Here is a 264831-nt window from a genome sequence, read left to right as displayed (position 1 = left end):
AATATATTTTATAATAGTAACTCACACGAATAACTTCCTATAACATAATAAGCAAAGAAACATATACCAAATAATAATAAGTAAATATCAATGTAGTTATGCATGGCTTTCAAATATATAATTAAAAAATAATAGAATTTTTACGTAAACCAATATTTAATAATAAAGCAAAAAATATATATTTTTTAATAAGAATAAGTAAATATAATACTAACTATAATAAAAAGTTTGTATATTATGATAAAATTATAATTCATAGTAGCAACTCTTAAAATAACAACAAAAAAAATATGAATAGTAAAAAAATTATAGTAATACAAGTGCAACTTTTAATATACAATATAATATAATAAAGAGATGATGTTTCTATATATACATAAAACATTTTATATTATAGTAATAATAACAAAAAATTGTTAAGTTTTGATATATGAATAGTTTTCCTTGATAATATCTATGAATAATGAATAACGATCAACTAATAAATACGTTATAGTTTTATAAAAAATATCAAAATAATGATATAATGTACATTTATACTAAAAAGTTTACTTAATATAATAAAAAAGCATAACAAGTAGTAAAAAATAACAAAAATATGATATATTAATAATAAAAAAACACGTAAAAGCCTCAGACTCATATAATAAAATTCTAATAAAAATAAATTTTACATTATTATATTGATAAAAAATTAGTAAAACTTCTTAAAGTTATTACAATATAATAAATGAAGTTTATATTGTTTATTATAATAAGGATATCATATAAAATAATAAGTTTCATATAATAATATTATAATAAATAAACTTAATAACAATATAAATAATATTAGAAAGATTTTTAAAACTATACAAGATAATATATTTATTAAAAATTTTTATATTATAAAAAAAAATAATAATTATATTATAAAAAAAAAGTACACAATTAAAACTTTATATATTATAATATACTAATAGAAAAACTTTTTTTTATAAAATTATAACATTTTAATAGAATATTCCAAAAAATAATATATAATAGTGTTTTTATTTATTTTCTTTTTACATAAGTAACCTCACAATTATTAGAAATTTTATTAAAAATAGTTTCCGATATTTTAATATCGATAAACTCCATTTCCGAAAGCAAAGAAGTCATAATAAAAGCCATCAACTCAATAACGCGCCGCTCATGAAAAGGGCTAAAAAATATAAATGGTTATTATAATTTCTTTATAATGATAAAACTTTTTATTTATATTTAACATATATAATATGAGAAAAGTAAATGCTACGCAGAATAGAAAATTATATCAATATATATATAATATATAATAAGTATAAAACTATACAGATAATAAATAGTATAATTTTATAAATATTATTGATTTTAAGGAAGTAGTATAATATTGTAAGTTGACTTAAAAAAATTGTATAAATAGTAAAAAAAAATAATTTATGAATGTTTTAGTTATTAAGTTGTATAATTTATAAATAAAATAGTAAAAGTAAAAGTCATAATAATAAGTAAAAATATTTGTATATATTTATAGTAAATATAATATATTCTAGAATAAAAGTAATAATAATATTTGTATATTATTACAGTAAGAATAATAATAACAATATATATAAATTCTATAGAAAAAGTAATAATAATAATATTTGTAAATTTTTATAGTAAAAATAACAATAATAAATAACTTATATATATATTTTTATATTAAAAATAATGATAATAATACTATTTGTACATTACTATAGTAATAATAATAATAGTTTATATATATTTTTGCAATAAAAATAACCGTAATAATAATGTATATATATAAATATTGTAATAAAAGTAATAATACTTGTATGTTTTTTTAGTAAAAGTAATAACAATATTAGTTTGTCTATAAATTATCGTAAAAGCATTATTAATAATAATAACTGTATATTTTTTATTGTAAAAATAAAATAATCATAATTTATATATACAACAGAGTAAAAAGGATAATATAATAATATATTAACAACAATAATAATTATAGTAAAAATAATAATCATAATGATATTTAAATACCTTATAGTAAAAGTAATAATAATAACAAGTAAAAACTATATTAACATTAGTATATTATATTAGTAAACGTAAAAAAAAAATAAAGGTATATTTTCTTGCACGCAATATATATATATATTTAAAAAAATATAATAATGGTTAATATAATTTATAAATTATTATAACAATTATATATAACTAATAAAAAAAACTAAATAATTAAAAAATAAATTAAAAACTTTATAAATATAAATATATATATAACCAAAAAGGAGAAGGAATTGAAATAAATATGTAATAAATTTTAAAATAAAATAGAAAATAATATCTATAATATATTTAAAAACAAAGGAAAAACTACATCATAAAAGCAATAATAAAATAAACTTGTTAAAAAACTTAAAAAAACCCATAAATATAAATTTATGGGGGAAAAGCTATAGAACTAATAAAAAAGAGAAGCAAATAATAGTATAAATATAAAAATGTATAAAAATAAAATATACCTATAATAATTAGAAACAAAAAAAACTTAAGATAAACTTAATAAGAAACTATTAAAAACTATATAAAAGGTTTTTATTTTTTTTTTAATAAAAAAAAATTAAAAAATATAGAATGAAAAGAATAGTTGAATTTTAAAAGAAGAGGTCATAAACCTTTTAATTAAATTTTAAATATATTTTTTTAAAACTAATATAAAAAAAAAGAAAATAAATAATGTACAAAATATTTAAAATTGATATTATAATAAATTTATAAAAAAAACAAAACGTATAACTAAATATTATAAGAAAAAGTATAATAAACTTTCAGTTACCAAAAATAATTAAAATTTAAACGCAAATAAAAAGCAGAAAATAATAAATTTATAACAAAAAGTTGTATTACTTTAAAAAGTTTTAAAAATTAAAATTAATATTATACATAAAGTTATAAAAAGAAAAAGGGATATATTTTTATAGTAAACAAATAACGCATTTCATAAAAATTTATAAAAAAGCTTTAACAAAGTGTTATAGTGTATTTAAAAAATATAAAAAAATTCATAAAAGATATTTTAAAAAAATATGCAAAAATATTATATATAATACGTAAAAAGTTAAGTTATTTTAAAATAAAATTAAATACTTAAAAATATATAAAAATTTACTTATATATAAAAAGTTAGTAAGAAAATTAGCACGCATGACCCAAAAGGTTAGCTTAATTTCAGTGGCAGAAGTCCCCGACTATTTGCACGTTGCTTACAATTGTATCGACCAGGTTTGAACTAGTTTCCTCAAATTGGAAGTTTGATGTTTTACCACACTCTACAATAAAGATTAACTTTATAATCGCTTGGACCCCAGATAAGGCAGGCTACTTGCCTCTAGGATGACATTCATGCCAACCGTAGGGCCTAACAGCGTAAAGCAGAAGTTAATCTTTATTCTTTACTTTTTAGTTGTACTTCAAAAGAAAATTTAACTAGCTAACATTCTAGTCTGTTAGTTATTTATTTTGTTCTGCTAAAGTAGAACTATTTCCAAGGTTGCACAACCTACTTCCAAACCACCTTTTAACCGAGTAGGAATAAACTAGTATGGAGTTAAATCGAGTTACCTATCCTCGAGTTGGAGCATAGGCTCTTAATTTAATGGTAAAATACTATATTAAAAGCAAAGCAAAAATGTGAGTTCAAATCTACAAGAACCAAGACCGTAGAGTGTGTGGTAAAACATCAAACTTCCAATTTGAGGAAACTAGTTCAAACCTGGTCGATACAATTGTAAGCAACGTGCAAATAGTCGGGGACTTCTGCCACTGAAATTAAGCTAACCCCTACAGTTAAAGTTGTTATATAATATTAAGTAAATATTTAAAAATATATGCATAATTAAAATTTACTAATTTTAAATAATAAAAAGTAAAAAAAAATTAAAACTTATAATTATAGTTAAACTACTTATGGAACAATAAGAAAATATCTAAAAATATATGCATAATATTTCGTATGTAAAAAAATTAAAAAAACAGTAAAACTTAATAAATAAATTTAAAGTTATTATAGAATAAAAAGAAAATATCTAAAAAACATAATATTTTATATATAAAAAGTAAATAAAAAAATTTTGTGATACACAAAAATTAATTGTAATGATAATAATATTATAATAAGTATAAAAATAGAAGGCAACGCAATAGGTAAAAGTTAAGAAAAAACAACAAAATTTATAATTATTATTAATAAAACTTAAAAGCTGTAAAAAATTAAATAAAAGAATATAATTAAAAAATTTTAAACTTTATAAACAATAAACTAAAAAAAATATAATTTAAGTTTTATAAATATTTTAGTAATAAAAACTTAAAAGTAAACAAATCGAGTTACTTTAATAATTTTTTATTGTTAATTCTAAAAAAAAGTTTACAAAAATAAAAATTATATAAAAGTTAATTTTCAAAAAAATTTTCAGAAAAAACCCAAAAGTTATACATTATAAAAGCTACAAACTCAACACAAAAAATACTTTTTACATCAAAATTTAACTAAATTTTTTTTTGAAATGTAAATTTTTAAAATCTTATTTAAGTTATATTTAAATTAATTAGTCTCATTATTAAACTTTCTAATTTTATAAATAATAATAAGAATTAAGAAAAAATTATTAAAATAGTTAATCTTTCTTTACTATTAATAAACTTAAATTATTAGTTACTACAATTTGTAATTTTACATATAGTCTTGTTCATAAAAAAATTTAAGAAAAATAAGTATAAAAAAACTTTTATTTTTAAATTTATAAAACTCGACAAAAAAATATTTATTGAAAATTTTTAAGTTTAATAATATTTTATATTATTTTTTTTTATATTATAATATTATAAGTTTACTCTATTTTATAAAATATATTTTAAAGATATTTGAATGTTATATATAAAAATAAGGAAAAACCTCACAACTTCGAAAAGTTTTTCAAAGAGTTTAACTATAACTTCCGGAAAACGAAATCGGATGCACAATATAAAAAAATTGGTGGAATAAATTTTTTCCAAAAAATTTATGTAATGCCCGTGCAAAGAATCACTTGCTTCCTTTAAACAAACTAATTGATTGACCATAAAAGTCATGATTTTCTGTGTATTTATTTATATATTTAAAATAATTAGTTAATACAAATACCAATAAGAAACTTTTGAAATTGTAATAAATAAAAATGTTTAATAAATAATTTACTAATTATTGGTAGAAAAAATTAATATAAATATATAATGAAAATTAAAAAAGATATTATAATCAAAATTAAAAATTTTTTTTTTCAAACTCAATTAAATTTTTAAATTTTCCAAGTAAAAATAAAATAAATTTAATTTAGAAATTTTTTTTTTTATAATTACTTTTAATATTTAGGTATAATAACTGTTACAAATATAATAAAAAATTAAAGAATACTTTTAGCAAGTATAAATAATTAGTAATTTAGTAGAAAAAAATAAATTAAAAAATAATAATTTTTAGAATATTTTGAAATTATTAGGAAAATTAATTTTTTTTAATACAATTCCTTTAAAGAAAAAGGAATATAGTTTATTCTTCGAAGAAGTTTCTTCCCAAGTAATTTTTGAGTGAAATCATATATTTAAATATATAAAAACTTTAGTAAAATATAATAAAAAATAAAAAATACTTATAACAAATAATTGTCAAAAATAATTAAAATTATAATAAAAATTTTTTATAAATAATATAAGATTAAAATTTTTTTGTTTAGACAATTAAAATTTAAGAATTTCTAAGAGTTAAAGAAATTGTTTTATTTATTAAAAACGGTGAATTCTTCATAAGTACTTTTCAAGATTGAGATGTTCTGTAGACTTTACAATTATAATTATAAAAACACTTTAAAAATATTAAAACGTAGCAAACTTTAATAGCATCTAAAAATAACTTGGTCGAAAATAAAATAAAAAAATTATAACGAATTAATTTTGGCGTTTATTATTTTAGATATTTCTTAGACCAATGTCAATGAGAAAGAACGAGATTTTTTTACAAGTACTTACAAGAAAGAAGTCTAATAATAAAGTTAACCTTATTAACAGTAGAGCCAAAAAGAAGAGAACTGCAATTAAAAAGATCACACAAGCAGCACGCCAGATAAAATCGAACATCCTTCTGTTTATGGGAGAGCCACGTGTCTTTCGTTAATAACTTAAAAAGTGCACGAAAATCTTTTTCCGCTATAAAAGAAGTCGATTGAAGATTCATAGAAACACTCTGTTATAAGAATTATTTTTAGTTAAAGTAATTAATAATTATTTTGGAACAAAAATTTAAGGAAAACTGTTTAAAGTAAATAGGATTTTCTGAAACTGTAGACAAGTTGATTTTGTATGCGCATGTAATTTAAAAACCGGCAACAAAGAAAAAAAAGGTTTAGTAATTAAATTTTATATATTGCAGTATAATAAAATGGATTGCCTTTTTATATATACATTAATATTATTTAAAGTAGAAATTATAAATGTAAACATATTTACTTAGTAGTAATGTTTATATAAGGAGTCTTATGAGAACTGGACTATAATATCACACGTTCGAGTAAAACCAGAATATAAAGATTTCGAAACAAAAAGAATTATATTAATATATAAACGTAAAAATACTCACAAATATTAGAAACAAATAATAATAATGAATATAAAGAAACCTTTAAAATAGTCGTAACAGTTTTAGTTGGTGAATTAGGGGAGAGTGCGGTGATATCGTCTAGTGTTGATTTAAGAGAAACTGCTTTTTCATGTATAACTTCAGATGATAACTTTGTAGTAGCTTTATTACCCTTTTCATTATGGGAAATGAAATTCTTTCTCAAGGTTTCCTTTTTTTTATTGCGGGTAGACCTTTTAGGAGCTCCCATAATAACTTATAAAAAGCTAAAATAAACTAGACTTTTTTGGTCTTATTTTTCTAAATAAAAACCTTTCTATAATTTTACTTAAAAAATTGAAACAGATACACCCTATCAACAAATAAATAATTTCAGTGGTAGCGAGCCCCCTTCTCAGAGGGGGAAAGGTTAAATAGTCTTCAGAGTTATCAACTCTTTAAATGAGATGTATCTAATAAATGCTGCAAACGTTCAGTGATATTATTAATTAAAATATTATAAAGGCTTAAGAATTGCTTGTACTAACAAAATAACATCTAGATAATAATTGTATACTTTTTATTAATTACCATTTGATAAACATTGCTGAAAATTATAAGTTACGGTTCTGGATATCAAAATAAACTTTTGCGCCATTTAACAAAAGCCCCGTGGTTTGTGCGCAATGATACATTTTACACGAAATACAGACTAAGCTGCTGACCACTATTTCCAAATAAAATGATAGCTGAACACGCTAACGTCTTTTAGCGGAAGAACCCACCCGCAAGTTGTGGGACGGCGCACAAGTCGTGGGGTTAATAATTTTAATTGTCATCGTGGAGGACTAAAAACCTGTATAAAAGCTCGTGTAGTTTGTTAACTCAATCGAGCACCAGGAAAAGCCATTTATAAATAAATAAATGTTATTACCTTGAAGTTTAAAGTCCGCTGTTTCTTGTACTATTCTTTGTAGTAAAATGCTCCTTGCGTTTCACTTTGTATTTTGGTTTGCCTTTCTAGTTTATTTTTTGGTTTTCTTATAGCTTATTTCTTCTTCTCTGATATTATTATATTGTTAATACTAATTAACCTGTATCTTATACTATTTTTACTTTTTATTTTTATATCGTCTTAAAGAGTTTGTTAACAGCATCTTAAGGCTTTTAAGCCGTACCTTATCAATTAATATTGCACTTTTATATAAGCAATACTTTCTATTTACTCTTTTTTTTTTTGCAGTACTCCGTAGACTTAATGGGACATGTTATCTTACGAGAACTGTCCTGCTGTAAATAGCCCTAGGATGAGAAGATTGATTTTTAAAAACTATTATATTTTTCATTTTAGAATATAATTTTCATCTATTTCGATACACCCTTTCACCTCCACCGTGCAATCGTTAAAAAAATATTCCGGCACTCTGTCTCCTATATGCTCATCTACAGCCGACCTCATTTCGTTATTATCGGAAAACCTACCATGAAAAACCTTTTTTAAATCTGTAAGTAAAAATATCTGGGAGCCAGATCTACACTGTAGAGTGGATGGTTAATGTTCTCGAAGCCCATACCTCGTAGTGTTTGCCAACGGTTTGTCTTGTAATAGGAAATTCCTCTGCTGTTTGCCCTGTAATTCTCAATAATTGCTTGTCGCAATTAGATGATTAAGTCAGCATAATGTCTGTTTGTCGTTTTTCTCCAGGGAAGTGTTTCACTATAGTTGCCATGAGTTTGATAGTCACACACTGAACCTTAAGCTCGAGAGGTGTTTTTTCTCCTTTTTTTAATCCATTGAATGGACTTTCCTATAGATTTTAAATAGTACTGATAAATTCATGTTTCATCACAGGTACAAAGCGATGACCAAAAATCGCATTCAAATCATTTCCACAAGAAAAAAATTACGCGAACTTCACACTTTCGTTCCCGCTTGCAGCGAGGTAAACTTTTTGGCACCCAACGTGCGCTTACCTTGTTCATTAGTAAATGACTATGAAGGAAATTTGCCAAATGCTATCTTTACTGACCTATGGTTCCTCTGCTATCTGGCGAACTTGGGTTCGGAGATCTTCCCAAATCTTCCACCTTTTCAATATTTACTTTCGTAAAGACCGTGCACTACGGTTCTGGATGCTCAGTGCCTTTAATGACTATCGTCATTTTTTAAACAGACGAAGTCCACCTATTGAAAGTTGCATACGATGGAGCACAGTGTGGATAAGTGGTCAATAACACCTCGTTGACTTCTTTGGTATGCTCACCTTTTTTCCCAAGGTACTTTATCACATCACGCTAGATAACTTTTTATTTGCTTGACCTTTTTTTAATAACTGTTACATCAATCATTATCAAATTTGACACATCGGCTATTACCATCATGTGTGTACACATACAGTCCAAGTTTTTTTAAAACAATCTCTTCTAGACCAGGCTCACTTTCCGCCTGACAACCCTCGTACCATGGCGAACGGTGTTATCCTTTATATTTTTGCAAAAACAGAGCACTGGATCTGCAAGAGGCTTCCAGTAGCCAGCTTTAATAATATTATATAGCGGACCGAAACTAAAGACTCCTGACGCCTCCATATAATATTGCTTTTTTAAGATCATTACATATCGTGATTTTCTTTTAAAAGGATCCCACTGCTAGTTTTGGTGAATTATAATGGGCAAGTAATTATAAATTAGTATTTAATACACAAGTGGAGTACATGCATGTTTTCCTAAAAAACATTTCCCCTTTTGTAAATTAATGAGTCCTGTGGCATAAAGAATATGCAAAACCCATATCGCTAAGTAACGTTATAAAATATGTGGGTATAATTGAACTTCTTCCCATCATATTTTAGAGCCCTGCTTTAGATCCTTTAAGGTATTTTCTCTATCAAATATGACTTATTCCAATATAGTAATCTTAGCGCTAAACTTTCGGTCTAATAAGTAGTACTGAAATCATACCAGCGAAAATCCACCTTCCTAGCTCCCTTTCAAGGCCGTCAAACCATTGATTTCGGTTCGAGGAGGATACGAGGAGCGACCGTAAGACTTCCCATCATTTAGGGCTAACAACCTGTAAAAAGCGTGTCGTAAAAGCTGCCCATTTCTCACTAGCCTTCTTCTAGAGACGTTGACACTTCGCCCTATCATCCGCCCTTCTAAGGAGCGCCCCTGTAACAATATGAAGATCGTTAGGTGCTATCCGCTGGGCGCTTGCTCCCAACGCGGACACTCCACTAACAAACGCCCGGCGGTCCCTTAAACAGTTGCCAAACAAAAGGGTCGCTTGACTATAAAATTGGCCTTCCTCTTTGCCACAATGCTCGCGACTTGGTATGCTTTCATCCGTAGCTGCCTTAACGTCAAATAACCCCTAGTCAACCTGGGATGAGCCATTCCGGGTGACACCACCTAAAGCTCTCGACAAGTGACGTATTTGCAAATACGGCGTTGTCACTTTTCCTTCTCTCAGCAACGACTGACGGTACTCACTTTAAGCTGGGAGTTGCCTTTTCTTCTGGCGGTACAGAACCAGGATCTACTACCCTCATACACCCATGTGGCTTTAAGAAAAGTTACTTCCAACTTGCCATAGGCGCGGGCTCGGTTAGCAGCACCTAGCACCACTACAGACCACGTCTCCAACTCCTCGCGCGGTGATGCAAGCTGCGTTGATCTAGAACAACAGTGGTCCAACCGCGGCACGTGGTCATGAGAGTTAAAAAAACTACTGGTAGCCGTACAAATAAATTAGCTTAGCTAACTTAACTGGAGTTTGAAATCGCTGTGCAGCGTGAACCCAACATTTACGCTCCTTTTATACCCTCCCTCCGACCCACTGCAGTGACATACACCCCAGTGGATAGTGCATGACTACCATATTGATGCTATATGTACCTTGTATTTTGGCGGTAAATAAAAACCTTGACTTTCAACCCCCTTTTCATTAAGCAATAAAAGATACTTAGAAGTACACTTGAAGTTACATTATGAATCTAGATAAACGGTCTACTTCAGCTGGGAAAAGTAAGCACTAAGACGATTAATGCTCCGCGAATTTAACATGAAAGGCGTTGGTTCTAAGGCAGTCTCATTTGTAATGCTTGTGTAGCCGTACCATAAAAAAATTTAATTTTAACGGTATTTGAATACAAAGTATCCCTGAATTTAGAGTCGAAAGCAGTTTAAGCAGAAAAATAATTAACAAACATTTTTCAAAAAGGTTAGTACTCAGCAAGAAGCTATGACTAGTGTTTTATGGCATTTAATTTGTTATTGCTAAGAAAAAAAAGCTTATTATATAAGAAAAAATAGTGAAACCGTGTTTTAAAAATTTTGCTAAAACCGTAGCAAATCAATAATTTTATCAATGTTAGATGATGTTGTCCTTTAAGAAGTAATGTTTTGAGAAGAAACGATGGAATTACAAATGAGGTTAATTAACAAACACTCCAACGTAAAACCGCGTGCTCCTGCTTTTCTCTTGTTTTAAACGAGAGTTGAAATGTAACTGACACTGCACAATCGTGCATTTATAGCGTTGTGTCAGCGAACAATTCAATATCAAGGAAGGGCTCAGATATGCGGGAGTTGGCTTCTAGTAAAGAAGAAGATGTTTTGCTTAAAATTAAAGATGTAATTAACAACCTTTAATTAAACTGGACAAAATGGGTAGTGTTTGTACGAATGGAGCTCTGGCATTGACCGGGAAGGTAAAAGGTTTTGTAAGTTGTTAGAAGGATTTTTAAAACGCTAAGTTTTTAAATATCACAGCATTATTTTAAGAAAGCTCTCTGCGTCCGAAATATTAACTTTTGTGCTGTCCCTGATCCTGTAGTACGGTCTATCAATCATAATCAAGGCAATGCTCTTTACACCAGGGGACCCACCATTATTCCCCTCACAACCCCAAATGAAGGAGAAACAGTGAAATACTACTATATGGCACTGTTCGTTGGCTATCTTAAGGTCAAGTCTGGAAAGGTTTTGGAATTCAGATATTTACTTTGGGATACTTAGAAGTGCGTGATCAACCCCCAGAAGAGTGCTTTGTTCTGAACAATAAAGATTGGTCGGAGGATTTGACTTTTGTGACAGATAATATGGGCCATTAAAATAATTTAACCGAGCATTTGCAAGGCAGAACGAATTTTTTCCCAAATTTGTTAGGTATGATTCAATCTTTCTAATCTAAACTGACACAGGGAAGTGCATTCTGTAAAGGTGACCTCCACTCCTCTCGAAGGCAAGAGAACAAAAATTCTAAAGTTCATGAATTTTAAAAAACAAGTTTAATTTTGAAACAAAACAGTTTGAAGAGAAATTGGCCGAAATTCAAGAGAATGTCAAGTATGTTCAGTTTTTTACAAATCCTTTTTCAATTTCCTTTAAAAAAGTTGCTATTTGTCCAGCTCACTTTTGTTAAAAAGTCACGTGGCATTGATGGCACATTATGGAAATATTTGGAAACCTTTCAGTTTACCTCGTTTCAAAAAATTGCTACCCCAGACAGATTATCAAATTAATTGATTTTGCGCTCTTAATTTTAAAAAATTGACAGAAAAAGCAAGTTTAAAGGCCTCATTAAAGTTTGAGTTGAAGTTTCTCAATATTGTAAAAAATTGCTGTTTTTTTAACATGAACAAGTATATTTACATTTTATTCACAACACCCAATAACAGAGTGATCTGTGTTAAAAGCTTTGTTTTTTAATAGTTAAAGGTTAGTTTTAAGTAAAACAACTGGGGGAGTGCTTTGTTTCATATATTTAATAATAAAATGATTGACAAAGAAATCACTTACCTAAATAAATTTAAGAAGAAAAACTTTTTACCTAATGTTCGATTCAGGGGAAAAAAATAATAGGGTAAGGGGACATATGCATTAAGATTCAGAAGAAGTAACCTAAATGAAAAAGGGGCCCGTCCAATATTTTTTTAATAAAGTGGCACTCTATAAAAGAAGTTTGGACACCCTTTATCCTTTAAACATCTGAAAATCATTCTGAGCGCTTTATCAACGACTTTCTTGATGGGATAGGTTAAACTCGCTTGCGGTCTCCTCATTTCTGTTCCATACATATCTTCAGAAACCAGAACCGACTTGATCAGTCTTATCCTGGGTTGTACAGGTATCTGAGGTGGCATGGGAAGTGCCGTATAAAGTACAAGCACTTCCTAGCCCACTCCACTCAGTCTTGGGCTATCATCTACACAAGCCCTTGCCAAGGCGTAGAAGTACCGAACAAGTTATTTTTAAAGAGTAATTCAATAAAAACAAATACTTTATTGAGTTTAAAAAAAAGCTTTTAAAAGTGCCAAACTTAAAAATAAAGTTATTAAATAAATGTTTATCTAACTTTTACTGCTCTTTAATATAAACTTTTTAAAAAGTAAATGCAAGAATTTATACAAAAAGAGAACTCAAAGCATAACTGTAAGTGTAATACGTAACACCAGTGTATACTAAATATTACGTCCCATCCAAAAAAACCTTGGAGTTAATTGCGTTATACTAACTTTTTTTTACTACAACGTAGACTTTCTTAACAGTTAAAACTAAAAGTTCAATTTTTTATTAGTATAAAAGTTACTTAAGTAAATAAAAAATTTCAATTCGTAAATAAGTCAAAACTACATAATAATATTTAATAACTTTATTCTTTTATTACCTTATTAATTAGTAAAGATCAGTCCCAGCCTGAAGTTTCTTTTATAATTCGTTTATTTTTAGATCTATTCTTATTCTTTTCTTTCTGTGCATTAGTGTGAACTTTAACTGTCGCTTTATGTTTCTTTTCCAGTTTTTCAGAAACAAATTTCTTGATATCTCTTGAGTTTACTTCTTTATCCTTTAACTTTTTTCTTAAAGAACATTTCTCTGCTAAAAAAAATATAATTAGTAAACTACTTTTAAAAAGTAAAAAAATTAAAAGATTTAAACTATTCTTCCAGTCAGTGCTTGAAAATATGGAAATACTTTCATCAGGAACTGTATTGTCTGTAGACTGCAAAGAAAGTTTATCCAAATGCACGTGACAAGTGGAGATTTCTTTCTCAAATTGGCCGTCTTCTTCACTACTACAATCGTTGTCCTCCTGCAAATAAATTAGCTGCTCATGCAACTTTTCCTTTTTCTTAGTGCAGCCGCTAGCAGCCACCTGAGCATAAACAATATTAAGAAGTAATATAACTGGTTAATAAAAAAAAATTGAATTCAATATATAATATTTAATTAGTTGTACTTCTGAATCCAGATATGCAATTCTTACAACGCTTGAAAATTTTGGCACTCTCTCATCTTCATAGCAAAAACGTCTTTTAAAAAAGTCACAAACGCATTCGACATCCCGATCAAAATACCTTCAGTTATTTAAATATAAGCCGATAGATAACCATATAAATTAGTCAAACAGCAAATACCATTCAGCATTGGGGTGTTCAATTGATATCATTTGCGGAAAATCAATCATCGTGATGTTATCTTCTTCACCCATCAGCAAATTAAATTCGTTAAAATCGCCATGAATCAAACCGTGATTGGCTAGTTTTACTATTAAATCCATCAAATGGTGATAAACCTGACTCACATCCCCCAATGCTCGCACACGATTTCTAAAACAAAAAAAATTTAATAAAATTTTACTTTTTTATTAAAAATTTCCTAAAATTTATTAAAACTAGTCGAACTTTTATATAAATATAAATATAATAATAATAATAATAATAATAATAATAATAATAATAATAATAATAATAATAATAATAAATGTACAACAGCATTGAATTATCTTCAAGTTTACAAACAAAACTTTTCTAAACTTAAATAATACAATAATAATAAAAATTACCAAAGCACTTTATTAACTTAAAGTTTTTAAATTAGAAGTTTATAACTAATAAATTTCTAAACTTTATTGAAACTATTAAAACTTTTATAATAAGTAAAAAATAATAAATAATAAATAAAACCAGTTAAACTATTTTTAATGAAAATAATAAATAGTGATAAAAGAACAACTATACTATGAACTTTTTTGTAATAAAAAAATCAATAATAAAAGTACAACGGCAGTCCTTCTATGAATTCCATAATAATGCAATGCCTATTATGATCTATCGGTTGTGGAACCGGAAAGCCATATTTATAAAGTATCTAAAAGTAAAAATAAAATATTATAATATAAGTAAAAAAACTTTAATATTACAAATAATTAAAATAAATATAATCATAAAGTTATTTTAAAAATTCATAATAAGTAAAACTTTTCAATATAAAAAGTTATATATGAATATTAAGTTTAAAATTGATAAAAATCATAATAATTATATAAATATAGTTTAAAAGGAAAAATAATAATAAAGTAAAGTCAATATTATCTAAAGTTTTTAATATAAAATATATAAAATAAATCTAAACTTCTTGAAAATAATTATAAAGTCTATCTATCACTTCTATAATAGGAATAAACCTTTTATTAATAACTATAAACAATTTATTTTATATTATATATTTTCATTGACAAAAGTTTAATATACTAAAAATATAATTATAAAAAGAAATTCTATAATCACAAATTTTGTCTCTCCCAAAAATATGAGTGAGAATCTAAAATTCTTTTTAAATATTATAGATCTTATTAATAATATTTTAATGATTTTCCTTTTGCAATATTTTTTATAAAAATTTGTATTTTTCTTTGCTAATTTATGTTTTCAGATATTTTCAAGTAGAGTATATTTATATAAACATCAAGCCAACATAAAAGTAATATATGCATATTAATGCATCAATTTTGCTATTTACATCAGTAATTAGCTACGAAAAAACTAAATAAGTTCAAATTTATATAAAAAAGTTAACAATTGATACAAATTTATTTAAAAAAAAAAGCCAAATAAAAAGTTTATAAACGACCAGCAATAAAAAAAATTTTCTACTAGTGAAAAAATAATGCATTTTTCAGTATAACCGGTATATATGGAGGAAACGTGTAAGTAAAAGACAGTTTCCTTCATTATTTAAAAAATTATTATACAAGAATTCACTAAAATCCAATTAATCTTAAAACGTTAATTGTTAATTAGTTGAATTTAAATTCTTAATAACTAGAAAAAAACTTTTGAGGAATAAGTTTTAATAAAACTAGTAAATTAAGGCGACCCTCATGTAGGATGCAAACAAACTTAAACAGATTTTATAAAGATGTACAACTAAAAATAATAAGCAAAGTTAGTGTATTGTGAATTTACTTCAAAGTTATAAAAAAGGTAAATTAATTAAGAACAATAAATAATATTAAAGAATATTTTTTAAAAAATTACTTTAGTTGAGAAGACAAAATAATTTTAATTGAATAAATTATGCTTACAGAAAAAATAAACAATAATAAATTTAAAAAAAAAGAACTTACATTATTACTGGAATATAGTAAGTCACGAAAAATAAAAATAAAATAAAATAAAAATTGAGTAATAAAAAATAATCTATGAAATTAAATTTATTATAAAGTCTTAAACAAAAATAATCTAAAGTACAAGGAGATACAATCAAAATTAAAGCTTGTTAGCTTCAAAAATAACTTAAAGTATAAATAAAAAATAGTTTAAAAGTTAAATTGATTTTACAAAAAAAATAATTTTAGTCTAAGAAAATATAAATTAAAATAAATTTCATAACAGTTAAAAATAGAAATTATTAAAAATTAAAATAGTATATAAACAATACTAATTAATAATAAATTTATTATATTTTTTAAGTATATAATATAAATAAATAATTTAATACAAATAAAAATATATACAAAATATATCTATAGACTAAAAAAGAAGGATGAATAACAATCACAAACATTCATAAAAGCAAATTCTTTGGTTGCCGCAAGACGAGATAAGTAGCACCAGCAAGAAGTCTTTCTGTTCTTTAAATAATCTCGATTTTTTTTAACACTACGAAAGGAAATTCTTCCCAATCTTAATTAAAAAATTTAAATAATTTTTTTTTAAAATATTATAAAATAAAATAAATTTAAAAATAAAATGTCTAAAAAGAATTTTATAAGAGAAATTTAAATGATTCTAAAAAAAACCTTTGAAATTTTATAGCATAAATTTTATCATCTTCAGTAGCGGCCAAGTATATATCTAAAAAAACATAAAAGTTTTATATAAACAATATATAAAGTTAATTTATAATTATGTAATAAAAATTGGAATGAATGTAATAAAATTACATTAGAGATGTTCATATAAAAATCAGAAAAAAAAAAACAATCTGTTTAAAATAATATATATGAACCTTATAACTTTTACTAAAAAAATAAATAATATCATATAAAAACCGGATTCTTTTCCCAAGCCTATTTGCGAACCGATAGAATAAATTATCCTTCTATTTACAAAAGCTTTTAGAGCTAGACAATCGTATCCAGGATAAGTAAGTTTGTATCCTTCATCTTCATAATAAGTTAAAGAAGTTAAAAAATAAGTAAAAAGTTTAGATAGACTGCTAAAACTCATAACTATATATAAACACTAACTGGGGACTAACAGTAAAAAATTAAAATTAAAAACATAAGGAAAACTTTTTAATAAACTGCCAAATCTTATTAGTGTATAAGACAAATATCATACAGGTTAATATAATTCTAAATATTAAGATTAAAACAATAGAGTAATATTTACACTGCGAAGATGCGTAGGCTACTAACTTTAGTTTTACAAGTTCAAACAAAATATTAAGGCAGTGGTTTTTTCGAAGATGTGATAGAGTTGCAATTAATTCAACAGGAACAATTTCATGATTGCGAGTGCCTAACTCAATCTAAAAATAAAGGGTGTCACAAAAATTTAAACAATCAAAGCATATATATACTGTAAACAAACCGAAGTTAAAACGCGAAAGGCTTCTCCTTCAAGGTAACGAAGGTTCTGGACATTAAGCTTTCCCATATAAAAACGATTAAGTTTTTCAACGTTTAGTATGTAAGTAATTTTTTAAAACATTAAAGCAATCCACGCGCACAGCAACCACAGTAAGTTAGTTTAAATATACAACGTCACGTGAATCATCGGGGGTTACTGTGTTTAGTAAAGAGCCCGGATTGAGAGTTGGATAATTGAACAACACAAAAGTAATCATGTAAGTTTCTTAAAGCGTTCAAGGTGTAACGACATACCTTTTATTTTACTTTATTATAATAAAATTAATACTGAAGTTATTATTCTTATCTTATGTTAAATATACATAAGTAACTCAAACTTATAATTAGTCGACCGCAGGACTTTATTTTGCTTGAGTTATAAATTTTGATTTGCCTTGTACATTGTTTAAATTAATAATTTTATATATCCTTTTTACACAAATTGCCCTGGCATAGCTATAAGTTCGGAACAACAAATTTGTGTGCTACATAATTTAATTGTAATATTAAGATTAATGTTTCTCTAAAATACTTAAGGCTTTTTAAACTAAGCGCTAGTGCTTGGACAATAATATAACTCGGAAGCAACTACAGTTCTCACACTGAATTTTTTTATTATAAAGCGTTTGTGTACCTCCTAAAATGCGATATATGATAAAGCCTTTTTTATCTTTCCCCTTTCGAAAAGGTTTTGCATATGAAGCCTACTGGTAATTGACCTTTTTTAATAAGTTTAAGGTCTGAAAGGGATTATTACCACTTTTATTATTGTATATATATATTTTTTAGTTAGTTCTTGTTAATTAGTTTACGTCACGTTGTATAGAGGGTTAAGAGAAAGCTGCTTCCCATTATTTGTTGTTATCTATCAAAATGGTTTAGTTGAGCTGTATAACAGCAAGATTTGTTGATGTGCTACGATTATAATTTTTAAAAACTAATAAGTGCAATAAAAAGTGTAGAACGGATGCAGGTAAGTATCGGTACTAATCACAACTTTTGATAAGGTACTATCTACCATCGTGCGCGAATCATTTATTTAAAAGTAGAAGGACACAGTAGAAAAAAAGTAAAGAGGGTATTAATCTGTAAAAAAAAGGGATCCGCTTAACTGCACTGAGGACGAAGAAGGCCAGATCAAAAAGACGGGGAGTTCTATCAAATAGGTTGTACCTTTACAAAAGAGATTAAAAAAAAAAGCATTTCCATTTATGTATATTTGCTTAAATTTAAGCTTCTTGGAATATTGGTCCCATTTAAAAGATACATGAGACATAATAACCATATATGTATATAATAATATGTGTTTAACATAGCCTCTGCCAAACTGTTTAATAATGTCTATTTCATAAATATTAATTTGTGATATTTTTAACCGGTTGGCCTTTAAATTATTATTTTTTGTGGATTATTACTGTTTAAACGTGTGTCTAATTTATTACTGTTAGCATTAATAATATTTATTATAAATATATTTTGAAAGCTTTCTCTATCGGGATTTTTTCGATATGAGTGCTCCACCTTGCAAATGCTAAATTTGGTTGTTGTTAAGTATGGGGTTTTTCGGAAGTTTACATTCTTTAAATGGAACCTTACTATATTGTCATATTAATTTAATGCTATATTTAAATGGAAAACTTGCATTGTAAAAATAATGGGAACTGTTCTATTTATAGGCGGTAAAGCCATTTATATTAACTTTACCCAGGTTAGAAAGCATTTATGTCATAAATATTTATCTGTTTCGTTCAAAAGATGTGCGGATTACCATATTTGTAGTAATAAATATTTAGTTTTTATAACCGCCCCTGCTAAAATGTTCGAAATTGCGTTAATATTAAAATATCAGTTTGTGATTTTCTTAATTAATTTATCTTCTATATATGCGGGTTATTTATGTATATATCCTGATACATTCATCCAAGAAACATAAAACTTTTCAAGCTCCGTTTATAGCCCATCTTAAACTGTAAGAGAGTCATGCTTAACCGGGATATATTCACCACTTGCTAGAGACAAGCACATTACCTAGTTTTACCGCACAACTCAGTTTTGGTTTCGGTTTTTTTAAAACAATAACACGACGGCTTTGCTTTTTGGTTTTTGGCCTTAACAGTTGTTTTTTTTCTATGTAAATGCATATTATTTTCCGGGTCTCTGACCCTTATTAAAGTTATTTAGAAATTTTTTATTATTTTATGAATAAGTGGCTTGATAGTGGGTTCTATGATGTATGCAAGACTTTATTAAAATGGCGTTTATTGCAATCTACATAATAAGTGTATCAACACTAAATCGTCGGTTTCTATAAATGATATTTCATAATTATTCATATTTTAGGGCAATAAAGGAGACTACTGTAAGTATACTTTTAGTATTGCCGTGACATATGTAATTAAAACTAAAAATATAGTCTAGTTATAGGCCATTTCCCTTCATAAAAGAAGTTTTTCTTTTGACGTTATCCAGATAGGCCATATCTATGGTTAGCTCTTGTTGCAAAACAAATGTCGAATTAATTTGTTTTTATGAAATCTAGAGATTATAAATATACTTAAAGTAATTATTATAAGCATTTACAGACAGTTCTTAAAAGGTTTATTTCCAAACTATAAAGAGAAACGCTTGAAGTACTGAATAAATATTATTTAAGGTAATTAAGGGAGACTGACATTATTCCGGTTCGTATTCATTACTTTTAGAAAAGGATGTTTCATAGATTAGTTTGTTCCTGAAAATTAGAATAATTTTTGGGTTATTTATTTTGTATAAGTTTATCTGTAAGTATAAAAACAAATTTTCTATTTTTTTATTGTAAATTTTTCATAAAATCAACTAATTATCGTGTGTTAAGATTGATATTATTGTTCCACTTGCGGATCGTCTTCAAGAAGGCTTTATGTTTAGCGTTTCTGTTTTGCTGTTAGTTTTAAAATTAAAAGGAATGAAGTCATATTACCCTATTTATGAAATACTTTTATCTACACCTGACATATCCTATATCAAGTTAGTACTTAGTTATTTGAAGGGTTATAAGTTACTAAGCATACTAACATTTTTTTTAACATATGCTGTCTTAAACTTCGAACTCTCTTACTTAATTTAGCCGCTCATGCTAAGTGCAAGGTGTTAGATGAACCGTCACAAAGATTAATGAAGAGGTTTTCTACTTATGCTTACTTCATTATTTCATGCAACTCCTGCAATTGTTATAATTAAACTAGTGTTTTTAATTTTTTTGCTAAAAAAGTAACCTTTTACTTAAACCGATCACATTAAGAACGGAGAGCTAGCAATTATTATAAAAAGCCTGAGAACTAACTACTTTACAGATATACGCACTAACAAATATCTGTACATTAAAATATGATATCCACACTATACCATCTGTTGCCGAATTGTGAACATTAGCTGTGTGCATGGAAGTTCATGCAACCCTTTTTAACCCTTTAACGGACAAAACTCTAGGGCTTAAAAATAGATTTTTTTTTTTTTTTTGCGAAATCAATGAACTGAAGTTAGGCAACAAAGGTATACATAGAAATCGTTAACCCATAAGGGATTAATAATGTATGCTATTTATAAGTGCGATTTTATCCCGGCTTACTATTTATAAAAGGTCACGCACATTGAAGGACGCAGAGCAATTGCAAAATTGCTTATAGAATGATCGTTGTATAAAACTTCAAAAAATGACCTTGCTAGCTTCACTCATTATCAATTTACATGTTTATTTTCATTTAAATTTATAAACCTTGAAGTTACTCGATCCTACTTTTAATACAATTTTTATTTTATTTTATTAATTTATAAAGTTTCACCCTATGATTTTTTATCCACTTAATGTAGGGCTGATTTCATTATATAAAATTTCGTTAGCTGGCCTGTGAGGCTGAAGAAATTTTAAAAGCGTTAAAGCGCACTGCCTTTTAGCGACCTGAGGGACATAATTTAACGATTAGCTTTGTTTTTAATGCTTTATAAATATTAATGTTAATATATATTATTACTGTATATGTAATTAGTAGTTATTTAAATTTTTATCTGCACAACGATATATAGTTTTGAAGTTTAGTTGTAGATGTTTGACTACCCAGCCGTACCTCTTACTACCTTGGTCCCGCCGATTTTCCCTGCTATTAATTCTATAACGCAAGAAAATTCTTCTCTTAAAACAGAAAAAATTTCATATCCTTTTTTTCAAGATTATGAACGTAAAGATGAAGCAAATTATAATTATGATAACTTACTTAATAAGTGGACCCGAGGCCAAGGAGCCAAGTCCCTTCTTTTAGAGTATCTTACTAAGTGCAGGTAGGTATTTATTAATGGAGGAAAGTATTTTTATATATTTATTAAATAAGTTTGCCTCCATTGAATACTGTTTTTACTGAAAAGAAAACGTTTCAGCCAAACTTACATGGTTTTGGTGAGTTACTTTTTTATATTTATTTTCTTTTGGAATTATTTATTTATATATAGGGAAGCACGGATACTCTATATTTCATAAAAGCACGGTAACTATAACCCATTCGAAAGGTTTTTTTTGGCTATTACTCTTTTTTATTTATTAATCATAACTTTTTTTTTTGTATTTCGTTAAGGCACCTTTACTGGTTCTTCTGTTCGTTATAATAAAAAAGAAGCAGAAAAAATTGCTTGTGCTAAAGTATTATCTTTTTACTAATATATTATATAGTTATAATAAAAAAATTTTTCAATTGTTTTAAAGTTTCCTATCTTAATGAAATTAATTTTTTACCTTTTTACTTTTTTTGTATAAGGTATAGCATTTTTGATATCTCAAAGTTTATTAATATCTTGGCATATTTTACTAACTAAGTTAATAATTATATTTAATTTTTAGTTGATCAGTAGTTACTGTTACTAAGTCAAATTTTGTATTAAATATTTTTTATTTTACAGCGCTTGTAAATTTATATTACCTATTTTCGTCAAATTTATTTTTTTTTTAAAAAATTTACACCTATTATTTTGATGCAATTATATTTTAGATTTTAGATCAACTTGAAAGTGAAGGTCTTGTGAATCATCAAGAGTTGATTTATAGGAGCGGACAGATTTTAAAGCAGTCGTTATCGCCTGCATGGTTTTCTGATGCACTCCGTATATTTATTTATATATAATTACTATTATTCAGTAGAACTAAAATTTATAACTTTTAATTTGAAAAAAAAAAAATTTAACACTTTTATTATATATATTTTACTGACTTTATTATATTTTGTTATTATCATTATCAACTATATTTTAAGAATCCCACGCTATCAATCACCACCCAACAACAGTTACTGATCGTTGGATTTCGAACCCGAAAAGTTATCTTCTAGAATATTGTAGAAAGTTGAACATTGAGATTAAAAATAATTCTAATTTTACTGGTTATTATTATTTGTTATATAATACTATTATTTATTATATAATACTATAATTTTTTGAACATTGGATTAAAAAATTATTTTAATTTCATTAGTTCTATAAATTATTATTTAACTTTGTTAACTTTGAATTTAAAATAATTTTATTTTTACAAGTTTTTATTATTTTTACTTTATTATATATGTTATTATTTTTATTATTTATTATTAAATGTTAAGCTCAAAAATGATTCTAATATTACTATTTACTATTATGTATTATTTATCATTATCGTTACTGTTATGATTATAATAAGGCCCCCCTCACTCTCGAAAGTTTGCACACGAGGTAAAACTTTACATGATGAGTTTTTTTTTACTAAAACTAATTTGGATTAATTTATTTTTCTCAAAATTTTTTATTATAGTTTATAAAAAGTTTAAATTGGCTTATAAATTTTTTTTACGTTTTAATTGAAACAATTCAGTATTATTTATTTGTATTTTAAACTGTTTCAATATACTTTTTATTTTTTTATTTATTTTATAATAATAAATATTTTTTTATATTTAAATTTATAATACATAATGTTAAATAATCTTTAGTAAAGTTTTCTTAGTTTGTAATTAATTATACTAGTTATAATAATAAAAAGTTTTTAAGTAACATATGGTAATATTTTTATTTACATAAATAGTATTATATTTATAAATATTATAATAATGTTAAGTTTTTTTTACGTCAGTACCTCTTTATTGTTTTTATTAATATTTATAAAAATCTATAAATAATTTTAAAATAATGAAAATTTTTTTATAAAGGAAAGCAACTTCCGTACATTTTTCTTTTTTTGATTATCATATATTATTAACAATTATAATAATAAAATTTTTTGAGTATATTAAAGTATGATTTGTATTTTTATATATCAATAATTATTTATTATCAGTTGTAGAAAATAATTATTTAATTTATAAATTTTATAATAATTTTTTAATTAATTATTATGTACAATTAAATACTTTTTTTTAATAAGTTATATTTATACAAAAAAAGTTTTTTAATAAAGAAAAATAATTTTTAGTAGTTTTGAGATAATTCCAAGCATTTATTAGAAAAAATTGATATTAAAATTTATTTAATTACTTTTTAAGTAAAATTTACTGGTTTTTATAATATTATTAAGAGGCATAACTTTTTTCTTGCTTGTATATTTTGGCTATTTATGTAATAACTTAATTTCTTTTATTTTTTTAGTTGTTGGTTATTATTTTGAAGCAAACTAATAATTTTTTTTTGCTTGTATATTTTTTTTAATTTAAAAAACTAAACTGTTTTTATATTTACTTGTTTTCTATTATTAACAAGGGGAATAATTTTTTTCTTTTTAAATTTATATTTCTGCTATTTATATACTAAACTAAACTTCTTAAAAAAACTTTTAGCAGAAGAATTTTTAAGTTTATCGCATTAAACTATATACAAATCAAGCAGCTAATAATATTTTTGACTAGACGATTTTATTTTCTTTCACATTATTATAATTTTATGACCTTATTTTTTACGTTAAAACCCTAAATATATATCATAAACTTTTATATATTTTTTACCGCCCATGATAAAGTTATAATTTTTAATAATGTAAATATAACATTTTCTTTTTAAAAATTTGATATAATTTTTTGGTGTAAATAAATTGTTTAGCCAAGAAAAGTATGCTTGTTCTGCTCAATAGGAAAAGTTCACTGTTTATAAAATAAGAAAAGATGAAGTTTTATTAAAATAAAAAAAAAGTTATTTACTTATAAAAGTTATAAAATATTATAATTTTTTTTTGCTAAAAAAAATAATAGACTAGAAAATGTAAATAATAAATAATATTTACTTAAAAAATATTTAAGACATTTACAATTTTTTTTAAAAAAAAAGAAGAATAACTATAAATATTAATACTTCAAGAGAAAAACTTAGAAATCTTTAAAAATTTATTATATAAATAACTTCTAAAAAAAACCAAAGCTTTAATTATTATTCTTAATATTTTGTAACATTTCTTTCTTGAAATGTAATATAGATTTACTTATTGTATTATTACTTCTATAATATTTTTTGAAAATTTATATTTATTATTAAAGTAAATTTTAGCTTTTACATAATATTAAGTATTTATATAATGACAACGCAATTTTATTTTTATTAAAAAAATTTGTCTAACTTATTATGCCTCAAGTTTACTTTATTAATATATTTTTTTAAACTTTACTTTTTTTTTTTATGCGTTATTTTTTTTCAAGGTTTGTATGGTGTATAACGGCGAAAAGCTAGTCGGTTACGGGATAGCTAAAGGGAAGAAAGAAGCAGAACGATTGGCTTATTATTATGTTTATTAAATACTTTATAATAATTTTTATTATATATCTTACTTATATCTTTTACTATCCTTTTTTATAAAAACGTTAAAATTTTAATATATAAACTTTTAATAATAACAAAACAAAACCTTACAAAAAGGGATATTTATGTAAATAAATAATAATTATACTGTTATTACTTGTTATAAAGTCTATTCATAATAAGTTTATTAGATTTTTTCATTTTATATGTATACCTCTTTTTTTTGTTTGTGTGTGTGATGATTAGTATATATAAGTTTTATATAAATATTTATAATAAAACAAACAAGTATAAGAATTATAATAAGGATAGAAATGATTTTATATACTTTTAAAATATATTAACAAATTATTCTAAAGTTTATCTTAAGCTTTATTATATATTTATTTTTTATATGTATTTTATTATAAAATTATACAAGTCTCTTATAAGTATTATATAAAATAATCATAATTTTAACATGAATAATTATATATATTTACAAAAAAGTTTAAAAATTACTTAAATAATAAGTTTTTTAACCTTTTTAATATAAATATATATATATATATATTACGTTTGATTCCAAATATATACAAGTTTCATATAAAATTATTTAAAAAACAAACAAAAAACTAATTATAATATGAATGATACAAGTTATATATTATTTTTAATGTAAATATTTTTATTTATATCTTTTTTGTACTTTTAATGATAATAATATTAAAGTTTCATATAGATATTCTATACAAACAAACGAAAGCGCATAAAAAGATAAAAGCTATATATTCAATAATAATAATATGAATAATTATGTATATCTTATGAAAAATATAATAATTTATATTTTATGCTTTTTTTATTAACTTATTTATTTTCTTAAATTTTGTTGGTTTATTATTTTTATGAAATCATTTAAGTTTATCTGACAACTGAAATATATTATATATTTTTATGTTCTAATTTTTTTATTAACGTTTTATGCTGAGTTTATAATTCATATTTATTATTATATTTATATACTTTTAGCTATAAATTTTATTAAAGTAAATTTTTTTATATTTATAAGAAATTTATTAGAAAAAAAACTCTTTCTTACGTTAATTTTCTTTTTTACTGTTTATTCTGTAGCTCTGCGTGGAGCTTGACAATTCCCTATTTGGGGATGTCATGTAAAAGTCGGAGAAAAAACTCATTCAGAGTATACGTGCACAAATTCGAAGCGGTCATTTGATGAAGAATGGGTTGTTTTTTTATATTTCAGGGGATGTTTATTTTTGTTATTATTATTATATCGTAAAAGTAGACTTTTTCATTCTATATATTATTAATACTATTGTTTTGTATACTTTATATGTCATTTTATTTATAAAAAAAATTTTCTGGTAAATATATTTATTACTATTTATATTTTTATCGATTTGCTGTTATTTATATTATTAATATTATTTAACCTTTATAATATATTTGTCTTTGGAATTTTAAAAGTTTTCTATCTATTATAATTTTACTTTCATGTTAATACCGAATTTTATGTTATAAATATTTTTTAAACTTTTTTTTATTTTTTTAAATATATCTTTTATATAATTATATATACTCTATTTTAATAATTTAATAGTAAACATTTTTTATGCTAAATATAAAATAGTGCATATTTTTTAAAGTTAATATTAATAATTATAAATAGTAAGTAATAGTTAATGTATTTATTTAAAAACATAATTTTTTTTTAATATTTTTCTTGTTTTTAGTAAGAAAATATTGCTATAAATTATTATTATATTTTTTTTAATTTTATTTGATTATTATTAAAATATTTGTTATTATCATAATATTTAGGAAAGTTTACTTTTTAATCATGTTTTTATATAAAAATTTATTTAAAGTTTATGACAAGTTGTTTAATTATTTCTTATTATTTACAATATTTATTTACTTTTAATAACTTAACTGATGTTAATATAAACTTTTATATTATTTTTAATATACATTTAAAAGTATTTATATACATAATATTTTTTGTTAACTATGAGAGTATACTTTTTATATTATTTATACTTTTTTTTGTTTATTAACAAAAGTTTTTAATATTTATTTTATTATTATTACTTGTGAAAAAGATTTTTTTAATATTTTTTTATATACTCTTTAATAACTAATAATAATAATGTTAAATATAAACTTGTTTATAATATATTTTATTGGTAACAAAAAAGTATTTATTTATAAATTTTGTATATTAACTTAACTTTTTTATATGAGACATGTTCTTTTTATTATTTATATTGTATTTCTCTATTTTCAATTAATAAAAATTTCCATATTTTATATTATGTAATATTATTTATACTAAAGATTTTTTCTAGTTTTTATCTGTTCACTTTGTAATAACGTATAATAATATTAAAATAAACTTATATAATTGTTTTGTCTATAATAAAAAGTACACCAAATATATTATTGCGCATTAATTTTTTTATTTATATACAAAAAAAATACTTTATTACATTTTTATTTTGTTTTTTAGAATGAAGTTCAACTTCTTTGCAAACGCCATCAACTTCCTCTTCCTTCTCTGCGGCTTGTACGACGTTTATTATACTTTTATATAATTTATATTAATTTTTTAGATTGTATTAGTAAAACTTAAACAAAACTATTATTTATTAACTTTTTTATATAAATTTTTTGTATTCTTTATTTACTTTACTAATATTATTATTTATGACACTTTTACTCCTTTTTGAATATTTTTTTACTTTATAAATATTGAATTGAGAAATATTATTACCTCTATTATTTTATTGGGGTGTTATGTATGTTATAATATTTAGTAATTCAAACTTGGCTGTATTAAATTATTAGGACCATACTCAACATTTTTTTGTATGTACTATTGTAAGTCCTTCCTTTATAAATAATATAATTCAAAGTGAAAGTCCAGATGAGCACGAGGTTCTTACCTTTCTATTGACTGCTGAAAAAAGATATTTATTATTTTTAGGCAAAATATAAATCGTTAAAACTGTGGAAAGACTCACTTCTTCGTCATTTTTCTGAGCATTCTGGTATTATCGCTCTTATTTATTTTATTTAAAGAAAAGTTTCTTTTCATAAACTTTTTAATATTTTTAATTTTTTTTGAAATAAAAGAAATTTTTATTGCTATTTAGTAGTTTAATTATAAAATTATTCTTATAGTATTTATTAAATATATTTTTATAATATTATACCATTTTTATAATAATTATTATTTTTTTGGATTTATATTGTTTATTATCTTTATACAAAAACAAAGCTTATTATTTTTATTATCATAAAAAAACTTGAAACCTTATCATCATTTTTTATGATTTTTTATTTATTTTTTTGAAATAATATTTTTAAAAAAACAGAAAACCTCTAATTGTTTTCCTATTTTTTTTTTTGGAGTTATTTATATAATTCATTATCATATTTAAGGGGAAGAACTAGACAACTCCGTGGAGCACAGCGGCTATGGAAAGATTGTTTCATTGGATGTTTCTGCAGACTTCGAAGCTTGTCTCGCTGAAACTTTAGAGTGCTTAAGAGTAGTTCTTTATATTTATTTTTTTTTAATACTCAAACTTTTATGAAGTTATTATATGTTGACGTTGTTTATGTGAACTTTTTGCTTTTGCTTAAATTTATATTTAAAATGTATTGAAATTTTTGTAATGTCGTTATAAAAATTTATTTTTTTTCTTTATTTTTAGTTATATTAAAACTTTTATATTTATTACAAGGGTTTTAAGGATCCTTTTTTGTCCAGCATATACCGTAGAGAGCCTCACACTTCCGCAATTCGGGAAGAGTTGGGTTTAGTATTATTATTAGTTTTATTTATTAAAATATATTTTATGTATTATTTTTAAGTTATTAATCTTTATATTACTTTTATAAATCTATTATTACTCGATTTTACTTATAATTTTTTATTTGAATTCGATATTTGATTATTTTTAATTAAATTTTTTTACTTATTTTTAATGTCTATTTTTTTTTGTTTTTTTTATACTTTTATAAATATTACATTTTATCATTATATTTTTTTACTTATTATTATGTATATTAATGAGAAATATATATATAAAAATTAAATATACAAATCTACTTGGTTTTTTATTTAAGTAATAAATTCAATAAGCGAATGAAAATAATAATTTGAAAAGTAGGACGAAGTACAATAATAATAATAATAATAATTTTTATATAATCAAGAATACAAGTGCTTTTTTATTTTCAAAACTTTATAAAACTAAAGTTTATAGAAAGTTAATATAATATTGAAGTTTTAAATAATTTGTATTAAAAATTTTTTTACTATTTTTATTTTATTTTTCATTATTTTCTTTGTTTTTCCTGTGAATTCCATTACAATTTTTTATTATTTTAATTTCTTTTGACACGGAAAATTATTTAATACTAGTCATTTTGGAATTTATAGTGCTGTTTATTATTTATTTTATTTTTTATTATAATATTTTATACTTTTATTAATTATATTATTTTTTATTAACTTTATCTTTTTAAATAATGTATTTTTTATTTTATTTTATTTTTATAAGTGTTTTTATTTATTTTATTTTAATTTTTTTTAATTTTTATAAAGTTTTTATTTTCTACATAAAAAAAAAATCACTTAATATTAATTAATGGAATTCTATAGTATTTTTTGTTATTATAATTGTTTTTTTGCTTTTTTCTTTTAATTCTTTTACAATTTTTTTAACACAATCAGCAATTTTTAGTAGTATTTTTTATTATTTAGTTGTTTTCTCCTTTTTTAAATTTTATTATATTTTTATTATTATCATAATTTTTTTTTACACAATTAAAAATTATTTTATATTAATTATTTTAAAACTTTACAGTATCGTTTATTATTATAATTTTTTCTTTTTTTGTCGCTGTTACAATTTTTTTATTTAAAGGAAAAAATATTTAATACTATTTTTTTTGGAATTACATTATTTTTTATAATTTTTATTTTTATTATTATCAATTTTTTTATTTTTTAATATTTTTTTTACACTAATAAAAATCATTTGATATTAATAATTATGTTTTTTATAGCCTTTTTTATGATTAATTTTTTATAAATTTTACTTTTAGTTTTTATTATTCTTGTTTGTTGTATTTAATTTCTATAATAAAATTATTATTGTATAAATAGGAAACTATTATATATGTTTTTACATCATTATCTTATCGTTTATAAATTTTATAATATATTTAAATACTTTTTATTATTATTGTATTACTAATAATAAATGATGTGAATGATTTCTTTATTACAGTTATGTTGAATTTTATTTTATTTATTATTTTATATTAAATTTACTGAATATTGATCCCTGAGAACTTTCAATAATATTTATACAACACATTTTATTTTATTAAATTTCAACTTTTAATTATTGGAAGTCATTACATCATTACTTTTTCATATAACACATTTTTTATATTTGTTGTGTGTATAGATGAAATTTTATTGAATATAAATTGTTGGGAGTTTTTACATCATTATTTTCTTATACAACACAATTTATTATTATTCTTTTGTTGTATTTATTGTGGGCAGTTTCTACGTTATAATTGTATGCAACATGTCACTTATTTTATTAATGAATAGACGCCTCCACTCAGCTTTTTGCCAAATATGAATGTTCTAATAGAGCGAAAGAAAACCGCGACTACGTGCTTCTGGATTCTTTGCTCAAGAACAGAAGCAACTCGGGTTTCTATGTTATATCTTTTTTGGCGCGTGCGTAAATGTCCGCGCCAAAATATATTTTGAAATATAGACTCGATTGGTTTTAGATGTTGCAAACAAATTAGCGATTTTTATATAATTTTTCGCGTTTTTTTTTACGGGTGTATGAAGTTTTATTTGCAAACGGATTTGTAAGGGTAACTCTAAACATTTTACGTTTACACTATTTCATACTTTTTATTTAAACTTAAAATATTTTATTTTTTATTTTTATATTTTAAAAAGTTTATGAAGTAACTGAATGTATAAAAGTCTTCTGTATAATAATTGAGTTTATTGGAGATATTATTATGACTGTAATACTTTTGTATTATGTAATCACTATTTTTACGCTTTAGATTATTTAAACCCAAAAATTGAACCTCTTTAATCACGTTGACATAGTAAACGCTATTGGGTCTTTATACTTTTTGCAACCCATATTGAGTCAATCTCCAAAATATTTGAGCCTTATAAATATAATGATTGGTCGCAATTATTATACCCATTTTTAAATTTTCCAACAAAAGCAATAATAATTTGGATCTGTTTAGTACATTATTACTATTTTTAACATTTGCGTAATGCATTCACTAGTTTATTTCAAATTTTATTATCATTATTATCATTATTTTTAAGTATAAAGTAATATTTTTGTGTAAGGCATCAATTTCTTGAGAAGGAAACTTCCTTCATATACTAAAAGAGAAGAAATTCTTGAGATGATTGGCGCTCATCAATGTTTGGTAATTACCGGAGAAACCGGTTCGGGGAAAACAACACAAGTTCCTCAGTACGCATTTACGTTATTATCACTATTATTTTATGAATATTATCTTGCTTTATTTTTTATTACTTTGTTAACAATTATTATAATTTATTAAATATTTTATTATTTATTATGTGTATAAATTATAAAACAATATATAATTTTTTAAATTTTTTTTTACGTTTTTCTTAATTACTTGAAGTAAATTTTACATTTTTAATTTTTTTATTTTTATGTTACGATTATTATTAAAAATATATTTTTTATATGCACAGTTTACTTTTACTTATAACTTTTATTCTTATTACTATTATGTTTGTAACTCGGTTACCATTTGATTAATTTTTTACTTTTACTATATCATTTGGTAACTTTATTATATAATAACTTATAATTATAAACTGAACTATTACTATTATATAGTATAAACAGCTAACTTTTATTATTACTTTATGTAAACATTTATTTTATATATAATTTTTATTTCCTTGAATAATAATTTACCTTTTTTTAATTAATTGTATAAATAACTTTTATTATTCTCATTATTATATACATCTTTCAATATTATGAAAGGTATTATTTTTATTAATTCTAAATAAATTATGATTGTATTACTGTGAAAACTATTAAAATGCATAATTATATATTTTTTTAAATGTTTTAAAAAAATAAATTTATTTATAGTTTTGTTATTTATTTTTAATGAATTTTGAAATTATAAAAGAAATTGTTATTATTTAATTGTTTGGAATGTTGTTTTAGTTATTATTATAATATTTATTATTTTTTTGTTTACTTTTTATTAATATATATATATTCTTTTTTTACACTTTGCTTTATCATTTTTTAATTATTATCTCTTGTTTACTTTTTTTTTAATTATAAATTCTATACTATTTCTGTTATTGTTATGCAATTTAGTTATATATTTTTTATTGACTATTATTTTGTGGATTTATATTTGCATAGATATACTTTTTAAAAACTTACTTTATTATTATTTTTTGTATTTATATCATTATCATTATTTATTTGTTAAATATAATAATTATTGTTCATTCGTTTTATAAAATTATCATTTTTCTTTCATATACTATAATTATTATAGATATGTACTTGAAGAACTGATAGAGAACTACAGAGGGAGCCAGGCTCGCATAGTAGTGACCCAGCCCAGACGGCTATCCGCCATTACTGTAGCCGAACGCGTGGCGCATGAGAGGGGCGAAAGTCTTGGGGATTCTATCGGCTATCAAGTCCGGATGGACAGTGTGCTTCCATTTCCCGACGGCTGCATAACGTTTTGCACGACGGGGTTTTTTATTTCATCATTTTTTTTGTAAATTTATATATAGCGATATAATATATTCTATTTTTTTTCTCCTCGTTTTATTGGTTTTTTTAAATTTTTTTTTTTAAAAAAATAGTGTATTGTTGAGTCGCTTATCAGCTACTTCTGATCTCGCGGGTGTTTCTCACGTTTTTGTTGATGAGGTATTACCATTATTAATATGTTATTGTATGTTTTACATTTTTTTAGTGAATTATCCAGTTTCTTATTTATTTTATATAACTTGGTCGAAACTTTTTTATTCCTTTTCGTTGTTTATAATTTTTCAAGTCTTTTTACAGGAACTTCTATAGTTGACTTTATTATATGACTTTCTACATTCACTTTTCAGCTGTATCCTATTTATTGTGAACTTTTATAATTGATTTCATTAAAACTTTAATATATATTAGTAATTATTACTTTTTACAGTTTTTTAGTCTTTATTTCTATCATAACATTTTTTTAGGTTACCTTCCTTCACCATTTTTTTTTATCTTAAGAATGCAAGTATTAAAGATAAGAGACTTTAAGAGACTTTAATGAAATTTATTTGCTATATTTAGTAACAGTTTTCCGTTTTGTTTACTGCTGTTGATTCGTCATTGCATTTTTTATTTTAGTATAAATTAGTTTGTAATGAAATTTATTAAAGTTTACTCGAATAATTTATAATGAATATTTTTTTATTGAGGTCCATGAGCGGTCTTTAGAAATCGATCTCTTATTGGCCATGTTGAAAGAGGTTATGACTATTCGGCCGGACCTTCGGGTCATCCTCATGTCCGCCACAGTGAACCCCGCAGTATTTTGTCATTATTTTAATTGTCCTTTGCTAGAAATAAGCGGGAAATCCTACGCTGTGAAGGTTACATTTCATTCGCTTTCTTTTATATAAAGAATTTCATTGGTTTTCATTATAGTCATACTTTTTGGAAGACTGCTTAAGTTTATTTTCAAAATTTGAGCAAAATTGCGAATTTTTAGAGTACGTTAAAAAAATGGAACACTCTATTGTTACTAAGTACGTCTTTCTTCCCCCAACATATAGGCTCATTAATCATTCTGTACCAATCGCCTATCTTTTACCAGACAAGAAACGAAACTTTCGCCGTATTACCCTTTGATCACTAATTTGATTGGCTACATTGTCCTAAAGTTACCACCTGGAGGAATACTCGTGTTTCTTCCCGGCATTGAAGAAATAAACGCTATGCACACGTGAGTTTATTTATTAAAAAGGGTAACAAAGAAAATCTCAAATAATTTTTTATAAGAAAAATAAAGAACTTGGGCTATGAAAACGTGGCTATCGAGTTGCTTCACTCTTCCTTGGGACTAGCCAGTAGGCGCTTTGTTTTTGAGCCTGCGCCGGAAGGCGTTTACAAAGTTATTCTCTCTACGAATATTGCGGAGGTCCTATAAAAAATTAATATTAGAGATAAGCAGAATTTATAAAGAATATAAATAAGTTGGTTGAGCACTTTCTTGATTATCTTTATTATAATATGTTTATATAGTCTATTAATTTACTAATATTTTTAGTATTAGAATTAATTTATTAATGTTCTTCATGAAGAGCGTCTTTAAATAAATATTGAATTATATTTTTATACTAAAAAGTAGAAATAATTTTTTTGTGTAAAGTAAATATGGATATTATAGCCCGAACTTACTATGGAGTAATATTAATATTTTAGGAATTAGATGTTACTTTTTTTAAAGAACGTAAATAAAAATGACATTATTTTTATAATTATAATTAAAAGTAACTTTCATAGTAGACGAGTGTTACTATTCCGGATGTTGTGTACGTCATTGACAGCGGGATGCTTAAGGAAATGGAATATTATCCGGAAACGTGCATGCAAAGTTTAACCACAAAGTGGATTAGCCTATCAAATTTTAGACAGCGACGTGGACGAGCTGGTCATTTGCCATCCTATGTTGTGTTTAACTTTGTTCAGTAAATATCATTTATAATTTCCTATTTTTATTTGTAAACTTCGCTTTTTATATTAATTCATTAAACTTTTGACCTTTTTTTTTAAGGGCGTGTTAGGAGTGGTTATTATTTTTCATTAATTTCCGAGACGTTATTGCCTTATTTATTGGAGTTTCAGACTCCTGAAATAGTTCGTTCCGATTTAATGGTGATTATTATTTAATTATAATATTATTATTATCATTATTATTTTTGCATAGGGGCTTTGTTTAAAGGCAAAGGCGTTGCATGTTAGTAACGTGATTGACTTTAGTAAGAAATGTATTCAACCTCCGGATATTCATCTCGTTAACGGTTGTCTTCACCGTTTAAAGCGATTACAAGCTTTTGATGAAAGAGAAGTTCTCATTATTATTATTATTATTATTATTATTATTATTATTATCATTATTATTATTATTGTAGGAGCTCACTCCTCTGGGCTGGCAACTATCCAAACTTCCTTTGTCACCAACTTTGGGGAAGGCATTGATATATGCGTGCTTTTTTCGCTGCATTGACCCAATTCTTGTGCACATTATTATTATTAGCTAATAACTAATTTATTTTACTAATATCATTATTAATAAGACAATTATAGCCTCGATGACTTTGCGCGACCCTTTTGATATATCTCCAGATAGTAAAAAGGCATTCAATTTTCTTTCACTATTATTATCAACTATAAGTTTGTAATTTATAAAAGGAAGTAAGTAATTCTCGTTTTCTGTTTGGTCAAGCTCAACGAAGCGATCACTTGAGTAATTATTTTTTTTGTGTTTGTTATCCTTTTATTTGTTGTCTCAGTTATTTTTTTATTTATTCATTATATTATTTAGATGTTATTTTTTTTAGCGTTGTTCTTTCTGTTCAACCAGTGGCAGTCCACTCTTCTTCCTGACTCGCTTATTCAAGAACACGATTTTATAAATAAACATTGCTTATCCAAGTCAACATTATCGGTTATTATTATTATTATTATTATTATTATTATTATTATTATTATTATTATTATTATTATTATTATTATTATTATTATTATTATTATTATTATTATTATTATTATTATCGTCATCATCTTTATTGCTACTACTACTATAATTATTGTTATTTGCAGCAAATATCGGAACTTCGCTATTATTTATATAATGCTCTGGCGGATGCAGGATTGGTCGATAAATATCATTTTACTCGCACTTCTAACGAGCTTATTGGCGGTCCTCGCTTTAACGAAAATTCAAGTGACTTGAATTTATTAAAAGGTTTTTCATATTAATTTTTTTTCAATATTTTGTTTTATTTTCTTCTTAGTTTGCTTAATATTTAATATATATTTTCTTTGTACACTAATTTGTATTAAAAACATTTAGGACTTTTAGTTATTGCCATGTACCCGAATGTTTCATATAGAGTCGGACGCAAAATGTTCAAGACCAAGCATGATCTTCGGGTGGCTTACCATTTAATTTAGACACACTATAAACAACTTGATGCCTACTACTGTACAGTAAACTATATGATTTTAGGCAGTTTTTGTGTTACTATAATTAACAAACAAAATGATACTAATTATTAATCTGACCCAGATAAAAATCCACCCGTCCTCCGTGGTTTATCGGGACGCGGCTGGCGTTCAATCTCTCTTTTATATGTTTCAAGGCAAAGTAAAAACTTCTGAACCATTTTTGCGTCAAGTCACATGTGTATCGGTTTATGCGCTTTTGATTTTTGGCGGAGGTGTGAAGAAATACAGCATAAAATGAATAATATAAAAAAATATTATAATATATAATAGAATCTTTAAGATGGTACTACGATCCAATCATCGACCAGAAAAAAGGAAATTTTGATGAACGAAATTATTCTCAAGCGACTCATTGTTTCTTTTTTATATATATAAACAATTCACTATATTTAAAAATTTTATTGTACTGTGAAAAGTTCTTCTGTAGTGATTAATAATAATAAGTGGGCAATTAAAGTTTTTTGACATAATCACACTATTAGTATGATTAATACTTTTACTATTATATAATGAATTCCTTATTTTAATTTTTTTACTTTATTATTTTTTGTTTAATTTATAATTATAAAACTTTTATTTATATATATATTACACTACTTTGTATTTAATCATAATAAATATTATAATAATTTTTTTTATTAGTTTTATTATAACTATTTACAACTATTAAAGTTTTCAATTCGTTTAATGTTATCTATTTTAACTTTTTTTTATATTAACTTTAGTATTTGAAAACTGTTAAAGCTCTTATTCTTTTATCTTTTAAAATTTCTAAATATTTATTTTATTTCTAATTTAATTTTGTTACTCTTAAAATAGGTTCTATTTATGATAACGATAGCTACGGCGTTTGTGTGTTGGACGAGTGGATCTACTTGGCTTGTAAAAAATCTCTTTTTGAAAATCTTTATAATCTTCGCCAGGTTTCTTTTTATCTATATGTACATAATATAATATTATTGTAGTAAATATTTTTTTATTGTAAATGTGCTTAATGTTATGCAGCATTTTGAATGGATACTTTTTCAAAGACTTCGTCATCTTTACTGGGACTGGGAAAAGTCTATTGGTTTTTTCTTACTTGTGATTTCAATTTTTATTCTTAACATATGTTTTTGTAGAGTACCGAAATTTAATGAATTGCATTTTAAAATTTCTAAGTTTACCACCGCCATCTAAGCGCATTGGAAATAAAATTGCCAAATAATTAACAATACTAATATTATACTTATAAGTTTCTAATAAAAATTTTTTATAAATTTATAAAATAGATTCTAAAAGTTTTTAAAGTTGATTTACAAAAACATAAATTTTGGTTATAAAAAATAGTATTTACGCAAATCAATAATAATCATTTGAGATCGTCTTGCCTGATTTGCTTTAGTTTATTGGTTAAAACAAGCGTACATCTTAAGATGAGAAGAACAGTAAAAGTCCTAAAAATGTTTGAACTGAGCTTTAAAAGCTATGCTGAAGCATTAGCGGCAAATGACAATAAATTTTTAATATTCCTAAAGCTGAAGGTTTCATTTTCTTACTTTTTACTCCGATCAGATTTATAAAATTATCACTCAAAAAATTTTCATCGTTGCGTTATAAAAACCAGTAAAAAAAATAAGAAATTAAGAACTGCATAAATTTTTGTAGTAAAATACAAATAAAAGATTCTACTATCTATAGATCTAATAGCTAAAAAGATCCGAAAATTGTTTAATTTCTATTTTAATTAGTCTTTTAAGATTACAGGCTAAAACCCTATATCGTTTATATATTTTTCCTTAATAAATAAAGTCTTTTCATCTGAAAAGTTAATAAGTAAAAGAGAATATAAAGTAAAAAAAAAGACAGCGGAGTAAGATTTTATATAATAAATTTTAAAAAGTAAAAGTAATCAGGAATAATATTATTGGAAATAAAAATTAGCTATGTAAGTTTGCTGCAGTCTATTGAACCTACTTTGCTGAAGTTCAAAAGAAATAACCAAACTCGAGTTATTATCGTGAGTCTAATACCTCATATACTACAACTAGCGCCTACGCGGCGATTCGACCACAGCTGGGATATAGCATTATAGAACGAAGCCCTCAGCGAGGAACTCTTTTTAACTGTTCGGCATCTTCGAATTTTATGAAAAGAGGACCGAGAAGGAAAAACTAACTATATAATGTTAAGGTAATAATAAATTAATATTACATGAATTTAAATGATAATTATATGTTATAAAATATTATAATAACAGAATAAAGATTTAATAATATATATAAAAAACTTAAAAGAATTCTAATAAAAACAGTGAGATAATAATAAATATTAAAGGATGTATAAAAACATACTATTAATAATTGCGATTGTAGTTTCTACATGCAGACTTAAATTTAAAAAATGAGCGCCTAATAAGAATTTAGTATAAACAGAGGTGCATTTGAGCTGGCGCGGAGTTATTAAAAAAAATTGTCATTTAATTTGTGTGACCACCTTCATTCATATAACGCGACCCAAGGACTACGCATTGTGAAGCTAAAAACAACAGCTCTAAGTATAAACTACGGGAGTAAATTGAAATTAATTTTACAAAAAACAAGTTTACTTATCGAGGACGGCCTTCTATGTTATAATTAGTGGTATTTATTGGTTTTTTGTACAGCTTTTTAAAGGGCAGCTTCTATATAAATTATTCACTGGTCGTTACTCTTTTGTCCAAATTTGCGAAAACACCAACATTTATAATTCTTTACGAAACCTCTATAAATTTTGCTTCAGACATATTTGCAGGAAAGTGTTACGATTTCAACCTAGTGGGTTCTTACTACATCACGTCAATCCAGGCAGTTGTTATTTTAACAATCAAATGTAATTTTTAGTGCTTAGTATAAGGTAAATCAACTTTTATGGGGGTTACTAGAGCTATGATGTCTTTTGAATTTACAACAGGTTAGATAAACTCTATACTTTCAAATTTTAGCTTTTTTAAAACCATTAGCTTCTTTAAAGAATTGCTTAAATAGAATATTTTTTAGGATTTTTCTTCTAATTCTTCTATTTTAAGTTTTTATTATAGTGACCAACCACTTCATAGGTTTTTTTTAATTCTCTGAGTTTTTGGCATGCTTATCTTTTTTTAAACAGTACATAAATTCTAGTTGTAACAGTTGGCTGTAGCTGATAAACGTAGCTAAGGTAATTATTTGATACCGCCTAAACACACTTTAAATCGATTGAAACTTTTTAAAAATACGTAACAAATTATGGTTATTAAAACTTTTTCTCTACGAAATTAATCTCTTACATTTAGCTTGCAAACGGTTATCGCGCATTTAATTTGTCACCGACTATAAATGAAAAATCTTTATTACTAAATAACATTATTTAGACGAGTAAATTAGAAACAATTCGATATTAGTGGAAATATTAAGAAACTTTTTTTTTCCAATGCTTAATATTTCTAATTTTAACCTTTTAACTGTATCCTGCATATTACTTACAAAATTTGGAATTTTTTAATTAAATAAATAATTTTAATTTTCACTTTTTATGCGAGCTTGCCATGTTTAGGTCGGCGCCGCATATTTTTCTTATTTAAAAATTAAAAAAAAGTATATATATTGTTAAAACTAAGAATATCTGCAATTAATTAGTTAAACATGTTTGCAGGAATAATATTTTTTTTTACATCTTTTTTATTGTTATCAGGTTTAAAGCTCGCATAGGCGCAAACTTTGTATTTATAATACCGTTGACTGCACCACTTAAAAAAAATGTGTTAACATTGATAATACTTGCCAAGAAAATGTAATAGCAAACGTCGAAGGGGACCAAGTGAAGCTAAATTGTTATTGGATTTAACTGACCAGAGGGCTACAGCCCCTTTTTATTCGTAAATTCTACTTGTTACATTCGTAGAATATGAAATTTTCCGACTGGGCTCCGTAAAAGTAAAAGATAAAGTTAAACTTAGTTCTCATACTAACAGAACAAAGTTCGAAATCAGAGGTTAAGTTATACTATCACGCTGATTATGAAACTACAGATAGCCAATACGAAACAGTTACCGTACTTTAGATGTCCTCTGTTAGAAAGCAGTCTATTTAGCGAGTGATAAAATTTTATTTTAGTTTTATAGTGTAATAATAGATCAAAATCATAAAGGTCTCTCCGCCATTCAACTGGTTACTAAAAACGTTAACAATTATAAAAGGGTTTCACTAAAATAGTGACTTCTAAAATGAACAAAAATTTTAAATTTATACAATTTTATGGTGTTTTCTGCTAGGAATTCAGGATTTTTGAAATGATGCAATTCTCTCTAGATAACTTTATATACCCTAACCCGAGAGCTATATATTTAAGTAAAATAAGCACAATCCACTTAAATGTATAATTCGTGAGGTGGACGGGGTTAAATACGAGACCATTAAAACCGATAAAGAGAGGCGCGTTGGTGGAAACCAAACCTACGACTTTGGAGATGCGCGTCAATTCTCTTACCCGTTGAGGTACGACGGCAACTCTCAACCCCGGTATATAAGGGCTTTACGTATTTAACCTGTTACGCAGCATGAGACAATTTCAGGCTCTGCAACTCAGCAAATTTATTAGATCGGGGTGTATAGGGTATCCCCCGGTATCTTCTGCAAGAATAGCAAAGCCAGCAGTTTGCTTTGAAGCGTCCTGAATCTTTAGCATTACATACGATTCTTACTAGAGCAATTTGAGAAACTCTGTTGAAGTCAACCCCCTTTTTCCGTTTACCGTTATCTGTTACCTGTTTTTACATTGTTACCTTTAATTATTTAAGCTTTTTACCATTTTGTTAATTTACATATAGCACTTGCTATCTTCGTAGGACATTAAGAGCTTAAAATTAAATGCCGTCTTAGTTGTATGTAACCATCAAATCAATCGACTTTTGCGTTCTTAAACTTATTTACGGGACAAAGTTTGCCATTTGAGGACAGCGTTGCTTCTGTTAAACACTTGATTAGTTAACTATGCAATTAACCCTGATCCTCGGGAACGTGGCAGATCCTTCGAATTTGTAAACTCGAAGTGGAACTTGGGCCGCGACTTAACGGAGGGATTTCTAATTACTCGATGTTTGCTGCTCTAAAACTTTTGACTCAATTAGAGTTTACTTTTTTACAAACTAACGGTTGTACACCAACCGGCGTTCCTCATTTTTCGACCTTTGTATATAGTTATTCTGCATTTTAAGTAAACTTCCTAGAGACTACAAAAATTGACAATTTTTGTGTGAATTAACCTTTATTTAAAAAGTCAAAGTTAAATTCATGACTCGTAACTACTTTGATTGTTTAAAAAAAATTGAGTTTTTTTTTGATGAACCGGGTCGAACTATTTGGGCACCAAGATTATTTGAATTGAAGGCTTTTAAAAAGCTTCACTTGGAGATACGCTATATGCCAGTCTCCATATTTAGCCCCGGTACAAAAAAGGTTTTTCCTGTGTGTGGGCTGTATTTGGTGGCGCCTCGGTGCGAGATTGGTGCTTTCTTGTTACTAAAAACAAAAACCAATTAGGTAAGGCTTTGTTTTTAATATAATTCTTTTATAAAAAGTAACGAGAATTATGGTGCGATAAATATTCTTAGGCTATTTATCAACCCCAAAACCTTATTTTACCAAGTTACTAGCAAGTTTTTAATTGAGGTTTGAATTAGGTAAATTTGAGAGGATAAATACATTATGTTCGGTAAATATAAAAATGCCTGTTCTAGGTGAAATGTTATGTGAGTATAGTTATACTTAGCTGTAAAGAAACTTATAAAATCGCGGGAAAAAACAGATTTTTTATATATATTAACAGTACATTTGTACTATTTCAAAATTTCACAGATTATGTTAAGACTTAAATTGTAATAAGGCGACCTAAAATTGACTCAGAACGCTTTGTAAGTTGGATCTCTCACCACTCCAGAGGAACAGGAAATCATATATTAAGGTTTTAACTTTCTAATTTATCCATTAAGGAGGCCAATTATTGTATCCGTGCTATTAGTCACGGCAAAATTCATTAATAAAAAAAATTTAGAGATAGATATTTTTTTTAAGAAAAAGAGCTGCTTTATATATGACTTTGAAAAAACACTACGGATTTGTAAAAATGGAGCAGTAAATTAAAAGAGGATTATATTTCCTGGCATACTAACTGTGGTTTAATGGTTGTTTGATATTTTTTATAAAACAGAACAAAAAATAGTTTTTTAAGCAAATTCAGCAGGGACATTAGTGACGCACTGCTTATTGAGTGTAATGAAAAATTGTTATTAATTATGAATTTAAAATTAAGGCCGTCTTACTATGTTGCTGAGTTGGTAGAAATTTCCCATTCTTTTATATAGTAGCTTAAGTTTTAGTCTCCCTATCCCCTTGACTAGAAAAGTTTCACTGGTAATGTGTTATTAGCCTTTTTCCGGTTACTGACAGACTAATACTAAAATAATGATGGAGCAGCATCACTGAAGGTGCTTCATTAGAGCAAGCTTGGTAAGTGTCGAATTAATCGCAATCAACTGGGGCGCTCTCTATTGGAGTTGCTGTTAATTTCGAGAGGAAGGGACCCCTGAACCATTCTATAGTTTGTTTTAGCCGTAAATAAGAGCACGTGTCCATCAATAAAGACTCATACGAAAAATAAAGTGTTATCTTACTATGTTCATGAATATATATTACTGCGCAGTAAACTGATCGAATTTGTTCTATGTTATTACCTAACATGTCTCTAGAAAGTTCCTAACAAAAGAACGTTCCTATATAAAGTATTTTTCTTAAAATAAAAAAAAGAGAGAAAACTTCAATGGCACTATTTGACTAATTATTTAATTTAATATTTTAGTATAAGTACCATTATTTAATTTTGTGACTCCACTGATTGGTGTATATTTTAAGTTAATTTTCAAGAAATACAAATAGCTAGAAAAAAAAAGAGGCTAAACGAAGAGAAAAATAAGTTGTTAGAAAGTTTTTATTAGTATTACTTCTCTCTAGGTTTATACTACTAGAATTGTACAAATTAGGAGAGATCGGTTTACTAATTTTTACAGTAACTTGTTGGTAAACTTTTTGTTTAAAATTATTTACAATGATTTTCTTTTCTGTTTGTTCGTTTTTTCAATAAATGCGATATAACAATATTATTCGGTAGTAACGAACTTACCTTTTTAGGATATTTCATTGAGCGTTAGGTGTTAAACATGTGCGTGCGTTTTTAAGTGTTTCTATTACATAATAACAGACTTTCAGCTAAAAAAGAAACTTTAATTTTAATTAGAATTTTAATTTAGTGTTAACAATTATACATTTTTTTAAAGTTTTTTAAAGCCCCTTCAACGTTAGTATTTAATATATGTTCCGCCAGAGTTTTTTTAATAAAAGCAAATTCTTTTGCAAGAAACAGGGTGTTATTCTATTAACTTACAAATCTATTATAATTGTTAAAGATACTAACTATAGTTATCCGTTACCACGTCACCTAAAGTAAAGTTTAAAATTTTTATAGTTTATACTCGAAAATATTAAAATTAGTTTTCCCCTGGAATTTCAACTAACTAAACACTATTACAATTTAGGAAACTGTAGTGAATACCCGAAAAACAGGTTTCTATAGGACTATACTTCTTCATTTATTAATTTTTCTAAATTTTAAAAATTAGGAGTAGTAATAGTTATCAGCCACGGCTTCTGGACTAAAAAAGACAAATCTTTATTAAACAGCGCCTTTAGTTACGAATAACTGGTACCGACCATCTTACAGCATCTAGAGAAGACACTGTTAAAGAGAAAACATACAAACAAAATAACGTATATCGTTCTTACCTATGAAAATCTTAATAAAGTTGAAGAGATTATTCGTTAACATGCAAAAAATTATAACTAAAATTGAATTTTTTCACCCAAAGTGAACCTAAATTAGAGAGAAGAAATATTGTTATGAAATATCTATTGTAAACAATGTGGTTCTCAACTTCCTAATTAGTAAGTATATAAGTTAAGGATTATAGTAAAGTAAAAAGTTAAAAAAAGAATTGGACAGCAGTAATATTAGAAAGGTAAATACGAAGCCAAAAATTAAACTGTGTATTATAATTTTTTTTTTAAAAAAAGAAAAAAAATAACTATAACGTGTAATAGCGGCAGGATTAAATAGTAGACTTTATAAAGGGCTTGCTTTGTTAAAGATTTAGTTACTTTAAGTTGCGGTCCCCAAAAATAGTGTAACAAAACTTATTTTCTTTTATTTAAGTGCAAATTTTTATCCATTGATTAAAATCTTTACAAAACTTATGCCTTTGTAAACTGATGAAACTAGATAAAAATATAAGCGCGTTTGGTAGAAACCTTTAAAGAGCTTTCGAGATAAGACAAAAGTGGCTGTTACGTAAAAGCACAACTCCTGGCGGTGTGTAGCTTATGAATGTCGAGAATGCGGTTTCAAAAATTGGAGCTGCTCAAGAAAATATATGGCCATGGAAGCTTTGTTAGTGGAATATTTTACTATCAAAAGTTAGATAAGTTCCTCACGGTTTCTGGTATTCCTATTTAACTAGAATTTTTTTTTTAAGTTAAAAGTAATAAATTATTCTAAGAGGATGGAACCGCGCGTATCTGGGAAAACCGTGAAGGGGTGCATTCCCTACACTTCCATTAACTCTTATTATGAATTTACTTTGTTATTTTTATATTTTTGTTTATATTTAACAATTTTTTTGTTATTTTCACATATTCAATTTTAAGGATTTTTGGCCTTCTTATTGTTATAGTTTTCCCTCTCCTTGCATTTGTTTGCACGTAGAGGAAGTTTTAAAAGAGGTGTTTGTCGGTTTGAAGACCGGATTTATAATGGTTTTTTAGTTTACTAATTTTTAAATTTGTTAAATAGAAATAAAACTTGGTCTTAATTTAACTATAGCTTCTCAAAGTAAGTCAAGATGTAAGTAAATTCGAATCAGTAAAGAGTATCCACGCACATTTTGACTCTGTGACACACATAACCGTTGATACTCACGTTTGCTTTTTTTATTAATAAATATAATACAAGTAAAATTACTTTAATCTATATGTATTTTTAAGCAATAATTATTTTACCATTTATCATTTCATAAATTCTACAACTTAACAGGAACAACTTTTACTCTCTTGTAGTTTTGATTCCTTTTTCCATGTCAGAAGATTATCTGATCAGACTTTAATAGAGCAGTGTAGCCTTCAAGCTGGAATCACTTGTTTAAAATTTGATCCCGAATTAAAAATATTCTTTCTGGGTATTTTCTGTGCATAAAAAAATAAAATTAAACAAGTAAACTTTTTCAAAAATTATAGAAATTTTTATATAAGTTATAAAAACTCATAAAGGTTTTTCGTGTAAATTTTACTAATAGATTGAAACTATTTTAGTTAGAAATTATTGCAATTAATCTTGCAAAACTTAAAAAGCAAAGTTTAATTTTTTTCTTAAATTTTTATAAAAACAAAAACTTCATGAAGAATATTAAAAAATATTTTTCTTTTCAGCTAACGTCGAACCATTTCTTCTTTTTACAATTAATTTTTATTTAATTTTAAGTTATAACTAATCTTTATAAATTTACTTTTTTCATAAAAACTTAAAATACAAAATAAAGAAATTTCTAAACTACATTGAAACTTTTATTTAATTTTTTTTTTACAGTTTACAAATAATATTTATTATAAATTGATTAAATCTAATTTGAATTATTAATATATTAATTTAGTAATAAACTCTATTTTTTTTAATCATTATCTTGATAAATTTTTTTCATTCACTCAATAATTATTAAAAATTAAAGTTTGCTTTGTTTTTAAGGTAACAATAATACTAATCTATAAAGTTTTATAAAATTAAATTTTGTATATAAATTAAGTATTAGTTTATTCTTTTTTAGGTACTGTTGAAGGAGACATTGCTATACTTAAGTATGAAGGAAGTAAATCTCCAAACTTTCATAAATATAAAGGCCACGCGGGCAGCACTACCTGCCTGGAATGGGACGGGGAAAAACAGCGACTATTTTCTGGCGGGGAAGACCACAGAATTGTGATTTGGAATTTCAAAGACGAGTTAATTTTCTAAATCGCAGATTCATTTGTATAATTTTTCTTTAAAACTTTACATTGTACTTCAGTATTTTTTTTAATTTTGTAAATACTATTATAATATAATTTTAAAATTATTAATTTTTTAAGTTTATATTATTCATATACAAACTTGTATTAAATAAAATATAATAGGTTTTTTCTGTACTTTTCAGTTTATAGTTTGAAAATGCCAACCTTAAATAATTCTTTAAACTTATTAATTTTGAAATACTTATATTTATAACCCTTTATTTAATATTTTATTTTATCGGCTTTAATTTTATTATTAATTTATTGTAATTTTACACTTTTTTTTCAATTAATTATCAACAAACATCTCTCGTTTTGAAATTATTATAACATTTTAATGAATTATTTTATTTAAAAAAAAACTAAAATAATTAGTAGTACTAAAAGCTTTGCGTGAGCGAATTACAACTTTTATGTTTCACTGAAAATAATTTCTTTAAAGTCAAGTTTTTTTCAAGCCTACTGAATAAAATTACGAATTATAAAGCTATTAAAATTTTTAGTGGGTAGTTTGTAATAATAAACTTGTCACAATTTAGTATAAAAATCCATTGCACAATTTTTACGAATTAATAAAAAAAAATTTAATTTAATATAAATACTTTTAAACATTTTTAAAGAGAATTCTATAATAATAATAAAGTTTTTTATATAGAATAATAAAAAAATATAAATTTAATGGTGCGTTTATTATATTAACAAACTCGTTATTATTAGATCTTTTTTAATTAAGAAAGCTTATTCGTCATATTTTCTTTCCATATTATTATTATTATTATAAAACCTTTGAACTTTATAATTTTTTTTAGATACGGTTGTTTTTACGAATTAAACTTGCATTCGAAGGCATTGCTCTCTTTAATATACTTTCCTTCAAGCAATGAAGTTAGTATTCATATATATATATATATATATAGTAAATAAATCTAATAACTATTATATTTCAAAAAGTTATATATATTAGTGTAATTGTAAATTTTTTTTAGAATAATAAAAGAACGTAGAAACATTTTAAAAAGTTTCTTGCCGTTTTTATATTTTATTGTTTATATAAAGTTCAGAAAGTTTTAATTTTTTTTTTGAATTTAAATTTTTACTTCATTTTTTATTAGACTTTTGTTATTTTCTAATAGAAATTTGGTTTTTTTTATCAAAAAAGTTAAGTATTATCCTTTTTGATTAACCAACGAACTTAAGTAGTTTGAAAGTTTTCCCGAAAAGCAATATTATGAACTTAATGATTGACTTCACAAGTGTAAATATGATTTGTGCTTTTAACAAGTAACTCCTATTGGTTAAAAGAAATATTCGCGAATAAAAGTTCTTTTTATAAAAACAGTTTGATCAATACTTTTCTTTATTATTAAGTTAATTATAAAACTTGTATGAAAGTATAATAAAAAAAACTCGGAAAAAAACCAAATTAAAGCCTTTTTATTATTAATAAATAAACTTTCTTAAACAAAATAACATTAAAATAAAAAAAAATAAACAATTGCGGCTGTAAATTTATACAAACTAATAAACTCCCCTCAATAAAATTTTAGAAAATAATTTATAATTTTTTTTCGCGTAAAATTTATTTATATATAATAATAAGTTTTTTTCAGAAATGAATTTATTTTATTATTCATATTTAATTGTTTTAGTAAAAAATGTTATCTCTGAGAATCTTATAAACAATAGAGCAGTATATAATATAATATAATATATTCATGAATTATATATATATATTATTACTTATATATTAAATGTTAAGTAAAAAATTATTTATATATTATATAAATAAGAAATTCTCACTTTTATAAAATAATATTTTTCCTATAATAGATATTATAAATATTTTTATTTATTTAAAAAAAGATTGTATTATTTAATATTTATGTTACTATTTCACAAAGAAACATTTTTGTTTGTTGATATTATTTATTTATATTTATAATAAGAGTAGTAAGTAAATAATTATAATAATATTAAAAATTGTGATTATATATTTTTATAATAAACGATTGTTCTAAATAATTTTTTGATAAAAATCTTTTTTTTAAGTACATTTTATTTTTTTAATTCTGTGTACGAAGTGCTAGTATTTACTATTATACTATCTAGAATTGATATATTTAATGAAAACTTTAATTCATCATTTTTGTTTTTATAAAAATTTTCATAATATTTTTAATAATGGCCTAAAATCATTATTATATCTATATAACGTATTCAGTTGGTTTCATTGGCTAAAGATGATATTCTTTGTTTCTGGGATTTGAGCGTCAAGCGTTTAGAGGTTCCTTTTTTTTGCCCAACTTTATATATTTCAGTATTATTAATGAATATTTCTTCTTTATTTTCTTATGTACAAAGTTATGCGTTCAATAAATTTAAGAAAAACATAAACTTTTTCGTTTGTTTACTGCTTAAATGAAAATTTTATTACGGGAAATAAAGGTTGGGCGGATCACGTGGCCTTTGACAGAGCAATTTATAACTCTTTCTATAAAGACTACTTTAACTGGCCACCAAAAGTTTTGATGTTTATTAATAAGCCAATGATTGCACTGTTTCACAAAAGTTTGAAAGTCATTGACCTCATTATTAATAGTGAAAACGTAACGGAAAAATAATAGAACTTTTTTATAATAAATATACATATAATTTTTTTAATGATATAAAAATTTCATGATTTTTCTGTAAAACTTATCATATACACTTCAAGTCTTTTTTTTTCAGATAATTTGGTGATAGTGACGAGTTCTTTCTATTATAATAACTTTTACTAATTCGAAATTTGGTATAGTATTATACTTTTACTTTTTATTATTTATTTGTTACTGAGTTTTCATAAATTTATATTTATTTTTATTATAAATAGCTTTTGGAGCACATTAACAACTTTTATGGGTTTACTTTTACTTACAATTTTATTTATTCTTAATATTTTTTATTTTCTGCTTAATATAATAACTTTTCTTATTATATTATTTACTTTACTTTTTAAAGTTCTTCTATACTTATACTTATTTCTATTTATAGTTATTAAGGGAAGTACATGTAAAAAAACTTTTTTCACTAACTTTTATTTCTTATACAACAGGCGCAGCGCTGGGAGAGCTCCCGTGCATGCCAAGTTTGTGGTTCTCAATTTTTCTGGACCTTTTCGTTTTCCTTAAAAAAAAATCGGCAGGTTTTTTCTTATATATATTCGATGTTTAATATAATACTAATAAGTAATTGATATAAATAAAAATACTTTTCATTAAATAAAAAAAGAAATTATTCAAGCTTGTTTCGTTAAAACTAATAGAAAAATTCTGTTTTTTTCTATTTATGTATAATTGTTAAAAAGTTTTATACCTTTATATAATTGATTTATTTTAACAATTATAATAAAGTAATATACTATTATAAAACTTATTTATTATGAATACTACAAGTATTATTGGCTGTATTTTTTGTTTGGCTTATATATTTATTAGTAGTATGCAGTATCACTATAAACTTTTATATATATAAAATTTAGAACAATATTTTTTTTTAGTAATAACGATATGCAAAGAAGGAAAGTTTGCTTTAATTATCTACTGCTATCATCATTAGTTATTTGTTGTTATATATTTATTAATGTTTATTATTTAAATATTACTATTATAAATATATATTTACATAACATCAAGTTTTTGTGACGCTAAAAGAATATTATATTAGTGGTATGTAATGAATAAAGAAAAAGGTTTTGTTTTTCTTATAATTACTTCAATACTGACACTAAAAACGTTGATTTATCATTATGCTAAATATAATTATATTCATATATTCTTTGGCTCGTTGAAATTATAGTTGTTTATTTTAACTTTATAATAAACTTTTATATAAAACTCAGGAAATATAAAAAATATTTTTATATAATAAACAATAACTAATATATTTTTATCTTTAAAATCTTCTCAGTAATAATATTTAGTAAATCTTATAATAAATTATATAGAATTCTTATTTTATTATCAGAAAAAGGTAAAACTATAATTATATAATAATATTAGTTTCTTTTAGTAATATTACTTAGAAACTTTTCTTTTTAACAATAATTATTATGATAGCTTCTTTTATTTCTATACTACTGCTTATAATAAATAATATTATTTTCGAGTTCTTATTAATAAAGTATGTAAATTTTATTAATAAATAATATTAGCATCACTGTAGAAAGTGCGGCAGAGCCGTTTGCTCCTCGTGTGCTTTACAGAAAATTCCATACCCCATCGCTGGTATAAATAAAAATTCCAGAAAATAATAAGGAATAAAAATTGTTTCAATAAAATATTATACATTAAAAGAATAATAAACGTAATTACCAATATTAATATACTATATATAATTTACATAAATTTATAATAATAATAATTAAAAGTTAAATACGAGAACAACCAGTGATGCAGATGAAACTTTTTTTTATTAAAACTTTTAATGTTACCATTTTATAATGAATTTTTTAAAATGATGTTATTAATTTTTTTTGTGTATTTATGATTATTAATATATTTTTCTAAAGAAACTTCACTTTTTTTTTCACTTTTCATATATATATTGTATAAATATTTACTTTTATTTCTTATAAATGTTATTATTAATACTTTACTATATTATTTTATAGGCTACGAAAACCCCGTTTATATCTGCAACGAGTGTTACTCTAAAATAACAGCAGAAGAGTAAGAAAACCTGTTTGTTAAAAAAAAATTATTGTAAAAGCAATAAATTAATTTTTATTTATTTACATTATTAATACTTCTTTATCTTTATTTTTATATAATATTTGTCATTATAAAAAAATTCTATACTACAGCAATAATATTTGATATGAAGAAAAAATAATAAAGTTGCTAAACAAATATTATTAATACAACTACAATATAAATAAGTTATTTATTAAAATAAATATATATAAAAGTAACTGAATATTATTTTATAAAAAGTAAAGTATTAATATAATAAATATTTAGCAGAAGTAATAACTAAATGTATAATTATCTTACTCTTTTGTATATATTTTTACTTCCAAGTTTCATTAATATATTAAATACTTTTTACTTTTTTAAATTATTATGTTTTATTAATATATTTTATAATAATATTTTTATTTATGTTTATTTATACTTTTTATACTATATATTGATTATTAAAATATTTTTATACTCTGCTTTAATACTATTACTATTAACTTTTTTTATGTGATATTTACATTTGATTTTTACTTGTAAACGAAATTTATATTTATATATTTTTTATATTTTTATTAAATGTTTAAGTTTAGCTTTTTTATTTTTTTTTTTATAATATATAAAACTATAAGGAGGGCCTCCACTGCAAGCAAACTTTGCTTGTACGGCGCCCATTTTCTTGTGTACAACGCAGAAAGTAAACTTTTCTTTTCTTCTAACTCCGATTGCTCGTTTCGGGTACTTATTTTAATTATAATTATTGCTGCTCTTATAAAATTTATATTAATAATTATTGTTAAAGTACTTTTTAATTTTCTATATCTATTTTTTTTAAACTTCTATTAATCTTAATTATTATATTTAAATTTTTTATTATTTTTATGAGGTAATTTCTAATAATTTTTTAATAATATTATTATTCCGACGTTTATTACTTAACTATATTTTTATTTTTATATAAATATTGCCTTTTTAATTTAATAGATTTTATTTTTTTATTATTTTTTTATCATTATATAAAAAAATTATTTCTTATATAAATAATTTTTGATATATAAATATTTTTTTTTTCCTTTTTTTTTCAAAATTTTTAATAAAATATATTGAGACAAATTTATATTAAATTTTTTAATATTATTTTCTTGTCTAAATGTTTTTTTAATTTTTATTATTGAAGTGTAAATTGGTATTAATACAAAAAAATTTACAATGTCGTAGAATATTTATTTTTATACTCCTGTATTATTAAATATTGCTAATTTATTATAGATATATAAAAAGATCACAATTTATAATATTTATATATATGTTGTTGTTGACTTAATATTTTTCAACTATTTTTAAAATTTTTTATAAATATAATAAAATTACAATATCATGTAATTTTATTTTTATTTTCTTGACTTTTTATATATTTTTTTCCATTATTTATTTAATTTCATTTTTTATTAGTTTACCAAAAGTTATATATTTCTTAAATATTATTATTAATGTCGAATTAATAAAAATTATATATAAGTATTCATATAATAATATTTCTCTAATATTATAATCAAATTTATTGCTAAATATTATACTTTATAACGAATGAATTTAGCTTTTCAATAAATAAATATAAACCTTCGCTTTAGCCCGAAAAAAAAATAAAGTAATTAATAATACTAGATATACCAAATAAATATACAAAATAAGTAAAAATATATTAAAAGTAAAACTGTAAATATCATAACTTTATATTTTTATTAATATAGTGTTTATATAGATTTTTTTGTTTTACTTTTAATAAAAAAATTTTCTATTTATTATAAATTGTTTATCGATTTATAAATTTTATATTAATGACGAATTTTGCATATTTTAAAATTTTTATTATGTTATGATTATTATCGTTTTTGATTATTTATTTTTTCTTATTTATAATTTTATTAAGAAGTATTTTTTCTTAATAATCATGGTATAAAAATTTTCTAGATTATTTATTACCTATCATCTGATAATAATTATAAATTTTTATAAAATATTTTTAACTTTTTCTTTTATTTTTCAAAAAAATTCTTTAATTTTTTTCTTTTTTTTTAAATTTTTGTCCACAATTTTAAATATCATTTATTATTCACTTCTTTATGAATTTTTTTTCATAAACAATAATTCTTTTTTTATTAAATAATTTGTATAAACATTATTTAAAGTTGCTTTACTAATATTTTACATATTTTGTTTGTTGACCAAAAATGTCAAAGCTTAAAAGGCTAATAAAGATGAAGCAGTGTTATGAGTTGGTCATAACGCACTACTAAGAAAGATAATTAAAATGTCGAAACTCAAACATAAAATATATTTTACTATTTTCTTTTTTTTATAATACTCTCTAGCTGTTAATATATTATCAATACTTACATTTTATTTTTAAGTATTTTGTAATTAATTTTTTATACTTATTTTAAATTTCTTAATAGTTTTTACTATTGATCGTGATGCTTTTTTTGTTCATTTTATAGTTTATAATTTATCTTTAATATTCAATTTATTTTCAATAGATATAAGAATTAATATAAAACTTTTTTGTTCAATTGTTTTCGAAATAAAAGGATCATTTGAATATAAATTGCATTCAGTTATTAATATAGAAGGAAATATAAAGTAAAATAATTTTTTTAACGGTTAACTTTTTAAACTAATATTTTTTTTAATAATAAAGAAAATATATTTTTTTAATAATATAAATTTACAAACGATAGTCTGTAAATATAACATTAATATTTATAACACGTGATGAATCACGTGATCGTCTTGTTCACATGTTGCTCGTGTGTACAGGTGTACAAGCCACGTGCTTTTTATAAATTTTTAACGATTATTTTTCTGCTATTTTTTAATAAAATCTTTTAAAAATTACTTCCAAAATGTTTTTGTGACAATAAATCTCTTCCACTTTTTTTTATATTAGACTTTTTATATTAAGTTTCTATAGTTTAACAGTGGTTTGTAAATAGTATAAACGTTATTAGAAGAGAATATCCTGTTATCATTTTTCTTTACTTCCAACTATTTATAAAATTTTACTTATTTAAAATTTTGTAATTTTTAATTTTTTATACTTTTTTCTGTTTTTAAGGATCAGTTATCTTATTTTTTATTATGAAATGTAACTTAGATATAAATATTTTTTATTCTTTATAAAAGTACTCTGTAATTTTATAATTTATCTTTTTTAGTATTTATAATAAAATTTATACCGAGAATTATAATATTTATTATACTCCAAACTCTTCATATAAAAAATTCTTTTCTGCATTTTTTTATCAGAAATCATTTTCTTATCAAAATTGTTATTCTTGTCTAAAATAAGGAAACAGCGCCTTTTTGTTATTGTTTAATTGAAAACCCTTTAAAGCAGTTTTCCACTTGAGAATAAAAATTCATTAAAAATTTATTCAACTTTAATAAAGTCATTTGATTGGTTGTTATTGTAAGGTTCATGTGACTGTTGGCAAAGTTTTATGTGTTTAATAAAATTGCTTATCAATTCCTTTAAAAAAATATATAATATAATAAAAAAATTTAGCGTTACCTTAGCACCACCTCATTATTTTCCTGTTTCGCACACGCAACATCCATGGCACAACCGTTTAACCAACAAAGTTAGCCAATAAGCAGTTGGGATCGAATTTCTCTCACTAATTTAATACGCAATTAAATACTTTCTATATGTATAATTCACTACACAATCACAGAAATTCATGTTTGCTGCAGCGGTATCCAATCGTATTCTACTGCCTTTGTGCTTGAAAACCCCCGCCCTTTCTGTCCGCCCTTGTTGTCTTTGTTTATTATAAAGAGGATGACCAGCATTTTTTATAGGCTTAATAACTATTATTTATAATTATTATATAATTTTATATTTATATAAAGATCGAATATGTATACTTACTTTTTATCAGACCTTAATGATTATAATTATTTATTAATAAATATTTTTGTATAATTATTATAAAAGAAAAATAAAACAGATACAAACAATTAAAAGAATAGTACTAACTTTTATGAAAAAATATATATTTTTCGCCCTTATATCTAAAATTATTATTTATTTAAGTATAAAATTTATTTTATATTTATTTTTTATTATATTTTGGTTTATATGCTTTATTATTATTTTACTCTCTTTATGATTTTATACTAAGAGTATCAAGTATTATTATTTATTTAATTATACTTTACTTTGATAATAATGAATTATAAATTTTTATATAAAAATTATTAAAAAGATTACTATTATTATACTAATTAAAATATTAATACTTTTATTATTTGTTTTTTAATACTTTTTTTTTCAGAACTTCATGATTATAATATTTTTTCTATTTAAATAGTATAATAATATTATTACGTACACGTAAATATTGAAGTTATTTATTTATAGATGCTTTTAACTATTATTATATAAAAAAGAGTATTTTATTATCTTTTCATTAAATTCTTTTTTGTTATAATTATTTTACACGAAGACTTTATAAAATTTTACTTAATGACTTTTTTTATTTCTCATTTGTAATATTTTTTACATCAACTTTTTGGTTATAATAAAAAAATATATTTTAGAAATACAAGTGTCAAAGTAATAATGATTAGTAAACAACGTTAAGCTGTTTTGTTATATATCAAAGGTAAAAAAAAATTATATAAATTTCTAAATATATTCTATTGTATTTATTAAAAATCTATTATTTTTTTTTATCTTGACTTGATTAGTAATAGAATTTTCGGTTTTAAAATTTATGGATGTTCTCATTGTTAAAATTTATAAAAATATTTTTTTTTTTTGAGAACAAATATAATCTTTTTACTTGAATACAAATATTTCTTATTATAAAACTTTTTATCGTTTAGTCATTGGCTAGTTATTATTTGTTTTTATTATTTATAATAGATTTATTCTCTCTCTTTAGATCAGCTTCAACAATAAGTTTATAGTATAACCGAAGGAGGCCAATAAAGCTTTTATAAAAATATTTTTCTCATCAGCTAAATTTATTTTCTAACTATAAACAGATTATGTTCTTTTTAATTGAGAAATCTCTAGTTAAAATAAATAACTTTTAAAAATCAATCTGTTAGAGATGCTCAAAGTAATTTAAATATATCGAAATGTATTCACTCTTATGTGCAAAATAAATTTTTTGATCAAAATATAACTCGAACTTTACAAGTAGCCCTAAAGTAATTGTTTATGGTGAAGATTTAGTAAAGAGCTTCATAAGGAATAAGTTTGTTAAGAATAAATTTTTAACGATTTTTCCTTAGATAAAAGCGTAAAATTATAAAATATAAGTAAACAACCTACACATTTACTAAACAAAAGCAAACACACAGAAACAGTAATTAGAAATCAATTAAGAACATAAACTAATGTTTTAATATAAACACAATTTCAAACATTTTGGCAGGGGCGCTACAAAAACTTAATATTAATTACTACAAATATGGTAATTCGTTAACCCTGCACATCTTTTGAACGGAACCGATAAACGTTTATAAAAACATAAATGGAAACTCTTCCTAACCTGGGTAAAGTTATTAATACAAACCTTAATTGCCTACAATAAAACAACACCCGTGTTCTTTATTTTTACCTTTTCTGTTGGCGGTATTATTACTTAAAAACTGTTTGTATTAAATTGAGAGAAGTTTTACTATTCTAATAATTTTTTAAAAAAGGTATAAAGTGAAAATATAAAAATAATTTGCCTAAGTTTATTTTTAATGAATCTTTATAAATTAAAAAAACACAATTTTCTCTATAAGTATATATAAAAAGCCTTTGGGGGCCCACTTTGTTAATTGCGGAAATCATTAGGCTAAAAAGTGTTTTAAAAAGTAAACATCAAAACTTTCTTAAGGGGGGAGAGGGGAATGAGGGTTGCTAAATCTTTATTTCTTAAGGCATTAGTGCAAATGTAAAAAGTGTAAACGATCTGATGCCTTTATTAGAAAGAAGAGGAAAAAAAGTTGCTTATAAATTTTTATTTGTTTAGGAATCTAGGTAAATGTATGGATTGAAAACTTTTTACTGGCTTAATAAAAAAGTTTCTAAAAACTAATTCCTTTAGACATTCGCCAACAACTTAAATAAAATTGGTTTAAGTGAATCCCTCAAAGTAATAATAGCCGTTTGAAAAGTACAATAAATTTTTTTTTTAGCTTTTTCCAGGTGGTGCCATACACAATGACCGGTATATCTTCAAAAAAAACTCTAAAACTTAAAATAATAAACTTTTGTTTGAATAAATTTATGATATTAGTCAGTTGAGGAATATCCAAACTAACAATTTCTGCTTTTTTGTTAATTTGCGCCATACACAATTGGCAGATATGGCTAAAAGAAAAATCTTTAAAACTCAATAAATTTTTGAGTGAAATATTTTTTTTAAATAAGAATAATTATTCAAAAAATATATATACTATAAGCATAAACAAGTTAAATAAAACTTTTAATAAATAAAATGTCTTTAATTTTCTTGCTAATGTACTGTGAGGACCTCCTTTTAAAGCTAGTACTTATAGGTATATACATACTTTGTAGCTGACTCTTAACTTTAATAAAAGTTTATCATATGCTCATTCGGCGCTGCTCATTCTGAGGTGTAATTTATACGTAAACAGGCAAAACTTTATACTACAAGAAAAATCTCGTCATCCAAAGTTTAGTAAATGTTAAAAATTTTTAAAAGACTTATATATTAAAATATTTCTCAAGTGGAGCCTAACATTCAAAAATATTATATTATCGTTAAACTTCTACCAAAAAAAGTAGAAGTCCGTATTTATTGACGCAATAAACAAATATATTTTCTTTCTATAAATAATTTCAAGACCATATTAATTCTTTATTATATACTTATTAAACGTTTTTTCTACAAAAATATATCGTAAAGGCAAAAGAACAAGAAAAATAATAAATTTTCACTTCTGCTTAGTAGTTTCTCATAACTCTATCAAGAATAACACAAACTTTACTAGTATCATAAAGCTAGAAGGATTAGTGTTCTTCACTAATGTAAATATTTATTTTCCAACTTATTCAATAAAATCAAGAGGTGTTTTTTTCTCTTCGTTCTTCTTCAGATTTAAGCCAGTTGTCCAAAATGATTTTAGGACGCTCCGTACGCCTTATAACAGAGAAAAATTATTTTCTTAAAAAAACTAATGTTTAACAAAGAAGCTTAAACTCTGTAAGTTCAGTAGATTACATTTGATAGTGGCAAAGAAGTAGTTAAAGTCATATAAAGGTATAACTACAAAGAAAAAGTAAAAAAAAAATTTAACAATATATTAATAAATTTTTAACAAAAACAAGATAACTGGAAAAAGAGCCAGTAGCAACCTGTAGTTTTCGACATACTGCTGAAATATATCTTCCGTGGCACTATAATAATTTAAATAATCAATAATATAATAAACCTACTATAAATTAAATTATTTAAAAAACTATCTTTTATATAAAATGTTATTACTAATTTCAAACTTTATTACTACTAAAAAAGCGAGTATCAAGAGCGCTAACATTTCTTCCTGTTATAATATATAAATTTGTTTCCTCTTTTGATATTGTACCAAAAATTGAAATTGTAGCAATGTAAACGTTTACTTTACAACTTTTAAGATTATTTATATAAGAAATTAACTAAAATACACGCTTAAAAACCTAAATCTATTTCCAATTTACTTTATTTACTTTGAATAGTTAATTAGTTATAAAAACTTACTCAAAAGCTCGAAATTAAATAATTATAAAAATATTTATTAACTTATAACAAAATTATTGTTAATATATTAATTATAAATTATAATATTCACATATGAATACGTAACATACTAAGCTGCTAAACATTCCGTTAAGTCAAAATAGAGAGATTTGCATCTTAGCCCGCCGGATAACTTATTGTTATTAATACAATCATTAAAAGCAATAAACTTTTCTGTACAAAGATGCTGAGCGTATTCTCTCAATCTATCTCTAAGAAACCTTTCCTGAATCAAATTTAATTTAAAATTGGACTTTAATAATAGTTAAGTTAGCTTTATATAACAAAAAACAATGTAAGGAAATTTATAAAAAGCTAATTACTAGTAAAGATAAACCTCACTCAAAGTTAAAGGCTTTTGCACTAATTCGTTTATATATTCTTTGTAAGTTTCAGCTTTACTTTCAATGTTCGGCATTATAACAAAAAAAAAATTGCCTAGTACTTCCTTTTTAAATTTTAAGGAAGCAATGCGGTTATTGGCTAATTTGTAATTCACGAGGCATTCTTATTTCTTAAATATTTAAGCTGTGGATTTTTTGTTTTTATTGTTCAATTCAAAGATGAGACTTGAGGAATTAGAGCTTAATATAAAATCTTTAGGAAATGAAATAAGAACTCTAAAGTTGGAGAATGCTAGTAAACGTATTGTTTTTTGTTTTTTATTTTTAAACTAAATGTTTTGAAAATAGTAGTCGTAAATTAGAATTATTATATAAATTAATTATTTTTCTGGTTTAATTTATTTATAGAATATATTATTAGTATACTTATTATGATAGTTAATAGTGTATTTAAAAAAACTTTAAATTATTCAGAGGTTATTGATGATAATGTCAGAATATTACTATCCTTAAAGCAACAATATAAAGAAAAAGCTGGTCATGAATTTAAAAATTCTGACTCCTCTTCTTCTAAAGATAAAAAGAAGTATTATAATTATTGTATAAATATATATTTTATAAAGTTTATTTTTTTTAAACTAGTGCAGAAGCAAAGTCTGGCCCAAGCCAGAAAGAGATAAGAAAATTAAAGCGCCAGCAACTTGAATCTGCTGCAAAAGCTAAAAAGCTTGCAGAACTCGAAATTAAAAAGGAACAAGAGTTTGCTAATGTTTTAATAATAAACTTCGAATATTATATTATTATCGAATATTATAGTTTTAACTATCAAACTTATAAACAGAACTCTTTTTTTACATAATTTAAATTTTTTTTAAATTATTCCCTTATTAGGATTATTCTAAAGATCGTTATGGAATGGAGCCATTTTGTAAAGAAGTTAAAGATTTAGGTTTTATCCTTTTTATATATATGAATTAGTGTTAATTACTTCGTAGGATTGAGTTTAGTTTATATTGATGAAGTTCACAACCACGTTGGGAAGACTATCCATCTTCGTGCCCGGATACATAAATCTCGTGCATCCGGAAAACAATGTTTTATTATTCTAAGGCAAAAGTTTGAGACTATTCAACTTTTTGTCGGTACACAATTTATTTTTTTTAATTTTTATAACCTACATTACTTTAATTTTGTACTACTTTTTGTTATAATTCACAAAACTTTTTATTGTAATTTGTTATTGAGTTTATCAAAGTTTTAGAAATCTAATAAAGATTATTAAAAAGCATATCTAAAATACTTAAGTTATATAATATCAATAATATACTGAATAAAAAGTTCTTAATTACTTGTCAGCCGTTAATTATGATGTTTACTCATAATCTCTCCCTTGTTGAGTTAATTTTTTCGTTAAGTATATTTTGGTTATACTTTAAATATATCTGTTTAAATTTTTTAATAAAAAGTAATAAAAAATGAGTAAACAATTAATTTAATTTTTTTCAATATTATTACTAGTTTACAAAGATAATTTTAAAAATAAACCTCAATTAGATCTTTTTGGTTCATAATTTTCTTTAATTTTCTAATCAATATAAATTTTATTGGAAAAATTTATAGTTTTATTTTTTGAAGATTCTTTCCTTTAAGTCTAGAGTAATAAATATTTCTTTAGGCGTGAGTAGCGAAGTGAGTCCGGCTATGGTATCCTTTTGCTCCGCGTATTAACATTTTTTTTACTTTTATTTCCCTATAAAACACCTTTTTAGATTTAAAATTTATAAAAGTTATACTATTCATTTGCTTTAGAAATTACTTTAGCAGTATTTATATTTATTAAAAAATCTCTTTTTTATAAGAATTTTGAAATAAAAATTTTTTTAAGGTCATATTTATATAAAAAGTTGACTTTTTGGAAGACTTCTAAGAAATTTTCTTTTCTTTTTATTTTTAATGTGATGAATAAATTTAACCAAGTTTGTTTATTGCTGACTTGTTTTTAGTGATATGATCTCACTGTATAATTATGAAGTTAAAAAAAGTTAAATTTAGGATCATACTTTTATTGGAAACAAATTTTTTACTTATATAATTTGAAGTTTGAGTTTTTTTTTATTTTAAGGTTTCAAGCAACTTTGCGGTCATTACTTTTATAGGCAATAAAAAAGTTCATTTACTTAGTGAGAAACAAAAATCTATAAAGTTTCTTTAAAAATAATTTGAAATCATTAATAATTATTATTACTTAGTTAAAGTTAAAGCGCATTAGAGAAATTTGCTAACAATTATTAAATTAATAATTTCTATTAAGTACTTCTTTATTTACTTTATATTATTTTGGAATTTTCTTTATTTTTTTTACTTGTGGATTTTTATAGACCAGTTTGTTTTTTTATATAAAATTATTTAATTTTCAAGGCTTCCTCGAGAAACTTTGCTAAGCATTGAAGCTGAAGTTGTAGGTCTTTCGCAATTCGTTGAGGACACCACTGTTAACAGTGTGGAGCTGAAGGCCAGAAAAGTATTTGTACTTAGCAGGTCGATCACTCCTCCCTTTTCTGTTGAAGATGCTTCCGTCTCAAATGCCAAATTAGGTAATATTTGCACCAGTATATGCGAAAGATTACTCAGTCCGGAAGATATTTCCATTTATTTGTGCGCTTTTGTTACTATTTGTTTTGCCTGCTCTTGTGCATTGTTGCGCGCTTTATATTTTATATTAATGTAAAGCCTTTTATTGGCTTATAAGCTTTTTTAAGAGTATATCATTGGTCTAAGCCTTTTTTACGTGGCCAATAATCTTACAACATTCCCTTTTTATTTAATATTTCATTTTTTTTCATTGAAAAAACCTAAAAAAGAAAATTTTGCTACAGTAATCAGCATAAACTTTGTTTTATTACATAATATACTAACAATTAATAATTAAATATTTTATAAAAATAATATGTAGCTTCTGTTCACTGTAATTTGTGAGCGCATAAATATGAAATGCAATGAATAATTAAGTAATAACGTGTTGTAATTCTATTAGCCACTTTAAAAGCTTGGAGCAATGGCGCATCCAGAAAGGCGGAATTATTATAATGAACAGAAACTAATAAATACTTATCAAAAAGTTCTTGTGTAATAGTGATATTCATTTCTACTGTAAATATTATATAAAGTTTATGCGGATTACTGTAACAAAGTTTGATGGTAAAAATTTTTAAGAAGTCATTTGTCCATTGCTTTAAAACAACATCTGATTCGTGGATAATATTTATGCTTTTTATAACATTTAAAAAAATTTACTCATAAAAGTTAATATAATTGATTGGCTGCTGTTAGTTAATAATATTTTTTTATTTATACTGAAATCTATTTTTTTTTAAAAAGAATTTTAGTACGCAAACATACTCGTTTCTTATAGACAATAGTGTCATAACATTTTTTGTAGGTTTAAAAAAAAATAATAAGTAACTAAATTTTCAGTTAAATATATATGAAGTAAACTTTTAATATAGAATAAAATTTATCTTATATACTTTTTTTATTTTTAACTTTTAACTTTTCCTGTAAGCCCTCTTATATACTTTTTATCGTTAATGTGGGGCCGCCCATACGGTCTAGCCACTCTTCTATTATTATTTTGCTTTCCACATTTCCTTATGATAGAAGAGCAGCCCTTCTACCACCCGATACACCAGGACGTTCGTTTGGACAATCGTATTATTGACTTGCGCACCCCAACAAACTTGGCTATATTCAGACTTCAAAGTTCTGTTTGCACTCTTTTTAGAGAGTACAGTAAATTATATTACTTCATATTTAGTGTATTTTTATAGTTTTCTTTTATCATGTACCTTTTATCTTCAAGATTTCTTGTCACTCAAGCTTGTATATTTTGGTTTTTCTTATAGCACGGGGTTGGATAAATATTATCCAATAATTAAATTTTTACCTTTTATTATAATATACATTTTAATATAAACCTAGTAATGATTTTTATATATAAATTTTTTATTATATGAACAACTATAATACTTTTATGCAATAATTTCTTATTAGAAATTTATATTAACTTTACAATATTATGTTGTATTTTAATAATTTTATGTAGAAAATGAATTTTTTTCATAAAGTATTGATAAAAACTTATGATGATATTACAACCTTACCATTATAACTTTCAATACTTTTTTTTGTAAAAATCCAATTTTTATAAAAATACTTTTAAAAATTTTTTAATGCTATCATAATATTACTTGATGCCTTTTTTCTCAAAGATATAAACTTATTCACCAAAACTTATATGGGCATTAAAATATTATTATAATAACTTTTTGTACTTCTTCATAAAATGTTAACTTTTTATAAATAAATTTGTAAAACTTTCCAATGATATTAAATATTATAATAAATAACTTAAAGCTGAATAAAATTAATCTTTTAAATAAACTATGATTAGGAGCTTATAACTTAAAGAAAAAATTTTGTAAACATAACTTTTTTCCATAACTTTTATTTTTAAATTTCTCCCCCTTTTTAAGGTTTCTTCTTAGCAAAGGATTTACTGAAATTCATTCTCCTAAAATTATTAGCTCTGCTTCTGAAGGAGGCGCCAATGTTTTCAAGTTGGATTATTTCAAAGGTTTCGCATTTCCTATAATTATTATTATTTATGTTTTATTTAAGTTAATATCAATTTTATTATATATTAATATTAATACTTATTATTATTAAGTAATTATTATTACTAGGTAGCGCCTTTCTAGCGCAGTCCCCCCAGCTTTATAAGCAGATGGCCATTTGTGCAGACTTTGAGAGAGTTTTTGAAATAGGTCCAGGTGAGACCGCTTTTTTTTTAAGTGAATACTAAACTTTTATTGCATTGCGTTAAAAGTATGAACCTTTGATTATAAATACTCCTATTATTAAGAAATAAAATTTACTTCCATCCAATTTTTGTGGTGAACACTAACAATGATAGCAATAATCATAATTTTAATAATAATAACTACTTTTTATTAGTTTTTCGAGCCGAAGACTCTAATACTCATCGCCACTTGACAGGCTCGCGCATTTTTTTTTTGTTTATTTTTATATTTTTAGTTAATATTTAGAATTTACTGGACTTGACTTGGAAATGGAAATAAAAGAACATTATCACGAAGTATTTTTTTATTATTATTTTTTTTTATTGTTTATTGAATTTCGTATACTTTTTATTATTACTATTAACCTTTTTTTTTACTATTGTTAAGGTTATTAACCTTTTGGGAGAGTTATTTATATGTATATTTCGAGGCCTTGAAGAGCGTAACGGTAAAAAAAAGTTATTATGATGTTATGATATAGAAAATTTTATATTGTAATAGAAAAAGAGTTGAAAATAATATCTTATCAATTCCCTTTTGAGCCTCTTAAGTATCGCAATCCTCCTCTTATCTTGAACTTTTCAGAAGGCTTTTATTATTATTATTATTTATTATTGTTATTATTGTTATTGTTATTCTTCAGGAGTTCAAATGCTGAACGAAGCAGGATACCCTATGGACCCTTTTTCAGATTTATCAACTGCTCATGAAAAAGTGTTACTTTCACATTCACAACTTTTATTTTCATCTTTTTTCTCTCTAATTTTTTTATTAAGATTTTAGGGAAACTCGTGAAAGATAAATATCAAACGGATTTTTATATTCTTGACAAGTACCCTCTCGCTGCCCGTCCCTTTTACACGATGCCTTGCCCGACCGATCCTAAATATAGTACTATTACCATTTATTACCATTTATATTTATTATATCCATTATATTTATTGTTTTATTAGGCAACTCCTACGATATGATGATTCGAGGCGAAGAAGTGCTTTCCGGTGCGCAGCGAATCCACGATTCCGAATTACTAACGGAAAGAGCTAAGCTTCACGAGATTGGTAGATAAATTTATTTGAAATAAGCTGAACTTATTTTTGTGCGTACTGTCGTACTTTGGGCTTTTTTTTTTTACTATTGTTGTTTATTATAATATTATATAAAGTCGGTATTACTACCCTATTTTCATAGCCAACCTTCCGTTGCTTCACTAAATATTATCTTTTTATATGAAAGAGTTACAACTTTTTAAGTATTTGTGTGAACAGCGCAATATTATATTTCGGGAAAATTCTAGCAATATATAGGTATCGTCATAATAAAGGTAATAGAACAGCCCGCTTGGTTAGCTTGAGGACTGAAGAAGATTAGGAGGTCATTAAGGAAGAATTATCACTTGGTACTGTAAACCAATGAGACTATGCTTTGCTTCCTTCTAGCGCACAAGTCTATATGATTTGTGTAGTATACCAGCTAATTAGCACATGTAAGGCCATTATTTTTTTTACAAATCACATGTTTGTGCCTCATTAAAAAAAAATTAGAAAACTTTATAAAATCCCTATTAGCCAGTAATTATGCAGTAAACTTTCTTTAAAGCTTCCTCCCAACTTTTTGGTTGTAAATATGTGTAGTTGTCCATGCGCCGTATAGCTGGCTAATCGCAGCCCTTCAATTACTTTCGCACAGTTTTTATTAGTGTATTATTTATGATAATGAATATTAGTTATATATTTTGGGTTAATAATAGGCTAAACTTATATATACTAATAATAGTAAGAAGGGTAGTTACCTTTATTTTTTGAATTATATTTTTATATATATTTTTTCTTTTATATTTATTTTTTATAGATATGTTTTTAACTTTTTTTGATCAGGATAACTTTTATATATAATTTTTTTTAATTTTTATTTTTATTATATAGATATTTCAAAAATTAATAGTTATATAGACTCATTTAAGTACGGCTGCCCTCCTCATGGCGGCGGCGGAATTGGCCTTGAAAGAGTTTTGATGCTTTATTTGGGTTTATTATTATTTATTTAATAATTTATTTATTTATTTATTATTATTATTATGGTGTTAATTATGATTTCAATAAACTTTTTGTTTTACTTTTGATTTCTTTGAAATAAAATTTATTTATTCTTTTCTATATATTATTTTTATTTATAAAAATCTTGTAAATTCAGTTTTAACTTGGATAAATATTTTTAAAGAATCTATAATAAATTTTAGTAGGCTGATAAATATTTTTTTACTTTAAATTAAAGTTATTATTAATTTTCTTATATACTTTTTTATTATAATTAGAAAAACTTTGAACATTTTATAATAATAAAAAATATTTAAATTTTTTTTAGAAATCATAAAAAATAAAACGTAGCTAAAATATAGTTTTTTTAAAAAACTTAACTATTTTATTTTTAAACTAATTTTTTTAACCTTTTTTTATTACTATTATTTCTTTCTAGGTTTAAACAATATTCGGAAAACTTCACTTTTTCCCCGAGATCCAAAAAGAGTTACTCCTTGAAACTAACAAAATTTAAATTTTTAATTTATAATAAAGTATTTCTGTTTGGAAGTTTTAATACCACTTTTTTTATAAAAGTTATGAAGGTTTTTATTATTTATTTTAGTGTCTACATAAGAATTCTATATAAATTAAAAATAATATTTTTTGTTATACACGAGATAAAATAATTAATAATCCAAAGGAAAACTTGTATAACTTTTCAAGTGAAAGGTTGGCGATTTCTCACAATATTTTTTTTTAAATTTTTTTTCGAATTACAAATTGTATTCATTTATTGTGGTTTATAACTTTGTAACTCGGAAATCTAACCTTAAGAAGTTAAGCAAAATAAGTTTTACTATTAGTGCACTACTTGGAAATTTAAACAAGTTTGAAAAGTTAGAAATTTAATTTAAAATTTTTTTTAAATTAATTTCTTTAGTCTTTAAAAGATGAAATATATTATCATGAAAGCCAGTAGGATAGCGCCTAGTAAACGGTATGGTTTTCCACGTGCGGCAAGGCCACGTGGAAAGAAAAAGTTGTATATTAGCGAGTTTAGCAGGTTTTGCCCAGCTTCTTTTCTTTCGGAGGTTTCGCTTGTTGCATAAAAGTTATTAATGGAGAATGTGCGTTACTTATTAAAGACTTCGCATGTGAGTTCCACCGAAGTTGAGCCGCAATTGCTAACTAACATTTCCAATGAAATTTACGAAGGCTATAAATTACTTAGAAATATTCTTGTATATTTATATTTAGTAGTATTATGAGCTCACTTTATTGCTTATCGTCTGGCCTTCTTTTTTTTATTAAGAACTCCGACTCGTTTAACTACAGAAGATTTATAAAAAGCTTAAGCACGTTTTCAGTCGACCAGTTATCTTCGTATAGTGCAAGCGAAAAAGTATCAAAAACTTTGTTTATACTTTTTTTCTCTTCTTCCTTTATAAATTTATTTTTTAGATATCAGCGCTTCTCCAAGATGATCCTTCTTTAGTTAATTTATGGAATTTATATCTCCACTCTGAATTAAATGGGGGTAACGCCTAAAGTTAAAATTTAGGATGCACTTAGTTCATTTTATTAATTTATCTCTACAGATGTTGATGTTTCCTGTTTAAAAAGGTTTTTAACTAAAAGTTTTATCATTTAATTTTGATAGCTCCTTTTCTAAAGATCTTTTACGGAAGATTCTACACAAAAGAATTACTGTAAGATAATGAATAAATCAGTTTTTGAAAAACTGTTGTTTGAAAAGTTAAAAGTTTCTATTAAAGATCCTTTGGTAATTCTTCCTACAGTTTTGTTATAGTGAAAACCAATAAAATTTTAATAAACAAAGAAAAATTAAACTTCTTTGCTTTGTTATAATTTCTGACATTTTCTTTTTTTAAGGTTTTTCAGAATTTTATCAAATGCTTGAGTTTTTTTGAGTTGAAACTTATTACCAAAAAAGAATTTATACAAATTACAAAAGATTTTTTCTACACACAAAGCCCTTCTTTCTACGAAGAGTTTTCATATTACATTCAGCTTGTTGAAGATCTTTTCTGCTCAACTGAAAAAAGTTCTTATCTAAGTGATAAAGAAAGACTTGGCTCATATAAAATTATAACTTTGGTAATTTATTTTGACTTGAATAATTTATTTTACTTTATTAATATTAGAACATTCAAATAAAAGTTTAGTTTTTTTTTTATTCTAAACTTCAACATGTAATAAGAATGTTGTTTAGTTATAAAAGAACAAAGAAATTCATATATTTATTTAAAAAAGTACTATTTAGTTTAAAGGAGCATATAAAAAATTTGTTAAACTTTTTAATAATTTCAGATAGTAATAAATCTTTAATAAATTTAGTTAAATTAAAAGTGAGTTTCTAGAACATCTGATCTAATTTTTAATAACTTTTCAGGAAGCTTCTAAGAGAAAATGCACTGGTCAAACCGAACTTGATAGATCAGTTTTGAATCAAGAGTGGGAGTGTTCATCCTTCAGCTCTGAAGTTTTCTTTTTTATTATTATAATCTTATTATCTATTAATTATTATCAAAACTAATTGATAGGAATTATAATATTAATCTGGAAACATTATTTAATATTTAAAACGTTACTTAATTTTATTTTCAATTTATATAGAAATATAAAAAACATAATATAAATATGCTTTCTTATTTTTTTACTGGAATTTTATAATTATTATTTAAAGTAAATTAAAAAAAAATCATAATAAATTGAGATTAAATTACTTTTTCTTAAAACTTTTATTAGTAAAATATAAGGAAAAGTTTTTTAATTATAAATCTTTAATTCACTTACAACTTTTTTTTTATATATATAGCATATTAAATATATTTTTTGCTACTAAAGTTAAACCTAATTTGGTCTGTAATTATATTATAGTAATAATAACTTACTAGGCAGACGGAAACACTTTCTAGAATTCTAGTGTATATTTAAATTATAATTATTATTTAATAAATAGTTTAATAATTTAATTATTTATCTGGGATTTTATTTTTATATTTCCGACACGGATATAAAGGACCAACAAAAATTACCGCTTACTGCATAATTTTATTATTTGGTTTTTAATTATATAATAATAATAATAATAATAATAATAATAATAATAATTACTAGAAAGACGAATCTTTTATAGCTCATAAGAAAAATCAATATGAAGAAAGTCTTTTTGATTGTGAGGATGAACGTTACGAATTTGATATGGGCAAGTCCCTTTTTTTTTTGCTACTTATTATATTCAAATTTATAAAAAGAAAGTTTTTTACTTTTCAATATCACTTAAAAAGTCTACTAAAATGTTTTGTTTCCTCGTTAGTCGCACTTTTATATTTATATTATAAAAATCATTTTTATCAAAAATATTATTTACGTTTGTGGACGAACTTGTAGTTTTTTTAAATAATGAGCATTAAATATTCTATACATTGACTAAGCGGTATATATTATTACTATGTTATAGCTATTAAAATTTTGCAATAATATTATATATACTTTTTATATTTTTAAGGCTACTAAGTTTTTTACGTTTTTTTAATCACTTTTCTTTTTCTTTTTTATTATATATATAAATATTAGAACCTTCAAATAGTTTATGAAACTAAACTTTTTGTGGTTTTTAATTAATACTATTTTATAGTTATCAACTTATAAAGTTTACCTTATTTTTAGTTTTATTCGCTTACCTTAACATATGCTCACCATTGGCAGTTTTTTCCGCCAACCAAAAAACAATTAATTTTTTTGAAAAAATACTGAAAACTTTAAAAGGAACGAACAAAGAAAAGGCTAAAAGTTTATTACTTGAATTGACATCTAAAAAAAACTCGTACTTTTTATATTTACAGGTTGTATTATTTTTTTTAGGCTTCATTATTATATTCTTATTGCTGGTATTAAAAAAGTTTATTCCTATTACTATTAAAAAGTTTTATAATCTTTTATAGTTTTGTATGTAATGTAAATGTTTTGTTTTTCGTTTTAGGCGCTGAAGCGTTTGTACGGCGTCAATGCCCTAAAAGTTATCGAAAAAATTATAGAAAGTCCTCTTATAGCTGTAGAACTCGTTATTAAACGACTTTGTTTTGCTGTACGTCTTTTTGTCACCTTCGGCTTTCTTTACTGTTTAGTAATAATGATAATAATAATAATACTGCTGGGAAAAGTTAATAATATTTGTTTAATGCAGCAAAGCGAATGGGAAAGGCATCGAATTTCATATGTTAAAGCATGGCGAAAAGTCGATAATGAAAATTATTATCGCTCTCGAGACCACCAGTTTATAATAGTCAAAGTTAAATACATTATATACAACTTATGTATATATTTTTATGAATAAGCGGATATTACAAATTTTTTTACTTATTTTTATTTATTTCTATATAAATTTATTTCAGGAAACACTTGAAACAAAGTTTTCTTCAGCACAACTACTTTTTGAGTGCGATTGTCTCCTTTTTGAGCGTTTGACTGACAAGCAGTCAACTTGTTTGCAGCCTCACTTTCGCATGTCTTTTAATAACTCTGAAATATTTGCACATTGCATGAGGCTGCTACAGTTGGTAGTAAGCAAAACCCACAAAGGCGACGATTCTTTTCTTTTAAAGGATTATACCACTTTAAATAATTATTTAGAAAGTTGTAATAATAATAATAACCTTCACAATAAATTTGATAATTGTAAGCGACTACCAGATTTTGTAGATGCACAATTTATAGAATTATTGGGGTTTAATTCTCCAACAAAAAAAAATACTGAATCGCCGCTGACAACTTTTTATGAGACAGAAACCTTTTATTTGTTTTTTCGTTATTTTCAGGTGCTAACTGTGTTCTTGATTTAAATATTTTTAATATTTCTATAAAGATTTTATACGAGCGCTTAAAATTTGCGAAAGAGTTTTTCGATAAAGAGAAGTATCCCGAAGAAATTTTGTTAGGTGACGAGTCGCACCTGACGGCAAGTAGTGCGCGATTTGAATCTGAATTTCTGCTCTCGCTGCGCTCATTTATAAATAAAGAAGTTGACCAGCAGACGTACGAAGCCATCATCCGACAACTGTTTTTCCTGCACGCCCATCAAGTCCTCCCTCTTGAATTTGTTACTATGAAACTGTTGAATTTGGTATATTTTAACTAATTAGATATGTTTATTCTGTTTAGAAATGTTGTTTGTAAGACTGAGCAATCACGTGATCAACTTGGCTACTCTGGAGATCTTGTCAGGAAGTTTATGTTTACTTTTGTAAGTTGCTATTAATTTAAGACTACTTTAGCGCGACATTCGTTTTCGGTTAGATTTTAAGTATAGAGGTTACTAATATTCAAATATTGGCACCTCGCAAGATTACTTTTTTTTGTTAATAATGATTTTATAAGTAAGCAATGTCGGTGGTGTCTTTTCATGCCCCATATCCTACTATAGTTGCTTATTAAAACCCCATTGGCTCTAGCTGAGACCAGAATGTTTGCAACCATGAGATTTTATTATAATAAAGTTAGCAACGCCAGTATTAATCATAAATAGTAGGACTTTGGCAATGCTATTGTGGTGGATTGTGGTAGTAATCTTGGTTGGCTCACAAACATTCTGGTTTTATAGGGAATTACTTTAGAAATTAGACATCTTCACTTTGTTTTCGAAAAATCATAATATTGATAGAATCTGTTAGAATTAAGAAAGTGCATTGCCTTTACTATTTTGCAGCTTTAGTAGCTTCTTCATTACACTTAATTTATTTTCTTATAGAACTCTTCCAATCATACGCTCGATATAACACTAATCGAGAAATCGCCGTTGCGTCTGTGAATTACTGCACTAATAAAAAAAAGGCACCAAAGCGCACTTTTTTTTTATTAATGTCTGCTATATTGCGTTTATTTAGTAGGTAGAACTATAAACCCTTAAGCTTTATAACAATTTTTAATTTAGTTGAGTTTTACTTGTAGAGAATTTAGTTTTCTCTTTTTTTTAGCGTACATTTTATAAACACTCCTTTTCTTAATGATATTCCACGATATGGGTGTTATAATAACTACTAAAAACGTCAAATATGCGGCATTGCAGCACTATAATTTTAGTATAATTTATTTGAGACGAGCATCCGCTTTGCTCCGTTACTAAATAGTTTCTGCCAACCATTAGAAATACAAAGCCTCACAGTATGTCAAACTTACTTTACTTAACTTTTCACGCGTTAACATTAATACTCGTTAAAACTTAAATTTATTTTTATTTAACCGATTTACCTTTTTTTATTATTATTAACTTTCATTAAAATACCAAAAGCATTTTATATTTCAATGAAAACTGACCAAATTTTTGTTTAGCTTCATTTGTAAATTATAGTGTTCGTAAAGATTTCGCAACTTTTAGAGGAGGTAAGATTTCTATAATTAGCTTGTTTATAGTAAAATGCACTTCGAAGACTTCTTTTTCTCGCCCAGCATATTCGCAATTTTGTGGTGATTCAGCTCTAAAGCCAACCTCCCGGCTGTCTTACCCTCCCACAAGAGAGATTTATCGCTGCCGAACGTCATCAAGGCACTAACCATCTCCGCATTTCCGGCCTTGACTGCCAAATGCAGCGGAGAGGCGCCTACGGTGCAGCACGAAGCGTAACATGGCGCTGTGCGCAAAAAATCTATGATTGCTAAGGGTACCGGAAGAGGTCTGCTGGTTGATGTCGATGTTTTGCTTCATCAGAAAATCTACAATATACCTATTATTTCCTTTTTCGTGTTTTTAAAAAATTTAAATTAACTGGAGAGTGATAAGTATACCCAAAATAGCCCAGTGCAAACAATTACGCCGCGCATCATCTGCTGCATTAACGTTAGCGCCTAAGCATTTAAGGAGTTATTAAAAAAGTAAGATGTTTTTAAAAGTGTAATAGAAATTAAATAATTAACAAAGAAAAAACTTAAAGTCTACTTACTAAAATTGCTTTTAATTTAACTTTAAAAATAACTTTTATACTCTACGCTCGTTGAACCCGTTTAAAGATTTTAGCTTTTAGCTTTATGATTAAAAGAAATTGTTTCAGGTGTTTATTAGTATAGGAGAGATTTATATAATTTTTTTGTCATAGTATAAATGGAAATTTTTTTTAAATTGGGTGTGCGTAAAGTCACATTGTTTATTATCTCTAATTTATTTAAAGAAGGGAAAATATAATACCAAGAGAGATCAAATATTCCGCACATTTTATGACGTCCTTGGGATCACTGCTAGAACCACACGCCCGCATAAGCGGTGTTCTGTGCTGTGCACCCGGAACATCAGGATCAAACTTATTTTCCTTTTTTAAATCTTTAAAGGCTTCTTTTAAATCGGAAAGATTTCCCTACTCGACAGTAATAAATATTTTAATGTTTAAAAATATTTAATATACTGATTAAAATAATTTTTGTTTATAAAAAACTAAAACTTACGTTGTAAGCAGCTTTGTGCACAGGTAAATCACTGGGCATGACTTAATATATACATCTATTAGTAAAAAAGTTTAATTATTATACTGAATCATAGACACTAGGATTGATGTTACAATTAATAAACCTAAAGCTGTAAACTTAAAAAATATAACCAAATAAACAAAACTAAAACGGTATAATTTTTTGTTTAAGCGAGATTTATGGTTATGGTTTAAGTAAGCATGTTCTTTCCTAAAAACATAGAATTATCCCAAAAAATTTCAACAAGCTAGTTAACTTTAGATTCTCCCTTTTTTAATAAACTATTTAAGACGTGGTGTTTAGTTTTTCATTACCAGATTTTAACATCCATTACATTCGGGGTAATATCGTTACTTCCCTAATACGGTAATCATCACTTTCCTATCCACTGCTGAGCACACTGAAAGTGAAGATAGGGCTGCCAGATCCCATACTTACGGTAGGGAGGGCTATAATAAGTTTGGATTTAAATAGTAATACTTACACTTGAGTTATTATGTACGTGTGAGCTGCAGTTGATCTCATTTTTTTATTATTACTAAAGTTTATAATTGTATATTTAACAGGAGTAGGTTGGAGTTCCAGTAAAATTAAAGTCAATGTATAAGTAAAAAATTTTCTTGTGCTCAGGTCTATCTAATAGCAGTTATAATTGATATAGCTGGCAGACAAATAGTCAGGGCATGGGTCTCAAAGGAGGCCTAGTCTTGCTAAGTTAGATAGTAGAAAGAATAAAATAGAGGGTTTCCACTTTAACATCGACTATTTCCAACTTTTAGTGTTTTATAGTCTTCAAAACTCATAATTCTACCACTTAAGTAAAAAACTGTTAATGTAAGATAATTTTGATCTTTACCGTTTAAATTTACGTTTCCTTAATAATTTACTTTGCGACACAGAAAAAGTTAGTTTAGTCTGCTAAAGTCCGCATATGCATCAAACAACAAATTAATGATGTGGGCATTAGTGTAAATTTGGGAAGCTTAAAAAAAACTCTCTGCCATTGCCAGATATCATATTACCTAAGTATACATCTAACGTGTCAGCTCTAGATTTTACACGACTAGATCGTCGGCAAAACTTTAACTTTAAAAAACATCTCTGCTTAAGATAATAAAACCGCTCAAAAGTAGGTTATCCAAATCCAAGGGGGCTTAAAGTCCCAGAATAAGCCGTCTTCCCCTTTCTCCAGGCCTAGTTTGCTTAATATATGAAACCCCTTCTTATTGTCAATGCGTACTCATTTAACACATGTTTTAAATTTCGTTAGATTTTACCAAAGAAAGGATTTATTAAATGTTTTTATTGCCTTGAAAATTGCAAGGAATCAAGTATTAACAACAACACACGGTGAAAGCTGTTTAAGCCAAGTCTCCTTCACCTCCATTTTTTATGCTATATAATTTCTACTCTCGCAACAACATTTTAGATAAATAAATTTAAAAGATTTTGCATTTGTATAAACCAGGAAATAGGCTACGCACATAAATAATTAATTTATTATCTAGTAGTTTTGTTGACCAAATATCAAGCTTTTAATAAATATGCAAGAGAAAAAGAAGTGCTTGTGCCATATGCCCCTTTCTTTCTACAAGCTTATAAAAACTTGAAGCTGGAAGTTAAGGGGGCTTTTACAAATTTATTTATAATCTTTTTAATTACTTTAGGACTTTTATTGGTTACTACAACTTCCAGTGTCAATGGACGCAACAGTTTCATTGTATGCATTGTATTAGCGCTCTTTTTTATTAAATTAGAAGGGATTGTTAGGGTATAAAGAAACCATCAGTTTAAGCATAATACCTATTAACGTTCAGAGTATTCATAAACCGACAATAATTTTGTAAATGATATAAACTTTTCGCTCTATAATATGGTTTTCTTTCAAACTTTTACTTCATAAACAAATGCGGCTTATCATATTACAAATTTCAACTTGTTTAAAAAAACTCGACTAATTATAATTCTGTATAATCTACTAACTAATTGTATTTTTTGCATTTTTTTTAATTTAAATTATCTGGAAAAAAGGCTAACTATACAACTTCTATTATAGAACTACCGTTGTGAAGCTTTAATCTAGACTGTTTTAACCTAAAAGTTAATTATTTTTTATTACAGCCAGTTTCTACTGTAGTGAGGGCTTAAAAAAACTACTCGATCTGATAAAAGATTTGAAATCTTATACGCTTCCAACCATTGAGGCTATGAGAAGTTGTCTTGATCCCTATAGGGAGTGTCAACATTTACATCATAAATTATCGCTTGAATATATGAGTTGTGGGAATAAATAAAATATTTTTATTTCTGAAGCATTTTTAACAGCAGGTCGTGATGTTAATGAGTCCTGCATAAACCATGGAGCACCAAGGAATAACAACAGCAGACGGTTTTTGCATCCGAGTCTTCCACTATAGTACAACCACTCCAAGGTTTAAGTTTGTAATGCATAGCTAAAGGGCTCTTTTTACTTTTAGCGAACTAAAGGTTTTTAATTGCTAACTTAGCTTGTGACGAGCTGGTAACGTAAGCAAAAAAAATTCCACCTCCATATTCCGGGAAAACGGTTAATAGCTAGCGGAAATAACAGAAAGCTCGGGTTTGTGTTCACTCTATCGTATAGAAGTAAGTTTGCTCTTCAGCCATTAACCGAACCATATTAGAGAGCAATCATTATAGGTTTCCACCTTAAAGCTAAATAAGCGGAATTTGAGCGGGCATTTACAGCCTTATACCGCAAACCGTAATCGCTTGAAGTCGCCTTATATTTAGTTGACTGCCGTACGACCTCGCCACGGCTGCATAAGTCAAAGTCGCCGAATAATTTGCAAAATAAAGCTAAATTTGTTGTTCATGGAGAAAAAAACTTTTTTTTTACATAAAAAGGGATAAAGTTCCTGATATGTTAACGTCGGTTTACTAAAGAGGTAGTTAATGTGACGGCCCCACGAAGATAGCTTGTCGTTCCAAATACCCAAGTACATGACACCCGTGCATCCTGGGGCTGTTTGGCCGCACAGCGTTATAACAATCATTTCTTTTTATGTTCTCCTCTTCGCTAGAATTATAGCTTTACTCTTAAGCGGGTTAATTGTAATTTACCACTTTTCAAACCATACCTCAAGTGCGGAAACATACGTTTCCCCATATTTTAAAGCTATTAAAGGAGATTTGGAGCAGGCATACACATCCGTATCGCCTGCAAACGACGACAAAAAAGTTGAGGCATATACAGGTTTGGGTATGACCTAAAGCAAATTAGCTGGGAGATAGTAGCGAGCTTTGTGGGGCTCCATGGACAGTTTTTTTAGATGGGCTAGCTTTTTCCACTCTGACATAATATTCCCTTTGAGGCAGAAAAGACTGTAAAGGGAAAGGCAATCTAATTCCGTTGAAATTTTAGTGTGCCTACCCTGTTGAATGTTTTTTCGTCATCCATTACTAATGCACATGTTGACTTATCAGTTATTAAACCTTTTCGTGACGTGTCGGAAAAACGTAAAACCTGCTGCGTAGCAGAGTGACCCCTTCGAAACCTTTAGTATCAGACCAGTACTCTCCAAAACTTTCGTAATCGTTTGAGTATTACAGTTTCAGTCATTTTGTTAATATACGCCAAAAGAATTATAGGACAGTAGTCTTTAGAGTTTGAAGAAGGACTTTTTAAATTAGAAAGGCACACAAAAGCTGCCGTTTTTTATCGTTCAGGAAAAGTACATGACTCAAAAAAATAATTTATAAGTGAAAGTCAGGTCATTATTGAGAATGACGTTAAGCCGTAGGAACCTGGCGCTTTTTTTATACGCATAAGGTTTATAATTGATCTCACTTCTTTCGTAAACGGTATACTGGCAAGTCATATCTTCAGGATTACTACTGCTAATAGCGCTATTTTCGGTTGCAGAAGCTACTACTTTTGTGATTAGACAAGGACTAAATAACATTGCACTAAAACATTCGCCTTAACTATGTCGCCATAGGTATATTCGGCCTTTCTCTGAAGGGACAAAGGATGAAGTTTCTTGTGATTTCTTAAAGTTTGTAGTATATAGGATTTCTCGAATTTTAAGTTTCGAAATGTTTTAATTCTCAAGTTTAGTTGTGCAACTTAATGAGGCTTTTTTTGGTTTTTGTCAAGTTTGCTTAGAATTCGTTTATCATTAAAGCCTCTGTAGATTAGGTAATTATGTTTTTTGTGACTTATAAAGTTAAAAAACTATTTAAACTCGTCATTTTATATACTTGAAGAAATTGTAATCTTCATAGAGACTAACCATATCATCGAGGGTAACTAATGGAGCCGGAGTAAACGGATTTTCTTGAATTGTTTCCGTGATAAAATTAAATTAAAAAAATTGCTTAAAAAGGTAGTTTTATTAGTTATTTACTTCTCTCCGTATATACTAATTCTCGGATACTAACGATAAATGAGAACTTCGAGATTTCAGTAAATGAGCTTCTTTGTTAGGTTTTACTCAACCAATAATCTGGATTGCTGTTTGTTATTCTATATTAAGCAATTTTTTAATTGTATTTTTATGTTATAGTTTATTTCTATATTACTTTAAACTTTTCTTTTATCAGTATGTAATTCAAAGGGTTCATTAAGACCAATTTCGTAGGGCACATTAAACTGAGCAGAGGGGGGATCCAGTAGCGTTCTTAGTTTGTGTCAATTGGTAATTTTTTTAAAATGGCTATTTCACTGAAAGTTTCACGTTTTTAATAGGTGTGTTTTCGTTCTGTGGAAAATTGTAGGAAACTAATTGTTTTGTAAGTTTTAAGTAGGTAAATCACTAAATAATTGTGGTTAATATTAGAATTTTCGTCTTGTAAAGGTAGACCAGAGAAGTAATTTGAGAATGCAATTAGTAAAGGTCACGTTTGCAAGAGATTGAAGTAGTCATGCTTGTTTCCGCTTAAAACTAGCACCTCAGCAATGTGTAGACTGTACAATCTTCATCAGAAGAACAAGAGACATGTTAAGCGAATATATTTAAGTAAATAAAGTAATAAAAATAAATAAATATAGGTTAGATGAGAAAATGAAAAATATATATTGATATATATAAAATAGAAATAGTTCAGGCTTAGTATGTACATTAAAATAGGCACAAAGCCCTAACAAACACCAAGGGAGATAAAAAAAAACGCTAGTCCGCTTTTGGTTGAAATTGTGTAGCTCAGAATATTGTTTTTGTCTTAGCTTATAAATGAGAATTGTAAAAAGTTTTAATATTACTGTATTTCTGTTCTAGTGATTAGTCTCCACTTCCTCTAACGAGATCAGTGTTTTGTAAAGGTTAGTAATTTCTACGGCAAAATTAATAATTTAGTTTAAACATAGTTTCTGAATAATTATCTTAATATGTAATGTTTTTGCTGGCTCACTACTCATGTTATATATATATTAGTTTTACCAGTGGTTATTTAGTAGAAATTAAGGTTTAGTCTCAATATATATTTTTTTAGTCGTTTTTTTCAAAATTTTTTTAGTATACTTCAAGTTTATAATTTCAGGAGGAAAACATTTTTTCGAATCTTTAGTTTTGAGTAAAATTTATTTTACTACAGAACTTGTGCTATATCTTAGTATACAATTATGGTGTTTATTTATAATGCTATGTTTTGAAAGTTAACACAACCAGGTGTTCTCAACAACCCTTTAAATTACTATTTTTTTTATTACTTTGGGTTCTCTTGTTTTTGGCTTTGGTTTTATTTTTTGTTAAGCCCTGTAAAAGAAACAAACAGGTCCAAGACTAATAAGTGTGTAGTTTGAGTCCTTTTAATTAAAAAGAGATGCTTCTATAAATTCCGCATTTTGTCCCTTATGGCTGTTTACCGAGGAATTTTCTTAATCCTCCCCAGATTACTTGTTCTTCTGAACAGGCGAGTCCCACCACCACACCCCAAATAATTTATAAAATTTTCTCCGGCAAAGGGATTTTGTAAATTAACTGCTATCATATATTCAAATCTAAAATCACGTACATCCGTAGTGCCATCTGTTAATACCTTGGCGTAATAGAATTTGAGATTATGTTTAGAGAGCTTGCCCCAAGCGCACTAGGACTATGCACATTGCTGACTGTTTGTCCACGTTTATGATCAACTTTCAGAAAACAAATTTAACTCCATTAACAAACTTTGCGTTCATTTCACGTAATTTGGGAGCAATGCGAAGGCGATATAACTAGCTTTGGCATAAGACAAGGCCATAACGCTCAGCCGCAGACGCAAGGCTTGCATTTTAATATATAGCTATTTTTATGCTTTTGTATCTTCAGACTACTAACTACAAGGTTCTAGCCCCGCTTAAGTACCATAGGATTGTTTGACTGCGCACCAGTGGCTTTCGTCGTGAACCCGTTTAGGTAGGGCACATTTGTTCATCGCGGTCGCTATATTGACCTGGTCCCATTCGCCAAATACTGAAGTAACCCTGCGATTACGTTTTAAAGGCAGCTATAGGAAATAGTCGTAGGCTTTTCAAAGGGTGAGTTACTCATTGGGTAAGGTAGGCCAAAAAATAGTGTTGATGGGGTTGCAAACTTTATAATCGATATTAGCGAGTTAATTTAGATGAATAATTTAAAGCGTCACCTTTTAAATTACCAATAATTTTTAAACCTTATTGAAAGATCTAAATAGGGTTTAAGGGTGCACCTGGTATAGTTATGTTACTGGTTTTTAGTAACCACACCTTTCAAGTGCCCCACAGATAGTAATCTTATATTGTACAGGCGATTATTGTTCTTACTATTTTATGATTACTTAGTCACTAAGAGGGTTAACATTATGTAAGTGCATAATAAATATTTAGGCGCAAATTATTTTAACTCATGGAAATCAAAATGGTCTCGCGACTTGCCAACACAACAACTGTACTCAATTAAACACATTAACCAGTGTTAAAGAGAAGTAGGTAACAACTTTGTACAAAGATGGAAGATCATCTAATTGTGCTACCAATCACGCGTAAAAGGTGAACAAATAAGATCCCTTGGTAAGTTCGTTTTTAAGCACTTAAAAACGAAAACCTTTAAGCTACGGTCTTAACCCTCAATTTTGGCATGATGACCCTAACATAAGGTTAAGGCCCAAACTCACGTAATCCGACTTTCAAAATTATATGTCGTCTGCAATTCGACTACAGGACTTTTTTTTTTGCTAACAATTACCTACAATACCCTTTATTATAAGGTGGAAAGTAGGACAGGTTACTTAACTTGATTTCTCCATAAAATTTTTAAGTTAAAATTTATCGCTAATTTTTTTTCTGGTATATTGTATCCTTCAACCTTAGTTAAATATCTGAAAAATGAGTGTTAATAGTTTATTGATCATAGAAATCATATTAATATTTATTACACTTTTTTATACCACACACACCTGTTAATGTCTGGTACATTCTTAATATATTTCATTACTATCCCCTCTATATTTTTGTTGGGATTTAGTCCATTTTTTAAGGCGCGATTGTATCTCTCAATCCTTGAAAGCCCTGGTATATTCTTTAAATCATATAAATAATACAGAAAAAATTATAGAATCCTGACTTTTTAGTTCTTTTAAAAGCTTTAAGCTACTTTACTTTAAATAAATCTAAGTAAATTTCTACGAAAAGAAATAGTTTCCTTTTCTTTGGTCAAGCGTAGATACAACTCACCCCACCCGCATGTTAGTCTTAATCTTTTTGTAATAGCCTATATATAACCCGTGTTTGTAACCCTACAGGTCTACATATTTATTTAAAATAATTTAACATACCTATGCAGGGGCCATATTTCTGCATTAAATCAAAGGTTAAAAGTATATTTAATTCTTCTTCTGTAGGCACAATATGATTTTCTTAGTGGTGATATTAGCATTTGAGATAAAGTTATCACATTAAATTCATGCATAACATTTTTGTTACCTGAATAACTCTGGGCATCACCTTTTTTATTCTGAGAAATATTGCAAATAGTTGCTCGTTTTCCTTTGAGGAAGTGATCCATTAAGTAACTTAAAGAATATTAATATTAATCATCCTATCATTAAAAATATAGCTAATTGTCGAACTATAGGGGTACTATATACGTAATAGATTTTACTTTTTTTTTTTTAAACCTTAACTAAACTACCAAAAAAAGAAAGTTTTGAAAATAAAACAATTTTGACCAGATAAAGCAGCATATTTGTGGTACAAATGTTTTAATTAGTATTAAAATTTTCTGTAAAATGTTTTTATTAGTTATCACATTTTTATAAAACAGTAATTAAGAGTTACTTTAATAAACTTATAGATTGCTTTCTTCACAGTCCTTATGGGCGCTAAAATTAAAATAATCAGTTCAAGAAAAATAATTGACATAGGATAACGATACTCCCTTCTTATGTGATATGTGTATTACATACTTTTTTATTTCTAGCCCCAACATGTAATAATGCTTAACGAGGATATAAAGAAAAAAAACTTTGCCAATTTTGCATGAATATTCAGCTACAAAGAAAACATTTTATTTGCTCAATTAACTCGAACAACTCAGTTTAAACTAGTAAGCAGTATCTTAGACCTTTCATATATTATTTAAAAACCTTTGTTTCAAATACTCAAAAATTCTTTGACAGCGTATAATTTTAATTTTTTTAAGCAATTTTAAAAATAAGTACTTTAGTGAGCGATATCAATTTCTTCCCACTTAACAAAAACAATTTTTTTAAAACTATAGGCCTAAACTACTGAATAGTAAAAGAGATAAATCATTGTGCCGATGAGCGCAAAGCTTAAATTGTTTTTACGAAAGCCTATGTTTATTTTATTCTTTCATCTTAAACTACTTGAAAGCCCTCCCTATAAGTTCCTATTTCCTTTTCTATTAATAAATTTAAGTGTCTTATGTTTAAAAATTTCTTCTGAGCTTTAGGCTTTTTAATTATACACCCTCTTTTCTGGACGTTAAGCTCCTACTAAGCTATCCTAGAGACAGTTACTGGCACCGCTTTGTTTGGCCCTATAGATCAAAACGGTATATTAAACTTGTCCTCTAGACAATAAAGCTAAAACTTCATTACAGCCCTAGAGAGTAAAAGACGCCACAAACAAAAGAACAAAATCTCATTATTTTTTTTTTAGCACTGGCATATTTCGGCCGGTCTTCCTACTAAGACCTTAAGCCGCTTAATCTGAATCCCCCGCTTCCGCAGAGGATGGAGCACGAGTGTGCCCACCAGCGCACGCTCTTTATAGTGCTATAATGATCGTCCAAAGGATTGAAAAAGCAAAAGTACAGAAGACCGGCTCCAGCCATTCTGTCTGGCGTAGCGGAAAACCTCTGAAAACCATCACCGGGAGAGGCAGCCTCAAGCACAAGTCCGGAGGCCACCCGGAAACACCGCCAGCACCACTACCAACCAAGCCTCCCCAGCTACGAGCTCCTCGCCAAGAAGGGGGGAACCCTAGACTTATCATTGTTTGCTAATTTAAAATGAATATATATATAAATATATATTCTATTTTAAAATAATCTTAATAGTTTAACTCACCAGTTAAAATTAATTAAAACGTAAAACGCATATCCTCATTTGTGTGGAATCTAATATAACTGCGCAGTGTAACTAGATCATACCATTAACAACTTACTTTTCTTATTAACCTTTTAATGAGTTTCTGCTAGCTTTATTATCTTCGGGTACGCCAGCAATTTAGTAAGCGCTGGTTCTTGGAAAGGCCGATCCTTGCTATAACTACTCTATAACCGAATGTGTGTTTATATTCCAACGATTCATATCGTAGAAAATAAAAGTCAATTGGAATAACAATGGACACAAAGTTAAACAGCTCTCAAAAGTAAATACATGATTTTCATTTTATCAGTTATACCCACTAATTTTTCATTAAACTTACGCTCGCATTCCTCACAACTCTCTTGTCATACTCACTTACATTCAACCTATATCATAACTTCTTAACGAATAGCTTGTTGCTTATCCGACTCTACGTTAGAAATGAGTAACTTTGTAACATTTTACTTTCTTCACTTGATAGAAGTCTCTTACAGCAATTTTAAAAGGAACTGCATTTTTTTTATACCTTTACGCCTTTAATTAGAAAAAATTTGTGAAAACGTACTCGTCCACCTGTGAATATATATTTGCAAAACGATGTACTTGTTATATTCCCTTTTCATGGCATTTGACTATCTCATAACTTTTATTTTATAAACCTAAGTGTTTTAAACTTATAAGCCATCGATGTCAAAAGTTCTCTTAGGTAATATCGTCTCTATATGTATCAAATATTTTTTATAATTAATATTTTTATTTGACATGATTAGTGCTGGGAAGTCACCTAAGCGTTTATGATATTATTGGTATTTTTATAAATAGATCCGTTTAATAGTGTGTTTGTTTAATTCCCTTTCGACAGCTGTGAAGAGCTCATAATAAATAGTTTTACCCGCCCTTTCTCAATTACAATTTATTTCATCTTAACTCGTAGTAACAACTTTTTCTAGCAAGTCTCTACTGACTGCATAGGTACCTGCTATCGAGGCAATACATTTGAGTCTTCTTTTTTTTAAGCTTGTCATGTAAACCGTGAGTATTATTATTTACTCCTATTCTGCGCGTTTCAGGCAGTTTTAATAACATCTATCCACCACTAAACCTACGTAATCCTCTGGCTTTTAATCTTTTAGTAACTGTTTTAGTTTCGTCTTTGTTTATAGCCCTCGCAGCAGTTTAGATTTATAATCATCGAGGCACGTTGCAGCATTGCAAACTTAAGGTAACACAAAAATTGTCTCTTTATGAGGGTATAGTGTTGCCTCTAACACTTACAGAAGCATGTTTATTGCGGAGAGTATTTAACAAAAAAAACGGTCTTTTTCTATAATTATTAGCTAAAGTTTACTGTTAAAACTTTCCCTGCGCATCATTGTGTGCTAGCGAAAGCTGTGTTAGTAAACAATCTTCCCCACGTGCTCTACATTTTTATTAGTACAACCTGCATAAGCTTGGTTCAAACCAACTTCAGTATATCGCTCCACCTAACCTTTGCCTTTTTCATTAATAGTTCGCATATATGTTCTTTTAATACAGCACAATTGAGTATAATGCTTTCAGCTTATTTTTTTTCAACTTAATGCCTTAATACATTTAATGCATCATAAAATTCTTCTGACCATCTCCCTTTTACATGCATAGTTCTCTTTTTAAATCTTCACTAAGACCTGAGCCAAGCAACACATTCCATCCTAACTTTAATGTTGTAACTTCTACAACTTCCAACTGTTGTCTTTTAATAACCACTTGTCATTAGGCAAACCATTAAATTATCCGTAGGTATCTAGTGTTTCGCTGGGATTTAATACCTGCTATTTTAGTTATGAGGGTGAGGTTAAATACGCACCATTCAAGACCACGAAACAGAGCCGCATCGTTGGAACCGACCCCATTACCTTGAGTTTGCGAGGTTAATGATCTTAAATGCTGAGCTAAGACGACAAACCTCAATTTCGGTACGATGGTTTACGCTTTTAAACTGTTACGTTTTAAACACGCGCCTTGTCTTGGGGCACCCAACATCGGCTAAAGACCCCGCCTTAGAGTTTAACAAAAATCGGATACGTAATTTATCGACCTAGGATGTGAGACACTGTCGCGCAATCTTAATGTCGAGGGTTCGATTTCCCGTCGGTGACAACTCACACTTTTCTGTCTGGTGGTTACGTGTACAAGTTTACTACAAACAAAAATTCTGATAGGGTTAATTACAGGTTATAACAGGTTAAATAGGTTTAACTATCAAATGGGGTCCAGAGTTGCCGTCATATCTCAGTGGTTAAGAGCATTGAATCGCCAACTCAAGGTCGTGGGTTCGGTCCCACTGCCGCGACTCTCTTTTTCTCTCTTTAAGGGTCGCGTATTTAACCTCCCCCCACAAATTTTAGAACATTGCACCTGTTTTAAGGATTCCTCAGTAATTAATCTTTGAGGCTTAAACACTGTAAGTGAGTATGTTGCATAAAGGATAGTAAATGTTAATTAATTAAAACTTTGATCTTAAAAGTGTATGATTATGGCACAAGGAGACCATACATATACATATATATACATAAAACATAATAAGAGTCAAAAGGTTGTTGTTATATCGCACTTCTCCGTTTTGTAGTTGTCCATTTTTGCCTGCAGGGCTTATAAATCAATTGAAATTCAAACTGAAAACTTATAAAAAAATTAGTAATCTCAAAGGTTGCTAATAACACAAGGTGTACTAAATTCTTTAAACGGCTCCCTTCCGACATCTGGCATTGTAAAAAGCATAGTATTTGCTAGATCTTTGTATATTATTGGTAGAAACATCTGCATTGTATATTCTACTAAATATTCTTTTATCCTCATACCTTAAGTTTATGTTTCATTTGTTAGATCGTTCAAATCTGACAACAACCTGCTCCAGTTTTCGCCAACTTTAGCTTATTAAATTTAATTTAGCCTGAGCTGATGCTCCAGATTTGTATGATCAATTAATATAGGACTTGCCTCAGGGCTAATGCTACTAACGCCTGTTTACCATTTTTAAGAGCATGTTTGCAACACGATGACTAGGGATAAAGCCACTATTTGATGTAAAAAAGGAGACCTTTAATGTGTTTATAGTGTAGCATAACCAAAAAAATTCATGGGTTAAATCAGATTTGTAAACCTGATTTAACACCCATGAAGTCGATAATTCAACCTTCAGCTAACCTATCGAAACCATCGGAAGGTTTCGAGGACTAAAGCGTCTGTAGATGCGAATTTGAATATATTGGCCCATCTTTTCAGACACTTTTATGACATTATGCCTGGAGACGATAGAGTAAACCTTGACGCTATATGAAGAATGTACTAAACTATAGCAAGGCTCGAAAGTTATGAACTCTAGTATACATGACATGATACTTTAGCGAAGCATTATTAAAATCTTCAAAAGTGGGATGGTCGCGGTATACATTATATATAATACTGATAGATAGCACTATGCCTACATCTATAGATCCTGATATTTCAAATCTATAGATATAGGCGCTGTTTCAATCCTAGATTTAGCAGTCAAGCTCGTTATTTAGCCACTTTATGCTAACTTATTGATTTAACAATGGCTCTGGAATCGAACAATAATACTATCTGTCATCACTCATTGCTAAGACAAGTTTCATGTTTGTTTTCAGAGGACCTTACTTTTACTGAACACTATATTAACTTTCGCAAATTAGCATGTTCACACCCAAGATTTCACCAAGAGATTCCCGCGCTCATTCTAAGCATATTACGTTTCCATGTAACCCTCTACGACTTGAAAGGTCTTACTTAACACTTTAGCTAATGCAACTAAACCCACGGGTTATTGTAATGCTTAAAGTTGTGACTATGGTATGCCCTATTCCTATATCTTATACACCTCTCATTATAAACTCGCAATACTTCGCACATTATCATTAAGTTCTCAAATTTATGACAAATCTTTTTTAATGCTGCTTCAATAACGTTAGGTTCTGCACTCTCCGTTCTCTAATTTTAACCTCCCACATTAGCACCACCTAAAAATGTTCACATTACCTCATTTAATCATAATCTTATTCTTGTCTTTGACTTTAAATTTGTTACAAGCAGGTAATATGTTATCTTTCAGTAGGATTTTACTTTACAACGCTTCTTAAACTTGTATCTCATCGTAACATTATTTTTTTAGACTATGTCATTTCAATTCTATCACAAGAAAATCATAAGATATTTTTATAATTCGCTGAGGCCTCTAGCACAGCCTTCTTTTCACCACTATAGGCCTAATCCTACATACCCCTTTTATGTTTTAAAGAATGTACAAAAATATTTTAGAGCGTTTCTTTTTCCTACAGAAGATCCACTATGTTTGATGTCGCACAACTCATTGTTCAGCCCAATTTTCTTAAGGGTGTTTTTAAGCTGAATTATAGCTATTTATATCTTCTTTGTTTAGTTACTTATGTAGTAATTCCCTCTTTCCTTAACAAAAGTTAGTATACATTGTCACTAGCTAATAAAGTTATAGAAGCTATTATTTTTCTAAAGTTAAAGTATATTTCCTTTTTCCCCACGCTTGAATCTGACCAAGTACCAGAATGTTTTTAGGAAAGCATTAACATAAGCACCAAGTCAGAAAATGAAAGCTGAGCCAGCAGGTATGGACTTGCAACGTTGATTGAACGCGTCAATACTTTTATTACTGGGATGGCACTTAGCCCAAGTTAGGCTGCTGGTGTAAAATCTGGCTTCATCCTTCTTAAGGTGTACGTTCCCTTTAAACCTTTAATTAGTGCACATGGGCAACTTAGCCGCTTTTGTTAGGCGTTTCTACAAGTATATACATCACTATCCTATACGCGCAAGGAAAAATCTAAGTTGTGTTTACTTTCCTTATGGTCTAAGTACCCCTTTCATGCTACGGGGTATTATTCTGAGTTAATTGTTCTTGCTTAAATAAATTTTTTATATCCTTTTTAAAATATCTAGTTTAATTAGCTAACTAAGAATTTACTTAGTTGCCTTCTAGACTACTAAGCTACTTATTAACTTCGACTAGAACACCCTTTAAACAAAACTATTACCTTTATAATATCGCCGGTCCTCTAGACCCTCATAAAGCTATAACAATAAAGATGCTATAAAAACCTAAAAAGGAGGAACCATGCATGTGCTTCTTAGACACTAGCATACTACGACCGGCCTTCATATTTGAGACCTCAAACTGCTTAATCTAAATTTTTCTCTTCTTCGGGTATGTGGGCTAGAGTGTCCACCATATGCACACTTCATAGAGCTACCATGACTATCCCGATGAACTGAAAAAGCGAGAAATGTATGCCTCGGGCTCACCATTCACCATTTGGTCTAGTGTGGTGGGAAACCTCTAGAAATCACCCGTAGAGGCTGCCCCAGGCACAACACCCCGACCCCCTTCGTTTATGAGCTCTTCAAGGGAGGAGCTCTTTACGCATGTTTTATTAATATTGATAGTATATAGCTACCCTCAAACATTTACATTTTAGGTCCGTACTGTAAGGTGGTTATATTATAAACAGTTCTCGGACGATATATTTTATTGTTCTAGTCGATCTACTTTTCCTGTTTATGTCTTGTCTGGTCTGTTTGTCATGTTTGTTCTTATATACTTGTTCTTTTCTTTTTTAGTTGTATCATAAACAAAGTTGAACACGTTTATTTATTTATTAAATTTATTTTTAGATATGGCATCCAATTATCTTCATAGAAGCGACGTTACCTTTTGGTGCGTTACAGTGGTGTACACATCTTTCATTATACAACGCTACCTATCTATGGTAAGCGCTTACATATATTTCTAGTTAACCATGTGGTAAACCTGATATGTAGATTCTATGAAGTTAGACAACACCTACAAAAAAAGGTTTTAAAAAACTAGAAATATATATTGGTAAATATTAAGTAAAGAAGCAAGGTTTCAAAACAAGAGGAAGTTAATAGAATTATATGTGAAATTTGTAAATAGACTGTTTATAATTAGTCGAATCAACTCTTATATGCTATGTACACGCAACTTTTGTATGTAGCTTTTACTAAATATACTTTTATCCGTAACCTATTTAGAGTTTATTTAACTAAATTGCACATAGCTAACACTACAGTGTTTAATGTTGTATCTCTGTGAAGACCTAGAAGTTCAAGTAATCAATAGCTAAGTATTCAGATCTCCAAACTTTCTGCTCTCGGAAATAAATGAACTGCCTGCAACAATACACTTTTTTTTTATAGAATTGGCGTAGTACACAACTGTTAGTTGATCTAATATTTGCCTCGGCATAAAGTTGAGGGGTGAGTCACTTGAAATGTGCCCAAGAACAAGTTCTAATTGGCGGTCAGGTTAAGGGTCTTTCTGTTTTGGTGTTCTTTCAAATGCGTGAATTATTTTTTGGTGAAAATTGTTAAACTAAAAATTTATTAACGCAAATAATACAAAATTGTTTGTGGTTAATGAAACTGATATAATTTGATTATATTCATTTTTACATGGACTATTCGTAGCTTTGTCATTTGAACAGTCTTGGAATTTATAACATTTTCAAAATTTATAATTTAATGTTGCTTTAATTTTTACTTAGTCTACAAGTTTATCTTAAAAGCATGAATGGCTGAAATTTTTAATCAATAATAATGCGGATCCGAACATTTTATTTAGGCGTCACTGGGTGTATGGTTATATACCGTTCGTTATTAGCTACAGCTGGTCTTTACCACTCGGGTTTAGGTATCTCTTCAACTTTATTAATTATTTATAATTAGTAAATTACATATATTTAAATGAGTTATAATTCAGTGTTAATACAGTAATAAGTTCAATAATTTTAATAAAGCATGGAATTTCATAATAATTTCGTGTGCCCCTTGCTAACGGATTTATACGAAGTATCAATGGTCTATGCCTACTGGTGACATTTCAACCGCTAACTTAATGTCGAGTGAATTACACATATTATGATTATAATATATTTTTTCTTATAAGGAAAAGTGGAAGACAAAATAATATTTCTGCTTTTGACTTGTTTTTTCGAAAAAATCCTTTTCGAGGTATTCGCATTGTAATCTATAAAATCTCGGTTTGTACTTATTCCCCCTTTTTCATCTTATCATTTAGTTTTATAATAAATAAGACCTTTAACCATATGTTCATTTTTTATAAAACTATAGGCGAGTTCACTATCTTTGCTGGTTTAAGTCAAATTTTAAAATTTATGGAAACCTTTAAAGTCACCGTTGAGCACATAAACTTTTTAAAGCAAATATTGCCTAATGCAGATCCCGAATTTTTTATTTGGTTTAAGGAAGAATTGAAATTAAAAGACGTTATTGTTTATGCCCCTATAGAAGGTAAAACTAGTATAATGTTTCGAGAGAATGTGTTCAGTTTTTAACAGGGTGGTAGGGATAGTATTAGTACTTTCAAGAGCTAAAACACTGGGTGTTCTGTAATTCACGTGAGAGACTATATTTCTATACACAAAAAAAGTCGATATTAAATTTGGCAAAGCCATGCGTAGAAGCTCTATTTTTATATAACCAAAATAAATTCAAATATTGTACGCTTAAATTAAACTGGGAAATATTTTAGTTGAGTTCTTAAAATAACTATTTCTACAACTTATTTAACCTCACTCTGTTATCTTTTTATGAATTTTTAGCCTTAGTCTCAGCTTGCAAATTAATTCTTTAATCACCGGTGACTAACCCTTTGTAATATGTTGCTGGATAATGTTTTTCCCTAGTATTGAAATTAAGAATGTTATAAAAAATTCTAATAATATAAGGCATTATATAAAAATTCAGTTGATAAATATCTAATTAACTATAATAAGCCACATTTGACCCTTTTTCCACTATGAACTTTTTGTGTGTTACTTTAAGTATGAAAAAGTAACTCAAAAAGTTTTTTGAATAGTGCTTGCAACTTTTTGTGTGAGTTACCTTTTTATTGCTCTTTTTAGGCACTGTAGTTTTCCCACGAGAGCCGCTGCTTCGTGTAGAAGGGCCGTTGGCTGCTTGTCAGTTATTGGAAACCGTCTTACTTAACCTGGTTTCTTTATGTAAATGTACCGCTAGAACTCAGATATAATTTCCTTTAACTGCCTATAGCGAACGTATAAGTTATTTGGGCTTTTAGCTATTTAATATTTAGGGTTACTGCTGCGCGCTACGGGTCTGATGTTAACTATTAGCGTTTTAGATACACCAGCTTTTTTTTAACCTTTTTTATCAATTAACGATGTCAAAGGATATTTGATTCTATATTTGTTCACGGCTGCTCGTGAGATTTTAGTTTACCGTTTTACTGTCTAAGGTTAACTTCCCGTCGCTTGTCTGTACCAACGCAGCGCGGTATCGACTTCTTTGTGGGCCTAATAAGCAGTTGCTGGAATTTGGCTTACGACGGGCGCAGGTACCTCCTTAACGACGCTTGTTTTCTTATAGACTAAGGAGCTTCATTATTTTCATTGTTTACCAAACCTAAACGCATCCACATTTGTCTACTTGTGGTGCTTTATAGGGCCCGGACGGAGCTATGTCGGCATCCGTCTACTCTTTTATGGGAGGGTTCGATGGCACCAGCAATGTCCTTGCGAGTTTGACCAGCGGTAAACCGTATGCTTAAGTTATGCATGGAATAAAATTTTTTAATTCACCTTTACTTAATAGGAATTCCTATTTATGGTACTCACGCTCATGCCTTTATTACGTCGTTTAGTGGATTGAGCGACTTGGAACAGCACGCAGAGTAGGTCTACGTTTTCTAAAGTATGACTCCAACATAATTTTTTTTGCAAGCGAGCCTCTGGGGAACAGCTCTGTTCCTTTCCGGGAGGTCTGTATGAGGAATAGACAAGCTCTCAGCTGTGAGTATACTAACGATGTAAGCGGAAAGGGTTTGTTGCCGGTATTTCCACCTGCTAAATGTCCCTCACGCTCAGGGGGAACTCGCGGCCTTCATAAGTTATGCCCTTTGCTTCCCGCAAACCTTCTTGTGTCTTGTGGACACTTATTCCACAGAGGAATCTGGCATTCCTAACTTCCTGGTAGTCTCGCTGTCCTTGGTCCAGGTAAACTTAGGAAGGTAGCAAGAAAATTCTTTTGGGCACGGCCTTTCATCTGATTACTAGTGTGGCTTGAGGCCTGTTGGAGTACGTCTTGACAGTGGAGATCTGGCCTATTTATCAAAATTCGCAAGAACGAAATTCAAGGAGCTCGACGAGAAGGTTATCTCTCGTTACTTATTTTGGCTTACCCAAAAACAAGCTGTTTACTCGTTCCACGCGACTCAGGTCGGTATAATTCTAGATGACTTCAAGTTTGAGAATCTAAAGATTGTCGCTAGCAACGATCTGAATGAAACCACGTTATCCTGTTGGTGTCTTACACTGACTGCTTAATTGCCGCTACTCTACTGCTCGCTTTTCATCAGCCTTGGAGCTTCAAGGCCACGCTATTGATTGCTTCGGCATAGGGACCAACCTTGTCACGTGCCAATCTCAACCGGCTTTGGGTAGCGTTTTATTGCGATGAAAACTTCGGGAAAAAAAAGCGCCCGACTGCTATTCGCTTTAAAGGGTGCGTGTACAAAATGGTCGAGATTGAAGGTTCCCCGCGAATCAAATTAAGCCAAGAAATAGAAAAGGTGGTCCAGCCGTGCACTCGCCTTCGTTTTTCGTAATTCCTAATACCTTCAGGTCACTATCCCTGGCAGAAAAAAATGCTATCGCTTGTTTGGGAAGGAAAGAGTGCCGCTGTTAGACCTGATGGTGCACGTGTACCTGCTAACCTTGAAAGCTTCACTTTTTACGGCTGTCTTGACTGCTACTTTTTCGTAGCTCAGAAGATGAACCCAAGGCTGGTCATCGTGTGCTTTGCCGGCACCCATTTATTGAAAATAAACGTGCTTTCGTTTCCCCTGCTCTGGTTGCTTCCGTGCGACTGGAAAGCACATGCCCTGCTTACTGTTTGTGTCCAGGTCACTCCTCTGCACGTCTGTGTTTGGAAGGACGGCCAAGTAACCAGTGAGTCTGGTCGCGAGAGGTAAAGTATTTTCGTGTTTGCTGGAGTTCAGAAGTTTTACGCTCCTTTGTCGGCTGTAGCTTATTCTTCATGTAATTATAGAACCCTCTATGAGATACGCCAGTATGTCCAAGAGCAACTGAAATACTTTCGGGAAGACATCTTAAGACCAGTGAATCCAACTCCTTATAAAGCTTGAATACTCTAAAGTAACTTGCTTAAGAGGCTTTTTACTTTTTATTTTAAATTCCAGGTGTCGCTCTCCGACGATCTGTTCACCTCCCTTCACTCCCTGTGGATGGCCGCGTCCCCCATCGCTGACTTGTGCTAGGGCGCCAAGGCGTTCCAGTAATTCTTGCTTATGAGAATCTGAACAAAATAAAAGTCTTGAAAAATAATGAAAAGCTAGCAGTGACTATTAATCTTTGCAGCTAAAAATTACCCGCTTTTGACGATACTCAATGGGTCGCGTGATACAAAATTTCTCATAACAAAGGGCAAATGATAGCGGGAGAACTAAAGGCTGGGTGTTATGCGCCTTGCGAAACAGGGCAGAGCAGTGTGCAAGGTTCATAACCACACCTACTGTGTGCGAGTTCGGTGCACTGGCGGTCTGAACTACCACGAATGATAAAAAGTTATGGCATACTTATAGGTCGCGAGGTTAAGTTGTAGCGTTTAAACGTGTTACACAGTAAAGTAAAGGTAGAAGGAGCAAAGATAAGTGTATTCTTGGAAATTTCTTCTTCAGCAGGGTTTGGACCTTTCCACACACTTTTTTATAATAGGGTGAGCGAGTAACAGAGTTTAAACTTTTATTACGTTCTTCACTAGACCTTTTCCTCAGAAGTGCTAAACCTAGGCTACACTAGGCCCCGTTATATTGGCTCACTTCGAAAGTCTTGTAGCTCTCTTAAAGATTCGTTAGTGGGTTTTACCCCTCGCTCTTCGCAAAGGTCCTAATTTAACATCCACTGCAGCAACAAAAGAAAGTTATGTGAACTAAAAAATTGTATTTCATTCGTTTAATAAACGTTAAAAGTGTTACATACATACTCACATATGAATGAGGTTGAAGCTAAAAAAATATAATGGCCTTTTAAATTCTTATAGCAACAGTTATATATTTTTCAGCTATTAGTTTTTAGTTTTAATAAATTGAAGAACACGTCTGACTTTTAATACAATTGAATTAAAAACTGCAAAGCTAAAAATTTAAATCTTCCAAGGCCTAATAACTAGGCATATTCAAATAGGAGGACCCGACGAAATTGCTTGTCTTAAAGACCGTTGCGGAAACAAAGTCAATTGTGCGACATTATGAAGTTCACTTTATCAAGCTAAGACGAAATATGACCAAAAGAATTTCAAATGCTCTGTAGCAGGCGAATTAAGATGGCACGCATATCTTAATTAAAATAGACGTAGTAATAACTAATTTAATACCCCTATAATAATAACCGGGTAAGTATACACAAAAGTTTCGAACTGCCCTTAGAGTGATGGTCGTTACAAGACTAAAGCTTAAATCAAAGCAATTTCATATATATAAACCTGTAGTTCCTCACAAAAACTCAACGTATATCGCGTAACAGCGATAGCGTGCGCTGTGCTGATAAGCTCCTGTCACTACCCAGCTGGGATGCCAGATGAGGCGTGCGCAAGTGACGATAGCACGGTGTTTAAGTCAATAACTAGGGATCGAGCAAGAAATTACGCAGTAAAGCAAGATTTCCCACAAAACAACCCGTCGAATGAATGAGGCTGCGTAGACGATCCGTCGCCATAGCGGCATGTCGGTGATGCCCTCGAGGGCGGGGACCTTTCACCTTACAACTGCCGAAGCAAGCGGCGCCAACTGAGAAGGGAGGTGACCTACAAAAAGTGTCGTTTTGTTAAAAGAATCTCAGAGACTTAGGGTTTTATGATGATATTAAAGCTCGCCCAAGTTACAAAACTTTAAATAAATAAATAAGCATAATTGGCAAACTAATATATAATTTATTACATAAAAAATAATACCATAAAAAAACGAGAGCAAGCTAAAAATTACGCACTAAACTAAGATGACAAAAAGGACAAAGGCAGAACTGAGATTACTAATAAAAAGACATAGGACATACTTCACTATAAAAACACCTATATTGTGAAGCTTTCACCAGTTGCAGATCTTTTATTTGAGGCTTATCCCGAGCGAAATTAGATGCTCGAGGCAATAAAGCGTGTGCACAACCTTCAACTTTTGTTTACGCTGTCTTCCGCTCCAAAATTGCCATCAAGTAAAGGAAGCAATAAGCATCCATAGCACCTTAAGATTTTTGATAAACCTCCTGAAGACGCGGTTGCCAATGCTAACCTCTGATGGGTGACTTAACTTTGTCTCCCACTGACGGCACTTACAGATTGAGGAAGCCTTACACGACGGTTACCCATGAGCAGTTCAGTAACCCCAGCAAAACGGAGAAGACAAGAACAAAACCTAGCACTTAAAGGGCATCTCGTAGTTACTCTACCGTCTAGCTAGTCTTTAAGAAAACGGCAATCTTCGTCGGAATTAACTTCCGTGCTCAACAGTACCACCCAAAGAGCGTGATAAGCGGCTGTTAAAAACTAGTAATATTTATTAAACGCTAAAACGTGAAATTTGCATTTTTTTTGAGAGCTCCAATTTGAGATAGGTATCATTGGAAAACTTTCTAATAATAAGGTAAGATGATCAATTCATGTCCTTCATGGCTTGGGGAAATTATTTAATATAAGTTTAAAATTAATTAGTTTGTTTCTTGGCAGCCGTGAAATGAATATCTAGTTTTTAATATTTTCATGTTTTATATGTATATTTACCAGAACTAGTAGTAGTTTAACAAATCAGGAAAAAATCATAATTAAACCTTAAAAAGAAATAATTTAATATTTGTAGGGAAACATATTGTACAAAAAATTATAAAAATAATTTTTTTAAACGGGCCGGGAAATTAAACTAGTTTACAAATACTTGAATATTTCAAACGCTTTGTAAGGGTAAATATTAGGCGAACAGCTACCTAATAAACTCAGCCTCACTTTTATAGTAGTGTTATATGAACGAAGGAGCTGTAGTATAGTTATAGCGAATACCCCTTTCGAGAATTAAAAAAAAAGCATTGGAAAAAACTATACAAAGTCATTTGAGAAACAAAATTAGGAGGTATTATTGACGGGCGACGTGAGTTTTCTAACACGCGTCGTCAAAAAAAAAATTAATTATTGGATGCGAATTTCAAAAAACCTCAACTTATTAGCATATACGTATCACAATTGCGATAAAGATTACACAAAAAATAATTGCATGGACATAACACCGAATGGTAAGCAAAATATTACATTAAATAATATAATTAAGTTAATCTCAAACGCCACAGCATTTTTATTATATCCTAGATAAACAACCTTAAACTATCCTAAAAGATTAATAAAAAAAATTTATACTATTAACGATATAATTGACCATTATAAATTTAATAAAAAAAAATAATACTTGGTCAAAAAAAGGTTATTTCCCCATTAAAATTTTACAGCAACCTGATATATATAGCCAAGTTAGACGAATAATTAATAACAATGAAACTATTATAAACTAGAAAACGAGATACATGGATTATACGGAATAAAATTTAAAACAAAAATAAGTTAAAGCGTTTTACTATCTACAATAATGTTAATGCACCAAGATTTCATATACGGGCACGTAAACTATTGGAAGCAATTTCAATATAAGCCTAAATTCCTTTATGTAGGAGGAAAGAGATATTTATGATATGTAAAATATAAAAAAAACATCGTGGATATCACATAACCTGTTAGGTACACTTAATGGGTGGTCTAATAACCAAATGCGTCGTCCTAATATTTAGCGCAAGTACAGATGAAATGTACTTTATAATAACAGGAAAGCAACTATTTGCAGTTATTTAGGGAGTTAGAGCTAATAATGGAGGGTAAGTCTTGGTATCACCTTACGAAATGGTTTTTCTCAGCACCACTTTTAAGGACACCCCAATATAAGCTGAGCGAGCGCGTTTTACAACTGATTTGCACCATGACTGTTTGTCTTTTATAACTAGCAACCTTTTTTACATATAGCGCAGAGGGGGATGGGGGGGAAGAAGTAAACGTTAAAAAAATTTATTGAAAATAATTGATTTTAAATTTAAAAAAGGAAGACATAAGATCTTTTCAGTTTACTTAACATTTTAAAAAATCAAACACAGTTAGACTCCCCACCAAGCCATTAAGTAGACGTGATAACAGTAAGCAACGCGTGAAGGCAGCAAAAAAGTAACCTTTTCCCATGCCAGCATTAGGGTTGTAAAATAGAAAGACTCATCAAAGGGGTTTAGTAATAAGAAAAACATTTTACACAAAGACAGATCTACCGGTCCCAACAAACTGAAAGTACGGAGATTAAGAAATTTGCTTTATAGTATTACTCAAAAACTTTTGCATCCACCAATAACATTAGCGAACATTAAATATTGCCAATTAAACTGCCGACATTATTACTGGATTGCTAAAAACCAAATGCCATTGATTACTAAGAGACTAAAAGCTACCAAAATCTCAAATAACATGTACTTAAAAATACTCCCCAACATTTTTAATTTTCCTAAAAATTTCATAAATTTTATGCTTAAAAGCGATACAAACCCAAAATAAAGTCTACTTCTATTCTTTGTTTCTTTGTTTCATTCTATTATATACTACATAAACACATCAATTTAATTCTATATAAATGTTGCCTTATATGGTCTAAGGACTCTGCTTTTCTTTTTCAAAGGTCTCAAATAACTGCAAAGTATGTTTCATACAGCGCAAAATTGGCGAATGCCAAAATTTCTTAGCATTTATAAGGATTTTAATTATATTTCGTAACAAATATATTTACAAAAATAAATACAGCATGTAAGCAAATTAAGGTGTTAACTTTTAGAAATTAAAATGTGACGTGTTCATTAATTATAAGGATAAAAAAATGGTTATTGGTCTTAGCGTATATGAATACTAATGACAAAATTTCTTAGGTGTCTATAGTAAATGATAGAGTGAAATCTAATACTGCATACGACACTAACTTATCGGCATTGAAGTTGCTTTCCATTTTTTTTTACTTCTACTACCCTCTCTTCCCTTCAGGTAACAAATAAGTAGTTTCATATTCCGCAAATAGAAGTTTTACATGGTCATATATTAGGCGGACTCTCTTGAGCGTTGAAATTAAGCATAGCTTTACAAGAGAGCCCCAGTTGAACGCGACTACCTTTATAGGGTACATCAGCTCAACATTACAAATTCTTTCCCCAGTATTATTTCTGATTCCTCTTCCCCGTAGTTCTTTGTCTAAACTATAAGCGCCTCTTAGCTGTTGGGTAAGAAAAAACAAGGCTGTATTAATCTCTTTTATTAGATAGCGCTTTGCATAATAACATTCCAGCTCACAATTCTTTAAGCCCTTACTTTTCGGGCATCAATTTTCTCAATCGTACCTTGTGATTTTTTTAACTCATAACACTTATAAACACCTACTGGATTTCAATAGTTTCAAAACTTTGAAGCGATATCAATAAAATTATACAATATACTTTTACATTACAGCATTATCACATAAAATTATAAGACATTTTTATTAGAAATTGTTGCTTATTACTAAACAGTAATCAATATTGCTTACAATAAATAAAAGGTGCAACTTGCTTAAGATTAGCTCCCACCTTTTAACGAGGCGTAAATTCAATCAGATCGCTAGGCTAATGCTTTACTAAGTAAACTATGAAGTAGATTTTCTGTAGATTCCCGTCTTAATTATTTGACAAATCGCTTGAACGTGGCTCAAAAAAAACGAAACCCAAATAATCAAACTTTATATGGTAGGATAGGAATTGCTTCAGTTAAACATTGGAAACAGTCCACGAAAAATAAACTAAGCCCGCTTTACTCACGTCTTGTACTAAGTCCACGCTGCTTTTCTTTTAGCTGGAAAATAGCGAGATGTGAGAACCCATGTCGTGGGTGAACTGCATAGCTTATAAATCATTTTTAAAGGTTTACTTAATGTAAGGTGTAATAATATTATAATTTCATAATGAAAAAGTTGTTGAAGAGGAAAAAAAAAGATACTTTTACTTTAAGGGAACTCACATTTGGAGACAAAAAAAAATACGACTTCATTAAAAAGAAAAAAGTAAGCACTGGTTAGTAAGAAACTTGAGGTTTTTGAGAAAATACTTACTATACTCCTCTGTAAAGAAATTAATTATATTTTCAACTTTTTTACTATGAAGGAAAGTCACTTTTAACGGATTTACGAAAAAGCGAAATCAAAGCAGAGCTTCTTTGTAGGCTTGCGGGTTTGCTTCTTTTTTTGTTAACTTCATCAGTCACATATCAAAACCTATACACAGAAAGTTTTATATAACTTCTGTTTCTCAAAAAAAAGTTACAATTTTGTTGTTACAAAAGTTGACATCTTACAATGCATTTTATCTACTATACATTTGAAATTTATTTTTTATTTAGGATCCCGCTTTAGATGGATCAACGAGCAGCTATATACTAGTACCAGTTCCATGGCCATTAAATTATTGGAGAGCGATCCCCGATTGTTCTTGCTGGTAATAACCCATAAAATTATTAGGTTTATATAATTCTTCGTAAGCAAAGTTGTTATAATAGAATAAAATTTTCATTTTTTAATTATAAAAAAAAATCTTTTACCTAAGAACCAGCGTATAGGCTTTATATTATTTTATTTATACTGAAAAAGGAGTCTTTCTAATTTTTTTTATAACGTTTTTTTAACTCCGGTAACATAAGTACCACGAAGGTTTTCGTGCGCAGGTAAACTCTTGGCCAAGTAACCCTCTAGATAGCATAATCAAGTTTATAAAACTTCAAGGTATATTTTCTATGTTATTATAATTGTTAACAAATTTATTTCCTCTGTTCTGCTTATACTATTTTGTAAGATATTAATAAAGTCGTTGGAGATTTCGGGTGTGGAGAGGCCCGGCTCCAAGCCAGCGTGAGAAATAAAGTGTATAGCTTCGATTTAATTGCTGCTAACGACAAAGTCATCACCTGCGATATTTCTAACGTATTTTTCAAAATTTTTGTTAGTACACTCCAACGGCTTTATTTATATAAATTGCGCAGCGGTCTTATGTTGATTGTGCTTTTTTGCAGGTTCCTTTGTCTAGTGCTTCGCTTGATATTGCCGTCTACTGTTTAGCTTTGATGGGGACCAACTTTATTGATTTCCTAATTGAAGGTCATCGTGTTTTAAAGTTGGGGTAAAAACTTTTTTTGTCTCTCGTATTGAAGCAGTCTATTTAGAAAATATGTTATTGCAAATGCCGTGGTTTTTTTATAAAATAAACAGTAGAATGGCATGGTTTTACGTATACGTAAGAATTCTTTTTCGAATAAGATTTTAGGGTGCTCTGCTAAGTTTTTTTTTATACAGTGCGAAGTCAATTTATTTCCTTAACTATATATTTTTAACTTCCCACCTGCTAGTGGAACGCTGAAAGTCGCAGAGGTTGCGAGTCGAATAACTAGTATAAAGCGGCTTATCTCGCTTTTTAACTTAATTGGTTTTAAAATTGTAGAATTGGTAAATAAACAGTTTTGTACTTTATTACTTTTTAAGAATCTCTCTTTTTTGTAGGGCCAGCAGAATTCGTACTTTGTAGAATTGGAGTTTGTGAAGGCGAGAAACTGCATGGGTAGTAGGGAAAAACTTATGGCTTATAGCAACGTTTTCAGGCCATGTCTGTATAAAAGGCGGTAGTTTGAGGGACAAACCTATTTATTATTGAAATATTTCACATCTTTTTGTTTGCAAAAAATCTTTATAATAATTTTTTAGTATTTTTTATATTTTACATAAAGGACTATTTATTGTTTGTAAAATTCCTTTCTATTGTCTTTTGTACCGCTCTTAAGGATCGGTGGTAGCGCCTTCTTATTTTACACCCAATGTAAAAATCCTTGTGATTAGTGGAGGGGAAATCTGTTTTTATAAAATCCATTAGTGCTGTTATCTGTTCCACCAGGAAAGGCGTTGTTATACTTAAGATTACTGAGAGGCTATTTTGAACCTTTAAATGTTAATATACTGCTAAAAGCTGTCTTACAGGGCCGGTGAAAACGAACTCTTAATAAAAACTAAGATAGAGCGGCGCAAGATCCCTATTTATTCGAGTTCGACTTGCTTTAAAAAACATAAACGTTTCAGCATGCTTCTCAGTAACGGGGAAGAACAGTCTATAGCTGCATCTGTGTATACCAACACGGCCTATAGCCTAGATTAAATACTTAAGGCACTGAAGGACAAAGATTGACACTTCTAAAAAAACAAGTTAAAACTTAACTTAAAGTAATTAGGGCATTTAAAAGGTACTATAGAGTTTTTTTAAAGTCAAAAATGATAGAACATCTATAGGACTAAAATAGGATTTAAAGGTATTTGTTCTAGTTTTCTTTAACAAAAACGAAACCCTTTAAATTTAGGTGGTATTTAAACTTGTCTCGTCCTAACTCATAATTTTATTTTGAAAACTTATATGAATTTATAAACGTTTTCGTTAGTGTCTATATAGTAGTTATATCATTAAAAAACCCCTTGGCTTCTAGTAAATACATGAAGGCAACATCTCCGTATGGAATCAAACGAATGGGAAACTTGAGTTTGATCAAAAAAAAAGTTAACTCTATGAAAGAGGTGCCATTGAACTCCAACGTATACAGAACAGTTTGTGGCGACGACATAAATGTTACCGGATAATATCTTCAAACCCTGCTCTTAAACTTTATTTTTATATACTAACCAGCTGTATTGCATGGTAGACGAGGCCTTCCGGGCTCGGACTTCCGCCGTTTAACCTACAGTGGTAGAACGCTACAACCCACCTCCATGAGAGGTGTAATAGAGGCAACCTGCGGATACCGAACAGCACTGCTGCCAGCCTGGCCACCCCGCGGAATGTACTTTTCGTTATGCACCCTATAACATTGTTAATAAATCACCGTGTCATTAAACATTCTTTATAGCTTATTTTGATTACGCTGAAGTTTTTAAAGAAGCTGGGAGCGGTACATTTAAACAGGATAGGCGTATATGTTAAAATTAACGGATAATCGTTTTGTACACTAATAACTTGTTTTTAAGTGAGATTTACCCTTTCGACTGCTAAGCGGGCGTAGAGAGGACCTACAGCCCAATAAACTATGTATTTATTTAACTCTATTTTTAGTTACGTATAATCCATAATATTTGATATCTGGAAGTCATGGAAAATGCCATCCTCGTTCAATTTGAAGCGTTTGTCCGAAATCCTCTTTCTATTAATATAATTTAACCGTTTTTAACTTCCATTTTTGTTACCATCCTGCCCTCGCTGTAAGAAAGGATTTAAGATGTGCACGTGCAACATCATCTGCTAATATACTATTTTAGTATCACAATTTATAGTTAAGTCGAAAAAGGCAACGATGAAAAAACAAAAAACCTGAAGCTTCATTGAATGGAAAGCTGGCGCCGCATTCAACTAGAATTCTTGTGTTTTTATAATATTGTCTCGAATTAAACTAAAGGCACGGAGAAACTCGAATACTGCAACTTAAAACTTAAACTTAAATGAAAGTCCCACATGTTATACGTTGTCAAATGCCTTTTTGGACATTAAGCAAGACGCTTTTATGGTTTTTTTACTTTCGAACACTAAAAACTTGTTCAACTACGCATAGAAATGGAATGCCCCCTTCGAAAACCATACTGTTCTGCTTAAACTGGTTGTGTTTAATAACCTTAATTTAGTCTTCCATAAATTAGTCACTTCCAACACTTTTACAAGAGAGAACACTAAAGTGATAGGTCGGTAGGCATTCACATTGTGAGATGATTAAAGTTCCTTTCGTGCTTCCTTCATGTATTCTTTTTTTCTTTTCAAAATTTTAGCTTCATTAAATGTTGGGGGAAAAATTAATTTTAGCAACTGTTCTTTTTTACCGTTGTGGGCTTATAGCGATATTTATAGGGGTTTTTAAAAGTTGTCACATGTAGTTGAGGGTTCGTCTGAGGGCAAAGCCCTAATTAAACATTTAAGGGGTGGTGAGTGTGGTGCTACTATGACCGCTCGAGAGCAATTAAATTATTACAGCTCTTCTTCTCTATATTATATCATCTTTGTAATATAATATATAATATGTGACTCTCTTTTGTTATTAACATATTATACCTTTAGGTTATCAAGTATGTAAGATTAATAACATTAAAAACTAGTTCACTATGTGGACTGGGCGTGATATATTTTATATTACTTGGGTGTATATTTAAATAGTATTTTTTTTTCTTGTATTTTTTTGTTCAAAATATTGATTAGCAGCTGTCAGTGTTTTATATGTTTATTGGTGGGTTTTTAAAAGGGTTCATCTTTATTTGTCTCTTTCTCGTTAGTCCTTTTGTTCTGTCCCTTGTAATTGATTGTATTAATTTTATAAATTAACTTTATTATGGCACTTAAGTTTTTATTAATTTGGTTTCCTCTATGCTATATACTGATGTTTTTAAGTTTGCGTACATAGTTCATTTGTTTTGTTTTCAAGTTTATTTTGGAAAAAACTATTTATGAAAGGTTCGTATTTTGTCGAGTTTTTATCTTTTCTATGTTAAGTATTGTTAATTATATTTAAAATATTGCAGTTTTCTTTTGGTTTTCATCATTTTTGAATTGTTAATATTAAAGTCGTTTTCTTTATTTACTACCTCTGCTGCCGTGTTGGTACCAATACTTTCATTTAAATTATTTTGGTTACAATCAATAGTATTTTGTTTTATTGTTTATTTTTTTAAGCGTTTTTATATAAATTCAAATTATGATATAATTTTCTGTTTATTTTTTCATAAGAAAAAGCTTGTTGAAAACATGCAATATTTCTTAAGCGAATAATTTTCGTTTGTCAAGTTTAGTATTTTGTTATCCTCTTGTATCGGGTCATGGGGCCTAGATAGCGTGACGCCTTCTATAACCCTGTCATCCCATTTCCTATTACGTTGGAGTGGTATATAAAGACTTCACGACCAAAGGTTTATATAATAATATTTTTGTCTTCGAAAGGTCGTATATCTGTGTTGGAGTAGTCGTTTCGTTTTCCTTTTGTTCGTGTTGTTCGTGAGGGAGATCGCCCTTGAAAGGCTTCTCACCAGTATTTCTGTGAAATTTTTGAGTCTTAAAAAAAAAGTATGTATGTCTGCCAGCCAAAGTTAGAAGGGGGCTTAAATTCTTCTTGACTAGATTTATAGTTTAATTGAAAAGTGCTCTATGATTGAAAGGCCGCAAGAGCGGTAAAAAGGTCTCATGGTCCCCTATAACGAGGGTAAGCGCCTGCGCGCCAATGGTTATGCCTCGGACATATAAAATCATTGGGATGAGCCAAGTATTTATCATAGCTCTCCACGTTATGAGACGAAAATATTTAGGAGGGTTTTCCAAGTCAAATCACGATGCAAGGGAGCACCCCGGATAAAACCATGGGCTCCCCTGCAATTATTCGCTGCAGTCGACTTTCTACCTTGGCTAATAGTTGTTTACACTAAAGTTATCTTTTGTACTGGCAATGTCAACGACACCTTAATAAATGATCCCGGTAGACATGAAAGATGGGCAACTCTTAGCGTGACGGGTATTCTATTGTGAAGAACCCACTTAACTTTAAAATAAATTTTAAAATTAAAGTAGTTTTCCTCGGATAAGAAAAACTATTATTGAAATATGTTTTAATTTTTCTTCCGAAAAGCTAATTAAATAATTAAAAGAGCTTTTAGATTATAAAGTAATAATCACTTTACCTATATCCACAGAGTTTTAAATATTAGCATTTTGTATAGTTTTTATTAAATTATTGATAGTACTATAAGCTTTATTTAAAAGAGCGATTAAAATTAAGTTATATATTTGAAATTTAAAAGCTTTTATGTAAAGTTAGGATTGCAATTTAAAAAGAACAAATCACCATCTCACGAAACTAACACTGTTTAAAGGTGTGTCTAAACATACTAATCTAGAATCTTTAAATAAATTTTTTTTAGTCCGCCTTATATGGAAATAATTATGCGCGATTCAGTAACGGAAACCATTATACCAAACAAATTCTTAATATGGAATGTAATTAGGACTGTTGAAGCATATAGTATTAAGCGAAATATCGCTTGAATAATCTTTTTCTCATAAAAATACATTTTAGGAAAACATCCTTAACTAATTAATTTTTATATTATAAATAGTGCATTTAATACCTATTAAAAAACTGTTATTAGCCATAACGTAGACTATTTACATTTACTTATTTATAAATGGTTCCCTGGGAGCTCGCTGAAATTAAAAACTTCGAACACATAAAAATTCCTGTTATACAGAGGCACGTGCAGGTTTACACATTTTCACCGCATGGTTAAAGACTGTGTCCTTCCGAAGAGTGCTGATTTCACGGGCTTTAAGTCTTCAATAACTTGTATAGTATTGGGCAGTAAGGTAATATAATAAAAATAATATAAAGTATATTATAGAAAATAAAGTAATAATATAGGAAAGTCGAAGTACTGGAAATCATTGTAAATGTATGATTATTATAGACCCCCCCAGAGGGCCAAACCCATCTGCATTAACAATTAAAGAAAAAGAAAAATCTGCAGCGGGTGGGCGAGCCAAACGTATATAACCACATGTGCGCTGTTCTTGAGATGTTACCCCCTTATTATAAACAGTCGGGAGTTTTTTTGGTCACTTGGTAAGGACATTAACATTGAGGTAGATGAAAAGTTAGCTACTTGCCCAGTTTTTTTAAAGTATTTAGTAAACTTAACTACTAATTAGTAGTCTTCATAATCACTGACTATTTTAGGAGGGCTTACCATATTTAGTTAACTTGCTATTTAAATATTCAAATTTGGTAGTTTCTATTTGTTTTTTGTAACGGCAAAAAATTATGCTGTTAAGTATCAAATAAGCAGTCTAATGGTAACAATAGTTTTACTGAGTTAATGACCAATCAAGTCCAACCATTTAGAAGTCGTATACTACACGTAATTTCGGATGTTTAATTATTTAATATTTATTCTGCGGCGGTGCCGGTAAGCTTGGCCTACGGTATCTGATACCACAGAAACAACTTATTTTTAAAAATCAGATAACTTTAGGTAACCCTATTTTTAATATTTGTTCACTTTTAGAATCAGCTGTTTGATGTTTAACACAAAAACATGTTATATAAAAACATTAAACACTAAACAAATTTTCTAACGATAACTTAAATGGCCCGAAGGTAAGCTAAACATATAGTAAGAATTTTACTAATAAAAAGCTTTTATGATTAATTGTTTAAAAATTACTGAAAAAATAGGTGATACTATATACCTACAGATGGTTACAAATACTTCTTTTGGGAAGACCCATGTCAGCAAATTATACAGGCGTTTCTTTTGTTTATAAAGCTTTTTGCTATTTATAAAATTATGTAGTTTAAAGCAGCTCTTTAGAATGACAGGTGTAATACCACATTGTCCGCATCTTTCTTGCGTCTTTTTTCGTTAGACAAGCTACAGTCGTTTTATATCTCTATACAGAAAGAGCAAATTAAAAAAAACGCTTCTGTTAAACCAATTGGTTATATACGCCTTTGATGGACTATGCCTTTATAGCATGGGCCTATTCCTCAAGCAAAAATATTCATGCCTGCAAATATGACAAAATCTCGTTCTGAGAACGGTGGTGGACCCCCTCCCCCACTTAGTTTGTGCGCAACATACAACTACACTGGCTAATTAGAGCCAGTAGTCACCACAACATACTAATTAGACAGGCTTTTGATTGTAAATCTTATTGATGCACCGGGTACTTGCGGCCAAAATATTTTCAAAAATCATTAAAGGGGTAATATGGCTAAGATTATAGTTTGTTTAATTAACTTTTTAATATATATATTTTTTAGTAATATAACGTTATAAAATTAACTATACCATTACATGTAATATTGTTGTTACCTTACTACTACGTCCTTATTGATATATACTATAATTCGACTGTGATGATAGAGGGCATCCGTTATCTCGTTGAGGGCGCAATGAGTCGTTAAGGAAGTAGTGGTTTCTGCATTTTCAAATAATAGATGAAAAGTAAATTAAGCAACACTTGATTAATAATTACGCCTGTAGTTAGCCAGTGCTATTAATAAATTTATAAATTTAAACGAAAAACTGAGTGTCATGTTAGCAGTTACAGGCCAGTAAACAGGGTGCGATAAAAGCCAAGAAGCGAAAGTTTTTGCTTAACTTATAAACCCATTTTTAACTATTACCCGTTGATAGGCTATAATTTTCAAAGACCAGCTTTTTGGTAAGTATAATTCAGTTCTTGTTCTTAACCGATTTTAGCGAGACCATTTTAGGCAAATTAAGCTAAAGAGTACTATATAATTATGGAATCTCCGCTAACTTAAAATATTGTATTCACTAGATAGTCCTCTTAAAACAAATAGTAACGATCTTGAAGGAGGTAGAAAAGGCTTGAAATTCTCGCTGGAATAGATATTTCGGTTACTTTCTTTTATTTAGTTTCTACTTTTTTACGCAAACTACCCTTAATCTAGAATTTTCTATTAATAAACGTTAACATTAATAAAAGCTCGACCGGCGGTCGCACTGCCTGTTTACTAAGTTTACAGTCTGCTTCCACACAGTATTTAACTTTAGACCCTGCTTTACCTTTTAATACTACTGTTAAGCTTACAAAAGTATATACTGCCCACCAATTTCTTAAGTAACAGTATTTAAGAAACATTTTGCACTTCATAAAATTCAATGATCGTTTTAATTCCAACATATGCGAACCAACTCTAACAAAGTTAATAGTTACTTAAAAATTTATCTTTTAGGCATCAAAAAAAAGTTGCAAGAAATTCATATTAATTTATGTTAGTTCAAATTTATACCTTACCATAAATAATTTTCTAATATTAAAGAAAATGGTAAATTAATTTTCTTAAATGGGAATTAATTGTAATTTCAAAGTTAATTTTTATTTGGTAATTCAACCAAACACAAAAAACTGTTTACGGTTTAATTTTTATTAATAGTTTTCCCGAGAAGTGTTTTTAACAGTTAAAAGGTTTTTCTTTTCAAATAAGTAGATCCGTATTTCGTATATTTACGTACGTTTCCTGGTATTAAATAGTTTCAAGTGTACAATAAAAAGAGACGTCTTTCTGTCAGACAGCTGCTTATTGTAGTTGACTTTTTTAGCAATTAACCGTCCCATGAAAGACTCTTTTTTAAACCAACTTAAATAATTAATAGTTTTCTAAACTATACTGGTCGTAATCTGTTTTTGTGCAAGGTATTTTTCGTCTAGCTTTTTTTTAGGAACTTGCTTTAAAGATCTAAATACTATCATATTTTAGTGATATCACGGTCCGGCAAATACTAGACTAAATTTTTAAATCTTATAGAACAAAAATTCATTAGACTTAAAACCAAGTAAATTTAGTTAGATGGATAGTTATTTAGCGACGACCTTTCGACTTCTGATGTAATATTTAGGTCTAAGCACAAATAATTACATCACTCTAAAGTAAACTGGAGGGGTTGTATGCACGATAAACCCTACAAAACCGTCAATATCATACCCCTAAAGATATTTGTTAGCAGAACTACCTTTGTATTAATAAAAGTTAGCGCAATGGAACAAATTGTAGATTGATCTCTTGTTTTTTCAAGTAAAACTAATCGTGATAAAGATGAATGTTTAAAAAATTCAGTAAAACTAGTTAACTAACTATCTACTTTTTTTTTCTATACTACTACGCTATTTATTAATTTCGAGCTATACGCCCTCTAGACATTTAGTCTTTGTTCTAGCTCTATAGATTAAAACTATTACCTCTATAATACCGCTGATCCTCTATATCAACGTAAAACTAAAATAATAAAGATGCGGTAAAAACTGAAAAGAAAGAAAGAGCGCGAAAAAAAATCGATGAGCCTCCCAAATTTTTTTAGACAATGGCATACTACTGTCGGTTTTTGTAAGAGACCTTACGCCATTTAACCTGACTAGTTCTCTTCTGCATGGGCTGGGTACGAGTGCGCGCCAGTAGACGCTCTATAGAGAGCTATAATAGCTGCGCCGAAGAACTGGAAAAGCGAAAATTTTCCGGACCGGGCTCCCAATCATTTGGGCTAGTGTGATTGAATACCGCTTAAAACCACCTGGGGGCCCGGCCAGCACCAATGCCGGCCAGGCCTCCCTGACTATTTATGCAATTAATTTAAAACTACCTGATAAATAGTAAATGAATACCCTCAATTGTGTAAATTTTAGAGCCGTGCTTTAAGGTGATAAAATTCTAAAAAATAAACTTGCGAAGATTATAAAAACTACAAGATTACTGAACAAAACCAACTGAACTTTACAGTCCTTTAGTCATCCCTATGTTTAGTTATTACCTCCCGGAAATAAGCATAAATCTTATTTAAAGAAATAGTTGTTTAATCCTTTTAAACGAAAGTCTTTGCGTAGAAATAATAGTTACAGATGAACTGTTGTTAAGGTCAAGAATAGAAACCTAAATTTTAAATTAAACTACTTTCTTCATAGTATCACAAACTTTGAGTAAAGAAATTCACTGAGTAAAAGCCTTAGGAATTGTCTGGTCATGATGCCCAGACTGACCGGGTAAAAAATATCGCTACCGTGAAAGCATTTATTTCTAGGTTATTTAAACTATAGCCAATACTTAAATTCTAGGTTAAAAGATCGCATACTTTTTGTTCTCAATTATAGAACAGTTATTGGAACTTGGTAGGATCTGTAAACGGATATCACTAAAGATTCAATAACAACCTTAAAACATGCTCGTTATGCAATTACTTAGGAAGGAGCAAAGAAACCAAATAATTACGGAAATTTTATTAAAATTTATAATTTTGTAAATTATGTATAAGCCCTTTTCAAGAGGGTCGCCCTCTTGATTTGACTGTTGGGGAGAGCGTGGGTCGTTGTTTCAGTTATAAATTTAACGCTGCACTACGACTACTAAGTTTCGATTGAGGGGGGGTTATTTAATTAATTAGCGACAAGAAAAAATGTACAATGTTATACTAATTATTGTAAGAGATGACTGTTATTTGTAAGTAACTTTTAAAAAAGGTTGTAAAGGGAAAAAATTGCAATTTTTTAATACATCAGAATTTAAAAGCGAAAAAAAATTGGTCCGGTTAAGTGTACTTTTCGAGGGCGAAGTCGAGACTCGCAAACATGCGCTGTGGTTTCAACTTTTTACAAACTTTCACGGACTTTAAGGTTAGTTAGCTTTTTAACTGGATGAGGTTTTCTTTCCCTATCGCTTTTCGAAGTAGAAAGAAAGGAGTAAGAGAAGTGTTGGATTGCTATTATATTAAAAAAGTAACTATAAAATTTTCTTCAACATTAAGTTCGCTTGGAAATCACGAAAAGAATATTGTTACTTTATTAAAGTCAAGATTATTATGGCAAACCTCAACCGCGTAACATCTGTAAATAAAAAATTTTATATATTAAATTAATAATTTTTTTAAATTAAGTGGTGCCGAGGACGCACTTTTAAAGAAGCCCCAAACAGTTTACTGTGGTTATGATCCTTCTGCAGGATCTTTACATATTGGTAATATGGTAACACTCATAACCTTAGTCCATTTTATGAAATTTGGGCATAAACCTATCATAGTGGTATTATTATATTTCCCCCCTGGTTACCTCATAGATTTAAATTAATAGATAGGTGGTGCTACTGGTCGCCTTGGAGATCCTTCCTGGCGAACTTCCGAAAGGCTAGATCTACAGGAAAAAGTTTTATTAGAAAACATCACAGGTATGAGTATAATATGTTTACTTTATATTTATTCTTTTGTTAATATATCTAATAGGAATTAGGCGAGATATTGCCAACTTTTTTAATAATTCTATGAACTTTGTTAAAACCAAAAACTTGATTGTTAAAAATACTGAGGGTGGCGGCCAAAACTGCGCATATAGCAATAATATGGGGAGCGATATCAGTTTCCCTGAAGAGTTAAAAATACTAAATAACTATGATTGGTACACTAATTTTAATCCTATAAGTTTTTTGTCGCTTGTTGGTAAGCACTTTCGTCTGTCGAATATGCTAGCCAGAGAGTGGTACGTATTTCCTGTTAATAAACGCGGATTCAGATTTAATTAATTTAAATTGTTAACAAAGCATCAAAACTCGCCTTTTCGTCGGCGAGGGAGCAACTCTCTCTGAATTATGTTATCAAGTATTTCAGGCCTACGACTTTTTGCATTTGTTTTGTACGCACCAATGCGAGTTTCAGGTGGATTCTCTATTTAACAATATAGCAAACTATTTTTAATATAAACCGTTAACATGTTTATTCTTTTCACTATAAGTAGATTGGAGGAGATGATCAGTTTGGTAACATTGTTGGAGGCACGGAACTAGTGAGGAAGGTTACTGGATACTCTGTCCATGGTTTATTACCTATATCAATTAATCTTTATTGAAAAGATCTTGGTTAATTTACTATTCCCTTACTTTTTACACATTTACTGTTCCATAACTTTTTACAGGCGTTACAAATCCTCTTTTAACCAACAAAAATGGTGAAAAGCTAGGAAAAAGCGCTGGAAATTCGATTTGGTTAAACGCAGAGAAGACTTCTCCTTATTACTTCTACCAAGTAATCTACTATTTAGTATTACCATCAGTAGGATATTATATTTGTAGTATTTTCTAAATGTTTCTGATGATGAAGTGGAATATTTACTTAAAGTGCTGACTCTCCTACCTCTTGATGAAATACAGTTCATTGTTAAGGCTCATCTCGTATATTATAATTACTGGCGGTAAATAATTCATTTGCTAACTTTACTTGCAGGCAGAGCCCGAAAAGCGTCTTGCTCAGCAGGCACTTTCCGAGCACCTGACTTTTCTCGTCCACGGAGGTTTCCAGCACTGCGTTTGTTTTTAAAGCAGTAAACTTCCTGTTATTCGTTTCTAGGGAGAGGCTTGCGCCAAGCTAAAAGTGTTACTTCAATATTATTTAGCGGAAATCTGGAGAATCTGTCGGTTGACGAACTACGCACTGGTAAAACTTTACTATAGAATTAATTGATTGATTTAATAATTATTTTTTTCAAACAGTTTTTAAATGCTTTCCTACCGTTTTTCTCCCTAAAGAGTTGCTGCAACGGCCCCTCACCGTGCTGGACTTGGCCCCCCGCATGAACTTATCAAAAGGTTTTACGCAGATCTCGTATATATTGATGACCATATTTCTCTTCTGCCGTCAAATTCCTTTCTTATAATTCATTTTAGGCGCCGTGCGCCGCTTACTTGCTTCGAAGGGTCTTTATCTTAACAATAAGGCAATTTTGTGCTTTTCTATACGTTATTATATCCAATTAGTGGATTATTATATATGAATATGTACATATAGACTGTTAACAGCGCCAATCCCCAAGTCACCACACGCGATTTGCTCCACCATCAATTCACCATTATAAGAATAGGGCGAAAGAACTTTTATTTTTTTGAGTGGTCCTAAAAAAGTTGCATATCGAGAGTGTTCGGCTTTTAAGTTGGAATGGATGTTTATAAAAAAATTGGTCAGTTTTGCACTCCTTTTTTCTCCATTTTTACTATAAAAGTTCCGGTGGTAAATTTTTAAATGCTTTAGCCTTCCTTAAAAAAATATATAAACAAGAATAACTTATAATAGAAGGCAAAAACTTTTTTTTTTAGGCGTTCCAAAAATAAAGTTTTAATGGTTATACCTTAAATAATCAGTTTAGAAAGGCGTAGCGTGGTGTATTCAACTAATTTTAGTACTTAGGATAAAAGTTCAGCGTCACCAAACTTAGTTAATAGTTATAGATGCTGGGCATGTATCAGACAATTGAAAACAACTGTAATTTTTAGAAATTCACTTACTAATTATTACAAATTCGGCATAACTATATTTATAGAAATATGATAACGAATAAAAAAATCTCCATAAGCTATTACCTTTTCCAGCTATATACTCCACCGTATAATGCATTAATCTTTATGACTTTAAACTTATTTAATGTTATAGAAACTTAGAATAAGGAGGAGAAAATAAGATAAAGAAAAATAAGTTCTTTTATAAAGTTGTCTCCTTTTGCTGACTCCTAAAACCTTAATTGAAGTTTTATGTAACTTGTTTCCTAGCTGAAGCTTCTAAGCATAAATGGATTATTTTTATCAATTTCATATTGGCAAGCGAAAGTAGTAACCTATGCAGAGATAAACTACTTTTAACAAGAGGCTGGCCGTAGAGTTTTCTAACGTGGATTATCCGTTTGCGGTACGTCGCCCACATTAAGCGGGAAAAAGCAAGCGGGAGACAGAGTGTAGCCAAAATTGCCGCTGCTTACACTTTCAGGAGCAACTGTGCAACACACAGACACGCGCTAAAGACGCGATGGTTCATGTAGGGCTTAGGCACATCAAAGCTGCACCAAAAAGGATGTGGCGTGCAGTTTGTATAATTTCTTTAGTTATACGCTACTGGACAATAAATCTACTTGTCTTTTCGACCGCAACATTTAATATCCTTTTATGCTATACATCCAGCAAAAATCAACTTATTGAATAGTAGTTTTTAAGTCAACAGAATTCATTTAATAAATAATTATTCTTAATGATCTTGCTGCCAATTCTGTTGACAAATTTGAGTTCCCTATTAAACCAACGGTTTAATAATATTAGTAAAAATATGTATTATAGGCTCTAAGCTAGCTCACAATTGAAGTTGTTAACACAGAATTGAATTTAACTGTTCTACTATAATATTGTTTAGTTAATAGCTTAATAGGGAAAAGTCGAAGAAGTTGCAAAGTACTTCGTCCATAAGATAAACATTGAGTAGAATCAAGGCAGCGTACTACCATGCTCTCTATTTAAATTTTGATTGAAAGCAGAGGAGAGCGGTTAGAGTAATAAGAATAATACAAAAATTCAATTATAAATATGATTTTGGATATAGCTGACGACACTTAAGTAGTCAAAACTTGAAAGCTTGGCAATTATTTTTGTATTAAAGAATCACAACTTTTTAATAAATTTAGTGTATTCTCAAGGCTCCATATTTAAAATGTGCTTATTCTTAGTTCAAAAAAGTAATTTTTAGTGATTAGAGAATTAGGAACTCCTGAAAGCAAACCGAGCAACCACCCACCAGAAACTGGTAAGAAAAAGAAAGTGTGCTTGCTTGCTAAAAGAAATGCACACAATAGTTAAATAACAATAGACCAATAATAACAAAGAGCACAATGTGGTTTAGATCTCTTAGCTCAGTGGTCCTGGAATAGTCAATAATATCCACGCCGAGGATTTTCTTCCTATGCGACCCTCCTCTTCAAGAAACTAATTTACTGTGTACTAATATGTCATTCAAGTTTTGTCACTACCCATATTCTCTCATGATTTAGTTGGTTAAACCACTAATTAAATTAGGAGTCAAGTAACCTTTTGAATTCTAGTAAAATTAAGAAGGCGATATGAGATTATAGGAGTTCATTTTAGTTTATATATGAGCGTTAATAACTCTACTCGCCCCATGCCGTTCTTAGGTGCGGTGTAAAGCAACGCTAAATATTAGTTCTTCTTTTACAGCTTAAAGTTAAAACCATGAAGGAAGTAATGTATATATAGTATTTGCCAATAATGGATTTAAACATAACCTTTACAATTATTATGCTAATTATTTCTAATATATACTGTTTAAAATTTTTGTATTTAAAAGTTTAGTCTACTAAATACGTAGATTTTAAAAAATCATATCATACAAAGATCTTACTAAAAAACAAAAATGTATTAACACAAATAAGAGGCTTCCATATTTAAAAATTTTTAAAATGAATCACGCCGTTTACAAGTGAATCGTTGTTTATTTTGCTTATCAATTATGCAATCTACATTAGTGCATTATATTGGGGTAATAATCTGTGTATATAAACCGTAATTTTACAATAAAGTTGTAAGCTATGCTTTCCAATTTTTGGCCTCTTCTTCCTTGTTCCTATTAGCAGAGGTTGTTCGTTAGTCAGATTTTAAAGTCTGCATACCGTCAGTCGGTTAGGTCAAACTCATACTTTAACAAAGTGCATTATGTCATCGTAATCCCAAATAATTTGAGCAAGCTAATTGATCAACTTCTATACTTGTATTATTAATAAAAGTTAAAAATCAGTACGGTAAAAATAGTGTTGATTACAAAATAATGCATTTATAAAACAACCTCTCTTTAATTTAAATATCTCTGCTAATTTTTAGTTCGAGACACTCATTTGGTTATGGGATTATACACTAGTGGGTATATGCGCACCAAATCCTATTTAGGAAAATAAGCGGAATAACTAAAAATATTATTGGACGAAGCAAAACCGCGTCATTGCTTAGATTTCCATTGCAATGGTAACATTTACCGCGTGGCTCTGATTACACTTACTATTCTTATGTAATCTTTAAAAAAAGTGTTTCCCTTAATTACTTAATGTGTCCCACTGTGTTTGAATGTCGTTGTTTTCTTCTGTAAGAAAAAAGGTTTTATAGAATAAGGTATTGTTCTTTGTGAAAAAAATACTATTTAACCGATTGACAGTACCTAAACCAACCAACGGTATCTGCCAACGCAGAAACAGAGAACAAGAGGCCAAAAAACAAAAGTTTACCATTCTATTTAAGAGAAAGGCACATACATGAAAAATATTAAACTCATGAAATGGCCTAAATTGTATTATTAATTAAAAAGTAATCAATCAATAAATAAACTGTAACTACGGGATTCATGTTAACATTTTGAGTTCGGTGAAAGTATTCTTTGACCTTTTTTGCAATTTTTGTATGTAAATCGCCAGCGGTATAAGGAAATAGCCAAAGAGGTGTCTAGCGTGGCATCGTTTACTATTAATTTAAGGAGCCCGTTATACTTTGACCAAAATTCTAGTTGCTTTATCAGGTGTAAAATTTGTGTATTATAAAAGTGGTGTTTAGGAGAATGTTAATGTCACTTTTTAATTTAACTCCTTAAAAGTGTATTTGTTAATAGCTATAAATCTGTGATGTTAAGTACTAGAATTCTAGGTGTGTTCGCAAGAAATGTTTTTGCGTCACTGAGGGTGACCTAATAGCCTATAGTAATACCATTAATAGTGGTTGGTATTATTTCAGTTTCAAAGAATTTACTAAGTTTTACAGTTTTTAAGATCTAATTTTGATCTATGTGACATATGTTTGTTAAGTTTTAAAGGGTATTAACTTGTTTTTTAACTTAATGCAAGCTATGGCAATAGTCTTTTATTTGAAAAAAAAAGTTTATGGATGTTGTTTACTGTTGCAGGGAAAATATGAGGTGCTTGGTATAATCGAGCGCAGTGGTCTCAAGTATTCTCATCAATTTGTATATATTTCTAAACAGAGTACGCACAGCCCCAGGGTTCGTATGTAAGTTTTGAGCCAGCAGGTAATTCAGATCTCTATTAACTTGTTCACCGGAAGCAAGACGTCTTGAAAAAAACTGTCTTTCCATGTTGAAATAAACCGCAGCTCTCTATTAGAAGATTTCTAGTGGGGTGCGATTAATCGATAACGAGAGTACAAAGGCTCGACAAAAAAACTTATTAGGAAGCTTTTAGAAGTTGAAATGTTATTAGAGCTTGGAGCGCAAAGCGAAACCACCTCCCTTTCTACAGGGTTCATTACATAAGAGGGGTTTTAACAGAACCTTAAAGGTTGAAAGTTAAGGTTAAGATTTTGGGGAAAGAAGCAAAGTTTGGAGCACCTGGACTGTTCAGGCCAGAAAATAAAAACATAAGTTCTATAAAAGACATGTTTTAAAGATTGGAATGCCAACATAAAGAAGAGGTGCAAATATTTTTAATATTACTTTGAACACTTTTCACAGTTATTTATATATTCTATTATTTTCACAATCATATGGTGTGCGTTTACCTAATCAATGCATAAAATTCCGGTAATATTTAATTTTTATTAAAAAAATTCATATTAAGAAAAACTTTTGAATTCAAATGAGCACTTTTCCGCCACTTATCAACCTTTTAAAGCACGATATACCGAACCACATTTAACCATAAATGTCTTAGTACCATGTGTTCTAAACATATATCTAAACTGAGTTTTCTTGGGATATAATTTTAAAAATATTCATCGCTACCTTCGATGCATGTCTTTGTTGAACTCTTTTAAACCTTTTTATATATATTAGGATTTTTTAATCGTTTGTTATGAATGACTAAGCGTAAAGGTAGTCTGTTACATTCTACTATTTAGCTATTTTTTGTTGTTATTCACCATACTTTTCGTGGGCTATAGAAGTTAAATATAAAAATAAGCCTATTGTGGGAAAATCCTTTCATTCTAAAAAGTTTTTGTCCGCGTTAAAGATAACAGATATTTCTAAGCCTCCACAAGAGATTCCGGTGGCCCTGGAAGATTTAACAGGTAGTATGGCTTTTCGAATATCTTAACCATATAGTTTGAGAAGTTTAGTATAAGATTTGACAATAACTGTAGTAGTCAAATACCAGTAAGAGCTTATATTTATTTACAAACTATAAAAAAAACTTAATATTCGCAAGAAAACTGTCTCGAAAATAAATCTTATCTGAGAGAAGATTCTGCTTCAGCAAAGGAATATTTGGACTTGAGGGTTCACGAAAAAAGCATAAACTCGTCAAAGGAATCAGATGTGTCTAGTGTCCAATATTCTTTTGGTTTATATTTCTAAATTTTTTTGTTATACTTGGACTTAACAGTAAATAAGGAGCCTGGACGGCTATAGAAGATATAGCGTTATTTAATGCACTAATTAAACACCGGCCGTTTGGTTTACATGCCCATTTTAAAATGGTTATAATTCTCAAGGAAATAAATAACTTCTTTTTAAAAGGTTATTAGCCTACTTTACAATTTCAAGCCATCTTATACTCATGCCAATAGCCCTAGCAGGCAGTAAAGTTAACAATCTGCAAGTTTGGAACCGTTTAAACGAATTGTATAATATAAAAGCCTTGGTACTTAAATATTATCATAGCGGAAGTTGTGAATCTACTTTTCGCCGTAGAATAAAAGGGAGCAATATGAAGCAAACTCCAGTTTGGTAGAATTTACAGAATTTTCTTTGCCCAGTGAACTTGTACCTAGTTTGGAAGGTAAAAAAAAACTATTTAAAGGTCAATCTCGTAGAGTCTCTTTTCTCCTCTTATTTTCCAAACTGCAGTTGTATTAACAGGGCATTCCCATAATACCTGTTGGCCCTTGTAAACAATCTTTCACTTTAGATGGGTCGGCTTACTATGTACCGCTGTCTTTGTTGCTTATGAGTTGTGAGGGTTATTCATAGTAGCCACTTGTTTTTATTGTTCCCTTTCGTAGTAAAAAGGGGTCTGAAAGCACGCTTTCTTTTTCAGGGTTTTGGCTGCAGCTTTTTATTTTATTCTTTATTTATTAGCGTTAATAATTTTTTTTGAAATGGAGATCAAGTCTGCTTGCCTTTGTTAATTATAAATATATTTAATTATTTACAAATGGTTAAAGAGCTCAGCACCGTAAAATCATATTTTATTTGTTTTTACCAAAGTATATCCCCTGCTATAAGTTTAATATTAGATTTTGTAGAGTATACTATTAAAAAAGATGTTTTCATATAACTTTAATAAGTACATTTATATTTTTTAAATTTAATACACAAGCTTTTATTCATTGAACCATATGGAATTCAATATTATAGTTTTAGTTTTGAATTTTTACTTTATTTTATTAGAAAGACTAGCGATAATATCAACCAAAAAGGAGAATACATCTTGAGCTGGCAAAGTAAAGTTGAGATTTGAAAATCTGGAGTTGAAGTTTAAAATGTGGCTTGATTATAATAAGTTGTCGAACTTCGAGCGAAACAAACTTAACTTTTACTTATAAAAGTGCCTTTTTATCGATTATAAAATATAATTAATTTGATGTTAACGGTAATCTATAAACGGGTATATTATAATAAAATCTCTATTGTAAGCGCGGTAAACTTATTTCTTAGTTTTTTTTAAAACTGTTTAGTAGATTCAAAGGATTATATGAAAATTTTTTGATTGTAACAAGGAGGGCTGGCGCCATTTTCTTAGTAATTGTAGAAAAAGATTTAAATTTTGTAATTTTGTTAGTACACTATTATTTTAGTTGCCTTTGCTATTTTCTACCTATTGTGAGGCTCCGTCATAATTTAATTTAAATTTTTTTTTAGTTCCGTTTTGTACCACAACTTATAAAATTTCTATCCCCGTTCGGAATCGCTTAAAAAAATTTAGCTTTAAACTTAAATCTGTTTAAATTTTGTATAAGACTCAAAAGTTAGGATAAAGAAAGTTATAAAGTTTATTAACTTTATTAATCGTCCTCATTTATAAGGTACAAGGACATCCTGGGCGTAAAGCCAACTTCCTTAAGGGTTTGGCTTTTGTCCTCAAAAGTTTTCTTTGGAAAACTGGAGCTGTTGTATAACAAATAAGTAAAGTAAATTAGAAAAAGCATTAATTAAGAAAAAAATTAAAAAAATAATGAACTAAATGGGTATTTTATAAAACATTTAAACTAATAGAAGTGACCATAAAGAAAAGTTCTTAATAAGGCATTTTCCATCTTCAATGAGTTCACCAGCAGCAAAGTGGTATACGTGCTTAAAGAAAGAAAAAAACGGAAGATTAGTAAATTTAGAGTATAATAAATATATTTAAAGTTTATTAAAAAGAATTTTTAGGAATATTAAACTGAAGTAAACTAAAACGTCGAAGAGTTTAGTGAGAGAATCTATACACAAAGCCATCTCAACTCTACATAAACAAATTGTTTATAGAATTTATTGAATTATTACTTTGAGTTTTGTAATTTTCATAAAAATATATTATTTTTATAATTTATTAAATGAGTTAAAGAAGTTAAAAAGTTTAAAAAACCAAAATTTTGTCAGATTCATTAAATCTTCGACTGCTACTGGAGCCGTTTGGGAAGTGAATCCGAAGTTCGATGGCCCCTGGCGTGTGTTGCTCCGGTTCTTCCGGTAACTTTATTAAATTCCTTGTGCGTGCTTGGGCTAGCAGCTTCAAAATTATAATCGAAAAAAGATAAAAGTGAAGTAAACTCGTACAAGTGCTTTAAAAAAAAATTTGAAAATTTAGTGGCAGAGTCAATAATTATGCTACAATTTATTCTCTTATAATTTACGTTGTTTTCTCTAAAGAGCTCCTCCTCCTTTACTTTCGATTTTTCTTCTTCCCTTTTCTTTTGTTGCTCCTTTTTATTAGTAAAAGAATAACACGAAGTTCCTCCCGTTTGTAACGCGAAAAGACGCACTTTTTGTTGATCAATGCGGAGAGACTCGAAGAAAGCTCGGTCCTGCTCCTGTTTGAGTCTCTGCGTGGCCAACTGCGCTTCTCTAAAACAACACACTTCCGCTTAATTTTTTTTTATAATCGAATCAAATAAACACTAACCGTTCTTTCTTAATTTGAAAAAGACTCGCCTCCGCCGCTTTACCAGCAGCGCGTATTTTTTTTAAGGTCAAGTCAAGCGAATACAATCCTTATTAGTGTTATTAAAAAATAAAAAAAACTTTAAACTCTTTTATTAATGTAAACATCTGTTAAGATTACTGGCAAACATGCCAAACATTAAAATGTGTATATGAAACACTAAACATTTACTTTCCAGTTTTAGTAGAGAATTAAGCCGATTATGGACGAAGGTATATACACCAACGAACGGGAAGCCAGCAACATGTAGCTTGTCGGAAACTATTAATTCAGTAAAAAGAGTATAAAATAATAAGAATCTAATTTCTTTTAAATTAATGATATTAAATAAAAAGATATAAATATATATTTTTAGAAACTATTAGTGTTAGAGTAGGCAAACCTAAAATCGAACTATAAAGATAAACAGTCAAATTTTTAAATTATAATTATCCGTAGCAAAACGCAAAATTAAGTCTAAAAAAAACAATTCGGTACGATATTCTTTTTAATGTTTAAAATTAAACTTTATAAATTGAACAAGAATCTATTTCGTTTATTATATGTAACAAGTGAAAGACTTGTTTGTAATAAACGAATACAATAAAAAAAATTAATTACTACAAAAAATATATATTAATAAATATAATAAACGATACTGAAAATTTTAAAGCAAAAAAAAGGTCAAAACTAAACAACTTAACTTTTACTGTTTTACCTTTTGAACCCTCAAAAGTGCTTGAGGAAGCCGCCCAGACTATAAACTTGTCGTTTAATAACTGGATTAGCGCTGAATCACACAAAATTTTTTGGTTAAAGACAGCAGCATCGTCGTGTTCCGAAGATTCAAGGTACACAAGTAAAGGCTTCAGTTCCGTTTGTGCAGCAGAGCAGGCCTATTTTCAAAAATTTCTAAAGTAATTATATAATTAAAGGGTACTTAAAGGATAAGTTTTTATCTAATTACACCTTAACAAAATAAATGACTAGTTACATAATATAATTATGCAAATAAAGGCAAAAAACCATGGCCACCTGTATATATTCATTAGTATGTGAAGAATATAAAAACTTACTAAATTTTTATTTAAAAGAGACTTTGTATAAAACTTAATATATTATACAAATTACTCCATTAAACGTTCCGTTGAAGATATTTAAGTGCAAAGGGCCGTAAGAATTTTCGTATTCCTTTTTAAAACGCTGACTGGCTTCGAGTTGTTCGAGTTGAGTGCCAGGAATAAAGTACAAAGAATCTAAAAAGAAGCATTAAATAAAAAAAAATATATATATAGTACTACACATACGTAATTAATTCTATCTTTTATAATATTTTATTTAAATAATAAACATAAAGTGTAATATATATTATACTTTTTAAAACGAGTATTTATTACCTAAAGTGTAAAAACTTACCAAAAATTGGCTTTAAGACACAGGAATATAGTTTATTAGATAAAAAAAGTGGTGTTTTTATAATTGCAAGAGCAGCAGTAAGAAATTCCTTTTTTTTTAAATATGTAGAACTAAATAAACTTTTAACTTAAAGTTTATATTGTAAATAGTAAAAGTAGCATACACAGTTACTATTTGTTTACCTTGAGCAAACCTCTTGCACTTAACATCCTCTACACCCAACTGGGCGCCAGTTGAAACTTTCCAGCAGATATCTATAGCATCGTGTAAATGGGCAAGTTGCGTCTACATTAAGGTTACAGAAAACTTCTATTATTGTAAAAATATAACTATAAAGAATCTGTGCTCCACTTCGTAGAAACAATTTTAATACTAAACGGTTTAACCACTTTATAAAGTCTTTGAAAACAGCTATAGCTTTATATTCGTAATTATAATTTTTTAGTTATTTTACCACCTTACTTTGTTGTCCTTTCAATTTCGGATATGTAGTCTTAATAAAATTAAAAAAGGCATATTGTGTTTAAGGCAGAGAACTTCTAAAAATATACCGTATTTATTTACGTTTAAGGTAACTTAGACTTTAGCCTCAGTAAATTGTTTTTAATTTGAGTTGTTAATACTAACATTAGTCGGTTATACGACTATTTATCATGTCATCTAAGTTTAATAAAAAAATTAAAGTATACAGCTTTTAAGTTCCTTTAACTAAATAAACTGTTATTGTTTGAGTTTATAAGAAAATTTTACAAAGTTTTCAATATTAAAAAAATTATATATAAATCCAGTTATGATAACTAAGTTAAATAAAATTTTTAAATAACTATCCACGGCTATCAACAAATAAGATTATTGTTAACTTCATAGTTACACCGGCCATTTTACGATGTGTATACCGCCAGTTATGGCAATTGACAAATATTTTGTAGTCACAAAATAAATATGCACCCGTGAAAGTCTCTGTTGCATGCCTGCAAATCAATGAAAGAGGTAGACGTCTCTTGGTAGTATGCCCTAGCTTAGCCGTGTGCCTTTCTCATAAAGAAATTATCCGCCCTAAGGGTTGAGTACACACTAGTAAAGTTTGTTGTGACGCTTTAAGAACTGCAAATTTTTTTTATATAGCTAGACCCGTTTTTAAATTTTTTGTACAGAGAAAGGGACGGCTTGGTAAAATACTCGCAATTTAGTAATGACTAGCTGGTTTTTAACGAACCTGTAACGTAAACAAGGACTAACCAAGAACGTTACAAAAGCGACTGCTCAATGTTAAAGAACAATAAAAAGCGCTTTATAAGGGGAACACAAACCCACTAATTGAATTAGTGCTTCCATGCTATAAAAAAGGCATTTTTAATGTCACTGCTCTGATAAACATATTTAAACACACACCTTATCGCTATACTTTTACTCTTAGGATTATATTTTTTTAAAAGGGTATTTGTTGGCAGGAATGCAACAAGGGGAATATCAATTAAGGGTTTGCTGCTTTTTAGACATGACTGTAATTCACATCTTCCTCTTCTGCTCTATTTTAAAGTTATTATATATAAGTGGAGACTCATAATTCCACTAAACTTTTCTAAAAGAACAATAGGATAGTGACTACCATCATTTGACATTCTTAATATAATATCTACAATAAGTTGTGAACGATTTTTGTCAAAATATAAAAATACTCTTAAGTGGTTTTCTTATAGGCATACTTTAAAAAAATGCAGACTTGCATGTGCCTCAATATTTCTTTAGGAGCTATAAAATGTTTAGTAATAACAATATATATAATATAATAACCTCAAAATTTGAACCCAGTCAAGCTTATTAAAAGACTGCTGCACTATATCTAAAATTAAATATAATAGCCTTCACTAGTCTGCTTGGCTTAATACCACCCATATAGCTGATGAGACGTTTTATAAGTCGCTGTGGGTGCGAAGGGGGATTACCCAGGAGGTAGGCGTAAATTTTTTTCTTCTACCAAGAATTCACTATAACGCTTTAACAGTTTATCAACGGTTTTTCTATGCTGGTATTAGCTTTAGCGTCTTTAAAGAAGATATAGACTGCTATTTTTGAAGTAGCTAAATGGATGGAAGCAACTTACTTAAATCGTAGCGAAAAAGCACAGCGTCCTAGTAAAGTTTTGTTATGTTATCCTTATTTTATGTTTTAGCGTATTATTATTATCCATCCTTTATTAATTGTTTCCACTTAAAAGCTTTTTACTGTTATTGGCTGTCCTTTTGGTGGGAAAGCAAAGCATTACCTTAAGAAAATTGGTTTCGCTCCACAAATTATAAACTTACCAGACTGTAGTATTCTTATCTTATTCTTTCAAAATAGTAGCTATCGCTTTATTCTTGCTTTATTTAATATACTACTCTAACAAAATAAACAGTAAAAGATAAAGAACATCAAATAAGACAAGAAATATACCAAATAACTGGACGTAAAACTTCTCCTTTCCTCTTTATAAAGGGTACTACTTTTTTGTACCTGAATCCTTATTTTATTTTATTTTTATTGTATTTTTAACACCTTTGATCCAGGGCTTTACGTTAAAGGTTGTGATGATAGCTTGGAGTCTTATTTAGACGATGCTTTTGTATTCATAATAATTGCATTTTTATTTTTTTTTTACTAATATATTTACTATGTAGCAATCTTCTTTAAACTTTGTTATAGCTCAGTGCCACATAGTTAAAAAGATAACTGTTTTAACTCCTGAACAAATTGAAGCTGCAGAGATCGAAAAACGTAAAGCCGCCACCCTTCTAGAAGAAAAAAAACAGACACTTTTAAAGATTAAAGAAGAGCAGTTGGAATTTTTACAGAAACATAGCAAATTTAAAACTAGAGGTCTGTATGTTTTTGGTTTAAACAAATATAATGGAGGAACCAGTAAGATAGAAACAAATATTGATAAACTATGTGAAACTGAGCCGGACACGACTGCTGCTTTAAAGAGAAAAACTTTATAATAAATTATTAAAACTTGTATACTCCACGGAAGTATGTGATGGTTGCAGTAAATACAGATTTAACTTGATAATTCATGGATAACTTAATAGTTTATAAAATACAACTAAAGTTATAAGGAAGATTTATTTATTAATAAACTTAACTAATATCCTTTTCTTTTGCGAATGTAACACCGTTGCTAGTTAGAATAGTTTTCCTTTGGCTACAGCCACGCTGAAGAGTTCTGCTTTGTATTTTAAGCAAAATCAACTGGGATTTTGAGTTAAGACTATTTTTTAATTAAGGGAGCTGCATTGGCCAGCGTTACTATATTAATTGAGTTTAAATAATAAAGTATTAAAGTATTATGGAATATTAACAGTAATAGCGCATAAGGGACTAACGCTTAATAACCCCGCCTGGCCGCTTTAGCTCCTGTAAACTTCTTTATCTTGCCGAGGAGAGAAAAAAGGTTATATACTTAGGAAGTATATTTACTAAAAACTTACAACCATCTGTTCCCAAATATTAAAAATTAAACGAGGAAGTTTTCAGTCGGTTTCAAATGGTTGTGTTTACTGAGGGTTTTCTTTTAAATCTATATTATAATTAAAGCAGTTCAGTAGTTATAACAGGAACTGAAGAGGTTGAACGCCAAGCCAGGGGCATGTACCTCGTGTACGTGTACAAATTTATGTACTAAGCGAAAGAAAAGTTTATTAAACGGTATGCTGGGGTATAAGCTGTTACACTATTCAATACGTCAAAAGGTAGAGGTCCATCTTAAATGGGCAAATAAAAAGGGTCCCGAACAATCTCGAAATGATAGGGAAAATATAAACAGCTATCAGTTCCTTTACTTATATAATTTCCTTTATGTTCTATACAAAGATGTCAAGTCCTCACATTTGCATTCAGTAATTAATATAATAAAGCATAAGTGTAAACGGATAGCAAATCCTCGTCGGAGATTTTTTTTCCCCTCTAATATTGTCCTTGTAAAGGAAGAGTTAGTTATATTAGTGTAATAAACTTGTTTATATTTATTTTTACCCTGAGTAAATAGATTACACGGTTTTTTTTCAATCACTACCTGTAAAAGCGGCCTTCTTAGGGGATTACAAATATAGAACTACCGAGAAGTTTCAAAGAAGCAATTCCTATTATTTCAGATCTTTCAGAGAATAAAATAATAAGAAATAATCGCTAAGATCTGCGAGTTTAAACAAAGGGCTGTTACTTTTTTTGCGCGAAGAAAAACTGTTTGAAGGAATTCTTGTTACTGACGATGCTTTATAACTAACGAATTTTTCTGACTTAGACAAAAAAAGGAAAGAAACATATATAGCAGATGAAGATATCAAAAGAAAAGGAAGAGCAACAAAACTTAATATTAAATTTGGAACATAACTAGTTGTAAGACGAATAGAGGAAGAATTACTTACTTTCATTAGCAGAATTTAAAACAATGTAGGCTAAAAACGTTGCTAAGAAGAAGTTTCAAAGCTAAGAACCAACATTTGAAAACGTAGTTTAAAAGGTTTTCAAAGAAATTAAAAGAAGCCGAGCTGGAGGTCTAATAAAAATTGACTCACGCGATGGTAAAAAAATTGTAATAGTTGCATTCGCAACAGGTTAAGTGCACAAATGGAAAAGACGAGGTAAAGATATCTGCGAAAGCAGCGAATAATGCAAACGCAGTTTAAGTTCTGTCGACAAGCATAACCCCGAAATCTTAAACTTTGTTATAACCATAAAGCTAATTCTCGACTAATTAATAATTAACCTCCATGTTAAACACTATACCTCGAGTACTGTCAAATAAAACTGTATGCTTTTAACCGCCAGCCAGGCAGATTTGGAACTATAATATGAGGCTGGGTTCATCAGCGTACTGGGCTAACTTTATTTTTAACGGTTGTGGCATATCGAACATGAAGAGAGAAAAAAAGTAAAGAGGGCAGTAAGGAGCTTTGTGGGAAACCATATTTAATTGTCTAGTAGCGGACTTCAACGAACTACCTCTAGCAGTAGGGTATGAGTGTATCACCGCAGTTAAGTAAAAAGGGAAGCTAGCGTTTTTTTAGATGATCATCGTGCCATAATTTTAAAAAGCCTTCTCAATATTAAAAAGACTATACCTGTTACTTATCTATTGTTAAAAAATTTTGTAGCTTCCATTGTAAGCATGAGTATCTAGTCAATTAAGTAAATTTTCGAAAACCAAATTGAAATTAGGCAAGACGCACATACCGTCCACAAATTTGTGTAACCTATAAAGTATAACCGCTTCTGGCTCTTTTCAAAGACAGGACAACAAGCTTATTGGGCGATAATCTTTAATAAAACGACTAGATCCCTAGTGTTAGATATGAAAATTACTTTACTAAGTTCCACCGTGGTAAGTATTTGATTAGTTAAGCTGAAAGTCAGAGAGATGTTCGCAATAATGTTAAACTAAATTTAACGTCATAGTCTCGCCCTCATTCCCAACTATTATTGGCCCTAACTCGTTATACTATCTATTAGGGGAAGACCATTGCTGGTGCATGTATTGTGAGCTTTCAAGCAACCAGCCACATATTGCCAAAATTAAAATTAGTAAGTGGATCAATAAGGAAGGGCGAAATTGCTTAAATAATTATTACAAACACCAGAAATATGCAAGTTAAGACCGGAAAGGCTACCTCTTGGCTTCGGTCTCTCTTGAGTGTGTTCTTGTTGTTAAGGTTAGCTTTAGTTTAATGTGCTTTATTTGAGATTAGTAAAAGTTCTTATGAATGTATTTAGGATACATAGGAGATATAAACAGTATTTTGACCTTTTCTTGATTTGTAATCTTTACCCTTTATTTTAATATTAAAAGTACTAGTCTTCTCGGAAAAGTATTACTTTAAGTATGGCGACCTCTAAACCATTAATTAGAACGGAAACCCGTAGGCATTCTTTTTCTTCTTTGAATCGACCAGAAAAAGCTGCTGAACAACTGAAATCTTGGTATTATTTTTTTATTGAATTAGTTATTACTTACCTTTACAGCCTTATTAGCTTATCAATCTCTTGCTTTTTTTAGTACAATTTTTCTTATGTATTAATATATTATTTTTACTTGTGTAGGGAGAAAAAATGGGTTGATTGGGGACACTGTAAAATTTTTAAATGGGTGCGTACCGAACACTTAGCCAAGGTAAAAAATATTATTTCGTAGATCTATTTATTTTTAGAAAGTTACTTATTGATAGGCTACTTCTCTTGGGGATCAACGTAAATGGATTAAGCCATGCTTGGAAAGTTCTGGCCAAACTTTACAGAGTGATTTGGAAATTAAAAAGGAAGAAGACGCACTCACTTTTTTAGCCCTTGCAAGTGAAAAAACCAAGGGGAGCCTCATCTCTTTCCCTTCAGAAGTGGATAGTTGTAATAATTCTTTCCCTCTCTCGAGTTTCTCCCCTCTAACTTGGACTGAAGCTATAGATAGCGCGACCGAGACGCCCGTTGAGATTATGGCGAATGATAATAACACGAAAGAGACAACAACTACTCCACAACATGCAAATGAAAATATGAATTTTAGTTCGAGTAGAATTGTTGCTCAACCAGCCAGCCAGCAAGGCAGCCCGACAACCAGTATTATTCCACCAGTGAACGAAAGCGAATCTACGTCATCTCCCGAAAACTCTTTTCTGCTAGAAAAAACACAAGTAGATTTCATAGAAAGGATGGATGACACCTGCAGTTTACGCGATAATTCGGAGTCGCCAACGGTTGGCCAGTGGAACTCAGTTCTGGAAGCGGAATGTGAAACTCCCCGCAAACTTTTTAAAATATCGACTAACCCTGAATAGTTAATCAGATTGTAATCTTTTAGGCCGCTTAACTATGGATTAGTGTTTGGAATATTAATTGCTTAGGGCATTATTAGTTTAAAAGCGGTTAGAAAGTATGCTCCCTTTTACAGTGCTTTTAATAGAATAGAAAATTTTATTTTAGTAATCTTTTTTATTTTCTTGATGAGTATATATAGTATTGACTAATCAACCTAAGGTCGTTAATTTTTCTTTATAAATTTGTGATAAATATTTGTTAAATTCCTGAAACAAAACGATTGCTCGTGGTGAAATATTCTAAACAAACAGTGGTGGTTAAAAGAGGAACTTACTTTCCGCACTAATCTTTTTTAAAAGTAAAAAAAAAGTTTATGTCAAATAAGTTTTATTAGAATGTGTCATCTATAAAATAACAAAATCTGTACCGTTCGTTGAAGGCTTTGTATAACTGTATGAGTGTTTAAACTGCCAGCTAAACTTCTTGTGGAAGGGGTATATCCGATTCATACTTAATAGAACGTTAGCAATCAAAGTTAGAGCACTCAAAGTAATATTACGTCTAAATAAGTAGATGTGCAAGTTGTTGCGTAATACAAAAGATAATGAGTTAAGTTTTCAGGAGGAAATAAATTTAAAAATTCATTTTTCTAGAGACGTGAACCCAGTAAGCATATTAGCTACACCAATTTTTACAACTAGTAACAAGATAATTATTTTTTTTAAAAGAACTGGGGAATTAGTGTGAAAATTTTTAAAGACGGGCAGATATATTTTATTTTAGTCTATAAAACAACTCTTAAGTTAAAGTTTATAAGATTCTTCTCTCCTTTAGTTAAACAAGAAATTGCTCAGCGTTATTAAATCATATGACTTTTAAAAATCCTCTACTAAAAATAGTTTCGGGAAAAAATTACGAGGAGATATTGATATTGCATTAATATGTGAAACTCACACAAAGAACTGTCATAAGGTAGTGTTGAAAATTATTGCGCATACTGAACGACAGAAGAAACCATCTTGATTAAAAACGTACTTTTCACCGTGAACGATACTACTACCTAAAAGACGACAACCCCGGAGCTAATGGGGAGTCACTCCCTCCATATTTTCCTGCGGGAAAGCCAAACTAGTGACAGTTGCACAGGCACCCAGAAACTATTCAAAACTGACAGGACCTGTTTTATTATATAGCCAATCAAGTGTAGTGGACGTTAACAGGATATCAAGTTGTAAAGAGCTAGATAACAGCATATGTAAATTTGAAAGAACATCAATGGTCTTGAATTCCTCAGAGGATGACTACCAACCTCGAGATACTAATATTTCCTCTGATCCGCGCGTACTAATCGAGATGAGGAGTAAGCAAAAGAGGAAGTATAAAAACTCTAGAGCTTCGGAGCAGAGTTACTCTAATTGAACTTAGCAAGGGGTCAATAAAGGGTTTAGAGAAACATCATAACAAAATTTTGAAAATAAAATTAAGTCTCATTATTGTTAAAATCTTTATAATATATTTTAAACAGAAATTTTATAATATTAGCAATCACTAGCAGAAATAAATTAATGCACAATAATTTAGGAAACGCGAATGCTTTTGGTAAATATAAAATAAGAAAGTATAAACTTTTATAATTGAAGAGGAGGATGAAAGGAAGGAGAGCTGTGTAAATGACTACTTAGATAAAAAAAGCAACAGATTTACACTGCCGGCATCCGCAGCTGAGATTGAAGATGTCGAGTCTAACCCTAACCGTAGGGAGGCGGTGCGGGTGGATAATATATCTTTTAAAGCGTTAAAGCTACTAAAATGTCCTTGGTTAACGCATCTAACTGAGTTCCAATGCTTCATTTAAACTTGAGGTTTTTCCTGAGTACTGGAATGTAGCTAAAATTAAGATATAAAGTTTTCCCTTTATTCACAGAAAACGAAAGATCAAACCTTGTTATAAATTCCTAATGATTAAATAATTGTAACCACCACATAGAGGACGCGCATTAAAAAGGAAATCTATGTAAGGCTCTTTTAACTGCAAGAGGTTTTTAACAAACGGCGATAACTTTAAGGGAGTGCCATTATAACTAGTAGACATCCCAACCGCATTTTTACATATCAAACTTAATAAACTATTTATGTACACATTCCTTAAGGGTTATACCTTGAAGAGGACATACTTAATAAAAACAGAGACCTTAATAAAAGAACACCTTAAAAAAAGTAGAAAATGTATTTTAAACATTAATGTGGCTTTATATGGATTTAATAAAGATTTTACCCAACGACTAAAAAAGTATGGATATAAACAAAGTTTTATGACTGTACCCTTTATCTAGGTAAAATGAATACCATAAGAGGGCATTTACATTGATGACTGTATAGCACCAGGAGATCCCAATTCATTTAAATTTAATACGAAGTTTAACTCAAAAGCTGCTTGTCCAAGAAACAGAACCCTACGCATCAATACAAACCCATGCGACAAACACAAAGTTGAACAAATAGCTGACGATTCAACGTTATACAGAAATGGTTTAAGGCCCCCAATGACTAATAGCATTAAATTATAACCACCCAACCATATCGAAAAGAAGTAAATGAAGAAAACTACAGTGTTTTTAGCTCACTTTGCATACGCTGCGACTATTTTAGGAAGATTTATGCAAAATATTGGTGAACTCCATATGACCGCTGCTAAAACAGTTTAAGGTTTTATATAATACATAGGACAAATCTTTAAAAATAAAAATAGATACGGATAAAGAATGAAGAATTTCATAATGATTTGCTATGCCAATGCGCCCGATAACTACGTTCATAAAATTTTACCACGGGTCATATATTATCATTAACCGTAGTCCAATCCATTTATAATCTAAAATTGATAGGACTAAAATACAAAAATGTCTTGGGAGGCGGGATACAAGGTAATGAGTAACTGAAACAATAGCGGCAGATATTCTTATTAGGAAACTATTCCCTGAAATAAAAAATGATAACACTTTATGTCGAAAACGAAGCAATAGAAAACATCAATTGCAAAGTCTTACAAAAAAATGAAACACAAAGATATAGCATACCACCATGTTAAAAAGAAATATGGCGCGAATACCCACAATCTTAAACATGAGCTTTAATTTTTACTAAAAAAAAATACGATTATATGGTTTAACTAGAAAGGGTACTAGAAAATGTAATTTCCTTATATATATAATTAAGAAAAAGAAACTGATAATTGTGACACAATTTGATTAGTTTATCGATTTCCTTTTGAATACCACAGTGTCCTCAGACAAAATGACTAGGGGTACATTAATGACAATAAGCTCTCGTGGTGGCTAAACGTAAACTATATCGCGGCGAAGGGCAACACGGCGGTTACCCTTTACTTTGTTCCCGAAGCAAACTATCGTTGCACAAGAAGTGATGATTGTATTGTGTCGTGTATCCGACCAATCATGGTATACGCGTCTACTGCCAGCGCCTACGACTCACAGCCGATAGCCTCTTTGCTTCAAATAAGACTAAACAAGCTACTATACCTTATGACGGGCGTCATTATTCTTATGACTTATAACGATGCCTTACATCAAAACCTCCATTTTGAAGTTCTGGGCAATGTTCTTAGAGTTAATGCTATCGCCACCTATAGACAGCTCAAGCACACACCAATCGATACTGACAGATGAGGCCAATTACGAAATTTAAGATGGCACAAGCCATTGCTGACAAGGCGATGGGCTCTAAATTTATGAAATGACAGGGGTAGAATTATTTTTTTTGATATATATAAATATATATATGTAGAGATTGCTTCAACACTAAGCTTAAAGCTAAGGTGTACGCTGTCACACTGTTGAGAACTCGTAAATTCGGTTTCTTTTACGACCCGTTTGAGCGCCAGAAAATAACAATAAATAAATACACGGAATTAAGGGGTAACTAGCAAGTAGTTTCAGCCGAAGCAACTCAAAAAAAAAGTTTATGCTCCGGGTTTTTAAGTTATAAAGAGATAGCCCCGAGGAACTGGTAGCTAATTTGCTAGCTACTATTAGAGACCTGCAAACAAATTCATTGCAAAGTTACGAAATAAAGAGAACCTTTCGCAGGTCAAGGCTTTTAAATAACAGAGAGAAAACAGCTAGTCATGAACTTCCCACTGAAAATATTTTTTCTAGCTCTTATGGATACTGACCAGGGTACTCTTGGATATTAACATTCCGTAAGCTCAAACCTTACTAATGAAATAAAAAAATTTTAAGCAGAACATTACTAAAGGTAAGAAAAATAAGACTAATGATATAATTAGTACCTCATTAAGAAAAATAAGACTAATGATTTATTAGTACCTCGTTAAGTTGTAATGCACCAAAAAGTAACGTCAATTCTATGAAGATGGCTGGGTGGTGTCTAAGAATAAGTTTTAACTAATAAACGTATACAACCTTATTAATTATGAGAAATGTTAAGGAAAAGTAAAAATATAGAAGGACTACAAAACAACACATCAGACAAACACAGAACAGAAAAAGAGATGAATTAGAATAAGTATTATACAGATCATAAGAAAACGTATAGATCAGAATATCAATAACAGTGATAATAAAAATAGTAATAGTAAAGATAACAGTCGCAATAATATAGTAATACTAATAGCAATATTAATAGTGATAATAATAAAATACACCCAGCCCCTCCCATTATTCTTCGAGATGTATCAATTTGAAAATTTTTTCCTCGCAAATTAAAGCTAACAACATTTGTATTAACTCCGCTAAAAATACGATACATAAAATTAGAATAATGTTATTTTCCGAAAATGACTTTAGAAAACTTACAGTTCTACTTGGTGAAAAAGAGATAAATGGTTGAGTGGCGTCCTTATAAAGCTAAACGAGGAATATATCAAACGAGAGCAGGAAATTCAAGGGTTTTATCCTTTTGCAGTCATCAGTATGCGATGCTACGACAAGCTTATAGCTCCACTACCCTTTGGCCCTCGTTAAATAACATAAACCTGAAGAAGGTATATATAACGTAAGAAATATCGACTACTCTACACTCTCTGTGGGATTTTAAAAAATAGCGGCAATATCGCCCAGTGCTTCAGATGCCAATTATTCGGGCATATAAATAACTTTATTCCTTTAGCCATAAATGTGTTAAATGTGGTGAAGATCATGCCACGGAGTTATGCCCTAAAGAAAAAGATGAACAGACAAAATGTGCAAATTATAATGGCGCTCACGCCTTAACATAAAGAGGATGTATCTTTTACTGTAAAAACGCCCCTCTTAGAAAGGTTGGGAAAACCGATAATAAGTAAAATAGTAGAGATAATCCTGTCGAACAAGGAATGACCTATGGCAGCAAAATTCTAAGTGTAATATAAAATCTTCCACATCTACTAATTTAGATGAGTCAATTATAGACCATGTAGTAACCTCCCTAACAGAGACTATTAGTGACCAAGGCGATTATTCGAGCAACTAACCATCAGAATTGAATAACGAATACAGATTATAAATAATGGGGTTTTATCTTGAAGAAAGTGAGCGACTTACAAAACAAAAAACTTGAATTACTTGAACTTGTTACTTGTAACCATATAGATTTATATCTCATTTCGATAGTTCACTTGAAAGAAGTAACAGAATACTTATAAACTTTTATACTCACTCCTAAGTCAACCTAAGTATTATTATAAAGCAGCCGGCATATACAGGGATATAGCATATATACAGTATACTTTTATAAGCAATATTATTTGATAATTTATTTACTAAATTTATTTACTTTAAATTTATTATATATATTTTTTAGGAGTGACTGTTTACACCTTTTTTTCTTATAACAGCCCATGAGCCGGTACGCGAACTTAGAGAATAACGACTATTAGAGGGTACTGGATTCTTCTTTACCTCTCTTATAGTTTAAGCGGAGAATAGGGATTAAGCAGTAAAGATGTACTTTTCTATACGACTCTAATATGTCAGTAGTAGTAGATAAGTAAATAAATGATTAAAAGACAACCCCCTTATCCTTTTTCTCTTTATTCCATTTTAAGTAACCAGCCCTCTGTAGTGAGAGTAAAGTCCAATTGTGGGGGGAGGGTTATTAATAGGGACTTAATAGTTTTGACTCAAAGGTTTTACAAGAGGTAACTAAGCTTAAGTCTATTTCTAATATACATATATATATAAATGTAAACTTGTTATGAGTGATGCACTTCACCCTGTCCAAGCTGAGAAGTCAAATTTTCGGGAATTCGGAAAGTACTGCTGATGGGCGACCACGGAAGCTACTAAGTACTGTGCTTACCCTAAATAAGTACAGGCATGATACTCTTTTCAGAGATAAACTGCCGCAATCAATCAAGACCAAGCGGTTTGTATCAGAATTTTGTCTGTAGGTAAGTTGCACACGTAAACCCGAGACCAGAAAAATGCGAGTTGGCACCGTGGGGGATCGAACCCGCGGCCTTGAAGGTGCGCAACAATGCTCTAATCACTAGCTTCAGTGAAGACTCATATCTTCAGTCACTAAATTTTACGTATACAACTTTTGTTAGTCTACGCTCGACTTTCCGAGCATCCGCAAAGACATCAATAAAAGCCCTCAAGCTGTATTCTATATTCCTCTTCGGATTTTTACTTATTTTTTGTATTAATATATATATATCATTCTTATATTTTTCATGTATTTTCTTACAATAAAATATTAGAGGGATATGACGGATTAAGCGGTTTAAAATCCTTTTAATGAGCGAGCGGCCGTAGAATGAGAAGGAAAAAAAGGAACAGCTTGGCTTGCATGTGTGTTTTATAAAGGTCTTGAGCGACGAAGAAAGTAAACTTTTTACACCAAACCTATTTATTAAAAGTTTAAGTGGAAAAAAAGCACTTTTAAATCACTGTTTTAAAGCTTATTTTTGTTCAATATAATAGCTCTCCTACACCCGTCACAATTATTTTAAAAAGTTAATAAATAGGATGTCTATATAAAAACTTGGTAAAATAATTTTTATATTTTGACATACGCTTACACAAATCTATACAGCTATTATATAATGAGTACAATTTTTAATATTTAAAATTGTAGAAAACAATTTAGACAGAAAAAAAGATGTTCAAACTTTAACTTACAAATTCAAAACTTTACAAGTATATTTTCACATCACACAGAACAAGTCTTTAAAATATAATTATAATTTACCAACATGGAAATTAAAGATCCTACAAATATATTTTTTGCATTCGTGTTATTCCTAGTGGCAATAAAAGTGTAAATATAAGTATACTCAAGGTAGGAATAAATGTATAAAAAATTTATTAGGCAAACTGTGTGTATAACACGAGAGTCAGGCTGCCATACGACACATCCCACGCAAGAATCAGGGCAGAAAATTTTACACCTCCTACGGGGGTATGCTATCTATATTCACATCCATGTTACTAATTAATAGATACACGTGGCTAATATTACCATAAACAGTTTTCAATCATGTACCAACAAATTACAAAGGTAATTAATCACGAGCTCCAATGAGGAAGACTGCTAAATTTACTTATTTTAAAAAGTGAAATCCTTATATATATGGGCAATCATTTGTTATAAATTCCTGACAATCAATATTCAAGTTATTTAGTCTGTTTATTGTGTGCTGAGAACAAAATAGGTGATTGTGCTGAGCCACGCACCCGACTGTTAGGCTTTCAACAACCGAGATGGGAGGTTAACAGGTTACGTAAAGCCGTCACACGAAGTTTGAAGCTATCATCGTACCTCAGCAGGCCAAGGTCATAGGTTTAAATCTCACCTACTCCACTCTTTTCTCCGGTCTTTGGTGGTAGCGTGTTAAACCCGCCCTCATAAATTCTAACCGAAAGTGCCTTTGGTTTCTTTAAGTTTTTTTGGCACTGGCACCTACGGCCGAGCTTTAAAAAAATCGCAAACCGCTTAATCTGTAAACCCCTCCTATAAAAAAGGTTGGAGCACGAGTACCCACCATAGTATGCTCTTGAAGGGTTTTATGGCTGTCCCAAAGGCCCAGAAAAATGTGGAATAGATTGAGCTTAGATCCCTCCCATTTGGCCTCGTGGAGTGGAAAATTGCTAGACACCACCCCCGGGAAAGACGGTTATATGTACTTAAAAACGTGGTCTGCTCAGAAGCTAATAAATTAGTATAGGGTTGCGTCACCGCAGCCCTTGAGGAAGAATTTATTGTTGTTAACATATTTATAATAACTTAAGTATTATCGTTGATCCTTGTAATGCGTGGTATTTTTTTTAATCTATTTTTAACTCTATTTTTTAAATATTTTGCTTAATTAAGCTTGCTAACATATATATATCAAAAGAGAAAAGGTTATAACAGAAGCATATTTATATGAACAAAGGTTTATAAAGGTCAGAAGGATCAACGCATCATACATGTTTAACTCTTTTTCGTCAACTCATAGTGATTTTTACCCTCCTACTAACATAAATGGTTTTCTTTAGTAGATTAAAATTTTTAACTTCAATTAAGTTTATTTAAGTTTATATTTGACTTTTAACTCATATTTAGACGGACAAGACTCTTCTTCACGCACACATAATCTAAGCTCTCGTAAAATTTTATCTAGAATAAGCTCAGGAGACTCGACAAAAATTTACAGTGGAAAAAGCAGTAAACCTATATCAAATAATAAAGATGGAATATTTTTAGTCACTGTACTTATTACTTATTAAATAATAAAGTTACCCATTTTACAGATATTTACAATAGATTTTCGGTGTTCCCCTAAATCTTGAGAAAGAAGAATTTATTAGTTGGCTTCATAAAGAAGGAAGCCCCGAAATTAATTTTGCTAACGTATATTGTTTTACTTGAGTGTTAATTAGGTTTTCTATTAATATTATTTTTGTTATTAGTTCCGTTTTTCTGAAAAAAATGTGAAAAGACCAAATACGAAAAATTGTTTGTTAAATACTAACCAAGAGGGCGTTGACTTAATTTTAAGGCTTAAAAGAAAGCGACTCGGTGCAAACATAGTAAGAGGCATCCCTTTCACTTAATAGTTTGAATAAGTTTCATTATATTAACCGTTTCAAAAATGCAATTAAAAGCTTAAGGGAGCTCACTTTATCTTCTCTTATTATATTTACTTTTAATTATTGTGTCGTCAGTTAGTTTTTTTTTTCAAAGTTAAATTTTTAGGTGAGTATACAATATTTATTTAAGTAATTTAATGGTATATACTTAAAGCTGACTATGTACGTCCGGCCGGCGAAAGGTACTATTCGGTTTTCAGGCATACGTATTTCTAATAGTTTTTGAAAGATATTGAAAAAACAGCCACGAAGTTTTCTAGTGAAGTTAATTTTGGTAGAAGTATATATACAAAGTATGCGTATACTAATTCGTCTAACTTAAACTTTTAGGAAATCCTGCTCGCGTAGGCTTTCCTCCTTCTAATCCTTTTTATGCTCAAGTAGAAATTACTCCACACTCTGTCCTTGAATTCTTAAATTTGTATATTGTTAATTTTTTTTAATGCTTTTATTAATCACTTTATTTTCCGTGGCAGGTACTATAATATCTACGACGCTGATAATAAGGATGATCGCCAGCAGTTGTTGGAAGCTTACGCTCCGGAAGCTAAACTTACCTTTATACGAGTTCACTCCAATGGAAGTGGTCGCCCGAGGTTATTACTTGTGCTTTTCGCCAGAATTAAGATGTCAGCCTGCAGAACATTCGCGATCACTTGAGAAAAAGCTTAACGTCATCCATTATCTTGCCAATCAGTGCAAAACGAAACACGACCGAAGCGGGTTTCTTGTCGATCTTCACCAGATCCCTGGTCAACCTGCCTCCCTATTTGTCCACGTGGCTGGGACGTTTGAAGAATTAGACGATAAGACGCGTGAGTTTTGAATGGGCAAAGCGTAGATAACAAATTAATCTGCGCGTGTCATAGAGAAGATCTATAAGTACGACTTCACAAGGCTGTTCACGCTGCTCCAGTTAATCAGCGGCGCGTTTCAGATTTCGCACGATATGTTTATCGTCGTTCCGCATGTAGCCAATAGACAGGCCGATCCCCAACTGACGGCTTCGGGTGAGGCTGGTCCGACCCCTTTAACTTCTAAACAGAAGCAGATGGTGGAGAAGTTTCTAGAGGACTTCAGGGTGTCTAGAGAAGAAGCTTTGGCTTTCCTGCAAGAATTTAATTTTGATTATAATCTCTCTTGTGAGAGGTTCCTTGCTTGGTTTTATTATTCGTTCGATGCACACTTCCATTGCTGCGTAGGTATAATCTGGTTCGCGCTTTGATGAAGAACACCCGTCTCACCATGGAATACGCCATTCTATGTTTAAAAGGTGCTAATTGGCAGCTTGAACAGGCACTTTACCTCTTTAGCTCCAAAAAAGTTAGTCATCTTTATCGTTCTACATTGATGAATTTTCTTATCTTATTATTCCATATAGGATACTTTACCGCCTAACGCTTTTTTCGGTTTTCACAGTTAAAATTATACCGCCAATTTTTTTTTATTACGGACCGTGTAATAACTATATAATAAATACTTCTGACCTTTGCAAAAGTCTATATGTGTTTTTTATTATTATTAGAGGTAGAAGAGGTCTGTATAGCGGTATTGCTAGCTATCATAATTGATACTGGTTTTTCATGTGCGTGACTGCCACACCCGATATGATATTCCGATTTAAGTAGATGCAGCGTTTTAAGAGGGAAAGGGACTAAAGTAGCTTAAAGCCACAAGAGCTTTTTTATAATTTCCTTACTACTATACATAAAAAATTGGCAGTTAATAGGAAAATATAAATTGGGTAATTTACTTACTACACGTTATAAGGGACAAGCCTTTATTAAGAATAGCTGTTTTCTCTCGATTCTATTTCCCGCTCGCTGATGGCTTCAGTGCTACTATTACACAATAAGCACACTTAAACAGGTTAAATAGTGCCAACGCTCTTATTTATAATACGGTAAGTCAGTTACATGTGTAAAAAGAAAAATGTGAAAATTTAGACCAAATTTCGATGAAACCCTACTGTATAACTTCTTCACTAGTTGTGTTATTCAATTTTTTACTTCACATGTCCGAGTTTTATTAACATTATAACTATTCTCTGCTACTAAAACCTAAATCTTCTGAACTGCAAACAGTAGTTAGGTATAATGTTACTTTTCATACCAATATTAGTACGGCGCCAAAGGGTCGGTGGGCCAAATAATATTTGTTAGTGCTCATGCACAACTTATAAAAGCATCTATCAAAATCTTTACAGCGAGAGTACTTATGCGACCGTCAGGCCTTTAGTCTACGCGTATTGCTTCTAACCGCTGAGAGCAACTTAGGCTGATGTTACTAACCAACTGAAAATGCCTCCTTCATTTCCCGCTTAAAAGCAAATAAAGTACGTAAAGCAACAGTTTACACCACAGCATACACGCCCGGGGCTACGCATGAACGAGGGCGTGGACTCTGATGGGCCGGACTGCACCTAAACTAATATTCTTTCTTTAGTTTTTGCTATCTGAGCTCATTGCACGACTTGCCCGTCGCAATCCTTTAGTTCCAAACATAACAAGGTTATACCCTGGACAAACTTAGCTGACAACAATAAACTTTAAATTTTTAACACAATTCTAAATCTCTCTACTATTCTCCAATACCTCATAACGTCTTAACTCGTTTATAAGTTTTGGCCTTGTAAAGGGAACAAGAAATACTCTATAACAGCATACCGTTTTACCTTAAGGCGTAAAAAAGAGCTAAACAATACAGTGCAAATCTCAAACTAAAAATCCTAGATTTTTAAAACACCTCCAACAGCTCTTTCCTTCGAAGTATGCAGTTATATTATTTTCTATTAAGAATTTATTTTCCTATTTTCTTGAAATGTACTAAATAAAAACCTTAAAAATTCCTCTAATATGTAAGTTTATTAAATGTTCTCTCGTATACCTCTGTCAACAAACAATAGAATAATAAAGTAAACCGTAATTTAACAATAACGAGTTGCAGGTAATGCTTATATAATATAAAGTAGAAAATTAGTATCTAATAAGTTTTATTCAAATAACTCTTCGAAGTTGATTATTTACATATTGATTATAGCTAGAACGATAACACAATGGCAGAATGCCCGCACTACCGAGTAGTGCGCCGCTTTCTTCTATTATTTAATAAAGAGGGATTTATGTGTAAAGTACCCTTATAGAACTTTCCAGCAAAAGAGTCAAAATTATAACCTGAATCAAAAACATCTAAAAAATAACGACAAAAAAAAAAGAAAACAGAGCACCTTTAAACCTAAAGTTGGCCCCTACAGTCCTTTTTTTTTTAAGACTAACTTTACGCTTTATGTAACTGTTGCTACATTGCTCCTTTATATAATAAAACTTACATATGTTACAGAAAACTATATTTAGGTAAATCCGACCTCCTCCTTTTGCTTAATAAGTTTCCTTTTTTGTTTCTTTCTAATACCATTTAGTATATATATAGGCATTTTAACTTTCGTAGGGGGCTTTAAAAAATTGTTATGCACATAGATTGACCAAAAAATAGTAAAATCTACTTGTCCACAGAGTTTTCCGATCTTTTCGATGTTATAAGACTTTCTCAACTTTTTTGAAAAACCGGAGATCCCTTTAAATTGTTAAAACTTTAATTAGAAAAATAAGATAGACAACAGTAAATAAATTAATAAAGAAAAGAGTAAATATATGAGAAATAATATAATAGCACCCAAAGTTGCCACCTCTCTTCTCCCTTTTTTAAACTCAAGGTTACTCAACGACTTGCTATTAAGACTTTTTAAGTAATGGTCACCGGCAATATAAGACAAGTACTAAACCTGTAAAAATCACTTTTTTCATGCTTTTGAATCTTTACCTTATAATATTAAAATGATAAAAGGTAATTACTAAAAAAATTAATAATATTACCCCATTATTAAACTAACCTTTTTAGAGCTTCGTGGTAACAAAAAACTTGAAAGTGCGGAAAAATCTATAACTTTACCTTTAGATCTAAAGTTAAATAAAATTTTAACTTTCACTATACAACTTCTAATTAAATTTATACAGTGTCTTCAAGTTTTCCTCCATAAACAAGCCAAAAAACTATTAAAAGGGCCCTGAGTAATTTGCTTAGAGTATAAAACAAAGCTTACAACGAATAAAGCAAATTTCTTAGGGAGGCCACAAAACCATGTGTTTTGCTTTGCGTGTACGTTTAAACCTCAGAGGAGACTCACAATAAAAAATGCAGCTAAGTAATCCGTATAACTTAAAGTTACTATATTTAAAAAAAATTTGACGTAAATCTAGGTGGTAAAAAATAGAATCATTTCGGGTCAATAATTATGTATTGATGATTAACCCTGTATTACACCATGCTAAGTAATTAACTTCTAACCAACAAATCGGTCAGTTCACTACACTAGCAAACCGACAATGAAATAGGCATAATATTTTTAATTGACACAACTTTTACTATATTATGGGGAAACCCAAAAACATGCCGTTCAAGATACACTATTGCTCTTTTTTGTTCTTCATACAGGATTTAATACTGAAAAGCAAGTTTAAATGTGTGCTCTTTCGGGTCTTTGATGGTTGCGTACTGAACTTCGCCCTTAAACAATTCTGTTAACGCTCTGTCATGGGCTAAACTTAAAGGCACCTAGATCGGCTAAAGAACCCCAGCTTGAGGGAATAACGATTGACTGAAGCCCCTGACCCGATAGAAACTATGCAAAGACACGACATACGTAAATTCATCCAAAAAAGAGGGAGGCGTTGATGGGAAACAAACTCACAACTTAGTGTTTGTGCGTCAATGCCCTTAACTGCTGAGGTACGACGGCCACTTTCAATCCCAGTATGATGGTTTTAGCTATATAACTCGTTAGCTGGAATTAATCCTTATAAAACCCCCACTCTTAGTAGTTCACGGGCGAAGATGCATCACCCACATGTATATAAAGTGTACGGTTCGTTAGGTAAAATTAGGTAAAATATAACGTAAGAAACAAGAAAAAGGGCTATGGTGCGTAATTAGTAAAGAAAGTGCTTGTGCTAAACTTCACTAGACGCTTTTTCGATAAAAAGAACAGTGACGCATTGGCATTTTTTTTTTGGAAATGGAAACACTGATTGTCTATTTTGTCAGAAGGAGCTGTTGCGTGTTAATTGCCTTTGCCAAAATATGAAGTGGGACGCTGGCAGCACTTACGTTGTGTCCATAAACTTTATTAAGGACACAATAAGATGGTTACAGTAAAATTCATGAAGTTTAATAGGCCATTATTTCTTTGGTGTAGAGGTTGATCCCGGTGTCTTCAAGAGCACCACATTAAGAATCGCCTTCAGCCCCAGCGAAAAGGAGCCGAAGTTCACCGTCGAATATAAGAGGTTGCGTAATTTTCCCGTTGCCGCTGTTGCATTAGCTTTAGCAGCACGGTGAGACTGTTAGAGATGAGTGTCCTCCTTCTCAATAAAGCAAGCTTTTTAATCTCGATTATGATAGCCAGCTCGAGTTATTTTTCATCATCAACAAGAAATTTCGTTTTGTCTACACCTTAGTCTCGCAAAAAGTAGTGGCAACCACACTTGCTTTCTATAATTCTCAATAAATTAATAGAGGTAGATTCAATCGCTAACGCCAACCTCTGGCGTGTGACTTTGTCTTCACTCACGGCACTTAGCTCTGCAGAGCTAAATAGCGGAAAGCTTGCACTGGGACCCTAACAATTGACAGTGATGGCCAGTTGCTTTTGCGCAATTCTTTAATAGGGACTTGTTAATAAGAAATTATCGGCAGTTTTAAAATCTTATGTCGGCTACTTCTAGGAGATTAATGAATATTAAAGGTAAAAAACGTTTAATACGCTTTTATCAGGATTAACTTTCGTGAGTATCCGTACCAGACGGAGGAGCGAGATAGTTTGGGTGCCAAGTCACTTCGACGGTTAAACTGTCGAGCTCGGAAAAAAACTAAGGAAAACAAATTTTTAGACTTCTTCTAAATAATGAATAGTAGTGTGCTAAATTGCTTTGTAACCAAAGGCTTTGATCGGCTTATATATAATACTGGTAGATAGCGCTATTGCTGCATCTATTGATAGAGAGAATATCCATTTCTATAAAAAGAGGCTCTGTTACAACCTTGATTTTAGCCAACCTTTATGATAATTTTTTGGTTGTGACAATAGCTCTGGATTAGAGTAATAGTACTATCTGTCCTCACTCATTATGTGGTTCTTGTTTAGATTTAAGCAGGCATTTTACTGCACGAGGGATCGAGGAATGGGACATAGTGCTATTTGTCTTCACTCCTTTAGCAAGTTTCTGCCTGTATAGCTTTCATTCGCAATTACTAGCTGTAAGAAGCCTATAAAGATTATAGTCAGTTAGAATAATCTAAGTTTATTTAACTTTCGTCGACGTTAGTTAACTGTTATAGATATTGATATTATTTCCAGGTTATATTTCATGTCTTACCATTGTGAATTACTATGTGAGTTGTCAGATTTTACTAAATTCAGGCTGTTTTTGCTTAATTTGGCTAATTTTGCGTCATTTATGGCTCATTTTCTGTCAATTAGAGATCAATTTAGCTTATTTATTATCAGTTTTGACACATTTTAGCTAAAGTTTGACTGGATACTCAGAAAGTTTAATTGTATTCAAGTTAAGTTAATTTTATTCTAGTTTAAATCAGATCTATTTATATTTAATTGATTTTATTTAATGTATTTCTATTCGTTTTTACTTTACCATTCCATCTAATTCTGTGACATGTTCTACTGCGTTTTATCATGTTATATGATTGTTAAGTTATGTTATGTCAAATTATAATATATCATGTTCTGTTATTTTTAGTTTAAACTAGTTTTAAGTTGGTGAGACAGCATCTGTAATCAATCCCAACAGGGGACTTAGTAAATCCCAAAGGTTTCAATTTATTTATTTAGTTCCATTGCTTATTGCTAAAGCACGATTGCTTCATGAGGCTTTATAATGCTTACGGATGCTTTATATGCAAAAGTACTGTGAAGGAAAATAGGAAATATAACATGAAACCTCTTGTGGCCTAACTTTTAGTAGTACATTTTTTCATACTAATTACGTCTTGGCAGAATTTCCGATTTTTAGCTCGCTATAATTATGATTAAATCCCTTGTCATCTATCTTATGGTCGTAATAATATGACCATACTGACCCATAGGTCAATAAATAAAGATCAATTAGTTTACAATCTCTTATTTCCCTTTACGAAGGGGGAACTTATCGACTTCACGCTTATGGTACACTATATGAAAAGGAGATTTAAAATACCCCTTGAAATACTGGTTTTTAGCTAGAATAAAACCTAAGTAATTTTTACTGGTTACTGGCACGGTAATGGTAGCTAATTCTATATTTTAGTAAAACTTCCTAGTAATAATGACAAACCTATGTGAATTTTTGTGCTTTACCTTACAATGAAAAAACTTTTCGAGCTAACATTAGCGCTTTAATGTTAATTTAACCTGGCTTAAAGTAATAGATTAAAGGGGGCTTTAGTGATATCTTGCTAAATTAGTCTTATATAACTAAAAAGTATTATTTTATTCGGTGTTGAAGTTTAACTGCTAAGGTCTTCACAAGAGATTTCACCATAAAAATTTATAGCGAGTTAAAAATCGGTAATTCTGCCATGACATAGTTAGTATGAAAAATGTACTACAAAACGATAAGCCACAACAGGTTTCATGTTATATTTTTCCTATTTTCCTTCACAGTACTTTTGCATATTATAAAGCATCCGAAAGCATTATAAAGCATCATGAAGCAATCGTGCTTTAGCAATAAACAATGGAACTAAATAAATAAATTATTTTGATGACTTGTGTGTACCTCTTAATTTTAAAAACTGCTCGCTATTTGTTACATGACTTCTGTTATATAACACTATTATAGAACAATTTATTACTATCCATTTACGTGGTGATAATTAATCTCATGTGTCTCCAGTGGTAAAGTAGAATAAAATTTAACACTGTTCTTTGCTTGCTTTTTCCTCTTACCGACATGGTCTTTTTTAGGGGAGGGAAGGAAATTTCGTTTTATGTAATAATTTTTTTGTTCTACAAAGTGCGGTCACAAAAACGTGAATCGAGACTCCTTGGCTCGCGCTTGCCGTTTTTGGATGTGGCGGTACTGCTAGTCAGCGATTTAATATTACTAAATTGTTGGATGATGAGATGAATTTAGAAAAGAAGTAGAGGCTTTAAAAACAAAATTAGTTTACTTGTAAAAAGTAGGTTGCGTCAAGAAAAGGAACCTTTTGGGTCAATTACTATAAAAGATGAATTAATAACAATCTTTATTCGACCCTCCAGCTTCTAGATGAACCTTTTATAAGGAGGAGGTTATCGAAGGCAACGTTATGGTGGAGACCAAAGTAGATTTGATAGATAGGCGTATTTAAACATAACAACAACACTAATTATAAAATAATAATAGTTGTAACCACAGTTAAAATATTGAGATTAAAATCTATAGTAATAGTAGTGCTGATAATAGTAAACATTTTAATAAATACAAAACCAATATCTTTAATAATAAGCTTAATCAAGTTGTTAAACATTTTCCAAGGTCATATTAAGTGGGATAAAACTATACTAGTCGTGGTAACAACACTAATGATAGTAAACTACTTATAGTATTAATAATACAAAAACTAATAATGACAACAGTTTTGATAATAATAACGTTTATGATAATAAGTTTCCTAAGAGTAACCAGCTTAAAATTAATAGTGACCTTCGAATAAAATTTGTAACAAACTATCTTGGGAATTTGTTAAACAATATATTATCTAATACAAAATAGATATAAAAAAGTCCATAGTCCTAAGACACAAATTCGTGTGAATGTAGTCTCTTCGGACGAGTACCGAAAATGGACACATTCTTGTTAGAAACCTCTGTGTATATTATACAAACCGGTGGCCTAGCGAGCTTAGAGTGGTTATTCGTGGTTTACGCAGAGGGGTACAGGTACTGAAAGAGCAAATAATGTTTTAAGGTTCAACCTATCTAAAATGATTAGCGTGTGCTCGTTTAAAAAGCAAAGACAACCTCCTCTGCCTCTTCTACTTCAAGTGGCCTGAATGCGAAGAAAGTAGATAAATTAAAAAGTATTGGGTTTATCGCCGTGTCGGTTGAACCTACGAAAAGAAGCGGGGGGGGATCGGTCAGTGCCATAGATGTCAATATTTAGGATATATAGAAAAACAGTGTAAGTCAAGCTATTTTTGTGTCAAATGCGGTGGTCTTGCAAATTGACATCTTGTACGATAAACGAGTATGAAAAGCCTATCTGCGCCAGTTGCCGAGGGCGGTGTTCTGCTAAAAATGCACCTATGGAAAAAAGTATTAACTTAAGCTCCCAAGAATCCCAAATGTTTCGTTGAAAAAAACGTAAGCTATGCACTGCGTAGTAAGCTGAACTTATCACCTGAAACAACTATAGCAGTTCCCCCAAACGACTTGATGAATAACTTTGTAGCATCAATTCTCAAAGCGAACAAGCTCTAACTGGCAAAGGTTAAAAGGGAGTCTTTTTGAGATTTAAATAATATTACAGTGAGGTTATGTTTAAGAATTTAATAAAGTTTAGTAGTAGATAAAGAAAATTTTGGAAATGTAAGATCGAAAAAAAACTTAAAGGAGAGAACGATCAGACGTATTTAAGAATTAAAGGGTGTGAAAAATGAGATCCTTAAAAAATTTAGCAAAGCTCAAGTTGAGGCTTAGTGCTGATAATTTAACAAATGAAGAAGGGGGAAGGGAGAGAAGCCTAGAAAACATTTTATATAATTTTTATGTTTATTATAGCATTGGCTTACTAACGATATTGTAAGGTAGTAATTGTTCTATTTTATAAACAGAGGTTATCACACTTTACCTTATAGTACTGGCTTACTACAGGCATGAATTATATTCTATTGAAGTTTTTCCTTAATGAGTTGTGCCAGATCTCGGTAATACCGGGCGCAGAGTGTTTAATCTCGCCAGTAATTGTTATTATAGGCTTAGACTGTATTCAGTTTTGGCAAATCATCTCAAAATAAACTTTTTACTTATGTGTATAAAGGTATAACAAAACGGCAATTGGGCGCTTAAAGCGTATCATGGAGCTTTCGAGCGTGGGCTTTTCCAGGGTTGGTGTGTAAGTTCTTGAATCCACTGGTGGTTTCGATCACTACTAACACGTTTTAAAGAAACTGAAGTTGCACTTCGATAAAGACCAAGTCGTCCCAAACCCAGGACGTCATGTAACGTGTCCTTCGCACTAATTAAGGCGCGCGGGTCTTTAGTTGCAGGAGTTTTTTTGCTGCGGGCAATGAACGGTTTTTCATATTTTCAAGCAACAAAAGCGTAGGTCATAATAGGGAGCACACCCAGTATTAAGACGCAGTTATGCACAGGGACAATGTACTTTTAGCACACAGAAGTGGGCAGAGTGCGTTATTACTGCTTTGATCTTAGTCGTGACGAACTCTACGTGTTGCAGCCAAGTTAGACGCTATCGATGACGACGCCCAGTATTTGGCCTGAGAGGCCGCGCGGAATCTTAAAAACTTCAAGGGTTAGAGGCGGGGATCACGAGATGCATCCTCTTGAGGTGAGGATTGCTTTGCTCTTCGTTCCAATTATGGTTATTCCCCACCGTGGGTACCAGTTGACCGTTTCCAAATAACGGTACAGGTGTTGCTATTAGGGTTGAAGGGCTCTTTGAGGACGCGTAAACTGCAGTTTCATCGGCATAGAGCGCAATGGGGGTGTGAGGGTTCGCAAAGAGTTATATATCACGCGTGCATAACGAGAAGAGAGAAGAGTAGAGGTGAGGACAGAGAGCCTTTCAGAACACAAGCCGTCAATCGACGATATGGCGACAGCGCAGCCCCAACTCTCATTCGAAAGGTGCGTCCACATAGAAAAAAGATGCAAGTATGTTGTAGAGGGCTAACAGGGTTTCAATGTGAGTAGTTTGAGCAAAAGATCCTCGTGTCATACGCGGCCAAAGGCCTTTTCAACATCGAGAAAGACGCCGCCCGTGAATTAAAAATTGAATTTTCCGAATTGTCCAATCAACGAAGCGCAGGTTGGGTTGCGTCGTCGAGTGCCTCTGCAGACATCAAATTGAAATTCCGGAAGTGTTTTGCGTTTCCACAACTCTTCCAGATCTGTGTAGTAGAACCGCCTCCACGGCTTGTCCAACGCTAAAAAAAGGCTAAGGGGCGATATTTGCTGGAATCGCTGAAGTCCGAGGAACCTTGGGTGGCATCACGACAGTAGCCGTTTTCGTCGCGTTGGGAAGGAGTCAAGCGACATTGCAGAAGTTGCAAAACAGGAGAGATGGTTAATCGCCACCGACAGCAACTTTTTTAGCATTTCGTTAGTAATACCGTCGTGAAAGTGCAGAAACTATATTAGTGATTTCATTAGGTGAACTCGGTTTAATATGTCCGTCCACAATGATCGGGGGGTGGCTTGCCTTCTTCCGTAAAGAATACCCAAGTTGGTGACACGCAATGAGCAACTAAATGGTCGGCAAAGGGTGACACCTTGTCTTCGTCGCTTTCCACAGGTATCACGCCTTTATTAAGTGGCGGAGGTGGTGTATGGCAACAGTTTTTACTACGTTAATAGGAGCGCCAAAGAGATGACTGTCCTTCCTCGACCGCTACAGAAACAGCCTGCAGTTTCGCCTCCCAGCGACTATTGTAAAAGTCGGCTTCTTTTTAATGTGTCGGTGAAGACGGTTTAGAATCAGTTTGTCGCCGGGGTTTTGTGTAACAGCGGTCAGGTGTATAAATCGGCAACGTTAACGAAATCTAATTGACGGTCGGGGCAATTCGCGACTTCACCACAACAAGGGCAGCAGTCGTTGCGCCCTCAAGATTGTCAACTGCCTCTTCTAATAAAGGAGGAGTCGAAGGGAGAGATGGGTCGAGGGGAAACGATGCTTCAACCGCAGCTGTAAATTTTGTCCAGTCCGTGAATGACCCTTTCAAGAGTTTTCGCTGTAGTCTTGCCTTCGCCTAGCTCCATTAAAACGAGCAGGTGATTCGATGAAAGCTCATGCAGCTCTGCGATTGATACCGACTGGTGTATGTCTTTAAAGGTTGCCATATGCCGTTTTTGCCATTTGCGTAAATCGTTGAAGTGCCAGCACGCGAATTTTTTTTTTGTTCCGCATATTTCTCAAGTATTTTCCCCTTCGAATTTTTAACTCGACTGTCCCAAGCAACATGTTTGCTGTTAAATCCGCCACAAAGAACGCTGGGCTAGTGGCGTAGTAGCAGCTAATCCAGATCACTCGTAAGCAGCGCCATGTCGGGGGGTTTATAGAGGGGTATCATGGTACTCTGTCTCATGTCAACCAAGTTGAGACGGGTCCCCATGGTCTCCACGCCCATTAGGTTTATGGGTACAATAGAGGTGCGGTAGATTTCGCCGCACCAGAGCAGCTACTCCACCGTCGCGTCTGTCAAAATGGCCAATGCGGTACGTTACGAAGTTGGCAGAGTACTAGTCGATCGCCCGCTTTCAAGTGTGTCTAGCTTAACAACGCGACATACACCTCTTCACTCGGTAACAGATGCAGCATTTCGTCCTTTTTGCAGTGCACACCGTTGGTATTCCACTGCAAAAGTTTCAGGTGGCATAACGGACGGGCCTAGCAACACTTGTTGTCGTCAGGTTGCTAATCGCTCGAAGAAATGTTTTAAGAGCAGTTGCGAGTGGTGCCAGCATCTCCCCAATGAAATTCGAAGCGATAGATCTTTGTTGTAAAGCGGATTACGGTGCATGAGGCCTTTGTCCCATCATGGCTGGAAATAAGATCGTCAGCGTTACTGTTTGCGTTTCCGTGGATCGTTGACGTGTGAGGGCGGAGAAACGATTTTTCGGGATATCTTAAACACTCTCAGTAATTCGCAGTGTGAGCCTCGAGACAGTTAGCGCATTAGGCGGGCAACTCCCGGGATTTCTCACAATGAATCGTTATATGGTTCTACACTTGACGCAACGTGAGTGACGGCGTGATTCTGTACACTGTGGCCGAAGCGCTACTGCGATGACACTGCCACATGCGATCACTCTTACGAAGTGGTTCAAAGCTGGTTTATTAATGACATGATGATTGCAATGTGTGGGCTGCAGGTCCTTCCCTCTTAGGGCAAAAGTATACAAGAACCCAATTGGGCGGATTATCGAAAGTCGTGCCATGCGGAGGGGTGGGATCCTGAGCATATAGCGCCGTTTCCATGTCAAGGTAGATCCGTGTAGAGAACTCGAAGAACGATCTTGCCGGGTTCGTACTCGAGTAACTGGTAGCAGTAGTGTTACCAAAAGCGCTCATCGGCAGTTAACTGCAACAAGGAGTGAGGCCTTTGCCCCCTGAGCGTTCAGGGATTCCACTAACGTAGGCCACATGTTCTTGGCAACGAGAATGATAGGGGGGATTTTTACTTTACGCCTCGGCGGTTCTTCCGAGGCTGTACGTATTTTGGCTGTTTCTTCAGAGATCGTGTCTCTTCCAGGCTATCCTATTGTTGTACTGGCGGTTGGGGTTATGAAGGTAAGTTTAAGTTTATATCTCACTATTACCACTATCACTACTAATTTTCTTATAATTATTTTTATTACTATTAGTATTATCATGGTTACTATGCTGACTACTGTTATTATTTTTAAGAGTTTGCTACTACGATTTTTACTTCTATTAATGAATTTATTATTATGAATACTATTACCACAACTTGAGGGCGTTTCAGGTATTTCACTGATTCCAAAAATACTATTTTATTGACCAAAGTTTGTCCGGAAGATGTAGCACAGAAAAAGAATTAGTATCTGTAATTACTTTAGCTTCAAAAAAAAAATTGCGCCTTTTTAGCGGTTTTTCAAAAAAAATTTATTTTCCATTAAATGAAGTTTTGCCTTTTAAAATTCTAATTCATTTTTCAAAGCAGCCTTAGCAACGGACAAGTTGTCGAATAGATCTCGTTGTTCAGTATTTGAGGAAGAAGAACCCTTTAAAACTGTTCAGGGATAAAGTACCGTAATAAAAATAATAATAAAAAGTATTAATTTAAAAGATATATATATGTAGGTGCGGGTATATATACTAATAAGTTAAGTAGGCGTTAAGCAAAAAAAAAGAAATAAAGGTGTAAATAAGTGATTATATATAGCAATCCGTAGGGAGATGTAAAGGTGCACAGACCACATCCAAAAACACGTTTCTATTGATACTTAATCTACTTTCCTTCTATTTGTTAAAAATGCGGAAGCCTCTACTTCCCTAACAATTCATTACGCCATCAACGAAAAGAACGGATGCGCTTTATCAATACAGCTAATTAGCATATATTAATAAAAAAGTAATATCAAAGTAATAGCAATATTACATGTAGTAGAATAGTTAAGTTTCAAAACCGTTATGTTAATAAAAATATGTATTAATAAGCCTATAAAATAAATTTATCAACTAAATTTCCCCTCTAATAGAGCAAAGAAATTTTATTTAACATAATATATATTTTTTGATTATAATAATAGTATTAAAACTTAACTACTCCATGTAATAAACTGTTTAGCTGTGATGAGAGCACACCCATCCTTTCTCCTTGACGGTGCAATGAATCGTTAAGGAAGTCGTGGGATGGGGACTTCCTCGCCCTCAACAAATAGAGGGAAGTAGATTAAGCGTTAATTACAGTTTGTAAACCACGCCTGTCGTAAGACAGTACTATAATGAGTAAAGTGTGGTCGTCACTTCTGCGTTCTACTTAGATCCATAATCGCCTTACGAAGTAGTAAAGGTGTTGCTGCAACGAATGAGGTCACTATCTTTCTTCAACCTTTCATAGGCTAAGTCTACGTTTCATGAAACTCTTGGGGAAAGCTAAGTTGCGTCGTGATTGATTGGATTGTTAAGATTTTTGTTGTCGTTAAGCATTTCGCTTTATTTGATAGGGCAGTTACTACCGTTAAGGTTATTACTATCAAGTCTATATTTGCGGTTATTGTGGTTATTATTACTAATTTTGCTATTATTCTTCAGTTTAATAGCACTTTGTATAATTTTAGTTTTAGTGGCGACTTTATCGCCTCTTTCCGCTAAGTAATAACTTTATCTTTGTAAATTAAGGTTTTTAAAAAATTTTAAGAGTGGGGAAAGGATGTTTAGATGCAGCTCCGAGTGGCCCTTCGTCCTTTGGGTTTATTTTTAAAGTGTTTTTACTTTTTAAAAATTTATCTTTGTCTTTTCTTTTTTTACCCCCAAGAGAGTTTATTAATAACATTTGCAAGTTATCAGCTTTTGTAGGTCACTAGTTGAAAAAAGTGCTTATTAAAAAATAAATAAAATATATTTGCCTCAATTAATAAAGAATAGATGCAGTAAGTAAATAGCTTAAAAAAGAACTATATAAAAACAATAATAGTTATATACAAAACAAAAAAAAAATTGTGGGTACTGTGCCTATCACTTTTCGGCTTAGGAGTTTTTTTGTGCCCAAGGCTTTTAAACTTAGACACTAACTGCTTGATCATTTATAAATCGTTTAATATTCTTTAGGATTAGTAGTTTTCCAATATACCTGGCAACAAGCAGAGACACATGTTACGGTGCTTATATAACAACTGGGTTTTAACGCCTTAAGACTCCGTAAGCGAATACTTCCTTGTATATTTTCCATACAGTTTTTATTTATAACTTGCTACTACCGTGTTTTATTGCGAACCTCAAAGTGAAACCCAAAGAAGTTTTCCATATATACTGAAAGTATACGCAGAACAAGAAAGTAGGCGAAAGTGTAGCTTTCTACTAAAACTTGGCAAAAAGCAACGTTAAGTAAATAGAGAGAAAATAAGATTTATTGAGCCCGCATAGACCCCACCAAGCAACTAGTAAGGAAATTAAGAGCAAATTTATTTCAGTCTACTTTTCATCTGTCCCCAATAAACTTTTTAATTTTCTCAATTCCTGCAATAACAAGGCATTCTGGTCCTCCAGTAATTTCACACGCTCCTCAAGACACTTCACGTACTCCTAACCGACTTACTTTGTCAAGGGAAGCGGTAGAGCTGCTGTTATTAAGAGACGTCAAAGTAACCTTTTTTTTCTCGCGGCATACCTTCGCAGCCATCCTATTTTTGGCTAGCTTTTGCGCCTTTTTCATTTCCACAGCGACTTTCTCAGAATTTAGTTCTTGCGACTCTCTGAGTGAAAAAGTGACACAGTGTTTAGTCTTATTAGTTTTAATATGCTTACAAGACTACAGTGTTAGTGGAGTGAGGTGTGACATTCTTCTTTAGGCCAATATTTATGTCGCGTTTACTATAAGTGATGCCACATTCAGACCGTGTTATATAGAAAAAAATAGAACTTTACACCATACAAATCTTAAGAGTCAATAAGTAAACTAAAGTTGTAAATTTATAAACAATTATAAAATACTATCTCGTAAACTAGCCAATTTTTTTTAGGGTTATAGAGGAAGGCGAAAAGAACATTTCAACAGTAGGAAAAATATAGGAACTCCCTTAATCGCAAGTTATAATGCTTTTAAAAAACAAACTTTTTCCGAGTCATACTTCACTGAAACCTAAAGGCAAGTGTAAATGTAAGTTGTTAAAGCATTTATAAAATAAACTAATACCTTGTCAGACATCCTGCTCCTTCTATGAAGCTACCAGTGTCGACGTTAAAAAAAGGACAAAAGTTAAAACTGATGTAACGATTAGAACAAATCATATATATATAATAAGCTTTATATAGGAGGCAAGTAAAGGTTAGTACTTGCCAGAACTTAGAATATTGCTTGTCTACTGTAAAAAGACTACGAGTAACTACTAAGCCAAATTGAAATACGCCGTTAATTTATCAGCCCTAACAATTAAAACAGAAATAACTAATACCTTTGTTCAAAGTTCATAAAGGAATGAGTTCCAGAATATTTATTTCAAAGAAGTACAAGCTACTAAAAGAAATAATACGTGCGGAAGTGGTAAAAAGCACTCTTAGTATATATACGAAGTTAAGTTGCAAAAAAGGATAAGTAATTTTAGCACGGCGATATTGGTAAACCACACAGTAGGGGTAAATAATCTCTATTATATATTAACAAAGCGTAAAAGTGCAGACATGAGAATAAAAATGAGCCCGCTAAAGAGACAGACCACGACAGCAACAGGGCTTAAGCGCGGAAAAAGAGCAGAAACTTAACTTAAGAAAATGGAAGGAGCCCCTAAAAAATTTTTTATAAACAGGTGGAGTCAAATAAGTTTTTGTGAGCTGGTTCTATTAAACTTTTTATAATGTATATGTCATAAAGTTTTCTTTAAGAATGAGGTAATAAGTGCTGAAAAGCAAGTAGAGTTGATGCATGTTATAACTTAAAAATAATGCTATCATTTTCAACTTTTGTTTGCTGACTCGTAATTTCCTTCTTTCGCAAAAATACTGGAGGATACGAAAATACATTTTTAAAAGACTAATATTGTTAGCATGATAGTTACCCACTAGCCCCTCCTTTTTTATTTTATAAACTTGCTGAACGACCTATTACCCCTCATTTTATTTTTAATCGCTTCGTTATCAACCTAGAAAAACGATTTGCGAAAGTTCATTATTAGTAAAAAAACTATTCTCAATATGACATATGTTAGGTTTGACTGCTTAGGATGTTATACATACAGTGACAGTTTAATCAAAAATAATTTTATAAAGCAAAAGTTTAAAAACATGATACAAAGGAACTAACTATAATAATGGACGAAAATTGGGCTACCAGCTTTACCCTTAATATGATATCAAAAATTTAAATAAATTAAGTTATGATCACATTTAAATTACTTGAAAGAAGACCTTGACGTATGTGCTTTTATAGGCTTCGCCTACAGATTACTGTGAAATGTTGTTACAATGAAAAAATATCAGTAAAGTTCGTAAATAAAATTACTTAGGTAGCTATTAATGTAAACCTCTTGACTGCCGACTAGAGGAAATGATTCCCGTAGTAATCCTTCAAAAGTAAAAACTTTGTTTCCTAAACGGTCCCTAGCAATTAAGGATATTAAAATCAGCGTAAACTGCAATTAACTTTAAAGTCGAAGTACTCTAACACTAAACGCGTTAAGAGCTTTATTGCGAAGGGCTCCAGCTTTATTATTTGCATTCTTCATAAAATTGAATCAAACATTTAATTATGTAGTATTGAATTAATTGTATGCCAAAGATGCATTTTAACGGATAAATATTTTAGGATACCATCTGTTAACACTATTTAATAAAAAGAAATCTTGGCTTATTACATTTTAGGGGACCCAATGAAATTGTAACGATAAATTAAACTAATGCTGCAGGTAAAAAAAATTTCTTTTTAAAAAAACTTTCTTTTTCCGTACAAAAGCTGAATTATAAATAAAACGCTTCCAAGATACTGAAGTTACTATATAGTTAATCTATTTCAGATAAGCTTCGCTAATTAGAGTAGAGCTGAAAACACTAACCTCTAAAGGCCATCCTTTTATAATCGGTTAATATTTTTTTAATTTTTATAGTTTACTAAATTTTTAATTTTTTATTGTTCGCATGTATATCACTTTTTTTTCATCGAAATGCTACTACCTTAAGGATGAAATTCTCCCGAATAAGCCTGTATATAAAGCAGTGTAATTTTAAGGAAGCTTGAAGTCAGTTTTATTGGTCCGCAAAATATTTATTAGTTTTTTTTTAGTTCTGGTATGCTACGCAAAAAAATTGGCAAGCCTATTGAAAAAAATTATCATTTGCGAAGTTTTTGGATAATATTATAACTATGTAGCTATAATTTAAATTATTTGATATTGTAAATATATTAGAATTGATTGAAAAGAGATAAAATTAATATATAGCTCGCTTTTATATTTTTCTAGCCAATATTACTTATCATCGGTTAAACAAATATACATCTTCTACCACACTAATAACTTATATTTAGTGATTTATATATATTTTGCAAGACTTTAGTGACATTTTGAATCTTTTTATGTTGTGAGAAATTAACGGAGTATAAGACTGTAGACATGGATACGTTATCTGAAAGCTTGTATAGTTTCAAAGGGTACAAGCTTAGTTTTACGAAAGAGGCAATACTTTAAGATATGTCAGGTTTAGTTTTACCAAAGAAGGTTGGGGGGAATGCGGATGAATAATGTATAAGGATATAACATTTTCTAAAAAGTATACTTCATAGAAGGAAAAGACGTTTAATTAAAAAAACGAGTCAGCCTGAGAGAAATAATCGTGAAAAAAAGTTATTTCTTGAAAGAAACCTTCATTAAAATTAGCTTTCTCACATAAAAAAATGAAAGTCTATTGGCGATGAATTCGCATTTTTAAACAAAAATTTTGCATTTTGAGTCTCCAGGTGGCCTCATATAATTTTTACTTCAGTGTACTGTATAGTTTTGAATAAATTTTATGCTTTTGTACATGAACTCTACTCCATGAGTGCACAACTTTAAATTTAACAATTTTTTAAACTACAAATTTAGACCATAAGAAGCAGCTTAATAAGAATTTTACATCATACCTTAGCTTTTAAGGTCTTGACTTATTTAGAAATTTTATTTCACTATCATTTTTGTTTTAGCGGAAGACGCCCAAAATATGTTAAAAGCTGTTGCGTCTTTCTTGGTATAAACAAAGTAACTAGTTTATTTTAAATATTGTTTTGAGATTTCGTATAAAATGATATCAAACATGTTAAGTCGAGTAAAGTAGGTAATAAACTTTTAATTGACTGTTGTAAAAAGTGTACTTAACTTTTATTAGTAAAAATCTGTCACAAGATGTTTGAGTAGGCTTCGTGGTACTGCGGATATTTCTTCAGTTCGTAAAAAAAAGCTTTTTGTTATGAGACGTTCTTCAAGCATTTTTTATAGTTTACGTCGGTACTACTCTTTAATTTATATTCTTTTAACTAGTTTTATACTAATAATACTGCAAGCCAAGGTGTAGCTGCAGAAAGTTTGCAATAGCTAAAAAATTGTAGAGAATTAGTATGTAAAATACGAAATTTTTGTTCTTTCAAAAATACATTAGTTAATGTTTCTGTTAATAATATAATAGTTTGACCTAACCGATGATGGTATGCAGACTCTATAAAACCGAACTAACGACGTTCACTAAGTGGAACAAGGAACAACTGGCCAACAACTGGAAAGCAAGTTATAAATTCATTCTAAAATAAGGGTTTATATACATGTACATGTAGATTACATCAGGTTATAAGGAAAATGAACAAGCAAAGATACAAATATTTAAACTGTGTGATTCATTTTAATACATCTCTGAATCACACAATTATGAGCTATCCTAAAGAGCAGATTAGTAAATTGAGGGCTAGCTACACACTGTAAGAAAATCAGCTAGCATTTCATTTGAAGACAATACTATAAAAAACACTTTTTTCTCTCCATTTCGTCTTTAACAAAGCGAGATTTTTAATGTCTATATGCCTTGACAATTTTGTTCCATTTCTACTATGTTCTATACGTATCGAGGGTTGGTTATCGGTCAAAACATTAATAGGATTATCAACTAAACATCCAAGTTCCTTTATTACAGCATCCCTCCTTTTTACCCACTTTATGGGTCTCAGCTATTGCTAGAGAAAAGGACTTTTATGGACTTTTTTCTAGTCTTCCATACAAAAGACATTCATTTACTATAATTAAAGTAGCACTCCTGGATTTTCTGTAGGGCTCAGATGCATAACTAGCGCCACAATATATGGAAATTAAACTTTCTTGCTTGGTGGCTTTAATGGCATACCCTTTAGTCCCTTTTAGTTAACGTAACAAAATTTTTGCGATACCTCGTGTTGGGTTGTATGAGCTTTGAGGTGTTGAGGCAGTTGTTAACCGCTAACTGGATATCAGGTCTTGACCTATTCGCGAGATACTGCAAAGTTCCTATAAGCTCTTGATAAAGACAAATCTTATATATCCCTTCAGAGGTGAGTAGTTTTTCACTATTCACAAGGTAATTTCACAGTTTTAATCTCTTTCACGCCATAGTTGGTGAGTAACCTATAAATAATTTTTTTTTAGAAATATCCACAGTGTTGTTCTCCATATCTAATTATTATAATAAAAATACGTAGTTAGGAACTTTTTTAATTTCACTGCTAACAGCCTTTAATAGTTCTCGACTCATTTGTGGGTTATTAGTATAACTGGAAATTATCCAAGTAAAAAGCAACTACGTTGACAACGTCACTTGAACTATATATAAAATGGCTTGGCTCAACTCTTAACTGGCTAAAATCAGTTCCTTTAAGTTTAGAAATAACGTGGCTAAATCTTAGAACTTATGCTTGTTTAATGCTATACAATCCTTAAACAAGTTGTAGGCATTTATTCCTATCCACGTTAGGGTAAAATAACCCAAATGCTTCGGGTAATTTTTTGTAAAGGGTTGCACATAAGCATTTCTAACATCAAATTCTAGACACTAAATACTTCTTGCAGAGCCCATACTTCGACCAATTTTGCTGCTTCTTTTGATATTACGGGAGACGTATTTCATTGTAATCAAATCATCTTTTCTGAGTAAATCCTCACACGCAGTCGGGCTTTTAATCTATTGCTCATATCGTAAAAGTTCCATGTAGGTTGTTTCCACTAAATGTCCTCTTGGCAAACTTGTTACTTTTCATATACCTGCCTTATCCTAGGCTTCAAGTTCATCTTTTATTTAATATTTCCACTTTTCTAACTTAAGAGCCCCTTCGGCGATTCTTGGGAAATAAACTTGCCGCCCATACCTTGGAAAATATCTCGCATTTCTTCATTCTCAGGAACTTGCCTCGTTTCACCGTCTTAAAAGAAACTAAGGCTTTTCTTCAATAAAATCAATTGCTTATACCGCTCTAGGAGACCACCTCGGTTCCACCTTTTACTGGGAAAGGCATGCAGTATCTTCACTTTGGTCCAAATTAATTTGCTCTGTCAGTGGGTTGTGTGATGGTGTACGTGGAGCGGTAAAGGAAACCTGTCTGCATACCCCCTTAAAAGATTTATTTCTAAATTCAGTCCCGTTATATGAACGTACTTGCTCAACCATATACCTATATCCTAACGAGTTATCTAAAAATCTCCAAACACATTTTATACAGAAACTTTGATTTAACGGCAACGCCTAAACAAACCTTATGCTTTTAGAAACCACTTTTAAGCAAAATCTTGCTCCACCAAAAGATTTAGGCTAGATGGCCACGTAGATAGAGATCCAAATGTGACCCTACTAACAAACTCTCATATTCATTGGGTTCCTCAATGAATTATGGAGAAGATCCAGTGTTTTCAACTTCAGTGTCTATCCCGTATCTTCAAAAAAAAGTCCTTCAGTTTCCCTTTTTAATTTGGCCTAGTATGTCATTTCATTCTTTAGGGGTTCTACTAACTTTGTTCTCAGTAACCTAATAACAACTATTTAAATCCCTCGGTGCAGGCATTGGCGCCCTGCCTCCTGCAATAGTTCTTCCCTAGTATCTTTTTTTTTTAAACTCAACCTTGCTTGTAGTCAAAGATGACAACTTTTTCCTCAGCACATATTTGTCCCTCACTGCGTGTAGAGCTTTTTTGTTCAAAAGTTTTAGGCACCCATTGCAGGGACATGACCATTTGTCCTTAATATCCTCTCTTTGCAGGTCTATAATGCTCAACTAATTTTTTTCCTTAAATACGTGACAGCCCTTCTGCATCAAGGTTGCTAAGCTGACGACCAGTATCCTCAGGCCTTTAATAAAAATTGTTTCTTTACTTCGCAATTTTAAAAATCAGTTATATGACCTCGTTTGAACCCCTAAAATTTTCTTTTTTTTTTTATAACCTTCACCTCAGTTTTTGAGAATCGAGCCTTCAACATACCCAGTGGGGCTTTAAATAGCTTGACCTTGCTGAATCAACAACCCCCTTAACTAATTTTGTTCCAGGAACGATTTATTAACACATTTTGTTAAAAGTGACCTAGTTCTCATCATTAAGGAGCGCTCCATCAATAGAGTCAATTTTGTTCGGGCACTGATTTAGCTGACTTGTCCTCATACACCATCCCGGAGCTTAATAGGTTGATTCTATCCATGAGTGTTCTAATGTCTTCATTATCCTTCTTTCTGGTTGCAGAAAAATTTTTTTCTAAGGTCGAAAGCATACTCTCTATACTAACGTAAAATTTATTATAAAGGGCTTGTCGAAGCTGCATAGATTCCATTAAAGTTCCCAGCTTATCCGTCCCTCGAACTTCTCTTACTATGTTTATTAAGGACGGGTCAATAGGAAAAATCATTGCATGCGAAGTTAAAGCCACTTTTCTTTTAAGTGTGCGTCACCCGTCAGCTATGGTCTCCGCGGAGCCGATGCTAGTTAAGTATGACTCGAGATATATACTCCAGTCGGGTCAGTCTGCTTCTGTTTTCAACCTCCAAAGACAGGTTTGATTAATTATTGCGTTCTCATCCGTTATAAAATATTAACAAATAAATAACTATTCTATCACACAAAAAAAAAATACAGAGCTCTTGGTTGTTAACCTTTATAAAAAATAATAGTTTGACCTAACTTACTGACGGTATGAAGATTCTATGCGTCTACAAAGAGGGACAAGGAAGAGGAGGTCAGCAACTGGAAGCAAAAGCTTACCGAGTACCCACCAGTGTAGGCTCTTTAGAGAGCTATAATGACTGACCCGAAGGACTAAAAAAGCTGGAAATTTTGGGTCCGTATTACTCCCGCCATTTGACCTGGTGTGGTGGAAAACAACTAAAAACCACAACGGGAGAGGCAACCTTATGCACAGGACCTAAGGCCGCCTGAAGACACTGACCAGCACCATTGCCAACCTGGTTTCCCCGATTATGAGCTCCTCATCTAGATGGGGGGTTGCTCTTAGCTTACAAGATCATTGTAAAATTTGAGTTTATATCCATGTACATGGTAATAAGCTTATTAGATTATTACCCTCTATTTAGAATGCACTAACCTTCCATTGCATCAAGTTATAAGCAAAATAAACAAAGATACAAAAATTTAAACTGGGTGCTTCATTTAATAGCCCCTTTCTATGCGCAAAAATGCCCTTTAGCCATTCAAATTCTTTCAGCTTAATTATTATGACCTCTTCATAAATATTATATGTATTACCTCGTCTTTTTAAACTAAAAGAGATTTTTGTCAAGCGAAGCGTTAAGCTAGGTCGCAAATATATATTATTTATGACAAGATATCCTCCCGCCGGCCCATTAACAACTCATAGAGGCTGATGATTAGATAAATAGTTTATTAGCAACACTAGGACCTTAATTTTTTTAGTCTATAACTATTGAACTAATATTTAGTATAAAAATAACGCTAAAGTTTGATTTCGGCAGAAAAAGGCTTTTGAAGATAAATTTTCAATCTTTAAAAGATAAGACATCTATTCTCACATATTGTGATATCAGGTTGCTTCTTAAAGCCCTTTCACCCTCGAAAATTTTAAGCTATCTTTCTTTTTAGCAGAAAAATTTTAGTTTTTTTTTTCTGTTAAATTTACCTAATTACCGCATTTTAATAAAAATTGGAGTGGAGTGTGGTATAAAAAAAAATTACGAAACCATAATAGATAAAGATTACCTCCCTCAGCCTCATATTTACTCTTTGCTACCTAAAGTTGTACAAAGGAAACTTATGAGAAGCTAAACATACCCTTTTATACTAATTTTTACGTTTTGGGCTAAATACAAGCTAATATCCAAATATATCCCTATTGTTAGAGTACGCAAACTTGTCGATTCCCTTTGGTACTGGTCAGTTTAATGCTCACTTACATGTCTGCATTTTTGTTGCACTGTATTTTTTATAGGATTTGTATACGTTTCATATTGAACAGTAAAATGTACTTACATTGTTGGTGGTTCCGGTGGTTAAAGTAGCGCTTCAAGTGGTTGCTGTGTCCTAATTAAAGGCATTAAGTACTCTCGTCTGGAAACCATGTAACAAACAAAAAAGCAAGTACTTGGCAATCGTTTAGATAACAAAGCACAAGCAAAAACACATGTTTTTGTTTTAGAAATAAGAAAAGTTTAAACATATATATTTGTGCTTAACTAGAAAAGATAGAACTTATAGCTTTGAGGTAATTCAATCTTCGAATGTTGAAAAACTAAAATTACATTATTAAAAAATGAAATAATCCCGTTGGAGGAAAGACCTGATTTGATTAAACCAAATATTTAAACTGCAAATAGCATGAACAGCTGTTCGGCAAAAGCGTTATTTCTCTTTTAAGCCACCAATTTTTTCAAAAATAGTACTTATAATTTTGAGTTTAATTACACTGCCTTATAATCCACCGTGCAACGTTTCTAAGCTTTATATTAAGTATTTGTGTTTAGTAAGGTGCAGGTCGTGAAGGCCTAAAAGGTTTTTGTATTATTGTAATATTTGCTTTTCAGTAACAGTAAATTTGTGGGGCATATTAATAATCTATTTATTGTTATTGTTACTTTAGCACTACTTTTTCCGATAATTTAGAATTATCGTTTTTTAGTAACTCCGTAAATTTATGCATAAATGGTTTCTTTTTTTTCGATGATACGTTGCTCTTGTCATTGCAAGGTTGTCCCAGGGCTCTCTTAATTTTTCATTATCGTTAATGATTTTCCACAAATAAAAATGAAACATTTAAAATGACTAGTTTAGGCTTCGTATTAAGTCTCCATACCCAGGCTCTAGGTTTTTCTGTAACTAACTAAACTCGAGCTAACAGTTTCTGTATGATGCTTTAACTTATTCCTTTTCTCCAAAAGGTTATTCCTTAAAAAAAGATATGTATTTCTTTCTCAGTTAAAGCAAGTTTTTTTATCTATAATTTTGTATTCGACGATCTTCTACCCAAATTATTCCTTTCCATGATGTATATTAGCTCTTTTTACAGTTTATGTTCTATTATATTTTTTGTTTAAAGGGGTGCTTATGTTATAAAACGGTAACTAATATGCCAAAAGGACCATTTTTGTGATGATTGGTACATATTCTCGATCTTTTGATTGCTCTAGCAGCATGTCGGTGACTGTTTTTTTCCTTTTTTTTTTTACAGTTGCTTATGTTGTTTTTTGGGGTGAAGTAACCAAATTTTTATCTGCTGCACAGTTAGGATGGGTATTTAGTATCGAAGTATAAAACTTTTAATACCAGATAAAGGCACGTTCTCAACCTAAATAAAATAAGAATACTTTGTAAATGTATATAAGCCCCTCTCAAGAGCCTGGGACGGCCTTTTAGTTCGTCCCTCAGGGTGAGCATATGAACCACTGTTCCACCTTCAATAAAGCATCTTGCTTTACATCTTTTATTAGTCGCTAAGATTTTTTATTATACCACGTGTGAGGGTGAACACAACACTATCTAAAAAAGCGAATACCCCGTGGTATACAGAAATTAACGTTGGGGGGATAGCTGCTTACTACGCAGTAAGAGGTATAGCTCTATAACTTAATATATAGGCTAGCGGCTAAGTTTGAGCAGTACAAAGTTAAGCCTCGGTAATTTCTGAAATGAAATTATAAACCTGTCAATCTGGTTTGCTAATTAAATGTCTTCAACTTTTCTTTCTAGACTGTGGGTAGGCAAAGAAGGAGTTCTCCCGCTCTTCACGCACGGGGGCTTACATGTACAGTTCTTTTGAGAATCTCGTAAGGCTGGTATCTAAGACGTTGAAAAGATCCCCCAGTATTAAGAAGGAAACAGTGGAAATATTAAAAAAGTTCTAGTCTATTTAGGGCAGGCAAACATAACCAGAGAAAGTATTGTCCCTATGGCTCTTCTTGTAAGTTGATGACCTCTATAGTTAAAACTCTGTTTTTGTTTCAAATTCCAACTAAAAGGATCATTTATAATATTTAAAGCGAACAATTGCTGGTCAGTGCCTTAGTATTAAAATGTTTTTTTTAAGACTTTACTCTAAACAACTAGTTGCTTTATAAGAGTTGAGCGGTCGGTATATTAGTTGAAAGTTTAATAAATATATATTTAAATAATGAAAATAATTATATAGAGTAAAATGAGTGATAATTAACGAAATTAACAAAATTATAATTAATCGTGGATGGGCAACAAATTTGTATTTTTAGTTTTTAAAACTACTAACCGTTATAAGTTTAATATGATATTAAAAGGCATGGCCCCCATTTGTAAACGGAAGATGCGCGTACACTACAAAGCATTTAATAAGTTTAAATATACAAAGTCGATCGCAGAATAACAATTAGTACTTTAGTAGTGGCATAACAATGAGCCACGATCCTTGGACCAGGCGGAAGACAGTACTATTGGACACATGCTTAGCACTTTGTTCCTCTAAAGGTTCGTATTAGGAACTTAAAAACTTTGAAGTTTTAGGCATTTGCAATGGAAAGTAGTAAAGATAGAGAGTTAGTGTTTACGAAAGCCAACCAAAAACTTATTTATAACAGAAAGCTCTTAAGGACTTCTTGTTATGCTTCCCTGAAGGAGTTGGGGATCTTAGGTACCGATATTGTATTTTTAAGGTTTAATAGTTATTGTTATGATGCGTTAGGCTTCGCCACAGCTTTATCAAACACGTTATATGATATGGAGGTGAAAAATGCTGTAACTCATAATAATGGCTTGGTAATTCAAGGCGAGTATTCTTTTACTATACGCTCATCACTTATTTTTTTCGTATTTTAAAACAATATAATAAAACTAAGGTCAAGCAGCTACCGTAATTAGATCTTCGTTTCTTGATCGCTCAATAAATTTTCCAAATAATCCTGTTATTGAGAGGGAGTGTTTACTGATAAGGTTTAGTAGTGACCTTGACTAAAATATGCGGAAGTTATGGTCTCTGTTTTCAGTTGCCTAGAGAGGAACCTGGGTCAAACTAGAGCTGGAACTGAAATAGACAAATTTGCTGTGGTTTTGAACTGTTGGAAAAGTTTTATTATTCTATTATATGTTATAGTTGTAATTCGTTACAATTTTCTTTTTATAGAAAGCGATGATATGGAAACCTACGCTATCGACTATTTGGATCTCTTTTCACAGCCGGTTCCAACGTTACAAACTGTAGATATATGGTACTTCCTTGTTATCAAAATCTTAATTTTTTTATTTTACGTACGTAAAAAAAATATTTTTACTAGGTATTTTGCCGTACATTTTGCTAAAGAATTTGGTTGGAACCCCAAACCGGAAACCTTCTTATGTGGGACTTTTCCCTCTGAATTCTCGATCTATTTATCGCTGTTAGGTTTTTGTATCTTAATATATGGATAGCAAGCTCTCTTTTAAGCACCTTTCTTGACAGGCATTGCCTACCCGAAGCACGGTATTATCGTCGACAGTAGCGAGTTTTTGGTCAATGTTCAAAACTGGAGGCTGCTCTTCCAGTCTTATAGCTATCCCGAGCACAAAATATTTACTTTGGATAATAGAAACTTTGTTATTATGGCTGCTAATATCCGGCTGGTCTTCTTTTCCTCCTTTAAACGATTATTGAATATTTTGTTTTTATTTACACACGATAAACTTTTATTCCTTTTAAGTACTTCTATTTTCAGGCTCGGGAGCAGTTGAAATTAATTTTTGAGAAAGTAGAGTCGAGTTTAATTACGAATTTACCTGCGCAAAGGGTGGAATTTCACATGTCGGATTTTTAGCACGGACTATTATTATATGACATTTTCAGACTTCGAGAAAACCGCTTTTAAGTTTACTCGGGGAGGGGAGTAAAGGGCGAATTAGTGAACTTACCGTTTCTGCTGACGAAGCGAAGTTGAATTCTGCGTTTGCTGGGCGTTATTGTATATTCTTAGGGCAGTTATCTTACAGCACTACAGGTATCTCTGTGTTTCTATATTATTCCCGAACTTTGGACAAATGACTATTTCTTTCTTACTATATACTGCTGCAGTAAAGATAATCAAAGCCTTTTTTGTTAAACACGGAATAAGTGGAGTTGTTGATGTCCGTCTTCTTACTGATAAAGCAACAGGGAAGTCAAGAGGTTTTGTTGCTTCTGTTTTTCTGTTGTCAGTAATAACTTTACTTGTTATTAGGCATGGCACTTGTAGATTTCGACTCTGAAGCGAGCTTCTACTCCGCCTTGAAACTGCACCGCACCCCTCTTGACGGGTAGTCGTAGATGTTACTTGTTAGTTTGACTCGCTTATTGAAGCCAAAATTTCATTTTAAGTCGGCTCGTCATCATGGGGTCGTCTGCCATGGGACTTAAAACTGCCAACGAGTGGATGCGCCCCAAAAAAATTTCTGATCCTGAATATAAAGTAGAAAAGCTTATCAAGAAGTGATATGCATGAAATTATACTTTGAGAAGAAGTTTATATATTTATTGGCTAAGATATATTGCTTTTGGGAAAATAAGAAAGTGTTATTTCGACGGACATTTAAAGACTTTTTTGAAAACTGTTCCTTTTGCTTCCGCTCGCTCTGTTTTGGAAGAAATTGCTTCTTCGAACTTGACAAAAGTACTCCTGTCGACGATATAATTATTTTTGGTAATTATTACATATAGAGGTTATTGATTCTGGAGCCTACATAATGAGTATTATAAAGAGGCATTGCTCCAGCGCAGAACCACTCAACGAGGGCTTATCACTCAGCAGCTATAAAAAGTTGGATAATACTGCTTTCGATGGTTAAAAGTTACTTATGATTGTAATAGATATATCAAACTTTTTTTATAGTTAAGAAAAGGGGTTCTCGTTCAAAAAAATTTAGTTTTTATAATAATAAAAAGATGGTGGCGGGAACAAGAAAAATACGGAGTCGCTAAAGGATCCCTCGGAAACTATCAACACCCGGAAATTTAATAATCAAATTCATATTTGCCGTAAGAGAAAACACATGAAAGTGAAGTATGGCTATTAGAGTTTTAGCCAAATCATCATAGCTTGTTTTGTTGCTGGCATTCTTATTTTTTGTTTCGTAGGCGAGCGTTTACACTTCTACTATTTAACTTTTAATAAAGAAAAAATTCAAAATAAATGTTTTTTTAAAAATTATACAGTACTTTAGTAAACTTAGTTACAATAAACCTTAACAGTTATATTATATAAAGGAGCGCTGTCGACTTGTAAATTATTTTGCAATTCTACTAATGGATACTTTAACAGTTTATATACGATAGTTTATTAGATTTAAAACCAACTAATGTCAGGTGTACCTATTATTCGTACTATCATGCCGGTCAGGCATTATTTTGAGTGCGAAAGCTAAACACAAAAATGATTTTACTAGTTGGACTTTTTTGTGCAAGAATGGACACTCCTGGAGAAACAAGGCTAGAGCATTTATAAATCTAGGTTTTTATTACCTATCTAGAGTATCTTGGAATAATCGTCTACAGACGAACAAAAAGATAAAATAAATAACCACTTTTTGTATTTCTTATTTGTAAACCCCCCTCTTTGTACTTACGTTTAAAATATAACGCCTATGCTATAAGCGACGAAGGGAAGGATAGAATTAAAACTTTCCTATTGAATTGCTTCACACTTACCCGACAGATTTCAATCTCTCGAGCGAGTACGTTTTTTTAAAGTTTTATGCGTACTTCTTGGGAACGCGCATATTTTTTTTTAAACAATTAATTAGTCGACTTGCCTCTTGCAAGCTATGTACATACAACTTTTTTATCTAACTTGTAATTAATTGTGTTAATCTCTTCTTTTAAAACTCAAGTGAAATGCACATAGCTAACAAAGTAGACAGCAATATTTAAGCCAAGTTATCAATTTTAAGGTACGCAGGGCTCCTCCTCTCTGGGTGAGGAACTGATAACCGAGGAGGCCTGACTGGCAGTAATGTTGGCCGGAGTTTACAGGTGGTGATCCTAGCGGTCTTCCAATACACTAGACCAAATGGCGGGAGTACGAGCGAATATTTCTCGCTTTCACAGCCCTTCGGGGCCGTCATGATAGTCCTATAAAGAGCGACATAGCGGACACTCGAGCTCCAACCCCCGAAGAAGAGATGAATTTAGATTAAGCAGTTTGAGGCCTCTTCTGAAGGCCCGTAGTGTGCCAGTACTAAAAAAAAAAGGTACATGTAAATGCAGACTTTTTATGAAAGAATACTGGTTATCCATACCCTACCTAAACCCTTTTTGGATATCCCTAATACCATTTGAGATTACCATGATTAACGCAGGTTATCGTCCTTAAGTTTTACCCTAAAAAGTTTGCTTGCTGGCAAAGTCAATTTTCAAGGGAGACTGGGTAGATTATACGTTTTAATAAACAATGTCACCCTTTCTACGCAAGTTAACTGATGGAGCTCCTTCCCATCTTGTAAAATAACTACGGATAGGTATGGCGCCCCCTTAGATCTATTTAAGGTTCATCAGAGTTTAAAGATTAAAAGTAATACTTTAAGATACCCCGGCGGTGGTACTCATTCTGGGTGTTCTAGCTATAAAAACATTTATCTTGAGTTGTTAAAAGGTTAAACTTGCTGCAAGTTTTTGTATTCAGAGACTAGGTGGGAACGGCCCTACAACAGGTTATAAAGTTGTAAGATTACTTAGAAGAGAGTACCTTAAGTTTAAAACTAAAACCATTATTTAGTCTAGGTGTTAAAATTTTTGAAATTTACCTTCCACTAAGGCAAGCCCTGTTAAACTACTAAAAATAAATAATGTTAATGCCTAACTATAATTTAGAATATTAATAAAAAATTAAAAATTTTTTTTTAGATAACGAAGAAATTATAGTAGAAGAATAAAATAGACTTCCCCCGAGGAGACGAAAAGACAAAATAATGAAAACCTAGAATTTTATTCTCTATTTTTTTTGGCTGACAACTAAAACTTGCAGACCTTGATAAATGAAGCCAAATGTACGCAGTGCATTTGTTATGAACCAACTAAAAGAGCTTCTAGGTGCAAAAATATTATATACCTAGGCATTAGTATTGACTTTAAACTTGATTGAAAATCCCATGTTAAGCAGCTTGTTAAAAAAAAAATTCATAATAACACTTCCACCTAGTATCCCTTAAAATACTAAAAATCCGATGCCAAATTTAAGACGTACACTATCTACGCATCTGGAGTAAGGTCCCACCGCCTTGTGTCCTATATCAACAGACTCTAGCTTTTCTAAAATAACAATTACCGGCGCACCTTAAAGACTCAGTTACACTGAAGTATAAGATCAAACCAGGTTTACATCACTTAAACGAACCACCATGAACTGTCCAATATAATTCGAAAAACATCTTAATACCCTAATAATCTTTTTTAAAGTAAAAAAGACCTAAATATAATCTTAATTACCTTAAAAGCAGATATTGTAAAATGTTTTAAACAACTGCCAGCATATATATAACTATGTTCTTTTAGAAAAAGTATGACAAAAACCTTAATTTTACGAACCATCGCTTTTTAGGTTATTTTGCTGAGCATTTCTAGAGTGTTAGTTAATTTTGCTCTACCAAAGTAGAACTTTATTCTTAATCGTTTTCTTATACATATTAGGTAGTTCAGATACCTTTTTGTCAAGATGGGTGTCCATCCTAGGATTAATTCTTTCTTTAGCATTAAGACAAGGAGAAGGATGGATACTGGTTGTACATTAAGCAGTTTGAGTTATACTCAACATAAGATTTCTTGTGTGTCAGATCAATATATAAAAAATAAAAATAACCATAAACTTAGAAAGCTCTAATTTTTTTTAAAAAAAATTGTGATTTTTAAACAGTTTTTTATGAAACAAATACTGTTAAGCCTCATAGAAGGCAATTAATACATTATATTTAACTCTACTTAAATTTCTAAATGCAAAACTAAGATACTCTTACAAGAATACTTGAGATAGTTTATATTTAAAAAGACAATAACTAAAACCTTTATGAAATCCCTTTTTCTCCTTCAGACCATGAAGACTATACATCTGAAGGACATATTAAAAGAGAATAAGCTTTTTTTTAACTATAAATGGTTAATCCTAAATTACATTTCTGTCCTACTTACACAAACATGTAAGTGTGCTTACTTTAATACTAAATAAGCACCGATATGTTAGTCCTTGTCATGTTGGTTAACTGTTATTAATCACGTGCTATGACCGCATGTTTCCCAGTAGGTGCCACGTGTTTTTATGTTTTCCTCACACTTTGTATTTCTTCCTTGCAGGTATATAACCTTCCTATACGGAGCAATAGAATGCTCTAAATTATTAACTATCGTGATTGATTTTCTAACCCATCAGTATTTTTGTACAAGTAAATAAAATCATTGATCAAACTTGAATTTGTAATAAAGCTACTTTACCCAAAACATCCAGCATGCTGCTCAGTACTTTATAATACCACGAAACCTTTAAGAAAACATTAAATCATTAAAACCCGACGTTAATACCCTGACCGCTAGAAATCTTTTAACGATATATCTATCTTGCTTTAGTTAATGAGAGCTAACCAAACTTCAGAGAGAGGTTTACAGCTTTATAGCACATCCTGATTTTTAATTTGGTTTTTTGTAAAGAATAGTCTAATTTCTAGAGGTCCCTGTAACTAAAGTCTACATCTAAGAAAAAGGCCTTACGACTAATACTTCTGAATATTTAAAAAAACTTTGAGAGGGTTTAACAGATTAGATTACAAAAAGAACTTTTACCAGAGCGCCATTTTGTTAACAAAAAATATTTGCTTGAAGACCGTAACTTGGAGTTCATCTATATTTTTGCAGCAAACCTTTAAAAAAATTCCAAAAACTTTATAATAAACAGCTACGATGAAACTCATCATATAAACCTTAATGGTTTTATGAAAATGAAAAGATTTCTATCTCTTAAAAATATCAGTAATGAGAGAATAAGCTGAAACCTTGCGCATAAGTAATATAATTTTTTTTGAGAAAAGATCCTAGTTCATAATTTTTTCGCAAATTGTCCTTTTTAGGTAATTCTTTTGATTACTTAAAGATTTATCGCTAAATTATTAGCATATAAGGAAAATTCACTTAGCAATAAACAAGCAACTACATTAACTTTTTAGCGCTTTCGTCTTAGTCATGTCCGTACATCTATGCCTTATATGATATATTTGTGTACAGTTGATTTCCAAAGACTTGAAGGTTTAAATACCAGTGTTCAAAAGTTTAAATATCCTTACAAATTTTAAGTAGAGCAAAAAACCTTGCTGGCTGTTTTTACTCTTGTGACTTAATTGGAAAAACTGTTCCTAACCCAGCAGACGTAGTAAACTAATGTTAAATATAACAAATAAAATAAACGCTAACCTTATTACACTATTTTAAATTTTTTTTGTCCTTTACTTATTGAAATACGCAATTATCAATGTAACCCACCCCATTACTAACTACGCTCCTAACATTTTGACTTTCGGCTCGAAGAGAATAATGTTTTCTGCAGAAGCCCCATGTTCTATCTGTATATATCACACCACTAAGCCTGGATTTAATTTTCTTTTTACATGACCTGCCCGTAAAGACTTCTATTGGTTTTGTTGAAGAATTCTTTTCATAGTTTTAAGGTTTATTAGCTATACTTTTCGTCGGAATTAAATACAAGGAAAATTTAAAAAATAATATGGATATATTTTATAAATCAATAAAGCAAGTTTGACTTCTTAACTTATTTATTTTTAACTTCTTGATAAGTTAAATTAAATATTTTATTTTTATATGTATAACTAACCAGTAGTCTTTTTATCCCATTTAACTTTTGTTCAATTGCATATTGCTTTCAATTTTTTTATCAAGCCGTTATACGCTGTAGGAGGGCGGGGGTTAATAGGGGTAGGGCATTCATTCAATGAAATTAAAATAGCACTTGTAATTTTCATTTTGCTGGCTACTATAGTGCACGTGCAATGTTGGTATTATCTTTCATATTTTTTCCTGAAAGGGCCCTAGGTTTTTATGTTAAATATATAATTGCAATGAATTATGGGCTACTAGAATTAAGTAAAAAATATATTAGGTAGACAATAATCGGTTATAATTATATTTAAATATTATTTAATAAATCAAAATATAACCCTAGCATTATTATATCACCCTTAACCTCAAATTCCATCCGTATTTCTATGATTAGAAAGGTTATTAACCTTAATATAGAACCTTATAATGAACCTGCTCTTTGTTACCAAATTAATTGACTAAACCGCAAAAGATGTTTATTTAACAAATTCGATGCCATATCTGTTTTTTCTACCCAATAATATAAGAACAAACCATGCGGTATGCAAAAAGTAATGCCCTCGAGTCTGCTTGGCTGTTCCAGCAGCTTTACACTGGCATTGTGGTTTTTCTTAGGCGATAGTGAAAAAACAGCTCAAGGTTAACACTATTAATCAACGCAGTGCAATTTTTTTCAACTGAGCGGTCCTTTTGTCTTTAAACAAATTGGTTTGTTTTCTTTCTAGAACAGGAGTTATTAGAAATAATGAATATACTTTTTATTTCTTATATATTAATCTTTACCTTGTAATTGTCACTCTTTGTTTTTACCTAACTCTTTTGCACTTTACTGTAAGTATAATATTATAAAGTTTTTTACTTATATTTTTATATGTCTATACACACTCAGAAGTTATGATTGAGTATAAAATAGTAGTTCTAGGGACTGGTGGCGTGGGTAAGTCAGCTCTTACTGTGCAGTTTGTTCAAAACATTTTTGTGGAGAAATATGATCCCACTATTGAAGACAGTTACAGAAAGCAAGTTGAAGTGGACGGGCAACAGTGCATGTTGGAAATATTAGACACAGCCGGTATGCTAATTTCTTCTTTTTAACTTTATATCTCTCTCTATTTTTTAGTTTTAGACTATTTAAGTTCCTTGGGCTCTAACTCTTTGTATAATATTAAAGTTCATATAATTATAAACTGAAAAAATATATAAATAGGTACTGAGCAGTTTACAGCCATGCGAGATTTGTATATGAAAAATGGGCAAGGCTTTCTTCTAGTATACTCTATTACTCGAATGTCAACTTTTAAAGATCTGGCCGACTTAAGAGAGCAGATTTTAAGAGTAAAAGACACAGATAAAGTCCCCATGGTCATATGTGGTAATAAATGCGATTTAGAGGATGACCGAGTTGTTTCCAAGAGCACAGGAACTTCACAGGTGGGCAACTATTAACCTATTTAATTTACATTCCAACTTAATTATTATGCTGAAAGGCTGCCCAGTGGGGCTGTCAGTTCATGGAGGCCTCTGCGAAGTTAAGGCTGAATGTTCCCGAACTATTTTACTCACTTATTCACCAAATTAATGCTCAAACCTCTACGAAGCATGATAAAAAGAAGTCTAGCGGTTGCGTTCTCTTGTAGTGTTTTGCCCACTTATGGCTTTGAAAGGTTTTTATTTTTTAGCTACAATAAAATAAACGTGGAGCTCAGTATAGTTATTTTACACAAATTTTTGTTCTCCTGTTTGTCACGTTTACCACTTTAATTGCCACCTTGCGTTACTAAAACACTTATAATTCTTCTTTGCGAGTTTACACACCAAATATTATTAAAATTAACTAGAAAAAAGTTCTTTTTATGCTTTAGAAGTTTTGTATTTGTTTGATATAATAAGGTTTGCGCTTACGTGGTTATTTGATCTAACATAGGGTATGCTAAAACGCATATATATATACTATTAGAAACCACGTCTGTAGAAAGCATGTATTGATCGACCTTTCGTTTTTGTGTTTTTTAACTTTTTATTTTGAAGGTGTAGGTAAAATTATTTTTCTAATGTGTTTTATTGGTATGCGCAAGATCTTTTTAAACTTTTTCAAAACAGGTTCATTTCTTTTTATTTACCGTTAAGGCATTTTTAAGATAGTTGCGAAGTTACGTTAGCTATTTAATTATCTTCGGGCGAGGTTTCATAATATGGCAATAACGTGGTATGTGAGTACAAATTTAAGCTGTTTCCTCGGGCAATGCGTAATATTCTTCAAAAGAAGGCAGCACTGTCCTTGTTAGCGCATGGCGGAGGTGGCGCGCCTTTTCAAGGAGTTAAAGTTATTTTTCATGTCCAGTTCTCGACCTTCGTAAGCTGTATACGGCCTAACTGATCGGTCAGCATTGCCCCAGCAGTTGCCCAGTCCGGCGGCACGCATTAAGCTATTCGCTCAGTTTTGGCCATAACTACTATGGTACGCGACGGCAGTGAAATTGACACCGGTTTTTTATACTCAGTGAGGAGACCACAATGATAGCCCTCCTTCGTTCACCGCATAAAACGGGTTCTGCAGCTTCGCCTTTTATAAATTGTAATAAAGTGGAATCAATACTTTTTTATGTCAATAGAGATGGCCAACCTCAGTTTCTCGTTAGGCAAAGTGTAGTAGCGACCAGCCTCCGCCACTGAGACCGTCACTTTTTATATGTGTCTGTCGCTGAGGTTCTAGCATTTGCGATGACACCTAGTAACATGGTCGAAACCTTAGGCCGCCAATTCCCTTTGTTCTTCGGGAAAGTGTAAGTGGGAGCGTCTCCTACCAAATTATTTTGGACAGTCTAGAGGGTCGAGCTGGAGGAAGAAGAAATTATTTCAGTACGCGTGCTATTCCACCAGTTAAGGAGGTTCAGAAAACAGGCTTTACAAACTCTTTCTCAAACAGCAGATTTGGGGGAGGAGTCGATTACAGCAATTTTACATAACTTTTTATTGAAATTTTTTTATTATTTCTGTAGGTGGTAGAGTGTTTGCTTATTGTGGGAAAAGTTTCCTTTTTTTAAAGAAATGCTATACTTTTTAAAAGTGGAATAAAGCTGGTACATAAATTTTCTACTTAGAAGGCATCTTTGCGAATACTACCGAAATTCATTTAACATGAGGGTTTCTAGTAATATACCCACTTCTAAATTGCTCTTCCGCACTTTAGCAGAGGTCTTCTCTGAACGTAGGGGCAACTAGTCTTTATGCACTTTAGAAGTAAAACTTATGCTTAACTAAGGCTAAAAAGTCCCCATATATATATATGGAATTAAAACTATATACAGTTAAAAGCTATCGTGAAGTTATGAATAAACATTTTTTAAATTAAAAAAAAAAAAGGATGTTAAGCTCGTCTGGCTAGTAATTTGAAATTGTTCGAGAGTATGTCAGACTGAACTTGGTTCACTGTTAAGGGGGTACCTGCGCAAGTGGTTCTCGCTACTTGTGTTTAGTTTGTGTTAGGTTTTCCCCATTCCTAAGATGGTCGCCCCCTCCACGCCTGTATCAAGGAGGCAGGAATTTATTTAAGGTATTGTCCTAACGGTTTGTGTATTACTTGAGGTTAACACTCACTATCTGGTCTCAATATCAATTTTCTAGATGTCTTAGTTTAATAATAGCACTCGAGAGAGTTAGATCTTAAATTCGTTCTAAAATACAGACATTACATGTATTTAGTGGCTTGATTCAGTAGTGGCAAGTGAAGCGATTGAACGTTTTAAAGAAAGTGGTTTGCCGAATTTAAAATCCCTGAGAGTTAAGTATAACCAAAGCGTTAAACGCGTAAGCATAATCTACCAAACTCGGGCCTTTTATTAATAAAATCAAATAATGATATAAAATTCACATATAAAAATGCAGACTGTAACTGTGTGTAGTACTAAATGCCGATCTTCGACAAACTTTAGAGTCCAAATGTGAGAGCTTTTATAAAAAAGAACACGTATAAAAGAGTGGACCCACTGCACCGAAAGTTAACAACGAGGCTAATTAATACAACACTAGACAATACAAAAAAAAAGCTATCATAAGTCAGTTAAATTTATTCTAAAAAATTATAAAATTAAAACTATCTCCTATTATTACTCCGTGCGAATCCCACCACATGTTTTAATCAAGTGTTGTCACCTTTATATCGCACTCGCCTTTTTCTATGTGCTTTAGCATGTGTCATAACACGCAGGCTATTTCATATTTGTAATATTCCCGAAGGTGTAGAAATACCTAGTTGCTACTTATTTCGTTCGTATTATACAGGCCGGTGAAAGGCTACGATGGGTTTGTTGTGGACAATATTAGTAAAACAGTTATATATATAAAATTGTGTATGTATATGTAAAAAATATGTGTGCAAACTGAGTAATCAGTAACCGGTTTTCGATCTATATTTTACCATTTAAAAATAACCTATTCCAAAGTTTAATTATTCCGTTCTAGTTTTTTTCTGGTAGTTGATTTAACTATCCCTGCCGCAGTAACTCCTAACCAGTTTCTACCACGCTTTCCGGTGAAAACTCTTAATAAGTTCACGTTTAGGCTCCCAAGTAAGCTTGGGGCCTTTAATAATTCCGAAAAGTAGAGTTTCTTCCCTAATTGTCCTAAAGTCTTAGTAAATTTTCTATCGCCAACTAAAACATCACAGTTGAGAAGACAATGATTCTCTTTTTATTTAGTAGCTTCTTACGTTGTAGATAATGAGGGGTAACGCTAACGAAGAAATTTTATTCTATGAATACAAAAAAATTATTACGTATTTGCTTTATTAATTTGATTTCATAGAATGTGGGGTGTAAAACCAATTCCATGTTTGGTTTTTCTGCATTTTTCAGTAAACCATAAAAAACTGTTATTCATTGGGTGAAATTGTTAGCAATGGTTGAGTTAATACGGGAATATTTATTTAAGGAAATTGTTTGTTCCGGACTGATTCGCGCCGTTTTTCTAAGTCTTGTTTAGTCTCCTTCCCTTCGCTCATCCTCATGTTGTTCCTAGGGCTTCTTTTTAACTTTGGCTGCCTTACATATGTTACGTAACAGTCATTTATTATTCCGTTATAATGGATTTCTTAAAAGTTTCGCGTTTTTGCATTGGGATTTTTTTATAGACTTTTATGATTTGACTTCAAAATGAGTTCACTCTAGCTCCTTTATCTTAAATCCACTAGTCTAGGGAAAATCAATCGATTACTATTTTGCTTCACTATCAGGGAGATTAAAATGTTTACATAATGCGGCTGGCCGTAATTTTTATCATTTAAAGTAGGGCCGTTTCCCCCTCCCCCTCCCCTTCCCTCATTTCCATGCGTTTGTTTGTAAAATTAAATCTTCACTGGGCCTTTGTATACCACGAAAACCCTCGCTCCAAGTATTTTTTTTTTTAAAACTTTTCTCAAGCAAGCATCTTATGTCGCTTCCAATGTCGCTTCCAATGAATTTAAATTTTTTCCTAAATGGCCTACTTGAAAGCTCTAATAATATAGCGTGGTTTGAAAAGTAACAACTCTTGTATTTAACACCCAAAACATATGGTGTCAGGTTATTTCGTGTTTATAAAAGCTTGTACCCGTTATTTTGAAGTCCTTTTTACCTCTCTTCTCAATCATTTTACGAAGGTTACAAAATTACAATTTTCCAATGCTACTTTGTCAAATTTTATATGGCTAGGAACCCAAGCGCATAGTATTTTATAATGGCCCACTCATAATGAATCACCCTGTACCTTAGATTGTTTATTACAATATAACTATTCCTACAGGACAAAACCCATCCTTCAATTCTACCTTAAAAGGGGCAAATTTATGTGTGAAATCTTTGTGGAGTGTAATCTAGGTTAAAGGAACGCTCTGCAAATGTTCTATACATCTGTTCCAGATCACTCACTGATGGAGTAGCCATTTTTCTTTCAATGCCGTCAAATCCTAGTTTCCGCTCTTCTCCCGCCTACTTTGCCGAGTAAGTGAGCAATCCTCTTTGTTCACAGGTCTATAATTAATTATTATGAAATCACTCCTTACTAATAGTACATAAATATCCTCAGAAAGCTGTTTCTTTACAATAAGTCAAAATACCTCTGCTCTCTTTCTCTTTGTAACTACTGTTAACTCGACTGTACCGAAAGTGTTGTACTTAAACATTCTTCTTGTAGTTAATAACCACATGTTACTTCTTAACTTTGTCAAAAAAACACTATAGCTACCATCTGCCAAGGATTCTATAGAGGAAGTACATCTGATGCCATCACTCAGTATTTGTTAGTTAATTTAACAGAAGGAAATTGATCCATCTTCAGAAAAGTATGATGGTAGGCGAAAAAAACTTTAATTTATAATAAAAACAACCCTTAAATTAATTGAGTTTAAACTAATTCATTAACAACTTTCGTAAAGTCATCCAAAATAAATTATTTAAATCTTACTGAAAATCTAACTTTAGTTCTATAAAGTTTCACTCTTTAGCTTCCTTCAATGTAATCAACCTTTTAATAGAGGTTTAAACTTTAAAAACTGATATATTATAAACAATAGAGTAAAAAAATACAGTATATTATAATTTACAAGGATGTAATAGAGGTAGTTAACATTAAAAACTCTAATAACTTATTGGTAGCTCCTGAACTGCCCAAGTAGCGCAGCACTCGCCATCTATCGAACACGAGCAAGCGAACTATGTAAAAAAATGCGCATCCCATACCTATAGCTGATAATTAGTTTGTACAGAGATGTACTTTCATACGGTCAGCACTTAAACTACATATAACAAAAAAAAAAGTGTGCATTCTCTTAACTGTTAGAAACAAGCAATAAACTTCAAAATAAAATTGAAGACCTCTAAAATATGCACATATAGAATGTCCCCTTAAAAAGTAAAAAGCCTGGAGAGAAAGCTGCACTTCCCAAAATTTAACAGCGCCTCCGGTAAATTCTTAGGCCTAACGCAAAATCTCAAACTAGACAATTTCTTAACAAAAAACAACATATCCACGTGGTCGCCGCCCAGCATTATTCCGAACGACAGGGAAGCCTTAATTAAGTACAGATTCCCTCTCGACCCTAACCAGACCACGCCACGGAGTGGGGTCACTAACGCGCCACTTTACCACGAGAAAAGGCGTTGTCCGCGACCGAATAAACCCCACCCCCCATGAAACGGGGAGGAGAGAGGACGAACGCTCAAAACTGGGTTGCTCTAGCAGTCATGATTGACCAGCTGCCCGGTAGGCAACCGAGCGGCGGAGATACCTGCTGCACAAGAAATCTACGTGCATGCCGGCCAGAACTGACGTATATATATCAAAATTTGTGCGTGCTAACGAGATGATATTTGTGGGCCGAGTTTTTTTACACTCTACGCTTCTTGCTGAGCATTTTCTGAAAAGTTTTGTTACTGTACAATTGTTAAACCTAATCCTTAGTTTTTTCCTTGGTGATGTGAAATTGGGTCATTAACGCGGAAGACTTTGGTACGTCTCTATTTATATCCACTTGTCTTACATAACACTAGGGGAATTATCGCAAATAACACTTTAGAGCTATATATAAGAGACAATACGTTTACCATTATTTTTTATTATTTTAATTTTTAATTCAATTGTTAGCCTTACTATTTCCCCTCCGATTAAAACTATTTGAGTAATTTCGGCATCTTCAGTATTTCCTGTAGTCTATGAGGATTCGTTATTTCTACTCGTAACCAATTAAGTAATTTTTCTATCAACTTTTATAATAAATTATTAAAGAAGAATATTAATAAACCTTATAAATATTTTTACGCTTGTTAAGATTTGGTTTCTTAACCCTTACGAAATTTTTATGATGAACTCTAAGATTTGTTCTAAACTATTGCTTTCAGTACTTTTCTCTTTTTTTTGCTTGCCTAGCACACTTACATTATCATATATCATATATTTGTCCTTTTAATTAATATTTATAAGATTTTACTAAAAGCGTCTGTGCTACTTCCTTGTTTTTTAAACGGCACTTGTTATCTAAGAGGCATATCCGCTCATAACCCAAGTTTTGTTAATTAGTTAAAAAGTTTTTCTTATTTTCTTTTAACTTGCTTTAGCGGGTAATTATTCCTATGAAGTCTACGCAAAAACCTTTTTTCTCTTTACTTTTTTTAACACCATTGCCTGTACCTTTATTCTTATAAATTAAAGTCTTTTTTCTATACTTATGATAGCGCGTTAATAACATCAACCTGTGTGTTGTTGTTCTATAAGGGTTCTTCAGGTCTTTTTACAATTCTTATGTCCCTATATTTCGAATCCATCGGCGCTTCGGAACTATGCTGACTTTGTTGGCATCTTCAGTTTCTTCCCTAGTTTTCTTAGAAGATAACAGCTTAAATAATAGTATACTGATATTTAAAAGGGAATGGCGATAGTTTTGTCAATAGTAACTTTAATAACTTAAAAAAATCTAGAATAAATCCAACAACACATTTTACAGAAACCTATAGAATTAGTCCTAGTTAATTTAAAATGTAAGGTTGTGGTCTCAGATACAAAAACTTGAGACATAGAATGATGCACATCTACCGAATAGGTCTATTATAAGTTAACTTCCCTTTTAAATTTAAAGCGCTGAGAAAAGTCTTATACAGTCTCTAGCGGAGCCTTATAAAAAAGGTATGTTGTGGACATTAAAGGAACACCTGGAATCTCGAGGTATAAAAACCTACTGGAGTTATTAAACTTAGGAATAAAGATGACTTAGAACTTTTAATCTTAGTATATAAGCACTTAAAAGTGAAAAGTGTTAGAAGCAATGTAAAAAATGTTAACTTTAATTCAATCTGAAGTAAACCTTTAAAAAAAAGGTCATACATTTTTTTTGCAGTCTACTATACAGTACTATTGAAATATTGCACTTTTCAGTAAGAAGCGTTATATTCAATAAAGACAATCATGAACTTAAGGGTTGCCCGAAAAAGAAGTTATGTCAAAGACACCCTACAAGCTATAAGGGTTCACTCTATTACCCCAAATAAAAATATTGAAAAAAACTTACTTGCTCTTTGAAACACAATGGTAGGGCCAGAGAAAGCTTACTCTCAGGTTACAGATAAAAGATAAATTAATGTTAAATTTAAATTAGGTTATTTATAACTATAATGTTAACAAAAATATTAAACAATTTCTTAAACTATAAACGATTTATTTCCTAACTAAACAATAAAAACAATTAAAAGTGATTACTATTTAAATAATTTTTTGGTGCGTTTTAGAGCTCTAGAATAAAATACAAGAATTATAAATAGTAAATATTATCCTTGCTAAACTCTAAGCTCGATCAAAACAATATAGGTTGCGGAGCGTAGTTTTTCTCCTTTTTCTCTAAAAAAGTTATTAAGAGCACAGAAACAAATAACGTAAGTGCCAAATTTTTTAGTATAGTCTTTAAATTCTAAATAAAAGTAATAGTTATTGATAAAAAAGGTAAACTCCAAAGTATAAAATGAACCGAATTGCAACTCAGGACTTGAACTCTCTACATTTTCATAGTAGTACTAATAAGTAGTCCATAAAGTAATTTGTTGTCAGTAGTGCTTTATAGTTAAATTTAAGGTTAAGGTTAAGGGTCCAACAACATATATCATTTGAAATTAAGATTTCCTTATTATTGCATCCCCCTCTACGTTTTGTTGATTGTGTTTTGCGCTACACCAGTTTTTAATTTAATAAGGTTTTAAATGTATGGTTTAATTTCAAGTATTGAAAGCATACTATAAATTTTTTTAAATAAGTAAATTAACTTTCGAGTCAGGGACGCAAAAGCGAAATTATGATTCAGCGAAATATACTATACATTAATAAGAAAATGAGTTAAAAAAAGCAAAAACAACACTTATAATAACCCGAGAAACCTAATAAATTAAATTTAGATTCTTACTAACTAAACTTTTTTTGAGGGTGTGTTTAAGAAAAATCCTTTATTAAAGAGAAAGTGGTTTTAAGTTTTAACGATAGCCCATGTAATATATAAACTTATGAATACACAAGCGAAATAAAGACTCGTTATAGATATTTTATATCAGTAGAACACATTTAAAAATCACTGTATGAAGAGTAAGCCTTTACTTTAACGCGAATCTAAGTACCGGAAAGAACATTAAACTAGAAATATGCTTTTTGAAGAATCTCATGAGTATGTGGCGAGCATAATAATTGATAATCAGGCGAACTTGATACTTCTTCGGAAGTTAAAAAAAGGGTTTAATATAAAGACTGGCCGTAGAGTTATAAATATTGTTTATTACGAAGCGGAAAAACATATTTGAAAGCTTTCGGAATATATTTATTTGGTCTATAGATGTGGTAGCTAGATAAAAAAGCGACTTTGGCCCTTAAAAATACAACTTGTCTCTGCTGGCTCACAGTAGACTTAATTAATTATGTGGGCTAGGGGGTACAAGGTAAAAGTTTAGTAGAAAACGCGAAGCCCTGAAATACTTTTCAAAGGGTGTAAAACTAGACGACGCCTTTGAGAAGAAAAGCCAAGTTTACTTAAAAGTGACTATATAACTTCGATAAAATTTTTCACTTTTACTGCAATACTTTCAAAAGGTTGTGTTAATGATCAAAAAAGTTTTATAAATAAATAAAATTTAATATCTCTTCCTATTCAAAGAGTGCTCCTTAGTAAAGTTGAGTTTCTCCTATCTTACGGTGACTAACAAAGCCTGGAATTTGTCCTGACAAGTTTTTTCTTTCTTGAACCTTTAACATTTGTTCCTACGTTTAAATAATAATAATAATAATAACAATTACAATAATAATAATAATAATAACAATAATAATAACAATAATAATAATAATAATAATAATAATAATAATAATAATAATAATAATAATAATAATAATAATAATAATAATAATAATAATAATAATAATAATAATAATAATTAATAGAGGACCTGTGCATCGCGTGTGTAAGCTTCAATTTCTCGCTCATCTTCATAAACTTTAGTTTGAACAAGAAAGTCGGAAAGGACTCCTTTAAAAGTTTCCGAGTCGGCGTAGTGAGTAAAAAGTTGCTGAATGATTGTTTCCGCTTGCGCACTTGCATATTCATATGGTGAATCATTGGGTATACAGTAAAGAAAAGATTACAAGCAGTGTACGAGTGAAGGGTGGGAAAAGCGACTGTCAGCGTTTCTCTCAAGTAAGCTTGGACGCACTCTTTGTTAGAGGAGTGCTCAGGGGACAAGGGGTGGCGGATCCGTCCAGCGTCCACCGCATCAATCATCAGAGAGAGAATCGAAGCCATCTGCTCAGCAATAACAACACGAGTCACCACAAACAGACCGCGTGGTGGAACCTTATCGAAAGCATGCTGGTAGGTCGAGTCGGTGAGGATGGAAAGCAAATGGCCAAGAAGCGTTAAATAATAAGTCGTATAGAACTGCTGAGCAAAGCCGGTGGAACCAACGCCACTTAAAATATGGTGCAATATATTGAGGCCGGACTCGCATACGTTCCTCATAGCGTGCTTCATTGCCCACACCACAGAGTCTATGATAAGCTGGAAGTGCTTTGCAGTCACTTCAACGAATGCTGTGCGGAACAGTCTTCTTCAGAAGTGGCATGCATCCAACCAATCAATTTCAAAACCTTGAAAGCAGTGACCACTGACGGATGCCAATAATCTGTAAAAGTTGATTCTGTGAGTCGGATAAGCAGAGAGGTCCTTGGTAATCATGTCCAGCGTGCACTCAAAGACAGCATCAAAGACGATGGGGATAGAAGCACTGATCTGCAGAACGAATGAAAAGGGATGTGCATAGTGGGGCATCCGAGCTATACCAGTTGGCCGTAAGTATCACACAAGGCCTTAAGCAGCTGCAGGACTTCCGGTTCCTTGGCGGGAGGCGCGCTGCTTCTGTAGTCGTCTAGAATGGGACCTAAAATTTGCCCAAGGTAAGTAGTTCGGAGGTATTCCCAATTGTTCGAGAGGCCGATCCAAGTTTTTAGCAGACACAAGAAGTCGTGCTTGAGGGAGTGCATCCTTCTATACAACGGCTGCCTGAAGGTCACTTCCCCTAAAAGAGTGTTAACTACACACAAAAAAAATCTGTAAGAAGAAAAGAGAACCATAGGCGACTGCTGCTTCGGCAATCATGTTGCTAAGCACGTTGTAGAGTGTCAGCATTTGACTAAAAACTTTATCTATTTGGACCACAAACTCGTGGCCAATAGCTTGGCAGGCTCTATAGGAAAAAAGTAAAAAGTGCATCCGAGTTTTCTTGCATATGAGAACCGAATGTTTAAACGAAGAACATTCGATAAGGATTTGAGGACTTCCTCGTTGCGAAGTTCGTTCTGGTCCACAGCGACTTTTCTGATGCAGTGTGTCCTTATATAGTGATGTTATTAAGCTAACTAAGTGGAAAATAATTGGACAAGAACGTCCGCCTGACCACAACTGGTTGGGCAGTTCCATTAAGCTCATGATAAGGCCCTGCTTGGTTAGAAGATCGTTCTGGGCTGCAATCATATGCCCGACAGCCTCGTAAAATGTTTCCACTACGCCCATGTAAGTAATCCATGCATGGTAGTAATAATAATCACGATAATGCCTTGTTGAGGTTGAAGGTCGGATATAGTGATCCTCAAGTCTGATAAAATTCCATTAACAAAGGGATGCGACTCTCCAACGTGGATTGTCACAAACGAGCGTGCGCATTGCTTTGATATTTTCAGAAAAGTGTCACAGCTCATGTCCTGGACACCCTACGACATAGAGAAATGAGCAAGTAAACACAATGTCAAAAGATAGAATAACCTCGTGACTTTCATGCATAAATTCAAAGAGCTTCTTAACCACAACGCTTAGAAAATTCCAATGCGCCTTCAGAAAACGAGGATATTGCCCAACAACGTACATTATATTGGAGGCAACAACAGCCTTATTACTCTGAGAGAAAACAAAGTAACAGTGAAAGTTTACCAGAAATAGTATACTCGCAATATTAACCTTTCCTTTGGCTTGATCACAAAGGCCTAACAGATACTTGATAACCTTCACGAGAAACTGCTCTTCCTCCCTAAAAAACCATTGAGCATATAAAGACCCGTGCACGTAGCAAAGGAAATGCACGTGATCGGCATGGTGCCGCTTATAGCGCCGATAGCCCAGCAAAGGGTGTTCAGTCTATATACGAAGGACGACAGAGTTACCAAAAGCAGATGGCGGAAAGTGAAATGGCCACCTTTGCCAAGTCCAATTGGGGGACAGCACCACGGCAGAAAGCATGTCTACCATGATTGACTTGGTGCTGTCGAAATCGAGGCGCGTTAGGTACACCAACGTTTCCTGCATTGTCTGGAACATCGAAAGCGTGTCGGTGTGGGCGGGCATAAACTCTCGAACTGGAAGTAGAGAAAGAGGAGGGGGGGGTAAGAAAACTAGCAAATGGTGGAAAGCGCTCTGTATAACCCAATTCTCCATTTTCGTTTTCGACGACTAACACTTCTTCGGGTTTGACCATCTTAGAAATCAACACGCGCCGCAGAGGATTCATTATATCAGTCTTGTTGGTGTAAAGGCTTCGTCTCTTGGGCTCGAGAACCATGGAGAGCGGCTGGGATGCCTCCGTGTACATTAATTCGGAAAAGAAGCGCCAGTACTCCAAGCAAACTTTGAAAATTTCCCGATCGTCTACTTCGGAGATCGCCAACAAGCTTACACGGGGCGCAAAGGTATAGTGCAAGCGTCGTTTCTTTCACATACACAGACTTACCATTGATGCAGCTCCAGTAGCAGAGTATGCGTCTCTGCAGCGGCCTCGAGAACCTCAGCGTGGCCCTGCACGAGAGAAAGGTATGTAGAGGACATAAGAGCTCCGATATAAAGAATATGCCTTTAAGTAAAAGGCATAGAATAATGCCAGTGAGCTAACAAATTCGTGATTCTGGTTAGTAGAGTTTTCGTATAGGGCGGCCAACTTTTCAAAAGGAACCAACTGTACATAGTAGAGAAACATAAACACCCAAAGGAAGTGGAGAGAGCAGTAAAGTATACTACTGCGTGACTCCCACCAACAGGTGTTGCGCACCACCATTATATATCATTTTAGAGGCTAGTTAAAAAGATTTTGCCTGAGTAACGATCCGCTGCACACCTTGTGCAAGCAAGACGAAGTGCATCCGGTAGTCGTTACTGTTAACTTTAACGCAGGCAACTTCAATAAGGCATTTCATGGAATTGTTACGAAGTTGATCGTGCGTTAGAAACTAAGAAAAAAAATATAAAGTTTGAGCTCCTGGTTTGCTTAAAATAACAAAGATAATAACACTCTAACATTGTAAAGGATCTCCAGCAACTTGGTTTCAAAAATGTAGCCAAGAGGAATCCAACTAAGAAATTTCAGCAGCGTGTTCAGAGTGGTATTTAAAAGTTCCACGTGTGTAGAGTTCTCAAACACAAACAGGCACAGACTAAACACAGAAGAAAACTCGGATGCAATACAACTCTTCAAACGCTTCACTTTCACACGCGTCATTTGCCCAGAAGAAAATTCGAAAATCTCTTCGCTAGAAAGCTACATGAGTGGAGCTTTCGGCAGTAAAAGGGAACAATAAACCTAAATAAGGATAAGATATTCATTGTATTTAAGCAAAGAGTTTCACTCTTCTGACTGGACGCCACAATGTCCGGTATAAAGGTTGGCCACGCGTGGGGCCAGTCCTTCTTTAGGATCTAATAAGGAATAGATAGTACGCATAGCCGTTAAGGTGTTAATATCGTATAGCATCACAACTTTATATAAACTCCGCTAATAGAAGGTGCTTAAAGATTTCTTGATAAAAAAGGTAATTCAGAGGAATAAATAAACGTCACAGTATAGTAACAGTATGGTAAAAACAACCGAAAAGTTATAGCAAAAAGGGGGCTCAATATGAATAACAAAATAAATATTATTACACTTTAAAACTAAAGAGAATCTAAATGTTAAGCAATTAAAGCTGATTCCCAAAAAACTATTGGATATCACACTAAAATAAATCGAAGCATCCTCAAAAAACAAGTTAGAATGTAAATTATTAAAAGGGTCAAGATCTACTTCAAACCTATACATATATCCTTATTCAATTAGTAACATACAACCAAATAACTACATTGCTATTCAATATATGATATAATGATAAAGAGAAAAACAGGTAACTTCACTCGACAACAACACTAAATGTAGAGTAACGAGGATTCCTCTCACCAGTAGTTTTTAATATTAACAAAAGTTTTAAGGAGTACTTGTACGAGGATCATATTAAGCTTCGTCAAAAAAACTTTGTGGGCGGCCATCAGTTCTATGCTACTGCTGCATCTCACAATGGCACCAACAATGTATTTGCGAAGTTCTTCTCGCTGCAGTTGAGGAATAAGATTCCACCTTTCGTTCACCGTTTTCTCAAGAATTTGTAATCCAAAAAACTAAATAGTTTATAATAAAATTCTATAACTATAACGTGTAAAAAAAAATTGAATAAAGCTGTTTATTCTATTATGTATATATTCTAATTATATAAGTGAGGCAAAGAACTAAACTAAAGAAATTACGTCCACAGAAAAAACATTTCTCCATTCAATACTGAAGTTATTATAATAAAATCTACAGTAATTTTGATTCACAGGATATAACTTTATAAGTATTGACTTGTACAAAGCTTGTAGGGGTTAAAATAATATATATAATAAAGACTTTAACAAGACTGAATAGTAAATAATTCTAAGTGTGAGGAAGATAAGTTTAACTAACAAAAATATAAAAGTACTTTCGCTTGGGGATGATTACTTGTCTCAATAATAATATTAGCCCGAGACCACGACTCTGGATGCTCTTTTATAGTTGTAAGCACTCTGTTACAGATTTCGATCTGACATTTTATAACAAAAATAATTTATCATATAAAGTAAAAAGTGGTTGTTTTATGTAATAATTTTTACTTCTTGGGGACTTTTAGAAGAAAAAGAAGCCTCTATGGCACACTCCAACAAAGAGACGTCCAAAGGTTTCGAAAAATCTAACAACTGAGAAACCTATTTAAATAAAAAAGGAAAAATTTATTATAAACAACAATATACTATGTACATATAACCTGCGTCTCTGTTAGCTCAACGGGCTTGCTCATGGCAGTTAGGGTAGAGGGTGAAAATTATAGTAAAGAAAACCCTAAATGTACTATTATGCAGGATGAGCCAACAATGGTTATCAATAAAGATTCAATTGGAAAACTCTCTTTCGCAAATGGTCACGTGGCCTCTGGAGATTGGTTTGACTGGTCTTTCAAATTGTAAACATCCACACCCCGACCGGTGTCCACAAGTTGCGAACATTTGCTGGATAGCCCTTTGGTTCAAGGGGGATTTTTTGCCTTTGTCATAACCTACTAACTCATATATATATATATCGTGAGTGTTTGCCTTCAATTTATTATGTATTACAGCGCGGGATATTTAAACCTTAATATATATATATATATTTGTTATAATTTGGCATTTACAAAGCTTTTTCCATTTACAGAGGTTTTATTAATTACAAACTAGAAGCAATTGTATTTATCTTTATAATTTTTAAATAATCCCCGTGCTGTTAAGTCCGTTTCATTCATTCACTAAAAACGAAATGACTTCGGTGCTCCCGTAATCTTTTTTTTTAGCTTTACTTCTAAAAACTTCAAAATCTAAAATAAAGTTAAATTTTTTAAAAAAAACGAATAGATAGCCTTTTTGTTGTGTACTTTTTAAATTCTTGCTATTTCATATAACTCCGCAATTTAATTTTTTTACCTCTAAAAGGAATAAAACCTGGTCTTTAAAGGTATGCCTAATAACTAAAGATTATCGTTTTACTTACAACAATTGGTTGGTGGCACGGGCTTTAACTAAGATGGGCTCTCGTTTATCAGTGGATGGGGGATTTTTAATTATTTATATGGCCTCCCATCCCGTTAACGCAATCGCTTACAGGCTATGGTCGCAAGGTCTGTGAACTTTGGCGTTGCTTAATTTAAAATATTAATTTTTTATATGATTTTGGTCTCTTTTTAGTGAAAATTACTGCGTAGTTTTTTCAATCGCAGAAGAAGTTTCTAACGTTGTAGCACTGCCGCCTTACTGAAGTTTAAAATGTTTGCCAAGTGCTATCAGCGAGTGCTCAATATCCTAGAACTAATAAACTTCAGAGTCGAGTACTTTAACATACTATTCTCCAGGTTCGACTCAATCTCTATGTAATATTGTAAGTTATAATTGCCGGTTTAAATGAAGCCTTAGAAATAAAAAAAAATTCCTAATAAGGTTTTAAGCAAATCTGGAAAGCTTGGGATAACTTAGTTACCTAGCCGGTAGTTTGTTAGACGAGGTTAACTTTTGTAATTCTTTTTTCGTTAAAGTATTAAGGATAAAGTTATAGCCTTAGGAACTATACCTGTATTAAAAGCTTTTTAGCTGTAGATGACATGCTTCGCATATTACATTTTCAGGTATTTCTTTTTTTTTTTCTAATACTTGTTTATTACCTAGTAAAAAATTTTGAAGAAAGGACTGCTTGGAAAGATAAATAAAAAAAAGAATAGAGCCAAGTTTCATAATATTGACAATACTAGGCACTAAAAATTCTTATTGTAAAACTTAATTTATGCTTTTTTAGCTCTTTCGGCCACTTTTTGCATTACCTGGTGGTTTTTAATTAAGTAAGAGCTATTGATCTTTATAGGTACTACGTATTTTTTAAGGGTGCTTTCTATTGAATATGAACGTTAACTTTTTTTTAAAAAATAAAGGGTTAATTTTAGAATTTACATCTTCTAATGCTTCCGTTAACTCAGGGGAAGTATCATTATATCGTTTTAGAGTACTGAGGTTAAAACCGACTTGAATTTTCTATAAAGCTTTGCATTAATCTTAAGGAGCGCGATATCATAAAACTTGATTTACGAAACGTCAAGTCTTTTTGTAACCGGGAAAATAAAAAAGTGAATAGCGGTATTATTATGACCCGAATACTTCCAGCTCGTGTGGGGTCGCCGGGCTGCTGTTAGTGGACTTAGAAGTGAGCGCGCGTCGTACACAGTTATATCAAAGACGGTCAAAGCGTAAGCTTTGAACACGTTAAAAAGAACAGTAGATAGGGCTATGGCGCCCAACGGGTTGAGCAACCTTGTGTTAAAGTCGCAAACTCTTTTTTGGCATCAAAAAGACGGTACCTGTTGCCTTTTTTTAATTGACGGCACGAGCCGTTCTTCTGTCGGGCGGAGGAGTTAAGCCATGGAAGGTCCTTGTCGAAATTCACTTTTTAGCTCTAGCGGGGCGTGGTTAGTGTCAATAGATGCTTTTGAGTGGCGTAGTATGGCCGCCTCAGCTACTTTGCCAAGGGCTGACAAGAGGCTGATAGACCTTTATTTGCTTGGCGTTGATGCTGGTCGTGGTGTCCTTGGTGTATCACAAGGAATCTGCTTTGTTTTATGTCTTTGTTAGTGCTATGCTCTGTCGCTTATCTTACCTCATTGAGAGTACTTTGCTAGGTTAGCTATTTTTGGTCTAACCTCTGCTAAAGTCTGGTGGTATTAGGGTGCTTGGTGTGCCATGGTTCAATGTGCTTATTTCTCATATATAAGGTTGCGATAGAAGTGTAGTACTAGGCAGAGAGACATATACAATGGCGTTATTCACTAGTATATACTATATTTTACCATCATTTCCGAGTAAAGGCCTCATTAAAGAATCATCAGATCTGTGTAAGAACACTAATTAAACCTTTTTAAGGGTCAATTAATACAATTAAGGCTTTGAAAAAGCATGTGTAAGAGAATAGAATCGTACTTTTTTCCTCGTTATTTACCCATACCCCCGTATGCTAATTATACCTATATATACCTTTATACCTTTGACTTGAACATTTTTGCGGGGATGTGCGTAGACAATTTTACTATTACTTTGACCACTGCGAGGTACGTGTCGGCGATCATTTAAAAATACTTGTCAGAGAGTGCAAGTCAGTCTCGTAGTGGGAGCGCATTGCCTATATTATTTTGGCATTTGGCCGTTAGCTATATTTTGGAGCTTTCTTAATAGTTTGTATACCCTTTAGTGATGCGGTTGCTTTTTCTCCCTAGTCACTTTCATGAAGCGGTCTAAAGAGATACACCCTATATGAAGTTACGCTTGGAACCTCGGCGTTAGCCCTTGCGACTACACTTGTGTTTCGACCTAAGGTAGCTAATTGATTGCCGCCTTGAGCTAAAATAGCGTGCCGTACGCTCTCATGTCATCCCTCTTACTATTCGGCAGTTTCATGGCTAATGTTCCTGGATTTTCACTGCCTTAATTTTAACTCTTAGCAAGATGGGGTTAGCTTCCTAATTTAGAGTGGACTCATTTATGACATTAAAAAAATTAAAAGTGATTATGGTACCCTCCTGTGGTGCGCTATGGGCTCACTGTTGCACGTTACTTAGTAGAGTTATAAGCGGCGTTACTCGCGTATCGAAAGATATGCTCTTAATACTCAAAACCTGAATTTGGCTTTAGCTCTGGGACAGGTGCTAACATCCCCGCGTCTTATGCCGTATATTATCGTTAATAGCATGTCTAGGACTGGCCTTTCGTGCACACTGACGAGGCTTATATGGCCCCAGTGGCTTTTTGAGCTTTGAAATGAGTTTAGCGGCCAGGCCATTATTCTTTTAGCTTTACTCCTTAGAAGCTGACGCGTTGTATATTGGCATTGTCTTTGGAAGTTTTCTCTTCTTAGAAGGGATTAAGCAGAGGTCTTTTCTAATGAGTGACGACAAATAACATCATTCCCCATTCCTGGGCCTCTGATACAGTCCAGCTGAAGTGATAGGCTAATCAACCTTGAACTAGACTCGGGCTATATTAGGGTTAATTCCATGGTCATACGACGGCCTAGCTAACTGTATTGTTAGTCATAGAGCTAAATGATGTTATTTATATGTAGAAGTTCTCCGTCTTCCAGCGCATGCGAGGCGTCGAGAGCCATCGTAGAGTTAATGAGGCAACATAGATGTTTTATCGCTACCATTGGTAATTGCTTTAGGATAACGTTGGTGATACCGTCGGGGGGCGCCTTTCCTCTCGGTAAGGCTTTAATTATCTTCGACTATGGTAATTGACTTAAGTTGTTCCTTAGCCTTAACAAAGAAGGTTAATCCGCAAAGCACCTCATCAGCAACTTGATAAGCATGTGGCGCGCACTGAGCAGCGAGGGGATCAGCAAAAAGTGTCGCTTTGTCAGCATTTTTGCCACACAATTTCCGTCTCTCCTAGTAAAAAGTGATAAACGCGCTTGGTTTTTGTATTTTTAATAAACTTCCATAGAAAGAGAGTGCGAACGTTACCGTTATCTTCCGATATATTACGTAATTTTGTCTCTTACAATTTCTTGTGTGCGCCAACAGCACTTTCCTAATACACCGGTGTAATCTTTAGGCGCTAATTTATTTTCGTGGGGTTTGTGAAACCGTGATCACTCGAATAAGGCGTCGTCACTCGCAGATAAGGACCTTCAGTTCATCAGACAGGGGGGTTAGGGCGGGACTAAACTTCACGTGTTGTCGTGGTAATGTGGTTCACCATGGTCAAAACGCCCTCAAATTCAGCAACAGCAACGTTATGTAAGGCGAAGAATATTAAGGTCATGTCAAGGACCCTGGAGGATTGAGCCCAGTCTGTATATGTTCTAATATATGTTTTTAGCAACTCCGTTACCTCCCCCAAGCCAAGAAGAACTGGCAAATGGTTAACAAGAGTTTTTAAAGAACTTCCATTGCCGTTTAATAATTGGCAAATTTAGAAAACGGCGATATCTAATACGTCTAATCACCTGTCTTTGCCAGGTGCATAGGGTGTGGGCCTAAAACGCGCAGGTTGCGCTTGTCAGTGAAAGATTCCAGAATTCGGCCATTTGGATTGATCGACATGGTTGTTCCAGGTGGGATGTGGCAGTTAGGGTTCCCCTCATACAACAACTAAGAAATAATTTATAAGAAGGGCCGCCAAGATCTGGGGCAGTAAGTGACCTCCTGGGGGGCTTTAAGCTGCAATTACCGACACGGGCTCCTGGCTGGTTGAGTAGAGGGTAACTTCAACCCTCCTCAATGCTCGGCAGAGCTGGTAAAGATTTTATCCTGTGCTGAATGTTTCGTTTAACTAAAATAGCTGCGCCTCTACCGGTTGTCCTGGCGGTACGTCGAAAAGTGGCAGAAAATGAAAAGAACACTGGGAAGAAGAGGAGTCTCACTAAAAATACACAGATTAGTTCTTTCCATTGCATCAATTTCTGAAACACTTACTTCCTATGTAAACGCCATCTGCGTTCTGTACCAGAGACGGAGATGACGAAGCGCTTGTGATCTAAAAACCATAGCAAACGGATTTCAGAGCACGCGGTACGGACATATAATATAAGAAACCTACTTGACATGTACCACGTGGTATGAGCGCGTAATTTATCAGTCAACTCCAACAATAATATAATTCAGAGACAGAGTATTGCGCTTCAACGGGCAATTCTAAAGGTCAGCATTGCCACCATTAAGTAGCGTAACCATATGGCTTCCTTCTTCGCATTCGCAATTGCCATCAGCTCTGCTTCTATGGCCGACAGAGCCGTTGTCTTTTCAAGTATAGACGTGCATTCATCAAAAACGGATCCTGTCGTATTTCTTCTGGTTCTAAGACAACCGAAGTGATTGCTATCGCCAAAACCCTTAAGGTATTACATCATGTAGCGCATGTACCAATCAAGTATCTAAATATTGGCGGAGCTGCTTTTTAATCTGTTTACTATGTTTCCTAGCCACTCTCTTCACAGCAAACGCTATATTCAGCCGAGAAACCAATTGAAAGGTGGAACAAAGAACTGACTAACTCTTTTGTAAGGCTGTACAGCAGGTATCATCATTAATGCCAGTATTCTCGAATGACTTTGCAATGGTCATCTCGAATATGATCTAAATATCAGGAAGGCATTTCTCCTGGTTCAGAAAATTCCGTCCTCAGGCTGGGTTCATCATCCCAAGTATCCAAGTTGCCTTCCCTTGTACTTTTATATCTTGCCTTGACTTGATGTGGAAAATTAGCGCGTCGTTCAGTTCCTTTCTGGTGGACGCGATTAAGCATTCACCTACATACAAAAGGAGTATAATGAGAGAGTCCTTTTCCATTAGATGATCCACATAAATGACTGGAAGAGTTTAAGGAAGTCTGCATATATATTGCATTTCACCTCATGCTAGATTGTTTTGGTCCATGTATTAATTTGAGGACACGCACAAAGGTTTATCCTTTTGGCAGTTTAACGCCATTAGGCGCTTCCATGTATATTTCCTCAGTGGAAGTGGTGGTAAAGTAAAGGTACCATCAAGATCAAATTGAAACACTCCCATGTTTAACATTGCTGCCAACATGGAAATATTCGTATAGATTTGATGTTGGCTACTGGGTTAAAAGTATTTAGGTAGTCGGCTCCGTATTTTTGCGTGTATCCTTTAGCACAGATGCGATCCTTGTATCGATCAACAGTGCCATCAGCATTACTTTTCACTTTGAAGGCCCACTTGTAGACAATCTTCTTACGTCCCCTAGTAGAGAAGCAGGTACCAAGTCCGGTTTGACTTACAAAAACCAAATCCATTCTGAATGGACTTTATCCATTTATCTTTATCCGTACCTCCAGGGCTTCACACGATATGTTCCGGGTTACGGTACCTACCTGGCATGCGTAGTAGGGCGTGGGATAAAAACGCATTATTAGAAGTGCACTGGGTTGTATATCAATTTTTGTGCGTTTTTCACGACTTTCGTGTAGATTAGCTCGACGCGAGGCAATTCGTTTACTTATGCGTTTCTGGCCCTCAGCTGTACTTAAAATTGAACTTTCAGAAAGTATAGTAATTTCGCTAAGCTTATCAGATGGTGTAGTAGCATTGGATGCACTTCCAGTTGTTTCAGGGTGAGTATTGACCGTAGGTAGGCACATATTCCGGGTTTACCGGAGGGAAAGGGCGCCGGTTCCTCGGTGTGTACATCCTCAGCATTGAGTTTTGGTATTTATCCGAATCCTGTGTATTCCGGAAACCTTCAAACTGGCCGTGTCAAATACTGATCTAGTATGTACATCATCCATGTTTGCAGGTGGATTCAGTGTACTTTTGTATACAACGGGTTCATCAGAGGGGATCTTTACTAAGTATTTTAGAAACTTTGGGGCCTCAGCTATTGAAGCAGTATCCCCTCGGGTCCAGACGATCGAATAAAAAATCCTTTAATACTTCTATCCCCAATCATTACACGCGGAGTAAGTTAGAGTATAAGGTCTAGATACTACAAAAAGACGAAAGCTCTTTCTTTTCTGCTTTCGTGAATTTTTAATTAATAGCATTAGAGTGGACTTTACAACTAGTACTTAGACAATTCTTAGTTGCGCACTGTATAATAGAGCTTCTCCCCACAGGTACTTCTATAAGACAGAATCATATAACATAGCTTTCATTGTGTTGAATTCTGTCTCGTTGTCCCTTTCAGCAATTCCTTAGCGTGCTGGGTATGGGACGGGTTATATAGATCACAGTGGTACCTCTAGTGATTAATCCGTCAACGAAATCTCGGGATAAATATTCCTTTGCATGGTCACAATGTTAAGTTATCTTATCGGTTTGAATGGGACGTATTATTACACCAACGTGATCATATAAATCTTAGCCAGTATAACTCTCTTGTTTCAGAAGGTACGAAGAAACCGCTCTTGTAAAAGACTGAAAAAGTCATGGCATACATACCTATAACCACAGTACGCTGCAGGAGTAACTGGTCCTATTATATCGAAGTACACTATTTCATAGTCTGTGTAGCTTTTAACGAGTTTTCGTGCCCAATGTCCAGTCGTCGTAACTTAGTTATTTGGCGACATTCCCAGACAGTAGCTTCATCAATTCTTGAATTGTTCCTCAGCAAACGCTTCAAAGTATGTCCAAGGCGTCGGTGCCAAAGATCAATTGGAATGTTGGTATTTACGTAACCAATGAGATTACTTATTCCCATAAGCGATTATTAAATACAATGGATGATCCACGCCATGGCCGCTTATGGTTCCTTTGTTATCCTTGCTTAACCCCACAGTGGTCGCACCTCTTATTTACACACTTAGTAGCCGCAGTAGGCCCCTCAGACCCCTTAAATTTTAAATTTTTTTACTTTTATATTAAATAAAAAAATACCGTAAATTTTTGAACACGTTTTTTATTGGGATATTAAGATACAGGTCACACTAAACTTTTACCTGAAAAGTTAGAAAACAAAATAATTTTCAGATCTGTGAGACTCCCTGCGGCCACTGTAGGGCTAAGGAGATTTTTCATATCTTTCGCAAGAAGCACACAGCGGCAGTCTGCTGGGGAGTGTCCCTTCTTGAACACTTAGGACACTTCAGACAAGAGAACTTCGGGAAACTCGCTCGTTTTATAGACCCAGCACCCGCCATAGAATTCCTCTATTCTCATTTTCATTCTCTCCTTTTTCTCTTGTTCCTCCCCCGCGGTGAGCACCGTATTCACATTGTCTACCTGATTAGTCATTTTAAGTCCCTCATCAAGGAGCGCCGTAACAACGTCCTGAAAAGAAGACTCGAGTTTACTTTTCTCTCCTGAAGATTAAAGTTGCTTAATGCTTTCAATATTAATGATAACCTTCCTCTTTGCCGACCAACTTTATAAAAATGGTAGGATTCATAAAATTAGTTGCAAGAGGCAAGATTTTTAAATTACTGTAAATAACAGTCATAACATAGAGGCTAAAAATGTGTGGGCGTGAAGGAGTATAAAATAGGTGATTACAAGGAAAGCTGGGGGAAGTCAGCATAAAGTAGGTTAGAACGCTAAAGTAAAAATTTTTATCAAATATGAGGAAAGTGTTCGCTTTATTATCTTGCATATAATACTTTTAAGCCTTACCTTGTCTAAAGCTTTCTGAATGTTAAAAAAAATTAACATTGAGCAATTTTTGTAAAAAAGTAGATATTTAAAAAAGCGTAAGGAAAAAACTAATAATACAAGCTCATCTATAAACCATAGGAAAACTAGTAATAACTTTGACAACTCCTCGCACTCCTGTGAATACTAGACTTATCTGGGCCCTATAATTACCATATCCATAGCTATAACAATATTAAATTATAATATATTTGAAAATCCATTAATAAGAAGACTGTTAAAGTCATTTTAAAATGCTTAATAAACCCGAAAACCTTAAAAATCTTCATTGGATCAGCATGTTCAAAGGTGTCAAGTAATATAATACTCTATTTGTTTTTTCACAAAACCTCTTTTTATAACCCTCATTGTTAAGACCTACCCTAAATATATTTTGAATTTACCAAAGATATAATTTAAAATTTTATGTAAAGTATGTTGACTACAAAATTTATTTTCGAATGCGAAAATTCCTCTCTACAAACTTTTATTTAGTATTCATTGCGTTGCCACTGAACAACATTTTTTTTCATCATATGTTATTCTGTACTTTTTTATGTCTATAATGAGCTTAAGTATTCAAAGACTTAAAAGAGTTATATCATTTTTATTGTTTCATCCATTCATGTAATACTTTTTTAAACTCTCTACATACGATAGTGTAACTTATAATTGTTACATATTGGAATATTTGCGGACATTTCGTATACTGTAATTGACAACTTTATTATTTTATAAAAAAAATTACATTTTTTTGTTGATTCCATTATACCAATATTCTATTTATGATTAAGAGAACACTGATAAAAGCCGTTAAGACACCACTAAAAAACAAAATAAATAAGATGGTCCCATATTTAAAAGAAAATGCAGAAACTTCGAAAAAATTTAAACTATTACCACCAAACGGTATAACTTAAGCTTTCATTAATCGATAGAAGCTGAAAGATTAGAGGTATATAGGGAGAAGCTCCCTACTAATAAAGTGTTCTCTTTTGGTAACCTTAAAATCTTTTTTATCACATAGTAATTTAGAAAAAGGATCCGACCGAGTTTTTTTAAGAATAGGTAAGCCCCTAATTACTCAACAGTTAACTCATAACTGACTACGTAGGACTAAAACCCAATATGTATAAAGGTTTTTTTCAGAGATAAAGTGGTAGGAACCTTTTTAAGACTATTTTTGTTAATTAAAGACCTCTTGTGAATGCATAGATACAAAATTAAAATATAAGAAATGTTTATAGATGTAAAATGCATACAAAATTGACAATATGTGTGTTACATCAATTATGAAGCAAACTGAAATGTAACAAGTTAACACTGCGTAAGTAATAACGTTTCTACTTCTACTGAGTTATCCTAACTCTAAAAAAACATGATATATTTAAAAATAACTATTTGGCTAATATTTATTGAGTACAATCCACACAAAAGCTCAAAGTATAGCTGCCGCAGATTTAAGTGCTACATTAAAAACAAATGAACCTTGACTTCCACAAGTTGTGGAGAATGGCTGGTTATGGATTTTTTTGAGGGTTTGAGCTTTTCAGTTGCAGTTCACGAGATAGACGACTGTTCAGCAGTCTATTGTTCAGTTAAGCTCTGCAAGTCCTTTAGCAAGACTTTTAATATATTCAATTCTTTTTTGCACAATATTCCGAGAAAACTATTAACACGTTAACATTGACTAGGCTAATGTTTAAAATAGTGAAGAAAATAGCTTGAGGCCATTAGTTGATTCGTCAACTAGTGGAGTAAACGGTGCTTTTTCCGTCCAAAGCTTCCATTCCTCTAATTTCATTGTAAAACTCGATCATTGCTGGTTGTTCAAAAACCGGGTGAATAAGGCTATCGTGGCGCAATTGACGAAATTGGAAGAACGGTTTTATTCTTTCTGGCACAAAGGATACTAGAGTGAGGTCTTTAGTAAAACCGTAATGGGCGGACATTTTTTGGTTTCTCTTTGCAGGAAGAAAATCATGGCTTACCTCTCTTTTGCATTTCAGGGTCCCAACGAATGTCAGTTCTTTCTTTTTTTAGTTCTAGCGCAAGAGGACTGGATGAGAATTAGTTATAAATACTAATGTTTCGGTTTGTTCTATGAATTGGAGAAGCCATATCAATGTTAACTAAGTCGGTTTCCCTTTTTTTTTTTAATTTCCTAAAGGGTAAGTCATCGCTGTTCTTCCCAGAATAAATATACGCTTTCAAAAAGTAGTAGGTCTTTAGTAGTAAATTTTTCCCCATTAAGGTAACGGCAAAACCTGAAAATCATAAGAAAATCAGAGGAGACACAAAAGCTTTACAAGACACCGTGGACATAGAGATGAACAGCGCTTCTGACACTATCCCTCTATTTAATAAACGAGCATCTACTGCAGAACTCCCTCTGCGAACTCGTAAAGTGAAAAATACCTCCTTTTATCCTTTGTGTAAAACAAAAGTAGTCCCTTCTAGTACAACTCTTGTATTCCAACGGTGCCATGACCCCGAAATTAAGAGATACGCGTCTTGGAATTAAAATATTTTCGACAATAGCACAAGGATAACGCGCGGTCACAGCCATAATGCGCTGGAAAGATTTACAATTTTACCTATCAGTTATCTGAAAAAAAGTCACCTAAAATTTGTTATTCGAGGAATTTATGGCGAACTCTCCACCGTCGAGGCGGACCTGCGCGGAAGGTATCATACTCCTCCGAGTGGCACGGACGCACAAGGGGGACACTTTCATCGGTGAGCGGAAGAAGAGTCCGTTATAATTAGTGCTGGTGCATATACCCGTAACTGAATGACAAAAGCTTTTAGAGATGAAGACTTTTCCCAACTTCAGATCATAATAAAAGAACTTCTAAAAAGCAGCCAGTGCCACTGGAGCCAAACCTTTAGCCACGCTGCAAGCTTTTGCGCGGTGGCACTTCGATGCGTTAAATGCGGTGAGGGCCATTTGACTGCCAGAATCTACGAAATCCCAAAATTGCCCGCTAGATGTGCTAACTGTGACGAGACACACATACCGCTAGTTATCTAGGCTGCAAACATTCTCCGCGTAAGCCAGCCAGTAAACCAGTAAAATTTTCTTCATTGGTGCCAACTGACAATACTTTTACCCCGGAGTTTTCTTATGGTCTCATTTGAGGACAAAACCTCGTCAAAGATTTGCTTCTAAACCCCCTGGCTATGCTTTTACTGAGAAAGCAGAACAGTCGCTGCCGCCAATACGGCTGATGTCAGTAATTTTAAAGACGGAATATATCCGGCATGTGTCGAGGCAGAGGAGAAATCCCTATGTATGACCGAGCAGAGGCCCGTGCTTGTAATCGCTGTCTATAATCCATTTGGAAAAAATTTCCGCCCTCTGATTTGGACGTCATCTTTGGGAGTGCCTCTTCTGCTGCTTTGTTCGGGAATCTTAATTGCAAACATCCTATATGGAACAGCCGAGCCGGTAACTCGAATGCGCACACCCTTTAGACCTATGCTAAGGAGCAGGGGGTTCTATGTACTAGACCCCCAGCAACCCACACACTTGGCGACTACAGGCGCAACGGACATACAGGATATTGCTTTACTTAAAGATATAAGTCTTTCAAAGGCAATTGAAGCACTCCACGAGTTGTCCTCTGATCACCTCCTAGTTATTCTCGATTTAGCGATGAGAAGCCAAAGACCATTACCCGAATTTTTACGAACTGGGACAGATATGCTGATGTAGTATATAGGACGCTGCCGCCGTGTCCGTCATTACGGTCCACCCCCGTTTTGCTGAATGATGCTTTTGCTCTTATAGAAACCTCACTAAACAAAGTTCACACTAACTGCCACGACAACTTGTGAGGTAACGTACCGCGCCGACGTCTTTCTGACGAATTAAAGTCACTTATCTGCCAACGTCGACGTCTTATCCGATTAGCCATGTTGCTGCAGAGCGCCGAAGAAAACCTTGCGTTTAATCGACTTCACAGGTGCATCAAAAAAAACCTAATAACCCATTTTAACAATAAAATGGGAAAGCAAACTGCATCGTATATCAGAATCAGGCACCAGTAATTGCTCCACCTTTAGAAATTAGTTAAAAAAATTAAAAATGAAGGGCTTGCAACACTACCGCCCCTTCGTGAAGGTAATATGGCCGAGAGTGATGGAGATAAAACTACATTTTTCGCCAATGTCCTTGCTATCTGAAATGGCCAGCTGCTCACTATACTGCCAATGATGCTGCCTTTCCTCAGCTGAGCTTATCCCTTCACGTTAACTACGAACCACTTAATCTAGTTAACGTTGACGAGGTGCAAGCAATTGTTGAAGCGCTACCTATACGAAAAGCTCCTGGTTCCGATGGCGTCACTAATGAGATGTTGAAGAAAGTGCCATTAATGGAACGCACTATCTTTACCTGCTTATAAAATCTTCGATGCTCCCTGGAGCCTTTCCGATTCGATGGAAGACGGCGGCCTTCGTGACGCTACCAAAAACGCTTAAACCAGGATCAGCATCTAGCAAGTACAGACCCAATAGACCCATCAGCCTATTGTCAGCAACCGGCAAAGTGGGGAGACCCGTTCTACTGAACCGTCTTAAAGAGGTCGTTGACGCTCAAAAAGCTTTAGTGAAGTTTCTGTTAGGATTTCGACAAGGGCACTAAACGGTCCATCAGCTCCTCCGCTTGGATGAATGGGCCTTTTTCGATTTAACCATAAGGCAACAGGCACTGGCTTCCTTGAAGTTAAAATGGCATTTGATCAAGTTTGGCACGAATGTCGTTATCCGTCCCTCATAGCCTTTATAACGTGCTGAAAGCAAAGCTAAATAGTCGCATCTTCAGCGTGCGCGTAGGAGATACCCGGTCGCCGCTTCGATCTCTGACAGCAAGGGCCCCTCAGGGATCACTTCTCTCGGCCCTAATAATTACAATTTACATGAGCGACGTGCCCTTGCTGTCCGATTCACACACACGAATAGCCCTCTATGCTGATGATACTACCGTATATACCTATTCGAAGTCTTCCTTCTTTCTATGCAAGTATCCACAGCGTTATCTTGACACCCTTGCTGCCTGGTGCCGTGAATGGAAGGTTATTATAAATGAGATGAAGAGCAGCCATATTAATTTCAAAAAAACGTATCCCTTTGTTGGTGCCCTTTACCTTCACTAGAGTGAAGATTCTATGGTATTCTCAAGAGAAATGCCTGGAATTCCTCGTCGACAACAAAATTTCCTGGCTGCCTCACGTGGACTATATGGTGGCGAAGATCTAGGCAGCAACCAAGGCGCTTTACCCTTTACTTTCCGGAAAGAGTAATCTTTTCTGCAAAACATACGGCATTTGTATTTGTCGTAAATCCAGCCAATAATGACATACGCGTCTGCTGCTTGGACCTACGACTCCACCGCGATAGCGTCAGCGCTTCAAGTGCGACAGAAAAATTACTGCGTGTTCTGACAAAGGCGCTGTGGTTTGTGCGAAATGATGCTCTTCACCGGGACTCCAGCTGGGCTCTTTAGGAGCCGTCTTCCGACTTGATACCCAGGCCCATTCCGATGGGCTAGCCAGGCACACTAAATGCCTGCTGGTGAGCGAACTTATTTATGAGCCATGGGACAGGGTAGGTTATAGCCACCACGTGACGCACCTAAAAGCTAGTTTTTGTTGTTGTTAATGTAAAAAAAATAATGACGCCCTGAAAGCTATATTTGTAATATATCTGCGGTTACATCTGATTGAGAGCTCGAGTATATCCGAAGTTTTTAACTCGATCGAGCACCAGGATCTGTCATTAATAGATAAATAAAGTGGGTCTTCGCATTGTCTAATATTATATTTTTAAATCGTATTTTTGAGGTTTATTCGGTATATACATGAGGTATACATCACTCCCTGAAGCTAACAAGCATTTTGTCTACACCAGCGTATTCTCCATTGAAGTAGAATAGTTTTGCTTATCCCTCAAAATATTGCAGCCGATGCATTAGTTTAATTACTCTCCTCTCACATGCGTTATAAAAGCGAACACATGCTAGAAAGACCGGTGTTCGCTACAAAGAGATGACACAGCAGGATCGCGACCGGTGCCATGTGTAGCAAGCAGTGTCTCAAGGTCATGATTTGATTAAAAAACTGAGGAGTATATAGACCTCAAGGAAGGCTCGAATTTCTATGGTCATCTCTGTAATCGTACTATCTATTGAAGAAAACCGCAGCCTAACCTGCGACTACTTTTCGTTTGTCCGTTAAAGTATTTTATTCAATATTTCATCTGTAAAAAATAGCTCCCAAACGGAAAGCAGAGTACAATAATTTCCTCTCTGTTTTGCGGTATCAATTTGCCTGAAAGATGTGTGCTTCCTTCCCTTCTCGGCATTTGATTCTAGAGGAACTGCAGGCAATATGAAATTGTTCTTGATCAATTTCATTCGAAGTTATTCCCTCAGGTTCAGTTTCGACGAACACCTTGAAATCGCTCTCAAGATCACTAACGAAGCCCGGGTCACCAAAATGTCCTCCGTCACCACTCTAATCACTCTCTAACTCATAAATATTATTTGTTTCCCATTCCTCAAAACCGGAATCATCCGAATGCATTACACGTCCTGAAGCCGGAAGGCCATAAAACAAATCCAGGAAAAAACAGTAACGTAGAGAGGGAGGTGGAGTTTTGCAAATCCCAAACTGGATTTATAGAATATAGTTCGAATTTAAAAAATTATTTCGCAGCGTGCGTGTACTATACCAGTAGAGAGCAAACTTCTCGAAGGGTAACCCAACCTCACCAGTTCCGGGTCAAGTTTTAAATATATTTTTTCCCGAAATCTCCCTGTTGCTTATCGACATTTCTCGCTTTTTTCTTTTCCATGCACATGTGAAGCCTAGATGCTGATCCCTGGTTGACAGTCAATAGTGAGCCAATATTCCCCATTTTTTTAAGCAAATAAGTAAAAATTAAATTTGAAAAATTGTCTTGGAATTTTTTTTTTATGAAACAGTGAGTAGAATTTAATTAAGTCAAGATGGCACTGGCGTGTTAAGCTAATTTTGGCAGCAAAATTAAACTTTTTTAATTATGCACTCCTTTCAGTCACATTGCGAACAAAAATTAAGAGTGATCCCCACTTTCAATATACTTTTACAAAAAAAACATTTTTTTTATCGTCACATATAAAAGTAAAATTAATATAATGGAATATTTTTAAGTTTAGGTATATAAAGTTTGTATAATCATTATATATATAACCAATAGGTGTGTTACATGCTAAAATTCCTTTAAAAAAAATTAACAAATTTTAAGTATTTATACTAAATGCAGACTATAATATGCTTGTAGTGCAGCTTCTTTTGAAGCTAAGTTATTTTATTCATAAAGCTAAACAAGAGTCTCCAATATATTCTAATTACCAGCAAATTCTTTGGTTTAATTATACTCTTACGAAATAACTATTTAAAACAGCTCTAGATATAGTAAATTCTTTCTTACATTTTCCTCAAAAGCGTTAAATTACCTTAATAAAGTTTTTCTTACACTTAGGTTCTCAATATTTCTTTTTTTAATTAAATCATTATAAAAACTGCAAAGAACAATTCATTAATAATATGCTGGCTGGGGAATTTTAAAGGCAAGGTTAAACACCCATCTATAAAAGACCGAAAGAGAAAACCGCGTCAGCGGGAAATTGAATTAACCACTTTGAATATGCGCCTCAATGCTTTTAATGCTGAGCTACGGACAACCATTTCTCAGTCCTGGTATGAAGGCTTCAGTATCGTAGCTCGGCCCTTTCATCATCTTTCTAGATAGTAGGTTATCCGTTGGCAGGAACGGTACAGTGAAGGGTCGAAAATGAGCACCACTGTATCACGTCATTATGCATTGGCCACAGGGCGTTTGACATATGTTTTTAATGTGCCTAACTAAAAAAATAAATCATCTGCCTTTCAGCCGCCATATCAGATCACCAAGCAGTTTCGCTTTTTAAAGCACAAAAACACCTTTCTTCTGTCGGGTCTGTAAAGGCGGTTGAATACCAGTTGTCTTGACGGGTTGCATAGCAGCGGTTCACACATTATACAGCGGCCCTAGCGAAGATACCTACTAGGCGTTCCTGCAGACGAATTGGAGAAGCAGCGTGGGGCAACAAACGTTTTGACTGCATCGTCTAGTAAGGCAGCTGTAAAGAAGCGGACAAAAAAAAGGAGGATGGGATAAAGGGACTAGTACGTTGCTTAAACTACGCTTAGTCTGTAATGGACGTATGCAGGGATTTACTATGATTTAGCATAACTTAAGCAAATAGATAAACTATTAGCGTGCCCTCTTTTCTAAAAGTGTTCGACAAAGCAGCGCCAGCCGCACAGGTTGTGGTGTATTGTGATCGAGTACCTTTTTTGGTTTAAATGTTAGATCGACCCCGAGCAGAGTGTTAGTTTTCACAAAGCATATCATGTGAAGCATTTTGCGGCACCGCATCGAAATCAGCTGTGTAGGCATGGGATTGAAAACATTTTGTAGGTTAATACCACATTGTCCAGTTTCCGCCAGGCAAGGTACACATCCTCAGACCCGCATGTCTTTTTTGATGTGCGGAGTAACGATTAACCGTGGCACATTAATCATAAGGATTTAAAGTATGGCAATAATATGCACATGCACCTGCTGCCATTTAGGTTTTAAAATACGCACAAAAGAAAAGTTGACATTCTCAGTGGCGTGACTTCCCTTATTTTTTGCTTGCTCTGCTTTGCTTTTTCCTTGCGTACTTGGATGGTCCAGAAAAGTTACCGGAACTGTTTTTTTCTTCCTTTTTTACTATATCTTATATATCATAGAGTGCTCTTTTTATTATTACTTTGTTTTTATATGTTATGCTTTTAGAAGCAAAGAGTAAAAGAAAAACACTTAAAGCAAAATATAAAATACAGAGAAAATGTCGAGAACATAATAGAAAAATGAGAAAATTAAAAAAGATTGGCTTTATTGCGAAAGGTTGCTAACTTTGATTATTATTATTTTTTACAGTATTTTGTATATGTTATAATTCCAAATGCTATAAAGTTTCCAAGAAAGATCCCGGAATACCGAATTTGTGGCCGTTTAAAGAAGTCTTTATTAAGCAACTTAAAGTTAGGAGGAAAGAGGAAGAACTTGAAAAATTTCAAAAACGTCAGCATTTGAGAGCACTTAGCGAAAATCTTTACTCTTTGGCTGAAGTTTGTTATTTCGCTAAAATTGAAGTTATTTAACTTTTTTGAAATTGTTTTAATAAGCAGGATGCTTCAAAAAAAGAAATTGATTATGACATAAAAGCAAAACTTGTTAGCGATCAGATTTCTCAGGAACATTGCATTGGTAGGTAACTTTTAAGTCCTGTTTTAATATTTGTAACATTATTTAACAGACAATACCCGGAAATTTTTTTTTAAAGAACTAAAAAAAGTTGTTAACGATTCTGATGTTATTCTTGAAGTTTTGGATGCTCGGGATCCGCTCGGCTGTCGTTGTAAACAACTTGAAGATCTGGTTTTGGGCGGCGAAGGAGAGAAGAAACTTGTTTTAGTTTTAAATAAAGTGGACTTAATACCTAAGGACGTTGCCCAACAGTGGCTTAAGCATCTAAGAAAGACTTTACCTGCAGTTGCTTTTAAGGCGTCCACGCATCAGCGCCGTCAGTTTCTGGTGTCTTTTTGTATATTTGCATTATTTTTATCTCAGTAGTTGCGTGCAATAGGGACAATCTTATGTTCCTGTTGAAAAAGCTTCGACTAGTTTGCTCTCCAGCTCGGAAACTCTTGGGGCCGATATGTTGTTAAAATTATTAAAGAACTATTGTCGCAGTTTTGATTTGAAAAAAGTTTTTTTGTGATTTTTTTAACTTATATTTATAACTTGTAGCTTTAATAATGCTATAGACCATCACTGTTGGGGTTGCTGGACTTCCCAACGTTGGGAAAAGTAGTTTGATTAATTCGTTAAAAAGAGCAAAAACCTGTCAAGTGGGCTCTATTCCAGGGGTGACTAAAACAATACAAGTTGTTATTATAGTGTTGTTCTTATAACACTGCATATTCAACTATTTTGCATCAGCGAGTGTCTTTAGATCGAAATCTAAAACTTCTGGATTCTCCTGGAGTAGTATTTTCTAGCGCAGATCAGAATTCACTATTACGGAACTGTATCCCTGTAGATGCGCTTTCTGATCCGGTAGAACCGGGTAACTACTGGGACATTATTCTGTTTAAAGGGGGCTTACATATAATAGTTAACAGTATCCTGGGTCATTGCGACAGAAGGCTTCTTCAGGAGCTTTATAAAATTTCTGCATTCAGGACTCGCACGAATTCTTAATTCACGTAGCTAGTCGGCGTGGCCTTTTGAAGAAAGGAGGCATTCACGACGTTGAGGCGGCCGCAAGAGTAGTACTTAGGGATTGGAATTCCGGCTTAATTCCATTTTATACGGAACCGCCCTCCGAGCCGTTGGGTGCGGTGTTACATGCTCGTAATACCAAGGAAAAGTGCTGGTTTATTTGTACTTTAGAGTCTACAAGAATTGTTCCCGACTATTCAAAGGCCTTTGATTTGGGGGGTTTACTTTCTTTGGAGGAAGATCAGTTTCTCTCATTGCTGGCATCAAAAAGCGCCAACTTTGTGTCTTTACTGCCAAAAGTGGTGTCTTCTGAAAGCGCAACTAATTATGCAGAACAGGAGATTAACTCGGCGATTGCATTGAACACTCGGTTTTCTATGAATCCAGAGCATAAAGAACAAAAGGTTGTTTTGCGTCTTTTTTCCTATCACTGGCTTTATCGGTGCACACGCCCAGTCTACCTTTGCGGCTCACAAGAGGTTAACTGGACATATGTCGAGCTCTTTCGAAAATATAACGGTCGCTGACCTTGAGGAACGCATGCTTAACCCTCAATATAAGAAAATTGAAAGAAGTTTAGTTAAATCTGCTAGGAAGGACGCTAAACGTAAGATGCGTCTTGAAGGTCTTTGCAGTATGAACGACAGTAAAGGTGATCTCTACGACTTTAAAACGGACTTTGCGCAGCTGGAAGATGAGTTGGTTGTTTAGCGTACCTACTTGTGTTTATGCACTCAAAAATATAAACTTAGTAACAAAAAAACCAATTCGGTGTTACAAGATTAAAATATTTAGATCATAATAAAGCTATGTTAATTTATTTGCGTTTTTTAGTCGTCTTCCTGATTTGGATTTATTTGCTTGGTTAAGTCCAGTTCTTTTCCTAACAAAGGGAAAGATATGATAGAAGTAAAGATGAAAGCTACCAAATTATATTGCCAGTCATGCGTCTCCATATGTCTAAGATATCATCACACATGGACTCAAAGTGAGAAGTGGCATCGTACGTGGAGGAGATAAAACACCGCGATTTACTGCCGTCGTCTGTTGGCACCAGCATATCCTTTACGGCGTAGAATCTTAGATGAAATTATATATATAACATGAAGAGCGGTGGTCAAAAAAGTAACTTCTCTCGGATAGGACCGAGCAGCCTTAGAGCTGTCTCGAGCTCGCCATGAGGGTTGGCGGTCTCAACGGTAGTACTCGCAATGGCTATGTATCGACCGGCGGGACAGACGCAGTGGGCGGAAGAGATAACCATTACATAGAGATCTGCTTATAACTCGAAATAAAAGGGGTAACTAAAAGTAATGGAGGGTCTGAAGAGAACCGTTTTGCCTCCCCACTTGATTCTGTGGAATAATAATTTGGCAGCTCTGCGCATTTTGCGTTTGAGGGATGGGCGCATCAAGGATACAGATGCATCGGACTACTTGGCCAACCTTTTCTACCTACAATAATGTTAACATTTAAAGAAAAGCGTTGTAAGGCTCAAAGTTGCACCTTATTCAAAAAGTAAGCAGGTTCTCCGATCACGCACTTACCTCGAGCCACCTTTTATGGGATTGCATAAGCCATCTATTTTTTGATGATGTTAAAAAAAAAGAAAACTTTAATCTCCCCGTTATGATTAATTTTAACGCCAACGGCAGTCCCGTTCTCGTCATAGTGCACTTCCTCGATTGGTTGCCTCAGTATGAAGGTACCACCATACACGGCCGACAAACGCGAAAACCCTTGAGGCAGATCTCCTAGACCATAGCTATCCATGGTAAGTACGATCTGTAGTCAGTCAAGGGGAAGCGAAAAGGCTCACAGCGGGTAGATATAAGGCGAAGTTTTGTACAGAGCAAGTGAGTTGCTGTACAACTTGACTCTTTGAATAAAGTCCGAATAGCCCTTACGGTAAAGGTACGAATCATCGGTGTGCAGCGCTACCGCATGGCCTATGAAGTCTTGCGTGTTTTTATCAAGTTTCCAGTGGGAAAAAACCTCCTCCATTGTAGTTTTCTCCGGGTCTAAGTCTTGTATAAAGTGTTAAGCGTCTCCACACGAGCACATGTGACATAATATTAAAAAAATGTCGTGATATTATGGGGGAAGTTCTGAATAGAGGAACAAAAATAGTCACTGTTTAGTTATTTTGTTAATTAAAAAGTTGAAATATAGTCGAAAAGAAAAGAAACTAATTTAAGGAAGTAAAAGCGCTTTATTTGTGCTTCAATAAGAGCTAGTAAGTATAGTTACTGAAGAGCTTCTAATTAATATATAAGTATACTGTGTTGAATCAAAACCTAAAATAATAATAATGAAGCCTATGAGGAAAGTATGGGTATGGAATGAAACCAAGTTTGTTACCAGCTTGAAATTCGCCAGTGGGAAACACTTAGCGATAACAGCACATACATTTTGGCGATACGCGACAAAAATAACGTAAATTAGTAATGATTATTTTAGATTACAAAGCAAAGCCCACATTGCAAAATACACAAAAGTAGAGTTAACAAAACCTTCAACACCATCTCGAGTCCTACAAAATGTTTAACCAATTATATAGTATTACTCCAGAATAACTAAACAAACGACTTTATTGCTGTAAATAAGGAAAATAAATATAAATAACTGAACTAGCGTATAATATATCATGTCAATATTATATAGCCAAAAAAAATGAAGGGATTTGAAAGAATAAAAAGGTCAGTAAACAACAATAACTAAATAAAAAGTAAAAGCCATATTTTAAAAAAATTTCAAGTACTATTCCAGGTTTTCTTATCGTCCTCCTCCCAGTTTTGAATCCAAGAAAGAAATTTGGCGAAACGTCTTTTCTCAAAAATACCCATTAAGGCTGTTTTAAAAAATTTGATTAAATTTTAAGTTGAAAAATATCCCTACTGCTTTATGACGTTAAAAATGAACTTTACGGTTAAACAAAAATTAAAAAAATCTAAAAAGGAAAATAAAAGTATAAGTATTAGTTAAAACCTATATTAAATAGATTAGCCGTAAAGTTACAATAGCTAAATAGGTGCAAGATTAGAAATTGTGGGTAAATGCATACAAGATTTCAGAGCTTCTTCACCAGTAACAGGAACTTTATAAAGTTTTCCTCCTTGAGTAGTGATAAGGAATAGTATAAATATATTATTAAAACAATTATTCTAACTAACCTTTGTAAACAAAACTGCCATCAACGTTTTTAAACTGAAGGTAACGGGTGACTCCGGTTTGAATTAACATTCTAACGAGGTTGCCGCCCCCCATAAGAAACTTTGGGATTAAATCAACCTATAAAATTTATAAATTTAGTTGTTAAACTAAAAAAACAATTATTAAATAAAAACGTTATAATCTTTAAAATTTCCGAAATCCTTTTCTTCTGGCGCTTTGTTTTTACCAAATAACCTGTACAACATTGGCAACGGTGTGATAGAAGCACACTCGGAACCATAATATGATTTAGTTTCCAAATGTAGTATTCTTTTTCCTTCACATCCTAGTAGGCCTGAGAGTATACTTTCCTGGTAAATGTTAACATAAATAATTTAAACAAATGGGGAGCATTTGCCTTCTCTCTGCCCAACTTAACACCTTTAAGCCTGTTCCTAGCACAATAGCATCGTACTCGATCTGGAAAATCTCACTTAGGTCTTCAGCCATTATTTTTAGAATGATTACGCATGAACACTTAAAATAAATACGTTATTCTAGATACGACTCCACTAACCCTATGACTACTTACTAACAAAACGCACTTTTTTAAAAAAGACAAGAGTTAATCGCCGGTGGTTAGTTCTTGGTCGAAAAATAAAGTGAAGCAGTGGACAAAATTAATGTAGAACTATATATTCATTTTTGACACCATTACATAGGATGTTAATTTGTACGTGAATTTATTTTATGTATTCTATTAGTATAAACAGTATAGATATGTGAAATTCCGCCGTAGTTGGTGTTATAAAGTTGATTTAAAAATTTTAATAACGATTTAAAGCAGAATAGTAATGTTTCCGTTTCCCTAACGATGATAACTTAGGGGGGGTGAGGCTTACCAGCTAAAACTTCCTTAAACAAATTAATTTTATAAAATAAAATTACTAGTATAATTACTTGATAAACAATTTAAATTTATAAAAAATCCTTCAAAGCGTAGGATTACTTAAAAAAATTACCTTAGTCCATGAGACTAAAAATTATATCTAGTAAGTATAAAATGCACAAAATAGGTGGGCTTTGATCTATTACTCCTCAACAATTAGGCAAGAACAAAAGTACAAAAAGAAAAGCAAAAAAAAAGCATAAAACCTACTTATCTCCTGGTTTGGCAAAAAAATTTTAATAAAGAAAAAAATTAAATGATATTAGGAGTCTTGGGTGATGGAAGTATTTATTATTTAACTGAAATTCTAGCCGCTTTAATATTAAAAGCAAAGAATGCAATTTAATTCTTGTTTAGCTCGTTACCCTTAGATATCGTATCTATAAAATCTTAAAACCCATCAGTTGAGGTATTCGGCAGTCAGTCTAAAATTTTTGGAGTAAAAGTTTTAAAATTAAGGTAGCGATAAATATTTATAAATTTAATAAAGTAAAAATGGGTACTCTTCAGTTATTTAAATATTTTCTTAAGCATCGCAACATAGTACTGTATAAACCAATATATTACGTATATGACTTTGCAGAAAAACCTGCAACTGGGTAGGCTCCTTCATCTGAAACCTATAGTTGGCGTTACAGACTACAAGCAATTGTAAGATAAATAAAGTTAATTGCTTCTATCTTCTCTCCGACCATGCCATCATCATTTATAAAAAAAAATAACAAATTTACACCATATATTTACCAATTGAGCCTGCATAGATCTTTTCGTAAAAGGTGTATAACGATTCTTTGAGATTGTTAAAAAAAATAAGTGGATACATAATAAAGTGTAACAAAACAGCTTCAGAGTGTAGAGACCAATAACACGGTAAAAAAAGACAGGAAAGCAAACTTTATAGTCACATTGTATAACTATGGTCATGACATGTGTTGTATTAACACGATAAGAGATAGGTACAGAATTTTAATTGCGTGGTTTTATAACAGTTACAGTTAAACAGCAACAGAGTTATGCAAAAGCGTGTGGGAATGCTTTTCATCTAAAACTCGAGCAATTTCTGGAAGGGTATGTTGTCGTTAGTGCCTTTCTTGTTAAAGCAGATATAGAAAAAATCAGCAAAAGAATTTGGGTATGATCATTAATTTGTAGACATTCCTTACCACGGATTTAGGTAGCAATCAATTCTTATATATTACTTAATAACTAACTATTTGCTTAGAGGCCCTCTAGACTACTAAGTGCTATTAACAACTTAAACTCCCTCTAAACGTTTGGCAATTATATTGTTCAAGTCCCTGACTAAACTGCAAGTAAACGGTAACTCAGAACTTCTTGACCAACGTCAAGTTACGACTATAAGAGCAAAGATAGCCGAGCGCTAAGCTGGAAAGAAAAAGCGGCACAGAAAAATAGACAAGACACACGCTCTTTAACCGTGATCCTTTGTAATCATGATTCATTTTTTTTACTGGTTTCATAAGAGGTCTCTTAAAAAGCGATATAAATATATATTGTTCCTAGTTACATACCATGAGCACAACACAATAGGGAATTGATCAAATAACTCTACTGTTTTGAACATCACGCTAGCGCTATTTTTCAGTAATGACAATAATGCCTTTAGTAATATAAAAATTCTATTCTTTTATTATGCTTTTCTTACAGTATATTTATGCAAGCTTTAGCTAACTTACTAACAAAAATACGAGCGATTTAGCCCAAATCAGCGTAAATCTATAATTATTTCTTCCAGTTTCAATTATCAAAGAAAAATCATTAATGAAGTCATGCCAAAAAGTAATTACTATATCTAGTTAAATTAGTTAAAATGTAATTAATATACTGTGAGGTCTATTAACTAATGACAAAAATAAACCAAAAGGTGTACCATTCCTTGGTAACTCTTTCTGCTATTCTTATAATTTAATCCCTATAAAGGTTTTACATTTTATAAAATTTGTTTATCGTCTAATAGTTTTCATTTTTAACTAAAAATTTTACACTTAAATAACTGATTAATATTGCGAAGTAGCCCTCTTTCAATTCTTTTATCTACCCCCAGCGGTTAAGATCTATAGATAGTTAATTAATTAAAATAAGGACTAATTCCGAAAATGATACAATGTAAAAATAATCTAACTTTACATTATTCATAATTTTCCGTAATTTTTACAGCCACTCCAATAGTGCGCTTGGCCCTTTATGTTCGTTATTTTATGTTTAGAAGTAAAAATATATCCTCTAATTTTTTCTTTCTTTCGGGGTTTAGTCAGTGTGGCTATCTCATCTTTTTTTGTGTAACATATGCATGTATATATAAAGTTGTGTTCCTGTATATGAAATGTAGGGCTGTAAGTACGTTAACGTGTTTCTACCTATTTTTAATTATTAGCGTTTTTTCTGATGTAACTCCTAGGTGGAGGGTATTTTTGTGTTACGAATCGCTGGGTTTAGACGCTAGAACATTTCAATAATTATTTTAAAATGCAATTTAAAGTGGTTTAGAAACCAATAAAAAAGTAGACATAAAAGTACATTTAATTTAAAGAAATTAAGTTATTTAGCTTTTTCTTGTTTGTACTTATAATCACCGATTATAAATGCCCTAAAATTGCTACTAATTTGATTCCAGGAGATTATGGTATTCTTTACGAGGAAAGCTCCAAGAGAAATTTGGTTAAATTCTCTAATTATTTCCTGTAGCTAGTTACATGAACTAGACTTAACTTTTATAATGACCGCCATTTTAATTAAGCTTCTATAATTAGTAATTATTAGGTTAAACTCTCATATATTTAACTTTGCAAAATAAACATTTTTTTAGTTATATTTTATAAAAAAAATGTTGTTGCTGTTAGTGGGTAGTTATATACCCTTTGTCCTTATAACTTGAATAAAAAATGGTCTTGCACTAATTCCAGGGGCAGCTCTCTACCCTATCTATAAATGTGCCTCTTATTTTTTTTTACCAATTTCAAGTTTTAAAATTTTTTCTATGCTAAACTTAGCAATTAGAGTGTAAGGGGAATAAATAAACCTCTCGGAGAAGTACTTGTATATCAGTTTATGTCTTACAATGTCGCTAAAATACAGAAGATAAAGTTAGGTCTAGGAAATTGCACAAAATATATCTATAAAATATACTTTAGAGAAAATTTGTTATATGCCACATTGTGGAAACAAATTATCGGAATAAAAAACTGAGGTACGTGTGACTATTAATTTAATCCGGTCAGAGATCTATTACACAGGTAGATCGGTTAAATAAAAATTTAGCGCCAACAATGTATCAAATTTGTTTAAAAAATGAAGTATATTAAATTAAGGATACTTTTATTGACCAGTTTCGGTCTGCATTTCTACCTTTATAAAAGTCGAAATATGCTTCCATATATGTACAATAAATTTAATTTAACCAGATAATATTTTACTTTGCTTAGTTTGTATCCAATTAATAATGTAAATCAAATTAAATTTTTTATGTGCGGAAATATTAATTTCCCTTTTCTTGTATTTTTATTGGTTGTTTTTCAGATTTCTGATTTGGTTAACCACTAATCATATCTGTGTAAATATAGAGTGTTATTAGTGTTGTTCGCCTTCTTTGTGTTTTGTGTATGTGTTTTTGTGATAATCGTGTACTTTATACTTAATGTATTATACATTATGTTTTTGTAATATGTTTATTTTTGTTTTTCTATTTGTTTTTTATGTTTTTGTATCGTGTTTTAAATTGTGTGTTAGGTGGGGTGTATACTGTGCTTTTTTGCTACAATGTAGGGCCCTCCTTAAATTGAAACATTTACTGCAAATAAGAGAAGCAATATTACAAAAAAGAATGTATCAAATAATTACTATAAGTACATGGGGGAAACAGCCTTCATGATAACGGTTTGCCAACTAAATCGCACATATAGTTTGTGGGTTTTTGAGGCCATGGACAGCGCTATTGTAAATCAGAGCTACTTCGAGTTCTTATCAATGCTGGATCCCTTGACAGCAATAAAAAAAAAGTATTAATGAAATAGAGGGATCTCCCTACTTATTTTTAAACAGGAGTCATTTTTAAAAAATGAATAATTAATAGTGTGTACGAATAAAACAGATTAAAAAAGTCATATAACGATCTGTTTTGAGACTTTCCATTTGAATATATAACTTAAAAAGCGCCAGGTTAGCTTTTCATTACACTTTATTAGCTTTGTAAGGTCATTTATGTACCTAAGTTACAGTTCGTTATAGTGAAACTACTTAAAATTCAGATTTAATCAAATTGGTAAATAGTCTTTATGGAGCCTTGCTATTATTTATGTTTGGCATTACTGTTTTAAAAATTATTATCGTATCTCGATAATTAAGCATTTAAAAGATCCGCAGAAAAAATTCTTAAAGAATTTTAAATTAAAAAAAAAAAGTGAATGTTTAAGAAGTTCCCGGTATAAAACCAACTTTCTCTCTGGATAAAGCTCATCACCCTTAAGGTGGTTAATTATTGCGTGGTGAAAAATCTAATAGGCACTAATCTTTCCTAATAATAAGGTTCCATGCCCAGTTTCTTACCACTAATAATAAACGCTTGCTAAAGAACTGATATTGAGCCCTGTCAGACACCCTCTACCTTAATTAGTTTATCTTCAAATTATTATTTCTGTTGTGTTTACTTTTATTAAGTATATGTGTATCTTGTTTGCACCTATTTTCTTTATACATTATCATATAAAGTCGACTATAGCCGATCACGGTGAAACTCATTTCCAACTCCTCATTTCATCGTTATACCAGATTTAAGTTTCGCTCCCGGGTAAGGCAAGACCTTCCAACATAGTCTTCTGCTACTGCAAGGACAGCTATCCAGCCACAACGCCAAAGAGCAATCACTAAATTTTGAGGCTTTACGACCACCTCTCGCTTTTCCGCTCTACTAGCATGCCTGATGAGGTAAGGGGTTTACACGTCTGTACATCCACCTAAGCTCATGGCACACTAGTAGAAACTCGGGGAAGGCTAAATTAAATTGCGTTTGAGAGGTCGACGAGGACAGTCGTGCCTCTTTGCAGCGCGATTTAAAAAAAGTTTTCTTGTCATTAATATTCCTGTTTGACGGCAATATTATTTTAATAATAGAGAGCTAAGTGTAAAGGCGAAACTGACGCCATTCAGATGATTGTTAAAACTTTGCCGGTGAGAAAATGTTGGATTCCGTTTTCAGCGATGAATTATCTGCGCCTCTTCCATTAATCAACATTGGCACTCAGCACCTTTTAGACTGGGAAGAAGGCGGATTTCGTCTTGCCCAATGAATGCCTGGTCATAAACCTCCTGACAATGTATAGACTTCTCTTCTGCGCCGCTTTAAAGCAGTCGTAAACACTAGCGGTGTTTTGGTGAGGCCCAACTTGGAATTCGGCGAGGACATAAAATAACTTAAAAAATTTTCTTCCGAGCAGGTATACCACGCTATTAAAAAACTCTTTTGTTTGGCATGAAGCTAACTTTTTATACTACGCGCTTTAGCCTATTCGTCTGTCCTATGCGACGCGCTTAAATCTTATCTGAACGATCACAACTTTCAGCATGCTTTTAGGCCATCTCCAAGGCCTTCAGCAGCGGGATGACAGTGTTTTCACGATTTGTGTGCGCTACATGTCGGTCAGCCTACTTCTATATTCGGGTCTCCCTACAACGTAGCGGTGAATTACTCGATTTTAATGTAACTCGACACCTTATTAGCCTTTGCAGAGCTATTCAGTCGTACTTTTTCACGGGCGCCCTCAAGGAGTTTAATAAGACTCCAACAGCAAGAAGTTGTACCCTCTACTGTGTGAGAGAGAAATTTCATGTTTCCACAGGAGGCCTTCGCACGTACTATTATTTCGGACGTTCATGACATGGCATCTCTGGCGTGGTCTTACGACTCGCCGGTCATCGTTTTCGCTCTAAGTGAAAATACAAACTACTGTGCATTAAACGGGAAAGCTGGACCAACTTTGACCTTGGTAGCGAGGTCCACGTGTAATGCTTGATACGGTTTTTATTTTTTAAGATTGGGTCAAAAAATTTTAGATTTGACTGAGTCATGGACGTGTGCGACTACAACTAATTTAAAGCAGAAAAGTTTTAATCGTAGGCCTAAAACTCTTCAATTTTAACTTATTGCAAACTATAAAAAAGTACTTATACTTCTAAAGCTTAAAGACTTTCAACGTTACTCTCCACACAATTCGTTATCCGATGATCAAGAAAAAAGTAAGGTTTCCAATATATTCGCAGCTACCGGCATCCCTGTACCGAAACACAGAAAATGTAGGTTTAATATATTATGTACGAGAAAATTATCTAACATATATATTTTTTAAAGAATACTGTAAAAAAGTTTTATAGGGCGGGGTAAATAACAACCTAATTGGGGGGGGGGGGAACAAATAAACTAAAGCGATTAATATAAAGGAAAAAATTTAAGGAATTTAATTAACGGCCAACACCGCAGTATTTTATTTTTACAAATTGCATCTAAGGACCAATCAACTCCCCCCTTAAAACAGTTTCTTTTTTTAGAGGAGCCTCCGTAAACGAAAAACTTCTGTCCTTAGTGTAAAAGTTTCAAAGGCTTTTTAATAGAGTACCCCCTGTTAAGATTGTTAAGAATGATCGACGGTGTGGTATGCTTACTTAGAGGATTATTCGCGGGACTAACACGTCCATTCTATATTTTTATGGCAACCAATACCAAGTATGCGTATAATAATAATTATTTTACCATTTTTCTTATTTTAAACGAGTTTCGTTATCGATAAATATTTCCTTTGTTAACCCGCCTAAAATATTAGTTTTCAGAAGCAATTTTTCACATATTACTGCATGTTTAATAGATTCCTTTTCTTTGTTTCATGTTTAATGAATAACATTGAGGCCAGAGAAGCAGAGTCTTCTAAAAACCAAAAGTTTGAAATTCTATTTTACCGTATTATTTTCAATAGCCCACTTAGCATAAATGTATCATAGGTTGCGCGCACTTCGTTATAGTTATGTTCAAACACTTTTCTACTCATATGTAGTTAATCTTGGTGGAAGTTTTTTGCTAGCTCTATATTTGGGTACTTTGTTACTATAATTTGAATTTTTTTTGTTCTTGGTAGATCTATTAGTTAGTAACTTTTTATATGCTCTATCTTGCTTGCATTTTCCTTAACTAGGTGACGGGAACTGCAAAAGTATCTTTTCGTTAGAGGCTCTTTTATTTCCTTTAATAACCTGGTTTTTTGCCAGCAGACTAAATTTTTTTTTCAAGTATTACTTGTCAAATGATTTTTTGCAGGTTAACAGTCTTTATGTTATACCTACACTTTTTTTTACCTGCCACATGTACGGTACGATAGGGCTTCCAGACTGTACTAAAATGCACAACTATTTGAGAGATTTAAGTTGTTTTGAATAACATAGATAACTAAAATTACTTATGGTAGGATTTTCGATGGGGCTAATTAAATTTTAGAAGTTGTGCGTTTTAGTTCAGTTCGGATAGTCCTACCCTGCCGTGCTTTTGCTATTTAACGCAGATTATCTTAAAAGCCTTTTATGAACTTCGACGCGTGGACAGACTTATTTATGGCGGAAAAGAAGCAGCTTTGCGGGGTCCACTGCGTTTTGCAACCATTAATGCTATTGTTGGCTCCTTTTTGCATGGTTAGTTGACACCGTTTCCTGTAGGTTACTAAAGCTTTTCTTATAAGTATACATGTTCATTGTTTTATATAGTTTTTTTAAATTTTATTATGCAGCGTATGGTGGCACTATACTAGCAGTTACCCTGCTGCGTGTCTTTAGACGTCGAAGTTTTTATCTTTACGACTTTAAAAGAACGTTTGGCGGTTATCAATCCTTTTTTGGTTTAAAGTGGTAAAATAGATAATATTTCTGCAATAATAGCTGTTATTTAATATTCTACTATTTTACACATCATGTAGTAAAGATTATTTTTATTATTCCTTCATATCCCGCATAGGTTTCCTTTAATTATCAACGTGTTTGTTTTGGGCTGCCTCGCCGTCTGGACTTATATGGCAACTAGCCCAGTCTTAAGTTATTTTATCACACCCGATGATGCTTTCAGTGTTCGTTTCGTCGTCCCTCAGTTGTACGCGTTTTTAGGCATTTCGTGCGTTGACTATAAAAAAATTTCCGTGCTGGCTCTGCTTTGGAATTCTTTTGAGCAAAAAAGGTAATTTTCAAGACTTTTTTATTTAACAATTTGTCGCTTCATATACAACTAATCATTCAAGTATATTCTTGATTAACTTTTAACCAGATTAGAATTAAAAGTGAGAGATACTACGAAGGTTGATTAATCCTATTTGTCTATCCAAAGAAACTACCTTTTGTAATAAATAAGGGGTCTCTGTTTATATGCTTTGTCTATGACTCTACTGGAAATATTATCTTCCATAATTTTTTTAGAGTAGGTATGATTTTTTTAACTTAAGTTTCCGGCCACATGTTAGGGAGCTGTACCAACCTTTATTTACTGTTAAAACGTATGAAGTTTTCAAACTTTAATATAATTTAGCTATTTTGGTCTTTTACAAAGTTTGCTATCCTTTTTAGAATATTACAAAGATTTTTATTATATAAAACTGAAGGTAAGGACCTCGTTTACCACGTTTAATTGAGCAATATTATATAAAGTGCAATGTTATCGAAATAATTACGTTTCCCTATTTATATAAGCAGCGCGACGTCATATTTATATGTTTGTGTTTTATGTTAAAAAATTATCAATTTACCTTTTTTTGGCGGTAGTGCCGTTTATTTATAGTCAAACTACTATAAAATTTCTAAAAATTAACTGTATATAGCTCTTTTAACCAAGTTTTAAGGCATATATGCAAGTTAGATTACCATATTATACTATTTCAAATTTGTTAACTGCACTATGCTTTTTAAGAATTTTTAATTATTATAGATATTATTATGCTAAACAGGACTCAGTAAGTTAGTGAATAAATAAACATGTATCTGTGTGTTACATAAGTAGGCCAATTCAATGTTATAAAAACAGAATAGGTTTACACTCGTTTGCAATACCTACTATGCATTTTGACGCAGTTTAAGTGTTAGTAGAACTTTTCAAGTTGGTAGAAGGTAATTGCGGTTTTTATACAGTCTTTTTAATGCAATGATAAGAATAGGTATAAAATTAGAACAGATGCAAAAGTTGCTGCTAACACTACTATATAACCAGAAATTAGACTTGTTTTATTTATATAGTTGTTGCTATTATAATATAACTTAAAAGGTTTAGGGAAAATAAGGCTAGTGTGGTTAAAAAAACCTTTAAAAACCCGAAGAAATATATATAGAAAGAATTAGTTCGGGTAAGCTCGATCTTTGCACCAGCAATGTAAATGGTGAAACTGTATTAACCTAAAGCTTACGTGCACGGGCCTTGTTAAGTTGTGATAATGCCGTTTGACTTACTAAATGGTGTTTTTAACTCGTTTTCCGATACCGACCGGAGGGTATTGGTCCAATCTCTGAGTTTACTTTTTAAAGGTATTTAAAGCAACAAAGGGTTAGCTTTTCCTCGCTCGAGTTAAACTTTTTGTTTTCAATAATTTTCTTTTTAGTTATATTTGGTCGTCATTCAATTCTTTATTTTCTAAGGGAATACGCTCCTTATTCATATTTTTCTGCCATTAGGCTTTAGATAGTAGTTCGTCACGCTTTATAAAAAGATTTAAAATATTAAAGTTGTTAGAAAGGAACCTCTCGTGCAACGGAAATATATTATAGAATAGGGGAAAGCCTTATTAGGGTCAATCGGTTAATGATTTCAGAAGAAAAAAAAATTGGAACTAATGTTGATCATAGCAAAGAGTAGTACACGCGAAAATTTGGGTTACCGTTCTTCTTTATTAGCTGAATATTAAAGTGAAAACTTTAATGGTCGAAAAACTTGACTATTGTTAAAAATGGACCTACTTGAAAATTTTTTTTTTTCGTAATCTTGTACTTTTGTTTTGCGTCTTTCTCTGCCGTAGTCCACGTGTAATGCTTAAATAATGAGGGACCACGAGTTATTGGATTGCTTCCAGCGGAGATACCGATATTTCCATAGATAAGCTTCTTTATTACATTAATAATTTATACTATAAAACGTGTGCATTTTCCTACAAGTATTCCTGGAGCAGAGCAATTTAAAACCTTAATATATAATTATTAGCACATTTCGATTAAATTTTTACGTCTTCTCTTCTGCAGTATCTAAATTTAATTGACTCCCCTTGTTTTTTAAGATCCAGTTAGCTTATTAAAAAATCCTTCATGTATATATTAGCGCTCATTCTTTGAACTCTTTGCATGTTCTCTATAACACTGTTTATTTTTGTAAGGGCGTACTTTGTATTATAACCATCCAGCAGGAGCTTGCTTTTCTTTTCAAGTGATATACCGCGCCAGTCTTCTCATAGCAGAGCACAACAATGAACATATACCCTTCTTTAAAAGGCGTTTTGGTTACATTACTTGACTCCAGTGAGAGTATAGTAGCTAATTAACCAAGTATATAGACTCATTCTATGTCTAAGAATTTCTTCGTCTATAAACTACCTTTTCTCAGCTCGAGAGTGTTATAGTCACTAGCATAATTTACAGCAGGAAGTTCTACGTACATACATTTTCCCCATCTCATTAATTCCCTATTAAAAACATTGTACGAATTTAAAAAAGGCGAATATGAAGGGGGAATGCATTACCAAAGCTCTAAAACCAATAGGAATGTAGTAGCACTTATGGCGGTGAACGTTTGCAAATTGTTAATGTTTTATAGAATTTAGACTACAATTTACTGTGTATAGGGTAGTACCCCATGGGGCGGAATTTACCTATCTTAAGAAATAAAAGTGTTTTAAAAAACTTGATATATTTTAACTAACGCTATGAGGGAATTAAAGAAACTTAGTTTACCTAAAAGCCAAATAATTAATGTTATATAAATATCTTTGTTTAAAATTAAAAGTATAATCATGTTTCACAACTAGTTATATAGTCTCTTAGCTATGGTTTCCTATTCTCTTCATCACGCATCCTTAGCTTGCGAGAGACTATGGTTTCATCACTCTCCACTTCTTAGATGGTAAACCTTCAACTTTTAGGATTGAGCCACAGTTAATCCGTGTCAGTCCTTTAGACTTGGAGTATGATTATCCTTTCTTGGTCTCTTTGATGGTTTGAAATGGTTGGTGCTAAATTAACTACCATTTTGCTTTACAATACAAACAGAGAGATCTCATGGTTCTCCTCACGTGAAACCATTAAGTTCACATACCTTTAAGGTATCTTTTTAAGACCTAGGACGAGCAAGAAAGAAGTTGAGCGAGACTTCTTACGAAAGAAGCACGTACCCTGACTGTTCCCATCACTACGTTTAAGTTACAAACGTACGATAATCTTTTTTAGATTCGATTGAATGCTAAAGTTGACAAAAAAGCTTTGAGTTAATATGAGCTAAGTTAATTTATCAGTAGAAACTGGTAGATAACTTAAGGGGTTAAAAAAGTTTCACGATAGTAAATTAGTTTTACTCCTTTTGAGCTGTAAAATTAGAGGTATCTACTTTAGAGTAACATGGCTAAAGGAGTAAAAAATAGGAAATCTAACATACCTCAGCCTCTGATTCATAATTCGCCATCTCTCTTTGGTTCAGGAGCCTAATCTAACGTACTAGGATCTTAATTTTAATTTAGTCAACTTTACTTGTTTAAACCAAACCAACTGGAATGAAAACAATCAACGAATTACATGACAACTTGCTAATAAGCTGCTAACCTAACTGTTCTTGGTCCTTTCATTTAAATCGAAACTAATATTTCTACATTGCTAGAAATTGGATAAGGCACAAAACAAGACTTTTTAGGTAACGAAAGTGTTGAGCAAAAAATCACCTCCGGCTTAGAGAGTATAAAACAAGACATAATTAAGTATATTACTATTTAATACCTGAGCTTCGTCTTAACTTTATTATCGCTGGTACCATCGACAGTAACCTAGGATTTGAATCTGTAGTAGCATTTTAAGGGGGTAGCAGTAGTAGTGCTATTTGGTTAGCTTGGTATTTTATGATTAACTTAAACGGTTAAGCGAATATTGACTAATTGTATAAAGATCAATAGAAGTCTATGCTTTGTAGTGGCCACCTGTAAACGTACGAATTCTTCCCCTACTTGAGGAGGTCAGCCATTAATTTTTAGATGCTACACTCTAACAATAGGATAATAAACACCTGGTGATATTGAGGCGATCCTTCTCTTTACTTGAGACACCCCAAGCTCACAGAAAATAGAACTATGGAGTTTAGTTAATTTACGCTGATTAAGGTTAACGAGTACAATGATCTATGTATTACCTTCTCTTTAGGACGCTTAAGTATCAACACCGCTAGGAAAGCATCATTTGTCGGGCGGGGATAAATGTTAGCTAGTGCGCAGGGAGGTCAGCACGGGATTAGTACAAGTATCTTACCGTGCGTATTAAATTAGACATTTTTAATGTTGGCAACCTCCCTACGTTTAGAGGAGACCTGGTCGCGCTCGCACTAGTATCTCAAATTATCCTTATGGGTAAAGGCGTTACTAAAGTGTTATTATAAACTTAGTTGACAAAGCTAAACCCAGCTCTTGTAGATAAGCGAAAAAAACGGACTTGTTTAGTAAGGAATCTTCTCTAGCTTACTAGCGGAGACTCCATCAATGCAACAGTACACGAGAGCCTTGCGACATTAGTGTCAACCTCTTGATAAGAACATTAACTGAATGACACACTAGAAGTAGAAGATAGTTATAGTAATTAAAGTTAAGAGAATTTATCCCAATTTACATAAGGCAAATAGATTGTCCTTAGCAATTTTAGGGGTACTACTAGTGAAAAAGAAAGAGAGATTGTTTCACTACTCTAATAAAGATTCAACAAAAGGCACAGACCTGTAAAATTATATAAAGATTGCTATAAGGAAAGTAGTTAATTAATTAAAGTAGGAAGGTAAGGCGACTACCCCTGCACTTACAAAGAATTCCTGGTGAGCTAGAGTTCCTTAACATAGTGTTCGCTTCGAGTAAGTTAGTGAAAGGATTGTGCTAGAATGTTGCTGTGATAAGTAATTTGTGCTTTTTCGTTAATTCAACTTGGTTAAATAACTAGTGCTTACTTTTCACTAAACTCTAGCGCGAAGCCTTGAATGATACTAATTTAATAGAGTTATTAATTATTAAGTATTTTATCTAAATATTCTCCTTTAGTGTTGTAGTCGAAAGCTAAAACTTCCCTGTAGATTAAGCTGATTCAATCCTAGCCAATAACTTTGATTTACTGGCTCTGTTGATCCAATCATTAACAAGTCTAGTAAATAACACTTCTGGACTCCTCAAAAGGGTAAACTTTGAAAATTAAGGTTTTCACCAGACCTGTATAAGAGATACGGTTTTTATCGACGAACTGCTTGATTCCCGACCCTGCAAAAGCGTTTTAATCTAACACAATAACTTAGTATACACGACATTTAAGACACAATTTAAAACACAATATACGGAAAACACAAATAAAAAAACAAAAATAAACGTATATTACAAAAAACATATTGTATAATACATTAAGTATAAAGTACTTAACCATAAAATACATACATATAAATGCAAAATACGAAAACAAACAAAACACAAAACACAAAACACTAACCCTCTATATTTTTACAGGAAATTGAGCCGGGGTTAATCCAATCAGAAACCTGAGAAACAATTAATAAAAATATGAAAAGAGAAATTAAATTTCAACCAAAAATTTAATTTGACCTAGCTTATTAATTGGATACAAACTAAACAAAGTAAAATTTTTTCTGATTCAATTAAATTTATTGTACATATATGGAAGCTTATTTAAACCTTCCTAAAGGCGTAAATACAGACCGAAACTGGTCAGTAAAAGCATCCTTGATTTAAAAAAAAAAAAAAAATAATAATTTTGATATAATCTACTCTCTATCCTATCTTTATATCTTTCGTAGCTTCAACTCTCGTCGGCGGGGGCGTCCTAGGCTAAGCGACTAAGGCTATTCAGAGTGACAAGGGGAGCTGGTGTAGGTTTGTTACCTTAAAGTGGAGGTATTTTGAAGCTCTTCTTTGGGTGGTTTGCTTTTAACCGTGAGCTTTTACCTTTTAGTCTAAACTGCTAGCTTTTTTATTAAGTACACTCTTTAGCATAGTAAGGATATTTCGGAGTTTTTCCTGCGGCTTCCTGCGGCTACTTTCCAGGGTTGGATATTAGCTTTCAACCTAAGGTAAAATGACGTGCAAATGTCGGCCTATTTAACCGCGGGTTTGACACTTTCTTCTATTCGGAGGGGCCAGCGTTTGATGTTATAGGAAGCTCTCTATCTTGTGTTTTCTTTATGCAAGTTATGGCCGATTTGATACTTGTACTAATTTCTGACAACATACATAAATTATTTTACTATAAAACCCGAAAAAACGTGATATGATACCTTCTTGCGGTGTGCTCTAGGCTTAGGGTTGCACGTTACTTAGGAGACTTTTAAGTCCCGTTACGCCCGTACCGAAGATATGCCCTTAAAAATGGTAAATTTCTAGGTTGGCTTTATTCCTGGGGTAGGTATTATATTCACTATGTCCTATGGCGCAGGTTAACAGGTGCCTTAGTGTAACGGTTACGAGATACCTGTTACTGTAGTGACTGACTTCGGTAGCGTTTGTAGATTGAAAAGATAAGTATATTTTATCTTACTCTATTGTTATGAAGCTTGCTCGTTGTATACTGGTATTGCCGTAGAAGTTAACTATTCTAATAGGCAACCAAGTTTATCCTTTCTGTCCTCGGACAGAGCATTGGTGAGATTGACTAAGGATGTCCTCAGCTGCCCTTCAAAGCGGGTAACAAAGATTGAAAGCAAAAGGCGTGTTGGAGTTCTAGTATGAATGATGGCTAATAACACATGTTCTATTCCGGAAGTTATTGTGTGGTTTAATACCATAATACTTAAACGCCTGCCAATCTATCGACCAGTACTTTTTTTTAGTACTTGAGATAACAGTAAAGTAATAGGAAAGGTCTTATATCATGCTAGTGGTAATTGAGCAGCAATGGCATAGTTGCTAATTAGGTAAATCCATTGTTCTTTTAAGTTCAAATTACGAATCGCCAAAAAGGATATGCTCGAGTAGAAATTTGGACCATTTTGCCTGCTACGAAGCTGATAGGGAGAAACGTTCTTACTTTTTCCTTACTCTAACGCTGCTAAAGGTCGCTCTTTTCTTGATGCTATATGGGGTATATCGTGTGTACACTGGGATTCTGTATGACTGATAGTAGCCTATTTATCTTGACTTGGGCTAACTTCTGTTGAGTATTCCCACACTAGTACGACCTAGGGCTAGGTTGTACCTAAAGGGCTCTGTTAACTCAAAATATCGTTAAGACCGGATTTAAAGGCTAGCATAATGATTTACTTTCTATTAGTATATTAGCGTTGTTAAAAACGATCAAGTCTAGAAAATAAGTTATTCTACCGCTCCAAGTGGTCATTTTGGTAATGAGAGTTTTCATCAGACCTGAGATTAGGTGAATATATCGTTTTGTTTCTATGATATCATTGAAGTGACAGGCTTTATACGATTATTCTTATAATTAAAATTAAATAACACTATCAGCTCGATTCGAAAGGCATTACCCCCAGTTTTAAACGGGTTCCGAACTCTAAGTACTCAAACCTTATTATGCTCGAGTTGTAGGAGGGTTTGAAACTATGCTCTAATAGAGTTGTAGTTTTAAAGCAAACAATAGCTTTTATGGCTATAATCTAATAATTCTACTTGTTAGATAGTAGTTCGCGCCTCCTTTCTTAGCATTATGCTTACTTCTTCTTGTGGAGAATACGGGTCTAGTGTAGTATTGAGGAGTGAGTCATATGAATGGTATCATTTAATAAAAGTATAAGAAAAGTTTGGCGTTATTGTAAAAAATACTTTTCTTAATTAAAAGACTGCACTATTTACTTGTATTCAGTACAACCTTAAACCAACTTTAGTCAAATTGGCGTACAGTTTGTATGTTACTTCTCGAGCAAGCTCCCTGGCTCCATTTTTTTTTAATTGAAGGTTATAAAAGTTTTTAAGGTTTTTAGAATTAGTACTTACGGTTGAAAATGACGCAGGCCCATTGCTAGCGAACGATCACTAAAGGCCAAAAATACTGCCTATACCTAGATAAATTAAAAGTAGAGAAAGGGCCTTATGGCTTAATTAGGCTTCTGGGTAATAACACTTTTTTTTACTTCAAAAGGGTTAAATAGGAACAATTTAGGTCTTACATCGACCCGTATAGGAGATACAAGTCGCTTTTATAGACGCATGAGCATGCTCTTGCACACACATCTGTCTCTTTATCTTTCCTTAGTGCAAAAGCTATTCTCGCGTCTTTCCTTAGACTGCAATCACAGCGATCTAGGTTATTCTTCGACCATAATCTAAAGTTAAGGCTATCAAGTAAGCCTCAGCCTTGTAAGTTGGGCTCGTAACGAAAGCACTATGCAGCATTTCTCCTCGATTCTAACTTTACAGCTATCGCCCACATGGTGTACACTCTCCATGCAAGTAAGGAGTGCTCTTGTTCCCAGATGAATATCGTACACAGCCAAAAAAGATCGGCGCCATAAGCGTTCAATAGGATGCTATTCCGTGCGGTTTTCCATAAATTACCCCAAAAGGTTGACAAGCGTGTTCCATATGGAGGAGGGATGCATCTTAGGCCATGCCATCCTCTGCTGTTTGGAGGGGTCGTGAGCGATGTTCTAGTAAACTCTCTCACTGTTGTATTTTAAATTATGGCTAACAACCAATATGATACTTGGACTTATAACCACATTAGACCAAGAACCGTGATTATGGTACCTTTCTCGACTAAGCTCAGAACTCGGGTTATCATGAACGCCGGAGATTATGAGTGGCGTTACGCTCGAGTCAAAAGATCTGCTCTTAAGAAAGATAAAAATTCGTTTCGGGTTAAGTTCTTCAAAAAGTGTTTTCGTCCTTGTGTCCGGGAGCCTACGTTATCGTCGGTAGGATACTTTGAACTGATGTCTTTGTGCTCACTGGCTAGATCGTATATAGCTTCCGTGGACTGGTCTTAAAGCGTCTTGAGCATTTAAGTGAAAAAATAACTTACTTACCTTTGAACTTAGATAGAATTGCGCGTGCGCGTAATATATAAAGCGCCCCTTGAAGAACTCAACACTTGTTAGAGGTAATATACTGTGACAGGGAGTATATTATACCAGTGTTATTAAGTAGTAAGTAGAAATAGCCTAGTTAACCAGTGAAATTTGCTATGAAGGTTAATAGTGTACGTTCCCAGTATATAAGAACGTCGCCTTTCTTTTTTCTGGTTAGTAACACTTACCATTAGAAATGCTCCCTTCTGTAGCTTATAATAATCTTGAATTTTAGCACCAGATGCTGGTAGTATAGGCTTGTAAATGTTCTTAGTAATGAGACTAGTTACAAAGGACAGATCCTCCATCGTCCCCTAGTAATTAAAACTTTATGTAGACTTGTTCTTTTCTCATTCATCTTTTCACTATTTAACACCTTGTAATCCTCTTAATATTCGCTACTGAATTACTTGTGTAATTAGACTCTGTAGGCTTTAGTTATTAGTTAAAAACCATAGTATGATAGAATTAAGCTATGAACTAATTCCTAGGAAATTGGAATAATGATTTAATGGACAGCTAATTTTAACTAACCCATAAGTTAAATGCTAATTACTTCAGGAGGTTTAATTACAGTAAACACATTTTACAATTGCTTCCCTCTCATCTCGTCATAAATCGTTCAGTTCGGTTATTCATTAAAAGGTAGAGGGGTGATGTAATCAACCTCAGTGCAGTTTTTATATTACAGCAACTAACCGTCCTTGCTCTCTTCAGCGGTGCTACAGCTCTTTTTATGAGTTTCATTAATTACAGCAATGTCAATTTTTTTCTGGTGTAATTTCACGGAAGGTCTAGAATGTTGAGAATGTTTCATAACACTTGTTGTCGTTAAGGTGTAATTCATCTCTCTGCAAAAGCCTCCATGTTATGTGTTAGTGGGCAGCAGGTAAATGTTGTGCTCTTTGTGTATATTAGCGAGTAATACAGTTATAATTATTAAACTAATCTCATAAGGCGTCGTTTTAATGACACCTCAGTTCCTTACAAAGAGAGAGTGGTATAATAAATTTCCAAATCTAAGGAATTATTTTTTCCTTATTCCAAAAGAATTTTAATGAAGAATTCTCCTTTGTAAAGAACCGGGTATACCTCATGTTAGGTAAAACCATTTAAAACTCGTACTAAATTAGTATTCAAGATCAACAAGAATATAATTAAACCTGTCACTCATATCAGATTACATTAGAATTAAGATAAATTTTAACATTAACCTAATCCAGTTCTTTTTTACCGGTGGGGTAGTAATGAGCAATGACTTTTTTACTTTAGCAGAAAACGAAGCCGCATTTTTATAGTACAATAACAATTTACTACTTATATTAATCGCTTCCAAGAAAACTAGATTTTTAAAATATTAGAGCAAAAAGTAGCATTTATAAATCAAAAACCAAAATTTATTTTTTAATCAGCGGGAAAGCTTAATGGGGCGTATAGATCAACCATTAAGAAAAAAGGTACAAGACGAAAAAAGAGAGTCAAACGCTACGGCCTATACCGAATGAATTTTAATTTATATGTACATGATAAAAGCAAAAAAAATAGAAGTCAGCTACACACTCTCAAGCACTTAAATCGCAACAAACGATGCGAAGTTATGTTTGGGGGCCCAACACAAAAAACAATAAAAAAAATGGCAAAACAACTAAAAAACGTGTGAACTTTTCCACCTTCACGGCCTACACGTTGCTACAGCTGATAAAAGAAAAATAGTGAAATTAAGTAAGCTATTAACCGTTTACCATTCAACTTTATATCACATTAGGAATCTAAATTTACCACGCCACTGATTGTCCACAGTATAAGCAAACGGGCAATTAAACACTTTCTAAAATGATCAACTGTATATTCAAAATTAATCTGAGCTCGGAAAGAAGAACAGAACAAAGACATGAAACACAATAATTTTTTTAAAATGGCTGCTCACAGAACAACTATCAAGACTATTACGAATTAGCGAACGAATCATGCGAACAAGTGTATACTTTAATTCATTACTTCTATATCTATCCCTCACAAGAAGCACATTACCAGGATAATCCGTTATAAGAACTCTATAAATCTAGTACAATTAGAAACCTAGCCTTCCCTGAACAAATTTAAATTAAAATATACAAAATAAATGGGAAAAATTTTTTATTTCCAAAACTTGTGAATTTTAGGAAAATGTATCATGATTCATATAATTATAGTTTGTTAGTATTTTTATTATTTTTACTATTATTTAGGTTTTTATTAATTTTATTCTCTCCATTTAATTATCTATTAATAGAGATGTAACAAAATATTTGCAGTAATACTTGTAATAAAAACAATTATAGTACTAATTAAAATTACGACTCTTTAAAGTTATTGGAGGAGGCTAAGAGGTCCTTAAAAGCTTTACAGGACACTGTAGATATAGTGATGTGGTCATTGCTCCCGGTACTGTTCCAATTATAAATGAGCCGCCATTTACTGCGGTAGCCAGGCTGAGAAGACCACATCAGTACCCCCTGTGAAAAACATAGGTGGCCTCTATTTTATACATTTTTGCAAACCTACGGCGCAAAGATTCCGAGGCCGAAATGTAGGCGTCTTATAATCAAAATATTTTTGATAACAACTGAAGAACAAGGCGCTATCAAAGGGGCCATGAATACTCGGGAGTTAGAACAACTAACCTGGAAACAAGACTATTTTTAATTTGTTATACCTGGAATTTATTGTGAACTCGATGTTTTCCACGTCGAAGTAACCTGCGCGCATATAACTTCAGACCCATCCGACCGGCACAAATGCACACGATGGACTTTGTTAATGGTGAACGAAAGAAGCGTTCATTACCATTAGTGCTGGTGTATATACCCAAAACAGAACGACAAAAGCTGTTGGAACTGAAAAGTGTCTCTTATCTTTAAATAAAAGTAAAACAACTTGGAAATTTTAATTGGGTTGGTCAATCCATTGTTGCCACATCTTTGTTCACAGTGTCCTGCAGCCCCACACTGTGTCAAATGCGACCAAGGCCATTTGACCGCCCTATGCTCAAAAACACGGTAGACTTTACATTGGCTTTATTTGTGGGGAGCCGCAGTTAATTATGGCTGCAAATACTATCTTCGGAATGCAGCCAATCAACTTTACCAGCGCCCGTTACACATACTTCCGTAATCCCGGGCCCTAGCTCCTACTAAAATAGTTAATTGGCATCAGCGGACACAACGCCTACAGACGATATTAGGTTAACTCTTAGCAAATATAACGACAGTCACCATGCTCGAATTTGTTTGTAACGGTTTTTTAGGCCAAAGACGAGTGGCTACCTTCGACTCTTATCCTGGGATGAGAAAGATGTCCAGAGAAGAAAACATGAGCTTCAATGAAGCTCTCAACCAGGACGAGTTATTTATAAATAAATAGACAAAGAAACTTTAGGCCTCTTCCCGTTTTTAAATTATTTTAAATATTTTTTTGTTTTACTAAACCGTAGCGCAGTCGACCTCTCAATGGAGGGTTGACGACAAAGAGGCCCACGAATAGATTTACCGACTTTCGGAGTCAAAAAAGAACGCAAAAGAAGATCTTATTTAACAGATAAGTTTTTGGAAAAATAAGGAAATGCAACCTTTTAATGTGAAATGCGGTTTCTACGCTCTCTCGTAGCACTCAAATTAATGCAGGCGATTAGCTACCATTTTTGGTCAATCGTTTTACAAATATGTACATGTTTGCACGTTTATTTCCTTCATGTCTGGGGGCCCTCTCTTGCTGCGGGCTCCGTCCAGTTCAATTGTTCTCGTCGTTCTGCTGTCCCGCTCTGTCTTTTTTCTAGTTTGTTGTCTTGTTTTTCTTCTAGACTTCTATTCCCTTTACTTTTTTCATATGTAACAAAGTTGTATACGTTTCGCGCAGCCAATCATAGAAGTGACGTCACCTTTTAGGGTGTAAGATTTAATCTTCTATGACTAATAACTTTTCATCTAAACCACAGCAAACGAATGTACGAAAAACTTTAAACCTTATTCAATAGTTATAAACGATAAATACGTGATTGTCTGCAGAACATACTACATTACACTGAAATACATTGGTTTCTTTTCACATTTTAAAACTGTCTTTTAATTTATTAAAGGCATAAATGACTTTTCTTTTGGGCGCACACAGGAACACAACCACTTTAATAAGAAAAATTACTAAAGTAACAAATTATTTAATTAAAATAACAAAGCAGTTGATTGGTTTTTCGAATCCATTTATTTAGTATAATACCACAGTGCAAGCCCCCTCTAGGTGGACATCTCGCGGCCGCTTAGACCAGATTAATTAGTATATTAGGCTCTTCTATAGGGTAGGTCAGGTAACAAAAAAATGTAAAATAAAATAAAATCAAGCCCTCAACCTTTGTTCTATTATTCCTTGTCGCGTATTTTATTATATTTATATATTTTATTTATAAAATAATTTTGTTACCCCTTAAAACAATGTAACCAACGAAGACCTGCAACATCCCGTAGGTTATAAGGCTTTTAAGGTCTATACCATTCTACTATAAATTTCGCAATATTGTACGCTATCTGCTTTGAGCAACGCCTCCAGTTTCCATTTCCCACTATTATGAACCTATCAGTCTCTTATCAGCAGGTAATTAAGTAGCTGAGACCCAACTACAGCGCTGTTGAATAAACTTTTGCTAGTTCTCACGATGATTTTCCATGATTTTATTAAACTTTGCCAAGAATAATTAATAAGGCAGAAGTTCCACCAATTTAACAACGAGAACCACACACACCTACAATTTTATATAGGAAGGGCGTCCCTATTCTTTAATATAGTATAAAGTACACAATATCCTTGCTATAATAACTTTCAGATAGAAAGAAGGCGCTTCTAAGACTGTCAACGTTCATATTACAAGAGGTACACCCCTACAAAATATTACTTAGTTGTCAACGGTTTGGTGTTAAGTAAAAACAACATTTGCCAACAGGACTTAGGACTATACTGTACTACATTCGAAGTAGCGCTCTACCGACTAATATAATGGTGACACAGTTCTTTTGTTGTGGGTCACAACTTTTAGCAGTTTTGCAAACTTTAGGTTGTCTAGCTGTATTTGAACCGGGCTTAGACAGTTAAATTAAATAGGGGGGTAGTGTCTAACTAATTCTAATATTGCAAATAACTTGTGCTAAACGTTTGGAAGCTATCATCAATTTTAAACTAAACTAAAAAACCCAATGTACTTAGTCTTCGGGGAGCAGGCCTTAGTAAGCTACCATTTATTCCTTTACGCGACGTGAATTCGACCGGGTTCGTGGTGTGCAACAGCTTATTTCTCATACGATAAATTAAACACCACCTTCATTTTAAATACTTGTTCTGGCTTTAAATAAGAATCAAAAGCAACGTGATTGAACCGGCAGTTAATTTCTTTACCATACGACTAGCCGAATTAGTGACAAACGACCTCTCTTCCTGCTCAATATTAGCCTAATTATTTAAAGAGGGTATTGTCCGATTCAACTGTTGTTTCATGCCCTTTTCTTTAATTTTATGTTAGAGCCATTAACTAAAAGAAACTTAGGTTAAGTACATATTATTAAGCATTGGGCCCTTTCCATACCAGGATTAATGAGCAGGAGCTCAAAGCCAAGCGAAACATTAACCATACATGGGGACGACCCATCCTCGGGGGCCTTATTAGAGACCACTCTTAAATACATATATTTAAGCATATATGAGAGGTGGTACCCCAAGGTATGAGTCAAAAAGTGGAACTAATCCATGGGGTCGGACTCAAGGGAGTATTTAGTTAAAAGCTTTTTGCAACCTCCCAAATACTATCATTTATATGAGTCCTATGATGAAGCGAAAACCGAATTTTCTTTGTCCATTTCAGGTGTTTTGATAAATTGTTTCATTATATGGTTCTGTAATGGACTAAGCTCTTAACTTTTTTAGAACTAAAAAGCGATTGTTTGCTTCCCCCTAAAATTCCTAAGTCCTTTAAGGTTTTCGGGTATCTTTACTCAAGTAAAACAGGTAAATAATTAATACTTTAAGTTGTCTATAACTACAAATAATTTATATCTGTCTGACGCTTATATAAAGGTAATGAGAGGGAAAATTTTGTGTACAGTAATAGCACACGCCTCCCCTGGGAAAGTATTAGTTTCAAAGAAAATAATTTACGGCTTCCTCCCCCTCACGAAGCTGGTTTTTCATAGTTCTTTTGGTATCTTCAGACTTTTTTTTAGCTTATAAGTGAGTTACTCGGCTGAAATTAAAAAATCGACTTTAAGCGTCCTTATTGAATATTTAAAATTGTTAAAAATACTTTCTAAAAGTCCTGATAAGGTTAACATGCTTATATCTTTTTATAGTTTAATAATAATTAATTTCCTTTTTAAAAAAATCTAGTTTCTAGGGCCAGTACTGGTTGTTCAAGATTTGTTGGATCATATCTATGCTACAGTAAACGTCATTCGACCTCACCAGGTATCTTAATTACATCTTTAACCTATTCTTGAAATAAGTAAATACTCTTTAGGGTCATGACCTAATTCAGTTATATTTATAATTTAAAAAATAAAAATTTTACTTTGCATACCACTATGTTAACAAGTATTCAGTTGCACTATTGATAAATTATAATTTTCTTGACGGCTATACCTTGCGCACACAACTAATAAAAAACTTACCCCGGACTTTTAACCAACTTTTATATTTTTTCCAGGCGCGAGAAACTCTTATAGAAATACTCAAGTTACAACGTAATCAAAAGTTTAAAATTATCTCCGAAGTTGTAAAGTTCTCGCCTTATAACTTGCCTTTATAATGATTTTGTTAATACCTAACTACATAAAAAAAAAGTTACGTGTTAACGTTCTTTTATCTGTGCAAAGTTTTTACTAGAAATATATATAGGCCGCGCACTTCACAATAAGCGAGTGCCAAACCACGCGCCTTTTACTTACTTTTCACAACTCGCCCCTTTTATATACATACTTCTGCCTTATTTAATTGCAAGATTTTGATCTTATATATCTTTTCAATACAAGCACTCAGAAAGAAGCAGCAAGCATATTAGATATTGCAGTCGAAGCATATAATAATATTGAGAAGGTCGAGGAGCAGTATGAAGAGGTAAAATAGGGTTTCCCGGTAACTTTGCAATAAATATTCTGATTTATTTGCAGTGGGCTAAAATGACCTGAGGCTTTGCATATGTTGAACACCGTGAGAGTGTCCATGCTTGCGCTCAGCTGAATCTAAAACTTAACACATGATCTATAAAGAAAACCGTTTCAGTCATTATGTTTTTATTCGCTACTAAAAAAATAGCTATCCTTAAATATATAGATTGGCCCTTAAGAAAAAATAAAGTTGAAATTTAGTATATTTTTAAGTCTCGGTCTTTTATAAATTTTTATCTTAAAATTAGATATTTAGTTAAAATAAATTTAAGTTTGAACGTATTTATGTTTAAACTTGCTCTACAAGTAACACAACTTCAAGGGTGCCTGATGCTTGCATGCTCAGATTTAAATTTTGTTCAACGTTACCAGATAGCTGGGGTTTTGCGATTTAAAATGGTCTTCGATTCTCGAATAAAGAAGAGAAATGCACGGCTTACTTCCTCAGTAAGTATAAGAGAGCTGCCGACAATAACTTCTTGCTTGTCCAGAACCTCTGATAGGCATACAAACCGCAGTGCCAGGCAGTTTGAAAGCTCTACCGTGCTGGTGCAACCCCACGTGGGTTTTCTGGAGGTTGACGTGGGGGTCTGGAATAGCCGCCTTACTTCATTTATCCCTCCGCTGCTCAGACTAAAATAAAGGAGGCTAGAGTAATTCTGCAAAGTGTTCATTAACGAGTCAGTACCTAACAGCCTCAACTGCTATAGAAGTGTTCTTCCAAGAAACTGCGAGCGATGCCCTGTATTACAAAAAACACAGTAAATTGAGTAGCGTCAGATGTTCTCATAATGGATATTAACTGTATAATACTTATAACTATAAAGCCAGAGAAGAGAAGTTTCCTTTGACTTCTTAATTTTTCGTTGGTTTTAAAATACAGCTGTAAGCCTTTAAAGCTTGTGATGCTGGATTTATGGCTAGAATGAAGGTGTTTCTTAAAATCACGTGTGAATTGAAGGATACAAGCACCTGTGACCCGAAGTAACTGTCTCCCCAAAGGAGCTGACAACGGAAGAGTCGTCGGGAACTTCTAGGTTGCAGGGAGCGGGAAAATTAGAGGAGCTTGTTCCTTCCTGGACTCTCAAAATACACTCGTTTAGCCTATGGAACCTGATGCGTTTAAAGCAAATATAACGGAACCTAGGGGTTTAACACAAAAGTAATGTACCACAGGTTGCAGTCCTGATCGGTTTGAAACAGTAGCAAGTAGGATTTCAATTTTTTTGCGAAGGACTATATGAAGAAGTAAAGGGGATGCCTTATGCAAGTTCATTTCAGATTTACTAGGTGAATGGCTAGAAGACAAGTGCATGACATCTTAGCTAATTCTTCTTTGTATTCCATGAGCTCTTTCCGGCATTTTTGAAGACTTGTTAAGCGAAAGCAGTGCAATGAAGCAACAAAGGAAAAGTTCTAATGATTAAGAGCATCCCGCAACAATGGAGTGTAAGAAAAGTATACCTTGCGCTCTTTAGTTGTTTTTTTTTTGTAAGTGCCGGTGTTAAATCCAATTGCTTGGCCGCTACAAGGGACTGAAGAGAGTATATGGCCTCTATGAGTGTCAACAGTGGTCAATAGAAAAGAATATTGCTAGCCATGCATATAATTTGAAATAAGTTTTGTATGCTGAGATGTACTCTTGTCCAGAGGCACATCATAGCCTTCTCTACTGCAAGTGACCATGTACAGCGGAGTCTGCCATAATAGTTTAACCATTCCGTTTTTCTTAGCAAACTTATGAAAATAAATGGCTCGCCTGCCTTCGACCTTTTAAACAAACTTCTCTACCTTGGTACATAAGAGGAAGTCCTTAAAGAGGACCAAGTAGACCCAGCGCCTCAATTTATAGCTATCGTACAGCTCGACCACCTTGTCCATCATGACAAATTCCCTCCCCTCCACCTCAGGATGCTGGAAAGCAGTAAAAAAATAGTCTACAGAAAAAACGGCGCCGAACACACCTCTTCGCCTTTAATTCTCTGAAGCAAGTTATAGAACTCTTCCATATTTTCCGCGTGACGTTGCCCTTCATTGACCTAAGTTTGACTGTTTTAATCACATAAACTCACTTTAGACAAGATTAAACCTGCATTGCAATGTCGTCCACGATGGCGATGGAGGAAGTCAGGCCTTGGTAGTCAGGGTGACTCCGCGACGTGCTCTTCTTTAGTGCCTAATTGGAAGAACAGCCGGACTACTAGACACAGCTGGCGGCGATGTAACTACCTGTAGTAGCAGAGAATAGCGGGGAATACGCTGGATGGGCATGATCAGAAGGTCTGAGAGCCCATATCGCTTATAGTTTGCCTTCAACGTAGACTGCATATCCTAGAAATTAATAGGGAGGCTAAGCAAGAAACTGGTAAGAAAAGCAAAAAAATAAACCATAATAAACTCTTCGAACTGGACATTTTGTCTTCTTCTAGTCCGAAGAGTTTCTAGGGCTTTTGAATAGTTCTTTACAAAGTCCAAATATATCGAAAACAATGGACTCTATAAGGTTTAATTAGGAAAGAGTTACCCGCACCGTAAGAATTTGTCTGAATAATACTACCATGGACATAAAGATGTCGGAAATGCAGGTTTCATCCCTCCAGTTGGCCAACCTGCTTTTAAGCTATTGAGAGAAGTTAAGTATATACTTAGACGCCAAGGGGGTGATGAGTATAAAACTAATATTTATATAACTTCGGCGTAGACTTTAACGTGACTTTTATGCAGATCTTCGACCCCGTGAAAAATGGTAGTTACCTCCGACTTTGAAAGCAAAGGCTGACTCGAATCAGCACGCGCTTTGAAAATAATAGATGTCATAAAATTTAGTGGCCGAACGAAATAAAAAGAAATTGAGGAACTTCTTGAAAAAATATAGGGGACCTAGAAGGGGCTTAGCATAGATCTGGATCATGGTTGCCAGGGCGGAAACGTAGCTGCCCTCTGTGTAGCACAACTCCTCAACCTAACAAAAAGAAGGCACTCCAAACATGATACACTTTAGTATAGTGAGGCCTACTATCAATTTTCTTCGACAGCTCTGTCCGGTCTCCGACGAAATCTCTTCCTTAGTTTTACTGGGACTAGCCGTAAGTTTAGGAATTAAATTTTGTTCTTCCTTCTAGATTTACAAGCATAATAAAGTAAGATTTTGCCTTCTTTTTGACAAATAAAAAGGTAAACAGTAAGCTTAAGACCCTTACACCAAAAGCGGAGGACTAAATTATAAATGAAAAAGACCTGCAGGTCTGCAACGTTGAGAATTTGGTCCCTTGAATTACTTTCCTGGAGCAAAGAATCGGCCGTCTTTAAATCATCCGAGCTCCCTTCTGAGCCCTCATCAACACTTGAAGAAGAGGGGCTCTGAACGGGAGGTATTGCTGAAAGTGATTCTGGAGAATCCAAAGAACCTGGGGCCGAGAGTTTTCTTTCACTTTCTATGCCACCAAAAAAAAGTATTAGGAGGACAGTGCAAAAGTTTGGAAATTAAAAATTAAAAACCATCTTTTAAAGAGTTGAGTATAAAAGATAAACGAAATTGTTGTTTCCTTAAATCCAGCGCATTTCGTCTAGCCGACGAATAAGGTTTTACGAGTTTGTGTGAAAATTCGTCATAGTTATCGATACCTAAATTTATGATAGAAGGACAATATAAAATACTATTAGGCAAGGAGTCATCTTCTTATTAATATACTATTATTATTATATTTATTTTTATTTATAATATCATTATATTATTATTTTAATAGAATACTCGAGTAATTGCTGGCTATTTTTTGAAAGTTATAACTACAGAGCGCTTCAGCAAACACTTCAATAAAACTTTACCCGAGGCGGTTAATTCAAGCGAACGTTCTGTTTCCGCTAAAATTTTAATGGAACTTGTCTCAATATCACTATTAATCTGTTTTCGCCAAGCAATATTGAAATCTCTTTCAAACTGAGAACCTAAATAGAAAATGAAACGGTACAAGTTATTAGCTGCTAAACATATTTAAAGATATAATTTGAGTACGAATGAGCTTTTCCTTTGACCTTCTTTTAGCAGACATCCTTGAACAAAGCTATTGTATATTTAACTTCCCCCAGAAAGTCAAAAAATAAACTTGCAAAGGCTAAAAAAATATCAATAAGAGACGCCACTTAAAAAAGCAAATAGCGGATTGGTTAATTAGTTAAAACTATTAATTATATATGTCTATTGCGATGACTAAAATAAATTTCATTCGCTGTCGAAAGATGGCAAGCTTGTGACAAACCATACTAAAAGTAAGAAAAACTAGCCCTTTAACATCATTGTTATTAATTTAAAAAGATTTTATTCGCTCACAGAATTAAGGTATACAAATTTTTTGTTGAACACTAATCGCCTGTAAAGCAATTGCAAATGCCTTTTCCGTTTTATAACGAAAACGAAATGTATGTCTATCTTTTTTTTTTTCATTAGTATTATAGTTAATTCCATAAATTATATTAGAGCTAAGTTGAATTTAAAACATCCGTGAAGAAGTAGATTTAACTTCAAGCATGTTTATAGTTTTCTTCACCTCTCTTTTTATGGTTGAATACAATAATGAATGATACCAAAAATCTAATTAGATTGAGCACTTAAAAGTCCAGTGGGTAATGCGACAGTGTTTGAAGATGTTGGCGATGTAATGACCTAGGCGGTTACAATGTTCGAAAATGTGTGACCGGAATAACAAAATGATAGAAAGATTAAAAGTTAAGGTGAAGGGTCATAGGTTAAATACGTCAAATATAACACAGAGATCCAGTGTTATCATAGCCCAGCGGTTAAAGAGCATTGAGGTGTATACTTCACGTCGGGGGCTCAATCCCCACCGACGCGTCTCTCTTTTTCATTCCATGGCGGTTGCGTATATAACCTTGCCCTTAATATTACTAGTAAAGGGACGGACGATCATAGGGTTAAATTACGAACGTAAAACTAAATCATGGGGAAGGAAACGAGGATACTATGATCGTAAAATAGAGTTAAGGAGAAGATAGAAAATAAAAAAAGAGTTAACATCTCAAAAATAATTTAGAACGAACAGTGCTTTAAAATACCTGCAAAGGAAGAGAAAATAATTGGTTGCGTGCTTATTATAATAAAATAAGTTTAGTATCTGGTCAAGGAAAGTTGGGAGCATCAAAGTTATCTAAATCAAAAATTATACCTAAAATTTTAGTTAATCTCTGCTAAAATATAAGACAAGCGCTTAAAAGAGGGGAAGTATAAATGCCCACTATATTGGGAATGATTGTCGCGGTAACGGTTAAAGGCACTGACCAATAAACCTAAAGTAGGGATCTGATTCCCACCGAGGCGGTTCCCAAACTCTGTGTGATGTTTTACGCCCTAATCCTACTATGCGGATGATAGTTTGACTATCTTAATTAAAATGTTCGGCTGAAGGAATGTCTGCCCCTAAGGGAAGCTAAAAAAAAGCTTTTGTCTTAAAAAATAAACAAAAGGTTGCTAAGAAATTTTAAAATGGTAAAGTGTTCAAGCAGTTAAAAAGTAATATTTTAAATATTCTTTGTTAAAGTTTACCAAAGAAACATATGTAATGTGCCTAATAAAAATGCCAAGAGGCAAAACGAGACGAACTGAACAAGAAAAGTGAGTTGTCATTAAGCTACTCTCTGTGAGTATATTTATAGTACTTTACATGTGCATTTTACTCGTGCTCAAAGGAAAAATTCATAGCTAAGCTGATAATTTTACAAATATATCAAAAGAGTGAAGGTTGCAATAAAAATATCTTTGTCTATTTATAAAGTTTTCTTCATGTAAAGTATTTTTATAAGCAATTTGCGTTATCCCTAAATCTAACGCTTTCATATAGTCTTAAATTGAGCTCATATTGAAAGACTGGGAAACTTTTTTTTTTAATAAAAAAAATAATAATATTTTAAAAGTTATTTAGAATAAGAGGGTAATGTGAAAGGGCAGTGCACATGTTTTTATATAAGTTTGGCTAGCGCACCCATTGCAGTCTTTTTCTTTCTTTGCTGATTGTGCAGTTGGGTGTGGTACGCTTGGAGAGTCTATAATAATGATAAATTTATAGTGCTCCCGCGTACTTCGACTTTCCTATATTATATCACTTAATTATCTATATGATACTCATATTATTTATATTGTTCTTTACTGCCTATAATATATAAGTTTCGAAGACTTACAGCCTGTGAAATCAACAAAGTATATAATTTTATATTTGGAAGAATCTCTAGTTAAGATACTTGCCTTACCTGACTTTTTGGCACAAAAATCTTTGGCTTAAGTATCATAAATATTGTAAAATTTTTAACATTTTACAGGATTTTATTATATAAAATTATATCTCAAATTTAATTATTCTTATTACTTATTAACTACTAAAAAAGATATAAACGTTTTGCATTCAAACACCATCCTTAACTCGGCAACACAAAACGAGAGCCATCTCATATATAAACTGAATTGCCTTATTTATCTGTAATTGACTTTCCCTGGTGCACGATGCGGTCGACAAATTTTGCATACCGAATTTCTCCAACAATTGAAGTCGTTGCAAACATTAATTATTTGTTTACTTAAAAAATCTTTGATCCTCCCCACTGATAATAACTAGCGTTCAAAACACGTCACTGGACGGCGGAAAGGTACGCTCTTCCCTCGTTTATAAGCCGTGTTTCTATGGCAGAAAGTCGAGAGACGGCACCAGCCACTCTAGCTGAAGATCTCGCAGAGTATATGCACAGATCACAGAGCGCCTGGCATTACGCACAGTAACTGTTCTGTCGCACTTTAAGCGAAGACGCTACGGTCGGCAAGCAATAAAGCGCCTGACTTCGACGGTAAGAACAGCCATATCGTAGGTATTTATGGCGACTAACGTGTGGAGGTTAATGAATTAAGAAAAAATTATAGAAAAAAATATGACCAATATATAATAATAGGTAAAAGTTTTAAATAAAATTAAAAACAAAAAAAAAGAGGCAGAGAAATAATTAGATTAACCAACGCGATTCTTGTTTTGTTCTTTAAAGTTTATTATATTTTTAAATAATCTAAAATATTTAAATTGGTTCATAAATCATTTTTGACTGAATATTGAATGAATACTCTTTTTATTAAAAATGGCTTTTAATTTTCATTATCATTAATTTAAAATCTTGTTAGAGGTTGGTCGGTAACCTTCACCACCCACACCACCCATCTCTCGGTTAGGGTGCTCAATTTATAGAGCAAAACTTTATGACAGATTCTATCGGACGACGTCCTGGCATTATAAAGATGACTTTAGTCGCCTTTTTAAATTAGAGAACTGTCCCGTTCATGCTATGAGGCGGAGGAACTGTAAAGTCTGAATGCCCAACTCGGAACGAGACTAGAGCTTTAACAAGGCAACGCGAGCTCTGGCGAACATTTATACGCTGCAGTATAGCGGTCACTTTTTTGAGGCTAGTTAGCCTGTATATGTTGCAGTACGCGCTGTCTTCCATTGCTTTGGAAGGGGTGTCGTGGGCCAAGGCCGAGTCGGTAAGGCAGCGCATATGATCCATTGCCACCGTAGACAATCGTTTCAGCGTCTTGTTGGTAATACGCGCTTTTAGTCTCGGTAAAGTTTGAGGGTCGTTTGTGGTGACCAGATTAAGCGGTTCAACAGCATTAAAAGTAACGAATTTTTTTAGTAGAGTTTAATCGACAAATGCAGAGGGTAGGTAGCATTTTATGGGCAGCGAGAAGCTCGGCGAAAAAAATTATGGCCTGTCCACATAATTCGCGGTTAGGACGGTACCCAATTTTGCTTGTAGAGCTGTTGTAATGATATAAGCCATATTCCAGCGTCTTTAAATATCACAACAGCGATAACCAATAGGGTGGGCGTTGATAGTACTACTGGACATAATTAAAGGGGCGTATTAAGGAAATTAGAGAATTAACTTCATTTTTAGAAGAAATGTGTGAAATTCAATTGTTTTCTCTCCCTCGCCTAATTTTCGAAGAGAAGGGTGGGTCTACAAATTTCCTAGAGTGCGCCGATTTTCGTCAAAAGGCCAATATCTAGAGGGCGTATATGTCTAACATGTCTGAACTGCCAGTCTATGTCATGCGGGAGTCAAAAGGTTAGCCTAGAGCGAGCCCTCCAATTTATCATCGTAGTCCCCAGCATCAGCGGTTCCAGTTTCCAGCCCAGCTGTTTTATACAGAGTGTTTGCAGTTGAGCTCCCTCTACGAAACAACCTGGGAGCTGTCCACAAGAAAGACGGCAAGAGCGGAAAAGGATGGTGACTCGCTGGCAAACTTTTAAGTTGCGATCACAGAGACAACCCCCTACTGGCTAGCAAAGGAATCAACTGCCTCGATTTTCTGCAGAGTTTGCATAAAAGTGTTAAATTCTTCGTTTGGCCTTACTGCACCTCCCCCTAAATTATGTTTGTTGATGTTGAGGCGCGTTATTTCCACTCTGCACTAACTCTTCCTTATTTTTTCTGTATCGGAACGTCTGTACGCTTAGAACAGTAATCGGGTGCGACGTAATTGTTTGTCTAGAGGCTCTTGCAAACGGACAATTTCAAGTCAACATTGGTAAAGGTCGTTTCGTGCATTTGTCTCCACTGGAGCTGGCTAATGGTAACACTTGTTCGCAGAGTGTTGATTTTACAGGTTTAAAGTTCTCAAAAACTTGTGTATTGTAGATATTAAAGTAGTATAATAGAGATATCAAATAATAAATCATAGACTATAGAGTAATATAATATAGGTTAATCGATAAACTTATAATTATTTAGTTATAATAAATCTCCTAGAGCATTTCACTCTACAACAAAGAAGAGAAAAAAAATGACAGCTCACGCACAAGCATTATTCTCGCTTGCGGTGGGATATAATTATTTTTACTGGTAAATGACACATAAAATAATGCTGGAGATTAATTAGTTCTCTATCACAAATTACCTTTTATAGCGCAGATTTAAGACAGCTTCCGGTTTAACAGTAATGTTGGCAAATATAGTTAATTTAAAAATTACATGGTTCACCGCAAAGGGTAACGCAGTTCTAATTAATAGTGTTATTTTTATTACACTTCTATGACTCAGACATAACTTGGGCATTAGTTATTAGCTACGATTACCTATAGTCACCGTAGGAATATAGTTTAGCCCCTCCAACCAATTTTCTATTTATAGGGGTGGGTACGCCTGATTAGATATAAAAAAAGCCCAGCAGGCGTAACCCGCAGCGACTGTTAAACCTACAGCTACGGAATCGTCAGTCAGTTAAAATGTGAGAGGTCGGTTCAGTAACGTAAAGGGGCCTGGCCTTTTATGATATAAACAGAAATGTACACCTAATGACACAGGTAAGCTAGAATCTGTTTTAGGACTAAAACTGCCAACGTCTTCTTGTCAGATCCTCTCGATTCGTACCACTGGCCAAGCGACTCATCATAAATAAGTTACGAAAAAGCTAGGCAGCATAATTACGATATGTTGATATTGCCAGGATACAAGTCAAGCAAGTCCAAAGGTATGACAGGTTGCACCAAAGGAATTGGAATCAAATGACAATTCCAAATAATAGGTGACATGACCAAAGTCAAATTTTATTATGTCATTAATGGAGTTCATCTACTAACGTCATCCTTTCATTAAATCCTAGACCGAAGCCCCCAGGCAGACGCGCATTGCGTATTGTACTGATCCTCATTCTACCAAAAAAGGTGTATCGTACTAGAACAAAAGCTAACAGTTTATCAAAAATTTTGAAATAACGAAATGTATAAAAGAAGTATATTAAAATCAAGGACGCTTTATTGACCAGTTTTGGTCTGTATTTATACCTTTACAAAAGTTCGAAATACGATTCCATATATGTACAAAAATTGTTGAACTAGGTAAAATTTTACTGTTTAAAATTTAGAGGGTTAGTGTGTTGTGTTTTCGTTTTGGTTGTTTGTATTTTGTGTTTATGTAAATGTTTATTATGGTGTGTATTTTATACTTAATGTATTATACAATATGTTTTTTGTAATCTATGTTTATTTTTGTTTTTCTATTTGTGTTCGTGTTTACATATTTTCATGTGTTGTGTTTTCAGTATAATGTATTTGTATCTTGTGTTTTAATTGTCTTAAATGTCGTGTACTCATTGTGTTACAGTCAGACCTCCCAGCAAGAGTCCAATTTACACACCTGAAGACTAACTAGAATCCAGTTACTTTGAATCATGTTGGGTAATAGCTTAGATCGCTGTAATCTAAGTTCTAGCCAAGATAACAAAGCACAAATCAAGCATTGAAGACAGTCATTATTTTATTTATTTATATAGTTAATAATATTCATTATTTTTTTTTTAACTGTTTATTTTTAATTACTTATTAACATATTTATTATTTACGAGCATCGAGATGACCGTAGAAGGACGCCCCTACTCTATTTCGGATTTTTAACTTGGTGACAAACGTAAAACTAACATGGTCATTTCCTAATAGCTGTAATAAAGACCTCTAAAGAAGGGGAATGTGTACCACATGAACTGAATGGAAGAGATATTGAAAGGAGAAAAATCATCTCCAAAATTTTTGCTTGCCAGGCGAAAAAGAAAAGGCTTTTTACATCGAGTTGTTGCTGGCGATGAAAAATGAATCTTTTTCAATATCCCAAAACCGGGGAACTATTTTGCGATTCAAGGCACCCTTCGACATCTACGTTAAAACGCAATATGCCGGGAAGAACGCTATGCTCTGTATACGCTGGGACCGAAAAGATGTGGGATATTATGAGACACTGAAACCTAGCCAAACGGACACAGGGAGTCTACCAACAACAATTGTTCCGTTTAAGCCAAGCATTGTGTGAAAGACGACCAGAGTGAAACCAGACAGCATAAGGTAGTTATGTTTTGCGATAACCCTCGATTACACGTCATCAAAACTGTAAGGGAGACAACATTTCTCAAGGAAATGCTACCCCAAGCGGTTTATTTACCAAACTGTGTACACTTGTTTCGGTTAATGGCACACGCCCTTACTAAAAAACATTTTCGGAGTCTTCATCGGTGAGAAGACAGTAGGCCCTATGCTGTGCGTTTCCTTTATGCAAGTAATGGCTAGTCTTCGACTTGATATCTGGCCTCATTTCCGATACAAATAGCAAAGTTAGCGCCTATTTATGAACCGAAGAATCGTAATTATGTTACCTTCCTTATAGAAGCCTTTGAGTCGAGAGTGATATAATACTCCTGAGAGTTAAATGAGGTACTTTAATAAACTAAATACCTTGTACTAATATATATACTTAATAACGATAAAATCTGTGGGTCGGTTTTAGTCCTTTGGCAAGTGCTAAAGTTCCTGTGTCATAGGGCGATCCAATATGGTGAGTAGTATATCTTGGCCTGGCCCTTTATGCTCACTCACGAAAGCAGGCTCGCTCTCATGATTGTCTCTACTTGCTTTAAAAAAGAGCATAGCGATAGACTCTTTAATCGTGAACTATGTTATTCGAGAGCTTGCTCTATGTATACGGGCATTGCTTGTAGAAGTTACTCTTCTTAAAGGTATTTAAAGAGAGCCTTTGGTGAAAGATTGACGATACTCTCAAAGTTGATCTTCGAAGCTTCTTTCCCGTGTAAGCAGCAAAGTCGAACACAAACGAAAGGACTGAACGAGTAATGAGCGCTGACGGATAACACTATGCCCCGTTTCTGGTCATTAGTATGATATGATACCAGCCTAAGTTGGACACTGGGTGATAAGTTGGAAAGTAGTACTTGTAATGCCATTGTAGAGTTTATCTCGTGTACCTGTGCCTGTGTTGCCTTAATAGTGATGGAAAGGCCTAGCTACTTACGAAGTTGCTGTAGAGGCAAATAATGTTACTTATTAGTACATCTCTATATACAGCGCAGTGTCGATAATTGGATCTCTGAAGGGATAGCCTCCAAAGAGGAGATGTACTTTCGAAGGAGGGTTCCGCTTTACCAAAAAGATGGGAAAAGGTCATATCTAACGATGTCCAATTTTTTTTGATTATCTTTTTTATTTGATCTTTTAAAATAGATTTATTTTTTGCAAAAAGCGGTAGGTTTCAAGTTATAAACCTATTACCAATAAGTTTCAAGGCTTTGTTTCTCAAAGCCCCTAGGGGCTAGTACGTACGCTTGAGCGTGCGTTATCTGCTTGTGCTTTTGGACGCTACTCATAGTTTTAAAAAATAATTGTATGTAGAAGTTCTCAATGACCTTTTTAAAACAAAATTTTTAGTGAGACCTTTTCCAAATATTCTTACTACTTCAAAGGGTGCTCTCTACGAGGTTTAAGTTTGATAATTTATAATTTTTTTAATCCTTTTTCTTGGCCATTTTTAACTGAAATTTTTAAAACTGAATTGGCGCTAATCTCTCCGGAAACTACTAATTCATTACCTGTAAGCCACTTGAAACAAGGTAAGTGAATAAGTTAAAAACTAGTATAATAGTAATGTTATATGTAAGCCTGCCCTTAAATGAATACAGGGTAAGCATAACAAAGCAGTTAATTTTTTTTACTCTCTATCACTACACAAGCTCCTGTTATATAGAAAAAAACAGAATTAGAACTCTTAATTTTATAATCTAAGCTGACAGTGCTTTTAACTTATTTGGCATTCTAATTTTTACGTTTGTAAAACATAATTCTCTTTAAGAAAATACGTAACATTATTACACAGCCTTTAAGTTGCGAACAAGTGAAGTTTTTATTTCCAAATATTTTATTCCTTTTTTGCAAAGTCCGGGTGGTCTACACGGTTAGTGATACCAGTAATATCAGCTTAAGAAGGTTTTTGTAATCTATGTATTGCCTTCTATCTAATTATACTTAGAGCGAATTTGATTGAGAAGTTCTCTTCGTTCAGTTTTTTTTTTAAATTTATTTTGCAAAGAAAGATTAGTGGCCCAACCCTCGTCTCCTGTTTCTACATCCTCTGTGCAAAAATAAAGTTAATTAATAAAAAATGAAACTAGTTACTAAATATACCAGTTAATGGGTCATCACAGATGAAGTCCGAGTCATACTTATCCAGAGAATTAGCGGATATTGCAGTGGGCGTGTCTTATATTTAGGAGCATCAGATGGAGAAAAGCACGTATAAAAGCTTCAATAACCTTCAAAGTTTTCAGAAGTTACAATAGGCCGAATGGGTGTCCAGGTTGGTGCGTTACGCTGTCAATGAAAACTTGTTCATTATGAAAGCATTATAAAAATAGCTACTAGCGGTTATGAAAGCACACAGCTCAAGGCAAGGCTACGCTCGGATAGGGATAAGGCGAATATCGTCCTTAACTTTATAAATAGCGTACTTGTATTAAATAAAACGACAAGTCTTGTTCAGGATTTTCTAGAGAGCAAGAGCTTGCAATAAAGCTGTCGTCCTTTGTGGACTCCGGTCTGTTCTCCTATATGATAGCCGAATATAACAATATTAAGAATATGGAATTTAACAAATGTGCTTCCAATGTGGCATTCTACCCGTAAATACACTCGTGAACTAATAAGTTCGTAAATGACAAACTCCTTAATAGGGTACTAAATTAACACAGTAACCACAAGTGGTCAAGTGAACAAAAGCAAATTAACATAAAAATAAGAAGACTTCCACCTCGAAATTATCAGTATTTTCAGAAAGTTTTCCTTCGCAATCAGAGAGCTCGGCCATGTCATCCAAAACAGTCAATTCTATTTGGCATAAAATTCAATACGGCACTTGAGTTGTGCGTTTAAAGAAAAAACAGAAGCACCTTGGAGAATATTGAGACGATGTTCTATATTGGAGGTGTTCTATAAAAAAATTAACGTTAGATATGTACGCTTAGGTGTAAACTATGGAGGAGAACATAACCTTATTTCTTTTATATGAAGCTTTGTCTCGAGCATTCTTAAATAAAGTTCTCCTCGCTGTGTGAAAAGTCCTTTGAGCATGAAGCATACTTTTCTTCCTTACAATGGAGAGGCCAACGGGCGAGTCAACTATAAATCGACGACGAGCCTAGTAAAAAACACCTTTTAACGGTTAAAGTTGTTTTATACCCGTTACAATAGTTAAACTATGGTATACACTGGAAAACCAACAGTTAACATCTTATAAAGCATGTAACCTTTTTTATAACTGGAAAAGGCGTTTCATTCGTCTGCCCATTCTTCAACCCAAAATTGTCAATGGGACTCGCTGCGATAGTTTCAATATCACCACATACACCGTGGCTATAGTTAATTTTATTGCTGACTGATAGTTCTCCTGGGGTGGATGCAAAAAGTGGGTTGACCGGATGAGAAGAGTTAGAAAGTGAGGGTGAATGCAAGAATAGAGAGATAGGAGGCCCGTGTGCTATACCGTTATTACTATAATTATTGTTATTACTATAATTATCATTATTACTATTACTATTATCACTGTTATCCTTATTACCATTACAAATATTACCATAACTTTCATTACTATTACTATTACTATTAACATTGCTAATACTATTACAATTGTTAAGGTTATTGTTGATATCATAACAATTATTAGTATTAGTATTACTATTATTACTAATGCTAAAATCATTAGCGTCATGGTCACTTATGTAGTTGCTGCCGCTGTCAAACTTAATATAGATTGTTTATAAGTTTAATTTAATAGTGTGTTAAAAAATAAGTAGAAACGTTTTTAATGATATTGACTTCAACATTATCCCAATCAATGCCGAAGCTGTCATTCAATGATTTCGCTAAGGGACTGGTGGGCCGGATTAGAGCAGGTTTTAGTGGACTATCGAAGGGCTCGAGGGTTTCCGAGGAGTCTCGAGAAGAGCCCTGAGAATCCAGGCAAGAAGTTTCAGCAACCCTGGAGAGCCCCAGGCCCGTAAGGGTGTTGCCTATAATATCGCTGTCACTATCGGAAGTTTCCAATAGAGAAGCGCCCTTAGTTGAACCCGTCAAGTATGGTGCTACCTTGTTACGAAAAATAGAATATAAATAAACGATGCTAATATATATATTCCACAACTTCAGCCAAGCACGGTAGATCTAGAAAAGGGAAAGGAAAGCCGTGCTCTATGGTCGATATAAAACTGCAAGAGTGAAAAAAATAGAAATAATCTCTTTAAAGGGATAGAGGAGTATGAAGAAGTACTTGACATAGGCCTTGCATAACACTGAGTGCTTAACAAATTTAAACTTGCTTAAAACTGTTTGAAAGCCAGTCCATAGCGCCAGGTGCTCCTCAGTATTGAAATCACTAACTGCTGCTAAATATAACAAAAAGTTTTATGAGCCTAATAATTTCAACAAACCTTCGGAAAAAAAAGAGGCAAGTTCCTGCTTTTGAAAGGACGACAGCAAAGGGCCTAACAAAATTAGTAAGGCGAGTATTGAAGGTAAAGGCCATGCGTAACGTTAAAATAATACTATTTGAGTGCAGCTCAGCATCAAGGCTTTCAACGACGATGTGTTTTCTTTCCACACAAAGCTCTACACCTGCAGGGACCATAGCGGAGTTTTCCGCAAAAAAAGGATACTTCGGGGAATTCCTAGATATACCTGAAAAGTTCAGAAGATAAATAACATGCGAGCCGATGCCAGGAAACAGTAACGAAGGGACGCAGTAACCATAGCTACTTAATACAATATATACCGCATAATGAAAAGCATAAAACTTTGAAAAAGAACATCCTGTGCTTTGACACTCTTCTTGAAGTTTTCATGTTCCTGACCTTTACAAACAAGTGTAACGATCCGACCCTGTGATTGGCAGTTAGGACAGCTTTAAACTAGGCGACAAGAAGCGACGAACCTTTTTCTTTCGGCCGCACCGGCCCATTCGCTGAATCAAGCGCGTGGGAGAGGCATGGGCGTCAAAACAGATAACAAGATCGACGTGCTGCAGCAAAAAGGGGGATCTAAGCTCTGTAACTCAACAATGCAAAAGGCATATAAGTACTCCTATGTCCAGTCCCTCCTCGCCAATACAGGTGGCCACCAGAACATTACAGTCTCCTCTCCTAAAATCCTCAAGAATGGATAGCTGCTGCTTTTGAGAAAGACCTGTAAAATCTCTTCCTGAAGCTTGCCCTATAAACCCTTGAACCTAAAAGATTAGCAAGAAGAAGGAGCGGGTAGAACCACGCGTAAAATTGTATCACTTAAGAAGGCCATACTTTTAAACGGTTGCTACCTGCGCTTCGTAGGTAATTTACTATCTCTAAAACGCTTTCTCTAAAATGGGAAAAGATCATCACACGCGTATCTTCTTGGCATTGATGGAAGTGCTTAAGAGTAATCTTAATTAAATAATGAAGCCAGTAAGTAAACTTTTAAAAGAGAAAAACTCAACATTATTCACCTCCAAAAGTTTGTGCAGCTTAGGATGGACTTTTTGAATATTCTCCCCAGATTCGCAGCATAATTGCAGGTCGGACATAAAAGTGCGAAATTCCACACTTTTTAGAAGAGTTGCACGACTAGCTGGGCTACCGGATGTAGTAATTTTTTTTAAATAGTTAAAACAAACTTGGCAGCCGTTGCGGTCAAGCAAATGATATGCGTGACTGAGGCTGATAGCAAGGTAAAAGTTCAAAAGGATGGCGGCTTAGATATCCAATAAGAATAACACAGTAGTAATGATAATTTTTTTTGAATACCTGAGGAAGGATGTGTACCTCTGGGATACTTCCTATGAAAAGTTTCTCTCGCTCGAAGAAGCAGATACTTTGACACCTGAATAAGCAAGCAAACGCAATCATCAAATTGGCAACTTAAAGCTTTTCTATTTTTATATACGCACTTTTTCGGGTTTTCTCTCCCAGTAAGCCCCAGTGTTTACGAGGAAGTCCAGTGACTTCCCTAAAACTTCTGAAAACTTACTTTTCAAGTCGCGAATCTGAGAGCCGCTATCTACCACTATTAGTTCCTACAAGGAAAGGTTAGTCCTTTAAAAAGAAAAGAGGCCATAGCCACTGCTCTGCTTAATAAGCAAACAAGCGAGTTACTAACTTTGAAGGTAAAAAAAAACCTAAATCATACCATATGTCTTCCAGGAAGATAAGGTTTAACGTCAGCGCTTTCCTCTGTCCTCAACTCAAGATGCGAAATTTCAAGATTACTTATCAATTTGATGACTGCAAAGAGTGTAGATAAATGGTAATTGTTAATAAGTTTTTTGTATTATAAAAACGAGCACCGGCGGCTTCGCTATCGCCCGGTGTGGCGCTAAGAGCAACAAGACGGTAGCTACCACGAAATTGGTATACTAAACTTATAAAGTAATCCTCTTCAAAAATGGTACCGCGCTTGAGAGAGCCTTAACTGGCGCACTACTGCAACATAAGCGTGGTTTCCTGTTGCTTTGTGTGCCTCATCAATGACAAGACAAACAATTTTAAGTGGATCAACGGCTCCTCTTCTCAGATCATTAGCGAGAATTTGTGGGGTCAAAAACACCACGGAGGCATCCTTCCACTTTACATCACGCAAGCTTTGAGAATGAAGACCTCCACAGCAAGTTGCGTTAGCATTTTACAAATTAAATAAATGTGTAATACCGGTCATTTCCACTAAAACATCCTGAGGAATTCCTGCTATTTTACGGCAGGCTTCGATCTGCTGTGTAACAAGTGGGCGCGTAGGTGCCATAAAAATTACCAAGCCGTTTGGAAACCACCTTATAATAAAAAGTGCATAATATTATTTAACTAAACATATGAAGAAGGGAAGGGGGCGTATAAACTTTATTTTTTGAAAGGACCTTTTGTAATTTAACATAACAGCAGCAGCAATAAAGGTTTTTCCCAAACCGGTTGGCAAGGCAACTAAAGTGTTATGCAATAAGCAATTTTTAACAATATTAAACTGATAGCTGCGCTCCGGAAGATTGATCGGATAAATCCATTTTCTAAAAAAAAAAAAAAAAAATAACCGAGGTAGTAAGATATTTACCTAGCAAAAAAAGAATATATAAAGTTGATCAAAAACCCTTGAGTTTCATAGTTAAACGGAATTAAAGGCTTTAAACTTTCCAAAGAGTTAAAGGATTGAGTTACAGTGACATATCGATCCATGTTCTTCATATAAAAATACCTTAGTCTTCCTACTAATAATATAAAATATTTTAAAAAAAGTACAGAATTTAGATAACGAGTTTCTAATAGCCGTTTAGTAGGTGGTTGAGAAGAAATATCATTATTCAGCCTACTGCTACTTGAATTATCGGTTATTTGAATTGATTCTTTTGATTCTTTTATAAATTTATCTTGGGCGCTTAAGCTTGAGCTTATGTTACATCTACAAGTTACTTTACCACAATGATCACATAATATATTTGCAAGTGAGACTTTTAATTCACATTCTGTGTTATTAATATTATTGTTACTATTGCTATCGTTGTTGCAGTGATTGAATGGGGTGACAGTATTAGTTACACTTTTATTAAGATCGTCAAATAAATTTTTCTCAAAAGCGGTTAACTGAGCTAATTCAGAACTAATAAAATCTTCAGTGGACATGTAATTAAAAATATAAAAAAAACACAAAAGTGAAGCGTATTAAATGAAGAAAAAACTATAATAGTAACTAAAATAAACCATAATACCGGGACAACTATTTTGTTTACAATTATAAAAACTCCGATGTAGTGCGAATAGCCCTTTTTACATTTAGAGAGCTGGCCGGCACCTATCAAGCCCTCTAACCCTGGCAAGAAGAACTAGCATTTTATTTTTCCCACTGGCAAACCACGTGGTGGTCTATCAGGTTGTACCTATTAGAGAGCAAATTAAATATATTTAGAATTAACTCGAATACTTACCCGGTAGATTGTAAGTATCCTTTTCCCTTTAAATTTCGTTCCTGTTTGCCTCGAGAACGTGGTAGTATATATTGGGTGCAACTTACTGCGTCCTATGCAACAAAAACTAAATTAAAATAACCTGTATTTTTTTTGTCTTTAGAATAACGAGTATTATATTTTGAAAGTTATAGCAGCTGGTTGTTAGCGACTGTCATTAAAAATTGGCTTAATAAGAATATTGTAGACTATTGCGCACAAGGAAAGTGTTGAAATATACACGAATATGTTAAACATTTTGCCGTCACAATCTTTTAAGAATGCTTCACGAACTATATTGGTAAGCTTTAAATAAAGAAACTCGATTGATACAAACATATACTTACATCCCAAAAAAAAAACAAGCAAGTTTATATTGCACATTAATTTTAGTATTAAAGCTCGTAGAGTTCTATGAGGATACAAAATGGCCAACCATGGAGAAAATTAGACCAAATATATATAAATTAGGAGAATTAGAACAGAAAAAACAAAACGGAGCTCAAAATTTAAGGAGGCTGGGAAAGACTAAAAGGTTACACACTGAAGGCACTTAATGAATATAACAGCTTTTTATGCTATTTTAAAGAACTGGGCTTCAAGTTACCATATGGTTGTAAAATATGTTAATAACTAATATGGCAATTAAGTAACTATGTACAGAATGTAATATGTTCATTAATACATTACGTATTTACTAAAATGGAGAGAGCTTTATGAACTCCTGTCATTTGAGTCGGCATTTGAGAAGATTTTTATTAAAACTAGAGAAAATATATGAACATACATATATATATCAAAAGACAAAATACTAATAACAATAAATAAAACAAAAATAACGAGAGAGAGGAATAACTTAATTAGAAAAATCGAAGCGCTCACTTTTATTTTTTTAAAGTGAAACATGAAATAATCTAAAGTATTAGCCGGATTTGTAAATCATAGTGTTGGCTATATGTTATGTAATTTCTTGTTTTAATAAAACGCAATGAAAATTCATTATATTAACCATGCAAAGTTTATTAGATTTGTATACGATTTAAGGTCACAATCTTCATTCTTTTGGCAATCGCGTACTATGTTAGTAGATTTCAACGAACGTTTTTCTTCTAAATATAAATGAAATAACTTCACTCAATTTAGCTTGGCGTGGGGGTAGATTCCGGTCTTTGAAGGCGGTTACTAAAAATTTTGTATTCTTATACTGAGGTTTTTCCTAAGGGCTATTATCCTAATTTTAGCTTTTGCTTCATATATTAAACATCCAGTCTAGTACGCCGTTTAATGCTATTTTCAGCACTTTCCAAGTAGGTAAGCAAAACACAGCTAAAAGGATAGAAGCAATAATGAAACAGAGGTTGACTTTATTAAAGTCGACAAGCTATATATAATAGCACTGACAACCGAGAAGACGAGAACAAAAAAGATAATTAATTCACGTAGTAGTGTCATGCCAAAGTGGAAGTCCCCGTGAAAATACTTTGGGGAATTTTGTGTTTGGGTAGTGGTTAAGTTATTATATTATAGGCAATCTTTCACGATCCTGGAGATCATAAGGCCCTCTGACGATAATAAGTCCCCAAAGGTGAACTTTTAAGAGTTAAAATATATTTAGAAATAAACAAAAAGTAAACTAATTAACATTGAACAGTAGTAGTTAACAGAGCTTAGATCTTACGGCAAGGGTGGAGCTAATGCACAACTATATCAAAGCTGTGGATAGGCAGAAATAGAACTTAAGAAAAGACCGGAGAAAGAGACAGAACCCAGAACTTGGATGTAGAAGCAAAAGTAACTTAAGGAGTAAATATGCGGTAGGCGCTTTATATGAAGAAAGTAGCAGAATCAGCTTTTTTTCACCCCGAGTTTAAAAGCCTTAGGTACTTGTTTAAGCGCTAAAAACGCAATTCATAAAATTTTCATGCATTGGACAATCAAGCCGTTCATACCTTTACAAAAAAGGTTTAGAAAGCATTTCCATTTATGTATATTTGTAAAGATTAAATGTAAAATTCTTGGATTAAATATGTTTAATTTGATTCCGCTTAAAAGGAACGTTAGAGAAATTAATTCATAATTGTAATAATAATAATTGTTTAACAAAGTTCCTGCCAAACTGTTTAAGAATGCGTTTATTTTAAGTGTTTATGATATTTTCAATTGGTTTATCTTTTAATTATTATCCCTGTGTAGTTTATTGTTTACGTGTGTGTAATTTTTAATAATAGATACCTTTAAAAGGATACAATTACTCCAATTATATATACATTATTAGATATTAATAGAATATAACAAAGGAAGAACTTAAAAAGGGGACGAAGGCTAATCTATTTAGTTAAAATTTTCTTTGTTTTTATATTTTACCTTATTATTCCGGAACGTTCTTGATATACTGAGAGTATAGAATAATAGAATATAACAAAGGAAGAACTTAAAAAGGGGACGAGGGCTAATCTATTTAGTTAAAATTTTCTTTGTTTTTATATTTTACCTTATTATTCCGGAACGTTCTTGATATACTGAGAGTATAGAATGTGCCGGGCACTTCATAACCGTTAAGGATATTATAACTGCATGTTATTTATTACTTTATATATTTATGTATCGACTCCCATGTTTATGTATTGACACTGGCTTCGTAAACATGCAGTTATATTTATTGCCAAGTAATGTGTTCGAACAAACAATTTTTTTCGTCTAACATAGTGCTAAGTACTATCAGTGTCTTTCAGTAATTCCTTGGCGTCATCATTACCAGTATTTTTTTATATTAATATTAAAGTTAGGGAGAAGTTCGTTAATTATATTTTATAGCAATGGTGTTTAATAAAGCCTTACTTAGGTCAAGGTATTCAGTTTCACAGGTTGATTTGTTAATTTCAGTTTTATCAAGATAGGAAGACCATTAGGCAGGGCTGCGATTAATAAGTATACTATAGCCCATTAAGGTTCCAAGGTCGTAAAGGTCAGCGCATTAGGTATCGCAGTAGCATTCTATTTGTATATAACAGTAAATATAGCTCGGGTTTTGAGGTTAGTGAGGGCACTTTGGTGTAGGTAAGATACTTAGTGTTCTTTTCACCACTGCAGGTGCGAAAACTTTTCCAACATCAAAGTTGTGTATGTGATAACCGGCCGTGTGCTATCAGCGATGTTAAATAACTATCCAACTAAACTGCAGTATATAAGACTTAATTTGCCTTTTAAATAAATTTTCAGATTAATGCTGGTAGGAATTAATACTTTCAGTTTTTGTGTGTTGGCCACTAAGAAATTTAGATCCAAGTTGTTTAATAATTCCGGTTTAGTTTAAGACTCGATCATCTTTATAGTTTAGTATATTAATCTCTTACATTTCAAGTTTGTTGTAAACTTTAATATTGTGTGTTTTCCAATTATAATACCAGCCGTCTACACATATACCAACACATGCACCGAAAATTTTAAATGGAAATGCACTCGTCATATTGCTCTAAGTATATTCTTACCTTTTTAAGCTTGATGATGAATCATTATAAAATAGTTTTGCAGAAACTTTTAAGCCGTATAAAAGCTGTTACTTCTGGTAGTGACCATCTAGTAAGTCTCTTCGGTTTGGATGCAGCTTGCTCATGTCTAAGTATAACCTATGTAGAAATGGACATAGACGTATTTTTGTAACTTTGCATGATGAAAAGCAGTAGTTAAGTTATATCGCCTGATTGTATAGGAATATTACCAATGTTGGATATTGTTGGAGTTAACTCTGATAAAACACGTGCTTTTACCATGTGTAGCTATAACACATCACACCACCTAATTCTGTCGTCGCACGTGTTTCGTACATGTTCTACAGATTATATTTTTTTTCCTGAAAACATATAAACCTCACTCTACGGGGCAATAAACTAATCGCTCCTCCTCTTTTGCTCCTTCAGATATCACGATTAGAGCCGAAATATTGTTTTAAAAATACAGAAAAAAAAGTTTCTTAATAATCCGCTCCAAGAGTTTGTTGGTACCCTCTTACTGTGTCTGGCTTTAAAAAAGTTTTTCAGTTTAATAAGGAGTTTTCATTTCATTAAAGGGTACTTCCGCCATTTCTAAAACACCGAAACGCCATGCTTCGTTAATGAACTAATTTCCTAAAATACTGCAATTTTGTATGTACTTCTTTCCATGAAGTTCATCATTTTAGTAAACTTTAGATAAATGTGGGTCAAAAATGTATCAGAGGCCTTTAATTTCTTAAAATAATAACCATAAATCCTTGAACCTGTCTTTCAGACCGCAAACCTTTTTAAGTTAGTATTTGGTTAGTAGTGACATCTTTCGACATCGTTCTATATAGAATTCTTTGTTGTTCTTGTGCATTTTCTAAGTTTTCGATAGTAGTTTTCTCGTGTCCCGACCGTATTAGTACAATAGCATTTTTCCTTCCAATCTTTCTTTTATAATGCTCTAGGTATATTATAGGGATATGTTTTAAAGGTCCCGTTCTCTTTACATTATTTTTACTATTGGCGGAAGACTGGTTATGAGTAGCGCAAGCTTTCTTCTAGTAGGATTTAACCTCTTAAAAGACCTCGTGTTCGTAACCATTTGAGGGCCCTTTAATAATATACTGGCGGAAAGGGTTTACTTTAACTTCAGGAGTATGTAATTGGACTGAAGTGACCTCATGAATGATAGAATCTGTTTTATTTTATCATCCTTAATATCATTTCTTACTATATTGAATTCGGCCGCCTAAGGTCTGCTCATTAATTTCTTGGGACAACAACAAGACCCGGTTTGGCTTGTGAGTCCTCCTTATAACCTGGTGTGTCCCAAAAGGTTTTTTAGTTCATTATTAACCTTGTTTCTTTTTACATTAAAAGGGGCGGTAGGTTATGACTTTTCTGGCTGAGTTGGTTGTGGGGTGACAGGTCCAGGGTAACTGTGCATATTTTTATCTTTTGGCTATTGTACAAAATCATATAGTTTCAAAAAAATTTAACATCCCCAGCTCATTGTTTTACCGGTTTTTATGTTAAAAATTGATTATATATCGATGCAAGTTCTCTATCCGGTGATTTCTTTTTAAGCACCGAGTCTTAAAAAAGGACTTTACAACATAGTAGCTTTATAGACTTAATTCCCGCTGATTTTATACCGAATAGTTCATAAAGCGGATAATGTTTTTTTTTCTTGAGTCTTTGTTACTGATCTAAACTGCGTCATGTAATACTTCCCTCCAGTAATTAAGAGATTTTTGATTGTTTTATAATACAGCGAGTCGTCTTTGGAAATAGTTTAAATATCCCTTCGCTTAACCCGTACAGCGGTGCATCCCTTGGCACTGTGAATAGTCGTACTCCAAACCCACCTTACACTAAATGTGACGTTGTGGTTCAATATAGTCGCGGAAAATTCAACATTTTCCACTCAAATTAGCACTTTCCAGTGAGTGGCGAAATAACTGGTCACACCTAAAAGAATCTCTACTGCAACGCTTACAACGGGATGTTACTCTTGGCAGCAGCCCTAGGCCTCTCATTGCTATTCTCCTTTGGTAACTGACTCCTTGGAGGGGAGAGAAGGAGGATTGCCTTGACGGCTGGTCCCTTTCTCAATTAAACTTCGTTTTATTCCTTTTCTGAGAGGACGCTGATGTGGTTTTGGGCGAAGTGCACGTGCAAAGAAGGCCAAATGGCTCGTGTCTCCAATTCTTAAAGCATAGATTAGCCGAGAAGAAAACTCATAGACTTTTTACGACAATAGTTGGATGCTCGTTGGCAAACATAAAATGGGTCAGGATAGGTTCCTTAGCTTAATGGTGCAGGTGGAGTATCAAGCATTAGTGGAAAATCACTTAAGGGAAAGCTCGTTAGCTTCGCAAAGAAGACTTAAACTCTCCGGAAGTACGAACTTAATATTTTCAGTCACCAAAGGCTCTCTAGAAAGGGTGGTAAAAGCTTAGTACTCCAACCTTTTAAAGTAGATGGCGTCTAGACATAAAATAGGGGCATCGCAAATTCACCAAGTTCATTGAAAAGGGCCAGGAGATGCTGCCTTTCGTTAGAGAAGCCCTGAACCAGGTTTGATGTGGGAGATTGGAGAGCGGAAGTTTTTTTAATCTGTTCAATTAACTATCTTGAGAAGAGTATCACGCGACCTATCGCCGTTGTCTTCTCTAGCGGCGTCTTGATCACGGAACAGTATGGCGGTAAAGCGATTTTTAATTTGGTTGGAAGAGTCATAACGTTTTAGGAATTTATTCAGCAGTACAGTGGAGTCGGTAGGGTTAATATTGGTAAGTGCGTCTACAATCTTCACAAAGGCGAGGCTTCTGTGCGTAAGTTATAGTTCTTACTTGGGGATTTAAAAGAGATGTATATCTTGATAGCATATAATATCGTTTCTTTTGGCCGAGTTTTGAGACTACATTATATAAGGACATCTATTATTTCAAGACTAAGGCGTATCTTAGGAGCTGGTTGGTCTTTCCAGCTTAGAACTAGAGACAGGACGGTACTCTACCTAGGCCCTGGAGTTGTGTAAAGCTATGAGGGTGGAACAGATGGTGATGAGCACTGTCGTGGATTGCTCGGTAGGTGCATGGACTCAGCACAAAGTGGTTTGGACAGGTTAATTCTACCACTTTAAGGAAATCGAGCAAGCCTTGAACTACTTGATGAACATTTCGTACCAACAGTTGCCTCGAAGGGTTTTTCCTGTATGGCCCTCTTTCAAGTTGGCCGATCTAGTTCCCATAAGCCAGGAATTATAATTGAAAGATGGGAAAGATAGGACCTATATCGATTTTAGAAGAGAAGGATGCGCTCTTAGGAATGCATCTTCACCAGGGCTCCCTATACCTCCCTGATCTTTGGTGCTGAAGACATTTTTTGAGGAGACGTCCATGAAGGGTTATATCTATGTAGAGGAGAAGGTCCCAATCAGCAAGTTCATCTTTAGGGCTATTTCAGAAGGGAAAAGGGAGTACTTGACTGAGTTTTTGGTTTGGAGGTTCCTTTCATATTATGACCAAGGGGACGCGGGAAGAAACAACCGACGACCGGCTAAATACTGAGTATCACGCAGATCATACTGCTCAATTCGAGGAGTTGAGGAAGGTATGTTCAAAGTTTGGACATCACATTGAGGACCTTAAACCATATTGCTAATGTAATTAAGGTGACAACCTCAGATACGATACACTGGAGCCTCTCCACATAGAAGAGCCTGTTATGGAGGAGGTTGATTTCCTATCAGCCCTTCGTGAGAGGTACACCAACTGTTATGCTTCCTTTAACGGTGCGTAATGCCTCGATGAGGGAAGTAGGTATGGCTCTGTAAAGTTTAAAGTTTTTAATAAGTTTATTATCTTTTTTAATTCAGATTATTAGGGTGTCTAATTTTTTTTTTTAGCGAATAGTAGTGTGACATGTTTAGACCTTGCATCAGTGGCCACTACGACGTACAGTCCCATTTCATAGTGTTAACATATACTAGCTATTTTGGCACTCTCTGGTTGGGAATTTCGCCCTTTTCACTCACTTTTTGTTTTTTCATTTACACTTCAAGCAAATTTCGCAGCATTCATATTTATAAATTAATATTCTAGGGAGGAGTCTTCTATGGCTTTGATAGCCAAGATGTTCATCTGAAATATTCAATGGAAATAGGGTTTATAATTGGTGGATAATATTGCAGAGTTAATATAACATAGGTAGGCGTGAATAACATAAACCCATTACTTTTTCACTTTAGTGCTATAATATTATTTTCAATTATTGTTACTTTGTTATCTTTAAAATGCGTATTAAAACCTTTTGTATTTAGTTTCCCAACCAAAATTAATTCATTTCGAAAGTACGGATTGAAGATTGCATTGATCAAATAATTTTAGTAGTCCAGAAGTATGCGCTTTAATTGTCCAGTTCAGGTATTAATTACATCTTTGTGGTGTTTGATATCAGATAAAGGATCGTGGTCTTTAATTAAATAGGGGTAGTAACAAAAATTGTACACGTAATTAATCGACCGAAGATGTGGGTTTTCACCGTAGCTTAATGATTAGAGCATTGTCGCGCAATCTCAAGGCCGCCAATTCGATCCCGTCCATGCCAACTCGCATTTTTCTGGTCTGGTGTTTACGTCTACATCTTCCCTATAAACAAAAATAATTCTAATAGAGGGCACCCGCATCAACAATTAGCTCATGCCAATTTTCGTGAGCCTGCTTTTTTTTTAGTAGAGGCATGTCCTCGATTTAAGGTAACCATTATACAGTGTAATTATTACTCTTGCAAAAAATGTAAGTTCTTTCATGCCCTCCGCCACTTTTTGGTGGGTGGTAGCTCATTGTAGTAGCTCTGAGCGTAGAGTTTTTGTATATAATTAGCCTTATTTGACGTGTTAATGAAAGAGAATTTATGAATTTTTCTACTCTTAGCCTAGTTTAGCTTGTAGTAGGTCGTTTAGTACTTAACGATAATCGATAGAGCAAGTACGTAACTGTAATATTGTTTCAAAAAAAGTGGTATCATACTTATATTCAGGTTCCACTTTATTTAATAAAGCAATTATTTTGTAAAGATTAGTGAACTCTTTAATATGTGGAGCTAGATGGTCAATAAAGTAATGCTCCTCATCTTGTCTCATATAAAATTCTTAACCATTAAAAAATTATGGAACTGATCCATTTGTGTTTCTCGAAGCAATGCAGAGCTCATTAATTTTGTGC

General features: G+C 31.9%; 21 protein-coding genes and 12 long non-coding RNA genes across 47 annotated transcripts; 19 read left to right on the top strand and 14 right to left on the bottom strand.

Annotated features, from left to right (window-relative positions):
- Positions 1-13612: 13612 nt before the first annotated feature.
- LOC135141147 (uncharacterized) lies at positions 13613-14214 on the bottom strand. Its single transcript, XR_010282337.1, has 3 exons — positions 14086-14214; positions 13908-14025; positions 13613-13823 (listed from the first exon to the last, which is right to left on the bottom strand). It is a non-coding gene; the product is annotated as an uncharacterized LOC135141147 (long non-coding RNA).
- A 7610-nt stretch (positions 14215-21824) lies between these two features.
- Positions 21825-37937, top strand: LOC135141093 (ATP-dependent DNA/RNA helicase DHX36-like). The gene is made up of 36 exons (XM_064071946.1): positions 21825-21899; positions 21950-22014; positions 22068-22124; positions 22190-22254; positions 22601-22712; positions 22862-22987; positions 23281-23312; positions 25259-25345; positions 26472-26584; positions 27871-27927; positions 28209-28298; positions 28348-28411; positions 28806-28915; positions 29111-29183; positions 31000-31104; positions 31783-31912; positions 33000-33206; positions 33319-33385; positions 33916-34089; positions 34145-34245; positions 34314-34442; positions 34499-34637; positions 35006-35150; positions 35274-35374; positions 35427-35567; positions 35632-35736; positions 35797-35856; positions 35912-35966; positions 36061-36167; positions 36323-36467; positions 36576-36655; positions 36792-36942; positions 37001-37084; positions 37550-37653; positions 37736-37799; positions 37852-37937. The coding sequence occupies exons 16-36, from the start codon at positions 31842-31844 to the stop codon at positions 37935-37937; spliced, it is 2316 nt and encodes a 771-aa protein (XP_063928016.1). The 5' UTR covers positions 21825-21899; positions 21950-22014; positions 22068-22124; positions 22190-22254; positions 22601-22712; positions 22862-22987; positions 23281-23312; positions 25259-25345; positions 26472-26584; positions 27871-27927; positions 28209-28298; positions 28348-28411; positions 28806-28915; positions 29111-29183; positions 31000-31104; positions 31783-31841.
- Positions 37938-45109: 7172 nt separating this feature from the next.
- Positions 45110-56583, top strand: LOC135141127 (WD repeat and FYVE domain-containing protein 1-like). The gene is made up of 13 exons (XM_064071987.1): positions 45110-45275; positions 45333-45370; positions 45481-45588; positions 45656-45751; positions 45866-46007; positions 46650-46824; positions 47682-47757; positions 49094-49156; positions 49964-50053; positions 51062-51134; positions 51521-51578; positions 52220-52325; positions 56518-56583. The coding sequence occupies exons 1-13, from the start codon at positions 45161-45163 to the stop codon at positions 56551-56553; spliced, it is 1176 nt and encodes a 391-aa protein (XP_063928057.1). The 5' UTR covers positions 45110-45160; the 3' UTR covers positions 56554-56583.
- Positions 56584-58691: 2108 nt separating this feature from the next.
- On the bottom strand, positions 58692-59795 carry LOC135141073 (uncharacterized). Its single transcript, XR_010282308.1, has 4 exons — positions 59730-59795; positions 59464-59618; positions 58972-59013; positions 58692-58756 (listed from the first exon to the last, which is right to left on the bottom strand). It is a non-coding gene; the product is annotated as an uncharacterized LOC135141073 (long non-coding RNA).
- A 956-nt stretch (positions 59796-60751) lies between these two features.
- Positions 60752-67129, top strand: LOC135141103 (aspartate--tRNA ligase, cytoplasmic-like). The gene is made up of 15 exons (XM_064071957.1): positions 60752-60878; positions 61412-61457; positions 62155-62330; positions 63394-63520; positions 64269-64369; positions 64479-64565; positions 64750-64791; positions 64842-64891; positions 64983-65043; positions 65097-65183; positions 65239-65309; positions 65372-65486; positions 65549-65653; positions 66518-66619; positions 67068-67129. Exons 2-15 carry the CDS (start codon positions 61438-61440, stop codon positions 67127-67129), a joined length of 1206 nt encoding a protein of 401 aa, XP_063928027.1. The 5' UTR covers positions 60752-60878; positions 61412-61437.
- A 3291-nt stretch (positions 67130-70420) lies between these two features.
- On the top strand, positions 70421-71316 carry LOC135141071 (uncharacterized). Its single transcript, XR_010282307.1, has 4 exons — positions 70421-70482; positions 70620-70724; positions 70824-70928; positions 71032-71316. It is a non-coding gene; the product is annotated as an uncharacterized LOC135141071 (long non-coding RNA).
- Positions 71317-71446: 130 nt separating this feature from the next.
- On the top strand, positions 71447-72466 carry LOC135141153 (uncharacterized). Its single transcript, XR_010282341.1, has 3 exons — positions 71447-71759; positions 71814-71879; positions 72384-72466. It is a non-coding gene; the product is annotated as an uncharacterized LOC135141153 (long non-coding RNA).
- A 535-nt stretch (positions 72467-73001) lies between these two features.
- On the bottom strand, positions 73002-74110 carry LOC135141072 (ankyrin repeat domain-containing protein 1-like). Its single transcript, XM_064071925.1, has 5 exons — positions 74069-74110; positions 73815-73980; positions 73418-73477; positions 73298-73366; positions 73002-73233 (listed from the first exon to the last, which is right to left on the bottom strand). Exons 1-5 carry the CDS (start codon positions 74105-74107, stop codon positions 73040-73042), a joined length of 528 nt encoding a protein of 175 aa, XP_063927995.1. The 5' UTR covers positions 74108-74110; the 3' UTR covers positions 73002-73039.
- Positions 74111-90305: 16195 nt separating this feature from the next.
- Positions 90306-94063, top strand: LOC135141078 (nicotinate phosphoribosyltransferase-like). Its single transcript, XM_064071929.1, has 20 exons — positions 90306-90383; positions 90490-90564; positions 90639-90703; positions 90824-91003; positions 91618-91706; positions 91809-91829; positions 91971-92069; positions 92178-92265; positions 92327-92405; positions 92456-92540; positions 92599-92727; positions 92788-92883; positions 92950-93031; positions 93090-93170; positions 93235-93302; positions 93355-93434; positions 93496-93583; positions 93636-93700; positions 93782-93872; positions 93933-94063. Exons 2-20 carry the CDS (start codon positions 90491-90493, stop codon positions 94008-94010), a joined length of 1638 nt encoding a protein of 545 aa, XP_063927999.1. The 5' UTR covers positions 90306-90383; position 90490; the 3' UTR covers positions 94011-94063.
- An 806-nt stretch (positions 94064-94869) lies between these two features.
- LOC135141120 (uncharacterized) lies at positions 94870-96338 on the bottom strand. Of its 2 annotated transcripts, XR_010282322.1 has the most exons (5): positions 96036-96338; positions 95819-95987; positions 95427-95554; positions 95234-95373; positions 94870-95019 (listed from the first exon to the last, which is right to left on the bottom strand). It is a non-coding gene; the product is annotated as an uncharacterized LOC135141120 (long non-coding RNA). The 2 variants fall into 2 exon arrangements; XR_010282321.1 differs by having other exon boundaries at positions 95819-96338.
- Positions 96339-97382: 1044 nt separating this feature from the next.
- LOC135141148 (uncharacterized) lies at positions 97383-98080 on the bottom strand. The gene is made up of 4 exons (XR_010282338.1): positions 98002-98080; positions 97674-97786; positions 97516-97615; positions 97383-97445 (listed from the first exon to the last, which is right to left on the bottom strand). It is a non-coding gene; the product is annotated as an uncharacterized LOC135141148 (long non-coding RNA).
- Positions 98081-99718: 1638 nt separating this feature from the next.
- On the top strand, positions 99719-102106 carry LOC135141125 (ribosomal RNA-processing protein 8-like). The gene is made up of 9 exons (XM_064071985.1): positions 99719-99757; positions 99807-99906; positions 99997-100062; positions 100232-100326; positions 100529-100610; positions 100681-100808; positions 100898-101004; positions 101231-101327; positions 101382-102106. Exons 4-9 carry the CDS (start codon positions 100282-100284, stop codon positions 101502-101504), a joined length of 582 nt encoding a protein of 193 aa, XP_063928055.1. The 5' UTR covers positions 99719-99757; positions 99807-99906; positions 99997-100062; positions 100232-100281; the 3' UTR covers positions 101505-102106.
- Positions 102107-102262: 156 nt separating this feature from the next.
- On the top strand, positions 102263-103538 carry LOC135141134 (uncharacterized). Its single transcript, XR_010282327.1, has 5 exons — positions 102263-102700; positions 102767-102829; positions 102885-102945; positions 103004-103115; positions 103173-103538. It is a non-coding gene; the product is annotated as an uncharacterized LOC135141134 (long non-coding RNA).
- A 7667-nt stretch (positions 103539-111205) lies between these two features.
- On the top strand, positions 111206-113443 carry LOC135141123 (tyrosine--tRNA ligase, mitochondrial-like). Its single transcript, XM_064071980.1, has 13 exons — positions 111206-111272; positions 111330-111474; positions 111523-111616; positions 111672-111924; positions 111986-112100; positions 112180-112258; positions 112357-112466; positions 112514-112612; positions 112665-112731; positions 112788-112874; positions 112931-113026; positions 113105-113154; positions 113226-113443. The coding sequence occupies exons 2-13, from the start codon at positions 111415-111417 to the stop codon at positions 113331-113333; spliced, it is 1218 nt and encodes a 405-aa protein (XP_063928050.1). The 5' UTR covers positions 111206-111272; positions 111330-111414; the 3' UTR covers positions 113334-113443.
- Positions 113444-120208: 6765 nt separating this feature from the next.
- LOC135141092 (FAS-associated factor 2-like) lies at positions 120209-123725 on the bottom strand. Its single transcript, XM_064071945.1, has 12 exons — positions 123694-123725; positions 122928-123030; positions 122746-122833; positions 122461-122585; positions 122048-122225; positions 121522-121611; positions 121312-121399; positions 121172-121253; positions 121043-121111; positions 120775-120918; positions 120427-120497; positions 120209-120311 (listed from the first exon to the last, which is right to left on the bottom strand). The coding sequence occupies exons 2-12, from the start codon at positions 122952-122954 to the stop codon at positions 120209-120211; spliced, it is 1065 nt and encodes a 354-aa protein (XP_063928015.1). The 5' UTR covers positions 122955-123030; positions 123694-123725.
- Positions 123726-124754: 1029 nt separating this feature from the next.
- LOC135141141 (uncharacterized) lies at positions 124755-125753 on the top strand. 2 transcript variants are annotated; one of them, XR_010282332.1, is made up of 5 exons: positions 124755-124880; positions 124964-125057; positions 125144-125224; positions 125295-125350; positions 125406-125753. It is a non-coding gene; the product is annotated as an uncharacterized LOC135141141 (long non-coding RNA). The 2 variants fall into 2 exon arrangements; XR_010282333.1 differs by having other exon boundaries at positions 124964-125060.
- A 132-nt stretch (positions 125754-125885) lies between these two features.
- LOC135141135 (uncharacterized) lies at positions 125886-127000 on the bottom strand. 3 transcript variants are annotated; one of them, XR_010282329.1, is made up of 6 exons: positions 126947-127000; positions 126760-126880; positions 126380-126701; positions 126216-126304; positions 126111-126157; positions 125886-126033 (listed from the first exon to the last, which is right to left on the bottom strand). It is a non-coding gene; the product is annotated as an uncharacterized LOC135141135 (long non-coding RNA). The 3 variants fall into 3 exon arrangements; XR_010282330.1 differs by having other exon boundaries at positions 126219-126304; XR_010282328.1 differs by having other exon boundaries at positions 125886-126157.
- Positions 127001-137720: 10720 nt separating this feature from the next.
- LOC135141115 (uncharacterized) lies at positions 137721-140103 on the top strand. 2 transcript variants are annotated; one of them, XM_064071970.1, is made up of 13 exons: positions 137721-137810; positions 137930-138021; positions 138100-138245; positions 138301-138387; positions 138447-138566; positions 138781-138808; positions 138856-138900; positions 138957-139047; positions 139103-139212; positions 139268-139441; positions 139496-139775; positions 139829-139949; positions 140008-140103. In XM_064071970.1, exons 2-13 carry the CDS (start codon positions 137964-137966, stop codon positions 140047-140049), a joined length of 1302 nt encoding a protein of 433 aa, XP_063928040.1. In that variant the 5' UTR covers positions 137721-137810; positions 137930-137963; the 3' UTR covers positions 140050-140103. The 2 variants fall into 2 exon arrangements, with proteins under 2 accessions (XP_063928040.1, XP_063928039.1); XM_064071969.1 differs by having other exon boundaries at positions 137891-138021.
- Positions 140104-141676: 1573 nt separating this feature from the next.
- Positions 141677-142690, bottom strand: LOC135141143 (uncharacterized). Of its 2 annotated transcripts, XM_064072001.1 has the most exons (8): positions 142638-142690; positions 142516-142582; positions 142408-142445; positions 142299-142354; positions 142129-142199; positions 141991-142077; positions 141853-141934; positions 141677-141799 (listed from the first exon to the last, which is right to left on the bottom strand). In XM_064072001.1, exons 1-8 carry the CDS (start codon positions 142658-142660, stop codon positions 141699-141701), a joined length of 525 nt encoding a protein of 174 aa, XP_063928071.1. In that variant the 5' UTR covers positions 142661-142690; the 3' UTR covers positions 141677-141698. The 2 variants fall into 2 exon arrangements, with proteins under 2 accessions (XP_063928071.1, XP_063928069.1); XM_064071999.1 differs by having other exon boundaries at positions 141991-142199.
- An 11786-nt stretch (positions 142691-154476) lies between these two features.
- LOC135141111 (cyclic AMP-dependent transcription factor ATF-1-like) lies at positions 154477-155837 on the bottom strand. Of its 4 annotated transcripts, XM_064071967.1 has the most exons (6): positions 155539-155836; positions 155280-155309; positions 155199-155225; positions 154892-154957; positions 154734-154839; positions 154477-154669 (listed from the first exon to the last, which is right to left on the bottom strand). In XM_064071967.1, exons 3-6 carry the CDS (start codon positions 155210-155212, stop codon positions 154559-154561), a joined length of 297 nt encoding a protein of 98 aa, XP_063928037.1. In that variant the 5' UTR covers positions 155213-155225; positions 155280-155309; positions 155539-155836; the 3' UTR covers positions 154477-154558. The 4 variants fall into 4 exon arrangements, 1 of the variants encoding a protein (XP_063928037.1); XR_010282318.1 differs by having other exon boundaries at positions 154477-154681; positions 154892-155225; positions 155539-155837; XR_010282316.1 differs by having other exon boundaries at positions 154477-154839; positions 154892-155225; positions 155539-155600; positions 155654-155837.
- Positions 155838-166394: 10557 nt separating this feature from the next.
- On the top strand, positions 166395-168561 carry LOC135141091 (uncharacterized). Its single transcript, XM_064071944.1, has 13 exons — positions 166395-166473; positions 166527-166606; positions 166664-166748; positions 166815-166921; positions 166979-167139; positions 167217-167303; positions 167360-167510; positions 167585-167677; positions 167730-167805; positions 167867-167977; positions 168032-168158; positions 168208-168328; positions 168431-168561. Exons 3-13 carry the CDS (start codon positions 166675-166677, stop codon positions 168559-168561), a joined length of 1239 nt encoding a protein of 412 aa, XP_063928014.1. The 5' UTR covers positions 166395-166473; positions 166527-166606; positions 166664-166674.
- A 5402-nt stretch (positions 168562-173963) lies between these two features.
- On the top strand, positions 173964-175046 carry LOC135141100 (ras-related protein Rap1-like). Its single transcript, XM_064071954.1, has 4 exons — positions 173964-174064; positions 174246-174428; positions 174564-174787; positions 174844-175046. Exons 2-4 carry the CDS (start codon positions 174251-174253, stop codon positions 174991-174993), a joined length of 552 nt encoding a protein of 183 aa, XP_063928024.1. The 5' UTR covers positions 173964-174064; positions 174246-174250; the 3' UTR covers positions 174994-175046.
- Positions 175047-184018: 8972 nt separating this feature from the next.
- On the bottom strand, positions 184019-189709 carry LOC135141102 (exportin-1-like). The gene is made up of 25 exons (XM_064071956.1): positions 189616-189709; positions 189479-189561; positions 189327-189419; positions 189155-189256; positions 188634-188813; positions 187966-188081; positions 187684-187915; positions 187481-187615; positions 187243-187344; positions 187123-187187; positions 186819-187063; positions 186592-186751; positions 186480-186533; positions 186357-186426; positions 186165-186296; positions 185959-186112; positions 185800-185905; positions 185640-185735; positions 185474-185589; positions 185186-185421; positions 184994-185135; positions 184701-184936; positions 184504-184649; positions 184297-184441; positions 184019-184114 (listed from the first exon to the last, which is right to left on the bottom strand). Exons 2-25 carry the CDS (start codon positions 189509-189511, stop codon positions 184019-184021), a joined length of 3192 nt encoding a protein of 1063 aa, XP_063928026.1. The 5' UTR covers positions 189512-189561; positions 189616-189709.
- Positions 189710-189905: 196 nt separating this feature from the next.
- Positions 189906-190269, bottom strand: LOC135141146 (uncharacterized). Its single transcript, XR_010282336.1, has 3 exons — positions 190237-190269; positions 190121-190171; positions 189906-190063 (listed from the first exon to the last, which is right to left on the bottom strand). It is a non-coding gene; the product is annotated as an uncharacterized LOC135141146 (long non-coding RNA).
- Positions 190108-190960, top strand: LOC135141145 (uncharacterized). The gene is made up of 5 exons (XR_010282335.1): positions 190108-190363; positions 190431-190620; positions 190680-190743; positions 190795-190864; positions 190920-190960. It is a non-coding gene; the product is annotated as an uncharacterized LOC135141145 (long non-coding RNA).
- Positions 190961-203130: 12170 nt separating this feature from the next.
- Positions 203131-203632, top strand: LOC135141090 (uncharacterized). Its single transcript, XM_064071943.1, has 2 exons — positions 203131-203396; positions 203530-203632. The coding sequence occupies exons 1-2, from the start codon at positions 203131-203133 to the stop codon at positions 203630-203632; spliced, it is 369 nt and encodes a 122-aa protein (XP_063928013.1).
- Positions 203633-207085: 3453 nt separating this feature from the next.
- Positions 207086-209524, top strand: LOC135141122 (uncharacterized). Of its 2 annotated transcripts, none has more exons than XM_064071979.1 (11): positions 207086-207143; positions 207289-207352; positions 207422-207576; positions 207637-207715; positions 207765-208042; positions 208095-208217; positions 208276-208395; positions 208451-208577; positions 208626-208846; positions 208904-209136; positions 209189-209524. In XM_064071979.1, the coding sequence occupies exons 2-9, from the start codon at positions 207316-207318 to the stop codon at positions 208709-208711; spliced, it is 1005 nt and encodes a 334-aa protein (XP_063928049.1). In that variant the 5' UTR covers positions 207086-207143; positions 207289-207315; the 3' UTR covers positions 208712-208846; positions 208904-209136; positions 209189-209524. The 2 variants fall into 2 exon arrangements, with proteins under 2 accessions (XP_063928049.1, XP_063928048.1); XM_064071978.1 differs by having other exon boundaries at positions 207104-207143; positions 207242-207352; positions 209189-209523.
- On the bottom strand, positions 209523-212427 carry LOC135141121 (rab GDP dissociation inhibitor beta-like). The gene is made up of 12 exons (XM_064071977.1): positions 212327-212427; positions 212080-212256; positions 211906-212023; positions 211797-211847; positions 211494-211583; positions 210552-210759; positions 210347-210497; positions 210239-210289; positions 210066-210186; positions 209863-210007; positions 209672-209811; positions 209523-209615 (listed from the first exon to the last, which is right to left on the bottom strand). Exons 1-12 carry the CDS (start codon positions 212393-212395, stop codon positions 209563-209565), a joined length of 1374 nt encoding a protein of 457 aa, XP_063928047.1. The 5' UTR covers positions 212396-212427; the 3' UTR covers positions 209523-209562.
- A 7046-nt stretch (positions 212428-219473) lies between these two features.
- Positions 219474-221212, top strand: LOC135141132 (uncharacterized). Of its 3 annotated transcripts, XM_064071996.1 has the most exons (9): positions 219474-219567; positions 219707-219778; positions 219840-219931; positions 220031-220048; positions 220104-220152; positions 220214-220544; positions 220616-220733; positions 220840-221055; positions 221143-221212. In XM_064071996.1, exons 1-5 carry the CDS (start codon positions 219482-219484, stop codon positions 220109-220111), a joined length of 276 nt encoding a protein of 91 aa, XP_063928066.1. In that variant the 5' UTR covers positions 219474-219481; the 3' UTR covers positions 220112-220152; positions 220214-220544; positions 220616-220733; positions 220840-221055; positions 221143-221212. The 3 variants fall into 3 exon arrangements, 2 of the variants coding, with proteins under 2 accessions (XP_063928066.1, XP_063928065.1); XM_064071995.1 differs by having other exon boundaries at positions 220031-220152; XR_010282325.1 differs by having other exon boundaries at positions 220031-220520.
- A 14660-nt stretch (positions 221213-235872) lies between these two features.
- Positions 235873-237430, top strand: LOC135141089 (uncharacterized). Its single transcript, XM_064071942.1, has 8 exons — positions 235873-235987; positions 236050-236130; positions 236200-236304; positions 236354-236445; positions 236509-236586; positions 236825-236898; positions 237150-237234; positions 237288-237430. Exons 1-8 carry the CDS (start codon positions 235873-235875, stop codon positions 237303-237305), a joined length of 648 nt encoding a protein of 215 aa, XP_063928012.1. The 3' UTR covers positions 237306-237430.
- Positions 237431-237522: 92 nt separating this feature from the next.
- Positions 237523-241339, bottom strand: LOC135141117 (rac guanine nucleotide exchange factor JJ-like). 3 transcript variants are annotated; one of them, XM_064071971.1, is made up of 22 exons: positions 241297-241339; positions 241110-241229; positions 240783-240908; positions 240522-240718; positions 240301-240402; positions 240165-240246; positions 239976-240079; positions 239842-239904; positions 239673-239780; positions 239514-239615; positions 239374-239460; positions 239249-239323; positions 239076-239198; positions 238925-239021; positions 238749-238839; positions 238572-238656; positions 238456-238520; positions 238257-238397; positions 238088-238204; positions 237973-238026; positions 237725-237917; positions 237523-237660 (listed from the first exon to the last, which is right to left on the bottom strand). In XM_064071971.1, the coding sequence occupies exons 1-22, from the start codon at positions 241331-241333 to the stop codon at positions 237574-237576; spliced, it is 2256 nt and encodes a 751-aa protein (XP_063928041.1). In that variant the 5' UTR covers positions 241334-241339; the 3' UTR covers positions 237523-237573. The 3 variants fall into 3 exon arrangements, with proteins under 3 accessions (XP_063928041.1, XP_063928042.1, XP_063928043.1); XM_064071972.1 differs by having other exon boundaries at positions 240301-240399; XM_064071973.1 differs by lacking the exon at positions 237523-237660 and having other exon boundaries at positions 237843-237917; positions 238098-238204.
- A 6979-nt stretch (positions 241340-248318) lies between these two features.
- LOC135141108 (uncharacterized) lies at positions 248319-248657 on the top strand. Its single transcript, XR_010282314.1, has 3 exons — positions 248319-248381; positions 248433-248536; positions 248610-248657. It is a non-coding gene; the product is annotated as an uncharacterized LOC135141108 (long non-coding RNA).
- A 1398-nt stretch (positions 248658-250055) lies between these two features.
- On the bottom strand, positions 250056-255562 carry LOC135141088 (uncharacterized). Its single transcript, XM_064071941.1, has 27 exons — positions 255421-255562; positions 255272-255360; positions 255045-255191; positions 254842-254960; positions 254586-254790; positions 254481-254530; positions 254324-254418; positions 254085-254210; positions 253942-254017; positions 253644-253888; positions 253459-253581; positions 253242-253388; positions 253095-253181; positions 252958-253042; positions 252710-252841; positions 252595-252648; positions 252435-252546; positions 252309-252372; positions 251966-252253; positions 251416-251907; positions 251160-251306; positions 251059-251098; positions 250920-250996; positions 250621-250716; positions 250426-250483; positions 250298-250372; positions 250056-250244 (listed from the first exon to the last, which is right to left on the bottom strand). Exons 2-27 carry the CDS (start codon positions 255355-255357, stop codon positions 250129-250131), a joined length of 3342 nt encoding a protein of 1113 aa, XP_063928011.1. The 5' UTR covers positions 255358-255360; positions 255421-255562; the 3' UTR covers positions 250056-250128.
- Between the last annotated feature and the right edge of the window lie 9269 nt (positions 255563-264831).

The sequence above is a fragment of the Zophobas morio genome, unplaced genomic scaffold (assembly GCF_036711695.1).
Source record: "Zophobas morio isolate AGI-343-1 ecotype UQ-CSIRO unplaced genomic scaffold, CSIRO_AGI_Zmor_V1 ptg000042l, whole genome shotgun sequence".
NCBI lineage: Eukaryota > Metazoa > Arthropoda > Insecta > Coleoptera > Tenebrionidae > Zophobas > Zophobas morio.
This window is presented reverse-complemented; position numbering and strand designations above follow the sequence as displayed.

Coding starts and splice junctions, on each gene's coding strand:
- LOC135141091 (XM_064071944.1), top strand. CDS start 166,675: ATGGAAACCTACGCTATCGACTATTTGGATCTCTTTTCACAGCCGGTT. Junction 167,978..168,031: donor GTAGAAAAGCTTATCAAGAA/GTGATATGCATG, acceptor TTATTGGCTAAG/ATATATTGCTTTTGGGAAAA. Junction 168,329..168,430: donor GGATAATACTGCTTTCGATG/GTTAAAAGTTAC, acceptor AATAATAAAAAG/ATGGTGGCGGGAACAAGAAA.
- LOC135141093 (XM_064071946.1), top strand. CDS start 31,842: ATGATTGGCGCTCATCAATGTTTGGTAATTACCGGAGAAACCGGTTCG. Junction 31,913..32,999: donor AAAACAACACAAGTTCCTCA/GTACGCATTTAC, acceptor TAATTATTATAG/ATATGTACTTGAAGAACTGA. Junction 36,168..36,322: donor TATCCAAGTCAACATTATCG/GTTATTATTATT, acceptor TGTTATTTGCAG/CAAATATCGGAACTTCGCTA.
- LOC135141125 (XM_064071985.1), top strand. CDS start 100,282: ATGGCCATTAAATTATTGGAGAGCGATCCCCGATTGTTCTTGCTG. Junction 100,611..100,680: donor CAAGTTTATAAAACTTCAAG/GTATATTTTCTA, acceptor CTATTTTGTAAG/ATATTAATAAAGTCGTTGGA. Junction 101,005..101,230: donor CATCGTGTTTTAAAGTTGGG/GTAAAAACTTTT, acceptor CCCACCTGCTAG/TGGAACGCTGAAAGTCGCAG.
- LOC135141121 (XM_064071977.1), bottom strand. CDS start 212,395: ATGGCTGAAGACCTAAGTGAGATTTTCCAGATCGAGTACGATGCTATT. Junction 210,187..210,238: donor CTGCTTACTTTTTGAATAAG/GTGCAACTTTGA, acceptor ACATTATTGTAG/GTAGAAAAGGTTGGCCAAGT. Junction 209,616..209,671: donor CATATGGAGACGCATGACTG/GCAATATAATTT, acceptor TCCCTTTGTTAG/GAAAAGAACTGGACTTAACC.
- LOC135141089 (XM_064071942.1), top strand. CDS start 235,873: ATGGGGTCGGACTCAAGGGAGTATTTAGTTAAAAGCTTTTTGCAACCT. Junction 235,988..236,049: donor ATTTTCTTTGTCCATTTCAG/GTGTTTTGATAA, acceptor TAACTTTTTTAG/AACTAAAAAGCGATTGTTTG. Junction 236,131..236,199: donor TCTTTACTCAAGTAAAACAG/GTAAATAATTAA, acceptor GCTTATATAAAG/GTAATGAGAGGGAAAATTTT.
- LOC135141115 (XM_064071970.1), top strand. CDS start 137,964: ATGTTTAACTCTTTTTCGTCAACTCATAGTGATTTTTACCCTCCTACT. Junction 138,388..138,446: donor CCGAAATTAATTTTGCTAAC/GTATATTGTTTT, acceptor TTTTGTTATTAG/TTCCGTTTTTCTGAAAAAAA. Junction 139,950..140,007: donor ACCTCTTTAGCTCCAAAAAA/GTTAGTCATCTT, acceptor TATTCCATATAG/GATACTTTACCGCCTAACGC.
- LOC135141088 (XM_064071941.1), bottom strand. CDS start 255,357: ATGGATCGATATGTCACTGTAACTCAATCCTTTAACTCTTTGGAAAGT. Junction 250,997..251,058: donor TCGTCTCAATATTCTCCAAG/GTGCTTCTGTTT, acceptor TATGCCAAATAG/AATTGACTGTTTTGGATGAC. Junction 250,484..250,620: donor TGTCGTTTTATTTAATACAA/GTACGCTATTTA, acceptor TTTCATTGACAG/CGTAACGCACCAACCTGGAC.
- LOC135141103 (XM_064071957.1), top strand. CDS start 61,438: ATGGTATCCTTTTGCTCCGC. Junction 65,044..65,096: donor AGGCCTTGAAGAGCGTAACG/GTAAAAAAAAGT, acceptor ATATTGTAATAG/AAAAAGAGTTGAAAATAATA. Junction 65,310..65,371: donor TATCAACTGCTCATGAAAAA/GTGTTACTTTCA, acceptor TTTTTTATTAAG/ATTTTAGGGAAACTCGTGAA.
- LOC135141100 (XM_064071954.1), top strand. CDS start 174,251: ATGATTGAGTATAAAATAGTAGTTCTAGGGACTGGTGGCGTGGGTAAG. Junction 174,429..174,563: donor GGAAATATTAGACACAGCCG/GTATGCTAATTT, acceptor ATATATAAATAG/GTACTGAGCAGTTTACAGCC. Junction 174,788..174,843: donor AGAGCACAGGAACTTCACAG/GTGGGCAACTAT, acceptor TTATGCTGAAAG/GCTGCCCAGTGGGGCTGTCA.
- LOC135141102 (XM_064071956.1), bottom strand. CDS start 189,511: ATGAGCAAGCCCGTTGAGCTAACAGAGACGCAG. Junction 186,752..186,818: donor AAACGAAAATGGAGAATTGG/GTTATACAGAGC, acceptor CTCTACTTCCAG/TTCGAGAGTTTATGCCCGCC. Junction 184,650..184,700: donor ACCAGCATGCTTTCGATAAG/GTTCCACCACGC, acceptor ATTGCTGAGCAG/ATGGCTTCGATTCTCTCTCT.
- LOC135141092 (XM_064071945.1), bottom strand. CDS start 122,954: ATGTTAAGTGCAAGAGGTTTGCTCAAG. Junction 122,586..122,745: donor TGTCTTAAAGCCAATTTTTG/GTAAGTTTTTAC, acceptor GCTTCTTTTTAG/ATTCTTTGTACTTTATTCCT. Junction 121,612..122,047: donor CACTTTTGAGGGTTCAAAAG/GTAAAACAGTAA, acceptor CTGAATTAATAG/TTTCCGACAAGCTACATGTT.
- LOC135141117 (XM_064071971.1), bottom strand. CDS start 241,333: ATGTCTGCTAAAAGAAGGTCAAAGGAAAAGCTCATTC. Junction 240,247..240,300: donor GCTGTCGAAGAAAATTGATA/GTAGGCCTCACT, acceptor TCTTTTTGTTAG/GTTGAGGAGTTGTGCTACAC. Junction 238,657..238,748: donor AAACAACTAAAGAGCGCAAG/GTATACTTTTCT, acceptor TCGCTTAACAAG/TCTTCAAAAATGCCGGAAAG.
- LOC135141111 (XM_064071967.1), bottom strand. Junction 154,840..154,891: donor TCCACTAACACTGTAGTCTT/GTAAGCATATTA, acceptor TTTTTCACTCAG/AGAGTCGCAAGAACTAAATT. Junction 154,670..154,733: donor TATGCCGCGAGAAAAAAAAG/GTTACTTTGACG, acceptor TAAGTCGGTTAG/GAGTACGTGAAGTGTCTTGA.
- LOC135141132 (XM_064071995.1), top strand. CDS start 219,482: ATGATCGACGGTGTGGTATGCTTACTTAGAGGATTATTCGCGGGACTA. Junction 219,932..220,030: donor TTTGCTAGCTCTATATTTGG/GTACTTTGTTAC, acceptor TTCCTTAACTAG/GTGACGGGAACTGCAAAAGT. Junction 220,153..220,213: donor TGTCAAATGATTTTTTGCAG/GTTAACAGTCTT, acceptor ACGGTACGATAG/GGCTTCCAGACTGTACTAAA.
- LOC135141122 (XM_064071978.1), top strand. Junction 208,218..208,275: donor GCAGTTTTGATTTGAAAAAA/GTTTTTTTGTGA, acceptor ATAATGCTATAG/ACCATCACTGTTGGGGTTGC. Junction 208,396..208,450: donor GGGTGACTAAAACAATACAA/GTTGTTATTATA, acceptor ATTTTGCATCAG/CGAGTGTCTTTAGATCGAAA.
- LOC135141123 (XM_064071980.1), top strand. CDS start 111,415: ATGGTAACACTCATAACCTTAGTCCATTTTATGAAATTTGGGCATAAA. Junction 112,259..112,356: donor TACTGGATACTCTGTCCATG/GTTTATTACCTA, acceptor AACTTTTTACAG/GCGTTACAAATCCTCTTTTA. Junction 113,155..113,225: donor GTCTTTATCTTAACAATAAG/GCAATTTTGTGC, acceptor ATGTACATATAG/ACTGTTAACAGCGCCAATCC.
- LOC135141143 (XM_064071999.1), bottom strand. CDS start 142,660: ATGGAGGAAAACTTGAAGACACT. Junction 142,355..142,407: donor GAAAAAAGTGATTTTTACAG/GTTTAGTACTTG, acceptor AAGTCTTAATAG/CAAGTCGTTGAGTAACCTTG. Junction 141,800..141,852: donor GGCCAACTTTAGGTTTAAAG/GTGCTCTGTTTT, acceptor TTTTTGATTCAG/GTTATAATTTTGACTCTTTT.
- LOC135141072 (XM_064071925.1), bottom strand. CDS start 74,107: ATGCCCAGTGATTTACCTGTGCACAAAGCTGCTTACAAC. Junction 73,478..73,814: donor GGAATATTTGATCTCTCTTG/GTATTATATTTT, acceptor TTAAATGCTTAG/GCGCTAACGTTAATGCAGCA. Junction 73,234..73,297: donor CAACCAGCAGACCTCTTCCG/GTACCCTTAGCA, acceptor GCTGCACCGTAG/GCGCCTCTCCGCTGCATTTG.
- LOC135141090 (XM_064071943.1), top strand. CDS start 203,131: ATGTCGTTATCCGTCCCTCATAGCCTTTATAACGTGCTGAAAGCAAAG. Junction 203,397..203,529: donor TCTTCCTTCTTTCTATGCAA/GTATCCACAGCG, acceptor TACCTTCACTAG/AGTGAAGATTCTATGGTATT.
- LOC135141078 (XM_064071929.1), top strand. CDS start 90,491: ATGGAATTTCATAATAATTTCGTGTGCCCCTTGCTAACGGATTTATAC. Junction 93,171..93,234: donor CCAATCTCAACCGGCTTTGG/GTAGCGTTTTAT, acceptor TTCGCTTTAAAG/GGTGCGTGTACAAAATGGTC. Junction 93,303..93,354: donor TAAGCCAAGAAATAGAAAAG/GTGGTCCAGCCG, acceptor TAATACCTTCAG/GTCACTATCCCTGGCAGAAA.
- LOC135141127 (XM_064071987.1), top strand. CDS start 45,161: ATGTCGAGAATGCGGTTTCAAAAATTGGAGCTGCTCAAGAAAATATAT. Junction 50,054..51,061: donor CCTTAAAAAAAAATCGGCAG/GTTTTTTCTTAT, acceptor AAATAATATTAG/CATCACTGTAGAAAGTGCGG. Junction 51,579..52,219: donor TCTAAAATAACAGCAGAAGA/GTAAGAAAACCT, acceptor TAAAACTATAAG/GAGGGCCTCCACTGCAAGCA.